General features: G+C 42.8%; 7 protein-coding genes across 11 annotated transcripts in view; 2 read left to right on the forward strand and 5 right to left on the reverse strand.

Annotated features, from left to right (window-relative positions):
- Window positions 1-8,027, forward strand: part of tbx19 (T-box transcription factor 19) — a 10,684-nt gene extending 2,657 nt beyond the window's left edge. Inside the window, exons 2-8 of the mRNA XM_072682854.1 lie at window positions 1,629-1,893; window positions 4,110-4,244; window positions 5,019-5,080; window positions 6,771-6,832; window positions 6,954-7,136; window positions 7,356-7,491; window positions 7,790-8,027. Of these exons, the coding sequence (XP_072538955.1) occupies window positions 1,629-1,893; window positions 4,110-4,244; window positions 5,019-5,080; window positions 6,771-6,832; window positions 6,954-7,136; window positions 7,356-7,491; window positions 7,790-8,027 (1,081 nt within the window). The remainder of the gene's footprint in view (window positions 1-1,628; window positions 1,894-4,109; window positions 4,245-5,018; window positions 5,081-6,770; window positions 6,833-6,953; window positions 7,137-7,355; window positions 7,492-7,789) is intronic.
- Window positions 8,028-13,780: 5,753 nt separating this feature from the next.
- On the reverse strand, window positions 13,781-22,649 carry LOC140559853 (IQ calmodulin-binding motif-containing protein 1-like). The gene is made up of 13 exons (XM_072683538.1): window positions 22,306-22,649; window positions 20,590-20,755; window positions 20,396-20,516; window positions 20,189-20,282; window positions 19,311-19,410; window positions 18,971-19,143; window positions 17,765-17,871; window positions 17,358-17,485; window positions 17,125-17,267; window positions 16,780-16,928; window positions 16,204-16,335; window positions 15,278-15,434; window positions 13,781-14,383 (listed from the first exon to the last, which is right to left on the reverse strand). The coding sequence occupies exons 1-13, from the start codon at window positions 22,409-22,411 to the stop codon at window positions 14,160-14,162; spliced, it is 1,800 nt and encodes a 599-aa protein (XP_072539639.1). The 5' UTR covers window positions 22,412-22,649; the 3' UTR covers window positions 13,781-14,159.
- A 1,783-nt stretch (window positions 22,650-24,432) lies between these two features.
- On the reverse strand, window positions 24,433-31,703 carry ccdc14 (coiled-coil domain containing 14). Its single transcript, XM_072682855.1, has 13 exons — window positions 31,391-31,703; window positions 31,218-31,273; window positions 30,437-30,506; window positions 30,280-30,352; window positions 30,049-30,186; window positions 29,478-29,675; window positions 28,481-28,572; window positions 27,539-28,178; window positions 27,062-27,200; window positions 26,161-26,243; window positions 25,780-25,956; window positions 25,447-25,579; window positions 24,433-25,334 (listed from the first exon to the last, which is right to left on the reverse strand). The coding sequence occupies exons 1-13, from the start codon at window positions 31,418-31,420 to the stop codon at window positions 24,455-24,457; spliced, it is 2,709 nt and encodes a 902-aa protein (XP_072538956.1). The 5' UTR covers window positions 31,421-31,703; the 3' UTR covers window positions 24,433-24,454.
- A 4,400-nt stretch (window positions 31,704-36,103) lies between these two features.
- kalrnb (kalirin RhoGEF kinase b) lies at window positions 36,104-153,418 on the forward strand. Of its 3 annotated transcripts, XM_072683541.1 has the most exons (48): window positions 36,104-36,424; window positions 53,781-53,873; window positions 54,924-55,038; window positions 57,523-57,715; window positions 58,646-59,146; window positions 61,581-61,703; window positions 63,910-64,101; window positions 65,024-65,155; window positions 66,288-66,515; window positions 69,304-69,426; window positions 70,677-70,868; window positions 74,252-74,421; window positions 76,431-76,605; window positions 78,524-78,719; window positions 84,660-84,826; window positions 87,264-87,383; window positions 91,881-92,099; window positions 92,395-92,544; window positions 93,362-93,476; window positions 95,557-95,672; window positions 95,998-96,120; window positions 97,150-97,332; window positions 97,429-97,553; window positions 97,655-97,721; window positions 99,091-99,200; window positions 99,578-99,647; window positions 100,707-100,796; window positions 101,871-101,963; window positions 103,470-103,581; window positions 105,780-105,970; window positions 107,166-107,267; window positions 107,753-107,895; window positions 109,663-109,765; window positions 120,612-120,858; window positions 137,331-137,608; window positions 139,364-139,477; window positions 139,735-139,841; window positions 140,012-140,078; window positions 141,075-141,178; window positions 142,595-142,664; window positions 143,330-143,416; window positions 143,941-144,033; window positions 145,747-145,797; window positions 145,923-146,000; window positions 147,319-147,504; window positions 148,526-148,697; window positions 148,787-148,959; window positions 151,890-153,418. In XM_072683541.1, exons 1-48 carry the CDS (start codon window positions 36,358-36,360, stop codon window positions 152,106-152,108), a joined length of 6,945 nt encoding a protein of 2,314 aa, XP_072539642.1. In that variant the 5' UTR covers window positions 36,104-36,357; the 3' UTR covers window positions 152,109-153,418. The 3 variants fall into 3 exon arrangements, with proteins under 3 accessions (XP_072539642.1, XP_072539643.1, XP_072539644.1); XM_072683542.1 differs by lacking the exons at window positions 36,104-36,424; window positions 53,781-53,873; window positions 54,924-55,038; ... (28 more) ...; window positions 107,753-107,895; window positions 109,663-109,765 and adding an exon at window positions 115,277-115,293; XM_072683543.1 differs by lacking the exons at window positions 36,104-36,424; window positions 53,781-53,873; window positions 54,924-55,038; ... (29 more) ...; window positions 109,663-109,765; window positions 120,612-120,858 and adding an exon at window positions 126,685-126,782.
- A 7,987-nt stretch (window positions 153,419-161,405) lies between these two features.
- On the reverse strand, window positions 161,406-184,444 carry cyp27a2 (cytochrome P450 family 27 subfamily A member 2). 2 transcript variants are annotated; one of them, XM_072683539.1, is made up of 9 exons: window positions 184,163-184,444; window positions 175,244-175,434; window positions 174,240-174,439; window positions 171,571-171,768; window positions 170,020-170,183; window positions 168,759-168,925; window positions 165,308-165,389; window positions 164,432-164,638; window positions 161,406-164,337 (listed from the first exon to the last, which is right to left on the reverse strand). In XM_072683539.1, the coding sequence occupies exons 1-9, from the start codon at window positions 184,403-184,405 to the stop codon at window positions 164,221-164,223; spliced, it is 1,569 nt and encodes a 522-aa protein (XP_072539640.1). In that variant the 5' UTR covers window positions 184,406-184,444; the 3' UTR covers window positions 161,406-164,220. The 2 variants fall into 2 exon arrangements, with proteins under 2 accessions (XP_072539640.1, XP_072539641.1); XM_072683540.1 differs by having other exon boundaries at window positions 175,244-175,694; window positions 184,163-184,244.
- A 1,402-nt stretch (window positions 184,445-185,846) lies between these two features.
- map3k2 (mitogen-activated protein kinase kinase kinase 2) lies at window positions 185,847-205,480 on the reverse strand. Of its 2 annotated transcripts, none has more exons than XM_072683544.1 (17): window positions 204,983-205,480; window positions 203,325-203,398; window positions 203,101-203,219; window positions 201,284-201,324; window positions 200,846-200,945; window positions 200,471-200,584; window positions 200,120-200,201; window positions 199,051-199,181; window positions 198,485-198,564; window positions 198,161-198,228; window positions 197,963-198,055; window positions 197,356-197,577; window positions 196,664-196,812; window positions 196,347-196,478; window positions 195,601-195,730; window positions 195,172-195,349; window positions 185,847-193,947 (listed from the first exon to the last, which is right to left on the reverse strand). In XM_072683544.1, exons 2-17 carry the CDS (start codon window positions 203,326-203,328, stop codon window positions 193,728-193,730), a joined length of 1,863 nt encoding a protein of 620 aa, XP_072539645.1. In that variant the 5' UTR covers window positions 203,329-203,398; window positions 204,983-205,480; the 3' UTR covers window positions 185,847-193,727. The 2 variants fall into 2 exon arrangements, with proteins under 2 accessions (XP_072539645.1, XP_072539646.1); XM_072683545.1 differs by lacking the exon at window positions 204,983-205,480 and adding an exon at window positions 203,813-204,002.
- Window positions 205,481-206,766: 1,286 nt separating this feature from the next.
- cyp27c1 (cytochrome P450, family 27, subfamily C, polypeptide 1) lies at window positions 206,767-217,920 on the reverse strand. The gene is made up of 9 exons (XM_072682859.1): window positions 217,526-217,920; window positions 213,997-214,187; window positions 213,570-213,769; window positions 212,213-212,422; window positions 211,378-211,541; window positions 210,331-210,494; window positions 209,558-209,636; window positions 209,170-209,373; window positions 206,767-207,871 (listed from the first exon to the last, which is right to left on the reverse strand). The coding sequence occupies exons 1-9, from the start codon at window positions 217,826-217,828 to the stop codon at window positions 207,755-207,757; spliced, it is 1,632 nt and encodes a 543-aa protein (XP_072538960.1). The 5' UTR covers window positions 217,829-217,920; the 3' UTR covers window positions 206,767-207,754.
- Between the last annotated feature and the right edge of the window lie 3,966 nt (window positions 217,921-221,886).

Consider the following 221,886-nt stretch of genomic DNA (forward strand, 5'->3'; position numbering starts at 1 on the left):
TTGATAGAACCATCCAGCATGTTCTACATTATAACCATTCAGCATGATATTTGTTATACCCCTCAAGTCATTTGCTATAAATATGCAGAATCTTCTACTTTATAACCATCCAGTATGTTATTATAACTATACAACATGTTTTACATCATAACCATCCAACATGTTATTTGTTCTAACTATCCAGCGTCTTCTGTTATAATCATCCAGAATGGTCATAACCTTCCATTATGTTCTACATCATAACCATTCAAGTTGTTATAACCACCCAGCATGGTATCTGTTATAATTATCCAGCATCCTCTACATTATGACCATCCAGCATGTTCTATGTATAACCATCCAGAATGAGGTTATACATATCCAGCATGTTATTGGTTATAACTATCCATCAAGTTATTTGTCATAAACATTCAGTATATACAATGTTACAACCATCCAGAGTGTTGTTATAACCATCTTCTACATATATAAGCATCTTCTACATTATAACCATCCAGAGTGTTAATTGTTATAACTATCCAGCATCTTCTACATTATAACCATCCAGATTGGTAATTGTTATAACTATCCAGCATCTTCTATGTTATAACCATCCAGATTGTTAATTGTTATAACTATCCAGCATCTTCTATGTTATAACCATTCAGATTGTTAATTGTTATAACTATCCAGCATCTTCTACATTATAACCATCCAGATTGTTAATTGTTATAACTATCCAGCATCTTCTACATTATAACCATCCAGATTGTTAATTGTTATAACTATCCAGCATCTTCTACATTATAACCATCCAGATTGTTAATTGTTATAACTATCCAGCATCTTCTACATTATAACCATCCAGATTGGTAATTGTTATAACTATCCAGCATCTTCTACATTATAACCATCCAGATTGGTAATTGTTATAACTATCCAGCATCTTCTACATTATAACCATCCAGATTGTTAATTGTTATAACTATCCAGCATCTTCTACATTATAACCATCCAGATTGTTAATTGTTATAACTATCCAGCATCTTCTATGTTATAACCATCCAGATTGTTAATTGTTATAACTATCCAGCATCTTCTACATTATAACCATCCAGATTGTTAATTGTTATAACTATCCAGCATCTTCTACATTATAACCATCCAGATTGTTAATTGTTATAACTATCCAGCATCTTCTACGTTATAACCATCCAGATTGTTAATTGTTATAACTATCCAGCATCTTCTATGTTATAACCATCCAGATTGTTAATTGTTATAACTATCCAGCATCTTCTATGTTATAACCATCCAGCATGTTGTTACAACCGTCCAGAGTGTTGTTATAACCATTCAGCATCTTCTACATTATACCCCTCCAGCATTTTATGCTAAAATCATCCATCATGTAATCTGTTATAACTATCCAGCATCTTCTATGTTATAACCATATAATGTTGTTGTAACTGTTCAGCGTGTTACTTGTTATAACCATCCTGCAACTTCTACACTATGACCATTCATCGTGTTAAAGTGCTACATGTTAGAAAACAACCCTGGATCGTTCTGATGCTGGACTGCACCCTCTCCCAGTAGAGAGAATTCTACTCAACACTAAATCTAACACTGGTTTCCTCTTTCTTTAGACGAATGTTTCCGGTTCTGAAGGTCAGCGTGTCCGGCCTGGATCCCAATGCCATGTACTCTTTTCTGCTGGACTTCAGCCCTGCTGACGGTCACCGCTGGAAATACGTGAACGGGGAGTGGGTGCCTGCGGGTAAACCTGAGCCGCACACGCACAGCTGCGTCTACATCCACCCTGATTCCCCCAACTTCGGAGCCCACTGGATGAAGGCCCCCGTGTCCTTCAGCAAGGTCAAACTGACCAACAAGCTCAACGGAGGAGGACAGGTGCTTTGAACACAGTGTTAATGGCTCTTTTCCATAACTCGGTGTGTGCAGTTCCTTGTGTATTCCTGGGTCTGCTAAAGAGACGCAAGACTGGAAAACCTTTAACATGTTTAAAGAACCTTCACTTGATGTAATGGTTCTTCACACTCACACATTCACCTCTCTTATACCAAAACGTTCTTTATGGAACCAAAAGTGGTTCTCCTAAGAGTGTAGCATGTCAATTATTCGAACTGTTTTTTTCTTGATGATAAAAAATCACTTGTAGATGAATCTTTAAAGAACCTTTCAGGTTCTAAAACAGCACCAAAAGGGGTTCTACTATTATCATAGAACCGTTTTTGCAGCTGATCATATGGCAGCTTTTGTAGGTATCTAAATTCTCTCCTATATTTACTGCTGCAGCTGCGAGACTAATGTTGTCACCCAAATCATTTGGGTAAATACATCCATTGCTAAAGTTGCACCTATTGGTGACACAGATGTGCAAATGCACACACACACACACACACACACACACACAGCTTGTCTAGTCCCTGTAGAAAAGTACTGCCAATAGAATAATAGGACTTTCTGGAGCAGATAAACATGAACCTATTGGCACCTTGCTGCCTAATGCCAGGCGTGGGCTAGAGTGGTATAACACAGAGTAAGGTGGGGTGGTGATCATCCAACATCCTGAACTCAATGCAATCAAATCCTCACAGCAATGCCCCTCCAAAATCTAGTAGAAAGCCTTCTTCCCTGGACAGTAGAGAGGACAGTTACTCTAACAAGAGCAGGATAAACTCTTTTTTAACACCATTGATTTCAGAAAAAACAGCAAATAAGCAGGTGTCCCAATACTTTTGTCTTTTCGTATGTCCCTCTCTCGCATCTCTCCTTGTAGTTTAAGGAGTTCATCTACTGTAATTGCAGTGTGACATGTTTGTTTTTAGCTAACCTTTACATTTAGCATGCTAATTCCTCTCTTAGATGCTCTCACAAGCCCACCATACCACTGTGCAGACCTCCATCCAGCATGAAAGACTTACTGCCATTGTGTTCATGCAAGTACCTGTGTGTTTCAGTACAGGTGTAGTACTTTTTGTCTGCCTCGCTGGGTGAGTAATCTTAGCCAGGCCACTCATGCGTTCCATGCGGAGCTTTTAGGAGCCTTGGGCTGCCTCTAATCATGTCGTCTGCCGCTGCCTGGGAAATATCAAGTGTGCATTTATACAATTAGTGCTCTCCTCGGCGTCCACTTCACCTATGGAGCCCCTTTGTTCGGCGGGGCCCGCATGTAAACAGGAATAAACAGCTCTTAATTGCCACTTTCCCCGTTTAATGCACTTCCTGACGTTCAGACAGGAGCGCTCCATACTCCAGGGGCCCAGTCATTGGGGGGCTTTCATTGGAGGCCGCTCCGAGAGGTGCTCCAGCACGGGTCCATTCGAGTATGACTCTACCACAAAATTATCGCCGGTATTTACATGAACCCCCCCCCCCCCCTCTTCATCCAATATCACCCCCCCACACACATACACACACCTCCTCTCCACTCCCTTTTCTCTGGCATTTTTAAATGCAGTGTTGGCAAGCAGCGGAGGACGGCGAGAGACAGAGAGAGAGAGAGAGAGAGGGGGAGAGAGAGAGAGAGAGAGAGACCGAGGCTCCAAATGAAATAATTGCCGTGGTTAGTTGTACATTATGGTAATTACCTGTGTTTTTTTCTATGCAAAAATTAATTTAGCCATCAGTCCTTAGATGTTTCAGAGGCCAAAAAAAAAGCGAAATATAAAAAAAAAACAGCATCAGTGGAGGAGGGAAAAAAAAGCACACAAAGCCCTTTCCCCTGCCCTGCAGCCACGCTGATGAGTACCTGGCCCTCATCAGTCATCGTGATGGTGAAAGGTGAAGTAAAGCTGTCAATTAGAATGAAAAACAGTTTGTTCTCTCCCTCTCTCGCGCTCGCTCGCCCTCTCGCTCACGCTCTCTAGATATATGAACTATAAGCACAGGCTCCAGCTTGTGGTAGTGTTCAGGTTTACCTCTAGGTACCACAAAGTCGGTATTTAGTGAATTTGCATATGGTAATTACATGCTGGATAGAATGAATGTTCACTGTAGGACATGTCCGAATATTGTCATTGAATTGTCCAATTATCCAATTATTCTTATTCTCTCTCTCTCTCTCTCTCTCTCTCTCTCTCTTTCTGTCTGTCTGTCTGGTGCAGATCATGCTCAACTCTCTTCATAAGTACAAGCCACAGATCCACATTGTGCGTGTGGGGGGCAGCCACAGGATGGTCACCAACATCTCCTTCACTGACACCCAGTTCATTGCTGTGACGGCTTACCAGAATGAGGAGGTGTCCCCTGTCTTCTACCTACCTACCTACCTGTCTATCTATCTCTTTCTCTCTCAAGTGTGAGAGTGTGTATATATATATATATATACACACACACACACACATTATAGCAGGTGTTCTTCACATTATGTGTGATAAATGGACCAACAGTTATAATAAAAAAAAACATAACTTAGAATATAATAACATAACTTAGAATATAATATAATATAATATAATAAAATACCATATTTTAACATTGACTTTCATTGAAAGATTCCTCTTTCAATAAATTTTACAGGAGACTTTCAATGACAGTCAAGGTAATATTTTATTGTATTTCTGCATTTCTGTTGGTCACGTAATTTTGACAGGTACCAGATTCAGTTTATGTTCAGAGAAAGTTTTGTTTTTTTTGTGGGACAATAAAAAAAAACCCATAACAAACAAAAACAACATAAAAATATACACACAATACAATATATATATATATATATATATATATATATATATATATATATATATATATATATATATATATATATATATATATATATATAGCTTCTTTATGTCAGCATGTATTAAAAAACTGTATGTTTTAATAAATACAGATAACATTATGTATATGTATTATTTGATAATGTGTTCCTTTTCAGTGTACTACAGTATTCAACACTATACAAGAATAATAATGCAGAATCCAACTGAGGGGAACGCTAATTAAATTCAGTATTTATGATATTAGAGACTGATTATGAATTTCTGCGTTTGACTCACACATTATCTCATTCACAGATCACTGCTTTGAAGATTAAATACAACCCCTTTGCGAAGGCCTTCCTGGATGCTAAAGAAAGGTACATTTACTCACCAGTCTTACAAAATGTGATTCCCATTTGAAGCCCATTACCCCGCTGTGTTTCCCCTTTGTTCAAAGCTTGGCCTTATTTGAATTCACATCAGCAGCTATGTTGTTGCTCCTATCATATCATAGCAGGCATTAGCACTAGTCAAGCTAGCATGACTGTGCGAAATCAGCCGTGATTAGCGAGCAATTATTAAACGTTTACGCTGGGAATTGAGTGAGTGTATGAGTAAGGAGCTTGTTGGAGAGGCAGTGTGAAGTGAGGGTGAGAGATTTGGAGCATGTACGGTGAAGAATGTGTGAGGTGTAACACATGGCTAATCATCATCAGAAGGCTAGTCTCTGTTTAGCCATGCGCTAACTCTCTGACCCTCATTTATCAGTGAGTAAAGAGCATGAATACAGTGATGTCCCGGCTGTACTCATCGCTCTTCATCCCACCATGCCGCTGTCCGCAATTCAGTCACTGGAACTTGCTCTACATGAAATGACACAAAATGGACAAAAGTATGGGGACACCTGCTCATTCATTGCTTCTTCCAAAATCAAGGGCATTGAACATTTTTGAACAGTTTATCCTACTTTTCCTGAAGCAACTGCCTCTACTGTCCAGGGAAGGGTTTCTACTACCAGATTTTTGGAGCATTGTTCTGAGGATTTGATCTTGATTGCATTCAGCGACAAGAGTGTTGGCAATAGGTCTGGTTGGATGATCACCAACACCAGACCACACCCACCACACCACCTCCCCACCTCATCCCAAATGTATTGGATAGAGCAATGTATTTCCAGAGAACACAGTTCCACTGCTTCACACCACAACATAATGCTGTCCCAATACCTTTGTCCAATATTTAGTGACTATCCAGTGTTTGCTATCAACAATAGCCTAGCATCTCTGGTTAAACACTAATGGAGCAATAATGGAGAGGTCCAATACAGTAGCAGACATGCTCCTGGGCTGAGTGATAAATCAGGGCTTCCTTTATCGATTTCTTCCATTTCGAGTGTGTTTTGTAGCTTGATCAGTGTAAACTGTAGAACACTAATGCTAGGCTGGTGGGGTTTTTTTTGCAGCTCAAACACACCTAATTGACCTTCTGAATAGCTTGATAATTAGTCAAATCGGGTGTTTTGGAGCAGTTTTTCTCAACTCCAGTCCTGGGAACCAACTGCAGTATACACATTAATGTACTCTCTGCCCATACACACTTGATCCAGCTCATGAAGGGTTTGATAATCTGCTGATGAGTTGGATCAAGTGCGCTGGAGCAAGGATTACTTGAAACTGGGCAGCGGGGAGTTAAGAACCACTGTTTTAGAGCATGGAAAACAGTGATATGTATGGTGTGTGGATACTCCACAACTGGGGAATGTTGTTGGACGTCCTTACATTGTCTCATAACACCACCAAAAGGGAGGGTAAGGGCTAGCAAGCACATTGTACAACAATTAAGCCATTGTGGTGCTTCAGTGTTGAGAAACCCATTGCCATGTAACTAATGGGGAGGGTGGGACACTTCTAATAAGAGCATGACCAGGTACCTTTTTGGGCATCTCAAGCCACAAGCACCACACGGGTGGTCATCTAGACTAAAATATACAGGTAGGGGAGCTTCTCTACCTTGGAAAAGCGTTTTGGCAGTTTAATGTTTCATGATGATTATTTGCCTTATCTATAGGAGCCATCCCAAGAACCTTCTAGAACATCCTCCAGACAACCAACATGTTGGCATACCACACTGTGAGTGTTTCTGGCTTAATGTCAATGCAGCTTTTAACTGAATGCTGTTGTTATTAGAATATGACTCTTTCTACAAGCTGTTCTAACCTTTGTGGGTTACTTCGTATGTTTTGGCTTCCAGGCGGATGGTTTATCTCCAATCCAGACTCCCTTTGTTCCTCTGGCAGCAGCAACTTCCCATATCCCGGGGGTTTGCCACTTGCTCCCCACCATGGATATAAACACTACTCCAGTCTGCATGGACACCGAGCCACTCCCTACCCACCTCCTTACCTGCACCACCACCACCGCAGCCACAATTCAGGTACACCATGTAGACCAGGGGTGCTTGAACCCTAGAGGCTGTTGTTGAAGGCCTTCATTAGCTGGATCAGGTGTGCTAGGCTAGAAGGCTAGATGATGTTCAGCTAAATTAAGAAACCAGGCAAGAGTCATTTAGTTGAAGCTTATTGATGCATGTAAAATGTCTCTGTGTTGACTCACTTCATCCCTATTTTCAGTTCATTTCTGTCTCTCTCTGCAGTCTCTCTATCTGAGGGGTTGAGTCCAGGTGCTCTGCAGGTGTTCTCTGGTCATGAGAGCTGGACAGGTGTTTCTCCTCCTGGCCCTGCTGCAATGCTGTCGGTGCCATCTGGTCCAAGCTCACCTGGAGTCAGCAGGTCAGGAACAGCACAAGAATCAAACAAATGACCTTTATTCCCCACCACACTGAGTTACAATAATAACTGCATGTTTAGCACCAGGGTGTATCACGACCTTGCTGCGTCTTGGAAAGCCCTGCCTTGTTTGGTCCTTCACACCTTATTATTTAGGGGTTTTGGAGTTTGTACTCCCAAATGAATAGTTTAATCACCATCTTCGAATTTAGGATGATGAATTTATGATCTTTTGCACCTCTTGTATCAACATATGTAAATAACTAACCTCAGGATCTTGTCTTTTTTTATACTTCCCCAGCCAATACCCATGCCTGTGGACGGTGAGCAGCTGCAGTGTATCCTCCAGTCCTCCAGGGGGCCCTGTGATTACCTCCCAGTGTCAGGAGGAGCAGCCAGATGCTGGTTCGGCTTCTGCATCACCATGCTCAATCCTGCAAGGCCACGGTCCAACAAGCGCAGATGGCGTGGTGGAGCAAGGCAGTCACAACAGGGTGGGTGGGGTTAGCTGGTCGGCAGTCTCCGCCCATTCGTTTTGAATGTGCTTAACAAGAAAAAAAAACCCCAAGGAATCAGAAAGTCCTGCCACACATTAAAAGTACAGTATATTTTCATTTGCAAGATGTATATTACCAGTATACTGAAAGCCATGTGGCTGTGTGTTATGCCCTATTGAGATACTGAGGTGTTCTGTGGAGATTTTCCAGTTACCAGTATACAATTGGGTAAACTGCCCTACGCACATGGTGATGAGCTCAAAAATGAAGGTGATTCAAATGGTTCGGGGGGTAATGCAGTAAAAGATCCATCATGGAAAGTTCTTTAAGCCTTTAACAGTTCTTCACGCTTAAACATCTCTGTTATAAACATGGTTCCTTTTTTTATTTTTTTTATTTTACCCAATTATTCTCCCAAATTTGATCAATTGCCAAAATGGCCAATTACCCAACTCACTCGTTAGTACTGTTCTCCCTCATTACATGTAATGCTCCCAACATTGGGAGGTGAGGACTGATACACGCCTCCTCTGACACATGGCCATCCAGTCATTGCCTCTTACCTTACTGCAGCTGATGCAGTGTGACCGGGCAACCCAATGTGCTCAGTGGAAAGCGCAGGGTACCCAGCTCGGATGCATCGGCTAGTAGATGCAGCGCCCAGCATCACACTAAAGTAATGTGGGGAGAGAGAGAGAGAGAGAGAGAGAGAGAGAGAGACATCTAAACCCTGTAGAGAGTACTGCCAATTGTGCTCTCTCTGGCTCCGGCTGCTGATGGCAGGCAGCATGACAAACATGGTTCTTCAGGTGCACCACGGCCCAGGTCTGGATAGGTCAGCGCTTGAGTCCAGACCTAGGCCGTGGTGCACCTGAAGAACCATGTTTGTGGTACCTATAACCAGTAAACTTTTAGGAACTGTTTAGATTTAGATTAGATTTATGAGTTTGTATTTCAATCAGCGCAACTTTTCTAGCCTTTCCGGTACAGGTTTAGGAAATTCCCAGGCCCAGGACACTCGCATTCAGCAGTCATATGCATTGTACATATCACATGTGAGACTTTTTAGCCCATGGCAGCCCAAAAAAGAGACAAGTGGAGCGCTGAAACTGAGCTTTTAATCAGTTTTGGACAATGGATTAAAATTCAACTTAAATCTGACATTCAATTGTTGAATATATGAAACGCTGATATAATGGGGCAGTGGTGGCTCAGCGGTTAGAGCGCTGAGCTATTGATAACAGGGTTGTGGGTTCGATTCCTGGGCTCTGCAAGCTGCCACTGTTGGGTCCTTTACCCTCTCTGCTCCCCGGGCGCTGGAGTTGGCTGCCCACTGCTCTGGGTGTGTGTGTGTGTGTTCACTACCACAGATGGGTTAAATGCGTGGATACATTTCATAGTATAGTACAGTGTCAAATACGTGCACCTTTACCTTTTTATAACTACTGGACTACTTCAGTATACAGGATATAGCACAGAGTCACAACGCAGGTTAGACATGATGTTCCGGACCTTGGTGTAAGGAACCTTACTGAATTTAATGAAATACTCCTGCTTTGTTGCATTGCTCAAAGAACCATTTGAAGCACCTTTATTGTTTAAGAGTGTAGTTTAAAATAAATCACATAATGACAGTTAAACTGAATATTTGGACAGGTTTGCTACTTGTGGGCAGCTGGGTGAGTTAAATATGTACCTTTTTTGGTGTGAAGACCATTCCCATTCAGTAGTCATGCCCATCTCTTCAGTTTACACCAATATTTATTGTCCCAAGCTATACAGACGTCAACCTCCCCATGTAAAACGAATCTCATCCCAATAGTAAATTGGAAATACTGGTTGATTAATATCCCCACAGGAGTTATAGGACAGTTCTCGCTAATTATCTTAGCTTCCCTGCACCCTAATACCTACTAAGGCAGCTGACGATGTATGCCGTCGACGTTTAAGCCAAATCGAAACCCTGCGTTAGCGAGTGAATACACAGCCAACAGCCATCCCTTACGTCCTTTACAGTACATGGTAAAATTACCTAGCTGATAATCCTGGACCGAAAGGATATTTTAACAACACCTTGTCCCGCCTGTGTCCACCATCTTGAATTATTCAAGGACATACACCAACCAAGCCATAACGTTAAAACCACTGATGTAAGGTGAAAAACATTGATTATCAGGTTCCAATGGCACCTGTCAAGAAGTGGGATCTAGATGTTAGGCAGCAAGTGAACAGTCAGAACTTGAAGCTGATATGTTGGAAGCAGAAAAAAGGGGCAAGCATACAAATCTGAGACACTTTAACCAAGACAACTGGGTCAGAACATCTCCAAAACATCAGGCAGGTCTTGGGGGTGTTCCTGGCTTGCAGAAGGCAGTACCAAAAGTGGTCCATGACAGTGCAATCAAAAAACCAGCAACAGGGTCCAATCCCACAGAAGAGCTACTAGCTGAGTTAATGCTAGATATGTCTTGTGGAGTCCATGTCTCGACAGGTCAGAGCTGTTTTGGTGGCATGAGGGGAACCTACACAATGTTATGGCTGATCTGAGTATGTTCTTTCAATTTAATTATACCAAGAAAATACACATTATCATAGTAGGCAAATTTGTGGTATCTAAGAGCTTGCACACTTGATGCATACTTGCTGATGTGAAATACTGCCTATTTGACCAGTTCAGTAGGTATTGGGACACAGCCTTGGTCTCAGTGCTGAAAGTCTTTATATGTCTCTGTGTGGACAGGTAATGGTTTCTTTAGCATGAGTTGACAACTGAATGGTTTCCAATTGGTTGTCTTGTAAATACTAAATTATGAGATGGTTTGCATGTGGCTGTCTTAACCATCACTTCTTCTCTATTCTCTCCGGTCACACCCTGGACCTTCTAATATTTTGTCATGTTTTACTTCATGTATCTTTAAGTGGGGAAGTTTGGTTCCTGTAAAAGGAAAATGTGATTTCAGTGCATCGTGTGTCTGTGCATTATCGTTGTAAAATACTGTTGCATAGCAGCATAGCATACAATTACACTGTATGACGTTACAAAGCAATGCACCTGCGCTAGGCTACTGTGAACATTTCCTTTACCTGCATAGTGATCGATGATGATGGAACTTGTCTATAAGTATTAAACTATTAAACAAAAAAAAAAAAAGCACGTTGACGTTTGTCAATTACTACTGAATGAGAGATATAGCTTGAATGAGCAGCATGTACCCTTATGGAAATCTGCTATGTATTACACAGCCGTATAAGCACAAACTAAAGGATTGGGCCTGTATTTCAAAGTATATCTACATATACAAATGGACAAAAGTATTGGGACACCTGCTCATTCATTGTTTTTCCCAAAATCAAGGGTATTAAAACAAACAAAAAAAAGATTTGATTGCCTTCCTCATCCCCAACTCACAGTTCTTCCACAGCTCAGGGGTTACACCCCTCTAGCCCACACCTGGCATTAGGCATGGTGCAGGTTCATGTTTATCTGCTCCAGAGAGCCCTGTTCTGTTGGCTCTACAGTACTGCTCTAAAGGGTCTAGACAGGCTGTGTGTGTGCATTTACCCATCAGTGCCAGCAATGGGTGCATCTTATAGCAGCTGAATGCATTCATTAGGAGTATATATATATATATATATATATATATATATATATATATATGTCCCTAATTCAAGCAAAACGAGCAATTGCAAATATGTTGGTAAAGGTCACATATATTACAAAATGGGACAAACATATGTGGTCATATATTTGAAATCTGTATATTGTCATATATCAGATTTCCACATGGGCATGCTCAAAAATGTTCCTATTAGCATGAAAATATTAGCACGAGTATCTTTATTCAGCTCATTCCTGCATTTTGTGGTGCTGCTTTATGTCTGCAAGGGGGGTGCAAGGTCAAAAGATCACAGGTGGTCTTCAAAACCACAGAGTACGCAATGCCATTATCGGGGACTGGAGAAAGTGACAATAAGGGAAGCTTCCATACAGGATAAATTAAAGTGAAACTTAGTCAGCAATTAGGGCCCAGTGTAATTGGTAGTTGGAGTAGTTATCCAATTAAGCCCCATTCTGACGTTCTCCAGCATGGCAGATCCTTGGCAGGCATAGTAATCACACATTTACCTAGTACTTTAACCCCTCACACATACACTCACTCTCACTCTCACTCTCTCACACACACATACACACACAAAACTCTGTCGCATTTCCCCAAAAAGCAGGTCTTATTTATCCGCTGCTGTAAAACACTGCATAAAGAGATAATTATACCTCCATCATATTTTTCCTCTCTTGAAAATGTTATTTTAATCGCGCGAGTGGAGTGGACCACTCTGTTGTTTTCACATGTGTGTAATGAAATAATGACGGGCGCCCTGTGAATGGGGCCTTGGCACGAGTCGGCGGCACTGCGGGCATGAGGCACACACACATACGCACGCACTCCAAAGCTTTAGAGAGCTCTGGAGCCAAGGTCCAGGATTCAATTATACACCAGAGATGGAGTGAGAGACTAGGGTGTGTGTGTGTGTGGAAGGGGTGCGTGTTTCAAACTACACTTTTTCATCACATCTTTCATTTTTACCTGAAAATTAATGTGATCTCCTCTTGTCTCCTCTCTCAGTCACTGAAATTTGCTTCTGCACCAACAAAATGACTGAAAAACGCCAAAGTAGATGCCAGTTATTAAACAAACTAATACCCAGCAGTGGCAGCAAAAACTCTCTCTCATATACCGTATCTCCATTTTTGCTGCTTTTGGCATACCCTAAATCTGTCACTTGTTTTTTTATATTGTAACATATATATATGATCAAAATTGTATAATGAAAAATGACTCTGAATAAAATATTACATTGACTTCCATTGAAAGTTAAGAAAGGTCGTCCTTGTATGATGTATAATGTCAGTATGATGTAATGCTGCATTCATTATTTCTAACTTTTCACTACAATCATAACTCACAGCACAGAATGAAAACTGCTAGATTCACATTATGACAAAACAAGAGAGACAGCAAAAATGGAGATGCAAGGTTTTTGCTCGACAGTGTGATGGTATACTGTGTCATTAATTATGAAATGACCCATGACCAAAATGATAATTACATTTCAAAATTCGAATAATTTTTTTTTATTTGTTTTGCAGGTTTTTTTTTTTTTTACTACCACCCTATCAGAGTGCTAGTGTTCCCCCGGCTAGTGCTGGGAGCATTGCTAGTGATAGGGGGAGTTCATGTGAACAGAAGATATTTGGCCTTCCAAATTGGGCAGAAAATGAGGTAAAATTAGGCATAAAAATAAAATAATTTACCACTTTTTCAAGTAAGTTTTACACCATAAGTAGTTGAGATTGAGTCTAAAGGGGTCCGAAACCAACTCAAGTCCGAGTCCAAATAAAAGAGACAGAGCCATGATTGAGTCCCCAAAGATAGTGAGTCCTCTTTGAGACAAATAGACCCCATACACACCTGATTACACCTGATCGTCGCTTTTACACTTGGTAATCTAATGTGCTTCTGGTTAGTCGGACTAAAATCTGATTGCTGTGCGGGGTGGAATATGCAAATTCGCTTGTCACGTGGCAATTATTACTGGTGTTTTGGTTGTACTGGGAAGTGTTTACTCGGCTATAACGTGTCTCAAATGCATCTCAGACCACCTCCTGATTTGGTTTGAGTGATGCAATTTGTATCTAGTTTAAATCCATCTTGGGTGTGTTTACATTTGCACATTTTTATGGTGACTTTACTGTAATTTTGCTGTTACTGTTTAAATGAAACAGGCATAACGAATTACACAGTATTGCATATATAATTCAAACAAACATTTGCTTGCAAACCTGACAAAACTGTAAAGAAGGTCTTACAAATAAAATACATCCTCCTAAAATCCTCTCTTTTAGTTACAAACAAATTTAATCATTTGGTTTTTGCTTGAGTAGAATTTAACAGCACTAGCTAATAGGCAAAGCACCAAAAGCTACTTGATTACTTAAATCTTTCTCAGTGTGAGTGAGTGAATGAACGAGTGGGTGGTTAAATTACCAGCCAGGTCTGTCAGGTGCTTGGAAAGCTAAAAGCTGTAGTCTTCTGGACAAAGTTCAAACTGTACTGAAGTATTCAATGCGGCATAAAGCAAGTGGTCCATGAAGGCATCGAACAAGGTTTGCAGCTATAAGTTCCCACCCAGATACAAAGACTCAAACTCGGTGTCATGGTCCATATGAGAAAGGGTCTCTGGATTCGAGAACTCATCTCCCAGTGTTCTCCACCAGGGCAGTCGCATGCTCTGTAGCAGTGCATTATGAGACTGCCGGGCACACATGGCCACTGGTGCGGAGCGGCTCAGGAAAAGGGCGGACTCTTCCTCGCCGGCATCTTTCAGAGACGGAGCGTCTGAGGGGCAGAGGGAGAGAATGTAAGTCTACGGTCATTTAATTTTATGATACAAATGTTAAATAGCTGTTTACACCTTGCATTAACATGCACTTTCCATGATTGGATCACGTTCAGATTTCACGCTCTGTTATTGGATTATGATTGGATCACTCAAACCACAGTCATTTGTGGTCAGAGGCATATCTCGGAATGCAGATGTAAACAGAATGCGATTACTGGTTTCTCCCTCTCGCTCTCTCGCTCTGTCTGTGTGTGAAGGACACTGGTTACACCTGATCACTTCATATGACTAGTATCTGGATTGTGTCCTGAAAAGATTTTAGCCATTTGCATTTACACTGGGTAGTCAAATGCACACAGAACACAGGAAAGCTGACTCTGACTCCGAGCCAAAAGTATTCTCTCCCATTCCATGTCAGGTCATGGCTTGGCTTTATCTGGATATAATCCTGATACTCAAGATGCATGGTGACTAAGTGTAAACAGTGTCTCATGCATATTTACTGGTAGATGATCGACCACAGCTGGCAGCACTTTTACGGCCTAATTTCTTTTTTACTTGGTCATGGTCATTACAGGAATGTGAGAACGAGGGAGCGTAAATCAGATCTCATCTGTTTACACTGGGAGCGCATTTTAGTGGAAAGTTAAACTAAATCCAGCCAAAGTAGATTCAGATATAAAACGCATGTTAATGCCAGGTGTCTTGTCTGTCTTGTATCAGAAACCTAGGCCTCACAGTTACACACCATGCAAACCACATGTCTGCATTATCCCATACTTTCCTCAAAGGAATCTCAAACAGACATTGCTGATTAGCAATTTTGGGACACTGTACAAGCAGCAAGTCAATTTGAGGTTATTTAACAGTTCTAAAGGGTTTGTTCTTACTCAGCAGGAGTTCCATATCTGTGTTAATCTGGGCCAGTAGAGCCTGCCTGTGCTGCTCCTGTGCCCGAACAGAAGCTCTGGTCATCAGGTGATGCTGCAACATGCACTGGGCTTTCTCGTGGAGCTCTCGTGTACCCTCTACTGACGCCACAGAGGACTGCAAAACACAAGGGACATGCAGAGTGTTGCCCATTATTTACTGCAGTAGTCCTGAGTTTTAGGATTGGAGTCACCGTGCCTGGCACATGTTTATTTTCAGTTTACTACATATAGATTTGATTACAGCATGGAATGGGATGCTGTTGAGCAGCCTAGGTTTACCCTCCCAGTGCCAAGCATCTGCTAGAGGAGTATACCCCCCCACCCAGAATTGGGCTGTGTGTTGATTAGTGATCCTGAAGCAATAATCCAACCTCAATACATGATCTCACCAATGATTTTGAGGTTCCATGCAAACAAATCCTCACAGCTATGTTTCAACATCTAGTGTGAAGCCTTTCCAGTAAAGTAGACACAGTCGGTGCAGCAAAGGGAGCACAAACTCACTAATAATCTTATTAATACTAATTAAATGATAAACACTTTACTATTTGTAGAAATAGTTGTAGAAACCTTTGTGAACCACAAGTCCCACAGGGTTCTATTTTAGGGCTTATGAAACTGATATTAAATACCTGTATGTAAGGATGAGAGTGAAGAACAGAAGTGTGGGGAAGTCTAAAATGGCTTCATATTCTTTATCCCAGTAAACAGTGGATAAGCAGGTCTCCACAAACTTGGGACATATAGTGTTATTCAAGTTTATTGAGGACATTTGATGTTTGCCTGTACTGGCACATCTTTTTAGGTGTGAGCATCACTGGCTCATTGTACCCAGGCACCTAAAGTCAGAGATGTGTAGTACATCTATCTATGTGCCAACTCACAGGGTGAAGGGAGATGTGCTCTTCTATCTGCCTCCTGAGTTCTGTTCTCCTGCTGTCAGTCAGGCCTCTAGGGCCTTTCCATGGTGTCAGAATGGTCCTCCGAGATCTCTGTCGCTTTAGGAACCTCAGAATCTAAACAAACACACAGACATAAACGAATAAACTAATCGAATAGAGAAGATTTCTGAACAAAGGCTGCTTTTGGCCTTTAGACTTACTCGATCAGAGTGGGGATTTTCTGCTAACCCTTAAAAGTGTTATTGCTATTTGTGTTGTGCTATTTAAAGGTAATTACATAGTTGCATAATACGTATCCCGGTCCTCACAGTCCTTATAGAACCAAATTAACCTGCAAAAACAGACAATTGTGACTTTTTCTGATGTCACAAAAACATTTTGGTATGCACAAAGACAACTACACACACCCGTCTATTCAGCCTAGAGCAGATAACACCCGCCCGTTATGTGCATATCAAAATGATGAGTGCATACTTTGCAAGTATCCCCAATGCAGAAATACAGAACATACAGAAATGATTAATAAATGATCAGGAAGCTCTACTTTATCCCACTCACGGCTCTCTGCAGGGTGACTGCAGCTTTGTGCTGTCTGAGCTGGTATTTACTCTTCTGAAAGCACCGTCTCTCTCTGTGTCCTCTCCACACTCTCTGGATCAGCAGAGCTGCTCTGTTCTCCAACTCGCCTAGGTACCGCGCCACCTGGTCTGCAACACGCATACACACACACACAGGCGCAGACTTATCATTCTTCACACCTACACACCTACCTGCCTTACCTACCTGCAGGCAGCAGTGTCTTTTGTAAATGCAAGATTTGAGATTTGTGTCTGCGAGTGCGCATCATCTGAAGATTTTCTATGCTTTGATGTGTAAGGAAATGCATTTATTAGTGTGTCTAACCCGCAGGCAGGATCTCCATCAGATGGAGCTGTCGTTGGCGGAACTGGCGCATGGCCCGCTGTCTGCGCAGAAGCACATGATGGCGTAACTCCTCTTCTGTGCGACGTTTCTCTGTCTCCTCCTGCTGGCGTCTTCTCCTCTCTCTACACACATGTACAGGCAATGTCACAGAGTAAGTTAATGCAGCCTGAACATGAAGACTGAAGAGCATAATTTCAGATGGGATAAGACACCTGAAGCTCCGCTGTAGTGCACTGACAGCTTTGGGGAGTTTCTTTATCCTGCTTCTAGTCTGATGGGCTCTCCAGGCTGCCTGGATCACACACGCAGCTCGGTTTTGCTCCTCAGTTGAGCGCTTAGCCTGATCAAACCATACCACACACACACACACACACACACACACACACACACACACACACACACACACACACACACACACACACACACACACACACACACAAAGAGCATTGCATTAGTGCAATTTATGGAGCTGCTGTAGATCTGACTTTCTGTGCTGGCACAAAAATGACTGTAAAGTTTTGCCTGCATCAGTGGCACTAAACACTTCCAGGTTTCCAGGAAGGGACTGAACATGTCTCATGAACATGAGGGTGTTTTGGGTTTTATTTTGGACACAAACCTTAAAGCCTCTTTCTGGAACTTCTGCTTGTAGTCGATCAATAAGCTGCTCCAACACTACATCAAAGCCCTTACCCTGCCAGTCTTTCCTCACCAAGTCATCTAAACCTACATGGCACAACACAGAGGCACTGCATTACAAACATGCATTTCACCTATTGAGTGAAAGCTCACGGTTCCTTATTTAATCCTAAGACATATTAGTCAGTAAGTGCTATAAATGAATCAGTACTATGAAAAATACCAAAGCATGACTGACATTTCATTTAGCCAGATCCAAAATGTCTCTTTTTATGTCATACAAGAGAAATATAGCCAGGAATGAGAAGCTATTTTGGTCAGTGACTTTAATTCTGTTGGGCACAAAAACATTGTGAGAATTAATGTTAATTTCTTCTTTTAAAGTTAAATTGTGTTACACTATCATTCATTATTTATTAGTATCTTATTTTGGTATATGATAATAATAATAATAATAATAATAATAGTAACAAAAACAATGACAACAACAACAACAACAACAACAATAATACTTTATATAGTTATAATTGTTATCGTTATTACTGTTATTATTTTAGATAAATATGAACTATATGATCATTATAAAATTAATAATTACATTTATTTAATATTTTTATATATAATACTAATTAATGGTTTATAACTATAATATTATATTTATATAGTATCTGGTTTTACAGATTCAGTGGTGCTTAGCTATACCATTTAGCTTTTAGTAAATAATAAAAAATAACATTAGAATTAAATTGAATATAACTGAAAAAATAGTAACAGTTAAATATAGTTCATGTTTAGGTTTGCATAGGTTTCCGTTATAATTAATAGGGAATGTATTCATTTTTCGTTTCATTTTTCTGATACAAAAAAAAACCCAAACTTGTCCCTGAATAGGCTGTTAAGATTTGAACAGCAAATGTTCAAAACAGCCTGTAAAATTTTATTTAAAATAAAAACCCAAAAACTATTTGAGCACATTAAACACACCGCCTGATTTTACTGGTGATTGGAACTCATATCTACCTATATATATATATATATATATATATATATATATATATATATGTCAGTCAGATCCTGATATGTGGCAGTGAGAGTAAGGGGCCTGAAGTGAGGTTAAGGGGTTAATAGTCATTATTATTTACAATGTGGACTTATGTAATGTGATATGACGTACATGGCTCATTACCTTTGTAGTGTTTGTGGAGGAGCTGTAGAGACTGGCTGTGCTGCTCTATAATCAGCAGCAAAATTTTGGTGGCCGCGCTGCCGATCACAGGGTTGGAGCTGCTGGACATTTTATACACAACGTCATCCACGACACTGCTCAGTGCTTTTGTTCCCATCTCAGATAGAACTGCACTGCAGAATGGGAATGGAGACAAAGACAGGCAGACGGGTTTCACTCAGCTGAAGACGCTGGAAAGAGCAGTTATGTAACAATATTACACATTTTTATCCAGCATGTCTGTGCCGAGCATTCCTCAAAGAAACGGACAGCAGATATTACAGGCTGTGCCAGGCTGTACCTGTTGATCCTGAACAGATTGTGCCACATCATTAATGTAACAGAAGAGACTTCATCGTCTTCGCTCATCTGCACGCTCTCATAATGTTTGGAGTGGAGGACTGAGGAGAGAGGAGAGGACAGGCAAGCAGATTCATAACTGATATAATACATCACATGTTGCAGCATGTTGCTATACCGGATATACCTGTATATCCGTATATAAAAAGAAACAGCCCATATTAGCAATATCCTTTAACTGTAAGGCTAAACAATACACAACGTAACCCCTCCTAATTATTGATTGCTAATATGATTTATAATAATATTAGACAGGTGTTTCAGCAAATAATCACTTCTAACAAGGATATATACAGGGATCAAGAAGAGAAGCCATGCAATGTCCTTAGACAAACACTGGAATTCGAATGGGTCCTACTTAGGGCTGCAACAAAATACTATTTTAATTGTCAAATAATCCATCGATGATTACAACGAATAATTGATTATTCTGATTATTAATCGCTCAATTATAAAAAAAAAATATATATGCAGCTTTTAAATTAAGCTTAATGTTGTTTTATGCATTTGCTAACTACTAAATGAGACAATAAAGATTAATAACCTCTTTAAAAATTAACATTTAACATAAATATTAAAAATCATTTTTTAATTTCTTGCTAATATAAAAGATGAAATCTTCAAATCTACCATTTTTACCATTTAACTGCCTGTATAAAATACATGAATCCAATAGAGTTGTTTACAGCATAGCCATTCAGTAAATCTGAGATTTGAGATGTTAGCAGTTTGTCAGGAGTGAAAACAAATGGCAGGAGCATCTGGCCTGGGGTCTCTTTATTACCCCATATTACTCAACACCTGAAAACAAGGCCATACCACAGGGAATTAAATGGCTGTAAGCCCTCAGAATCCAGCTGAGAGAATCAAAGACTTTCCTAAAAAGACGGAGCATCTCACTTTGGCCTTTATCCTGTTGGAGAAGGAACATTGCCAGGGTCAAAGCAAGGCATGCATTTTCTTTAATACATTTATAAGATTGTGTGTACAATGATCTGAAACACTACAAAAGAAAACAAAACTCACCACTACGGCCCTTTTCATCAGACGATGAGCAAAGAACAGCAGGTTTTCTGTCACTGACGGAAGAAACCGGTGAAGGAAGACGTCTCTGTCCCTCACAGAACCGATCCCTACACAGCACGTGCTGAAGAAAAGCAGACCTGAGTACAACAAAGACCTCCACTGCTTGTGAACGTATCATCAGAAGAACCTCCTACCTGATAAGGTCGGCCATCTGTGTAACAGAGGCGTAACTCCCTTCAATTTTCGCAGGATTGAACTTCAGTGCAGCAGAGCAGTAGGCCAGTACGCCATGCTGATAAAGGCCTTGTTTACATCTCTGTAGATCCTGCTGCTCTCCCACAGACTTTCTTCCGAGAAGCTCTGTTTCAGCAGTGATTGGGTTAATGTCAGAGGTACTAGCTTCTTCTACTGAGCTACATTTATTAAAAACTTTAAACCCTGTATGTAGGCCCACACTTCAGTACTGCCATTATTTACATCAGTTTTAGAGGGCCTACAATAGAACCCTGCGGGACTCCATAAGATACGGTAAACTAAACAGCTACCAGAAATCTAATAGTTTACACTTTACACTTACAGGATTAATAACTGATTAATTAACCTATGTTTAACAGATGAATATCTTTATTTAAACTCACATTATATAATTTTTTTTTACTAGGTTTTCATTTTTCCTTCTGTCCAGCTCCTGTAGATGTCTTCTGTCTCAGCTTTTTATTTTAGACCAAACATACACTAAAAATGCTGAATGAATTAAGTTTTTTTTTTTTCATTCTTTCTACAGTTGGGTTTTGGTAGCTACCTTTACTTTTACTTCAGTTATTATTCACTTTTCGGTAGGTATGGTACTTTATTTAGGGATAGTTTTAATAAAAACAAGGCATCTGCTGCTCCAACTTGGCAGCTTTAGCAGAGTTAAGGTGCAGAGGGGCAGTGGTGGCTCAGCGGTCCCTTTACCCTCTCTGCTCCCCGGGCGCTGGAGTTGGCTGCCCACCGCTCTGGGTGTGTGTGTGTACTCACTGCCCCTAGTTCACTAGTGTATGTGTGTGTGTTGACTACCACAGATGGGTTAAATGCGGAGGACACATTTCACTGTACATAGTACCGTGACAAATACGTGCCCCTTTATTTACCTTAAGTCAATGTAAAAAAAAAAAAAATACATTGTATTGTACTGTATACAACTGTATAGAGTATTTTAGTCCATTCATCGTGGAATTTAATGGAGAACTAGCTACATTATAAAGAACTGCTTCAAATTATGGCAAAATAAGAGTCAAAAACAGACTTGTTTGAGTGTCAGCAAAGATAATGATAAAACAATGCTAAAAAAAATTATGCAGCTTTTAAATTAAGCTTAATGTTGTTTTATGCATTTGCTAACTACTAAATCAGACAATAAAGATGAATAACTTCTTTAGAAATTAACATTTAACATAAATATTAAAAATCATTTTTTACTTTCTTGCTAATATAAAAGATGAAATCTTCAAATCTACCATTTTTACCATTTAACTGCCTGTATAAAATACATGAATCCAATAGAGTTGTTTACAGCATAGCCATTCAGTACATCTGAGATTTGAGATGTTAGCAGTTTGTCCATCTGGCCTGGGGTCTCTCTATTACCCCATATTACTCAACACCCGAAAACAAGGCCATAGGGAATTACATGGCTGTAAGCCCTCAGAATTCAGCTGAGAGAATCAAACTAGCTACATTATATAATATATATATTATAACTGCTTCAAATTATGGCAAAATAAGAGTCAAAAACACTTGTTTGAGTGTCAGCAAAGAGGTGCTGGACTGCTCTGCTGGCTGCAGGGGTTCTTGCCCGTCCTGGAGGTCAGTTTAACAGCCAGCTAGTTAGCACTAATAGTCCAGAATAGTCCAGAAGAGTCTCTTACCTTTAGTCTTTGACAGGACCTGAATAAAACTGTGCTCAGGTTCTTCAGTAATGAGAGTTTTGAGAGCTGGGCTTATGTCTTCTCCAGCTTCTGCCGGAGACCCCATTGTTTACAGCGCGCGTTTGCTAAAGATGTAGCTAGCTAATAGCTATTTAGCTAAATTTAGCAACTAAGCGTCAAACCCCTCTCCTATAAACCACATAAAAATGTCCAGCTTTACGGTTTAAACACATACTTCATCATGTCGTTAACAGTAGCTAGTGCCAGCTAGTGCCAGCTAGCTCCTACAGCCAGCCCCCCCAGCCAGCCCCCCGTTCAGCGGTCAGCAGCTGCCCGAGCAAACGCGGCGCATTTAGTTGCTAGGGCAACGCTGACGTCATCAGCCCGCGACCTGACGTTGCTGTTTTGTTTAGTTTACGGCTAGAAAAATTATCTTATATATAATTAAATATATGACATATAAATTCATCATATTTACAGACATTAATAATAATTCACATAATTTAATAATACATTCCCCCAATTTAATACATTGTTGTTTTATATTTTAATATTTAATATTTAATAATTTAATTCTCAATCTCATCAATGTAATAATCTGTCTCCTCGATTTAGTAGGTCGTCCCCTCAATGAATCAGTGTGTCCAATTAATCGTTTATTAATTAATTTTTCATCATGCTGATAAAGGCCTTGTGTACATCTCTGTAGATCCTGCTGCTCTCCCACAGGCTTTCCTCTGAGAAGCTCTGTTTCAGCAGTGATTGAGTTAATGTCAGAGGTACTAGCTTCTTCTACTGAGCTACATTTATTAAAAACTTAAAAAAAAACCCTGTATGTAGGCCCACACTTCAGTACTGCCATTATTTACATCAGTTTTAGAGGGCCTACAATTGAACCCTGTGGGACTCCATCAGATAATCCATAAGTAAACTCCTAAGTTTACTCGATTATTAACTGATTAATTAACAATTTTAACAGACTAATATCTTTATTTAAGCTCATAAAATCTTTTTTTTTTTTACTGGGTTTTTATTTTATCCTGTAGATGCTACCTTGCTGATGCTCACTGAAGCTCTTCAGATGTTTAGCTTTTTATTTTAGACCAAACAGATACCAAAAAAAAAAAAAACCCTGGAGGAAATCATTTTTTAATGTTAAATAAATCAAGTTAAACTGTTAAGTAAATCACTTGCTCAATTTAACAATTAATTTCCTCCATTTCTATTAAATTAATAGAATAAATCATTCCCTCAATTTAACAATCCATTCTCAGTTTGGTTGTTACTTCCTCAATTTACAAGGGATGTTTTAGTTAAACTGAGCAAATTATTTATTAAATTACGAGGGACATTTTAAGTCTCCAAAATAATATTTTTCTACCACGATACCTTAAGGGATCCATATTACCTTGTGGTAACAAACAGATTTTCTGGTTTTATTTATATTAAATAAACACTTTCAATTGAACAAGTCAGAATTTTTGTTTTGATTAACAAAAGCAATTTTTTTATTAATTAATTCAAGCCTTATAACCCTTAAATCTTCAGCCCTGTTCAGCCCTGCATCTTCTGCAGTCTAATGTTAAATTAATGTCCATAAACGCTGTTTAATGAAACAACTTCATTTAATCTCCCTTTCTATGAATGAAACTTTGTGACAACTTGTTTCTAGAAACTGTAATAACGCCTTGCACTCAGATCAAACTCTTTACCTCCTGTTATTGTCATATTTAATACCCTGAATGTACCATGTCTGATGCCAAGCATTGGCTAAAGGGTTAGAAAGACCCTTCTATACCCATGCTGTTGAGCAGTGGAACAATATGTAATAAAAAAAAAATAATAGTACCCTTTATTTTAGAAGAAACATTAGATATTCAGGTGTCTTATGAATTATGTCTGTTCACGACTGGCAAAGAGAGCATTCAGACTTAACAATGTTGCTGGATTTACTGTTAGATTTTTTCCTCTGCCTGAGGTTTAAAAGCTTGAAAGACAAGAATGCATTGCATGATGTACATTCCTAGTGTCTCTCCTTTACAAAGGTGGTCACACGATCAGAAGGAAATTGTATATTTAATAAATAATTTAATAGAATAATTAAAACAGTTACAAAACAGACACCAGGCCAGCTATAAAAGACACAGGATCATTTCTTAAGGTCAGCTTTTAGGGTCCTCTGTAGACTGGCAATGCTGGCGTCCAGGGCTGCTAAGCCATTCCGGAAGTCTTGCTCATCACGTGTATTAAACGTTGACCAAGAGTTCACGCTCCAGTCTGAGGCTAAGGATTTTATATCACATGAGGAAAGAGTGTTCTCAAACACTGATGGCCTTCCCGAGTACGCAGATTCTTCACCCATCTGTAGACAGCGTCGGGCATTTTGCAACTGCTGAGAAAGGTTGACTGTGCCTTCATTGGAGCGCTTCAACTGTGAGCCCACACCATCAGCATGCGAGACGAAGCGTTTACCCCGGTTATCGTCCAGAGCTTTGAGGTCTTCAGCAGGAAGTCCAAGTTTTTCAAAAGCAAGGCCCAAGTACTTGAGTCCTGGGTGGCTATTTGCTCCATCAACCCGATTCCCCTCATTAGTCTGCTCTTGACAGCTTTGCTGAGTGACTTTAGCTGATGACCAAACTCTCACGGTCTCCCTGAGAGGGACGAAAGATCGATCACTGTGTCCTCCTTCCTGAATCTTACTGGCAGCGGAACTGTCCTGTGGTACGGTCAGATGTTTGGTCTCCTGTAATCTACAGCTCTCTTCTCCACCTCTTCCCTGGCTAGTGGAGGGAGGAGCGAGGTTATGGGGGTGAAGATCGGACTGGTGAGGGGGGGACTTGTGTCCCGTGCCCTCCAGAGTCTGGAGGTAGGTCTTAACGGAGTCTGAAACCCAGTCAGCCACAGCAGCCCCTTTTTGTTGATTCTCATACAAGTCCAGAACGCTCTTAGTGAGCTGTGAGGGAGATTTGGGCACATCTGCTTGGGCAAGATGACAGGCAGTGTCTCTAATGGGGCTCTTCTGGAGATTTCTGAGCAAGTAAAAGAAGAAAAGGACAGAAAATAATCAGGAATACAGTGGAATATCTATCCACTCCTCTATGAAAACTTTCTGAAGCTGAACTGCACTGAGTGTGACCATACCTAATGATCTCCTGTAGTTTTGTAATCTCTGCCTCCTTCTGCTGGGCGCTCCATGTCAGTGCAATCTTTTCCCTCTCAGACGCCTCCAGCTTAGCCTGGCAGTTTCTCATTTCAGCCAGTGCCTCACTCACATCTATATTACAATGATAAAAAAAAATTGGTCCATTCATCAAAAAAATTCTGATACAATGTAAAGAACAAAGTCCAAATTCACCTTAGGTCAAAAAGTGAAAAACATCAAAAAAGGAGATACAAGGTTTTGGCAGGACATCGACATTTCACTCAATGTCATTTCACAGGTATAATTAACACACTTTTAAAGAAAACTCCTACCCAAGCGTATGCGGCTGGTCTCCACCTCGCACTGCTCCTTGCTCTGCTGTAGGTCATTCTCTTTACCCTCCAAAGCCTGCCGTAGCCTCTGGTTCTCCTGCTGTAGATTTCCCAGCTCTCTTTGGCTGTCATTGAGCTGAGTCTGAAGTGTGAGGTTTAGAGACTGCAGGGTGGCCACTGAAATTCACACACACACACACACACACACACACACACACACACACACACACACACACACACACACACACAGTTCTAAGTTTTTATTAAGTCCTACAGCGTTTGGTCACCTCCTTAACAGAGATTTTGAAGACTGGACCAAATCCACTGCACCATCTCCTTGTGCAAGACACCTGCTAGGCAAGCTTTACACTACCTACTTACATTCTAGCGTGCAATCCACTGGTCTGCCCTGCCTCTCAGCTCTCTCCCGCTCCAGTAACTGCTGATTCAGTATCCTCAAACGCCTGTAGAACAAAACAACACAATGGCACGGCATGCTTCAAAGCGGATTTCTTGCTATATGGTCAAAGATTGGGGTATTACTATACGGCACAGAAGACTTAAATCTGCGAAAGGCATATTCTGATAGCTATTACTAGTTGCCAGAGTCTCAGTGGGTATCAAGTCAGTGGTGGCAAATCTTTCCTCTGCTTCCGCAAGAGGTTTATTAGTTTTACAAATTTCTACGACGCTTTGGCTGAGTTCAAGTCAGAAACGGTAAAATCTGACAGACAGACGACATATTTTATATTGGAACATGCATTACAATACAACATGGCGGTTCTGCAGTCATACAGGATGCAATGCACGATCCAGACCCAGACTCAAACTCAAACCCCTTCCACGTTTGTTGGTAAATAGCTCAAATAAATGATGTATAAATGTGTACACATTTCCTACACATTTGCACACATCTGACAAAGCGCTGGCACGAATGGCAAAAATCAACATCTCTGCTAAAACACATGCAAGTAAACACAATGTGCAATATTGAGGGAAATGATCAAGGTCATGTCCATATATTGTACAATAAGCCGATAATCTAATTGTAGTGACAGGCCTAAGCATAAGTCAAGTCAAGTCAGATTTATTTGTATAGTGCTTTTTATAACTGTTGTCATCACAAAGCAGCTTTACATAATTAGTACTTAATAAAGGACAGGGGCAGAGAAGAAAGAAGAAATAACATGAAGGATCAAAGACCCCCCGTGAGCAAGCCAACCAGCATAACCAAACAGCAGCAGCAGCAGTACATACATTTATCCACTGTAGTGATACTGACCTGCGGAGCTGCACATTCTCGCTCCTGAGCGGCTGCAGGGCCAGTGCAAGCTCAGCCTGCACGTTGGTGCTGCCCACCATAGCAGGGAGCAGAGAGATGGTCTGCTCCACCTCGGAGATGAGACGCACTGCCTCGCTGTCTGCAGGGGGCAACAGAAAACAAACACAGACAGCATATCAGCATCTTCCCCCTTCCAAAAAAAAGAAAATGCTGCCAGGTTGGGGTGAATTTACTTCGGGGCCGTGATGGCTCAGTAGTTAGAGCACAGGGTTTTTGATTACAGGGTTCAATGTTGGGTCCTACGAACAACAGATTTTTTTGGGGGGGGGGTGTAAAATAGCTTCAGAAAAAGCCTTTAGAACATCTGGACCAGGAGTCACCTGAATGCAGCTTGAGAAAACTTGACTGGCAACCTCAAGCCTGAATACAAACCAGATCAGCCTGTACTAATCGTAGTAGTACGAGAATACAGCTTACCTTGATTAGCTACCAGGGTCTTCAGCTCACCCAACAGATACTTGACAGTCATAACCTTCCGGGCTGTCTTTTCTGGACTAGACAGCTTGCCTTTTTGATTGAGTGTTACTGGGGGTTTGTTTATGCTGGTCTGACAGCTTGTATCCCTGACCGGCGTAGTGTCTACAAAAGCCAGCTCATCCTCCTCACTGCTGCACCCCCCACACTCATCTGAGCTCTCCTTAGGTGAAACCTGCTGCTCCTGAGGACTGGCACACACCGGGTTAGGCTGTGTAGAAGCCTGTGGATGGCTGGTCATTGGTACATGATTGAGGGGCATGTGTGTTGCCACTGTATGTGACGGGCATGTCGGAGATCTGGTACGCGACTCCATGGGGGTGCTCTGTCCATCTGACCCCCCTGCATGAGGTGCACTTAAGAAGAGGGGACTGGGCACTCCAAGCTCCCCATTGGCCTCTGGAGTCGTTGTGGCCCGTTGCACAGATACCGGGTAGCCACCAGGATGCTGCTGAACAGCTGGTGCCACGGAGAGTGAAGCTGTGTAATGGGTTGGTGGTCCATGCTGACTTGATTGCCCTCCAGTACCGATGTCCCACTGCTGTGTAAAGTAGTGCAGCTGGCCATCAGACCCTCTAGGCGACTGCACATGTTTGGAGATGCAGAGAGACAGTGAAAGAGTCAAACAGACTGAAATGAAATTGGGAGCATGCTGTGATCAAGCCATTCATGTTTACCCACAAAGCCAATCTCATGTCCTTGAGTGACTGCTGAAAGACTGCACAAGCTGTAGCTTTAGAGCGCACCTAGATGTGCTCTGCAATTCCTCAAAGCTTGTGTAGCGACAAAAGAATGTTTGCGGGTGGAGCGTGAATGGCTCAATTAGCCTCTTAATACTGAACCAAGTAATTTTCATTGTAAGGCTGTAGAGGCATTTACTCATACCACTCGACTGTGAGCTGACGCGGGTCTCGGAGGGCTCAGGGCTGGGGTAGAGGTGGTCAGACGGCAGTTAAACACAGTGGAGGTCGGTTGTTCTGCAAAAACAGAAAGGATTCACTCGTCTACTGAGACCTGTTGTGCTTCTATTGAGCTTTACATTTATGACATTTAGGGCTGCCACGAACTATGATTTTTCTATTGATTAATCTATCGATTAATTTGACGATTAGTTGATTAATCAGAACAATTAATTTTCCTAAAGAAAAAAGTTAAATCGTCAAATCAACGTGTATGCAATCTACTGTATTTATAACATTCCCTGCTTAAAATAAATGGGCGAATAGTGTAACTAGGTCAAGCCCAGTCCAGTCAAGCCCAAAGAGCTCGAACACTGGCTCTGTTAATCAGCCTTAACCTTTTCTCTTAGTATTTCCAGTGCAAACGTTACTAAGGTAGCCATCAGACGAATATACGACTGTAGTAATGAGAGAGTTTAGTGGCTACAAGAACAAAGGATTTACAGAGTTTCCCTTCCAATGATCATTAGAGGTTGAAGGGAGGACGCTGTGTGGCCATCTTCAATCGGCACAGCAGCTTAAAGGGCAAGGCATTCTGGGATATTTGGCTGCACCAAGTCCACACAAGTCACATCCTAATGCCTCCTTGATAACGCAGGCAGACAAAAACACATCTGGGTATTCAGACTGTACTGGGCTAGATGGGAACTTTTGGACGGAGCAGTACTTGGGCTGCAACTGATGACGCAGATTGAGAAGCACCCTGTGGCTTTGAATGGACTGGAGCCCGAAACGACTGACCTTATGGAGCAGTGACATAGTGGTAATGAGGAAAAGTGTCCCTTATTTGAACTGAAGTGACTTCGGAGCATTTCTATAATAGAAATAATATAAATATATCTTCTATTTAAAATAAAGGGAGATTCATGGTTTTTGCGCAACAGCAATAACATGCATGGTGTTTTTGTTATTGTTTTGTTTACCTGTTGATGAAGGCATGCTGATGCCTCCAGTCACTGGGCATGCCAAAGGAAGAGAACGTGGCTGAATATGCTCAGTCTGTGTCACTGGGGTCAATGCATTAGTCATGACCTCTGACTGAGGCACTACAGCAACAGAAGCAGTCGGTCCTCTTAAGCCAGGGTAAGACTGGGAGGACAAGATAGTCTTCTGCACTGGAGCTATAGAGAGCATGACAGATTTTCAGCTTCACACATTCGAAGCACATCAGCATTATTCCAACACATGAGCCTGTAGCTAGAGCTGGGCAATATGACAATATTTTATTGTGATCAATTTTGCCGTCATGATTGACAATATGCTTTTCTAAGCATATTGAGAATGTTGTCAGTGCTTAAAGAACACTGATTAACTGCAGATTTCATTACAAACAGTGTAATTAGATGGGGTTAATTGAATAGAATAGTATAGTATGGTACTGGATAGTAGTTCTTAAGAATCTGATGCTACTAAATATTGTGCATCATGAAAACATCTTTAAATATCATGATACAGTATTTTTATCATATCGCCCAGCCCCGCTCGATGAATCACCTGGTTTCTTGGTTATGTGAGAAACAGAGCTTGACTTCTTTCCAAGTTTCTTCCTTTCTGCCTCCGCCTTTCCTGGCACCACTTTAGATTTTAATTTGGAAGAAACAGTCTTTTGGACGTGAGACTTTGCCTTTGACTCTGTTGAGCAACAATGAAGCCATTGATGACACACAAAACACAAGAACACCAGCTCTCAACAACACATCACAATGTGTTAAATACATAGCCTACCTGTTTTCTCAGCCTGAAGTATACCATTCAGTAAAGCTGCACAGCGATCCAGGCCTTTGTGTACTGTTGTCACCTAGACAGCACATTTAATAATGAAGGTCAATGCAGAGAAGGTGGATATCCACTCAGCTATACAGATATGTTCATGTAGGCCTACCTGATCTTCTGAATCAGTGGAGTAAAGGGAATATGCTGGTTCAAGAGGTGCAACATGTCTTCCAACAAGCCTGCAGTACAGTTGAAGGCAATTAGGGAAACCACACTGGTCTACAGAATAGGTTCCTAATTCTGGTCCTGCTGTCCCACTCAGAGAAGGCCTGTTTATTAACTGACCTATTGAATGATAAAGTAGAGAAACCACTAAAATGTGTATGGGTATCACCAGGACCACGGGCATGAGTTGTATGGACCAAACTGGCACATGATGCTAGATCAAGGAGTCCCTGGGCAAGACTCCTAATGCTACATTTTCCACATGAATCAGATGTAAGCCATTCTGTATAAGAGCATTCCCCAAATACTGCTATAAATGTAAAAGTAAATACTGTTGTAAAAAAGGAATATAAAATACCGTGTAATGCATTCAATTATATTCTAAAATGATCATTTTTAATATTTTTATTACTTATTTTATTTTATAATGTTTGCTTGTTACGATCATGTTAGCTTGGAGAAAATATACTACATTTGTTTATACTAGAATTTATATAATATTAAATTAAATTATTATATAATATAAATTAGAATGTTAAATGCTCTAAAACAAAAAAATGAGAAGATTACCACACATGTTACCCACGTTTTGGGTCTCATTATTCACATACGGATAAAACGTATGTAAGGAATCGGAACAACACTAAACCGAACGGAATCGAATCGAACCGAATCGAATCATGCATGTTCTGAATCGATTCACCCCTTTGAAAGCAGACACTCACGTCTTCTTGTTCACTTGGCCCCGCCCACAGCCTGTCAATCTGCCGGACGAGACCACCTGTGACAGAGCATGGGGGAAAAAACAGATTACTTAAACGATTATGAACTTAATAAGAATAAACAAAAGCCAACAACAACATGAATAAGCTCATTTAAATACAGCTATAATATTTACCTTGGGCCGGAGTTTCCCCTGCCTCGCCATTTGTAAGACAGCACCGATAAGCTGAAGTCAGAGATCAGCAACAAGTGCAGGCTAACGCAGCTAAAAGTCCAGATATCGACTCACATCTACAGCTTTTAAACGTAACGTAACATCTCAGATTTGAAGAAACGACCTCCAGCTAACGTTATAAACAAGCATATATTAAATAAATGGGAATCAGGCGCTACCCCGCAAGTTTGTTGTTCAAACGGAAGACGAGGACGTCCTTAGCCAATAGGAATACAGCAAACCTTCGTTTTTAACTATGATTGGTGCCTTCATGTGACGTATATCAGACGCTAGCGTGTATTGGATAGAAAGGTTGTCAATCTCTGAAAAGGCGACCAATAGGCCTTAACACGGGTATGGGCGTGTCCCCTTTGTCAGGTAAAGACGCTGAGAGAGTGTAACTATGGTGATTGTTTGTTTACTGCGTTACTTTCGCGGGTTGTTGAACTGTTATTCCCGCGCTTGTTTGATTTGATTGATTATTAAATATTAATAAATAGTTTGTTTTTGATAGTATGTGTGAAAGCCCATTTCCACCACACAGAGGACAAAAAGAGGTTAAGGCTTCTCTGCCTCTGACAGCTGCATGCTAACTAGCTAACAGTGGTTCACGACACCTACGGAAGCCTTTCAGGCCGGCTGCCAACGTCCTTTAAATAAATGTTACCTCAATTTTTTTATTATATATTAAATACAAAAAAATTTAAATATATAAATATATATTTATATTTGATAAAAAATGATTTTCTTGGAATACAATATTTTACAATATTTTAGTGTAGCAGTTGACAGTGACCTGTTACTGCAGGGCCTTGAGCTGTTAGGAGAATTATAGCATTTAAAAAAAAAATTCTGGATAATAAATCATAATTTTGAGATGATAAGTCATGATTTCCAAACAGTAAATTAATGCAGGCCTATCCAACTGTTAAGCATATGGGTGGACTGATCATGCTTTGGGCTTGTGCTGCAGCCAGTGGCATGGAGAACCTTTCACTGGTAGCTGAACCAATAGCTTCACCTAAATATCAACAAATTCTATAAACCATCTGTAAATATACATATATAAAGTTGAGGATAGAAGAGCATGGCTTATTGGGCAGGATAATGGTCCCAAACATACCCCCAAATCCACAATGGGCTACCTCTGGAGCCTCAAGCTTCAAGGTTTTCATCCGGCTCCCAAAAGCAATATTGTTTAATAAAAAGGCATCTACATTCCCATAAGCTGTAGACTGTAAATCATGATACAGTACCTTATCACCTTAACTATCTAAACAGGTGAGGCCCATGCACGCTGCTGTGCAGCTTTATAATGTGATAAATAGCAACAGCGTGAACAATAAGCTCTGAAACACTCCTGTTGCTGTGACTCTGACTCTTGGCTGATGGAGTGCTGGTGAGAAAGGCTGATGTGGTTTTAGTGAAGGCCTTTCCTCTCGTTATGCCATTACAGACTTCAATCCAGGCACTTTACAGCTGCTTGTTGAAATCGGACACCTGCACCACTCCGTCGGTTCACCTTCCTGAGGAACGAAAATCATGGTGAAGAAAGGCTTCACAGGCTTCAGCAGAGAAGAACTGACCTGAGAGCACTTCCACCACAGCATCCAGTGAACACAGTGTGACTCATTTGTGATTCAGCTATGAACAAGTCATCTTTGTTCCTCTGCCATTTTATTTTTTTTTGTTCCCTGGATCTTTTGTTCCTTTATGGAAATAATTCAAAGAATATTTGGGGGAAAAAAGCATTTGTACTTTGTGCAATCGTACAATATTACCGAAACGGTTGCACGTCGCTTTTGTAGAAGGCTAAAGGCCATGACACAGTGGGACAAATGCAAATGTCCTCAGTAGCATGGCAAGGCCTTAACAAGGAATTCCACCAGGAATTCTTCACTGCAAGCCACTGCTTTCAGGGCCTGAGCGCTGTGAAGAGGCCGGTTCACAGCGGGGAAGCTGGTGATGTGAGTAGGTAGTACTAAGCGGATGCCAGACTGAAAGCTACCAGCAAACTTACCTGCCGACGGGACACTGAGAGGACACAGAGAGGACAGATCAGAGGAGTATAATGTTTATGGATATGCCTATTATAATTCTATACAGGGGTGCCATATTAGGGGGTGGGGGTGGGGGGGCTTGGGGGTCTGGTAGGACAATTCTAAAGGCCTGTGACTGACAGGAGCCTTAAAAATGTATTAATTTAGTATTTTGGCACTTGTTGTGGTGAGTTGTGGAGCCCAGTATCATAATAATATTTTGACATGGGGTTTAAAATCCCTGGCAGCGCCCCTAATTCTGCTGGATAGAACTGCTATACCAGTCCCTAGTACGGTGACAGCTGTAGCAAATTGACACTTTGTCTGTATCACAATTACTGTGGAAAATATAGCAGGTAAACCCACTTACTAATCCACCTAATCCTCTTAATGATCTCCTCCTACAGGGTTTGTGTGGTAGTGCATTAAAAAAAACAACAACAACAAAAAAAACAGTAAATCTGCATATGCAGATATGCTGTAATTCGTGCTTGGTATAGCCTACCTGACGCAGGTGTTGGTATCAAACATCAGGTATGGATCACTGGTGTTCTGGAGGGACTACTGGATCTGCTGTGGGGGGGAATCACGGCTGTGACGCTGCTGGCATCTCTGAGGCTCCAGTGCCCAGCCACGCGGGGGCGACATTTCACCATCAGCGAGCTCGTGCCCGTTATTTAATAAAAGGCTTGTGTTTTGTGGGCTAGTGCAATTTCAGCATCCTATAACTCATCTAAAAATAGCGAGAGGTGAACTGGCTTTCTCACCTGAGCAAAACAAAACGGCTGCTCTTCATTTTAATGCTGTGCGTCTGCCTGTCTGTCCGTGTGGGACTGTATGAGGTCAGCCTTGTTTTCTGTGAGAGTGACCCCGGGCTCGGTATGAATCACAGGAAGGCTAGATTTCCTGACGAGCTCCGATTGCAGCGTTTACCTTCTAGAAACGACACAATTGTGCTCCAGTTCACACATTTCCAAGCAGCCTTTCTGTCATTCAACGCTTACATGATGGGCGTGGTCAGATGCAGGGGGAGGGGGCGTTGATTGACAGGGACACGCCCGTAAACAAAGGCCTTTCACCCACACCGCAGTGAATAGTTCATTTAGATACATTAAAACGTGTGCATACTAATAGTAATATCAGATATCTCCTTTTTTTGGATGTTTATTGCCTTTATAAATAGTAATAATAATAATAAAAATAAATAAAATAAATAAAAGTAGAATTTTTAAATTTTTAAAACAGTCCGAATGCCCAAATGTCGTGATCTCGTGAATCTGTGTTATCGAGAATGCTGAACATAAATTGTGTGGACTTATATATCCCAGAATGCATTAGGCACCACACTGTTCCAATTGCAAAATGATTGAGAATGCCACCTTTTTTTGCTGTTATTGTGATGCACAATTTGCATATATCTACCTATTCTAAGGCCTTGTCCATCATAGGTCCCTCCCATTGTACATGAGAATGCAAAAAAGACTCTAAAACACTCTTATAAGCATGCCCTCATAGAGTTTTATGTCAAATTCATCAAAAAAGCAGCACAACGGGCAAAATAGACCTAAATACAGCGCAAGAGCACTTTTCTCACTGTGCTCAAACAGGAGGTCCATAACTTTATCTCACACAGACTCAAAACCTGATTTGTATCAGGACTAAATCTCTCACAGTTACTGAATCACCCACACACTTCTGATCAGGCCGAGAAATCTGCCTTTTAATCCAAACTGTAGGAGTTTGGTTTGGTCACAGCGTAATGAAAAATAACCCAGTCGTTAGTTGTTGGCAACAACCGCGCACAAGTTCACACTGTGACATTTTGCCCGCCCGCACAAAAACACTGAAAACTGAGTTCTCAAAACCTCCATCCTGGAGAGCTTTTTCACAAACTTCTGTTTTTCAGTCACCTAAAACACAGTGTTCCCCAAAACGCAGAGAAAAACCAAGCGTGTCAAAACATATCCGGATATGTGTGGATGGATATTTGGTGGAAATTAGAAGGAGCAGCCGGGACTGCTTTTTTTGAATGCAGTAGCCAGTCAGAACAGAGCTTATTTACATATATCAGTCTATGAACAGCCTGTTTATTGTGGCTGAAAGTTGAATGGTGGATGAATATTAATGTTTTGAATTCATAAACCCACACAATTATCATATCAAAAAATCTAATACAAGACATATTCAGTGTAGTGGGCTCTTAAATACGTGTAAAAAAAAAAAAACACGTTGCAAAAGTTATAAGGAGCAGCCGGGACTGTTTTTTTTTTTTTTTTTAAACCACAGCCAATCAGAACAGAGATGATTTGCATTTGTATTTTTTGCACCTAAATATGTAAAACTGTGTATTTATTAATATATTAATATTAATAAGCACACAAAAAATCCATTGTGCAATATTAGCTCTTTAAATAAAGGTTGTGGAGGTTTTTTTTTTGCTGGTTGTACAGAAGAGAAAACACACGAAGGCTCGCGGGGTGAGCGAGCATCATTTGCCCCTCCGTGTTACCGGGGAGGGGGTGGATTCTGGCAGAGACGACGAACAATAGCGCCCGGTGCGGCGCGGTGGTTGTGGCAGTGTAGTAAAGAGGAGGGTGGGTGGGCAGGGAGGAGAGAAGCGGGTGGTGGAGGTGGAGGAGGAGGTGGTGGTGGTTGGTAGTGGTGGTGGTGTACGGAGAAGCCGCCTCCGGACCAACGGACATCAACGGCCACGAGCTCGCTCGAGCTCACGAGCTCGACTAAATGGAGGCGGCCACGCGCTCGAAGGGGTTGCACACATAAGCTGGGCAGGGGGGGTGGAAGATCCAGGCTTAGGGGAAGCCCACGGGGGGTGCCATCAACAGCTGGACCGTATTGTTGAAAGGGGGGGCAGAAGAGAAGAGAAGAACGATGAATTCTGCCGAGGCGGCTGAGGAGGGACCGAACGACCCGGACACGGACCCGTTTTTCAGGACAGGTAACGCTAGGCTGCATGTGCACAGTCGCGTGCGTTTGTGCAGCTTTCATTGTTGTGGATGAAGCTCGTGAACGCTACACCCGCTGCTTTTGTTGCAGCGGTCTATGAAGGAGCCAGATGCCGCTGAACTGTTAGCATGTTCCCCCCCCGACGCGTACAGTCGCGTGCTAATGGCGAGTGGCCGCAGGAGAAAGACGTGCGATTATGTGTGCATTGTCTCGCGTGCACCGGTTTGCTTCCCTGATAAATGGCACACCCATGCTGTGAATGTGCAGGCTACCAAGCCCCACTCCTTGACCACACTGCCATGCCTAGAAGTGATTGTTACAGCCATGTTCCCTCCTCCCCCGTGCAGATGCTGTGCACGGATGCTGCTCGTTGTGGGAGCGTGCAACTGGAACGCTCTGGAATGCCGAACGTGCTTCTTGAACGTGCATTCTCGTTTGAGTTCATTCTAGAGCGTGCGGTGCTACTCACGAGCGTGCGTTCTAATTCTAGAGCGTGCATTCTAGTTCTAATTCTAGAGCGTGAAACACGAACGCTTCGTCTGATGTTGAGCGCGCGCTTTGATCGTGGAGCGTGCATTCTAATTCTAGAACGTGCAATAAATGACGCTTATTCCAATTCTAACGCGTGCATTCTAAAGCCCAGGGCGATCGTGCACGTGAAGGACGACTCCTCCGTGATATGTAGGGCGCGAGCTCACTACTGTTGTCAGTACCTGCTGCCTCCAATAATGCCGGGACGGCCGTGAACGACAGCAGCTCGCGCCTGCGCTCGCGCTGCGGGAGTGGCTGCCTGCCTGCCTGGCTGCCTGGCTGCCTGGCTTTTGTCGAGCGTGACATTGGTGCGCGTCGCTCGCGCTTAAAGCCTGTTGATTCGCAGGGCTGCAATGTCGAAGAGGAGCCAGTTCTCACACTTTGCGCGCTCGAGCGGTATGGCGACAGGTAGTAGTCTGCTCCGTCACGGTAATAGACGGCTACTGTTATGCAGAACGAGCCAAGCCTTGTGCTCGAGGCCCTGTTGACGCGTGCAGCCCTGGTTGCGTGCCAGTGTTTGGGTCAACGCATGCACGCATGCATACCCTGTGACCTATAACCCTTTGCCAGTGCCCACCCACTAAATGGGTGACCCGCGTGCATAACCATCACTCTTGATGGAAAAATCACCCTAAGCTCCTTTATGCCACATGCACCCCCACCCGATCCCACCCCATCTGTCTCTGCTAATGTATATATCTGCCTGTGGGATTGACTGGGTGATAGCTTGGCTGGCTGGCAGCTTCCTATGTAGCTGTGTGTGTGTGTGTGTGTGTGTGTGTGTGTAGGCTTGAATGTAGTAGACGGGTGTGTGGTGTTCATAAGTGCACACAGATGTTATTTGGCTCACAACATGAAAATCACCGACCTAATCCTGAGTAGGCCCCCCTCATGCCACCGAAATAGCTCTGTCCCATCCAGGCTTTGACTCCACAAGACCTCTGAAGGTGTCCTGTGTTATCTGGCACCAAGACATCAGCAGCAGAAGTGGGGCCTCCATGAATCACATCAGTGAGCCATGGCTGCCCATGACCCTGTCGTGGATCACCAGGTGTCCTTTCTTGGAGCACTTTTAGTAAGTACTGACCACTGCATACCAAGAAACACCCCACAAGACCTGTCTAATGTTTTGGAGATGCTGTGACCCAGTCGTCTAGCTCTCACAGAATTTGCCTAATATGCAGATCCCACCCACTGACAGGTGCCGCTGTAACCAGATATTCATTGCTATTCCCTTCAGCTGCCAGTGGTTTTAATGTTATGGCTCCAATTCAGACCAGCTTTGTAAGTACCAGCCCTGTTGCTGCCACAGTCACACAGTGAAGTCCTTCGGTTTATGTTTATCGGTCACAGAGGGTCTGACACTGCCCTAAACCAGGGGTTCTTCAACGGTTTGGCAGCCAGAGACCCCTTCTAGTGTGAAGCAGATATCGTGAACCCCTTAATATTTATTTGAATGAATACAGTCACGCTGTTCAACAATTAGACACGTCGTGTACCTTCGTATTTCCTTGATATTTCCTTGATAGGAGCACAAGCTGTTCTTGGCTTGTACCACTCTGCTGACCTACTGCCTACCAATACTGCCTAGCCTCATTAGTCCCTTATACCAAAGACTGTACTTCTCATTTTCGTGTTGTTCAGCTTCATGGCTTTGTTTGAGAGAACCTTGAGACAAATTGCATTTTGGTCTACTGTCACTGTTCTCACCAAAACCAGACCTGATTAGGTTTGTTGCTTGTGAAGTTTAGTTGACTTGCAGAGCAATGAGCATAGCAACACTTTCAACAGAAGTCAGTGCAAAAAAATTCTATTTTATGTAATTTTGGAGCGATTCTGTTGGTCCATTTATCAGGAATTTTTCATACAATATAAAGAACAACTGCCAAGTTATGTCACAAAAAAGTAAAGAACAGCATAAATGGAGATGCAAGGTTTTTGCATGATATCGATGATAGTCATGTTGTGGCTAATAATGTGATTTTATTTGGTTCATAGCTCATGTTAAAATTTATAGTACTGACCCGCGGACCCCCTAGCTGTATCTCCATTTTTGTCCGTTTTTATTTTCTCCATGGTTTGAACCCTGTAGCTGCTTCAGTTTACTGTGTAATTAACTCTGGATGAATGGACCAATAGAAATGCTCTAAATGACTTGACTTGAATAAACTCTTATTTAACATTAACTTCCATATTTCAAAGTTAAGCACGTTTTTGCCCTCTCCTGTAAAGTCACCAATTTGGAGATACATGTTTTTCATTAGTCAGCGACGATATGCAGTTTGAGCGGTTATTAAGTTCTAGTTTTATTAACAATGTTGCCACTGTAGCTCCAGTATAAAACAAAAAACACCGGCACCAGACATGCTTTAGTGGATCCACTGCATTTGGCATGAATGGAGCCGTTTACTTAAAGGGGCCGTATACGATTTCATTCCCATAAATATTTTGTAAAATTCAGCAAATGATTTTTCGCAGTCTGTTTGCGTACTCAGCCCTTGCTCTGTAAGTGGAAAACAAACCAAGTGGCTCGGGCCGAGAAACACAATGCTATTTCAGCCAATCAGCAGCGGAGGCGTTCATGCTCATGCACAGAATTGTGGAAGGGCAGGGATAGGGGACATTGCGTATTTGGGACATGCTCTATGTAGAGCTGCACGTATTGAGATGGTCGAGAAACAGCCAGAAAAGGAAAGATCTGATGACCAAACGCTGAACAGGCGATGAGATCAGGCGAAGACATTGATGTAAACATCGGTGAGGCGGTTGGACGATCGAGAGACCTCCGTGCGTTGAAAGGCATAGAGGGGCAAGAGTGCGGAGCTGTCCCGTTCGATAGGTGGGTAGCATTAGCTTTGCTAATTCATGGAAACAGCTCAGTATTGTTTTGTCCTGTATGCAAATGTTTAGCTGCAGCTATTGTAGCAACAGTCTGCTAACCCACAACCGAGCTAACGCTAACCTAGCTAAGGTTAACTGCTTGTTACTATGTTCAACATTTGCGAAGGGTTTTGGGGCCACGAAGATCTGGATGGAGCTGGATGAAGGGTGGGGTGTGTTTGTTCTCCAGAATCGCATATCGTGCCTTTAATTTAATAATAAAATGCACCAAACTGCTGTTTTTTTATTTAATTTTAACTGTAGTGGAAAGGAATGTACATATGTATGATATGGAAAAATGTTACGATATTACATTTTTTAAGATATACAATATTTATCACATTATTTCGTCATGTAGACAAAATGCCCCAACAGCGTAAAGTTAAAAACTGCTATCCAAATACTCTGCCATACTAAGTACTGTGATGTTTACTCAAAATACGCTGCAATCCACTGAATTAAATAAGACTGAGTATACTCTTTGTAATGAAACGTGCAGATAATCAGTGCTCTTAAGCACTGACGATATCCACGATACATCATAAAAGCATGTTGTGTACCTCGATAACAAAATGTATCACAATACGATATAGTATTGTCATATTGCCCAGCTCTATAGAGGCCAATCATCTATATTTTCTGTGTGTGTCAGTGATGTGTTCAGGATTTTAGGCATTAGCACCACCATCTAATTGCGTGAGCTGGCTTTATGTTTGGCCTGTGCTTATTTGTACTGCAGCTAAATACAGCATAAGGGTTTCCACGGACTGAATCAGAATCTTCATGCTTCTTCAGACGATAATTTGTTGCACGACAGATTTCATTTCCATCTGTTTTAAACTGCAAGTGTAAAGTATAGAAAAAAATCTGCATTGCATGGGGCTCCATTATTGCTCCATCTCTACCTGCATACTCTGCTTCCAGATCAAGCAGTCTTCCGTTTAATTTTAACCTATATGGACAGAAGTATTGGGACACCTGCTCATTCATCGTTTTTTCCAAAATCAAGGTTATTAAAAAAGAGCTTATCCTTCTTTTGTTGGAGGAACTGTCTCTACAGTCCAGGGAAGAAGACTTTGGAGCACTGCTGTGAGGATTTGATTGCATTTAGCAACCATATCGTTAGTGAGGTCAAGATGTTGGACGATCACCTCCCCACCTCATCTCCAACTCCACAGCTCACATCCCAAAAGTAATGGAGGGAGCACCATCCATCATTCCAGAGAACACAGTTCCTCTACTGCTCCACAGCTCAACGCTGGGGGGCTTTATACCCCTCTAGCCCACTCCTGGTATTAGGCAGCATGGTGCCAATATGTTCATGTTTATCTGCTCCAGAAACTCCTATTATTCTATTGGCAGTACGTTTGTACAGGGAGTGGACAAGCTGTGTATGTGTGTGTGCATATGCACATCTGTGGTGTCAACAGTGGGTGTAACCTTAAGTGGCGGAATGCATTCATCAGAAGGACTGTCCACAAACATATGGACACGTAGACTCACGCATGTGGCATGGGTCTTTCTCTAAACTTAAAACTCTAAACTTGCAGAGTTGGGGTGGATAGGTAGCCACACCCCTGGTATGTTTATGTGTGTGTGTGTGTGTGTGTGCGTGTGTGTGTGCGCTTGAGTGTGTGTGTGTATACCGTGTACAGCATGAGAACACGCATCCAGTTAGTTGAGTTTAGCGTGTCTTCTCAGATGCTGGATATTCTCATTCCCGATGGTGTAGTAGAGAGCCTCCCACACTCTCCGGTACCCCCCTCTCCGCCTCCCCCACCCTGCCATCACCCACCTGCGAGGCCTAACATATTAAAAATCAAATGGAACCTATAACACTCAGTGTGTATTCATCGGATTAGCCTGTTCACAGCATGAGGCATAGGCACGCTCGCAGCAAGCGCCGCAGGGCTGGACATGCATTACTTGCTGGGCGTGCGATCTTAGTTACTGTATGCTAAATGTCAAGCCCGACTCGGAGGCAGAGGAATAGCAGCATCGTCAGAAAGACACCTCTGACTCGTTATTTATGTCTTTATTGCTGCACCACCATTGGTGGTGGTGGTGGTGGTGTTGTTGGTAGCATGGCCAAAGACTGAAGTGGACCATGTCAAATCCCTGGTGGTTAAAGGTCATGTCAATACAGGATCAGGCTGAATAACTAAACAGCTCCCAGACTCTTTTAACTGCCCCCCCGTCTGCCCCCTCCTGTAGAAAAGCAGCTTTGTGGGTGCTGAATGTGCGTTGGCGGATCAGGCCAGCAGAATCCAGAGGCTGTCTGAGAGAGAGAGATCACTGTCAGTGTGTGGGGATGGATGGACCCTCAATCACTTCCATTCCTACCCACTGACAGGGCTCAGAGAGAGCAGGACTGTGTGGACGCGTGTGTGTGTGTGTGTGTGTGTGTGGGGGGGGGGGGTGTTGGGGGTGTTTATACTTGTATTATCTGTCATTGATTAAAATGGACTACTTTTAAAATGAGAAAAGAGCCACTAAAGTCCATTACCTGCAGATCCAACATCCAACAGACCTTCTAATGTTAGCAGAGAAGAGCGTGAGGGGGATCAGCAACAGTTAGACAAAGGGTTCCACACAAAGGTTTTCTCTAAGAACCACTATCGAGTCCCCAAAGAACCATGTCTGGTCAATTTTACTCCTGATTCACCAGGGTAGCAGTATAATATATAATATCGCATACCGTGGTGTTTAAGACGTGGTGTAATTATGACTATGTCGCCAAATGAACATGATATTGCAAATTTACGACGCGTCTGATGTGTCCAGTTTCTGTTCTGTGGCTTATCTAGTACATCTAGTACAGTGGATGCTGTTGACGCTCGCTGCTCACTGAACAGGCGAGTTGGCTGGCTGCTCACGTGTTGGTTTTCAAACTCACTAGTGTCGGGAGCATTGAATGTGATGTACGGGGTGGGTAATTGGGGATCCAAATTGGGGGAAAAATGGGTAAAAAAATAATAAATAGGATGAGATGGAAATGGAAGCCACATAAATGTGGAACCAGCTTCACTATTTGCACAGTTGGTATTATTTTGAGCTGGTATGACAGCATGAACAATGCGGATAGCACCCAATCCTATTTTTATGAAGATTTAATGAATGAGGCCCATTGTGTGCACTGAAGAACCCTTGAAGAACCTCCTTTTTAGGAACTCTAAGGTGCCAAAAGTGTTTTTTTCTGTGGTATCTCACAAATGGCTATGAAGAGTGTGCTGCACACCCTCAGTGTTAGTATTTTTTAATGATGTAAGATGATTTTAACAGTTTTTTTTAAGTTAAAAGACTAAAACATAGGTACACTATTAACGTAATGGTTTCTACACTGTCCTTGGATGGGCACACAGCTCTTTTGACGGTTCTTTGATGTTCTTTTATAGGGCCAGATAGATTTAGGTCACCAAAAGAGGTTCATAATGGCAGTGTTGGTCTGAAAGATCTGCCACCCTGAAGAGTTCGGATCCAGGGTCCTGGGCTCTAATATTCAAAGGCCCCTGAAGGCCTTCCCGGTTTTAATCTTTTAAAGGGTTACCTGGATCAGGTGTGTTAGATCAGGGTTGGCAGATCTCCGACACCAGGATCGGGACCAGGACCACTCTTGTTCAGTTGGCTCCAGCATTCGTGTTTGTAGGGAGTTGGGTTTGTGCTCCAGGCATAATTACATTTGACTATTTGGTGAGTCCATAAATAAAAGGCACAAACTACTTGGGTGTATCGAATTGTTGCGTCTCACAAAGTGTGTCAGGAAGGCTTGGAATGCACACTGTGACCTCAGTAGTGTTTTCCTGCTGTTAGTTTAATATTCATGTCACTAAAATGCAAATTCTGATTGATTTCTTAGTGGCTTTCCCAAGGTGCTGCTCCCGGGACTGCGTGGATCACCTCATTACTTCTCTCTTGCGTTCAAGTTCATATTTATCTGTCTCTTTAGACTCAATTTGCTGCATTTGAGATTATGCACCTGGGAAACTGAGTTGATTTTAGGTCAAATGAATTGGAATTTGGCCCCGTAGTAGCTGAGAGAGGGTTGCCAGATGTTTGGTCTGGAAACCCAAAAGGTCCCCAGTGTAACACAACTGGAATCACTTCTAAGCTGCTTAGCTGTATATGGGCTTTTCCTGCGGCCCGCCTGTTGGGGTGGGGGGGTGGAAGGGGGTAATGTGTCACAGACAGTCATCTGTTTGCGAGACACAACTGTGCAACCCGGAGCGTCTGGCGCTCGCCGGCCACTGACTGCTCTCTAAAAGTGCTTCTGCTCGTTGAGTCAGCCAGCTGATATCCTGCACAGGCCGTTCTTCATCTCATGAGCGTCGGGGAAAGCCTCGAGGCATGGAGCTGCTTATGTGTAAAAGTCTGAAGAATGTCATTATCTCTCACTTGTGTGTTTTGCCTGTTATGATAAGCTTGTTGAGGTTGACTCACTGTTTTTCCTGAGGGCTTCTGTTGCTGGATAGCCTCAATTTCTAAGAGATAGTGTAATTCGGAGTCAGCGCACCAGGAAGCGTCCAACAGCCGTCATCTTCAAGCCCAGCGTTTCTGTAGAATGGGTTACAAGTGCGGAGCAAGTAGGCAGTCCTGCAGCTTATCGGAGACGGGAGAAACCTTCATAACTTTCAATGGAAGTCAATGTGAAAGCATTGTTGCAGTGCATTTTGGAGCATATTTCAATATTATTTATTATATAATTATTATTACAATTATTATTTTTTTTTTATTATGGCATTTCATGGCCATCTATTATGAAAGGTTGACACTATGTCAAAGACAAGTGGTGATTTTAAATTATATAAAAAATGTTTTATTACGACTGTCTGATTATAAGGCTGTAGGAATCCAGTCAGTCTAGTCGGCCAGCGGGCCGAAAGCCCCACCAGTTTCTACAGAAGTCCCTGTGGTTACACGGTTTCTTTTATTAGTTATAGGGGGTGTATTTGATTATTAATATAGTTCTTCCGAGTAAAGACTGCCCGCTGAGGTCCCCTCTACCTGCCTCAGACCAGCTGCCACCTACCAGTACAACCAGCAGGCCCCGCCCCCACCACCACCCATGCCAGACCATCGGCGCAACCTCCTACCACTGCTACCTGCCTAATGACCATGTTCAAACCTGAATGGACTCTTAACTATCTGCCACTATTAATATCACCACTATTAACCTTCATTACTCTGACCATCACTGCCATGACTATATTAAGTTCTGCTACACCATGATTATTATATTATGATTATGATCAGAGCAGTTCAACAGTATAGATGGTTTGGTAAATTTTCTCAATAATTTATAAATAGTTCTGATCAGAGGAGGATGGGTCGGGTCCTCCTTGTGAGTCTTGGTTCCTCCCAAGGTTTCTTCCTCCAGCTCTGAGGGAGTCGCCGTTGGCTGCTCACTGGAGGTCTTGGATCCTTCAGGTTTTCTTACGTTATTTCTTTTTTTCTGTCTTTTACTAATTACTAATTACGTAAAGCTGCTTTGTGACGACAACAGTTGTAAAAAGCTCTACAAATAAATTTGACTTGACTTGACTTCTCTGCACTTCACCTGACTTCTATTGTTGATATGATAGATGAGCTGTGGCGTACTGGGAACTGGGAGTGTTCTCTGGAATGATGGTACTCCATTCAAGACGTTTGGGAGGTGAGCAATGCTCCTCCAAAATCTAGCAGAAAGCGCAGTAGAGTAGAGAGAAGAGTTACTCCAGCAAAAGCAGGATAAGCTCTTTTAAAATACCCTCGATTTCAGAAGAAACAATGAATGAGCTGATGTCCCAGTACTTGTCAAGTACAGATGATATCCACAAAACACTCAGAAAGGTTTATTGTGTATCATAATAACAGAAGTTTTCATATTTTGCCCGGTAGTTTCTTAATTTTAGGGATTAGCTGGCTTCATGTGACTCAGCAGAAGGACATAGTCTTCACTTAGTACTTTGTGTGGTTGGGGAGAATTCTAGAGGTGTGGGAACTTTAGGGATAAATAAATCAGGGTTAAAAACGTGCCACAGTGTTTCACAGCTTTCTCTAGATCCTGTACTGGATCCAGACACACTTGCAGAAACAGAGAAAGGAGGCAGACAGTAAAATCCTCAGAATCAGGTTCTGTCTGACAGGATGTTGCAGATTTTGCTTTGAAGTACAGAACGCAGACTGAAGTCACCCCGCCGTCTCTTCTGAGTAGATGACTGTAACTTCCCGAAGGACCCGTACAGTAGTTGCCTAGCGTTGTTGCCTCCTTTGATTGAATACATACTCTGAAAGTGTGTCATCCTCAGCATCCAGACTGCGGAGCGAAAAACCACGCGCGCTCGCCGAGGCTGTGCTTCACCCTAGGCATAGCGTCCATATGGTCTTGCAGGAGGACTACGAGAATAACCTCCAGCATGCATTACTGCACAGCGGAGGAGATGATTGCACTTGAAACGCTGTCTCAAGGGAGGCAGGACTCTACTTCAGCCCTGCAGGGGATCTCTCTCAAATGGACCGCACGAGGGTCAGAGGGGTTGCTGTAGCAACTGTTGCCAAGATTCTCCGACAGGACCGGAGTTCTTTGCAGGCAGTGCAGGTACATTCAGTAATTACGGCGCCCGAGAGACCGCCAAATCAATTTCAAAAGTGTTTTTGAATTTCTGTCCGTGATGGATAAGCCGTTGGCATTTCAAATCGATGTCACTTCGCCACCAGCCTGTTGTGGAGCAATGCATTAATCTGAGATGTTTCTGGAGATGGATGATGAACTAAAGATCAACCAGCCTGTTTATATGCCCTGCCTTTTTTGCAGAATGGCTGCTATTGATTCAGGTACCATTGCTTTCTTTTGGAAAAAAAAAAAAACACACATAAAGAAAGGAAATACATGAGGCAGGAATAAGTCTGGCCTTGAAGTACCAGAAATTGTTGTTCTTAGAGGCACTCTACCCACCCATATCGCACACTAAAATCAACTGCCTATTAAAAGACGTTATCAGCAAGCGGCAGGCGCGCTGTTCACGGTGCATATCACGCTGCGAATCGTGAATTTCTTTCAGTGAAGCAGCATGAGTAAGCGTGGAGTGGGCTGTTTCTCAGAGGGATGTTTTATTAAATCTGTTACTCCTTCATATTCGATATTAAGATTAGTCTGCATTTCTTTTTTTTCTAAATTTTATCTGATTTGTCCCTTTTTTCTCCCCAATTTGGCCTGCCAATTACCCAACCCATAAGTAGTCTCACACGCGATGGCCTTGCCACCAATGAAGGCGGACTAGCACACGCCCCCTCCAATGCGTGCACAGTCAAGCCACTCATTTTTCCGAACCAATGTGCCAGCAGGGAGCGCCGCCTACCCACCCTGGAGAGAGCAAGGCCAATTGTGCTCTCTCCGGGCCTCGGCTGCTGATCAGCTAAGGCTGGGCGATATGATAACATTCTGAATCACGATACACAATATTTATCACGATACATGTAATCAGCGACAGCGACAGATTCTTATAAACTACTATTCAGATTCCCTCCCGTACTGAATCCAGTGATTTATACTCAACATCTGCTGAACTTCATCTAATTAAACCAACCTAGTTCTACTGTTAGTAATGAAACCTGCAGCTGATCAGTGTTTATTAAGCACTAACAGTCTCCTCCATATGCTTAGAAAAGCATATTGTTATCACCATAACAGAGTGTATCACGATACGATAAAATATCGTCATATTGCCCAGCTCTACTAGCAGCATGACCGGGATTGGAACCAGCGATCCTCAGATCATAGTGACAGCGTAGTCTGCATTTCTGTCTCACTCCATCATGCAATGTGTTTGTTTACTATGTTTTTATTTTCTTTACATATTTACAGAACGGTACGCTCACATCTCAAATATCTTTTCCTTGGTTTTAAACTGGAGCTACAAGGTTAATGTAGCTAACCAGTAAAGAGAAATGTCATAGTATACTTTTAACTTGTAAACCACAGAAGGCGGTATGGGCTACACTCAACGCTCACATCTGCGCAAGCTGCTGTCCACACCAATTACGGTAAGAGGCACTTTCAGTAGCGAGGGAGGGACAGTCAGTGTGTATTGGGTAGTTGAAGAACAGCAACATTAGCATTTAAGATCACTTCAGAGGCTCTCTCAGCTAGTTTCAACACGGGTAACTGCAAACCTGGAAGACCAGCTTGGTCTGACACCTGGTGTAGGTTTTCAGACTGGTTTTGTGAAACTAGCCTCCTCCATGTTGGCCGGAACTACCAGACGCACCCGTTTGAACCGTGAACTTTAATGACCCCACACATCTGCTGTGGCGGACTCTGTTCTGATAATATATGCCATCTATCTTCAGATTTACACTAAAGCTACGAGGCTAATGTAGCTAACTAAGCTAATGTTACTAAGTGGTGTTGTAAACCACTGAAGATGAACACTTCCACTTTCTGTCCACCGAGCTGAGCACACCGACTGGCCTTCGGTCAACCCCCTGATCTCACAGTTGCTTCTACGTCCAGAACTCTAAAACTAGGCCCATGCCAGCCATTGTTCTCAGTCTCCAAGGAGAGCAGAGTGTACTGAGCCGGCTGGACACAGTCCTGCTCTAGCTACCCTTGGCCGGCGTCCACCTCGCCCAGCCATTTGGCAGTGCTGGGACAGGATTGGTTTCATTTGGTAATTACGGAGAGCGGCCCATTTCCTGGTGCTCCTGTGAACCTTGTGATTTTTTTGTTTCTCTTTTTTTTTGGAAGGGCGCACCCTGATCCTGTACCATGGGAAGTGTTGGATATCTCACATCCTGTCCCTCTCCCTCTCCGAGAGGTTTGATTTTGGAGATGTTTCCTGCTGTGGGTCAGAAAGCGTTTCTTGCTAAACGCTGCATCAGCTTTCAGTCCAGTGCATCCCACTGTAAGGTAGTGGTGAGCTCGCGTCATTCATTAAAGACTGGAACGCGTGATGAAGTATTCATAAAACATGCAGAAGTGGTGTATGGGATCTGGATGAATTATTGATTCAGTACTTTGTATGCAGTGGATAGTGTTGACATGCATTGCCCACGGCCTTCGTCCTTTCAGCTGGTACGGTCCACCTTGCAGATTGCCTCTCTTGTCCCCATAATGTAATGATTATGTAGTTACTAGACCCTTGCATGTTGTTCATGGGGTCTGTAGAACATATTGGTCCAAAGTCACACATCATTCTAGAAGTCCTGGTCTCCTTCTTTGGAAATCAAACTTGTTGGGCCTCTTTCCGATGGTGGATCCTCCTGTAGGCCCCGTGATGACATTGCAGGATTGTTGGAGACTTCTTTACACATCTTATGGTCTCTTGTGGAGCCGGCCAGGTTGGTACTGGCAGTTTGTTTGAAATGTTCTTGACTGTAAATTATTTTCCGGACAACAGAGCACTAATCGTGCTGGTGGGCTGAAATTCCCTTGTTTAGTGTGGGCTATTGTAAAAATTCATTTCCCACCAGCAGTAAAGTGAACCACTGTTTACGTGGAAGGGTGTCAAGATTCATGATTTTTAAAGTATCACGGGTTGGGGTAGAAGGTGTGATAGCACCTGTAGTGCTTAGATGCTTTCTGGACACACAACCTTGACTGTTTCCATTAAGGTCGTATTGGAGCAAATCAGATTTCTTTGTTTAATAAATTATTTTTAAATTTTACCCCATTTTTCTACTCAATTTAGAAGGCTAATTATCCAGTCCCTGTTCATGTAAACTTCCCCCATCACTAGCAATGCTCTTCAAACTGCCTCTGATGCAGTATCACTAGGTAGCTGGTTCGCTTGGAGGAAAGCCTGGCTCCCCAGCTCCGATACAACAGCCAACAGATGCCTGTGCTGACCAACATCACACTAGGAGTGATGTGTGTGTGTGTGTGTTGGGGGGGGGTGACTTGTTCCATCAACCCACCTCTGAGAGAGCAAGGCTGGACTCCGGCTGCTGATGGCATTCAAACTACAGCCATCTTCGGATCATAGTGGCAGCTCCTTAGTCCACTGGACCACTCGAAGCCCGATGGTCTTTGATGGTCTAGTATTGTGGGAACTGAAGTGATTTAGGAGTAATGCTGTGATAGCTGTAGTCTTGTTTACCCCCTCTCCACACCCCTCCTGCTCCACTCCCTCCTTCACTGTAGGGGGTTTATACAGCACCAGGTGGAACAAACTGGAACTTGTACCAAAGCCATACTGAAAGGTCCAAACCGTGGTGCAAATACACCCCTATATGCCCCTAATGACCACATATGAAAGTGGACCAATCTGATATGAATATTTTGTACCGCTTCAAATACTATAAATGCACTCATCGTCCAGGCCTCTCTCTGTAAATATGACAAATTGAGATGTAAGGATTTAATAAATGTGATTTCTACTCTGTTTAGTTCTCTGGGCTATTTCTGTAGTATTCAGCCCCGTGGCGTGTTAGTGGAAGCAGGATGCTCATCGGCTGAGCTCGGTAATTGAATAATTTTCCACACCTCATTCTTGCTGAGAGACCTATTAGCAGCAGTGATATTCCTGCAGCCTCCGTGGTAAAGGAAGTGTGAATTCCCTGCTGTAACCCGGTCTAACACTGCTTTACTGTGTCGTGTGCTCCAGCTGACCCTGATGTTGCTGGTTTAAGAATCCAGCACAGCTGATTAAGCTCTATTGTGCTTCCTGGACAAGCATAAAAAGACTTGCTGCTCTGCTTCTTTATATCAGGAGTCAGACAGACCGTTTGACCCCATGTTGTTCTTATGACGCTTTAAAGGAAACCTTTTTTGCCTTGTCAGTTCTCATGCCCTTGGCCTTGATCCATAGGGTCCCATCATCCTTGTTTCTGCACATCTTTGATCGGACTGTAGTGACATTTACCCACCTTTGATTACCTTTCGAGATTTGCCGACATGCCTGTGTATCAGAGGAAGGGATTTGCAGTGAGGAGAAGTACCACTTGGTGAGGTCAGCCAGTTCGTTTGAACACAAGAGGGCGCTCCTAAGTAAGTCTAAAATGCATGGATCTGTCGTGAATTGACGGGAGACCAACTGTTGCACCAGCATTGCAACCTACTTAGTATGGAGCTGCCCATGCTAACCCCTGTCCACCGCCGAAAGCATGTACAATGGGAGTGTACGAACTTTGGAACCAGACAGATTGGCAGGTACAGGCACAAGTGCAATGTATATTATTGCTGTGTGCTTGATCAACAAGCTCCTCGCAGCTTACAGGACTTCTTACAGGAAGGTTCTGCTGTGACGTCTTGGTGCCAGATACCACAAGGCACCTTCAGAGGTCTTGTAGTGTGAGTTGCTCAGTTGCATGCAGAGGACCATCTGCATATTAGGCTGGTAGTCTTAAAGTTTTGGCTCATCCGTGTACATACACGAGGCAAAGAGAACAGACGGGGGTTTGGAGCATGGCTCCACGTAGGAATATTGTACGTGACATCATGGTAAATGGAGAAGCTTGTGTTTAAATTCTGTTTAAGTGTGCAGCATGTGTGTGTTTATATATGTGTGTGTGTGTGTGTGTGACCTGCTTGTAAAGTGTGTGGAATGCTCTCTAGCCTCTAGCGGGATCAGAGGGAAAGTCTCGGTTTCTCACAGTAAATTTAACCTGCCATGTTCGTGAGCAGCCGCCCTCATTCAGGTTTAATAGTTTATGTAATCCGCACTGTAGAAACGGAGGGAGGGCCGGAGCAGAGGACGAGAGACAGGCAGAGAGAAGGCGAGAGAGAGAGAGAGAGAGAGAGGGGAGACAGTGGGAAGATGGGAAGCAAAGACAACACCAAGAAGAGAGTCAGTGATGTGTACTGTAGGCAGAACAAGACAGACATGTTAATGTGTGTGTATGTGTGTGTGTGTGTGTGTGTGTGTGTGTGTACACATGTAGCTGGCAGTCTGTTTATGTACATGTCCATTCTGGGTGTATTTATGTGTGCGTCTGCTGTCTGGATGCGTTGAAGCGTGTACATGTGTGTATATGTGTCACTCTTGGTGGGTGTGCATGTGTGTGTGTGATTGAGCTTTCCCAGCTTGTTGACCCCAGTGGCCAGCTGTCAGTAGCTGGGATTATAGTGGCTGCAGATTACATCACTAACGAATGACAGCAGAAGGCATGGGGTCAGTGACAGGGCTGCCCCACGTCCCCTCTGAAGGATGCACTTTTTTGGGCCAATTCGAAAGATTCTAAGCTGATGAAACCTTTTGACTTTCTCCACTTCCTCCCTGTACCGAAACGATAAATTTAGCAGACTCTGGAGCGGCGGTGCACTGTTCAGCTCTGCAGAGACACATGTCGGCCTGTCACGATAAGTACGTTATCGACTTATCGCACAATTTATGGACACAAGCTTGAGAATTGTTGCTGACCTCGATATTTCCTGTTGTCTTTACTTTTGTTTTTTTAGCAGAGATGCTGATTTTAGCCAGTCATGCTGTTCTGTTGTCTGCTTTCTGTCGAAGGCTGAGGACGAGTCTTCGAGCAGACAGCGACATCTATCATGTAGGAAAAAAATGCAGTGTGTTCCAAGACCAATCCATCAATAATGGTGGCTCCAATAATGGTGTAACGGATCGCCTCCCCCCCACGGTTCAGCATGCATGTGAACTGTGGATTTACCGCCAAAGTTTAACCATAATAGTGTGGATTACTGGAGTGTTACTGTTGCTGTAATCTTCCATACTGTTTATTCAAGCCATACACGGACATTTGTAGCTCGTATGCCAGCACAGGACAAATAGAAACCGCCGTCACCTCTTGCGAAAGCTAAAAAGAGAGCTAAAGAGAAAGAGTTTAGAGACATGCTAAGTTCAAGTAAAAGGGAGAGCAAGCAAACTTGAACGAACCAGTCTACTACATGTCCCTGAAAACAGTGGAAAACACTCCTAAGTCCATTCACTCAACTTCATGCTCTCAGACTTGAGGCTTTATCCTCTAAACGGGTGTGATTTGGGCCTCAGTTAGCTGGATGTTCATGGCTACACATCGTTGTCCTCGCTGCATTACCAGGATTGCCTGGAAAGGTGAAAGGTTAATGTGGCATCCAGCCTCATCCTTAATTGGTATCAGCTCAGTATCGTCCCCCAAAACATTAATCGGTCCATCTGGTAAAAATGGAATGAACGTGTTTGGTACATAAATAAAAATGTCATAAATAAATTGTACAGAGCAAAAATATAAAATAGTGAATCTGAATTTCTAAGCTGACTCAGACTCAGAACATGCCCATGTGGGGCCTGAATAATTAACACAACTGGAAACCAGAATCTTTTATCCATGGGTTCCATGTTGGCCCCACATATGAATGCTCAACATGGTGATATTAGGGTCCCACCAGGGTCAGTGATGGGACCAGGAGGAGTCTAAACATCCCCCACCTGGGCTGTACTCTGTACATAGAGGCCTAGATGGGACCCATGTGAGATTAGGGTGGGTTCTAACGATGTTGCCCATTTAGCAAGCCATTTAGTGGGTCCCAGTAGCAACACATGTAACATGTATACTCACTCAGAGCACATGCCCACCTGGAACCCACCTAGTCCACGTTTCACCCATGTGAGCTCCATATTAGCATGTTGGCTGAGAAGTGGACAAGACAGTCCCCCTGACATTTCAGTGTATTCAGACCTCATGTATCTCTATTGTCTTCAGCTTGAATGTGAATGGGTTATCAAACAGCATTGTCTGAGTGTCCCTCTAACCCATTTTCCTTTCTCTTTCCCCACCTACTTTACATCCACTGTCTCTCTCATGCACATGAACACCTCTCTCTCTCTCTCTCTCTCTCTCTCTCTCCACATATTTCTCTCCTTCACACTAACACTTTTCCTCACTTTCCTTTCTCCCACACACAAACATACCACTCTCTGTCTCTCTCTCTCTCTCTCTATCTCTCCCCAACACATATTCTCTCTCCCACGTTCTCTTTTTTCTCACTTTCATCTTTTACTCTTTCTCTCTCACTCTCTCAGTGCCCTCTCTCTCGTCGGGGTCTCTGAGGAATGATGGGATAAAGGCGGCTGATGTTCTAACAGTTCTGAGAGAAAAGGTCGCCTTCGTCTCAGGTGGGTACCAGAGGGACCACAACTTTCTGTAGTGCTGATTACAAACGCCTTTTAACACAGAGTGACCCAGAGAAGCAATAACTAAGCTGAAATGAGAGAATACTGGTCTTTCTGCATCTGTGGTATGTGGCATGTTTGTACTTAATAGGTATTGTGGTCAAGATAGGACTTTTGCATGTCTGGATTAAAACTGTATTGCAAAGGCCAGCATTACACTTAACGAATGATTGACAGTGATGAGCCCAAACATTTTGACCAGTTCGTTTCAAATATGTTTGTATAGCGCTTTTTTTTTAACAACAGATGCGGGTCCGAGCTGCTTTTTAGCAAGCCAATGACGAAAGTGGCAAGGAAAAACCCCCTCAGAGCGAAAGGTTGAAACCTTCAGAGGAACCGAGACTCAAGAGGGGAACTCATCCTCTTCTAGTAGACCATTGATAGCACAACAAATAAAGATACCTACAAAACTACTGGTTAGATAGAAGTAATGAAGAGCTGCGGTTAACGTCTATTCGGGCTAAACAGTCCCATGCACAGCCATGCAGTATCATTCTGCTGTGAAAGAATCAAAGCCAGGATCCAGAGCAGGAGGCATCAAGGGGGCAGGAGACAAGATGGATATACAGGATGTAGAAAAACTGAGAGGAAGAAGAAACAAAATAGTTGGGAGGCAAACAGTGGCAAACTCACAAAGCAGGAGAAACCAGTCCAGTAGCCAGGCAGGCAGCAGCACCCAACCCAAGCTACTATGTTGGATGTGGAAAAAGTGGTCAGGCGTTAAGACCTGAGCCTTCTGGAGTTCAGAGTGTTCTAGATCTTCAGAGTGTTCTAGAGCTGTTCTGATGACACCTGGCTTACCAACAGCACTTTAGGTAGATGGTCACAGTGTTTTGGCTCATCAGTGCATGTGCATCCCGGTTTGATGTTCTTTAGATATAGCTTCAGATATTGAAGGACCTCCCCACTTAAAATAACTCCCCCCAAGCATCAGCTGCATGCCTGAGTTCTCAATCTCAGTGGTTGATGCCAAACTCTCTGTTTCTTCTTCAGGAGGGAGAGACAAGAGAGGCGGACCCATCCTCACCTTCCCTGCCCGCAGCAACCATGACCGAATAAAGCAAGAGGACCTGCGCAGACTGGTCACCTACCTCTCCACCGTGCCCAGGTTGCCAAAATCACATACAGGTTTATACCCACTTATGGGAATGGTCAAAATGGAATGCACAGTTATTACCCCTTATCCTAGACATAGCCAATCCGGCAAGATATATTTGGTAGTGGTAGCTTAAACACTATCAGGCCAAGAAAAACAACTACAAGCAACCTTAAAGGGAATTTAGCTCTTATTAAATAAAATCATTCTATTTAGTATGTAGACATGGCTTTACAATGGACCCATTAATTTACTGGTCCTTACAACCCAAATATCAAAACTAATATGCAAAAAAGAGCTTGTTTTGAATTCCACATATTATTAGCATCTTTCAGTTTGTCCTCTTTCTCCAAATTCAATGCAAAAGGCCACTTTTAATGACGACTGCAGTCTCAGAATTACTCACCGCTTCGTTACAGTCGTCTCTAGTACTTGGTAGAGAACCCTCTTGCTCCTATGACCTGCTGCATAGTGATGCATAGCCAGACACCAGATTCTGGCAGCGTTCCTGAGGAATCGTAGCCTATTCCTCATGGGCAGTGGCCTCCAGGTCACTGATAGTCTTGGATTTGCTGCTGCAACCACCTTCTTGAAATCCCACCAAAGATTTTCTATTAGTAGTTCAAGTCAGGCGACTGTAGCAACCACTACAGAATCTTCCAGGACGTCTTCGGAAGGCAGGCCTTGGTGGACGTATGGTAAGAAATGTTTGGGATCATTGTCCTGTTGAAAGGTCCAGCGACGCCCAAGCTTCAGCTTTCTCACAGAAGGCATGACGGTTTCTCTTAAGATTTCCTGATACTTGACTGAATCCATCTCGCCCTCCACATGCTGCAGATTTCCAGTGCCCGAGGAAGCAAAGTGGCCCCAGAGCTTCACAGAGAGACCACCATGCTTCACTGTAGGCATGGTGTTGTTTTCAGTATATGCTTCATTTTTCCTCCTCCAGGCATACCGTTGATCCATAGTAGATCCATAGTTCCAGTTTGTTTCACAGAACAGAATCCAACAACTTATGTCTGGGTGGTACTCCACTACGGACCCCACTTTACTAAAGATGCTTGCTGTGAAGGGGTTGAATAATTCTGAGAATGCAGTGGTCAAGTGGCATTTAGAGAAAGCACTTGTCATATTAGTTGTATTGATTGATTTATTGTTGAGGAAATAACATACAGTGTGGGACAAAACCCCTTAACAACTTATCATCCGTAAACCAAACATCTGCCCTACATGGGTTCAAGTGTTCCCTGCCTCATCACACCTAATCCAACTGTCATTAATTAACTGATATACAGAATCCGGTGTGTTAGACAGGGATTGCTCAGGATTGAGAGCTATTGATTATGGCCATTCGTGCAATCTGGCCACCACAATTTGCCACAAATCTTGTAGACTGGCTCCTTAATATAGTGTGAAGCAGCAGGTGCTCGGGTGGGATGGTGTGAAGCAGTGTAAAAAATTAAAAAAAAGAATATTCTGTGGAAGATGTGGAGATGCTTTCCACATCCAAGCAGTCCAGCAGCTTTTTGGTGGTCATTAGAGCCGTTCCTGTCCCCCGCTCTGCTTTTGCAATAACATTGAGTAACAATGGCTATATTCATCACACACTAAATGTCTAAATGTTTGTGGACACCCCTTCTAATGAATGCATTCAGCTACTTGCACCTATTACTGAGACAGATATGCAAATGCACACACACACACAGCTTGTCTAGTCCCTGTCATTGGAATAGGACCTCTCTGGAGCGGATAAACATGAACCTATTGGTACCATGCTGTCTAATGCCAGGCATGGCCTAGAGGGGTATATCCCCCCCACCCCCCCCACCCTCAGCATTAAGCTGTGGAGCGGTGGAGGAACTGTGTTCTCTGGAATGATGGATGGTGCTCCATCCAATCCTTTTGGGATGAGTTGGGATTTGGGAATGAGGTATAGTGGTGACCATCCAACATCTTGACCTGACTAACGCTCTTGTCGCTGAATGCAATCATATTCTCACAGCAGTGCTCCTCCAAAATGTAGTAGAAAGCCTTCTTCCCTGGACAGCAGAGACAGTTACTCTAAAAAAAGCAGGGTAAACTCTTTTTAAATGCCCTCGATTTCAGAAAAAAAACAATGAATGAGCTGTGTCCCAATACTTTTGTCCATATAGTGTGTATAAAACCTCAGAAATCACTAAATATTGTGAAAGAGGAACTGTATTGATTGTATTGTGGTTGTACTGTTTTTGCTGTGTCACACAGCCCTCACAGCAGTGTGAGAAAATGTAGAGGCTTTGATTAGATGGCCTCTTTGGTCCGTGGGTCATCCTGGGTTCTCCTGGTCCAACAGGTGGTTTCTGCTTTAATGGTAAACATATGAGCAAGGTTCATGTAGGTCTGCTGCTCTTTGAGGTTGCACAGATGGTCAAGGGCTGATACATTAAAATTTGGGTTCTGCCTCCTGTGCACTCTCTCTCTCTCTCTATCTGCCTCTCTCTGTCTCCCTCTCTGCAGTGAGGATGTCAGTAAACGTGGCTTCACTGTCATCATTGATATGCGTGGCTCTAAATGGGACCTGATCAAGCCGCTGCTGAAGACCCTGCAGGAGGCGTTTCCAGCTGAGATCTGCGTAGCCCTCATCATCAAACCAGACAACTTCTGGCAAAAGCAGAAGACCAACTTCGGCAGTGCCAAATTCACGTTCGAGGTACGCTCTATTTGCAAAAGGGGTTTTTAGACTGTATCAGCCATTACATTAAAACCACCTGCATAACACGCCCAGCCAGCGTGCTCATGTGGAGCTCACCGGGGTGGAACATGGGCTAGGTGGGTTCCAGGTAGACCATGGGCTCTGAGCAGGTTTGTACATGTGTTGTCACTGGGACTAAGTTGGGCTTTCCAAATGGGCCCTCTTGTTACAGCTCACCCTAATCCCACATAGGTCTCATCTAGGCCCCAGATGGGGCCCATGTTTGATTCCTCCTGGTCCCATCACTGACCCTGGAGGGACACCAGTGGGCATATTATCTGGGTACATGTGTAGCTTGCAAAAACAGCTTCAGAAGACCTCTGAAGGTGTCCTGTGGTATCTGCCTCTGAGATGTTAGGCTGGCTTTCACTTCCCATCAGTATCAGTGAGCCCATGACCCTGTCACTGGTTCACTGGTTGTCCTTCCTTGGAGCACTTTTGATAGGTACTGACCAATGCATACTGGGGACACCCCAGACCTGCCTGATGTTTTTGGAGATGTTCCGCCCCTGTCGTCTAGTTTTGACAGTGTGGTTTTTGTCAGAGTAGCTCAAATTCTAATGCTTGCCCATTTTTCCAGCCTCCAACACATCAACTTCAAGAACTGACTGTTCACTTGCTGCCTAATATGCATATCCCACCCCTTGACTGGTGCCATTGTAACCAGATAGATCAGTATAATGCAATTATAGCTATTCTTCAGGTTCTAATGTTATGGCTGATCATTGTACTGTATATACTACATAAAACTGAAATGGGTTCTTTGACTCATAACAATAAAGCTTAATATAGAATCAATCAAAATGCTGGAAATGTGTTAAATGTGGACCCGTTAATTAAAGTTGAATGAAAGTTAATTAAAGTTCTAATTGCTCCTGTTCACCTCAGACCAGCATGGTTTCAGTGGAGGGCCTGACCAAGCTGGTGGACCCATCTCAGCTGACTGCCGACCTGGATGGCACCCTGGAGTACGATCACGTGGAGTGGACGGAGCTGCGCGTGTCCCTGGAGGAGTTCACTGGTGGCGCGCTGCACCTCCTTTCCCGCCTGGAGGAACTGCAGGAGACGCTGACCCGCCAGGAGATGGCCATCGACTCGGAGGAGGCACGCAGGCTGCTAGAGGAGCACGCCCGGCTCAGGAAGACCATCACCAAGGCTCCAGTGGACGAGCTGGACCACGAGGGCCAGAGGTTGCTGCAGAAGATCCGGGACGGGGGTGACGGACGGCTGTCTGGGGGACCTGACTTCCAGAGCCTGGTGCCCAGAGTGGCAGCCCTGCTTGACAAGCTGCAGGCCACACGACAGCACCTGCTGCAAGCCTGGCACAACCGAAAGCAACAGCTGGACCAGTGCTTTCAGCTACGCCTCTACGAGCAAGACGCAGAGAAGGTGAGGAGAGGTGGCTCCACCTCAGTCAGTCAGTGGATCGGACTGAAGAAAATTTTAGTCCCTTATTTGTGCCTTTATTCTTGCACTGGAGCCACACTGACCCCAAAAAGGTATTTGGACATTTGTACCATACTTAAAAAAGTATTAAGATCATCGTGTTAGGAAACAAAATGTCAAACCAAGCATTTATACTAAACAGACCATTCCAGGGCTGTAATTTTCTTTTTGGCAAAGTATTCTTTCAAAAGGCTTCTGGTTTGTCTCAGATCTTTATCATTTGAGCTGTTTCTTTGCAGACTTCTGCAGGTTTGCATCCAAAATGCCTTCATGCTCTTCTGAGTTCATGATCCTAGCAGTGAACACAAGCTCTCTGACACCACTGTTCCACTTCTGTGCTGTACAGCAGTGCCTTTCAAAATGTGGGTCTTTGTCCTCTGCTGTAGGGACGAGACTCACTGTGAGTCACTTACTGAACAGTTGGACCCTTAATTTAGTGTGATTGGACCTTTGTGCTTTACAGAAGTCTTTGTGGGGTCTGAATGGACCTCTGTGATTTACTGAATCGCTAATGCAGTCTGGTTGTATTTCTGTGCTTTACAGAACCCTTAGTGCAGTCTGGTTGGACCTCGTTGCACGTTACTGAAGACCTTGTGCAGTCTGGTTGGACCTCTAAGCTTTACAGAACCCTTAGTGCAGTCTGCTTGGATTTCTGTGCTTTACAGAACCCTTAGTGCAGTCTGGTTGTATTTCTGTGCTTTACAGAACCCTTAGTGCAGTCTGGTTGTATTTCTGTGCTTTACAGAACCCTTAGTGCAGTCTGGTTGGATTTCTGTGCTTTACAGAACCCTTAGTGCAGTCTGGTTGGACCGCTGTGCTTTACAGAACCCTTAGTGCAGTCTGATTGGACCTCTGTGCTTTACAGAACCCTTAATTCAATCTGGTTGGACCTCTGTGCTTTACAGAACCCTTAGTGCAGTCTGGTTGGACCTCTAAGCTTTACAGAACCCTTAGTATAGTCTGGTTGGACCTCTAAGCTTTACAGAACCCTTAATTCAATCTGGTTGGACCTCTGTGCTTTACAGAACCCTTAGTACAGTCTGGTTGGACATATTTGCTTTACAGAACCCTTAATGCAGCTTGGTTGTACCCTTGTCCTCTACTGAACCCTTACTGCAGTTTGGTTGAGCTTGGTGTGCTTTACAGAAGTCTTAGTTCTGTTTTTGGACCTCTGTGCTTTACTGAATCCTTAGTGGAGTCTGATTGGACCTGTGTGCTTTACTGAATTCTTAATGGAGTCTGGTTGGACCTGTGTGCTTTACTGAATTCTTAATGGAGTCTAGTTGGAATTCTTTCCAGCAGTTTGATGGGGGTCCTAAACATGTTCCATCGTTTTGACCATTTCATGAAGTGACCTAAAGAAAGTCTATCGCCAGTGTTAGCAAACTTTACCAACCATTGGAGCCTCCAGTGCTCCAGTGCAAGACCAAAGAACCAAGCTTCAGACACCACACACGTCTTGGCTGTTGGAGTGAGGTTGAAGCTGTCTGCATTTTATTGGGAAAATATTGCTTTCAGGTAATGTACGCTGCTGTAATGGGAACGGCACGGGCCAGTAATTGGGTGCTTGTGAAATCAGAAGTTAAATAGGAAGTCATAATTGCGTAGGTAACAGTGCTGTTTAGTTAAGGGGTTGGGCGAGTTGGGAATGATGACACAGTGAGGTAATGAAGCGAGGAACGCTGGGGTAGGTACGTCTGCGATTCAGTAATGATGATGTTCCCACTTTGCTCTCCTACCAGGGTGGCTGTGTGAGGGAGCCGGCGCGCCGTTTAAGCCCAAACCGAGTCAGAGTCTCACACTCCACAGCCCTGCTGGCATGGCCCATCTGTGCTTCCATGTCGCCAGAACGCCACTGACAAGCAGCCTGAGAGGGAGAGAGAGAGAGCGAGAGAGAGAGAGAGAGAGAGAGAGAGAGACATCAAAGGAAAGAAAGAGGGAGAGAGAGGAGAGTGTGAAGGGGTCTAACAAAGAAAGGAGAGGGGTAGAAGGACAAGAAATGGACAGAGAAGGTGATGGAGAGGGGGATGGGATGGGATGGGATGATGTACTGTATATGAGGCTGGAGAAAGAGAAAGTGAGAGAGAGAGAGGGAGAGAGAGGGAGAGAGTTGTAAGGTTTATATTCAGACTACATAGAACTAAATTATTTCTTGCCTTGCATCCTCTGTTGAACAAATACGTCCGCTCTCTAGTAAATATTTATGCGGGATCTCGTGTTCTGATTGGTTCCCCTGGTAATCTATGTGCTGTGAGGGTCGTTAATCACTATATGTTCATGACTGCTCATAACAGGAAGCACTTTAGACTCAGCTAACTGTGTGTGCTGTCTCTTTCCCCACCTCTCTCTCCCTCTCTCTCTCTCTCTCTCTCTGTAGATGTTTGAGTGGATAGGACACAATAAAGAACTGTTCCTGCAGACTCACACAGAGATCGGAGTGAGCTACCAACACGCCACTGACCTGCAGACGCAGCATGACCACTTCGCCATGAACTCCATGGTAGGCTCTCTTCGAGTGCATATACTGTATTGATGCTTGCAGATTATAAAAAAAATGGCCTGTTTGTCTATGATCCGTGAGCACCAGGAACTCACGGGGTCTCGTTTGCTTCACCCCTCACACTTGAGCATCTGCAAACTGCTACTGCCATACGACACTGCACGTTATTAGCCCAGTTATCTAGATAGTTGAATCTTCGTTTGGTGGGTTGTAACTGTAGTGTATTCATACAGTGAGTTAGCTAGATCATTGGATGAGTTAGAGTTAGCTAGAACGTTTGATAAATTGCAGTAGGCTAGATCGTTAGGTGAGATTAGATCGTATGATGAATTAGATTAATTAAGCCTAGCGCAAACGAAATTCATGGAAAAGGGAACTTCCGGAGTGAGCTTTTACGCTGCAAATTCGCAAAAACCAATTGAAAAACAGAGGGCGGGGCTACACTCACTTCAGTATATAAACAAGATGGAGAAGCTGCTAATTGTTGCTCCAAATGCCGTTATTCAGTCAGCAACTATGACTTCAATTCCTCCAATCAGAATCGTCCACAAGCGGCTGATTTTGCACCGCCCCCACACAGAAAACAGGCAGGCGGATATCCAGATCAGTTTGATCAGTTAGAGTTAGCCAAATCATTTGATTAGTCAGTTAGATGATCCGATGAGTTAGCTAGATCAGTTTGTGAGTTTGAGTTAGCTAGATCATTTGATGAGTTAGCTACATCAGTGTGAGTTAGAGTTAGCGAGATCATTTAATGAGTTAGCTACATCAGTTTGAGTTAGTTAGCTAGATCATTTGTTGAGTTAGCTACATCAGTTTGAATTAGAGTTAGCTAGATCATTTGTTGAGTTAGCTACATCAGTTTGAGTTAGAGTTAGCTAGATCATTTAATGAGTTAGCTACATCAGTGTGAGTTAGAGTTAGCTAGATCATTTGATGAGTTAGCTACATCCGTTTAAACTAGAGTTAGCTAGATCATTTGATGAGTTAGCTACATCACTGTGAGTTAGAGTTAGCTAGATCATTTGATGAGTTAGCTACATCCGTTTAAACTAGAGTTAGCTAGATCATTTGATGAGTTAGCTACATCACTGTGAGTTAGAGTTAGCTAGATCATTTGATGAGTTAGCTACATCAGTGTGAGTTAGAGTTAGCTAGATCATTTGTTGAGTTAGCTACATCAGTTTGAATTAGAGTTAGCTAGATCATTTGATGAGTTAGCTACATCAGTGTGAGTTAGAGTTAGCGAGATCATTTAATGAGTTAGCTACATCAGTGTGAGTTAGAGTTAGCTAGATCATTTGTTGAGTTAGCTACATCAGTTTGAATTAGAGTTAGCTAGATCATTTGATGAGTTAGCTACATCAGTGTGAGTTAGAGTTAGCTAGATCATTTGTTGAGTTAGCTACATCAGTTTGAATTAGAGTTAGCTAGATCATTTGATGAGTTAGCTACATCACTGTGAGTTAGAGTTAGCTAGATCATTTGATGAGTTAGCTACATCAGTGTGAGTTAGAGTTAGCTAGATCATTTGATGAGTTAGCTACATCGTTTAAACTAGAGTTAGCTAGATCATTTGATGAGTTAGCTACATCACTGTGAGTTAGAGTTAGCTAGATCATTTGATGAGTTAGCTACATCAGTGTGAGTTAGAGTTAGCTAGATCATTTGATGAGTTAGCTACATCGTTTAAACTAGAGTTAGCTAGATCATTTGATGAGTTAGCTACATCACTGTGAGTTAGAGTTAGCTAGATCATTTGATGAGTTAGCTACATCCGTTTGAGCTAGAGTTAGCTAGATCATTTGTTGAGTTAGCTACTATCTTTGAATTACAGTTAGCTAGATAATATGATGAGTTAGAGTTAGCCAAATCATTTGATTAGTCAGTTAGATGATCCGATGAGTTGGATCAGTTTGTGAGTTAGCTAGATCATTTGAGCAGTTTGAGTTAGCGAGATCATTTGATGAGTTAGTAGAGCTAGTAATCATCTATGTACCCAAACAAATATAAGCTAAAAATGATCTTTGCTGGAGTGAGATCTCCAGAAGGGTAATAAGTCATAGAGGACTTTAAGATGACTGTAAGATCATTGTAATAATAACAGTATTATGAGTATGACTTTAACGTTATAGACTTTAAGCACAGCGTGAAAGTAGTAAGTAGTTCATGATGACCCGTGTTTGTGCGTGTGTCCCTCCCTCAGAACGCCTATGTGAACATCACACGGATCGTGTCGGTGGCCACACGGCTGTGCGAGGCGGGACACTACGCTGCAGATCAGATACAGCAGGTGTCGGCACAGCTGGATCAGGACTGGAAGAGCTTCGCCTCAGCCCTGGAGGAGCGCAGCGCTATCCTAGCCATGTCCTCCGTCTTCCACCAGAAAGCTGAGCAGGTGAGAGAAGGCTTTTATTATTATTTACAGATTTTTATTTGATGAGTTTATTAGTGAAAGGGATGAGATAAGTTACTATTTTTAACCTTCTTCTTTTTAAAGGAGTAGTTTAGAGGAAAAAAATGAAATAGCCCTGGACCCCAGATGTAGTGGATTAGCTGAGACATGTTTAATGTCCAGAGATTGCTTTTTCAATTTTGCAGCTTGGAACTAACCAGCGCTGTGTGGCTGCATGCCTAAATAATCACACACTTGACTCAGTCCACTCAGCACCATTAACTAATATTAAATAGACTGGACCATGGAATTCCATTTTCATCGGCTTTAGCCAGAAATCATTTATCTTGCTCATGTTATGAATTGGTAGGGATGTCTAATTCAGTGTGTCTGAAAACACACTCCTGCTTCATGTGGCCATATTAGAGTAACCACAGCAATTTGGTCTTCTTTTTCAGTCCGCTGATCTAATAACCCCCGCCATGGCTAAATGTGCTAACTTGGCTTATTTGGCTCATATGATTTATGTTCCCAATTTGTATGAGCTCCTGAACTGCTGTCTGGTTGTGTTCTCCTTTAGTTCTCTTTAATGAGAACATAGCTGTCAAATGCTGCCCCCTTACACACATTATACACCACCTTTTTTCTCGTACCTTTCATAATCATAAATATTTTAGGTTAAACTCACTTCCTCACTAGGTCAAATTCACTTCCTGAGCTGCATCTTCCCATAGACCCCATAATCTATGTATCTTATGAAGAATTTGGTCCAGTTCCATTTCTATTATTTCTGAAACTGACCGGTGCAAAACTAGAATATTAGAATATTAGCTGATTAGCATTCACCATCTGAAGTGTTTGAGGCAAAAAGTGGACCAACACTCCATTCATAACCCATCCATATATTTTTGTCCCGGTTGAACAGTTCCTGACGGGTGTGGAGGGCTGGACGAAGTCGTGCAGTGAGGGTGGTCTGCCCACGGCCATGCAGGAGCTGGAGCTGGCCATCCACAGCCATCAGAATCTCTATGAGCAGGTGACCACAGCTTACACTGAGGTAAGAGCTCACGGCAGTGAACCGTGTTAACCAGGGGTGGGCAGCGGGGGCCAGAGTCCAGCAGAGTTTGCTTTAGCGGATCTACTAAACCTGTTGAGTTGAATCAGGTGTGCTTAAGCAGGAGAAGTACAAAACTCCAGACTTCCAGGACTGGAATTGCTGACACCTGGTTGTTACAGTGGTTGCGTGTTGTCATAACATCCCTGTCCAGACTCTGCCCTATCCTGGTCCCACTTATACGCCGCCCTGGCACCATTCTGTCATTGTTTCCACCTGTGCTTTGTTAACTCTCTGCATCTAGTGCTGTGCCTTTTTATGTAGTTCTCCTGTTTTTGGTGTTATCTAGTACAGGGGTGAACAACGGGGGCCTAGCTCTGCTCTAATAGACCTTCTAAACCTTAAAATTGACAAGTGAGTGAAGTCAGATGTGCCTGAGCAGGACAAACACAGAACCATGCAGGAACCTGGACCCCCAGGACTGAAATTGTCCACCATTGTTTTGCTACACTTTTCAATATCTGCCTGTTTTTAGGGATGTGTACAGGTACTTGGGCACTTTGTTAACCGTTCAGGATGCTAAAATCATGGCTCGGGTGGTTGTTATAGAGAAAATATACAGGCCAATAATTTTATGTTGAAATAAGGCTGTAAATTTTGATGGTTTTGCTCATATTTGTATATACTTATCTATATTAGAGTACATAGAGTCCTATTCCAAAACATAGCGTTAGCGTTAGTCTTGGCCTTGGGAAGTTTTACCACAAGTTTACCACATGAATAGTCTTCCAACAACCAATAAATAGCCATGATATCTTAATAAATAGCCCTTTCTCTCTTGTAAACCACGGGGTGGGCAGTTCCAGTCCTGCTTAAGCATACCTGATTCAACTCACCTGATAAGTTCCAGGTTTAGTAGTCTGTTAGAGCAGGGAAATCAGCAAACTGTGCTGCACTCCGGCCCCCATGGTCTGTAGAGATGGAAAATTCAGGTCCTGAATTTAAAAAATCGGCCCCAGCCTGCCTGCTAAAGCGGACTCTCCTCTGAACTTCACCTTATGAACACAAACCTGGTATCGATTGACCAAAAAGTACAACTCAGGAACTGTGTGCGTTTGTGTGCGTCGTACTGCAGGTCAGTCAGAAGGGGAAGACGTTGCTGGACGTGCTGCAGAGGCCGCAGCCAGCCGACTCTGGGTCAGTGACGGCCGGGGCGGACTACAGCCAGGCGGTGCGCGGGGTGCTGGACGTGGTACACGAGGTGGTGCATCAGTACCGCAGGCTGGAGGGCCTTCTGCAGCACCGCAAGCTCCGCCTCCACCAAAGACTGCAGCTGTGTGTGTTCCAGCAGGATGTGCAGCAGGTGTGCATACACACACACACACACTTACGCATACGGACAGAAGCATACTTATGTGTACAGTACATGCTTATATGTATGTACACCTACACACACATACAGTACTGTGCAGCTTGGGACAGTTTCTCTCACAGCTGACTTTTACTAACATCAAGCTGGAGAAGTGCTGAACCCATAATTGGGAGATCCTAGGTTCGATCCCTGGTGATGCCACGGCCATCCATGGCCTCATTCTCTTAAGGGTGGGTACGATAACCCTCCCTCACCTGTCATTACCTAGCGAGATGCTAGCCAATGAAATTACAGTTAAATTTCTCCTCCAGGCGTGTTCAGTAGTCCAATGTTGTTACTTTAACAGCAGTTTAAAAAGATAAATTGGCCTCTTGTGTCTCTTGAGGAAGCATATGATAGCCTTAACCCTTCCAGCGCTGGTAGCATTTTGTGATAGGAAGAAACTGCTGGGGTAAAAAATGCTAATATGTGGATTTAAAAGCATATTTACCACCCTGTTACTTTGCACCAGAATTAAACATGCTTCTTTTTTATGGTTTTTATAGTGAATCTATGGTGAATTGGCTGAAATACGTCAATGCAATGGCTCACTGGAGCCACGTGGCATTGCATAATATAGCACATCATAGCATAGCGTCACACAGCATAGCAAATTTCACACTCAGTTATTTCAGGGATGTCGTCTTTGGAGGTGGTAACACCACTCCTTGGCTTGGAGCTACGTTATCTGCACCAATAGTAACGTTGAACCTGAGTTAAACCTGAGGGGGAGCTGTGGAGGCAGAATGCTGATGTTATTTTGGCATTTTGAAAAGAAGTAAAAATACTTTGTCATTCATTAGTAGTGAAATTCAACCAAATTCATGCAAATTGTACTTTGGGCAGACCTTTATCTTTCTGAAGGATTTATGTTTATTAAGGTATTTAAGCTAACATTATGATAATTCTGCAAGCAGAAATGTTTGTGGATAAATGATTAATTAATTTATTTATTTTTAAATTATTTATTTTTTTTAATTTGACCTAATTTTCGACCCAATTTAGAGGACCAGTTACCCAATTCCCTATCATGTGACCTCCCCCTAGCAATCATCACTAGCAATGCCCCCAGAACTAGCGGGGGGAAAACTGTGCCGCTGCCACAGCATCACTCAGAGGCAAACGTGGCTCCCCAGCTCCCAAACAGCAGTCAGCAGATGCCTGTGCTGACGAACATCACACTGGAAGTGACGTGGGGAGGAAGTGCCATCAGACCACCCCAGGGAGAGCGAGGCCATTTGTGCTCTCTCTGACTCCGGCTGCCGATGGCAGAACAGCATCATGATCCTGGATTTCAGAATAATTCACTTACATTTTGCACATTACTGTACATACACACATGCACATCTGCGGTGTTGAAGTCTTAAAGTGTCCGGCTGGATGTAAATCAACTCTGTAGGTCCCACATTGTGGCCTTTGTGCCATGTATACACACAAATAACACACACCGGAAACAGTACAGTTGCAGTGCAGTCTATTACATCAGCCACCAGAGTGGACTGCTCAGCTGCTGTGCAGCAAATTTGCTTCTTCATGCATGTATGTGTAAATGGGCGCAGGTGCATGCATGCATGCATGTGCAACTTTGAGAGTATGTAGGAGAGTAGGAGAAAGGGTGTGTGAGTCACAGTGTGGAGTGAAATTGCTTGCCATCCTCTCCGGGGCTTTGTGTATTATGCTTGGGCTCCACTGAATACACTCTAGACAATACGCTGAGCTTCCTGTGAGCTGAGGCCTATTATTACACACTCAACGCTTCTCTTTCAGACACTCTGCATGGGTCTCAGCGAGGCGGACGGCAGCCTGAGCGTTCTACAGCTGCCGTGCGGGGCCCAAGTCAACGCTAACAATGCTAATGTTTACTGTACAGTACAACATAAGGGAAAGGAGCAGAGAGACAGTTTAGATGTTGTATGCAGTTGGAATTAAGAGTAGAGGGGTCCTAATGTCGCCATGACTGTAGCGGCCTGTTTAGCAGTAAGTGCAGCGCGCACCATCAGGCCCGTGCATTCAACATTTTTAAGAATGTCGAAATCGTATCAAGAGCCCTTCCAGCTTCAAGTACCATCCTTTAAGATCCACGGAAGACAAGCATCCAGGCTTTTTTCTGTCCTGGCACCAAAGTGGTGGAACGAACTGCCCCTGGGTGTCCGAACGGCAGAGTCGCTCGCTGTCTCCAAATGCAGACTGAAGACCCACCTCTTCCAAGAGTACTTGGGCAAAGAACCATATACCAACTATGAAGCATGGTGGTGGTGGTGTGATGGGATTGGAACCAAGACGCCTTGCTTCTGTTAGGGGGAACTCGCGATGGCTAGCTTCCACTGAGGGAACTCTGGACATTATGCTTCCACTGAGGGAACTTTGGACACCAACTTCCACTGAGGGAACTCTGGAGGCCTAGCTACCACTGAGGGAACTCTTCTCTGGTTGGGTTAACATTACCTTTTAGCCATGTATCCGGTCCCCTGGCTGCCAACGCAGTTCCTTTGGCTTCTGTGAGTCAAGACTGTTATGTAATATTTTTGTTTTTTGGCCAGTTTTTTACATCTCTGTTTTGGTAATGGCAGAAATGGTAGTGAAATGGAGTTTGATGCTTCTGAATCCGTACAGGTTTGAAAATGGACAAGGCAGACAAATCAGATTGGAGTGTTACAGATTTCTTTAGATCTCAAGTGTAATTCTGCAGTCTAGTCAAGTGAATTCTGAACCAGTTGCGTATGTATGTGTGTGTTTACAGGTGCTGGACTGGATCCAGAACCATGGAGAAGCTTTTCTCAGTAAACACACCGGGGTGGGCAAGTCTGTACATCGGGCACGAGCGCTACAGAAACGCCACGATGACTTCCAGGAGGTGGCTCAGGTAACCTTACACTTATTTTCAAAGTAAGAACCATATACCAACTATGAAGCATGGTGGTGGTGATGCGATGGGATTGGAACCAAGACGCCTTGCTTCTGTTAGGGGGAACTTGCGATGGCTGGCTTCCACTGAGGGAACTCTGGACGCCAACTTCCACTGAGGGAACTCTGGACATTATGCTTCCACTGAGGGAACTCTGGAGGCCTAGCTTCCACTGAGGGAACTCTGGAGGCCTAGCATCCTCTTAGGGAACTCTGGAGGACTAGCTTCCACTTAGGGAACTCTGGAGGCCTAGCTTCCACTGAGGGAACTCTGGAGGCCTAGCATCCACTGAGGGAACTCTGGAGGCCTAGCTTCCACTGAGGGAACTCTGGAGGCCTAGCTTCCACTTAGGGAACTCTGGACATTATGCTGCCACTGAGGGAACTCTGGACATTATGCTGCCACTGAGGGAACTCTGGACACTATGCTTCCACTGAGGGAACTCTGGAGGCCTAGCTTCCACTGAGGGAACTCTGGACATTATGCTGCCACTGAGGAAACTCTGGACATTATGCTTCCACTGAGGGAACTCTGGAGGCCTAGCTTCCACTTAGGGAACTCTGGAGGCCTAGCTTCCACTTAGGGAACTCTGGAGGCCTAGCTTCCTCTGAGGGAACTATGGAGGCCTAGCTTCCATTGAGGGGACACTGGACCTTATGCTTCCACTGAGGGAACTCTGGCCGCTATGCTGCCACTGAGGGAACTCTGAACATTTTACTTCCATTGAGGGGACTGTGGACACCTTGCTTCTATTTAGGGAACTCTGGACCCCTTGCGTCCACTTAGGAAACTCTGGATTTCTTGCTGCCACTGAAGGAACTCTGAAGCTTCCGTTTAGGGAAATTCTGCTCTTCATCAGAGAAATCTTGAACATATAACAAGACATTGATCCAAAACACACAAGCAGGTCCACCTCACCCCACCCCTGCCCTAAACCCTCTGGAAATCATGTAGCCGGATCCAAAGCTTCAACGTATGCCGCTAAATCAGCTGAATCAGTTCTGCAAGGATGAGCGGTCCGAAATTCCCGAAACTCCCCAGAAGGGTATAACCAGCTGTTTTCTCACAGGGGGATAAATCTATTCAAATATATACATATTTATGAATTCTGCCTCATTTTAATGCATTATTATGTTTTGTCTACAATTTATCATCATTCAGTCTCTCTCTCTCTCTCTCTCTCTCCCTTCCTTTCTCTCTCATTCCAGAACACATACACTAATGCTGATAAGCTGTTGGAGGCAGCGGAGCAGTTGGCTCAGACTGGAGAGTGTGACCCTGAAGAAATCTACGCTGCCGCTCATCATCTGGAGGTCAGGGTTCAGGAATTTGTTCGTCGAGTGGAGCAGAGGAAACTGCTGCTGGATCTCTCCGTCTCCTTCCACACACACACCAAAGAGGTAAACCCCACACACGCACATGCACAGTGGAAAGCGGGTGAGCTGAGGCTTGATTGGAATAATTGGTGGGTGCTTCATTAAACTAGAGATATGATCAGAGCAGCGCACAGTTCGCTGATTGAAATAGGAGTGCACTAGCTGGAAAAGTTCCTCCTTTCAATAATGAGCACAAATTAGTAATGGCCTTTAAATTTTTGCAGAGATTTTGATGCCTAGTTGCTGTGTGACATGTTGGTGCAGTGCATGCAGGGTGTTGTAGTGAGAGAACCCACATACGTATATATGGACAAAAGTATTGGGACAGCGTTTCGTTCACCGCTTCTCCTGAAATTGAGGTTATTAAAAAAGAGTTGATTCTGCTTTTGTTGGAAGAAGGATTTCTACTAGATGTTGAAGGAGCGTTGCTGTGAGGGTTTGATTGCATTCAGGGACAAAAGAGCGCTAGTGAGGTTAGGATGTGGGATGATCACCACCCCACCCCACCTCATCATCATCCCTAACTCCACAACTCATCCCAAAAGTACTGAATGGAGCACCAAGCATCATTCCAGAGAATACAGTTCCTCCACTGCTCCACAGCTCAATGCTGGGGGGCTTTATACCCCTTGAACCCACACCTGGCATTAGTCAGCATGATACCAATAGGCTTATGTCTACAGTATGTCTCCAGTAGCTTTTCTTTTTTCCAGTCTGACTCTCCTTCCCGACCAATCAGCTCCCAGCTTCTTTAGAACACTGCAGTCTAATCACTTCCTGTGTGTGTGTGTAGTGGTACACACTCTAAACTCTGATATCAGTGGTTGTTGGTCTACTTGTGTGTAATAGCTGGTTTATAGGTGGTGAATGTGCTGTATGTGGGATTGGGGTTTCTATAGCGTGTATGTGTGTGTGTTAGCATTAGCGTTAGCCTCCTCTCAGTTCTGAATGGGCTCTTCAGAGCTGGTTTAAAAACAGAGAAAGGCGAGTGAGCGGTTCTCCGGTTCTCCCGCTGGTAAAACAGAGCGTTTCAGTGATGGTTTTATAAAGGGTCAGATATTATGGTCTGTTTCAGGTTCCACTGTAAAGTAGATCCACACTGCAGAACCTCAACTCCTTTATTTACCTTCTGAGAACGTCCACACTGCTGCAGACTGGGCAATAATGTCTGTTAATGATGACTTGAGGCCCGCAGATGGCGCTCTCTGAACACCGTGGTTAAAGCAAACGGAACTGGATTGGGATTAAAATAGCTGATACCCGAGCCATTAAAATATGCTTAGATCGGCCTGATCCTGATCCGCTGAATCAGATCAGGGCATCCCTGCTACAATCAGAGCACTGAGTACAACACTGCTATCTAAACTTTAAACACAACACTAATTGAACCACTGTCTGCCACCAACATTTGCATGAAAACTATACATTAAAAATCTATACTGGGTTTTTGAGGGTCGATACAGCAGTGCAAAACATAATATCGCGATACTTCGATATATCGATATTTTCTTACAGCCCTATGAGCAATACTAAGGTTAGGAAATTCAGACTATAGTGTAAACAGTTGTATATCATACTTGGATTGGATCTCGTAACCATAATGTGTGTGTGTGTGTGTGTTGTCTCCTACAGCCGCCTGCATTTGATCTGTTTTACATATTTGGTGATTGCAGACGTTCTGATCCTGCAAACAATAATCACATCTCCGCTGAGCACTAAGTGGAGTTGCTGCCCCTCTAATCCCGCGCACACACACAAACACACATTCCGAGACATGTTACCAGGGCAACAGCAGAAACTGCTGATCCTTCTTGTCTGTGATTTCGTCTGCAAGGATCAGTAGCTGTTGCCGTGCTCTGCGTGTGTATGCGTGTGGGTCTGTGTGTTTGTACTTTTCGACGCCAAGGATTAGTAATTGTATCCGTACAGACGCAGCAGGTGTGGGTCTGGTTACATGCACTGGATCATCAGTCCTAAACATTTGGACACACCTGATTGAATGGACACAATGCCAAAACCAAGTGAGACCAGTGAGACAGCTCACACTCCTGGACCTCTGAAGCTGTCCTGTGGTACCTGGCAGCTAGAGACTGCAGCAGCAGGGCTGGGGAACACAAGTAAAATTGCTAAGTCAGGACAGCAGTTGAAAAGCAGTGTCTGCAACACTTTACTTAAAGGAGTAGTTCGGTGAAAAGTCAGTGGACTCGATTTGCTAGGTACTGCAGACGCAGTCAGTCAGCCAATACGGGTTGGATGTCTGAGGTTTGCTTCTTAGCAGTTCAGAACAGGAGCTGCTAGGCTAACGTTGCTAACAAAGACTGAGCTCAGACTGTCACCAATTTCATCTCAGTAAATACACTCTCAACCTGCTCCAGATGCACCTAGATCGTTATTTTTGTTATAACAAATAATAACAATTAATATGGCTATAACAATAAGCAGTAAATGACCTGCTGACTGCAGGGGGAGATATTTTGCCAGTTTTAATTTTAGCTTAAATGTTAATAGAATTGATTAAGGTCTATAAGATAATCCTTTATTAGTCCCGCAGTGGGGCATTACTAAATAATGTGTTATGTTTATGTCATTTTTTGATAGTTTTAAAGCAAATATGCAAAAAAAAGGAGATTGGTGACAGTCCAGGTCCAGTATTTGTTAGCAATGTTAGCCTAGCATCTCTCTTTCTACAACAAAGGAAACTAAGCTAAGTCTTCGACTGAAATGCTGCCTACTCAGACAGGATTCTGAGGCAGGAAGGTGCCCAGTCATGTCTGAATCGAAGATTAGTAATCTAGCCTGCTAATTTATTGGGCAAATATGCTAATGGATAAAGACAACACAGCTAAATGCTCATGTCTAGCAGGGAGCTGTCGATACCATGGCAACGTTACAACGCGTTGTTGCCTTCGTAATTGGGTTACAGAGGCCTTCATTATTGCACAGCCTTCTGAGACAGCGTGAACAGCAAGGTATCAAGGCCTGTATCACTTCCTTGGTCGCGAAACTTGACACTAATTCATAGGATCTTTGGCAACAGTGAATAGAAAGAAGTTGCTTGGCGAAAAAAATGACTGGACAGGATTTATCACATATCCAAGATCTAACAAACAGTGGAACTAGACTGTCACCAATCTCATTATTGTAAATACACTCCAAAAAGTGTCTCCCAAACTGCTCGAAATGCATCGCAATCTTGATTGGTGACACTTCCATTTAAGATTTTGTTAGCAACGTTAGCTTAGCATCTCCCTTTCTAAACTAAAGAAGCACATGACAGATATTAAATGTCTATAATAAATGATATTTGGTTCCTTAATCAGCAACTTCATTGTCTTTGACTTGATTGATTGACTTTTACATCTTCCATGCATGTCTATCATTCTCCTCTTTCCCCTCTCCGCCGACAGCTATGGTCATGGATGGAGGAGCTACAGAAAGGTTTGGTGGAGCCTGTGTGTTCTGAGACAGTGGACACGGTACAGGAGCTAATCAGGCAGTTCCAGCAGCAGCAGAGCAGCACACTGGATGCCACTCTCAATGTCATTAAAGAAGGAGAGGAGCTCATCCAGCACTTACGGTAAGATTAGCATCTCAACAGCTTCAGCTTCAGTTTATTAACACCTCAACACTCAGCGCGGTTACGGAATCACGAGTCGTCATCAAGGGTTGAACCCATAAATTCTTGATTTATTTTCTGCCTGTCAAGCAGCAAAGTATCTTAACAGCTCTTTAATGATATTCACTAGGCCTGCTAGCACACTGCATGCCTTTTTTCGCATATTTGCCTCAAACTTTATTGACTTGTTAAGTGATCGCTAATAGCCAATAAAAACAGTCTACCAGCTGTTAAGCATGGCGGTGGTAGCATTGTGCACCGGTACACTGCATCCAAGTAAATGATCAAAATAATGACGAGGGAGGACTACCTTCCCTCAGCATAGCCTCAAAACCTTGAGCTAGATGGTTGAAACTTGAACACAATTGGGCATTGCAACAGGACGATGACCCCCCAACACACATCAAAGATGGTTGTGGAATGGATAAAGCAGTGTCAAATACAGCGTTTCCTCTAGGATTTTGTTTAGCAATAGTAGCAGGCCCACGTGCCAATGCCAACATATTGCGATAAATATTGAGTATCATGAAGTTGTTTTTAAATATTGTGATCTTAGGCGTTTGTTTTTACATTTTTACATTTAATGATGTAACGTTAGCAGTTTTATGATTCACTAATCGTAATACAGAATGTGCTAACATTAATGTTAGGTTAGCTGGTCCACTATATCACAATATGTTATCAATAATAATAATAAGAAGAAGAAGATTTAAAGTAATTACAATTAATTGGCCATGGACATTAATAGCATAGCATAGCGTATCAGCACTGGTATTTATAATGCCAACAGGGGGATCTAAAAAAAACCATAAACGCCAGGTTCAAGTTCATTCTTACACTCTACTCGCATAAAATAAATGAAGTAAAGCATCCGTTCAGCATCCCTTATCATGCTTGGCATCAGTTTACTCAGTTTACTACATCTGTTTTCGAGCTGAAAGATATAAGCTAACCGAAGTAACCTGGCCTCAGCATTTCTTTGTTTACCAAGAGAATTTCTCTGTGTAACCTTTCGAGTCATGTGTGATTCACTGTGGCTTTCCGTGATCTCCAGATGGCTTTAAGTTAATGTAGTACTGTCAAAATACTATGGGGCGTGTTTTGGCACGCTGAGGAATTGAGGGCCACCAGGACTGGAAGTGGTTTCGGTATCTAACTTAGTTTAATCGACCCTTCTCTTCTCTCCCTGTCTTGTCTCATCTCCCTTATGACGCCTGGGTCGGGCATCCTCGCATGTCTCTACTTCCTTTATCCATCATTTCAAATTAAACCGCCAAATTGAATCGAACTCTGCTGCCAGTTCTGCCGAGGAGAGTGGTCAAATATCCGACCAGAATTCTGCCAGAAGCTTGACTATGGCTACAAAAGGCATCTGACCGAGGTGCTGATTGCTGAGGGACATTTATAGGGCCTAATGTTTTGGGCCTCATTCTGACCTTGTGTTGATTTCAGAAAAAAAAAACATAAAGGACCAGATTCTTAAAACTCATTACTAAGCAGCAAATGTGTCCTTAAGGTAAGAGACAATCAAAATTGACATGTTAATGAGCTAATGCACATTAATCACCAACACTCAGCTGGAACTGGAGGTGCTACATCAAAGAGAGCCAAATAATCAGAGAATCAGAGCTACCTTATAAATAAGTAGCCTCCATAATTACATAACATGGTTTGAGGCAAGAGTGATGATTTATGTATGCAGTTTGTACAGTGCTAATTGGTGAGATGTAGACCCCCATTACCTGTTAGCTCCATTAGCCTCGTAGCTCCTGTGTAAACATGCTGATCCACCACATTTGCAAACTGTGGTGCAAACAGGACTCCAAAGCGCACCGTAGTTCTTAATTATTCCGGGCCTGTAGAATCACGCAGGCTGTTAATTGGTGCGTGTTTGGGTCTGTGAGCTTTGCGTGTCTGTGGGTGTGTGTATGTGTATGTGACTCTGCATATGTGTGTGTGTGTGTGTACAGGGACTCAGCGTTGGCGAGTAACAGGCTGCCCCATGCCAGCTCAGTAGCTCATATAGAGAGTGTGTTGCAGCAGCTGGACGAGGCACAGGCACATATGGAGGAACTGTTCCACGAGCGCCGGATCAAGCTGGACATCTTCCTCCAACTGCGTATCTTCGAGCAGTATGCCCTGGAGGTGTGTGCATCTCTGTGTGAGCGCGAGCGTGTGAGTGTGCGTGGACGTGCTGGGCTGGGCTGGTGGTGAATGATGGGATGAGGTGGCCTGAGCCCAAACTGCTTATCTAGCATCCCTGTATTTGAACAGATGTGTTTGCTGGTCCAGGCCATGTTTGTTTATTTTTGCTCCGTTATACGTTTGTGCGTGTGCCCTGTGCGATGGGTGATGGTCAATAGTTGTGTAGTTTGCTGCTCAGAATGTGACCATTTCAAGTGTGAACAGATATTTTAACACAGATAGAGACACAGAGGATTTGGAGACACAGATATGATGATATTTGATCGTTATTGTGATAAACATGGCAAACGATAAGCTCTTCTGAGCATCATCAGCTCTTAAAAGTGCCATCAAATGAATTTAATCCATTCTAAATTGTCCTGTGATGTCTGCATAGAAGCCATGTGATTTGTCTCGGGTGGAAAATGCTCAGATGCTGTATAGCAAGCCTATTTACCACCCTGTTATTGTACCTCAGAATGAAACACACTATTTTTTCTTGGGTGGTACGCTGGGTAATTTGATAAGCTCTGCTCAGATTGGCTGGTTTACAAACAAAAAGCCACATAGCATAGCATAGCATAGCATAGCATTGCTTCTTTTTTTTTAGGACTATAACTGTAAAACATTGTTATTGCGGATATCAGCCACAAAGTGAAGGACCCTTTTAATCGGGAGTGATTTCAAGGACGCAAGGACGATGTGTCCTTCCCAGACCCTGGCTACCCACAGTTCTCTGCGCATATACTAAATAACAAACAGCTCCATGAAATCGAAGTGCAAACCGAAGCCTCCCGTCAAGTTTCATGCAGCATTTACACGCTGCCCGGTTGCATTGGCTGCGACCTAGGCTATGGAACACGGCTACTCTGTCCAGCAGTGTGCAGTTAGCTATCTGAAGACATGGTAAGGCCGGGCGGACTTGTGGCACTGCTAGTAGATTTTGTCTCTGTGTGCAGATCTCGTAATTACATTTTACATTTAAGGCATTTAGCAGACACTCTTATCCAGAGCGACTTGCTTTGCTATTTACCCAAGAAAAACCTCAGCTAGTTTGAATAGACTAAAAATTCAAAGATACCTCTAAGTTTAGACTCTACTAAACACAAGTCAATATGGAGACCATAATACGCTACTACAGTCTGGGTTTGAAGACAGCGAGCGCTGGACTCAGGGGAAGTTCATTCCACCACTTTGGTGCAGGACAGAAAAAAGCCTGGACGCTGGTCTGGTCGGGATGGTGGGTCGAGCCGAGCCGTACTTGAAGCTCCAAGGGCTCTTGGTGCGGATCGGCTTTTGACCATTGCCATCAAGTACATGTGACACAATGTTTTTGCCACGTCACCCATCCCTAATTTCGTACAATTTTATGCCATCCAGACACTTATTGTTGTTTTAGGTAAGGATACACAATTATATTGGATATTTACATTAAAAAATTATTGGCATCAGGGATATAAAGGATGTATTTTCTGATGAATTCAAATTATATCTGATCATTTTCATTTTTTCAATCATGTGTAGAAGTGTGTGAAATCAGCAGTGTGAAGATTTCCATTTTTCTGGAAGTGCCCTCTGTTGGTAACTCTGTGTTTAACTGAAATGGTGGCTGTTGGTCATAATGCTTTGATGTAAATTCTAAGATGCTGAAAAAAAAAAAAACAGAATTAAAAAATCATAAATCTTAAAAAAAGAGAGAAAACAAGGCAGATTTGGAAGGGTTCTACGTCTCTGTATATGTACTTTTATTTGTGTGTGTGTGTGTGTGTGAATCTGCATGGATGCACAGGTGTGTCCATATTTGTATGCATGTGCACAGGTGCGGTGAACATATGAATTACTGTAATTAATCTTCCCCGTCCTGCCTGCTGTCCCTCAGGTAACGGGCGAGCTGGACGCTTGGAAGCAGGACTTGCTGAGGCAGGTGTCTGACTACAACACTGAGGATCTCTCGCTAGCCGAGCAGAGGCTCCACCGCCACACCGAACGCAAGCTGGCCATGAACAACATGACCTACGAGGTCATTCAGCAGGGTCAGGACCTGCACCAGTACATCATGGAGGTCCAGGCTTCAGGTGAGAAGGCTGGGACATGTTAGTTTTGTGGGAGATGCTGGGTAGTTTATAGTAGCACTCTATTTAAGAGTGTTAACTGAACAGTAAGATTACCCAGTCTAATTACACTGTTAGTAATGAAACCTGCAGCTAATCAGTGTTTATTAAGCACTAACAGTATCCTCCATATGCTTAAAAAGCATATTGTTAACACAAAACCAAACATTGATCAAGATACGATAAAATATCGCCCATTGCTCTACATACACGTTACCCCCGGGCCATAGTGGCAGCGCAATAGGCTGCTGAGCCACTTGGAGCCTGAGTAGACTGATAAATCTCTGTGAGGGTTAGTTATTTATCTCAGTGTTACTGAGCTCTGCTAGAGCCTGAGTAGACTAATAAATTGTCTGGCATTCTCTTCTCTTTACGGCACCATTCTGATTAAAGTCCTGAGAGAGTTGTCCTGAAAATCCCAGGAGATCAGCGGTTCTGGAAATGCTCAAACCAGTCTGGCTCCGACCATTCATGAATTCTTCTCCACTGTGATGGTTGATGTGAACATTACTCGAAGCTGCTGGACTGTGTTTTATGGATTGCACTGCTGCCACACCATTGGCTGATTAGAAAATTGAGTAGGGAGCATGAATGAGTGCTCAGTGGGCGTAGTCAGCAATGACAGCCCTACCACAGAGAAGACCCGAGACCATTTCTTCAGAATGTTTGAAAAGACATCGTAGCCACAGTGGAAGACCTTGGGTGGTTTAGCTAATGTACAGTGCGATACAGTGTGAGCCCACACTGAACTGCTGTGGTGTCTGAAGCATCTCTTGGTCCCTTGGGATCGTCTGGACACGGTGATGGGAAAATTCTTGTGTGAGTGACTAGACAAGCCCTCGAAAGCCCTAATGAGAGCGCTGCTGCGAGTGGACAGTCGGTTTTAGATACTGCAGTGTCGGTGGATTTGAACAGAGGAGAAATGCACACTCGTCATTTGTCATTAGTAAACTTAGCGCTAGGCCAGGCTGCTGTTTTTGAGCATTCCTTAATATCCTTAATAAAAAAAATGTTCCGGGTCTGTGCCGTGATGTGATTCACTAGATTCTGTCATTTATCATCTAGTTCCTAATTTGCAGTGAGCTGTAGTGCTGGATAACATTGCTGAGACGTTGTCCTTTCTGATAGTAGTCAAAGCACAGTCATTAGACTGATAGCGAGATGATGGGTCACACAAAGGCTGATTCATAGAAGAGCGAGTGCTTTAACCTTTTCAAGTGGAGAGTACCTGTTTTTATTGTTATAGTATTAATGTGAGCGCTCATGGTTATTAATTACACACCAACATGATGAATTACGTTTACGAGTCTTACAATTCTTCAGTTTGGGGCCATTTTTAAAAAGAAATTCATTATCTTGACTTTTGAAAAATTATTAATTACTATATAAAACTTGAATCAAAGACTTACTGATGGCCTAGACTAGGGATGGGAATCTCTAGGCCCCTCACGATTAGCAGCTGCACTGCAGTGATAAAATGATCATCGGCGCATCTAATATTTGTAATGATCCAGAATGATTTGACTTCCAATATATTTTATTAATAAAACAAATGGAAGCAATGTGACAAGTCAGCTGGAAGGTTTTGCAATGGGGCTGTGCTGGAAAAGCAGAGCAATACGTCCTCCCCTCCCTAGTAGCCTTGACACAGTGGGCAGCGTGAGCGCTCGCTGAGAAGCCAGTGGAGCGGTAACAGTAACTACGCCTAAATCAGTCGTAGTGATCCGTCGTTCCTCTGTGGCTCCCAGTCACTGCTCTTGTTTTGGAGCTCATGAGACGCTAGCCGCCACTCATCGCAGATTAAATGCACGGTTATGGCGGTGGATATCCGTGTAGCCCACATTACAGCTATGCTACCCACTTCCTTCAGTGAGGATCGCTGTGTCAGTAAAAAAGCTTTGAGGCGGGACACTGCTGTATCTCAGCTCCAAAGTGCACAACCTAGCACGAAATCCCGGGTTCTCAACGTCTGGATATGGAGGCGAAACCATGGCAACAAAAGTCACGATAGAGTCTGTGGTTCGGTTGGTGGAAGGATGGAAGCTTTGACATTGTTTGCTTGATAGTCTTTTGGTTGGGTAGTAGTTGCTGCCATCCAGAGCCACAGTGTCTCCATATGCTAGCCTTTAATACTACAGTGGGTCGGACTTATCTCCAACTTGTGCTGCAGATCCACCCATCTGAGTTGGGCCTACATTATCAATAACCTCTTGAGACCCTTCGTCCTCATAAGGGGACATTACATCTCTGCTTCTCGCACCATGATACTTCATTTTTTCAAACGTTGACCCTTTGGCCTTATGTGAGGACATCGTTTTTTGCAAAAACGACTTCCTGTACAAAGACTGATCTTATATAGATTCAAATGTTGTTGTTTATTTGCCATTCATTGCCAGGTCCTTCTAGAGGGTTCACTTACTTTTTCTTACTTTACCATCTACTGATGTACTGCTGTCATATTGACTAACAAAAAGAGTGACAGTTAGTTAAAGGTAGTGATGCATTTAACTTCAGTCAGACTGATGGTGAAACTGAAATCGTGTCAACAACCAGTTTTGTGTTGGAATGGCCTTTTATTACTTTTATTACTTTATTCCTTTTTTATTACTGTAGAAAAATGACCCTAGATGATTTATTAGTAGGTCATTTATTTACTATGTGTCTGAAATTCATATAAATAATTGCGAACAATTTATTTTTGGTTTTCTGTAGAATATTGGTAAATGACACTAATTAAATCTGCTCCATGATCAGGTGGAATACACAATAGACAGACTCACTTTTCCAGATATTAGTTATAAGTTACTTGTCTCTCACGACTCTCTCAATTTTCCCCAAATGGTTATGACTCACTCGAGTGTTACCTTCAAAGAAGTTCTTATAGAAATCGTAGACCGGAGTGGTAATTACATAACAGACTTTTTTGTTTTTGTTCTTTTATTTTTATTCTTTTATTATTTTCTGGCAGAAATTGGAATTTGAATGTGTGTGAGATATGGGTTTACAGGGGTCAGGTTGGTGACCACTGCACAAAGAATTGCGTTATTTGGTCGCTGGTTGCATTTCCCACTGTACAGTATGGTGGCGAGGTGACTATGTTAGGTGGCAAATCAATAAAACGTTAACATTTGTTGGTTAAGTTAAACTAGTCAACAAACTACGAAGAAAGAAGTATTTACTGAGATCTTAAGTCCAGTGTGTATTAGCAATGTTAGCCTAGCTAACCCAATGAAGCAAACTTTGGATATAAAACAATTGTTAAAGGAAAGCAAAAGAAATTCTGAGGGATTTGGACAACACAGGCAAGATTTGGGAACCTTTTGGGAACCTCCTAAGGAGATGGAAAAGGAGTGGACAGTGGGGGGGTCTAGAGAAGGGGGTGGAGAACGTCATACTGACCAAGAGTGACACGTACCGAACTTGAGAGGAACAGGGACTGAGGAACCCGGGAGAGCAATGGAGGGATTTTTTTTTGTTGCTCTCTCTCTATCTCTCTTTCTCTTTCTCTCTTACTGTGAGCAGTTGCAGGGTTGCTATGGAAACCTACCCCTCCTCTCCTTAACATTCCCTATACCATGGTTGCCATGACGACAGGCCCCTCGCTAGTCACCACCGGGTTGCCGTGGACACGCTTCATCGTTCACAGTTGGGTTGCCGGGAGGATGCGCAGGCTACTGCGGAGGCCACCCCTGTCACGCGCGTAGAAGGTTCCCATGGGAACCGCCTCCCGTTGGCTAGTGTGCGGTTGCCATGGAGACTACATCCCGCTGCCCGTAGGCAGGTAGCTGTGGGGGGATGAGTGGGGTGAGATGAGGGTTAGTGAAGGCGGGCTAAAATGTCCTTTGCCGCTTCAGCAGACACGCACATACACACACACGCACACACACACATGCACATGATGTTGCACATATACAGACTACACACAGATCCATACCCCCCACACACACACACTGTGATGGCAGTGACCCACATTTTATACATTAATACACCTCACATATGGAGTGCATGTGTGTGTTATATGGTAGATGCCTGTAGGAGTATGTGTGTGTACTGCTCCCCTGGGAGCTCGGTCACTGTGTGTGTGTGTGTGTTTGGGTACTGCTCTGCTGGGTAGCTGGGTCACTGTATGCTGACTAAACCTCCTCCCTGCACGAGAGCTCACCTGGTTGCTGTGTTCTCTCTTTCCTGCCCCTCGCATGTCTTACAGAGATGAGACGGGGCAGACTGGCTTGCAGAGACACTCAGCTACACACAGTGTTCATGAATTTTCAGTACTCAGTGCACGGCACCCCCTGCTGGACGTCTCTTCACACCCCAACCCTGCACTGCAGTTTTTAATGTGCTCCCCATCCAACACATTGGATTTGCTGGTTAACAACCATGGGAGTCGGAGCAAGGATCCTCTATACTCGACAGTGAGACAAGGGAGACCACACGATATTGGATGTACAGCAGTGGCACCCCTGCAAAGTCCCAGAACAGCAGTTCTGCAATTACAATAACTTTGGTGTTTGCAAAAATAGGAGGACATAATTGGATCACGTGATGCTAATCATATATATACAAATTCCTGATAGAGGTGCTGGGGTGCCAATATTTTTGCTCATGACTCTAGTAGCACTGATCTGAGGTATAATATGAATATAAGTACACTTGTTGTCTTTATTTGTCTATATTTGTAGCTCTATTCAGAACTGACCTTTAATGTTAGGGTTAAAGGTGCTGTATGCGATTCTGGAGAACGGCTGTTGATATCTGAACTTGCTACATAGTACGTAGTCTCCCCTGCCCATCCCCTTTCCCATCCTGTGTGTGAGCCGAAACCACTGTTGCTGATTGGCTAGAATTGCATCGTGGTTTTCGGTCCAAGCCACTTTGTTTGTTCCCCATTTACAGAGCCAGGGCTGAGTACGATCACTGGATATTTTTCAGCAAAATAGTCCCTAAAAATGCTCCCCAGGACTAATGCGCTGTCACTATGATCAGAGGATCGCTGGTTTGAATCCCGGTCATGCTGCTAGTCTTTGGCAACCGCAGCCCCAAGACTGCGTAATTGGCCTTCCTCTTGTCTCTTCAGAGTGGGTAGATGGCGCTCTCTCCCTACATAGCTTTGCTGCGGTGCTGGCCGTGACTGGCATCTGCAAGCGGGTGCACCGAAGCCGGGTATGGTTGCCCAGTGATCGACGGCGGTGATGTTGCAAACACGTTGAATGGGGCCTATGTTGGTCCGCCTTAGTCCACCTGAGACACCAAAGCAACCACCTGGGATACCATAGCGAGCACCTAGCAACCTCCTAACAACACCATAGCAACCACCAAGGATACCCTAGCAACCACCTAGAAACAGCTTAGCAACCACCAATCACTAACAGCATAACATCCCTCTAGCAAAACCACTTAGCAACACAATAGCATCCATCTAGCAAGCACTTAGCAACACTATAGCAAGCACCTGAGGTACCATAGTAACCATATGGCAATGTTATAGCAATCACAAAGCAACCACCTGAGATACCATAGCAAACATGTGGCAACAGCACAGCAACCATCTATCAACAGTGTTGCAATCATCTAGCAACCACTCAGCAAAACTCTAGCATCCAACTGGTATGCCGTAGCAACAATTCAGCTACCACATAGCAACCACTTAGCAACTCAGTAGCAACCACTAGACAACAGCACTGCAATCACCTATCAACACTGTAGCAATCATCTAGCAAACACTTAGCAACACTCTAGCAACCAACTGGTATACCATAGCAACCATGTAACTACAACATAGCAACCCTATAGCAACAGAGAAGTCCCCTGTGTTGCAACCAAACCTGTGTTCTTCTAACCAACATATCACTTTTACCTTCCCTTGCAAATAAATGTGTGTGTGTGTGTTTGTGTGTGTTGCAGGCATGGAGTTGAGCGGAGAGAAGGATGTGGACCTGGCCGCTCAGGTCCAGGAGCTGCTGGAGTTTCTCCATGAGAAACAGCACGAGCTGGAGCTGAGTGCCGAACACACACACAAGCGCCTCGAGCAGTGTTTACAACTACGCCACCTACAGGCGGAGGTCAAACAGGTCTGCATCTGAATGTGTGTGTGTGTGTGTGTGTGTGTGTCTGTGTGTGTCATCATTCTTAGACCACACTGCACAATCCACCTACTTTCACACCTGGCCTTTTTTGCTGATAGCTTAGTTTCCACTCTCCTGTTTCTGCAGCAAAGCTGTTGTTCTTTCTGGCCTCTTTTCCACTGCAGGGCCAAATGGGTGCTAAGGCCGTGTCGTAACAGACCCATTAGATCAATAACGGTTTCATTTTCCATTTGCTGTGTTTCTAAATTGCAGAAAAGGAACCAATTGGTACATACCTGCATCATTAAGCCCCCCCACTGAACGGTTCTGTGGCCCCAGGTACGGTTAGCTATCCGTGCTGAGGAAACCGGCCCAGGTTTGGAAGCGCTCTGTGCCGAACCATGTCCAGATAGATCGATACTTTATTGATCCGAAAGGAAATTTAGCAACCAGTAGCAATTACACAATACAGCACAGTCATACCATACAATCATTACAAAAATAATAAATAGAATGAATGTATATAATGAATGTATTTTGTCACGGTTTGTTACGAGACCATGTACATCTACAAACCATGAACTGGCAAGAACACAAAAGACCAGACAAGGGACGACTGAAACAAAGGGGTACTTATACAGACACTAACAAGAGACTCACAAGGAACACCTGGGACTAACAAGGGGGCGTGGCTAAAGAGGAGACACAGGTGGAAGCACTAACTAACAGGGGCAGGCATGACACATATACATATGTATAAAATTATGCATGTGAACCAATGCATGTCCATATGGAAAATCTGCCGTGCCCAACTCACGCTCACATCGAAAGATTAAAGACCCTCAGTCTGAAACCTGTGGCCGTCTGAGCCTCGTACCGATGCCATTAACGCTGAGTGTCAATGCCAGCTGATGATTTTGTTCGTTGGCAGTTCTCTTTCCCCTCCCTCTCTCTCTCTCTCTCTCCCTCTCTTTCTTTCTTTCTTTCTTTCTCTCTCACTCACACACACACACACTGCGTGGGCCACAGTTCGCTGTCCTGCATAGCAGAGAAGCTAATCAGCTCGCGAAGCACTGTTCTGTCTGTCTCCTCGAGCCTTATCCGGGAGGACTAAGTAGAGGAGACCCAGCTTATTCTGCCCTATTAAAATGCTAGAGAGTGTTTATGGACTCTGACAAGCTCTGATGCAGTGTTCCTTCATCCTTCATGATCAGGTTCCTGGGCACAGATTAGGTTTAGGATCTTCTGACAGGAATCTGAGAATTCTGTAGCATCGCTGTGGGAATTAAAGCTTGTATCTCCAAACATGGGGAGCGGGAACTTTACAGGAGCAGGAAAAACATTCCATCCAGGTCAATGTATAAAGGTTGTATTCCAATTCATTTTGGGGCATTTCTATTGGTCCATCTAATGATGGAATTCTATGGTATAAAGAGCAGCTGACATTTCTATAATATGCCAAAAGGTGTGCCATAACATTAAAAACACCTCCTTGTATCTGCACTCATTGTCCAATATTGAATTGGGTTGAGCCACACAACACCATACCAGCAACACTATACCAGCCAATCAGTAACGTGGGGTGCTCTTGCTCGTGCACAGGAAGAGGAAAGGGGGGGGGGGGGGGGTAATGGGAGACTTGAACTACATGCATTGTCAAGAAGAGATCAGCTCCACCTCCCTTATATAGGAGCATTGTGCAGTTCTACAAACTGCAAACTGTAGTCCATCTGTTTCTATGCATGCTATGTTAGCCTCTTTTCAGCCTGTTCTTCAATGGTCAGGACACCACAGAACTGACCCCCACAGAGCAGAGTATTATTTGGGTGGTGGGTCATTCTTAGCACTGCAGTGACAACACTCGACTGACATGGTGGTGGTGTGGTGTGGTGATGTGCGTCACAGCAGTGCCTTCCAGCCAACAGCGTCCTGTGGGCAGCGTCCTGCGGGGAGCGTCCTGCGACCAGTGATGAAGGACTAGAGGATGACCAACAACAACAAACTGTGCAGCAACAGATCAGAGAGCTTCTGTCTCTGACTTTACATCAACAAGGTGAATCAGCTAGGTAGGAGTGTCTAATAGAGTGGACAGTGAGTGGACACAGTCTTTCTACACTCCAGCAGCACTGCTGTCTCTGATCCACTCAAACAAGCACAACACAAGGTAACACACTCGACTCCACCATCATGTCAGTCAGTGTTACTGCAGTGCTGAGAATACTGACCCACCACCCAAATCACACCTGCTCTGTGGTGGTCAGTCCTGTGGCTGATATGATGGACAGTGAGCCTGGAAACAAGGAGGTGGTTAATGTTATGGCTGATTGGTGTAGTACACAGATAAGCGAAGACGTGATGTGAGTAGGTGCAAACCTGACTGATGCTGTGTGTGAGTGTGTGTGTGTGTCATTGTCTGGTTGTAACGAGTGTATCCTGTGTCTAGGTGCTAGGCTGGATCCGCAATGGTGAGTCTATGCTGACGGCCAATACGGTGAACGCTGGATCTCTGTCTGAAGCGGAGCAGCTGCAGAGAGAGCATGAACAGTTTCAGCTCGCCATCGAGGTAACAGCACAGACAACACACACAAATGTAAACACTATACCAGCCAATCAGAAACAGGTTCTTGCTCGTGCACAGGAAGGGGGAAGAGGAGGGTCAGGGGAGGCTGTGGATCTAGCTACTAGCATTTTCAGGGAGGGATGGCCAAGACATAGTTAAAATGAAAAGATCTGATGAGCAAAAGCTGAACATAAAGCTCTTAAGTTCTCAGAAAAGACGAGGGTGTTGGACAAAGTTGTTAGTCGTCACGGGACCACCATGGTAGGGATGTTGAAGGAGGCTGTTAGACAGTGTACTATCACTACAGTAGGGATGTTGGAAGAGGTTGTTAGCCTGTGTGCTACCACTACAGTACAGATGTTGAAAGAATCCATTAGCCGGTGTACTACCACTATAGTAGGGATGTTGGAGGAGGTCGTTAGCCGGCATGCTACCACTATGGTGGGGATGTTGGAAGAGGCCGTTAGCTGGTGTACTACCACTACAGTAGGGATGTTGAAAGAACCCATTAGCTGGTGTACTACCACTGAAGTAGGGATTTTGGTAGAGGTCGTTAGCCGGTGTGCTATCACTACAGTAGGGATGTTGAAGGAGGCCGTTAGCCGGTGTGCTACTACTACAGTAGGGATAATGGAAGAGGCTGTTAGCCAGTGTGCTACCACTACAGTAGGGATAATGGAAGAGGCCCTTAGTCGGTGTGCTACCACTACAGTAGGGATAATGGAAGAGGCCCTTAGTCGGTGTGCTACTACTACAGTAGGGATAATGGAAGAGGCCCTTAGTCGGTGTGCTACTACTACAGTAGGGATAATGGAAGAGGCTGTTAGCCGGTGTACTACCACTACAGTTGGGATAATGGAAGAGGCTGTTAGCCGGTGTGCTACCACTACAGTAGGGATGTTGGAAGAGGTCGTTAGCCAGTGTGCTACCACTACAGTAGGGATGTTGGAAGAGGTCGTTAGTCGGTGTGCTACCACTACAGTAGGGATGTTGGAAGAGGTCGTTAGCCGGTGTGCTACCACTACAGTAGGGATGTTGGAAGAGGTCGTTAGCCGGTGTGCTACCACTACAGTAGGGATGTTGGAAGAGGCTGTTAGCCGGTGTGCTACCACTACAGTAGGGATGTTGAAGGAGGCCGTTAGCTGGTGTGCTACCACTACAGTAAAGATGTTGGAGGAGGTTGTTAGCCGGCATGCTACCACTATGGTGGGGATGTTGGAGGAGGTTGTTAGCCGGCATGCTACCACTATGGTGGGGATGTTGGAATAGGTCGTTAGCCGGTGTGCTACCACTACAGTAGGGATGTTGGAAGAGGTCGTTAGCCGGTGTGCTACCACTACAGTAGGGATGTTGGAAGAGGTCGTTAGCCGGTGTGCTACCACTACAGTAGGGATGTTGGAAGAGGCTGTTAGCCGGTGTGCTACCACTACAGTAGGGATGTTGAAGGAGGCCGTTAGCTGGTGTGCTACCACTACAGTAAAGATGTTGGAGGAGGTTGTTAGCCGGCATGCTACCACTATGGTGGGGATGTTGGAAGAGGCTGTTAGCCGGTGTACAACCACTACAGTAGGGATGTTGGAAGAGGTCGTTAGCCGGTGTGCTACCACTACAGTAGGGATGTTGGAAGAGGCTGTTAGCCGGCATGCTACCATTACGGGAGGGATGTTGAAGGGGGCTGTTAGCCCGTGTGCTACTACTACAGTAGGGATGTTGGAAATGGCCGGTACCTGCTGTGTTTAGGATGCTGTGTTTAGACATGGTGTTTCAGTAGGTGCTTGTGTTTGCTGTCCTTTTGGTCTGCAAGCCCTGTGTTGTTACCTTGGCAGTGTGAGTGCATGGAGCTCTAAAGGGTGGGGCATATTCGTTTTGCTGTTCAAATATCAACAGTCATTGTCCAGAATCGTATACAGCACCTTTAATTTTATATTTGTTTAGCTTGAGGCTACACATTCTTACCCTAGGAGCAATATTACTTTACATGAACCATCCTCACTGAACTGGAGAAGAAAAGAATTCTCAGAATCCTCGCACAGTGGGCAGTCATTTACATTGTCTGATATGCTGTAAATTCCCTGTGGATTGTCTGGAACTCCGTATGTGCCTGTAAAGTTTTAAAGTACTAAAGGAACAGTGCAGCTTTAACATCTCACTGCTCTATCACTCAGCAAATATACGAGGAGCTCAGACGGCGACTGGGTTTAATTCGCTAAATTGCCACATATAATTCAGAACTGAGGACAGCTTGTGTAAATCAGACGTGAGGAAGCTTAAGAGCAGCTCTGAGCATTCGCCAAAGCTTTCTCTTGGCTTTACAGCCCCAAGCCAATCAGGGCTGAAATGCTGCGGGGCTGCGGGTTCATCTCTTAATCCCAATGAATTCAGTTTTCTGTTTGTTTGCAAACTGGCGCTTAGTCAGAGAGGGCCTATTCATTTGCCCTCCAAACACAGGAGACTGATGGATTGAAGCATATAAGGCCAAAAAAGCAATAACGCGGGCACGGCCGAGAGCGAAACGCTGCGGAAACTATTAGGGTTAAAGTTGTTGTCACACTTCCCAGAGTGGCAAGTAATCCACAGAACGAGGCACTCGATTGTGCGGTTAAACACGGAAGCGGCGCGCCGGATTCGTAAAGCACGCTCTCTTTAAAAAGTGAAGGAGCGCTTTAGCAGTAATTGAATTGGCCTTGAAGAGGACATTTCACAGATTGTGCCTTTAATTGCCTCTCCCAAGGACAGTACGCTGCACAGCAGCCAGTTTCATTGCAATCTAAACAACTAGCAAGATCGAAATATATTAGTCGCAGTAATTCACTTGAGAGGACGGCATGTGTTTTCAGTGATTTACATATTTTAGTAAAAATCAGACAGACAATAAACGTCAGACAGAGAAAGCATGGGTTTTTCACACTGTATGGAATAATGAGAGCAAAAGCAAACATAAGCAAACATAGTGTGAATATATATATATATATATATATATATATATATATATTTATTATTATAATATTTTTTTTTTCTAGTAGTAAATAAAGTAAAGTAAAGTAAATAAAGTAAAGATAGTTCAAAAAGGATTGTTTATTATATATAAATATACTTTACTTTATCAGTAAAGATAGTTTACTTGATTTATCCTGGATGTAAAGATTTACTTAGTTTATTTAAGCAGAACATGTTGTTTATTTATTTATCCTAGAAGTAAAGGTATTTTACTTTAGCGGCAATGATAGTTTGTTATATGTAAAGATCTGATTAATGTAAATGTAAAGATTTGCTTAGTTTACTTAAGCAGGAAATGTAGTTTATTTATTTATCCTAGAAGTACAGATATTTTACTTTAGCAGTAAAGATAGTTTACTCGGGTCACTTTATCGGTACAGGTAGCTAATGTTAATTGTAAATAGGTTACCTAGGTGACTTTACTTGGTTTATCCTGGACGTAAAGATTGTTTACATTGTTTACTTTAGCAGCAAGGATAATTTGTTATGTGTAAAGACAGTTTATTTTACTTGATTAATGTAAATGTAAAGATTTGCGTAGTTTACTTAAGCAGAAAATGTAGTTTATTATATGTAAAGAAAGTTTTTTTGGAACAATAATTGTGACACTGTGCTTTGTTACAAGGGAATTTTGTGATTACATTTCTTATTCTATAAAATATATTTTTTCTCAATAACAAGAAAATTACAAAATACAGATAGTTTACTTAATTTATTCCAATACTTAGTTTACTTAAGCAATAGATGTAGTTAATTTATTTACCCTAGAGGTACAGATATTTTACTTAAAGATAAAGTAAAGATAGTTTACTTAATTTTTTCTAGATGTAAAGACAGTTTACTTAGGCCACTTTATCGGTACAGGTAGCTTACATTAATTGGGTTATTCTAGATTTAAGGATAATTTACTTATCAGTCCTAGAGGCAAATAGTTTTCTTTAGCTGTGAGTTTACTACTGTACGCTAGGTAGTGAAAATAGTTAGTCCAGTCTGAATTTACATTTTTACTTGACTTTATGAAATTATGCTAGCAATAAAGAAACTGAAACAAGCAGAATGTTTGTATACAAAGGTAAGTACTGATTAACAGGATGCTCAAAGAACACAAAATAGACACAAGTAGACACAAAATGTCTTTAAAAATAAGCTATAAATACTGAAGAAGTAGAAAGTTTTAAGAGGTTTGAGACCTTGAAGCAATACTAAACCAGCTGCCGATGGCAATGAAACATTTATACTGATGACTCTGGCCTACAAAGCCAAGAACGGACCGGCAACCCTCCTCTTCCAAGAGTACTTGGGTGAAGAGTAGTGTGTGAGAGTGTTGTGGTCTCCATACTGACGTCTGTATTTAGTAGAATCTGAGCTTAGAGGATCCTAGTCTGTACGAACTAGCTAAAAGTGAAGCACTTTTGTAAGTCGCTCTGGATAAGAGTGTCTTCAGTGTAAATGTTTATGCTGAATTCAGGGATTCTGAGCATTTTCTGATGATCTCTGCCCCAGTCTCTGCTTCATGCGGACTCCCTGCAGCGGACCCATCAGAGCGCCCTGCAGCTTCAGCAGAGGGCAGAAATGATGCTGCAGGCTGGACACTACGACCCGGACGCCGTGCGGGCCTGCGCCGAGACGGTGGCCCTCCACTGGCAGACCCTCATGCTGAAGATGGAGGACAGGCTCAAGCTGGTCAATGCCTCAGTGGCCTTCTATAAGACCTCGGAACAGGTGGGTCCTGCAGCACGGCTCTGACACCATGTTGTCGCCCCCCGGTGGAATGAGAGAGCATTGCAGAGACGACAGCTGTTTTTTTTAGTGAATGCTTGGTGGCTTGGAAGCTTACACTCCACACCAATTAGCACTGCGTGAGCTACAGGTCTAGATCTTAACACACTTGTCTAAAACGGTGTTGAGTTGTTGGACCATCTTATGTGATGTCTGAACACTGCACAAAGTACTGACCTGCTTTCTGTGCTTTTGTTATGTGTGTGTGTGTGTGTATGTGTGTGTGTGTCGTATGCAGGTGTGTAATGTGCTCGAGAGTCTGGAGCAGGAGTATAGGAGGGAGGAGGACTGGTGTGGAGCGCACGATAAGCTGGGCTCTGCGGCTGACACGGACCACGTGGCTCCTTTGATCAACAAACACCTGGAGCAGAAAGAGGCCTTCCTCAAGGTTAAACACACACACACACACACACACACACACCCACACTCATTTACTCGCACACTCATACTCACACAGCATAGCGAATGCTGTCAAATGGAGGCATTTGAGGTACACTTTATGGACAAAAGTATTCGGACACCTACACCTACTATGCTCTGAGCCCAGCACTCGGCCCTGATCCCGCTCTGTAACTTTACATGGTCTGCCACTTTGTGGCTGAGCTGCTCTCTGTTGTTAGATCTCGGAGGGAAATTTCACCAGCTGACTTGTTGTTGCAGCGCTGGCTCCTGTTCCAGAACCACGCTGGAAGTGTGTAAGAAAGGCAGACTGCATGGTTAGGGGCTTGATTTCGTACATCTGTGACAATGGGACTGAATGAGACACTTGGATTCAATGATTAAGAGCTGTGTCCCAATACTTTTGTCCATATAGCATACCACTGTCAATGCAATGCTTCAGATGCATTTTCCTAGCTGGACCCATCAAACTGTTTATAGTAGTTATAGTGCTGCTATGATAGAACCTGCAATTGCAGCACTTTCGGTCCAATACAGTAAGCAATACCTTCAGCAGACCTGTGGATAAAGCAGCCAGTAGCAAACTAACAAAAGCAACAGCTAAGAGGAGCTCCAGCTCTTCTGGAAAGTCTCTGATATGAAGCATATGCATGGTCTTTATCCGCACTCACATCCATGCCTTCACGAGCTCCTTCACTGAGCTCTGTCTCAGTGAGAGTGTTAATAGCTATATGCCAAGGGGTGTTTAGCACCTAAAAGTAGCCACAGAGCAGTTCTCTGACGAGCGTGTGCCGTTCTCTGTGCAGGCCTGCACTCTTGCCAGACGGAACGCCGAGGTCTTTCTGAAGTACATCCACCGCAATAACGTCAGCATGCCGGGGGTCACCAGCCACAACCGGGCTCCTGAAACACAGGTCAAAGGTAAGTCTGCATACGTACCAGAAAGCTCTGAATAGATCACAAGCCGTGACCACAGCCATCCACGACCACAGCCATCCACGACCACAGCCATCCACGACCACAGCCATCCACGACCGCAGCCATCCACGACCACAGCCATCCACGACCACAGCCATCCGTGACCACAGCCATCCGTGACCACATCCATCCACGACCACATCCATCCGTGACCACATCCATCCGTGACCACAGCCATCCGTGACCACAGCCATCCGTGACCACAGCCATCCGTGACCACAGCCATCCGTGACCACAGCCATTCACGACCACAGCCATCCACGACCACAGCCATTCACGACCACAGCCATTCACGACCACAGCCATCCACGACCACAGCCATCCACGACCACAGCCATCCGTAACCACTGCCATCCATGACCACAGCCATTCACGACCACAGCCATCCGTGACCACAGTCATCCGTGACCACAGTCATCCGTGACCACAGCCATCCATGACCACAGCCATGCACGACCACAGCCATGCACGACCACAGCCATTCACGACCGCAGCCATCCACGACCGCAGCCATCCACGACCGCAGTCATCCACGACCACAGCCATCTGTGACCACAGCCATCTGTGACCGTGATTCAAGAGGGCAGACTTGGCCCTCCCTCTCCCCCATTAGTTTGACGCTAGGCAGTGTGCGTATCTGTCAGCATAGTATCGTCCCTTTTGTATGCATTTAGTTTACATTTTATCATTTTTTTTACATAATTGTGTTATTATTTACATACACTATATGGACAAAAGTATTGGGACAGCTGCTCGTTCATTGTTTGGTAAGAAATCAAGGCTATTAAAAATAGTTTACCCTGCTTTTGTTGGAAGAACCGTCCCTACTGTCCAGGGAACACAGCTTTCTACTACATTTTGGAGCACTGCTATGAGGATTTGATTGCATTCAGCAACAAGACCGTTAAGTGAGGTCAAGATGTTGGATGATCATCACCCCACCACATCATCCCCAACTTCCACTGTTCCACAGCTCAATGCTGGGGGACGTTATACCCCACTAGTCCACGCCTGGCATTTGGCAGCATGGTGCCAATAGGTTCATGTTTAGCTTGTCCAGAGAGTCCTATTCTATTGGCAATACTTTTGGTAGGGACTAGACTAGACTAGCTTTGTGTGTGCAGTTGCACATCTGTGTCAGCAGTGGGTACAGCCTAAAGGAGCTGAATACGTTCATTCAAAGAAGTGTCCACAAATATTTGGACATATAGTGTATTTAGGGAATTGGCAGGTTTTTACTCTTCAGACAGTTCACTGTTTTTGTTTAGGCCAGTCTGTGTTTTATAATGTAAATAACGTAAGCCACGCAAGGCCCTGCCATTCTGTATTTGAGCACTGCTGCTACGTATATCAAAATGTTGACTCATTGTGCCAGATAGCCATTTACCTCTCACTTTTATTGTTTTTTTTTTTTTTGTTGGGTTTTTATGGGGTTACATGGAAAATGAAAAGAAACATTTTTTGTTGACATTTCATGATTAATTCATTTATTTATTTGTTTATTTATTTTAGCAATCCTGAACATTTATGTTAGCAGCTTAAGAATGTTATGTTTTATTTGACTGACGATTTGTATTTTTTAAATATTTTATTTGTACCCAAAGCTCCATTGTTTCATGTGCTTACTTAACCAAACATTTTTAGAATTTTTAAACCCAACCCAAAAAAGGGCTAACAAAAGTTAAAGTTGACCAATTTGACTAGAAAAACAGCTATAAAATGTAATTATTGATTTTTGATGTTAAATATTTTTTCCCCCCTCAAATTCATAATTCGGTCATAATCCACAGTCTACATTTCAACCATTTTCACTTGTTTTTGATAACTGAGAACAAGAAATGAAATGACGAATGATGATTATTAATTGTAGAAATGATACAGTTTTGTTAGTGACATATTTGATCAGATTTGAAGTACTGAACTATTTAACTATGATTATTCTGTTCATATATATATATATATATATATATATATATATATATTATGTGTGTGTGTGTGTGTGTGTGTGTGTGTTTTGTGATAGCCATCTTGAGCGAGCTACTCCAGAGAGAGAATCGTGTCCTGCATTTTTGGACCATGAAGAAAAGGCGCTTGGACCAGTGCCAGCAGTATGTGCTGTTTGAACGGCATGCCAAGCAGGTCAGGGAGGACTTTCTGCTGACCTAAAGAGACTACCTGCATGTAGTGGCTGATTTATTGTGGCAGTAATGGTTTTGATGTGAGCTAAAGACTCTGACAGAGCCGAACTCAGGAAGGTGGTAACTTGTTTTTTTATGTACGTTTATTAAGTCAGGAAAGGAGGGAGAATGTACTTCATAATCAATGAAGATGTCAATTATAATCAGAGTGAACAAGCGAATGAATATAAAGTCAATAACAGTTATTCTCTTTCTTTCTCTCTCTCTCTCTCTCTCTCTCTCTCTTTCTCTCTCTAACTCTCTCAATTTTTCACTCTCTTTGTCAGGCCCTGGACTGGTTGCAGGACACGGGTGAGCAGTATTTGTCCACGCACTCATCTCCAGGTGAAACCACGGAGAAAACTCAGGAACTACTCAAAGACTACGAGGAATTCCGTGTCTCTGCAAAGGTACAATGGTCATGGCTTCCCTCTGTGGTCACCTCCACAACATTCGCTCCTCTCTTTCAGTAGCAGTCATAGGTCATAGGAGAGGGTCAATGGCTACAAAATGATACTGTTAGGAACTGTGGGTGAAAACCACTTCTCTATATGGAACAGATGATCAGCGAACGAATAGCCCCACCAGTGCAGAAGATCTATCATTACAATAGCAGAGCTGAGAACAATTCAACAATGCTCTTTGAAATAAAACACGCCATAAATCTGATGAAGACTTTTTATTAGGACTTCCCTAATAGAACACATTTAAGAAAATTTATAGGAAGGTATTGAATGAAAGTGAATGAGGTGATTGAGGCCCATTGTTGGATGATAGGGATGTGGGAGTGTGAAGAACCTTCACTTGATGTAGTGGTTTCTTCACACTTACACATGTCTATTACGAACATGGCTCTTTATGGAACCAAAAGTGGGTCTTCTATGGCGGAGGTCTTTAAATCTGGACTGTGAACTTTGTAATCCTTAGTAGGATTACCAGTCAACTGCATTAACTGTTTATTTGGAACACTTCTACTGCCGGGAATGATGGCAGTGGTTTTATAAAACGGCGTTCATTTCCCAGCTTAGTCTCAGAGTTCGTAATACGGGCATGATGCCATCAACAGAACAGCATAGCATTCTGTAGTTGGCATCATGACTTCAGAAATCTGTGACGCACCAAAGCTGATAAAATTTTAATACCTTCTTCTTGTGAAGAATCTTGCTGCCAAACGTGAGTGAAACCAGGTCCATGAGGTCCGTGGGAAAATGTAAAAAATAGTATCATGGTGCCCCATGAATGAGATGGGGGTGATGATCATCCAACATCTTGACCTCGCTCCACACAGCACTTCTCCAAAAGCCTTCTTCCCTGGACAGTAGAGACAGTTACTCCAACAAAAGCAGGATAAACTCTCGATTTCATAGGAAACAATGAATGAGCAGGTGTCCAAATACTTTTTTGCGTGTATCTAACGTCACATCTGATTTCTACCTCAGCAAACCCAGGAGAAGGTGAAGCTGTTGATTCAGCTTGCTGGTAGCTTAGTGGAGAAGGGTCATGTTCATGTGACAGAGCTGAAGAAGTGGGTGTCGACAGTGGACCGGCGCTACCGGGATTTCTCCCTGCGCATGGGCCAGTACCGCTCCAGTCTGGACCGAGCACTGGGGCTGTGCTCCGAGGTGGGCAACTCGTCTTTACTCACTTGACTTGTAAATATCTGGAAATCCAGTTGATGTCTTGAAAACCTCACAGCAGAACTCTGTCGTCCCTAACAGGACAATAAAGACTTGGAGTTGGACATCATCCCTGCCAGCCTTACCCATACTGACCCAGAGGTCAACCTCAACGACCCCAACCACGAGGTCAACGAGGAGAAGAAGAAATCAGCCAGGAAGAAAGAGTGAGCGCTGCAGTGAGGTCTAAGGAAAAGAATGAACGTCTGCTTTCTGCTTCCAGAGAGTTGACTTGTGTCTCTTTCTCTCTCTTTTTATTTTTTTGCAGGTACATCATGGCCGAGCTCCTGCAGACTGAGAGGGCGTACGTGAGGGACCTGCAGGAGTGTTTGGAGGTGTCTTTCAGTCTTGATTACATTGAGAAATAATTCAGGACAAAATCCTGCACCTACAGATAGGGTCCAGCCCATTCCCTTCACCCATATTCTAATCACCCACTACATTGCAAGCTTTTCAAAGGGGATCATCATCAGGTGACTTAAGCCTCACACCACCTCCGGAAGGCTCAACTGTGAGGTCTGCCATCCCAGACCAACTCCACTCCAAGCTCACTTCACAGAGCGGTCCCTTAACCAGCTTCTTAACTGTGGAACCACACCAGCCTCCCTGGTGACTGAGGCCGTACCTAGCCCCACTGGCACTGTTGATGCATGCTTAGTGCCACCAGTTCCATGTGGACTCCCATCACTAAGCCCATCACTGGTCCCACTGCCAGAAATTATGCAGTTGCCTGTGGAGTTTGCATAAAATAGCCTACATTACCCACCATGCTACATTCACGTTCACACATTCAGTGACCCACTGTCGTCCACCATCCAACCTCAGCCCTTCTTATCCACAACCACTGACTTTCCAACTTAAATTTTCCAGCTACTTCGCTCAGCTAGTGGTCTCCGAATCCAAATTCAACCAGCAAAGACTAGCAGACTTTGCTGCAACACCCCTAACACCTATCTCCACTGGTCTAATATATGCCTGCCATCCACACTCTCTCACCTCAGCCATGTACTCTCATATTATTAAAGCAATAGCTGTTGAATAGTTCTTAACATTTTACTCAACATTTGATTTACATTCTTAATAAAATGTATGTAATCAGATAATGGTGCAAATTAAGCCTCGGGACACTTTCTGCAAAACGCAGAAGCTTGCAAGAGTTCTGTAAACTCTTAATAATAACAATAGTCACCGCCACAAGTTTACAAGCTCACACACACTCTCCAGTTTCGATTTAACTGATGAAAACAAGCACTGCAGGATTGCAGCTGGATTCAAGCTGGATGAAATCGAGTGTTTAATTAGCAAAATAGAACAACTCAGAATTCTTGTCATCATTACAATATTAGCTAAAATACCTCTAAATATTTGTCTGTATAGTCTATAATATTTAAATCTAATTATGAGAGTAAATAAGAGCACCGTTAATAATAACATAATAATAATAATAATTAGTAATGATCGTAATAACAAGTACATCATATTGCTGTTCCTATTTTGACGGCAGGCAGGCTGTGTTAGCAGTGTTAAGCTATGGGATCGTAGTGGTTAAGCACTGACAACAATGCTGCATATTTAAATGGGAAAGGATGCAGGAATGGGCTTCTGGGAGCAGTTAAATGTCTCTATCAAACAGATTTTATACAAACACCCTTCATTCAGAGTCGTGAAACTTACCCCTGGTGTTTTCTCTCTCTTCCTCTGCAGACATTCCTTTGGGAGATGACGAGCGGGATGGATGAGATTCCACAGGGGATCGCCAACAAGGAGCATGTCATCTTTGGGAATATTCAGGAGATCTACGATTTCCATAACAAGTACAATTCTCACTTTCTAATCCTTCATTTAACCCGTGCAGTGCAGTGCTGTGATAGATATAATAGCAAAATTAAAAGCTTCACCATTCACCTAGAAGCAACACTAAACTCCAGAGAGTTCGCTTCCCCATCACGGTTGTTAAAGGCTTGGGACATACTAGCAAACCCTCTATTCGTGTTTTACTGACTAAATAAATAGTGACTGCCCAGATATACAGAGATTTTTAGTTTAGGTACAGGTTCCTAAAACTTTTACTGTAATTTGAAACGTTAATAATCAGTAATTACAGCTGCTAACACATTCATTCTTTAGACATTATGCTGCTACGTTACTGTGCTGTAAACAGGCTGACTTATTGCTGTGTTTGCTTTTCTAGTATTTTCCTAAAAGAGCTGGAGAATTACGAGCAGCTGCCTGAGGATGTGGGCCACTGTTTTGTCACATGGGTAAGAGGCCGTCATCTGAATATTGTGATCATTACTGCTTGCAATTTCCCATTCCTTCTACTTACGATAAGCTATTCTTCTGCTTCTGATATCTTCCCCCTCTCCATCATTACAACCCTGCCTCACAATACGCCATAACTACTACACCGCTAATAATAATAATAATAAGAAGAAAAAGAATACTTACAAGTTTACTAGCTCACATACTCTCTCCGGTTTCAATTTAACAAGCACTGCAGTATTGCAGCTGGATTCGAGCTGGATTAAATACATTTGTGTTTAATTAGCAAAATAGAACAACTCAGAATTCTTGTCATCATTATAATATTAGCTGAAATACCTATAAATATTTGTCTGTCTAGTCTACAATATTTAAATCTAATTATGTGAGTAAATAAGAGCACCGTTAGTAATAACATAATAATGAATACTTAATAATAATTAGTAATGATCGTAATAACAAGTGATTCAAACTTTGTACAGGAACATACTGCTGTTTCTATTTTGACTGCAGGCAGGCTGTGTTAGCAGTGTTAAGCTATGGGATCGTAGTGGTTAAGCACTGACAACATGGCTGCATATTTAAATGGGAAAGGATGCAGGAATTGGATACGGCATAACACAATACGCCATAACTACTACACCGCATTAAGGCTCCCTGTCCCCAGTGCTGTTTAACATTGATTCCAGTAGAGCGAGGATGCTCGCAGTGATGCTGTTTTTGGAACGCTTAGTTCGTTATCATGTACGGATTTTCTGCTGTTGGCACTGAATCATCCAGGCACATTGACAAGCACTTAAGAAGTCTGGCAGTGGAGAAACTCTGGGTCTGCATGAGTGCATATATGCAGCTCCGCAACGCATCATACCGCAACTCTACTGTAGCTTTACAGCCTGCCAAGACACAGCAAGTGGTTTACTGGAGAAAGCAGTGGTGAACCACAACAGATTAGACCAAGGCCTGCAGCTCAAGACCGTAAATGTAAAAAAACTGAAAAAATGTATATAAATAAATGAAATATTGGATTTGTAAGGTGCTCTTGCCTCTACGTTTCACAGGCTGATAAGTTCCACATGTACGTTACCTACTGCAAAAACAAGCCGGACTCCAGCCAGCTCATCCAGGGCCAAGCTGGGCGCTTCTTTGATGTGAGTCCCTCCCATGCCTTTTTCTCATGTTTTTGAAAAGACCCACTGCTGCTGTGAGAGGCCGGTGCACAGATAGATGGCAGCAGAGAGCTTCCTGTGACCTATTCTCTGTGCATTCCTAAGTTCTGAATGGCCTATATGTGGCCATGAGAGTCACTGTTGTAGTTACATACTGACTTACATGTCAGTACTGAGTTGCTGTCATGCAAAACTCTTGTATCTCAATTTTGCTTTGTTTCACTTTTTGGTATAATGTGAATCTGGAAGTTGAAATTTCAGGATGGTTGGACCAATAGAAATGCTCCAAAATAACTTGATTTTCTTCGGTTAAGATACAAGGGTGTTTTTATATATTTTATATATATATATATATATATATATATATATATATATATATATATATATATATATATATATATATATATCTCAGGAAACAGTTGTCCATGTGTATGTATATATATATATATATATATATATACATACACATGGACAACTGTTTCCTGAGACAACTGTTTCCTTCGCTTCCTCTGGTCCATGTTGAGTGTAGTCCACACCATGTCACCAAACAGCACAGTGACTACCTGTAGCCCTATATATAAACCCACTGACTGATTACAAGAATGTAGACACCTGTGATGCTAGTTGGTGGACACACCTTGATTTAACATGTCCATTTGGTCACATTATTTTCAGGGGTTCCCATCATTTTTGTTCAGGCCTGTTTAATACGTTTACTTTTTAAAATAATTCTGTTAAAGCATGGTTCAAAATCACAACTCTAAATCATACATATATATTTCCTAGTCAATTAAATATAATATAATATTGCTGGAGTTCTAAAGAAAAAGATGTCTCTGCAGCTTCACTGTTTTATTTTTTCTTATTCTTATTTATTTCTATCTGTTGGTTTTTGCCTGAAAGTGATTTACAGCTTTGTCAACCCGAGACTATTTATCTTAGTGTTGAGTGAAACTGATACTTGGTATCTTCTTATTTGAATTGGTCATGAAACCGTGGTCTGTTGCTGAAATGCTAATGACCTCTTGCGGTGTCTGGAATGTGTGTGTTCTGTAGGAGATCCAGAGAAGACACGGGCTGGCCAACTCCATCTCCTCCTACCTCATCAAACCTGTGCAGAGGATTACCAAGTACCAACTGCTGCTAAAGGTGCTAAGGGCAACTGGGGGGGAGGCATGAATAATACATACTATTAAAGCAATAGCTTGGTGGGCTTTTCTCTCTTAGGGAAGTGTAGTCGATCAGTCTACTCTACACACGTACCGTGCAAAACTAGCCTTAAGGCACTTCTTTAGGTGGAGTTTTACATTCCAAATATGTTTAGTTCTTTAGTTTTGCACTGGAGCTGTGAGACTAGTGTACAGTCGGGTAAATGTAGTAGGACATACCGTTAAAAACCCTTGATTTTTTAAGAATATTTAAACACATGGGTATTTAATCTTTTTTTGAGCAATATTGAGAGATGGAGGTGATGGAATATTTGTTTGTCGAATTGTCCCCTTTTCCTCCCAGTTTGTTACTGCCAATTAACCCACCCGTTCAGAGCTCCTCCTGGCACTAGCAATGCTTCAGACTCTACGAGGATAAGGACTTAATATCCGTCTCCTCCGATACATGCAAAGTCAGCCGCCGCCTTGTCTGGTCGCCAATATGCTTGGAGGAAAGCATCGGGTCCCCAGCGCCACCTTACCAGTTAACAGACGCCTGTGCCATCCAACATCGCTGTTTATCACTCAGTGTTGGATGGCACAGGCGTCTGTTAACTGGTAAGGTTTGAAGCATGGCCAATTGTGCTCTCTTTGACTCCGGCTGCTGATGGCAAAGAGGCTAAAGAAATGAACAGATTAATAGAAATGCAATTTTCGTTTGAGGAAAAAGTGCAAGTTAGGACACCTCACAATGATTACTATGGCTAACATTAGAATCAGGTGCAGCACATTAGCTGCAGATGTTTGGAACCTTGTTTGTGTAATAATTTATACGGGAAGCAACTGCCAATATGGCCAGGTCAGGCTGTCCTAGCCCACAGTTGATGCCAAGGAGCTTCCTGTAGGTCCGGTGATGACATTTTTTTAGGATTGTTGGAGACTTCTTTCCTTGTCTTGTGGTCTACTCTTGGGCTGAAGGATGCTAGGATAGTGGGACCTGACCATATTGGCAGTTGTTTTAAATGTCCTCCACTTTCCAAATTATTTTGTGGATGGCAGAAGATCTGATTTATAAGTGTTCTGAGATCTTTTTTAATCCTTTCCCAGATTCACTTTGTCACATTGCAGCTAGTAAAAGTAGAAGTTGCAGAACTAAAAGCTTCACAATTAAAATAAAATTATGTAAATGAAAGATTCACAAATGCAGACACATAGCTTGAATGAGCTCCATAGACAAGCACTGGCAGCAGAATGGGGCACTCTGGAACAATCCAAAACCTTTGGGATGAGTTGGAGTGATCCAGAACTGATCATCATGAACATCAGTACCTGACCTCACTAATGCTCTTATGGCTGAATGCAGTCAAATCACTACAGCAATGCTCCAACATCCAGTGTAAAGGCTGTTAGTGCAGCAGTGAGGGACAAACCCCATTTTAATGCACTTGATATTGTAAACAATGCTTTTGTGTGTGTGTGTTGGTGTGTGTGTGTGTGTGTGTAACAGGAGTTGTTGACGTGTTGTGAGGAGGGGAAAGGGGAGATAAAGGAAGGTCTGGAGGTGATGCTGAGTGTGCCTAAGCGAGCCAACGATGCCATGCATGTGAGCATGTTGGAAGGTAAGCACTAATGTAGCGTATTTCACACTTACTGTAGATGTGTGATGTATTTTATGATTTTTTATGTATTATATGTATGTATTTAATAATCTTAAAGGAATAGTTTGGTGAAAAATCGAATTAATGTGATTAATGTATGTCACTTCGCCTACATACAGTCAGTCAGCTAAGACATGGTTGATTTCTGACATGTGCTTCTTTCATTTAGAACGAGAGATGCTAGGCTACCTTTGCTAACAAACAATGGACTTGGACTGTCACCAATCTCATCTCTGTAAATGCATGGCCAGAAACATCAATTGCAAATCCAAAAAAAACGTTCTTCCTTCATTTTGCTCAGACAAATCAAACAGCTTTAAAACACGTAATGGCCGAATTGCAGGACATCCAGATGGAGTAACTGGAACCAGTTGATTGTAATGTGATTCTACGCATTACAGTCCAGTCCTGTCCAATTTTAGCTTAAATACTCAAATAAGGTCTGTCCACAGTATTGTTTATGTTTACGTAGTTTCTTAATAGCTTTATTAAAGCAAATAAACATTAATAAAAATATTTTGGCATGTATTTATCAAGATGAGAATGGCAACAGTCCAGTGTTTGTTAGCAACATTAGCCTAGCATTATTCTTTCGTAAACTAAAGCAGGTCAGATATTAGATATATCTAGGCATATCTTGGGCCAGTTGTTGGGCTCAGCACCGGGCTATTTAGCACACCACGCTATTGATGACAGGGTTGTGGGTTCAATACCAGGACTCTGTAAGCTGCCACTGTTGGGCACTTGAGCAAGGCCCTTCACCCTCTCTGCTCCCCGGGCGCTACAGCAATGAGTGCCCATTGCTCTGGGCATGTGGGTTCACTGTCACGGATGGGTTAAAGTCGGAGGCCAACTTTCATCTATGTCCAACACAAATGATTATGGTGATTATGGTGTCTTGTCTTGTTTGGTGATAGACGACATCTTGGGTCAGTGGTAAATCATTTGGTTATAATTGGTTCATTTATTTCCGTTAAATATTTTGTAATATAAAGGCTTATGGTGTGTAAATGTGTAGCACAAATATTAATAGTGAAGTTTATATATATATATATATATATATATATATATATATATATATATATATATATATATATATATATAGCTCCGGAAACAAATTAAGAGACGCTACATGGTCAGTTTCTCTGGTTTTATTATTTATAGGCAGTGTGTTTAAGGGAAATTAACATTTGAACCATGAACCATGGACAACATTTCCTCTAAATTCCAACTCAAATAATGCAAATAAATGATTATAATAATTATAATGCAAAGAAGGTATTATTCAAGTTTAAACAACACAGTGCTAATATTTGAACTTTGAGAGCATTCAAAAATCACTGTGGTCAAATAACCTTGACTGCCAATCACAGCTTTTCTGTCCTGGCAGGCTCTCCACTAGTCTTTCACCTTGCTGTTGGGTGACTTTATGCCATTCATAGTCTGTAAATCAGCTTTTTTTGATGAAATGCCTGGAATAAAACAGCTGCCATAAACGTAGTTAAAATTAAGTGGTCTATGGATATATATATATATATATATATATATATATATATATATATATATATATATATATATATAAAGAACCATGTTTGCAATAGAGTGTCAAGAATCTTTGAATTTGTAAAGAAATTAGACATTGCGTGATGGTTCTTTAGACCTTTGAAAGGTTCGTCACACTCTCCTCTATTACCAAAATACTTGGTGGAACCAAAACTGGTTCTTCTATGGCATCGCTTAAAGAACCCCATAAAGCGCCTTTATTTTTAGAAGTTTAGTAAATTGAGAACCTCTCAATGAGTAGATATGTCCAGACTTTTGACTGCTTCATATTAATTTTAATATGAATTAATATCATATTAATTGACTGTTGCATATTAATCACTGTCTTGATAACAGCAGAAGAAAAGCATGACGTAATAACAGTGAGTTGCTTCCTCACACCAGCTGTTCACTTACTCCTGACTGTGTGTAAAAAGCCCGTAAAGGGCTGCAGCTTTATTAGCCAGCCTCATTTCAGACATGTGGAACTGAACATTCCCAGCTGGGAAAACACCCTCACTCTTATTAAGACCACTGAACAGAAAGATAAAAAAACTCCGATTCAGTTACAGCGGTTTGGTTGCGGTTCAGACGTTCAGATTGTTGTTGTGTTGTAGGTTTTGACGAGAACCTGGCTGTTCAGGGGGAGCTGATCCTACAGGACACGTTCCAGGTGTGGGACCCCAAATCCCTGATCCGGAAAGGCAGAGACCGCCACCTTTTCCTCTTTGAGATTTCCCTCGTCTTCAGCAAAGAGATGAAGGACTCGTCTGGACGCACAAAATACGTCTATAAGAGCAGGCTGCTGGTATGGCGTGACACAGGGGTGGTTCACTCCCTCTAATCTTGTTCAACCCCTTAAATACCAGCTATCGCCAGAGCTTCTGACACAAATAATTCAAATACCTTAGCAACTACCTGAAATACTACACCAACCACCTTGGAAACCACCTTTCTTATGTCACAATGATACAAATACACTAGTAACACCCAACCAACATCGGGTACCACAGCAGCCACCAGATATAACAAAGCAAACACTTGAAATACCATAGCAACCACCTGAAACATCTTAGCATTCACTTAAAAATCCTATACCAACCACCTTGGCAACCACCTTTCTTATGTCACAATGATACAAATACACATGTAACACCCAACCAACCTATGTGGTTGCTATGTGTATATTTGTATCATTGTGACATAAGAAAGGTGGCATCACAGCCACCACCTGAGACAACAGAGCAAACACTTGAAATACCATAGCAACCACCTGAAACACCTTAGCATTCACTTGAAATACTATAACAACCACCTTTCTTATGTCACAATGATAGAAATACAATAGTAACACCCAACCAACATAGGGTACCCCAGCAGCCACCAGAGACAACAAAGAAAACGCTTGAAATAGCATAGCAACCACCTAGGAACACTTTAGCAAAACCATAGCACCTACTTAGCAACACATTTGCAACCACCTGGGACACCTAAGCAACTATCATCAGTACCATAACAACTGCATAGCAATACCCTAGCAACCATCCAGAAACAGTTTACAATACAATAGCTACAACTTAGCAAAAGGTCTTGCTCTGTCAGGGGTGGGTTGATGGCACTTCCTCCCCACGTCACTCTTAGTGTGATGTTGCTCAGCACAGGCGTCTGCTAGCTGTTGCTCCAAGGGTGCTGGCTGGCTAGCAGTGCTGCAGTGCTCAGCGGCAGTTGGAAAAGAGGCGGTGGCTGGCGAGGGAGACATGTGCTAGTCGTTACCTTCCTAGTGTTGGGGACATTTCTAGTGATGGGGGAGTTGCCCAGAGTGGCCCAGTGACAGTACAGTGTAGCAGTGACATTCAAGCAGGATGTGGTCTGCTGGAAAAGCATTCGCAGGCTTTTTTAAAGGGCAGTAGCATTTATTTGGAATTCCCTGTGTGCTCTCAGTGTTGTTGACCACAGCCTTCAGAATTGAGTGCCTTCTCTGTTATTCCGGCTGTATTTTACAGACTTCAGAGCTGGGAGTGACGGAACACATAGAGGGAGACCCCTGCAAGTTTGCCCTGTGGGCAGGACGCACTCCGACATCAGACAGCAAAACCATCCTTAAAGTAAGACTGGCGCTTGGTCCCGTTTATGTACATAGGCCATATACAGTACTGGTCAAAACTAGGGGACATGTCTTTTTTAACATTTCTAATAGAATGTAAGTTGTCTTCTTTGTCAATTTGTGCCTATAGCTTAACATATTTGATCATATTTGGTTATGAAACATGACCTGGCTTATTTTGGGAAACAATTTGGATATGTACCTATCTGTAAAAAAAAAAAAAAAAAGTAGGTCTCAAAAAATCCCCTAAATGCTGCTATTGCACGTTTTCTTAATACACACAGTCAAGAATGCCTAGAAAGGGCCAGGAGGGGGAGTTTGCAGCACTGCTAATAGAGTCTATTTTTGTCTCCCTTTTTGAGTATTTTGAGTAATTTTTTTTTTTTTTTGGAAAAAGAATACCCAAACTTTTGACTTTGTCTTCTTCAATGTTGTCTGTAGTGTTGGGCGCTCTTCTCACGCACTCTCTGTTGCACACTTCCGCAGGCGTCCAGTATGGAGGTGAAGCAGGAGTGGATCCGAAACATCCGGGAGGTGATCCAGGAGAGGACTGTGCACCTGAAGGGGGCACTGAAGGAGCCCATTCACGTTCCCAAAACCCCAGCCAGGCAGCGCAGTATCAGCAAGAGGTAAACCATAGTGCTCCTCCAGCCACATCTTCATACCACTGCATCCCTTTTTTACTTATTCTGCTTTTTCCATAATCAGACATTGATTATTGGTCGTAAATGTATTCAGTGATTCTAATATGCCAACTTTACATATTACATATTACAGACTTGTCCATCTTCACTGATAAACCACATGAATCGTGTGGATTTTATGGCAGATTTCATTGCACATGGGAATCATTGGGGACCAAGCACTATACACAATAGTGGATCCAGTAGAGCAAAAATGATTGCTTTATTTATAATAGATGTCTCAAATGGAGAATGTTGGACATGACTTGAATTTACATAGTTGGTAAATTCAATGAACTAAATAATCCCACTGCAATTACACCTGTATTTTAGTTTCAGAAATGTAATATAAACCTACTAAAGGGGTTTGGTCTTTAAACCTTTTCTACCACTTGTCATGGCGGGTTAGGCCAGACACAGAGGAATGAACACTCGCAGAGATGGATCCAATGCAAGTACTTTAATAACACAAAGGAAAATAATACAACATGCAAACCAAAGCAAACAATGCAGCAACTAATGGGCATAAACAGGAAAACAACGTAAACTGGACAAACAAGATGGTGAACACAAAAGCACACCTGAGACCGGGGGGGCTCTGGGAGCTTAGCTGGGTGAGCCGGGCTGGGAAATGGGGGGAATCTAAACAAACAGGCAGTGCCTGCGGAGACTAAGGGGGAAACTAAGGATGCGCGCGAGAAGAGAGCTGGAGAACCAGCCGCTGAACCATAAATGGCTAGGCCGACCAAACCTGACTACGCAGCATGGAAGAGGGTCGCCTAGCTGGAGCGAGAGCCGTGGGTACAACCAAGAAGTGAGCGAAAGCGCCACGCTATATCAGAAGATAGCCGGATGGCCCGCTCGAGGACGTGAACAAAGAACCGAAGCTGGCCTAAACACACCGTGATCTGTGTCCTGAACCTCTCAGGCTACCTCGAGGTCCTCAAATAACCATTCTCGGGGAGGAGCTCAGAGTCCAAGCTTCTTAAGTACCCCTAGTCTCAGGTGAAACACATTAACTAAACAGGACATGATAAACGTGTGAAAACAAACAAACTGTTCCAAACACATGAGCATGAACCAAAACACTGAACCGATACAATGAATCAAAACATGAACGGAAACACAACAAAAATCCTTATGTGAGCCTGTGGGCGGCGGCTCGGAATCGCCCCCGGGGAGGACGTGATACCGAGGGGCTGACATCACTCAGGAGTTTTTTATTATTTTATGAGTTCTTGTTGTATCCGAAATGCTTCAATATATTTTAAGCATTAAATGAATGAAATGTGATTTCATTATTAGTCATAACTGTATTTTTGATTTGATGAAACATCAAAACATATATTTATAACTTTAACTCTAATGCACTAATATAAAGTACATAATAATTAACTTAACAGATTTCTAGTAGTTACAGTTTTATGTTTAATGGGCTTGGCACAACCTTCATTCACATGTTATATTTATATTTATGCTGCAGGCAAATATATAATAATTAGAACAATTAACCCAATTAGGTTCCAAATGTAAAATATGGAATAAAACATCATAAAAATAGATTGTTGAACCTAAAAATACAAAACAGTTACAAAACGTAACGATATGACAAATGATTCTAGCAGTTGTGTAATTGACCTTCTTACTTTCTCACAGCTACATTATAGTGTAAATGATGTCACCAATAAGTCTGTGTGACGTGTCATTGTTCAGGGAAACCACAGAAGACGCCGACAGTCAGGGTGATGCCAGCAGCCAGCCAGACACGATCTCCATCGCGTCGCGAACATCTCAGAACACAGTGGACAGCGACAAGGTAGGACCACAACTTTTACACACTACACATCCAATCAGCCATCATGACTGTTGCTGTCATTAGCTGAAATGGTTTCCTGTTGTAACAGAGTGTACAGTACCACCCAGAAGATTGGACACACCTAGCACATATGACATATCAAACACATATCAACTGTGCAGTGACCCAGACGTCTTCTGTGAACCGTCTGGGATTGAAGGCTTGAAGAAGTATCGGTTCCTCAATATTCCACAAAACCTACAGCATAAACTACAATACATTTTATAAACAAAGGACATCACATAGAGCAAGTATTGTTCGTTATTACAGAAAATTTACTAAATTAAATTGATTATTTGTTATTATTAGTTTTTAATGTCAGGAATTGCAGGTGTTGTCCTGCTTTCCAGTGAACTGTGGATCAGTTTGCTCCTGGTAGGAACTAGTTGTTACGATGCTCCACACCAAACAGGATTGAAGTTTCACCCAGTTTTCCTCCCTAGTTTCACACAACCAGTTACCCAACCCACTCGGTAGTACTCTTCTCCCCTATTACATGTAATGCTCCCAACACTGGGATGGTGAGAACTGCCACATGACTCCTCCGACACTTGCCCAACCATTGACCGCCTCTTTTCTTAAAAAAAAAAAAAACGCCACCGGGCCACCAGGTCACCAACACACCAACAGTGACCCAGCTCCGATGCATCGGCTCACACACGCCTGTGTCGGCCAGCATCTCACTGAAATAATGAGGGGAAAGAGAGCGAGCCATCTGTCCACCCTGAGAGATCACGGCCAGTTGTGCTCTCTCAGGCTCTGGCTGCTGATGGCAGCGATTTGAACTGGGATGTTGGATTTTTCAAGTAGGGAATTGAAACTGTAACGCCTCCACGAGTCAAAAGTCCTGCTTAGAAGAGTTGGGAGAGCCTCACCAACCCTGAGTTCAAAATCCAAGATGGCCGAACTGCACATTAGCAGTAGTAAAAGCAGCAGTGTTATACAGCTTATCGGCACTAAAACCTGTTTGTGTCTCATTAAATCAGTCTCAGTACTTTTTCTGTGGACGTGTTTCTGTAGAGCTTGGCTGCTCAAAATACAGCATGATGTGTGAGTTATCAGCTGGTGTCGCTAACAGTGCTAACCTAGGAGATCAAAAGTGGGACATATTTAGGTTCGATTTGCTGTAACGCAGCGTTAAACGATCAAACCAGGTGTGGTGAACTCCGAAAGCCTTGGATTTCATAAAAATAGTGTCCAATCTTCGGAACGTTTAACTGGAACAAGGTCAACTCAGGTCTGACTCGGTTCATTCCCAGCTCCGACATCCGACTTCTGGGGTAAATGGAGCGCAGCAGTAGTCCACTGGACCACTCGGAGCCCCTACTGGAGTCATTTTGAGCTGTGCTAAAGAGCATACTGACAATCTTGCCTGATGATGTGATTGATTGATGTGAAATGATTATTGGTTATGATCTGCAGCATATTAGTGAGAACGTCCTGACTGGGTGATTCTTCAGAAAGCCTGATGCAAATACGAAAAAAAGGCCCGTCTGAGTATTCCTGTCATGAGGGCTGTGAGTGGGAGAGGAGAGGAAGTGTCTGGGTGTGTGTGTGTGTGTGTGTGAGTGTGTGTATGTATGTATCCAGGGATGCTGTCCCTCTGTGGAAAGTCTGATCTGCTGTTCAGTGTGTGTGTGTGTATGTGTGTGAGTGTGTGGGGGTGTATGTGAGACCAGTTCAGTAGTGCACATGCTGTTAGGGTGTGGCCACAGTGTATTCCAAACCTTAAATATGAAAGATAGAGGTTCTCACGTCCCGAGCTCCTCACAGCGCTCACGCTTGAGCTCCGTCCACCGAGACGCTGCATTTAAAACCCCGAGCCCTTTCTTCTCTCTTATTGGCCACACAGCTTTTAAAATAAGCAAATTTAATACGCCTCGAGTGCACGTTCCAGCCGCAGCGCGTTCCTTTCATGTTTTGTTTCGGGCAGTGTGTGTTTAGTGGTCGGTATAACGGTCAGGGTTATTGTGAGGGTTCATGTCTGTCCCCGGCTCTGTGTAAGACGCACCACCGTTTTCTGTGGCCTGAATGAATCACAGCTTCTCTGCTTCCCCTTTCTTCTCGCCTCTTCATCGTCCTCTGGTCCCCTGTCCATCGCCCCGTCCAGGCTCTGACTTGAGGTCAGTTTCGAGGCCGTGGACCGACACTGACCGTTGTGAAACGGCTGGCCAGCAGTACGTTTCTTCCTGTGAGCTTCCACTGTTTGATCTAAAACAGGTCAAGGCTTGATTGGCTTGTGTATCGACACTAGCTGTCCAAATGTTTGTGGACACCCCTTCTAATGAATGCATTCAGCAGCTTTAAGTTGCACACATTTCTGACACAGATGTGCAAATGCACACACACACACACAGCTTGTGACTCTCTGGAGCAGATACACACATGTAATGCCAGGTGTGGGCTAGAGGGATATAAAGCTCCCAATCATTGAGCTGTGGAGCAGTGGAACTGTGGTGGGGTGGTGATCATCCAATAACCCGACCTCACTGACACTTTTGTCACTTTTGTGAATGCAATCAAATCCTCACAGCAAACACCCGGAGCAGAGAGAGGTAAGGGCCCTGCTCAGGGCCACAACATTGGCATCTTGGCAAACTCAAACCCACCACCCTGTCATCAATAACCCAGTGCTCTCACCACTGAGACGCCACTGCCCCAATCCTCTAGAATCTGTAGAACACAGAAAGCCTTCTTTCCTGGACAGTAGAGACAGTGACTCCAACAAAAGCAGCATCAGCTCTTTTACACATATGATTTCAGAAGAAACAATGAAAGAGCAGGTGTCCCAATACTTTTGTCAATATGGTGTATATGAGTCTATTAATCCACCAGGACACACACAGTTACATAGCACGCAATATGACCCTGCAAACCAATGCCTTGCTCTCTTTCCCTCCCTGTCTCTCTCTCTCTCTCTCTCTCTCTCTCTCTGTCACTTTCTTGCTCTCTCACGCTCTTTCCCTCCATTTTTCTCTCTCTCTTTTCCATTTTTCATCTCTCTCTCACTCGCACACTCTCTCTCTCCCTCTCTGTCTCTCTCTCTCTCACACATTCTTTCTCTCCATTTTCTCTCTCTCTCGCTCTCACTCTTTCTCTCTTTCCCTCCCTGTCTCTCTCGCTCTCTTTCCCTCCCTTTCTCTCTCAACCTCTCTCCCTCCCCTCTTCTCTCTCACTCTCTTTTCCTCCCTGTCTCTCTCTCTCTCTCATTCTCTCTCTCTCTTTCCCTCCCTGTGTCTCTCTCTTTTTCTTTCTCTCTCTCGCTCTCTCTTTCTTTTTCCCTTCTTTTTCACTCTCTTGCTTTCTCACGCTCTTTCCCTTCATTTGTTCTTTCTCTCTTTTCCTCACCTTCTTTCTCTCTCACTCACATACTCTCTCTCTTTACCTCCATGTCTCTCTCTCTTTTCCTGTCTCACTCTCTGTCTTTCCCTCCCTGTCTCTCTCTCTTTTTCTCTCTCTCGCTCTCTCTCTCTTTTCTCTGTGTCTCTCCGTCACTAATAACCAGTCACTTTATCAGTTTACCACACAGTCTAGTCATCAGTCTAACACACACACACACACACACACAGCTAATCACACACACACACACCTCTATGTATATAAGTGGAGATATTTGGATGTATTTACTGTATTTGTCTATTTATAACAGTGTGTACTACATTCCTCCTCCCTCTGTCTGTTATTCAGCCTGTCACACACTCCCTCACTGTCTCTCTCTGCACTTATTGTAACAGTGAGCGTCTGCTTCAACACAGATGTCACTGTGGTTTTTGGTTTTGGAGTGTGTGTGTATGTTGTGTGTGTGGGTGGCTGTGTGAGCTCTATAGCACTATGAATAAAAACACCAGCTATGACTTATTGTTTCTGGGCAGTTGGCAGTTCTGTGGATGTTTGTGTCTCTGTGAATGTGCAGTGCATGCTGTGTGGGACTGGGAAGGAAGTGTGTGTGTGTGTGTGTGTGTGTGTGTGTGTGTGTGTGTGTGTGTGTGTGTATGTAAGAGTGTGCAGCATACTGCTACTTTATGTGTGTGTTATTTCCACTCTGTGCCAATCCACTCTGTGGTTGCAGCAGTGGTCAAATGGTCACCTAAGCGAAGGACTGAATCAGCTCAACCTCATTATGTTTTCGGTCAAGAGTTCATCTCTATTAATGCTCCTTGTGCAGTAATCACCACCCAGACCAGCCATAACATTAAGACCACCGACAGGTGAATAACATTCAGTTAGCTGCTTACAGTGACTCCTGTTAAGGGGTGGGACCAAGAACAGTCAGTTCTTGAAAGTCATGTATTGATGGGTAAGGCCCAAATTGTGATGGCCGGATGACTGGGTCAGATCATCTACGAACCATCACGCAGGTTTCCGGTATGCAGTGGTCAGTTCCTACTAAAAGTGCTTCATGGAAGGACCACCAATGAACGGTGACAGGGTCAAGGGCACCTAAAGCTCATTGACTAGATTGGCGGAGGCCCCGCCCACCTCACACCTTACAGGACACAACTTAAAGGATCTGGTCAGAGCTGGTCAGAGCTGTTTCGTGGTATAAGGGGGATCTACACAGTATAACGGGGGTGGTTTACTGACTAATATGTAGATACCATACTTGGACTGGTGCCACAGTAACCAGATAATCAGTGTTATTCCAGTGGTTTTAATGTTATGGCTGATCGGTCTATGCACGTAGAGTACTCCTCATACGACATTGCTGCAGCCTTGTAAACTAACCCACCACTAATCCTCTTCTGCTGATTTAGGTCTTTTTAAGATGACCTAGACCAGGGGTGTCCAGTCCAGGTCCTGAAGATCTGCCACCCTGTAGAATTTAGCTCCAAGATCCAGGCAACGAAGACCTACAGGAAACATCTGAACATCTGAATGTTAGAGCCAGGTGTGTTGGATCTGACCTCTCCAGGGTGGTGGACCTTCAGGACCAGGTCCTGGTCTTTATCTTGTGCGTAATAAAATGCATCTTCCATTGGCTGAACTGGCTGAATAGGCTCACTTTTGATTGCCCAACCAGATGCACACACCCACATATGTTGCTTGACCTCATGTGATTGAGTAACATCCCCAATCTGTAGTCACAGGACTCAACCCAGTCTCTCTCTCTCTCTCCCTCTCTCTCTCTCTCTCTCTCTCTCTCTCTCTCTCTTTCTCTCTCTCTCTCACACACACACACTCTCGCTCGCTCTCTAAATTGGGCAGGGCTGGAGACAGCCTCTAGACCTCAGTGCAGTCTGTGTTTAGTTGTGGAAATTGAATCCAGCATGCCAGCGGCCTGGTAGCATGTAGCCACCCACTAACTTCTTTCCCCCCAGCTTTGAGATAGGGGTGTGGCCAGACTCTTCACCCAACAGGGTAGGGGAGCCAATCATAGGAAAGGGGGGTGTTTTGTTTTTGCCAGTCTGAGGCTGGTTGGTTGGATGGGAGATATTGGCAGGATCATGCACAAGTGGATGAACTTCAGGCAGCCTAAGGGAGCCAGACCTGTAAGTAAAAGCGTCTCTTTTTGCTGTAGGCTTCACACAGCTGCTGTGTATTGGGCTGTTCTAAGCTAACTGTAGAGTATTCTCGAGTACAGGCCTGTCAGCTTTGCACCGGATGTTGAGGTACAGATGCCATTACAACGCTTCGCCTTTTACGTGTAAGTGGTGGTTAAAGTAATGACCGGTTCCCTCACTGGACGGTCAGGTCACGTCAGAATGCCGTTCCGTTGTGGGAAGCGAGGGCAGCATTCATTTGTCAGATGTTGTGTTTTTTATTCTCTAAATTGTACCTTTCACAGCCTAGAAATGAGCTTAGGCCTAAACCAATTGTGAAAATAAAAGACTACACTCTTAGCAAAAAGGGTTCTATATAGTACTGCCGAAGGGTTCTTTTGTAAAGTGTAGAACCATGATAACTCAACAGTCCATTCGATTGCTCAAATGGTTTTTCCCTCTGAAATGAACTTTTTCAATTGGTCAAAGAAGCCTTATTTGAAGTACTATCTAGAACCCTTTTTACTAAGAATATACAGAAAAGGGTTCTTTGGCACATGACAGTGAGTCAATATGAACAACAGTTCTATTCTGCTTAGATCTGTTCTGCCTAGCGTTCAGTGTCTCATCAGACTGAGGTTCTTCAATAGTTCTTTAGTAATGGTTACAGTAAAGAACCTAAGTAGATCTATCCCTGACGGAATGCTTTTTGCGGATGGTAGAACTCTGTTGTACATGGTTCTTAAAAATGAACATTTTAAAAATTGGTCAAACACTCAAGGAAATCTTTTTTGAAGTACTATCTAGAACCCATTTTACTTAGAATGTACTGCAAGGGGGTTCATAGTAATGAGGTTCTTTGAGAGTTCTTTAATAAGGGCAACAGTAATGTTCTAGTGAGATCTGTTGTGCATAGGGTTCCGTGTCGCTTCACAGTGGGGTTCTTCGAGTGTTCTTTAGTAAAGGCAATACTGTCAACCCAAAGAGCCCCTTTGAATGCTTCAGTGGTTCTTCGCCTGGTTGAATCCTTTTTGTTTCCATATGAAACAAGGTTCTTTGGAGAACCTTTGGTTCTGTGTACCACCAAAAATGTTCCTCTGTTGTGCTGAATCAGATGAGTCTTTTATAGGATCTTATATAGAACTCTTTCCACCAAGCATGGACTAAACATGGGTTCCTGGTGTCATACACTCTTAGAAGTAAAGGTGTTTCGGTTCTATAAAGAACCCTGTTTGTAATGCAGATTGTGTGTGTGAAGAATATTTGAAAGGTCTAAAGAATCTTCATTCGATGAACCCTCCCACATCTCTGTTACAAACAAGGTTCTTTAGGGAATCAAAAGATGGAACAGTGAGGTTCCTCAAGGGTTCCTTAGTAAAGGCAGCAGTTCTGTATCAAATTTTTTCAACCCAAAGAACCCTTTAAATGCATTTTAAGTGCTTCTTTTCCTGACATTCGATGGAAAACCTGTTGTAGGTGGTCCCTAAAGAACTAGACAGCACCAAGAAGGATTGCACTATGGTTAAAGTAAGAGAACCTATATGTAATATATCTAGTGTACTGTATAGAACCCTTTTTGCTGAGACTGTTCTCTTGTATATGGTTCTTACTTTTGAAGAACCATACACAACAGACGTTTTCCATCATGAGGAAGAACAGTTCAGCCAGGCAAAGACCCATGTAGATGTTCCAGTGGTTGTCATGGTTCCATTTAGAACCATTGTGTTCACTAAAGAACCCTTGAAGAACCCTATTTGACTTATTGTGTAGAAGAGTGAAAGAGTAGCAAACTTTCTGTGTGTTTTTAGGGAGGAGTCCTTATTTCCATTTCTCCTCGCTGCTCTGTGGGAGTGTGTGTGGGTGTGTGCGCACGTGTGCGTGAGTGTGTGTGTGTGTGTGGGTGTGTGTGTGTGTGTGTGTTTCACTAAAGAGTGTTCTGTAATGAGGCATTATGACCTTACACCACGCCATACTTCCTTCTCACTCAATTATTCACACATACGTGCGCACACACACACACACACACACACACACACACACACACACAGTTATACCCTGCACTTCTTTAATCACATTGGACTCTCCTATTTCACGCTGTGACAGACCCTGCCTCAGTGTGTGTGTGTGTGTGTGTGTGTGTATGTGTGTGTGTGTGTGTAATGGCCATTCATACCAAGCTTCTCATAGATAATTATGAAGCTCAGATCCATTCCTGCCTTATTTAATGTCTCTGTAGATACTTGCATGGCTTCATGTCTAAGAGTGTGTGTGTGTGTGTGTGTGTATGTGTGTGCATTTTGAATCACACACAGCATGAGCTCACTCTTGGAGTGTGCTTTCTCTCTGTAGCTCTGGAGGGAGTGGCCGGCCGAGCTGTGTTCAGTGTGTTTGGCCAGTCAGATTTATTTGTAGAGGCCGAACCTTTCCAATAGATAAAGTCACTTTAGACAAACACAACCTCACACAACACACTGCAGAGCAACACTGATGGGACTGGGGTGGGCGTGGCCGAGTCAGTGATAGAGATAGTTAACGAATAGTTATTAATGTTATAATGCACTGTTTACTTTATTAATCCCGGTTATGAAATCATACAAGTCAAACAGTCAAACAGCTGAGCCCACAAAAGTTTGTGGACACCCCTTGTAACCTATTTGCACCCATTGCTGACACAGCTTGTCTAGTCCCTGTAGTGAAGAACCGCCAATAGAATAGGACTCTCTGGAGCGGATGAGCATGAACCTCTTGGCACCATGCTGCCTAATGCCAGGTGTGGGCTATAGCGGGGTATAAAGCCCCCCAGCATTAAGCTGTAGAGCAGTGGAGGAACTGTGTTCTCTGGAATGATGGTTGGTGCTCCATCCAATACTGCTGGGATGGGATGAGTTGGGAAGCTGGGGATGAGGTGAGGTGGGGTGGTGATCATCCAACATCCTGACCTCACTGACCAACACCTTAAATCCTCACAGCAATTCTCCAGAAGAAAGCCTTCTTCCCTGGACAGTAGAGACGGTTACTCCAACGGGACAATGAATGAGCAGGTGTCCCAATACTTTTGCCTAGACGGGGTAATATTTAATGTAATAACTTCTCCTTGTTCCCAACCCTGGTCCTGGAGGCCCCCCCTGCCCTGCCTTGTTAACAAGCCCATCCTGAGTTTAGCGTGGTGTGTTAGAGCAGGAAACCACTGAAGTGGGCAGGACTAGGGGTCCTTCAGGACTGTGGATGAGAACCACTGCTGTAAATATCGAACCAAAAAATCTGAAAGACACAACCAGACGCTTACTCTATAGTTCATGTTTATGACGTGTGTCGCACTGTTGACCTCGTAGATGAAGCATTATGAGCTCCAGATCACGGTCTGAACGCTGAGAAGCAGCTTTGGGTTTTTCTTCCTCTCTGTGCTCTTGCAAATTCTCTCCATGTGGAAAACTGTGTGCTCCATATGGCGGGAATTCCTGGCCAGCTGTGGTGGATCAGGAGTGGGAAGCACGGCTCGCTCCCCTGAGGAGGGCGTTCCTCATCTCGTCCTCATCCCTCGTTCCTCTCCCTCCGCTGCCACTCTCACTTGTTCCCCTGGGATTTTGTCACGATAAATCTTAAAGTGTCCTTCCCTCACTCCAGAGCAACGTTTAACGTTAATTAGTAGCTGGAGACGTGCAAATGCGCATGCCTGCACACACACACACACACACACACACACACACACACACACATACATACATACACGTTTCAGCACCAGAATAAGAAGACACACCCACACACTGTATGTGAGGCTTGCATACCTAAGTAAGGCTCTTTAGATACTATTAAATGGCTGTAAAACAAAATACGTCATAAATGGACAAAAGTATTGGGACACCTGCTCATTCACTGTTTCTTCTGAAATCAAGTGTATTCAGTCAAATTCTGGATGCAAACACGGCAGCATCTATTCTAAAAAAAGGTGATGGTGAAAGGAAGATGGCTTTTACAGGAGGAGAATGATAAACACACACACCTCAAATTCCACAGTAGACAAATAAGGTTTTGCCTTGGTCCTTGGAGGCCCCTTAGCTTGTCTAGTCCCTGCAGAGCAGTATTGCCAATAGAATAGGACTCTCTGGAGCAGATAAACATGAACCTATTGGCTAAAAGGGGTAGAAAGCCCCCCAAGCATTGAGCTGTGGAGCAGTGGAAGAACTCTGGAATGGTGCTCCATCCAATACGTTTGGGGTGAGGTGGGGTGGTGACCATCCAACATTCTGACCTCACTAATGCTCCTGTTGCTGAATGCTATCAAATCCTCACAGCAGTGCTCTAAACTTCAGTAGAAAGCATTCTTCCCTGGACAGTAGAGACAGTTAATCCAACAAAAGCAGGATCAACTCTTTTTGGAAGAAACAATGAATGAGCAGGTGTCCCAATACTTTTGTCCATTACTTTATACAGTTTTTATAACGAGCCATGTCAGCATGTTTGGTTGAGCTCATGTTTCTCGAGATATTTGGTTAGAAGTTTGAGGCAGGGGTTAGAGGTCACCTTTGGGGATGGGCAGGGGAAAAGGGTCAATGCAGGATTGGCTGTAGAGCGAAGAATAAGCACAGCTGTATAAACCGGCCTCTTCCTCTTTACTCATTCACTCTCTCAAAGGCCAACACAGAAAGAGGGCTCTGTGTGTGTGTGTGTGTGAGTAAGTTGTTATATACTGTTATAATGAACTCTATATAGGCCTAAACCCGGACGGACCTCCATATTTTCAGGCAGTAATTAATAACCACATACACCGGATATCTGGCAACCTTACAAAAGAAGGCAAGCACCACCTACCTGACATTAAGCAGTTTCCCCAGTTTCCCTGTGCCATCACGACAGACCTGACCATTTGAGGCCTGGACTCCACAAGACCTCTGAAGGCGTCCTGTGGTGTGTGGCGTACAGTCCTGTACGTTGGATTGCATCACTGTAATTGTCCCTGTGGCCGATTCACAGGTGGCTCTGTTTTTTTTCCACTGCGTTTGGTAGGTATTGATCCCTGCATCCCAGGAACACTCCATTAGACCTGCCTGATTTTCTGGCGTTGTTCTGACCCAGCTGTCCAGCCTTCTCAATTTGGCTCTTGTCGAAGTGGCTCAGATTCTTACACGTGTCCATTTCCCTGCTTTTAACACCTTCATCACCTTCAAGATCTGACTGTTCACTTCCTGTCTGATATGTCCACCCCTGGACAGATGCCACTGTAGATGCAGGTGTTTTTCATTTCACTTGGTTTTAATGTTATGGCTGATCTCTCTCTCTCTCTCTTTCTCTATGTCTATCTCTCCCTCCTTCTCCCCATGGCGCTGCAGCTGTCTGGTGGCTGTGAGCACACGCTGGTCCTGCAGGACTTTGCAGCCGGCTGCCCGGCTGAGTTGAGCGTCCAGTCGGGTCAGACGGTGGAAGTGCTGGAGCGCTCTGGCGAGCGGCCTGGCTGGTGTCTGGTGCGGACCACCGAGCGCTCTCCGCCTCAGGAGGGGCTGGTGCCCTGCAGCACCCTGTCCGTCTCCCACTCCCGCAGCAGCGTCGACATGGACTGCTTCTACCCCACTGGCAAAGGTAGGGCTCCGGTCAGTTAAACACAGCACAAGGCAGACGCTCTGGCAGTCCACAGGTACAGGACTTTTACATAAGGGACACGCACAAGCAGAGGGGGCGTGATCCAAATGTACATGAACAAAAAAATGACATTCAACCTATAGCAGTTAGCAGTTTAGCTCCGCCCATCTTACACTAAAGGTATAGAGGAGTAGCCAACAGTCATCATTTACACATATCAGTCTTAAAAGCAGCATGAGAAGGATAAGTGATGTTATGAGATAATAACATTTTTGGAGGAGGGGCATGCCTGAAGCCCCGCCTCCTAATCTTACATTCCATAAATACCATCTCTACCTTGGCAATCCTCCACCACCTTTAACACTACCATCTCTCATTCCTGGCTCCACTTACTGAAGAGGGGGAACTGGCTTCCTACCACCAGCAGAAGCCACCTGATCTTGCCCCTCTCTGCAGTCTCCTCCCAGATCATCATATGCTGATGGCATGGGCCCTTGAACAAGGCCCTTAAGCCTCTCTGCCACAGGGGCTCACTGTCCACTGTGCGGTTTCTATGTGCTCACTAGTGTTGTGCACGTGTGTGTTCACTGCACGGATGGGTTGCAGAGGCAGAGGACAAATTCCATCTGTGTCCAGCGGTTAGCAGTAAATGTCTCCCAGCAATGTTCTGAGTTTTGAGCGTGAAAAGGGTTTTAAAAATCCCTATCTGTTTGACCGGACAGCGTTTAAGCCTGGCCCACGCATAGCCGTTAGAGCTGTAACGGTACTGACGGTAGCAGTTTCTGGGTCGTGGTGAGTACAGTGCTGTCTGGTTAAAGAATAATTAGGGTGAGATTATTAATTAACAGATGTAAGGAGTCATGGGAGATGGTAATGGCAGTAATGGCGATGTGTGTTTCCTGCAATGCCTTTGATCCTTATGAAGAGGCTCTTGTGTTGTTTGCGGCCTGATCTGTGTCGCTGCTATATTAGCACCAAGCCACGTGAGCTGGTCCTCTGTGAGGGGAAAAGCAAAGTCCTCGTGTCTCTGAGGAGCATGTAGCAGGAATTCACAGCAGAGTTCCAGCTACAGTGGTTACAGTGAGGATTACAGTAATAGTAATAGTAACAGTATCAGCGTATGAAAGGATAGTTACATGAGCAGAGGGAAAGATTCCAGAAAATGAGCGATGTGTTTATTTATATGGAAGTTAAGCTGTTTCCCAACATTAAAAAAACTCCCAACATACCTTTCAGCCCTGCAAAGTCCTAGTTAGTATGAGTAGGGCACACATTTGCATAAAAATAAATAAACAGCTTTTCAACAGGAGCGCTCCTGTTTTGTGGGTGTTATGTTATGGATATAATTTTCATTATCTATCAAATATGGCACAGAACATATTAGTGAGAAACAATATTAGAATTAGTCTATATATGAATATATTGATAAATCGTCTATATCTAAATTAAAGTTCTACCTCACTGTCTGAATTGTCATTTTGGTGCCTAAAGGTCAAGACGCTCTGAGCATTATGCATCCATGTGGATCCAAATGCTAATCAGCTTGCCAGTATTTACTGAGGCCATGAGCTACAGATCAGACCAAATCAAGGAAAGCAGGCAGGAAGGGAAGTGTGATGCAAGTATGTCACTACGTATCGCTGTGTTCTAAAGCCGAGGTAGGCTGCATTTCTTCGGCCGCTATGTCAAAAAAGGCTGTTCCCCTCGTATACAGCCCAGAAGCACAGCCTACACAATGTTTGGCTGATGGATCCTTCTCGACCCTTGGCTACCCACAGTTCTCTGCACACATGCAATGCGAAGAGAAAGAAGACATCACCACGAAAACTGCAAAAAATTAAGGCTCCAGAGCAGAAAGCGTCTTAAAATGCAAATTTTTGTATCATTTAAATGAATTTATTGATGTATGAATAAATCCCACTGTGTGTCCAGTGCAAAGGCCTAAAGTATGCCCAGTCTTTCAGCAAGCAGTGAAGCACCACCTAGGTCAATTCCTCTCCTAGTGCCCAATGGGCAATACTCAAGAAGTCCAGGGATTTGAACCAGCAACCTCCTGCCTAGCTCCTGGCCACCTGAAGCTGGAGAGTACTGTTATAAAAAAAAAACTCAGACCGGGGGTAGGGGGCGCTATTAGTGCGACTAGTTGTGTGAGTAATAAGATGTTACATAGCCTTTTATATGAAAACATTATTAAAGATTTTTCATAATTTCTTCAAATGGACTCCGTGTGATCCGATGTGATCCAATGTGATCCGAGGATTGCTGTATTTGAATCCCGAGAGTCCGGGACTGGGATATTTGTCTTCCAAATTGGGTAGGAAATAATATAAAATGAGAAATAAAAATAAAATATTACATTTTGTTCAAAACTGTTTTTTCTCTTAAGACTCATAAACAGGCCTTGATGCAGCGTCACACTTGGCATTTACTTAAGCAGCTTCTCACAGGGCCACCTGTAGAGCTACTAAGTGACAAAATTAAAAATAATATTTTGGAAATTAAAACATTTGTCACGGTGATGAATGTGTTGTATGTCTCTGTGTGTGTTGACATGGGGTCAGCCATGTTTAGGGAGTGTGTATGTGTGTGTCAGTGTTTGGAAGTCTAGGCCATGCTTCTGCCTAGGTCAGTATTGTCGTCGTTGGGCTTCCCCTTGTCTCCCAGGTCCTCTCTTCCTTTGTTTGTGAGGCGCAGGGTTTAAACATCCCTTCAGGGGGCCTCATCTGTTTACACCTGCTATCTGTGTGGACCTCCAGTCTGATTGAAACCCACGCTAAGAATAGGCCAAGGAAATGGGTGGTGGTGGTGGTGGTGGTGGTGGGGGGGAGGGCACAGAGCTGGTGGGTTTAGGAGGAAAACATCAGGCCCAGGACAGAGCTTGAATTCAGGTCAGAGATTTTCAGATGTTCATCTGATCCCAGACTCTGGGCTCCCTTTAAAGAACTTTGTCGTGTATTTTGTTTGTGGGGTACGGTGCCAAGGGTCTGAGTGCCTCTGGGGTGCATGTCCATGCCGAGTCAAGTCTCAAGTCTCAGGGATGCGAACTGAGTCTCAAGTATTTGAGGCAAGAGTCTGAGTCAAGTCTCTAGGGTGCATGTTCGAGTCCCGTCTCTGGGGTACAACTGCAAGTCAAGTCTCAAGTCCCTGGGATGCAAAGCTAAACTCAGCTACTTTCTGCAAGAGTCTGATTCGAGTCTCAAGTCTTTAAGGTGCATGTCCATGTCGCGCCTCTGGGGTGCAACTGCGAGCCATGTTCCAAGTTTCTGGGATGTGAGTCAAGTCTCTGGGGCAAGAGTCCAATTTGAGTCTCTGGTCTCTAGTGTGAATGTCCATGTCGCGCCTCTGGGGTGCAACTGCGAGTCAAATTCCAAGTCCCTGGGATGCGAGCTGAGTGCAAGTCCAGTCTCTAGGGTGCATGTTTGTGTCGAGTCTCTCGGGGGCAACTGCAAGTCCAGTCTCAAATCTATGGAATGCGACCTGAGTCTCAATTAGTTGAGGCAAGAGTCTGAGTCGAGTCTCTAGTCTCTGGGGTGCATGTCCGTGTCAAGTCTCTGGGGTGCAACTGCGCGTCAAATTCCAAGTCTCTGGGATGCGAGCTGAGTCTCAGGTCTTGGGGAAAAAGAGAGTCCAAGGCGAGTCTTTAGTTTCGAAGGTGCATGTCCATGTCGAGTCACTGAGCTATAAGTGCGAGTCAAGTCTCAAGTCCATGCATTGTAAACTGAGTCTCAAGTCTTGAGGCAGCTTTAGTCTCCAGGGAGCAAGTGTGAGTCGCGTTTCTGGGTTTCTGGGATGCGAGTCAGAGTTGAGTCTCTGGGATCCGAGTGTGGGTCGAGTGTGGAATATCTGGGATGTAAGTTTGAGATGAGTGTCCAGTCTCTGGGGTGATAGTCCAGGTCAAGTGACAAGTCTTTGGGGTGTGAGGTAGAGTCTTGAGCCTCTCTACACTTGTACGCCGTACCCCCCTAGCTGTTTACGCTGAATTAACCATAGGAAGACTGACTTGCACAAAACCTGTGTAGTGACATTTCACAGTAAGGTCTAACACTGTAGTCCTTTGAGTGCAGTTTATGTATTATGGGATGTAGCTACCCACTCTCCATTGTGCACCAGGCGCTATCAGTTTCTCTATAGCATTGTTTGGCGAGGCGAAGGCTGTGAAACCTAACCTAAGCATTAGACAGCTAAACGATGTGGAGCATTTTCTCGTAAATAAACTTTTGGTTAAATCCCACCCTGCTTTATCTGGGATTACCGGTAACTGGAAGTTAGGCCTGACCTGTCAGGTCAGTTCATGACGGAGGTTGTGTTGCTTCAGTTGGTACCAGCTTGGTGTTAGGGTTTCAAGAATCAGACGCAGATGCTGAGACAGTCCGTTGTTTCAACGCAATGAATTAGGGCCACCAGATCCACAAAGCTGTGTTTGACTGCTTGACAGTTCGGGAAGGTGGTTTTGGGGGGGTGCTGTCTTTCTAAATAACACACTCACACACTCACACACAGTCTAAATCTGTCTTCTCTTTGGAGAAGTAGGTAAGGAAAGTAGCTGGAGGTAGTCTCTCACACATACACACACATTGTGATATACACCCTGCCCTTCTAAAGTGGGCCACTGCGGTATGCAGTCCTGAACTGTTTATAGCAGGATGGACACACACACACACACACACACACACTTCTTCTTCCTTGTTTTGCTTGCAAATGAAGTCTTTATGTAACTGTTAGCAGACTGTTAGTTCACAGAGCGAGGTGTAACATTACCCCAGCTGATCAGTTACTCATTCACATCACACCTGTAACCCTCCATCACTTCTCCAGCTCTCTACCATCCACCCACCACTACTCTCCCCCTCTCTCTCTACAAGATATATACTCCTTCTCCCGCTCTCACTACTCGATGCTCTCGCTCTATGTGAAAATGTTTGTGGACACCCCTTCTAATGAACGCATGTATAGTAGAGGAGGGGTGTTCAGTACAGTATGGATATACAGTACTGTAGGGGGTACAGTACTGTAAGGATGTATAGTAGAGGAGGGGTGTTCAGTACTGTAGGGATGTTCAGTACAGTAGGCATATACAGTATTGTAGGGGTGTTCAGTACAGTAGGGGTGTTCTGTACAGTAGGCATATAAAGTATTGTAGGGGTGTTCAGTACAGTAGGGGTGTTCAGTACAGTAGGCATATACAGTATTGTAGAGGTGTTCAGTACAGTAGGGGTGTTCAGTACAGTAGGGGTGTTCAGTACTGTAGGGGTGTTCAGTACAGTAGGGGTGTTCAGTACAGTAGGCATATACAGTATTGTAGAGGTGTTCAGTACAGTAGGGGTGTTCAGTACAGTAGGCATATACAGTATTGTAGAGGTGTTCAGTACAGTAGGGGTGTTCAGTACAGTAGGGGTGTTCAGTACAGTAGGGGTGTTCAGTACTGTAGGGGTGTTCAGTACTGTAGGGGTGTTCAGTAATGTATGGGTGTTCAGTACAGTAGGCATATAAAGTATTGTAGGGGTGTTCAGTACTGTGTCTGTTTAGAACTATACATCTGAGCAGTGAAAGCACAGTGTCTCTCTCTCTTTCTCTCTCTCCTGTCTCCCTCTCTCTCCGCCCCTGGTCCCTCCTCTGTGTGTGTGTGTGTGTGTGTGTGTGTGAGTGTGTGTGTGTGTGCGTGTCTGGCAGGGCAGGCTGAACTTTCAGGCTCAGCTTCAGTGCTGAACTGCTCTAAGCTACAACTACTCTCTCTCGCGTGCCCACATTCTCTTTCCCTCCCTCTCTCTCCTTTCTGTCTCCCTCCCTCCGTCCCCTTTTCTCTCTCGGTGTGGCCATGTGTTTGGGACAGTAGAGGGTCAGCATGCGGAGTGTGAGGTCATGTTGTTCTCGTGGAGAGTGTTTCAGTTGGATTATTAGAAAGGTCTGCTGCTGCGAGGGGACAGGTGCGTACCTTACTCTATATATGTGTGTGTGTGTGTTTACTGTACAGTGTACTGTGTGACATTGAGCTGTGTGTGTGCATATGTTTGCATATTTCTTTCCAGTATATCGCATGTGTGTGTGTGTGTGTGTGTGGTGTTAAGCGGTTGATAAGGTCACTGCTGATGTTGGATTGCTGGTGGTTGTGTGGTTAGTTAATGATCATGTTAATTATATGACCGTAGTCGGTCTTAGAGCCGTCGGCTTGGGCTTCTAGCGGCACAGCGAGCCGGACCCTGACCCTGATCCTTCAGAATGATCCCAGTGGAAGGAAACATCAGGGCAAGACTGAAGTTTGCCAGAAAACACCTAGACTATGAACAGAACTTCTACAATAATCTGCTTTGGGCAGATGAATCTTGATTGTTGCACTGAGGATATTTTTTATTATTATTTTGATAATTACTTATATTAATGTATTTTATATTAATATTAATATTAAATAAAATGTAATAAAATTTACATTTTTTAAAAATGTAATCATTATTGAAATCATTTTATTTATTGTTTATTATTTAATTTAAACAAGAATCTTTATTAATAATTAAAAATAATTAAATTTTATTATTATTATGTTTTTGGTTTTTTTACATTTTACCAAATTTTCCTCCCCAATTTTGGACAGCCAATTGCCCAACCCACTCGTTAGTACTCTTCCCCTATCACATGTAATGCTTCCGACACTGGGACAGTGAGAAGTGGCACATGCCTCCTCCAACACAACCAGCCACCCCCTCTTTTCAAACTGTGAGAGGTGCAACGCCACCAGGCACTGGGCAGCCAGCGCACTCGGAGGAGAGCGACGGGTACCCAGCGCTGATGCATCGGCTAGAAGACGCCTGTGCCAGACAGTATCTCACTGAAGTGATGTAGTGAGAGAGAGAGAAAGAAAGAGAGCGAGAGAGAGAAAGAAAGAGAGCGAGAGAGAGAAAGAGCTGCCCACCCAGAGAGAGATTAAAGCTAATTGTGCTTTCTCGGGCTCCGCCTGCTGATGGCAGGTAGCATGACCCGGGATTCAAACCAGTGACCCTCAGGTCCCACAGTGGCAGCGTGGACTTTGGACCTTGTTTGGCCTCTTTCTGCTGGTAGATGCTGCATTCATGCTGAAGGCCTCAGAGAGCTCACTGGATCTGGCCATGGTGATCCTCACCACTCACTTCAACAGTCAAGAGCAGACCTGACTAAACGTCTCCTCCAGAATCCTCTCGAACCATGTTCTGATCTTCTGCAGCTGATGTGGAGCACCTGTCCTAAGTGTCCGTTTACTTTTTACTCACCTCAAATAATTACAAACGTCCAGATGTTTAAATCTATCAAAAATGACAAGGGTTTTCATGGGGCGTCCAAATTGTTTCCCATGACTGTAACTAGCAAACGCTCACACACACACACACACACACACACACTGCTGACTCTGCTCTACTTCTGCTGGTAACTAAAACACTGCTGACTCTTGAGTATCCCTGTGCCGTTTTGTTGTTTTGCTGTTTACGCGCGGGGGCTTCAACCTCAGGTAGAGTGTGTGTGTGTGTATTGAGGCGTTTCTCACTCTAGAAGCAGAATTTGAAACACGCTTTTCCACCGCTGCACCGTATAGTATATTGGAGGTCCTCCACACCGAAAGTTTGTGAACTCTTTAGAATTTCTGCATAAATTTGTCCTAAAACCCATTTCAGCTTGAAATGATCTGATAATAATAAGGTTCACATAATTTTGCCCCTCATAGATAATGTGAATCAACCATATTAATCATAGCTTATTGTTTATTGTCTGTTGTAAAAGGGAAATCTGTGTGTTCTATTCTGAGGCAAAATAACAGGGTGGTAAACCCCATTTGAGCATTTTTCACAAATTATACATCAGACAACAGCTTAACTACTGAATAAAGGCATTATTTGATTCACCACTGACCCTGCAGTTTACTCTAGACTATAGGCTTAATAATTGTCCAGGAAACTGGCCCTTCAGACAGTGATGGGGGTCTTTATTTTTTCAACATTTTTTAAAACTTGATCAGATTTTCAAACAAGTCCTAAAAGTAGAAAAGTAGAATATTAGAACTGGTCACTTTATTTATTGAGGTCAACGATCCAGTATTACAGATCTATGAGTAGCAAAAGTATGTAAACCTTATTATTATCAGATCATTTCAAGCTGAAATTAGAGTCAAGCGTATTTAATCAATCAATGGGATGACAATCATGTCTTAGTGTCCTGTTTTATTTAAAGAACAGAGATCTACCAAAGTCTGATCTTCACAATCTGCACCAATCCACAGTCAGACATTGTACAAATGAAGGAAATGCAAGACCATTATTACCCTCCCCAGAAGTATGCGACCAACAAAGGAGGCGAAAAAGGCATGTAATAATCCACGAAGAACAAAAGAACCCAGGGTGCCTTTTAATCAACTAAAGGCCTTTCTAACATTGGCTAATATTAATTTTCATGAGTCCACCATCAGGAGAACACAGAAAAACAACAATGGTGGGGGTTGCATGGCAGGGTTGCAAGGAGAAAGCCGCTGCTCTCTAAAAAGAACATTACTGCTGTCTGCAATTTGTTAAAGATCACATGGACAAGCCAGAAGACCTCTGGAACAGTGTTTTGTGGACGGATGAGCCCAAAAATAGATCTTATTGGTTCATTCCAGCATAAAAACCTTATCCCATCAGTGAAACATGGTGGTGGTAGTATCATGGTCTGGGACTGTTTTGCTGCATCTGGGCCAGGACGGCTTGAATAATTCTGCCCGTGAGCTGAATCTCAAGAGAACGTGGGTCATGCAACAAGACAATGATCCTAAGCACGCAAGTCGTTCTACCAATTAGTGTTTACAAAAGAAAAAAATGTTAATGTTTTGGAATGACCAAGTCAAAGTCCTGGCCTTAATCCAATTGCAGCACGCTCTTCATAGAAGGAAACCCACCAACATAACAGAGCTGGAGCTGTTTTGTATGGAGGAATGGGCTAAAATCCCTCAATATGCTGGACTAAACAACAGTTGCCAGATAATAGAAGTCTTTAACACACTCACACACCGCCACAGTCCTACAACTTGGCCTACAATTGAAGGCCGTCACCACAGCATCCTAGCCTCAGTGGATAAAAATATGGTCACTCAACCATTGTGGCAAATTTAAAGGAGACAATAAACACATTGAGAGAGATGTGCATAATTTGATATCTGTTATCATAACAGATCGTTTCCAGTGATATAAAGGAGTGTCGTGTTACCATCAGCGGTAACTCTCATGGCAGACACCATCTTTGACTTTACATATGCATGTGTTGTGACATGAGACACAATAGAGCCAGTCATGAGGGTTACTGGAAATGTAACATGACACTCTTGTATTACTGGACAGGATCTGTCATAATAACGGATGTCAGCTCATGACATCTATCACAATATGTTCACGGCAGGGTTATGTCAGTGTTAACAGTGTTAAAGGCCAGAGTTAGGAGTCAGTTTAAGGGGCCCTAGAATGGACAACTGTATTCATCTAGGCATAGTAAATCCATGAACCTTAAACAGTGTTCTTCGCTTCTTTGAAAAGTAAATCCCGCAGAACCAAAGCAGAGCTGTAAAACAGGCCAATTTCAAAACCCCAAAACTGTTACATAACAGTCTTGACTCTTCATATTTACACCTCCGAAATCTACACACACCCATCCCTCTACATAAACTGAAAACCCTAGTAAAAGCTGGTAAGACTTTAGGAGAGTATGGTAGTGTTGATGCCCAAGAGCAGTATCAACAACATCACCTCCAGACTCCAGAAAGTTACAGGAATACGGGTTGCTATGGAAATCAGGCCCCAGCAGCTTTTCCTGTACCAGGGGAGCTCAAACTCGGCATGCGACAAAGCAGAGGCATGGGGAGGGAAAAGGGCACCCGCGCTAGGCTAAAAGCTAACACTAACCTTTGCCACCCGTTCTCTTTTTTATTGTTTGCTCCCTCAAAAAACTAACTGGACTACCTCCACTGAATCAAACTGGAGCGAAACACTTGAATAAGACTCGAGAAAGCCGGAGACAGGGATGAGGGCAAGGCTACAAGCTAACCTGGCTACAATCTCTTCTGCTTGTTAATGTTAATCAACCAGTAATAGCAATAGAGCTTGTTTTTTCTATGAGTCTGTTGTAAAAGGAAAATCCACATGTTTTATTCTGAGGCAAAATAACAGGGTGGTAAACCATATTTAAGCATTTTTCACGCCAACAAATTATACAACAGCTTAACTACTGAATAAAGGCCTTTTTTTGATTCACCACTGAGCCTGCAGTTTAGTCTAGACTATACATATATAATGCAATTTTTACATTATAATTTGGTATAGAACTTTATTATAGTAACCTTTGACATAAACCAGCTGTGGCTGGGAGTCCCCAGATAGTATAATTGGTCTCTCTGTCTGGGTGGGTAGGATAGCTCCAGCGATGTTGCGTCAGCGGCAGTTCAAAAACATGCAGTGATGCTTCATGTGACTTGGGGGAAGCACATGCTAGGCTTCACCCTCCCAGTCCTGGTAGCGTTGGTTAATGGGGGGGGGGGGGGGGACTGGCAGTGGGAACTGGCAGTGAGAAAACTGGGTCAAATCCCCCGCCAAACATTTTTGACATGACAGTGATCAGCCGAGAGTGAGACACACTTGGTGACCCTGTGGTGAGACAGGGTTAGGTATTGGTTTTAATTAAGACTTGAAACATAAATGAAACATAAATCTAAACTATAATAAAAGTCTTGAAGATCAAAAGAAAATAGAATTCATTCAGTATTTGAAGTTGTTTGATGTATAAATAGTAAGGATGTGACTTACAGAGAGTTTGGTTGGGGTGGGATGCAGCTTTACAAGCCTATTTACCACCCTGTTATTTCACCTCAGAATGAAACTGACACTGCTTTTCTTGCCTGGTTTTCTGGTGGCAGTACAGTCCCTCAGCTTCTGTGCCACAACGCAGCCTCGTAGCTTCTTAGCCGTTGCATTTAGCCTTGAGGTGTTTTCCAGAAGGCTGGGTGTATCTACATTTTAGGGGTGTAAATATAACATCAAGACTGTGATGTAACAGTTTTGGGCTTTTGGAATCGGCCCGTTTTATAGCTCTGTTTTGATTATTCTGGATTTTCTTTTGAAGAAGGAACAGCAGAGTTTAAAGGTTCATGGTACAATATATGTCCAAATGTTTGTGGACACCTCTTTTAATGGATCTATCCAGTTACTTTAAGCTGCACCCATTGCTGACAGCTATGTTTTGATTTTGCTGGATTTCCTTTTGAAGAAGGATCGCCAGTGTTAGAGGCTCATGGTTTGTTAATTTCCTGTACTGAACTCTTGTCTCCAGTCGAGGGCACCTTTAAACTCGGCATGTATCTGAAATTGCATCTGAAATCTTCATGTTTTACCTTGTCCTTTCGTGTCCTTCGCTTTTTGTCCCCTCTCTAGAGCTCCTTGTACGGTGGAGGATGTGACTGAGTAATTTGGCTTTTGTACTATTCTTGTGTGTGTGTGTGTGTGTGTGTGTGTGTGTGTGTGTGTGTGTACACGCACCCGCATGTATAACTAACCTCCTCAAGCTTGTGCTGTTTTCTCCTAACCTAATTTCTCGATCAACAAGCCAGCACTCCTGGGCTGCATTAGCTTTGAAGCTGAGGAGAAGCGCTGCGCTGTATTTGAAGTGCTGGAGCGGTTTGTAAAGAGTAAAAGCTGCTCTTTGAAGACGCATCTCAGGGAAACTGACCCGCAGAGACCCCGAGCACTCATTCTTGACCAGCGGAAGGGCTCTCAGCTGCGTTTTCACACCCAGACACTGTCTGGCCCCTGCCTGTGCTGTAGAGACAATAGGAGACCCAGAACCTTCCTAAACAGTTAGAACTATAACACAATCATATCACATTATACAATAGTAATCTATTATTTTGGAGTGACTATATTTTGAGGTCCCAAAAACAGGACATGTCCTGGAGACAAATGGTCACCCTAAAACAGTAACAGAGTTTTTAATGTACAATATACAATAGTAATCCATTATTTTGGATTATTATTTTTTATCATTATTTTTCTCAGCTGCGTTTTCACACCCAGACACTGTCTGGCCCCTGCCTGTGCTGTAGAGACAATGGGAGACCCAGAACCTTTAAGACGTGATGATCTTATATGTCTGGTACCAAGATCCTCTAGCTCACGCCTGGCATTAGGCATGGTGCCAATAGGTTCATGTTCCAGAGAGTCCTATTCTATTGGCCTGTACTTCTCTACAGGGACTAGATAAGCTGTGTTTGTGTGCATTTGCATATGTGTCTACTTAAAGCTGCCGAATGCATTCATTCAAGGGGTGTCCACAAACATTTGGACATATAGCGTATGTGATCATTCTATGCAATCAGTCTATACTAAGATCCTGATCGTGAGCTAGCATCACATTCATCCCACCCCACTCTGTGAACCTCTGTTGTTTTCACCCAGCATACGGCGGTACGCTGTTGACTCAGCAAGTTGCAAGTGCCGAGCCGCGATGGCCCGTGTTGTCCAGCCAGGATAGAGACACAGTAACCAAAGCCTGGCACGAGACTGCAAAGCTCTTGGCTTTTTGCTGTGGTTGCAGTGCTTGAAGTGTCAGAAGCCGGACGAGCAGACGGAGTAATGAAAGCGTGTGCTGTAGACAATAAGGGCTTTTATTTCTGCACGCGCTCGGCAGGGATCTTGCCCGGGGCAACGGAAACAGGAAGAGTAAGCACCTCGTGTTGGCCTGCACCCCGGGAGGGTGATAGGAGGGCTGTTCATAGGGCATGAGTGGGGTACTTTGGAGGGGTGAAAGGGTCAAACAAGCGGCAGAGAAGAAAGTACCTTTCCCTGAAATGTAGAAGATTTGTAGAAGACATAGGGCCATCAATAGTACTGGGACACCTTGCCTTATTTAGGAACTCTCCAAATAACGCTTGATCTACACTGATACTGTTAGCATAAATTGGCTGTTAGCTACTCGTTTGGTGGTCTATTGCTTCAGTCTTTTCTAAGCTGTTAAAAGCAAATACTGAATCTTATTTGGCTGAAGGTGGTTTAAACACTTTAGATAGACAGACAGACAGACAGACAGGTAGGAAGGTACACTATATAGACAAAAGTATTGGGACTCCAGCTCAATCGTTTCTTCTGCAATCAATGATAGTGAAAATAGTTTTATTTTGTTGGAGTAACTGTCTCTACTGTCCAGGGAAGAAGGCTTTCTACCACATTTTGGAGCATGGCTGTGAGGATTTGATTGCATTCAGCGCCTACAGTGTTAGTGAGGTCAGGATGTTATATAATGATGTTAGATAATCACCACCCCACCTTACCCCAAACTCCCTAACTCATCCCAAAAGTATTGGATGGAGCACCATCCATCATAACAGAGAACACAGTTTTCTCCACAGCTCCATGCTGGGGGGCTTTATACCCCTCTAGACCACATATTGCATTAGGCATGGTGCCAATAATAGGTTCATGTTCTAGAGAGTCCTATTCTATTGGAAATACTTCTTTACAGGGACTAGACAAGCTGTGTGTATGTGTCATGGGTGCAACTTGCAGTAGCTGAATACATTCATTAGAATGGGTGTCCAAAAATATTTGGACATATAGTGTAGATACATAGCTAGACAGTTGTGTTGAGTCTTGCTTCTCCTTCTGGGAAGAAGTGTCTGGGTGATGAAGGCTGATGCTCTCTGATCTCCTGGATCAAGCACTGTTTGACCCACAGGTCACAAATGATGGTGAGCAGCGCTGGGAACCCTCTACACACTGGACATGCAGTACAACACCAGCTCAAGCCGTCTGCAGAAGTTCTTGTATGACGTGTTCATAATGCAGCATAAGTCAGAGTACAGGAGGCTAATGTAGCAGTGTGTCTTGAGGTGCAGGGAAAACCCAATTGGTGGTGGACAGCCAGCCTGAAAGGCATGTGAAACCATCCAGGGGAGTAACTGCAGGACAGACTGGACTAGACTGATAACAACAGTAACCCTGTAGGGGAAATGCCAGAGCAGGCTTTTCTTTCTATTAACGTTCTGGTCTTTCAACATAAGCAGTAGGTGGGTATTTCCATAAACAAACGATGGCTCATTTATTCATTATACTGCTTTAGTAGCCATTCAGAAGATACTTCTTCCCCTAATGTTCATTCATGCTGAAGTAGTCCCAAGTTTGACACATGCATATTGGATATCATCATCAGCCCATCATCATCAGTGCATATCTGACTATTGCGTCAGTCTCTTTTCTACAGTGCTGATTACAGAAGCTGCCACGGGCCTTCATAAACTGATTGGGAATGCCCAAGCCTTCACAGGCTACCCAGACTATCTCTGGACTAACTCACTGGTGGGAGTCACAAAGATGACGGTGGGAGAACCTTTTAAACGATCCACACCATAGTATGATATTCAGCACCTTTAGCCATACACTGATTCAATCAGTATGCTCTAGGAACCAATGTTGGAGATCTTTCTTGCCAAACTCATGATTCCAAGTGAACAAGCCAGCACCGAAGGATTAAGAGGAAAACAAATACACCACAGCTTAATGTTAGAAGTCCTATCAGGGGGAATGGAGTTGGGAAGAGCTGGGAATGATTAGTTGTTAGTAGTAATTTCAAGGGAATGAATGGAGCAGGCTGGTGGGGTTTTGTGGTTTGGCCAGAGGGTGAATGTCACGTGAAAGTGGCTCCATGATGGTGGAGTTGGTCTGGAGAGCAGGCATCAACCAGCACCCACACCAGCATCTACTCAAATACAGAAAAACATCTCAAATGTTCAAGTAGTGTAATTCTAAAGGAGCTGTGGAATTAGATTTACCAGAATCACATGTAGAAGGTTGGCGATACCTTGGATGATGTAGGGTTGTGGGTAGCTTAGATGTCCTACACTAGACAGACTAGGTATCCTTGTCTACACCAGTAAGGGCCTGGCAATACCATGCATTTTGTATCTGGATAGTATCTGGATATACTTTGAACTTTGAGAAAGTTAAACATAGACACCATCTGGGTTGTTCACGGCACATGGGGCCTATATGGGACCTATATAAGATTAGGGTGGGCTGTAATGATGGGGCCCATTTGGGAAGCCCAGTTGTGTTCCAGTAACAACAACAATGTACAGACCCACTCAGAGCCCATGCCCACTGGAACCCACCTAGCCCACATTCCACCAATGTGAGCCCCACATGAGGATGCTGGCTGGGAAATGGTTCTCACATTCTCACATATATACACTCACAGAGTGAGGGGGATCGAGCAAGATCGTGAAAGTAGCCAAGATCTGCTGTAAAAATGAGTCTATGAGAGCAAGACTCCTAGCTCTGTAACATGATTACATTCTAAGTTGATCTGGATTCAAGTATCTGATAAATGCTATTTACTCCTTTAACCCCGTACATTGGCCTAGACTTCAGTTCTTCTCCCTCATAACTGCAGTAGTCTCATAATAAACACCCCAAGACCCTAAAATAGAACCCTGTGGGACTCCACAAAAATGTTAAACTAAATAATTACTAGTAGTTTCTACATTAGTACCAAAACAATAAACCTAGGGTTCCAATATTTTATGTAAATGTAAATAATAACTAAAACAGTGTCATAACTATGTGTAGTGGGTGTTTTGTGCTGGTCTTGAAGAAGATGAAGCTTTTGGCGTTTCCAGGTCGGTTTCAGTTTATGGTAAATAGTGAAACGCCAGCTGAGTCATGTGGTGTGTTGTGGTATGCTGTAGGCAGGGAGTCTCTGTGCAGCGTTATAAGATCAGGTTGGTCTGGTTTGGCCATTGTGTCTGTGCATTTGCGTCGTTCTTATCATCCAATCACAAGAATGGACTGTGAACTAATGGTTAACACTTCCTCACCTGAGCTAATAGGCTCTTCTCGCTGCTTCCCTCAAGCATCGGACTTCGGGAAAGGGGTATAGTGTCTGTTTGGGTTTGGTACTGCTGGATTTCAGCACTAGGAGCTTCTAATAGACTCTATGGTTACTTATATCATGCCTTGTTTAGATTTGCTAATGTTGAAAGTCTCATTTTGATTCTTGCATTGCTGTTGGTGGGTTATTCTCTAGAAGGCTTTTCAAATGCTGGACTATTTTTGGTTCCACGCTTATGGCTCAAAACACCTGTCACTTTTTAGTCTGTAGCTGGTTTCTTAGTAATCCCATAGGTGCACTGCCTGTCAAGATTTAGGACACCTAGTTTTTTTAATAAATGAGCATGTTATCTTTGGTGTATTATTTTTTAGTATTTCAGAGACTAACCAGGTTTATATTGAGGAAACTATCACAGAAATATTTCTGACAGTAATAATTGCAGTGCCTACTTGGGAATAAACCACACATTTTGTCCCTGTTTCCACACTCAAATCAGGTGTTTTCAATAAGTACTTTTAACAATAATTTGTTAAACTGATCTTCAGCTTCTTCTGTAAGTCCTTTTCCACATTTGGTATCTGCAGCCTAATCTGTTTGTCTCGTGTGCTCTCCTGCAGAAAACTATCCAGTAGGCGGCTCAGAGGTGAAGTCGGAGTCAGTGGCGTCTTTGCAGCCTCAGGCGTCTGTGAGCTCTCTTCCCACCAGCTCTCCTGGACCCAAACGCTCGGGAACCACCGGGAACACATTAAAGAAGTGGCTGACCAGCCCTGTCCGCCGCCTCAGCCACGGCAAAGGAGACAACGCCAACGCCAAAAAACCCAACAACAAGCAGCGCAAACGGGACGGCCGCAAGAGCGTAGACCTGGGGCCTCAGCACGAGGACAGCACAGAGGAGGTGGGTAGAGATGAGTCAGTGTTGCAGTGATGCAGTTGACCCGCAATCATGTGAGATCAGCCGAACTGAAGTTGAGTTGAATATTTCTTGGTTTAACTTATAATTAACAACAATTTAACGTAAATATTAATATCTATATTTGCATTCAGAATGAATGTATCATCGCTGTCATGCAGAAATCTTGGATCTCCATTCTTGCTGTTTTTCACTTTTTGAAATGCGATGAATGGACCAATAGAAATTCTCCAAATTGACGTGAAATTAAATCTTTTTACATTGTCTTCCTTTAAAAGTTTTTTTCCTCCTCTTGTGAAGTTGCCATTTGCATATCATCCAGAGAAAGAAACAGTGGTCCTGAACCTCGAGGTTTGGGAGAATTGCTAGTGCTAGGGGGTGCTACGAAGGGGTGGGTTAATGGGCAGTACCAAATTTGGAGAAAAAGAGGTAACAGTAAGTAATTAAAGAAGGAATGATAATTAAAACAGTTGTTCCATGAAATTTCTATTCAATTTCTATTGATCCTTTCATTATAAAATGTTTGTTTTATTTGAACAATCATGTTCAAATAATGTGCTATAAATTCTTTTCCCGGGTCATGCCGCTTGCCATCAGCAGCTCAGGTTAGAGTGAGCACAGTTGGCCTTAGTCTCAGGGGTGGGTTGATGGCACTTCCTCCCCACATCACTTCTAGTGTAATGTTGGCCAGCACAGGCATCTGCTAGCTGTTGTATTGGAACTGGGGAGCTTTCAGAGTGTGCTGGCTTCCACAATTATTATAAAGTTTTCACTGTTACTAATGCGCAAAATAGCAGAGCTGAAGACAGACCAGGCATCATATAGATGTTTCAAATTCCGGACACAGCCTCAGCTTCTCCCATAAGTTACTTTTTGTGAATGCGGACCACGCTAGCTGAGGCAAGGAGGAGAACTCGAGAAATTTGGGCTGGAGTTCTGGGGGGCTTCGAGCTGATAGGACCCCAAGCCATACCCCCCTTGCCAGGTAGAGGTTGAGTATGATCAGGAGGAGCAGGGGGCAAATTTTTTGTCACGAGAACGAGAAGGGAGAGAGCGGTTTTATAGTGTGTAGAAATGGAGGGGAGGAGTTTGGGCGTGGTCCTTCTCCCAAACTTTCAGTTATTACATAACTCCATTTACTGCACTACACTGCCCCCATCGTTTACAGCGGTACTGGTCCGCTCAGTCTGTATCTGTAAGATTTCAGAGAACAGGCACCAATACGGCTGAAATGAACGCAGAGTACGGACAGACGGCTATGTCTGTTCAGTGACGTTGAGGAGCAAGCCAGAAGCCCCTCCCCGGTAATATCTCCTTATTGATGCATTTGAGGCATTCAGCTGTATTGCTATGCAGCAGGGTGGGTCTAAACATCCGTATTTGTCAGAAGGTCTGTGTATCAGATGAGGATCAGGAGCACATCCACATCCACTTCACTGTTGCTAAAGTTGCAAAATAGCCTGACCTGTTTATTCCGCATGAACCTACACAGTGCTGAGCGTCAGCTGCAGTGGAAAGCAGTAAACAGTGGGAGAGAGGTGGAAACCGCATTATGTAAATGTTGGACTGGTGCTTGGCGGCAGTGCATGTTTTATGAAGACCTGTTCCTGTATTAGACTTCATAAATGAGAGATGAACGATAGCTCTCGGGTGGCTGGCAGAGTTTATCGGCTTCACGGTCAGGGTTCAACTCACCCTCTCTCTCTCACCCTCTCTCTCCTGATCACGCTGGTCCTGCAGAGAGGACGAAGAGGAGCGAACAGCGGAGGAGAGGAGGAAGCCGAAGACGAGCCACACACACCTCTGCCGCCGCCAATGGAGATCATCAAAGATCCCTCGGCTCAGGAGGAGAAGGTATGCCTCTGCACAGAAGGCCTTACCTTCTGCCTGATAGGTACAATAGTGCACGGGAGGAGGGAGTGTGCTGTCCCATGAGATGTTGGTGCTGATTTGGCTGCGGTCAAAGGCTGTAGGCCTTGTGATAAGCACCTGTATCTCATGGTATTGCACCACCTCAAGTGTGTTTAATTTTTTATATTTATAACTAGCTATTTATGACTCCCTCTCTCTCTCTCTCTCTCTCTCTCTCTCTCTCTCTCTCTTTCTTCCAGACCCCTGAGCCTGGCTCTTTCCCAGCGTTTGGCAGTGTGACAGCATCTGATCAAACACCCCGAGACCCAGAAACAGAGAAGAAGAACAAAGCCTTGAGAGGCCGCATGTAAGAGACCGCCTGGCATGTTTGTATGGAAGGTGGGGGATCTTCCCCAGTATATGCAGAGTTACATTTTATTAGGGGGGAAATGGGGTTTGTGTTATGGGAGGCTGTCTCTAATTTGTGCGTGTGTGGGAGAGCTGTATTAGTCTAATTCTCATCTTTCCCTTCTGCAGGTTTGTGCTGAACGAGATGGTGCAGACGGAGAAGGACTATGTGAAAGATCTGGGTATAGTGGTGGAGGTGAGCAGTGATTGTAGTCATAAGGCTCATTTATACGTTGTAATCGTCGTCTCCGTGTCCTTTGGGTGTTAAGCAATACATCCACTAGAGGAAGCTGGTTTGTAGCAACGGTTCGTCCCCATGCCCCGGCGATGTAACCTCATATAGATGTTTCAGATTCTGCCACACGTTTCTTCTTCGTCATGCCCATCCTGAACTATTGGCTACACTGCCCCCACAGTTTCCAGTAACTGCTCCGTTGCACCAATACGAATGAAATTAACACGCGGGTCTGTGTTTAAATTTGAGCATTAATGAGCTTTTGGTTTTAGTTTTGTGACGTTTAGTCTTTGTTAGATGCATCATGTTGATTGATATTTGTCATTTTAACGTTGACTGAAATGGTAAATAGATTTAATGGTAAATAGTTCCATAGCAGGTTCTAAAACAGCTGGATAGCCCTTCCTCTCCCTCTCTTCATTCAAAGCAGTACCAGCCAACACAAACATCTGTAAGCTGATGCGACAAAACTCCTCCTAACAATCTAGCATCCTATAAATGTCCATTTCCCCTCCGTTTAACTCGTTCATACAATATATATATATATGTATTATATATATATATATATAAGTGACCATGCATTTTTTATCTAAGCTTTAGTATTTATGTCTGTTTTGGCAAATCTAAAAAAGCAGACATCAAACTATTCCATTAACCAGCTCATTGCACCTTATTTAAGGGTTAAAGTTAGGAGTTAGGGTTCGCATTAGAGTCATGGATACAGTTGTGGACACAGAGTCAGCGCAGCCTGTGATGTAACATCTTCCTACTGTCTTACCTTGCACAAATAAAAGAGCTGACCTTTTCAGATATTGTTATATATAGACAAACTGATTTGCATAACGGTTACATAACGTCTGTACAGACCTTTCGGAACTGTTGTCTTTATAAAAAATGCATCAGCCTTAAAAAAAACATCGACATACTCGTCTCATGCCTGTTGTTTCTTTCCCCCAGGGTTTTATGAGGAGAGTTGTGGAGAAGGGTGTCCCAGAAGACATGACGGGAAAGGACAAGATTGTTTTTGGGAACATTCATCAAATCTACGACTGGCACAAAGAGTGAGTCACGTTTTAGTGTGGTGTCATCTGAATGGCAGTGAAGTAGTCAGCTGACTAATCTCTTATCATTACCTGCTTCTGATTAGCTGATCTGACTGAGCGTGGGGTAGTGCAGTGTGTGTCAGCTACTTAGTTACTTAGACTTAGTCCCAAAAGCTTTTGCAGATGTGGCATTTGGTCAACACTCTTATCCAGAGTGACCTACAGTTTAACCATGTTACAGAAGGATGGGGATATTTGGATGAGGAGTTAAATAAATTAAATAAATAAATAATTCATATGTAGTCCATTTCAATTCATTCATAAAAACAATATATTATGTTGGTCCACCAGCGGCCCGAAAGTGTTATTTCAAACTTCTGTTACCAAAGAATCGCCTCACCAGTTTGTACAGAAGTCCCTGTAGCTACTGAATAATGAACACCTTGCTGCGTTAAGGGGTTAAACACAATACTCAAAGTTATTTCTAAATTATTAAAACAAACTCATGCAAATCTGGTAACGGAAGCTCTTTCTATATGCATTGTATCCCTTTCGCACAGCTCTATTTATAAGAATGCCTTATGCAAATCACTTGTGGCTTTGCTTCAGTGGAGCTGAAATGATCGTGTTCGTTAAATGCACCATTACTAAATACAGTTTTATTAAGATACAGTAGAAAGCAAATCTTTCCAATAACAAAGAATTGTGATGGTCAATTTTACAATATTTTTTATTAGAATGATAGAAAATTATGATTAGATTAGATGTTCTGTAAAATGTCAAACTGTCAACATTTAGCATGTAAGTTTGTGATTTATATTGCTAACTGCTTTAAAATATTACTGTTCATTTTTAGTAATTGTTTATTATTTAGTATCTACTAGGAATTATTTAGCACCTTTTCTAAAATATTTACTTGAATTATTTGGTATCTACTCCAAATAATATAGTATATACTCTAAATGATTCAGTATCTGCTATAAATTATTAACTATCTAAATATTATAGTGTCTTTTACACATTATTCAGTATCTACTATGAATTTTTACTATCTGCTACAAATTAGAAAGGATATATTATGAATTATGAATAAAGAGGATCCTCCACATATGTTTAAAATGGGATGGCCCCTTATGACGTATGCAGTCGAAGTAATAGGACCTTCGCTGTCCTGTGAATGAGACACAGCCAGTTTAGTCTGTCTGACATTTTGTGCATCTTTGACGTGTTGTTTTGCATCAGGTAAAGCTATATGCAAACGCCAGGAAGTTTCCTGGTTGATATCAGATTCAATGTGGTGTTCAGCTTCTTCCAGCCTCAACGGAAAGGTTAATACAGGTGTTCGGTGTTCCTGTGTGTGTGTGTGTGTGTGTATGAATGCAGGCACATCATTTCTATGGTGTAATTTAAATATTGTCTTTGGGTCCTTTAAAGGTTCTTCATGGCTGAACTGGAGAAATGCTTGCAAGACCACGACAAACTGGCCGAGCTTTTCATCAAACACGTGAGTGTGGTTTACGAAATGTGTGTGTGTTTGTGTGAAGACGAGACGATCGTCTTGCCAGTATTTTTTTTTTCTGCAGGAGAGGCGACTGCACATGTACGTTAAATAAATAAATAAATAATTCATATGTAGTCCATTTTAATTCATTCATAAAAAAATATAAATTATGTTTTTGTTCATAATTGGGATGCATTTGATCCGCTGTGCTCCAGCACTGTCTGCACGCATCAGATAAACACATATTACTTACTTACTATACACTCAGTCACTTCCTCACTTGCCTTTTTACAGATCGTGGATTAAAGGCGGGATATTAAAATATAGCTGAAAATGAGATGTTTGATCTGCAGTCTAAAAGTCTTATGATTATAACAAAATTGCCAATTTAATAATAAAAGTGTCAATATTTTTAATAACAATATTAGTGTAATACTGATCAATTTCATTTGATTTATTTGATTATTTAGGTTTAACCCCTTGAAAGGCCTATGGTCCATCAGCGGCCCGAAAGTGTTATTTCAAACTTCTGTTACCAAAGAATCGACTCACCAGTTTGTACAGAAGTCCCTGTAGCTACTGAATAATGAACACCTTGCTGCGTTAAGGGGTTAAACACAATACTCAAAGTTATTTCTAAATTATTAAAGTACTTTTTTTAACTGCAGGAGAGACGACTGCACATGTACGTGATCTACTGTCAGAACAAACCTCGCTCAGAGTTCATAGTGGCGGAGTACGATGCGTACTTTGAGGTGAGCACCACACCACAGTTCATCAGAGAGGCAGCGATTCTCCCTCTCTCAGTAGATGGTTTCATGACCGTTGTCATTCTACACAAGAACAGTTTTTACCCTCAGGCCATCACCTTCATCAACAGCTGATCACCATCATCAGCTACAGGCCATAGGTACTACTGATAAACTCTTCTCACTCTTATCCTACAGTTACTGCATTACTGCACCATTATTCATCTCACACAGGTGTACACTGCTGTGGTCACACAGTATTTAATCTGTACAGTGTTGCATTCTGCTATTCTGTGAATAACACTGTAAAGCACACTGTATAGAAATGTCCTCGTATAGTCTATGTATACTGTGTATACTATTGTTCTATTGTTCTCTGTATATTGTGTATTGTCTGTTATTATTATATGTAAAGTAGCAGTATATTGTTAATACTAGAGGGACACTAACAGCCAGAAACAAATTCCTTGTGTGTGTAAACATACATGGCCAATAAATCTGATTCTGATTCTGATAATGTGATTGAACAGGAAATAAAGCAGGAGGTCAATTCCCGAATGTCCATCAGTGATTACCTGATCAAACCCATTCAGCGCATCACCAAATATCAACTGCTACTCAAGGTAACAGCCACTAAATAACACTCTCTGCTGAAGTGATGCTTAGTAATACACTGCTTAAATGATACTTTGGCAGGTAAAAGCATCTTAAATCTTTTCTGGATACACTGATTTACCTTAGAGTCTAGATCGGGCCCAAAAAATCCAGCCAGACCCTATCCGACCAGGCTCCCCCATGAACTGTCACTATGAGCCCAAACCCGATTTAAAACCTGCATTTTTTTAGTAAGTAGAGAGTTAAAACTGAACTTTTTAACTACAATTCCAAGTTGTTTGAATGAGCGAAATCTGTTCAGAATGATGTTAATGAACAGAGCAACACAGAAGAAGCAGAGGCTTATTATTTAAGAAAACTGTTTTTTTAGAATGAAAATGATTAAAACGCCAACAATGCCTACAATGATCCACCGGCCTAAACAGTGATAAAATAGGCTACAAGAATGATGTCTGGATGACTTTGCTCTACTCTATTATGATTTAACTAAGAATATAAAATACTTTCTGAACAAGCGAATATTTTTACGATCAAAGTGCGATTTGTTACTTTGCTATATTGTGATTATCGCGCCATAGCTTTATATAAAATAAAAAACATAGGCCTACATCACAGACTGAGGAAAGTGGTGGGAAATGGTTGGGCATGGGCTCGGGCAGAGAATCTAAACTCCAATTTATGTTACTTATTCTTATTTTACATACTCATTGATATGTTGAGACAGTTAATTATATGGTAGCTACATAATGAACACATTTACATTTAATTCACTTTCTTTATCAGCAGGTTGGAGTCTGCAGACTTTTTTACATTTTAGATCATTTAAAAGATCATTTCAGATCATTTAGGATTCCTATTTAATACTTAATACTTCACAATTAGGATAAATTAACATTTTTAACACTTTATCAAAACATTATATAGAATTCCACGTAACTGTAATATAATATAACTGAATTGTCCAAACATCCCTCAAACATTTCAAATCAGAATTAAGGCATCTTGGTAAATCCTTCCTATTTTGCATTTTTTGTAGATCTGTTTTGTTTCTGATGTTATTTATCTATTTTATCTGTTTTATTTATATTTCTATATTTATCTTTTTATTTTGCAAACAAGAACATGCTATTTTTGGAATATGATTTGTATTTGTTCAGTAAAAGCAACCTATGTGGTGCATAATTAGAGCTCTATAATAATCAAAATATTAAAATAATATGACAGTGAAATTTCAATCGATGCTGGACTTCAGTGTCATTGTTTTATTTCTTTAGTACATGAAAGAATGAAAGAAATTAACTAAAAATAAAATAAAAAAATAAAATAAAATAATAAAATAAACACTGATATTAAAAAGACATTCAGTACAGAGGTGAGACTGAGGAAAAAGTGGTGATTTATCATTTTTCTATTATCACTTTTTAAAAATAGCACAACCTTTTCATTTTAGACAAATTTATTTACATTTATGCTAGATTCAATCTTGCCCTCAAAGATTATTTGAAATTGAACTTAAAAATATGCGTATTGTTTAGAAATTAATGAATAATGAATCATATCATTTTAGGGCAAATGTGTAAAAAATATTAATATTTCAGTAATAATTCTGCCTACATGTAAAAGGTTTTCACTTGCCAACGTATACTTTTTTGCAGTGTAGCATCATTTTGTATAATTTCCATTGCCCTTATAATAATACTTAAACAATTATTTTTTTTTAGGACTTTTTGAAATACAGTACTAAGGCAGGATTGGACTGTCAGGAGATAGAGGTAAGATATATATGATAGAGGGAATATGTGGACTGTTCAGTTCCAGCTGTCCTACACCACTTGTACGCTTGAGTGTTACATATGTTGTATCTCTGCCATTCTCCCACTCCTCCACCTCCCCACAGAAAGCTGTCGAACTGATGTTTCTGGTGCCCAAACGCTGCAACGATATGATGAACCTGGGCAGACTGCAGGGGTATGAGGTGAGTTTCCACCTTCTGCTGAGCTTTACTTACTGTGCTGTCTACACCACACCAGCCTGCACACATCCCACTGCCGGGAACAGTTCTGAGAAAACCAGGGCTGGCGGGACTATTGGACTACAGCACTTAAAGCAGCATTATGGAGCATTTTTCTAAATCTAGCTTCAAAATCATGTTGATGCTGCACTGACCTGTAAAGGGGAGAATAGCGCCGCTGTCGTTGCTACTCAGGGCTCAGTACTCCCGAAACTGCACAGTGTAACTCTGGTGAGAACCATATAACGCTGCGTAACCCGGGTCATATTCGTGTAAAGTCCTATAGTATTTCTCTACCGCCTCAGTCCACATGCCTCTACCGACAGTTCTGTATCTCTCAGCTTGTAAAATGCCTGTGTAGAGCGTATCCTTCCTGACCGTAGGGGGCGCCCACTTGCGAGAAATGCCAGTTCTCGCATAATGCTGCTTTAACTTGGTTTCAGGTGTCCTACTTTTGTCTGTCTTGTTTTGGTTTTGCTTTACGTTAATAATGATGTCATTATTTAAATATAATTACATTATTAATTTGAGTCTGCACTGACAACATCAGGTTTAGATACATCAAATCTTAATACAATATCTCCTCTTCTACACAACAGAGTAGAATACATATATATATATATAATTCATACTTATAAAGTGTATTTTAAGGGGCCCACAAGCCCCTCCTTACAATCTCATGTCTAGCCCCTCCACCACCCCATCTCCCCCCTTTAAACTCTGCTATCCCTCATTCCTGCCCCCACTACTTGTAGAGTTCTCTCCCCTCTCGGCAGTCACCTCCCAAAATCATCATATGTTGCTGACATGGTACGAGCGAGCGAGATGATGACAAAGTTTTTTGCAGCATATAATGTTTTTGAATGAACATACAATACAGGGTAGCCAATCAGAACAGAGATCATTTGCATATATCATTATTACAGGCCCTTTAACAAAAATAGGTCAGGAAATAGTCATGTAAAAATAAATAATGACCATGTCTGTAAGTTTTAATACTAAAGGCCTACAAAGTCGCCTTAATTGAAAAAATACAAATATTGTAAAAAATTATTATTAATAATAATAATAATAATAATAATAATAATAATAATGTAGGACATTTAAAGCCCTTTAGGACTGAGTTAAGTAGAGCACACTCTTTAGCTGTATGCTATGTATTGTTATGTATGCTTTATCGTATGACATATAGATAATAAGTAGCTAACTCAGTGCAGTGTCACTAGGTTAATCCCAATGTATGTGTGTGTGTGTGTGTGTGTGTGTGTGTGTGTGTGTGTAGGGTAAACTGACGGCTCAAGGGAAGCTGCTTCAGCAGGACACGTTCTTCGTGACAGAGCAGGACTCAGGCGTTCTCTCCCGCAGTAAAGAGCGGCGGGTTTTCCTCTTCGAGCAGATCGTCATATTCAGTGAGCTTCTTCGCAAAGGATCCTCAACGCCTGGATACCAGTTCAAGAAGAGCATCAAGGTACAGAGCAGAGATCAGAGCCGAGCAGCCGCCTCGAGGACTAATCAGTGATCATTCATTTTGGATTTCTGCTTGTGAAGCTGCACTAGACTAGACATTGTTTCAAGTCAAGTTAATCAAGTCAAGTTATTGAATCTAATCTAATTTACATCTAATCTAATTTCTAATCTAATCTAATTTACTAAATATTGCAACCCAAAAATATTCAATTGCAACAAGTCCCCCAGACACCCCCCAATCCCCTAACACTGCACCTGCATCTTTAGAGAACTAGGAAACTATTCAGTTCACTATTCATGCAGTTTCATTATCACATTTTACAATATAGCAGCTTCACATTTTACAATATACAATGAACAAACGTCCCCTTCCCATACCCGTTACACCAACTGGAAGTGACATTTTAAGAGATGACAGAGTATACAGTCACAAAAAGTATTTAAACCTACATTTTCTATATATACAGAGCAGAAAATACAAAAATACAACATATACAACCATTTGTAAATGAATTGGTATTTACTTTTGTTATCCCGAAGCTACCTTATATTTATAAACCTTAGTATGTAGCAGTCATTTGTAATTCTTATAATAATTAGTATGTGGGGAGGTCTGACAGAGATTCAAAATATTTAATAAAGGTTTTCCAATAAGTACATTTGTCTGTTGATCCATGCAGCATTTTTGAGTGCATTTTAAATAAACTAAAAACTCAGAACATTTCATTATATTTATATATACATACAATATTTAATTGTTGTTGGGGTTTTTTTTTTCAAATTTGTGAATAGTACTAGCATTTGTAATTTAGCCAAAAAAATATAAACTCAATTAAATATTATAATAATTAATAATTAATATTATAATAATTAATTAATCCTACTCAATTTCAACATTCCAAACTCAGCATAGTTTAATAGCTACCCTTGCATGATGCATACTGATGCCTGTATGCATTTTTGCCCCCCTAGTTTTAAAGGCCTGTCCCTGAAGTGGTGTGTTCTCGTCTTTACTTGTGCAGGTGAGCTATCTGAGCATGGAAGAGCATGTGGACAGTGACCCGTGTAAGTTCGTGCTGGCGTGCCGCGGTTCATCTGAGAGGCTAACGCTACAGGCTGCTAACATAGACATCAAGACGGAGTGGATGCGCAGTATACGGGAGCTGCTGGACCTGCAGAGCAACTTCCTCACAGGTACCTTTAATGAATGATGTACTTAAATAGATCCGTGAGACATTTGCAGAACCGACACAGAGGGTTTCTGTGCTCTGTGTCGTTCCTAGCTCTGCAGAACCCGCAGGAGTATCAGAAGAAAGAGTCTGGAGGCTCTCACTCTCTGAGCCGCCAGGCGTCCAGCAGCAGCCGCTCCTCATCCTCACACCCGTCCACCCCACTTAAACCTGCCTCTGCCTCCAATGGAAGCCCCGTCCACAAACCCAGCAAGCAAGAGGAGGAGGTCAGTACAACCACTAGAATATATACTGTGCAGAACTGTATGTCCAAATGTTTGTGGACGTCTCTTCTAATTAAAGCATTCAACTGCTTTACGCCGCACCTATTGCTGTCATAGATGTGCAAACGCGCACACACATAAGGTGGGGTGGTAATCATCCAACATCCTGACCTCCCTAATGCTCATGTCACTTCATACAATCAAATCTTCACAGCAGTGCTCCTGCAAAATCCAGTACAAAGCCTTCTTCCCTGGACAGTAGAGACAGTTACTCCAACAAAAGCAGGATAGATTCCTTAATAAAATCCTCGATTTCAGAAGATACAATGAATGAGGAGGCGTCCCAGTACTTTTGTCTTTTCACAGCTTGCTCATATATTTAAAAAAGCAGAGTAGTAGACCTGCCTGCAGTCCAGTGGGATGAAGGTGAAGTATCAATTAGTGCAGTTAGTGATTCTCTATTTAGATCATGCAAGTTTAGATCACATAGGTCCAGCAGTGTTTGTATACCTGTACAGGTGGTTGGATACAATTAGCTGTAGAATGAGATTAGTCTGTTTTACATACGATCAGTTAGTCTGTCTGTGGGTCCAAGTTCGGTTAACCCCTAAACACTCTAAGGCTTATCACACACTAAGGTGTATTACTCAGTAACTACAGGGACTTCTGTACTAGGTTTGTAATAACACTTTCGGCCCACCAGCGGTCCATAGGCTATTAAGGGATTTAAGTTAACTGCAAAATGATCTGAATGTAATTATGAACATAATTATGAGTTTAGATCACATAGGTCCAACAGTTTCTGTACCTGAAGAAGTGTCTGGATACAGTTTGTGGATACGGACTGAGAATAGCCTATTTCACACACAAAGGTCCAACTGGTTCACTACTTTTTTGTTACCAGATAAATTCAGTAACCTGCACAATGACAATGACACGAGTTTAGATCATGTAGGTCCAATAATGATGGACTAATATCAGCGATTGGATACAGTTTATCTTACTCTTACAAAAGACCAGTTTACCTTTTGTTGGTAACAGATCTGCTTCTTCATCCAAGTCTTAAAGACCTTAAACTTATAAATAATTTGCTTTTAAGCTCTAAAAGTCGTCAGGGGTTTTGTGATATTGTTGCAGAAGGTCTGATAAAGTCTAGTTTTAGTCTGTCTTCAGGTGAGTCTCTACAGGAGATCAGACACACACACACTTTGTCTTTCAGAAGAGGAATGAAGAGTTATTCTTAGTGGGGCAAGTGGCCTAGTTTACCTCACACCCTCTGTTCCCCTCATTTCTCTTGTGTTCTGTAGTCTCTTCCCCTCTCTCTCTCTCATTTCTTGCATCTTGGCCTTGGCATATCCTGGTTTCTGGGCCCCCAATAAATCAGCCTGTCACCGAGAGCCAGACTGTAGGAGCTAGTTTGCTACATTTTATTTTTAAATGTCTCAAAGCTCAGCTTTTTCACCCTGCTATTTATTCACCGAGTGAGAGACAGGTCAAGGTTGGTCCAGGCGGCGAGAGAGAAACTGGCCGTTGTCCTGGTTAGTCATGCGAAGTAGTTCGGCTGGTATATGTATGGATATATGGATATATATGTGTGTGTATGCGTGTGTGTGTGTTAAAGGTGATGCATATGCTGGTGGAAAGCCCGTCTGGACGTTAAGCTAATTATAACAGATGAAGTGTCTGGCTTTAGTTTGTGTTGGTTTGCTGCTGGAAAATTGGTTAAATACAGTCTTCTCACGTCCCCAAAGATTAGTCCGTCAGCTAAGATGTCTGGTGGCTAAAATTTGCTTCATTAGCACTGGAGTTAAGAGACTAACGTAGCTAACAAGTAATGGAAGTTAATATTCCGTCAGTTATCATAAACATCTGCTGTATTGGACCTCAAGAAAAAGGCAGTGCAGAGCAGCTCAGCTAGTTGGGATCATGGTTCTTTGAAGCGCATTGGCTTAATACTGCAACATGGCCTAACCCAACCTTCTCCTACACCTTAATCTACATCTAAACCTGATCTGAACCCAACCTTCTCCTACACCTTAATCTACATCTAAACCTGATCTGAACCCAACCTTCTCCTACACCTTAATCTACACCTAAACCTAATCTGAACCCAACCTTCTCCTACACCTTAATCTACATCTAAACCTAATCTGAACCCAACCTTCTCCTACACCTTAATCTACACCTAAACCTAATCTGAACCCAACCTTCTCCTACACCTTAATCTACATCTAAACCTAATCTGAACCCAACCTTCTCCTACACCTTAATCTACATCTAAACCTGATCTGAACCCAACCTTCACCTACACCTTAATCTACACCTAAACCTAATCTGAACCCAACCTTCTCCTACACCTTAATCTACATCTAAACCTAATCTGAACCCAACCTTCTCCTACACCTTAATCTACATCTAAACCTGATCTGAACCCAACCTTCACCTACACGCTAATCTACACCTAAACCTGATCTAAACCTAACCTTCACCTACACCTTAATCTACATCTAAACCTGATCTGAACCCAACCTTCTCCTACACCTTAATCTACACCTAAACCTAATCTGAACCCAACATTCTCCTACACCTTAATCTACACCTAAACCTAACTTTAACCTACACCTTAATCTACACCTCAACCTAATCTAAACCTACACCCTAATCTACACCTGAACCAAACCTTAACCTGCACCTTGGTGTACACCCAAACCTAATCTGAACGCAGCCTTAACCTACATCTTAATCTACACCTAAACTTAACCTTAACCTACGCCTTATTCTACACCTAAGCCTAATTTGAACCCTGCAGGATTTTCGCAGTCTGCCGTCAGTACCGACTGCAGACTGCGGATGTCACTGCCTTAAAGGAAACCTTCCATGAGTGTTCAAACACCTCCAGTAATGTTTGTGTGTGTGTTTGTTTTGGCATCCAGGAGCTGGACGAGGCGGAGTGTAACGGCTTGTCCTCGGTGCTGGTGACGCAGGACTACAACGCGGTGAAGGAGGATGAGATATGCGTGGTGGTGGGTGAGAAGGTGCAGATCTTGGCATCCAATCAACAGAACATGTGCCTGGTGTACCGGCCCGCTAACAGCCAATCGCCCGCTGCCGAAGGCTGGGTGCCGGGACACGTGCTGTCCTCAACCCGGTAAAGCCACGCCCCCCATTCCCTCTCACCCCCCCTGCACCCCACACACACATCCCTCAAACCCCCTCCATCACCGCCTCGGGAATGAAAAAAACCTCCAGTCACTTACTCAACCAATCAGCATTCACCTTTCAGTTTCACCACAGTGGACTCGACTGCCAAGAAGGCATTCAAGACATGCCAGTCCTCCACCTCCTCTTGAGTTCTCATTGGCTGAGCAAACAACAATGGACATCTGCCTGGTCCCGCCTCCCGACGCAATACAGCAATGAACTGGAGATGCGCGCCAAAGCGGCACCGTCTCAACTTCTGCTGTGGATATGGGTGAAAATAAAACACGGCAACGGAAATTACTGAAATATATGAATAATAATATTAATGAGAATAAGAATAATAATAAAGATTGTGTTGTATAGAGAGGAACTCAAGGTGAAATTGTTAGTGCATTAAGTGTGGATGCTTTTGAATGTTAGTGTTCTACTGTTTTTCATCGCCATCCTCCATCGCTCTGGAATGGACGTTTCTCTCCCGAGAGAAGTTCTCTCTCTCTCTCGCTGTTTCTCGACCGTCTATGCCAAGCCATTTGCACACTGTGTACTATTTTTTTTTTCTTGTGTTCAGATTAATTATTTTTTGAACTTTTTTTTTTATTATTATTATTATTGTCTTCTCGTTTGATTTACAGAGAGCATTTCTTTTTTCCCCATTGACCAAATTCAGTCTCCTGTGGAAAAGAAAAACACGTTCTGCACTTTCCAGAAACCAATGTATCGCAAAGACGCCAAGTTGTGCAATATCACAATAGTCACAAAGCCCATCGTTGTACCTTTAATGTAACTAAGAATTTTAAATGTATTATTCTGTATCATTTTAAATTTGTACATAATATTTTTGACATTGCCATGATAGAAACATACCAGAGAAAAAATCTTAGCTGTTGACCCTAATGGATCAGAGAAATGACGGTAGTCCACGCTGCCTCCTCAAACCGACAGTTACTGTTGTTTTTGTTTGTTTGTTTTTTATACATTCGACATCTTCAGATTTAGTAAGAAATTTAGTTGAGAGTCATCCAGATCATATCAGGCCAAACTGTTTACTGAGATTAGTTAATTCCAGTCGGTGTTGTCAATGGAAGATCTTTATAATTGTCAGTATCTGCTCTAGCAGTTTCAGGTGGACTCATGGTTGCAGCATCCTCCTGCAGAACTATATGTGTACATAAAAAGAAGAAGTAAAAGAAAATCCAGCAGGTATTTCACTTGTTAATCTCTGGAATGTGGTTCATAATAAAGCTGGCAATTTTTCATCTTGGATGTGCGACTTGTTTTCAGCCATAAACTCCAAAACAGCTCTGAACCGAGGTCAGTCAGGACTCTACAAGACCTCTGTGAAGATGGCCTGTGGTATCTGGCACCAAGAAGTCAGCAGCAGATCCTGTAAGTCCCGTAAGTTGTGAGGTGGGGCCTCCATGAATCACATCAGTGAGCCTTAGCTGCCCATGACCCTGTCACTGGTTTACTGGTTGTACTTCCTTGGAGCACGTTTAAGATAAGATAGTCCTTTATTAGTCCCGCAGTGGGGAAATTCACAGTGTAACAGCAGAAAGGGATAGCAGGACACTCAGTTACAAAAATTTAGATAAATAATTTACACTATATACACAATATAGATAATAACAATATTATTTACAGCAAAAGACTCTTAATTGCACATGGGGGGGGGATATTGCACATAGTATTCCCTGAACATGAGCATGTGTGTGTAGTTTAAGTGTGTGTGTATGTGGTCCGCTGGGAGCAGTGTTGGTTGTGCAGTCTGACGGCAGCAGGAAGGAAGGACCTGCGATACCGCTACTTCACACACTTGGGGTGAAGCAGCCTGTCGCTAAAGGAGCTGCCCAGTGCTGCCAGAGTCTCATGCATGGGGTGGGAGCTGTTCTCCAGCATGGATGCCAGCTTGGTTGTCATCCTCCTGTCTCCCACCACCTGCACTGGGTCTAAGAAGCACCCCAGGACAGAGCCGGCCCTCTTTATGAGTTTGTCCAGTCTCTTCTTATCTGCCGTCGAGATGCTACTGCCCCAGGAACAGTACTGACCACTGCATACTGGGAAGACCCCACAAAATCTGTCTGCTGTCTGATCAAGCTGCCAGACGTCTAGACATCACAGTTCGGTTCTTTGCAAAGTGTCTCCAATTCTTATATTTGGTCATTTTTTGCTTCTAATGCCTTTATTACCTTCAAGAACTGACTGTTCACTAATATGTAGATCCCATCCCTCAACAGACGCCACTGTCACAAATTCTGTATATCATCTGTACTGCGTCCACTAAGCGGCCACTATCGGGTCCTTGAGCAAGGCCCATATCCTGCTCTGCTCCAGGGAGCTGTAGCATGGCTGAAATAGCGCTATATGACCCTGGCTCTCTACAGCCCTATTCGGGCAAGGCTGCTTTTATAAGGGGAGGTGGAGTAATGTAATTTTACTGCAGGACGTCTGTAACATTTATGACGCATGGCATAAATGAGATGCTTGAGATGGGCGTGACTACTCGATGTACGTGCTGCCGACACCTCCAAAAACACTTTCAGTTTAATAACCAGCAGCTACATCGCTACAGGCCTACACACCTCCCTGACCCGTCGAGGCGTGGACTCCACAAGACCTGCTGTGGTGTCTGGCACCAAGCTGTCCCTGGCAGGTCTTGTAGTTCAGTTCCTCTAAGTTGCGAGGTGGGGCCTCAGTGGATTGGACCTGTTTGTCCAGCACATCTCACAGAAGCTCGATTGGATTGAGGTCTGGAGAATCTGGAGGACACCTCAACTTGTTGTTGTGTTCCTCAAACTATACTGGAACCATTTAGTGCTGTGTGGCAGGGCGCATTACCCTGCTGAAGGAGGCCACTGCCATCGGAGAATACCATTACCATGAAGGGGTGTACATGGCCAGCAACGATGTTTAGGTTGGTTTAGGCCGATACGTGTCAAAGTAACATCCACATAATGACAGGACCCAAGGTTTCCCAACGGAACCGTCCCCAAAGCATCACACTACTTTCTTGCCATGGTGCATCCTGGTGCCATCTCTTCCCCAAGCAAGCGACGCACATGCACCCGGCCTTTCACATCATTTATGAGACCAGGCCGGCTTTTTCCACAGCTCTGTGGTCGAGTTCTGATGTTCGCTTGCCCGTTGGAGGTGCTTTTGGCAGGGGACGCATGTCAGCATGGGCCTTTGGTAACCTTTGGTAAAACCCCCATGATCATGGAGAACTGCTGAAGAACAGGTGAAGACTTGTTCTTGACGGTCACACTGGTCTGGTGTGAACAGCAGTAAACAGTGTTTGGGGTGTTATTTAGGGCAGCTGAAGTGTGTGTTCAGTCTTGGCCTGCTGAGCTGCTCTTCTCTCCTGCTGGGTGAAACTCGGGCAAATGGAGCGGAACGTTGCTCAAATGTTCCACCTGCGCTGGCGAGTGTTTTCAGTGTTGTCCCTCGCCTGCTTTTAACACACAGCGCCATGAATTATTCAGCCCTGTCATCACGAAAGACATGAAACTGGAGGGAAAGTCCTATTTTTGTTTCCACTCTCCAGTTTAACAGGAACTGCAGGTGAAAGAAGTCCTCTCGGCCAACAGTGGAGCCCGTCTTTATAAACAAGTCTAATTCACTGAATCCACTCAATCATATGGATGCTTGTCCTGTGTAGATGTCCTGTGTCCAGCTGTGCAGTGCAGTTTGCAGTGTCAGTGCTGCCCCCTCGTGGCCTCTGACCAGGATGTTTTAGTTTTTTTGCGCTGGGGAGGAAATTGGTCAAAATTGCAACCACTGGTTTAAAGGTTTTAACAATGACTTACAAAATTATTTTATATACACTAACCATTCATTATTTTATACACCCTTACCCTTTATTATTTTATATACACTAACCATTCATTATTGTATACACCCTTACCCTTTATTATTTTATATACACTAACCATACATTATTTTATACACCCTTACCCTTTATTATTTTATATACACTAACCATTCATTATTTTATACACCCTTACCCTTTATTATTTTATATACACTAACCATTCATTATTTTATACACCCTTACCCTTTATTATTTTATATACACTAACCATTCATTATTTTATACACCCTTACCCTTTATTATTTTATATACACTAACCATTCATTATTTTATACACCCTTACCCTTTATTATTTTATATACACTAACCATACATTATTTTATACACCCTTACCCTTTATTATTTTATATACACTAACCATTCATTATTTTATACACCCTTACCCTTTATTATTTTATATACACTAACCATTCATTATTTTATACACCCTTACCCTTTATTATTTTATATACACTAACCATTCATTATTTTATACACCCTTACCCTTTATTATTTTATATACACTAACCATTCATTATTTTATACACCCTTACCCTTTATTATTTTATATACACTAACCATTCATTATTTTATACACCCTTACCCTTTATTATTTTATATACACTAACCATTCATTATTTTATACACCCTTACCCTTTATTATTTTATATACACTAACCATTCATTATTTTATACACCCTTACCCTTTATTATTTTATATACACTAACCATACATTATTTTATACACCCTTACCCTTTATTATTTTATATACACTAACCATACATTATTTTATACACCCTTACCCTTTATTATTTTATATACACTAACCATACATTATTTTATACACCCTTACCCTTTATTATTTTATATACACTAACCATACATTATTTTAAACACCCTTACCCTTTATTATTTTATATACACTAACCATTCATTATTTTATACACCCTTACCCTTTATTATTTTATATACACTAACCATACATTATTTTATACACCCTTACCCTTTATTATTTTATATACACTAACCATACATTATTTTAAACACCCTTACCCTTTATTATTTTATATACACTAACCATTCATTATTTTATACACCCTTACCCTTTATTATTTTATATACACTAACCATACATTATTTTAAACACCCTTACCCTTTATTATTTTATATACACTAACCATTCATTATTTTATACACCCTTACCCTTTATTATTTTATATACACTAACCATACATTATTTTAAACACCCTTACCCTTTATTTTATATACACTAACCATTCATTATTTTATACACCCTTACCCTTTATTATTTTATATACACTAACCATACATTATTTTATACACCCTTACCCTTTATTATTTTATATACACTAACCATTCATTATTTTATACACCCTTACCCTTTATTATTTTATATACACTAACCATTCATTATTTTATACACCCTTACCCTTTATTATTTTATATACACTAACCATACATTATTTTAAACACCCTTACCCTTTATTATTTTATATACACTAACCATTCATTATTGTATACACCCTTACCCTTTATTATTTTATATACACTAACCATTCATTATTTTAAACACCCTTACCCTTTATTATTTTATATACACTAACCATTCATTATTTTAAACACCCTTACCCTTTATTATTTTATATACACTAACCATTCATTATTTTATACACCCTTACCCTTTATTATTTTATATACACTAACCATACATTATTTTATACACCCTTACCCTTTATTATTTTATATACACTAACCATACATTATTTTATACACCCTTACCCTTTATTATTTTATATACACTAACCATTCATTATTTTAAACACCCTTACCCTTTATTATTTTATATACACTAACCATTCATTATTTTATACACCCTTACCCTTTATTATTTTATATACACTAACCATTCATTATTTTAAACACCCTTACCCTTTATTATTTTATATACACTAACCATACATTATTTTAAACACCCTTACCCTTTATTATTTTATATACACTAACCATTCATTATTTTATACACCCTTACCCTTTATTATTTTATATACACTAACCATTCATTATTTTATACACCCTTACCCTTTATTATTTTATATACACTAACCATTCATTATTTTATACACCCTTACCCTTTATTATTTTATATACACTAACCATTCATTATTGTATACACCCTTACCCTTTATTATTTTATATACACTAACCATTCATTATTTTATACACCCTTACCCTTTATTATTTTATATACACTAACCATTCATTATTTTATACACCCTTACCCTTTATTATTTTATATACACTAACCATTCATTATTGTATACACCCTTACCCTTTATTATTTTATATACACTAACCATTCATTACTGGAATCATCTTTGTTTTTGTTTTTTTGTTTTTTTTATTAATAATAGATTTTTTTTTATGATACATTATATTATAAACCTATAAACCTAAAAAACCCACTGCAAAAATAGTTTGTCCATTTAAATTACAAAAATATACTAAACGTGGAAATAAACAATTAAACTGGGATCTTTAAATTAAAATAAAGAAATATTACTTTTTTTATTACTGTTTATTTATATATATGTATTTCACGTATTTCAGAAATAACCGGAAATGATCAATTGTCTTTTTTTATTTCAATACATATTTAGTTTTAGTCTTTATTTATTCATTTAAATTAATTATTTATTTATTTTAGTCACATTTAGTCACTTCCGCAATCCGTATTGGTCTGTCACGTGTTTATTGACGTTTTCACGGTCGCAGCATCCAGCAGGTATTTCACCTGTTGATCTCTGGAAGGTGGTGGAACATTTAAAAGCCCCTTGTGCCGCTAAAACAGCTCTGACCCGTCGAGGCATGGCCTACACAAGACCTCTGAAGGTGTCCTGTGGTATCTGGCCCCAAGTTCAGACTCAACTAGAAGTTGTGAGGTGGGGCTCCTAAGTGACCCTGTTAGTGGTTTACTGGTTGTACTTCCTTGGAGCACGTTTGGAAGAGTACTGACCATTGCATACTGGGAAGACCCTACGAGATCTGCCTGATGTTTTGGAAATGTTCTGACAGTCCAGACATCTAGAACATCACAGTTTGGTTCTTGAAAAAGTGCTTGTCCATTTTATCAGCATCTAACACCTTTATCACCTTCAAGAACTGACTGTTCACTTGCTGCCTAATGTTTCAGCACTACTGGGCAGAATGTGCACTGCTGGGAAATGTAGTTCTAATGGCATTTAGTCACTTCTGCAACCCGTATTGATCCGTCATGTGTGTTTATTGACTTTGACGTCACTCGTGAGCAGTACAGTGAAAGCAAGTAACAGACTTTTTTAGTAATATTTGGTCAAATTAAAAAGCAGCACAAATAAAGAAGTGCAGAAGCAAAGTGAGGGAATCATTCAGCAAGGATGCCAGTCACTGTTATTTGGACTAGTTGTAATCGACAGTCTTCCCATCCAGCACAAGCAAATTGTGGGAAGGTAGCACTGCACTGTGAAAAGCTGAGCAGCCTCCTGCTCCTAGCTAAATGCTAAGGTCCCTTAAGTACATCAACAGAGTAGCAGTCGAGCAGTGCAGCTAGCCAGCTATGCAGTCAATTAACCATCAGGAGCTAGTGAAGGGTCACTTTAGGTCAGTCTGGGGTGAAGTGTGTTTCAAATCTCTGCCATTGAGCTATTAAACTAATCGAAAGAGAAAGCCAATCAGGACACGCTCTGAGTCACAATCTTGCTATGTCTCTCATTCACTGAGACTCTCTCTCTCTAGGCTATAAAGTCTGCATGCATTTCATGGGTGCAGGATTTTTTGACATATTGCCTGAAGAAGCGTGACAACACAGCCCTAAAAGCAAAGATAAGCTACCAGCATTCGCTGTCTTTAAATTTGCCTTTCAGTCAGCAGGACATTACAAATATATCACAGGGGTGGACAGCCATTGATGCAGTGCTCGGGGGGCAGAGAAGGTGAAGGGCCTTGCTCAAGAGCCCAACAGTGGCAGCTTGCCAGGTAGTTTTAAAGTAGAGTCCTACCAGGGTCAGAAGCACTGTTTAACCTATACTGATAAGTAAGAAAGAGAATGTTGTCATCATCATAAAACAAACCAACGTCCAAAACAGTCCTGAAGTAAAGCAGGAAATGGGCTGCAGGACATTTTTCACAGTCTTAACAAGTCCAGATTAATCTGTTTCTGCTGCCCTGCCTGTTTGCTAGTGTGAATAATCCAATCCAACACATGAGTGTAATGTTAAACGCTGGCTACTGTAGAGAACAGGAAACCACCACCACAACACGCACCACGATCATATCCTCCTGTAAAAGGAGTTGAATGAATAGCCTTAGCACTGAATACCTTTAAAACAAGGTTAACCTAAAATACACTTTGCTTTTACATCATCTGTCAATGAGTGCTCAAGTGAGCACACATGCCAGAGGGGTGGGCAGCCATTGATGCAGTGCCGGGGGAGCAGAGGAGGTGAAGGGCCTTGCTCAAGGGCCCAACAGTGGCAGCTTGTCAGATAGTTTTAGTTTTAGACTGTTTAACCTATACTGATAAGTAAGCAAGAGAATGTCTTCATCATCATAAAACAAACCAACGTCCAAAACAGTCCTGAAGTAAAGCAGGAAATGGGCTGCAGGACATTTTTCACAGTCTTAACAAGTCCAGATTAATCTGTTTCTGCTGCCCTGCCTGGGTGTCTGTTTGCTAGTGTGAATAATCCAATCCAACACATGAGTGTAATGTTAAACGCTGGCTACTGTAGAGAACAGGAAACCACCACCACAACACGCACCACGATCATATCCTCCTGTAAAAGGAGGTGAATGAATAGCCTTAGCACTGAATACCTTTAAAACAAGGTTAACCTAAAATACACTTTGCTTTTACATCATCTGTCAATGAGTGCTCAAAGAATGTCACTAGGCTATGTGACACTAGACCTACGGGATGACCTTGGTAGGATGATGAATCTGCGTAACCAGTTAACCAGTTAAGTCACATCGACACACACACAAGTGGGTGGGTGAAGGGCCTTGCTCAGGGGCCCAACAGTGGCAGCTTGCCGAGCCCAGGGATCGAATCCACTGGCCATCAATAGCCCGGTACTCGTGATAACAATATGCTATTCTAAGCATATGGAGGAGACTGTTAGTGCTTAATAAACACTCATCAGCTGCAGGTTGCAGGAGTCTCTGAACAGTAGTTTATAAGTTTATAAGAATCTGACTGATCTTTTTAGTCTGTAATTACATGTATTGTGATAATTATTGTGTATCGCAAAAGAAGTAAATATAAATAATTAATAAATATCGTGATATAGTATTTTTACCATATCGACCAGCCCTACTTCAGAGTAAACAAAGCAAAATATTGGCTTTTTAAAAAATATACCTTTTTATTGTTCTTAAATTGGCGTACATTCAGTGGCGGCGTCAGTACAGCTGAACCGATCCACAGTATATTAACAATCAAATTATTGCTTTTGCTCTCCCACTGTGAACTTGGTGTGAGTATCATGCATAAATATCATACTTAGTAATGTCATAAATTATCTCTGCACTGAAAGAGAAGGTTAAGGCACAACCAGTATTACATTTTAAGGCAAATTCCACTGTAACTGTGGGAAAACCCCCAATGGTCATGAATGGAAAAGGTCTTTCTTTGCAGCTTCTCAGATATAGTTAAAGGCAATGTTACAAAGATGAAATTACACACCACATTACATGAATTGCATCCCACATATCGCTGCTGTTCAATGAAAAGCCTGCATCTCCATTTGGTCCGTTTTTTAGTTTTCTCAATGGTTTGTAGCTGCCCTGTACCCTGTGTACATAATCCTGGATGAACAGACAATATAAATGCTCTAAATTATTTGGTATGAACATTTTTGCCATCTCCTGTCAAGCCCATGTCAGCATTCTGGAGATGCATGTTTTTCATGCACATACACACACACACACAACTGGTACTGTGCTGTAAATACACAGATATTTTCATTTTCCTGCAGATTACTGAATCATGCATGTGTAGTTTAGCAAGGTGTGGCTTAATGATTATTTGCAGACCTGCTTTCTTAGACAATGGCAGGTGTGAAGACCACAGTGTTAAGGTCTTTGGGAGATAAAGGTCATATTGGCACAAAAAGCTGAGCTTAAGCATTACATAAGCAGCCTAATAAAGAAAATAAAAGGCATCCCAAAGAACACACTGGTGGCTGTATGTCTTTGTGAGCTTGGTTGTGTGATTTCCTGCATGAGCAGTGCATAGGACCACACAATAAGACCCCCTCAAGGGTTCTATATAGAGCCATTCCAAGTCCAGCAACTATTTGGATGCTTAAATGTAGGGATGGCATAAGTGGGGCCTTGGAGAGGTCGAGGCAAATGAAGCAAATGAATGGGGGAAAGGATTTAATCTTGCGAAAGGTTCTGATCATTGCATCACAGTGACCCTCTGGTGACCGATCAGTGGTCAATCAGCTCTAATTTAGCATTATGGGTCAAAGGGTGGGGGCGCACTTAAAAAAACAGGTGAGGGGAAAACCAAACCCACCGTACTTGCAAGTTTAGTGACTTGCTGAATTTGGCTAAAAGGGAGAGCAAGCAAACCTGCATTAACCAGAACAGTGGAAAACACTCCTAAGACCATTCACTCGGCCCTGCACTCTCAAGTATGAGGCTCTATCCTCTAAACAGGTGTGATTTGAACCTCAGGCCTGTGCTGTGGTGTTTAGCATGCTAGATATCTTATCTAAGCCTATATATCCAGGTAGCTAGTCCAAACACGGCCATACCGGCCTCTAATTTCATCTTTATGTTTCTCCCAACACCAGTCGCTCAGCTTCGCTCTCACAGACACCAGTTTTCACCGCCAACACTTGTGTCCGTGCTTAGTTAGCTAGTCATCAGCAGCTGCACTGGGCTGTCTGATGCTCGGTGGAGCTGTAGCTGAGCTAGCTAAGCCAAGGCTAGCTTAGCGAGCGGGCTACAGAACCAAAACCACTGGAAAACCTTTAAATTCAGCTTTGGAAGCTGTCCTTCCAACAGCAGTCACTCATCTAATTGTTCATAAGTGGGCTTTGAGTCAGCCAACCTCTGGGACATTGCTGGAACACTTTTTGCATGGTATGCGTTTATGACTGGATCAGACCCCTGGAACAGGGTTATCATCAGGGCTGCAAAGCTTTAGGTTAAAGGTCAAATGCCAGGAGGCAATAACCGATTAGACGAGCTGACCATCAGGGTTAAGGGACAAAAGAATACACCCTTTTTGTACATTTGGGGGTGAGGGGGGTGGGGTGCAACGGGTTATAAAAACTGTGTGTCTAGACTGTCTTCGGACCAGAGCTGAGAACCCAACTGTGATCGCCTTTAAATAACCATCTCAACCCCTCCGCCGTCCCCTGATTCTCCCTTCGCCGCATAAAAAGGCATGAATCTGCTTCACCGGTTAACTAAGCTAATGCTTAACCACCTTCTCTCTCCTGATTCAGAGCAGTTTAACATTTGCGTTTGTTGTCAGACTGGCGGTTTAAGATTCATTGACTGATTGATTGTTTTAAAACACTAAGTGCACTCTGTTCACTTAGTCTGTGACACTGTGAGCAAACCGAACTTTGTATTTGATCGTTTTTCGGTTGAAATAACGCAGGATAAAAAGGTAAGAAAGCCACATAAACATAAAACCGTCTGCGCAACTTACTGCACAATAATACCGTATACCATATGGGACATTTCAAGACTGTATGACTGTATAAAAAACAGTTAGGTTTATGGTAATGTACACAGCAGTTCACTGTCTCGCTGTTGCTTTGTGTTACCACTAGGCGGGGGTGTTGGATTTGCAGGATGGTATTATGACACAGTAGGCCCTTGTTGGAAAAATTGGCACGTTTGGAAAATGATTGTTACCCACCCTTTTTTCACCGACCCACCCAAAAATGTATTACTGCCTCTGCTCCTGATTTAATGTGATTTAATATGTTTAGCCTCACCTGCTTAAATCACTTCATATGTGGTTGTGTATAAACACAGTGCATGTTCTGAACACTCATCAGAAAGTGCAACATCACAAAGTCCTGATCACTGGAACCTATACAACAGCTAATCAGTGGCAGTTCCCCTTTATATTTCTTTAAAATGTTATCTCAAAGGATTTCCTGGACCTGGATGTTCTCTCTCTGGCTCCCCCTCAAGCCCTGGGGATGAAGCGCAGGTTGATGGGTTTGGAGGGAATTAGAAGGGTCCTGGTTTTGGGCTGTATGGAGGGGGATCCATCCACGGGACGAACTTCATAGTGCTGCATCAGCTTAAGGAGGAAGAGGTAAGAAAATTGCAGTTGATAAGCAGAGTACAGAGAAGTAGTGAGCAGTAAGAGTATGCAGCAGCAACAGGTCACTTACCCTGGACAAAGCAAAGTACATCTCCAGTTCAGCCACCCTCTTACCCACACAGGCACGTACGCCCACCCCAAACGGGATGGAGCTGTAAGGGTGGTGCTGAGAGCGGGATGTCGTCCCCCTCAGCCAGCGCTCTGGGACGAAACTTTCAGGGTTGGGGAACTCGTTCTCATCATGACTCGTTGCATAGTGGCACAGGTGGAACTGCGTCTGGATGGAGGAGGAGCAATAGGTGAGTAGTGTTAGCATTAATGAAAACATCTAGACCAATCACAGTCAAGGGGAGGTCTCAGAACAAAGAAAAGCAGTGATCAGGATCAGACACATTCAGGTGAAGGTCTCTAAATAAACACAGTCAAGGGGAGGTCTCAGAACAAAGAAAAGCAGTGATCAGGATCAGACACATTCAGGTGAAGGTCTCTAAATAAACACAGTCAAGGGGAGGTCTCAGAACAAGCAAGGTGATGATCAGGACATAGCACCATCAGGGTAGGGTAGGAAAAGTCTCAGAACAGTTGCAGTCAAGGGGAGGTCTTAGAACCAAGAAAGCAGTGATTAGGACCAATCACAGTCAAGGGGAGGTCTCACAAGCAACAAATAAGTGATTAGAACCAATCACAGTAAAGGGGAGGTCTCAGAACCAACAAAGAAGTGATTGGGACCAATCACAGTCAAGGGGAGGTCTTAGAACCAACAAAGCAGTGATTAGGACCAATCACAGTCGAGGGGAGGTCTCACAACCAACAGAACAGGAATCTATGAACAGTTGCAATGTATGGGAGGTCTTTGAACATACTGTACTGTATATTATAGGTGAGCACTGGGATTAATGCTGTCATGATTTACAGATTCAATAAGTGCTTGTGTTACTGGATTTACCTCTTTCGGGAACCAGTAATTATCCACAACGACTTCATTCTCAGAGGTCAGTCGTCCATTACCAGGAACCACAGGGTACAATCTGCAACACACAAGGTTCTGTGATTTTTCTAAAGACAATACAAGCCCAATATCATTCTCCTGACACATACCTTGCATCACATTACATTTTTGTGAGGACAAGCTGGAACAGACAGCCCTCTATTTCACCATCAAGACACTCTGATAAACCAGCAGAACAATGAGCTTACTTCACATCACTGTTATGACCTGCTGCAAACGTGATGCATTAGCCGGGCACCAGCCTCTGGCAGCATTTCTAAGGACTCTTGCCCTATTCCTCATGAGCAGTGTCCTCCAGTTCACTGATATTCTTGGGTTTGCTGCTGCAGCTGCCTACTTCAAGAAACTTCCTACTGGGGTTCAAACAGGCTACTGTGACGTCCCCTCAGGAATCTTCCTGGACTTCTTCTAAAACCAGACTTTGGACTTTGAGATATGATTGTAAGGAAGGCCCAGTGACACCCAGCCTTCAGCTTTTGTGCAGAAGGCATCACATTTTTTCAAGACGTCCTTTAAGAAGAGGTCCTGGAAGATTTGTGGAAGAGTGGTCATCACAGTCACCTTGCGTAAAATCCATAGATCATCTTTGGTGGGATTTAAAGAAGGCGGTTGCAGCATGCAAACCCAAGAATATCCGTGAACTGGAGGCCACTGCCCATGAAGAATGAGGTGCGGTTCCCCAGGAACGCTGCCAGGAGCTGGTGTCTGGCTGTGCATCACGTTTGCATCAGGTCAGTTCAGCAAAAGGGTCTCTACTAACTACTAAAGACACTCGTCATTAAGGGGTTGAATAATTCAGAGACTGCAGTCATCATTAAAAGAGGCATTCTGTGTTAAATATGGAGAAAGCTCTTGTTCTGTTAGTTGCGTTGAGCTATTTAAATTGGTCTTGTTTGATTGGTTTATTCCAAACATCTGGAAGTTTGTGAATTTTGCTAATAAACCTAATTTACAGTGGGAGTTATAGCTGGGCAATATGGCGATATTTTATTGTATTGTAATAACAATAAGCTTTTCTAAGCACATGGAGGAGACTGTTAGTGCTTAATAAACACTGATCAGCTGCAGGTTTCATTACTAACAGTGTAATTAGACTGGGTTTAATACATGAGAGCAGCAGATGTTGAATACAAATCACTGTATTAAGTACGGGAGAGAATCTGAATAGTAGTTTATAAAATTCTGTCTGTGATTACATGTATCATAATAAATATTTTATATTGTATTGTGATATTGTATTTTTACCATATCGCTCAGCCCTAGCGGGGGGGGAATCATTTCGAGTGTGATATTGGCCACGCCTTTTTTTTCCTGGTCTGAGAGCAGTCTGAATCACACCTCAGCAATTCTTGTCTAAACACAACATCTGGAACAGAAGACAAAGTCCCCTTTACATGATCCAAATATCGCCTTACCTGATGACCTAAGACCTAATAACTTCACTGTACAGCACGTTAGTTAGGGCATGAGCAAGTCCCACCCCCCACACACATACACACTTGGCTTGTATGTAGCTACCTCAAAGATCTTACATGCATTAAAGCAGAACCTGCATTAAACACATTAAAACACATTAAACAACAGAATGACTGAAAAGTTTCAGTTCAGAACTACTGACTGCTTGCAGAATAACAACAGAGGACCATTAAAAGCTCAATGCAGTGTGCTGCCAATACTGAAGGCCAGCAAATGTAAGGCATTTGTCATCATTTATCATTAGGACACTCCTAATGATAAACAACGATGAACTTTAGTTTCAATGCTGCAATCATCCGGGAGTGATGCATCAGTGGCAAAACACTGATCACCTAAGGCCTTGTTTTTGTAAGGGGCATGGCTGGGATTAGAAGTAAAACAGAGCATGGAGTAAAAGTTCTTCTGAAGTGCCGTGTTTTTACTGGCACACATTAGCTACCCTCTGAGCTTACACGGTGCTAAAGAGATCGCCCTCGCTGCAACAATTACAGTCAAGTAAAAAACATAAGGGCACCCCTTAAAAACCTTTTTTATTCCTTTGTCTCTGAATTTGGTACGGACAAGTAACCCAGCTATTCTTAGACTCCCCCCAATGCAACACCACCGGGCAGCCAACATGCCCGGGTCCCAGCTCCAGCACACCAGCTAACAAGACACCCGTGCCACCCGACATCACCTAAGAGAGCACAGCCAGTTGTGCGCTCTCAGACTCTGGCTGCTGATGGCAAAGCAGCATTGCTTGGGATGGCCCCTGAGCCATAGTGGTAGTGCATTAGACCACTCAACCACTCTGAGCCCCTTTTGTGTTTACATCTGATCTGACATCTGATCTTCATTTGAGCTATATTGAGAGATAAGTAAGTAATATCACACATATAACTGAAGAAATGTCTACAAAAATCGTTTGTAAAATGTAATTAATATAAATGTGAGGAAAATGTTAGTCACACCCCCACCTTTATAACTTAAAATTAGAATCAGGTGCAGCACATCAGCTGCAGATGATTAGAACATCATTAGAGAGGTGATTGGAGAGGCCGATCGTACTTAAACCTCAGACATTTAGTTTAGTTTGCTCTGGATTGTTGAAGTGAGTAGTGAGGATCACCATGGCCAGATCCAAAGAGGTCTTCAGAAAGAAGGGTGTAGAAGCCTAAAATTAGAATCAGGTGCAGCACATCAGCTGCAGATGATTAGAACATCATTAGAGAGGTGATTGGAGAGGCCGATCGTATTTAAACCTCAGGCTGTTGAAGTGAGTAGTGAGGATCACCATGGCCAGATCCAAAGAGCTCTCTGAGGTCTTCAGAAAGAAGGGTGTAGAAGCCTAAAATTAGAATCAGGTGCAGCACATCAGCTGCAGATGATTAGAACATTGTTAAACTTGGGCTGAACTCGCTGAGGAGGCCTGACCTGGCCATGTTGACAGTTGTTTAACTTGTAAATGCTTTAGAAAACAGCTGTTCCACTGTCCGCTTATTGTTCTTTTAGATCTTTTAAAACCCTTTCTGAGACTCATGATCTACACCCTTTTTTCTGAAGGCCTCAGCGAGCTTTTTGGATCTGGCCATGGTGATCCTCACCACTCACCTCACCACTGGAAGATAAGTCTAAATAAGGATTTGCGAGTATGGGTGTGTAGAGCAAAGCTCCCCAATGGCTGAGGGGAGCAGAAAAGAGGAAAACAGGAGATGGGGTGGTGGTGGGTGTGTTGTTGTGCGACATGAAAATGAAAGGTGTGTATATAGGGCTGAGGAGTATCCTGAATATAAGGGATTTGTACCTAATGCTCATTTACACTGCAAGTTAAATAACTGAAAGGTGGTCTCTGACATTTGCACGGTGCTGTATATGAAATACTAGCTACAATTATCCAGAAAGTCCTTTTCAGACTTCAGTTGCTCTGTAGTACCTGAGTGTCTCCTTGATGACCGCTTTCAAGAAAGGCATTTTGCTTAGGTGCTCTGTGGTTGGCAGCTGCTTGTCTGGACACACGGACTCCACCTCCTGGTAGAGGCGATTCTGCAGTTCTGGATCTCGAGCAAGGTGATATAATGTCCAGGACATGGTGTTTGATGTCTGAGAGGAGAAAGGGAGTAGAGCAGAGAGATGTATTTGCAAGATTGAAAACTACTGGAAGCTGTGTGCAGAATGTGGAAGATGTTGAGTATGATATGATTGAGACTATGATTATACTTGAAATCCCTTGATATGCTTTTCAATCATTTCCAAAACCATAGCAATACCAATTTCCTTCTCTGTGTGGGACTCCCAGCCATCGACGGCTGTGGCATCACTGGGGATCGAACCTATGACCTTCAGATGATTGAGCCAATGGTTAGCTAAACGGTCTGTTTCAGTTTTACAGTGTGTTTCTTTTTTTGTGGCCTTGGAGGCTCTGGCATCACTGGGTATTGAACCAGCGACCTCCTGATGATTGCGCCAATGCTTAGTTGGCATCTACACTCAGGAGCCCCTAAACGGTCTGTATCAGTTGTACAGTGTGTTCCTTTTTAGCGCTCTCTGGGACTCCCAGCCACAGATGGCTGTGGCATTACTGGGTATCAATCCAGCGACCTCCTGATTATCGGGCCAATGCTGAGATGATGGCACTGCTCAGGAGCTTCTAAACGCTCTGCTTCTGACTCAATGCGTTCCTTTGATTCTTCCGACAGTATATTTTGGAGAGTGTAACTGGAAAATGACAACTGCAGACAGCAGGTTCAGACAAATAACAAGAATGTAGCTAAGCTAGATCTATGCCCTTGTGTGTCTTAATGCAAACACTGAACGTGTATACTTGCATGTTTTGCATCCACCACCATAAATCATCAGTAGAAGAATGTGAAAAAGCAATGGTAGACATGTCTTGGCAAAAGCCCACACATTACTATGTTAGGGGTGTGCAACATGACAATGACTACATGACATTGAAGGCCCTGAGGGCGAGTACATGAAAGAAGTGTGTTTGAACTGAACAGGTTTTGTGTACTTTACATACAGGGGAACAACAAAATACGAAGTATTGAATTATTCCTTTAACCCCTATTAAACCCCTACACTAGGCCTACACTTTATAGGCACTAAAATAGAACCTTGTGGCAGGCTTTAAGGGGTTCTTATTGTGTAATATCATATTCAGGCTATCAGAAGCGGTACTCTGTCTCTCTCACCGTGTCCACCCCTCCCAGCAGCAGCTCAGTGATGGTGATGTACACCTCCGCCAGCGAGAGCTTGTTGCTGGTCAGCAGGTAGGTGAGGTACATGCCCTGCACCTGCTCGCCCCTCTGCACCTGCTCGTCCATCTGCTTCACCTTCTGGTCAATCAAACGCTGCGCTACACACCAGCAGAAGAAAAGACATTAACCATGCTACAGCACTTTATTGAAGAACGTTTGAATTGTGACTCTATTAAGAATTCCACATTAGGAAATTCCAGCCAGGGACAGCGTGAACAGGTCTGTACTGTTCTAGCCGGAAATATCCCAGCAATAATGAACACTGACCAGGGTTTGGCAATACACTAAAAGCACTAGAAGCTAGATAAATCCAGGCACAAAAATAGAGCTTCACAGCATGTCCTGTTCCCCCGCTTGGAGTTGAGTTTGCACTCCCATTTAAACGTTTAATATCAGTGTTTGCAATGATATTACAGTTTTCTAATACTAATCAATGCTGTACATCTACACACGCTTCAAGAAAATATGTAAATGATTCTTTATATTTGCATTATAATAATATTACACTATATGTCCAAATGTTTGTGGACACCCCTTCCAATGAATGCATTCAGCTACTTACAAAGGCTGTACCTATTTCCAACACAGATGTAAACTTCCATACATATAAGCAGCTTCTCAAGTCCCTGTAGAAAAGTACTACCAAGAGCCTCCACAATAGGACCCTCTGCAGCAGATGAAACATAAACCTACAGGCCACTTGTCTAATGCCAAGTGTAGGCTAAAGGGGTAAGAAGCCCCCCCCCAGCATTGAGCTGTGGAGCAGTGGAGAGCTGTGTTCTCTGGAATTATGGTTAGTGCTCCATCTAATACTTTTGGGATAAGTTGGGGAATTAGGGATGAGGTGGGGTGGTGATCATCCAACATTCTGACCTCACTAAAGCTCTTGCGGCTGGATGCAATCAAATCCCCACAGCAATTATCTTTTTTTAATACCATTGACTTCAGATGAAACAATGAATGATCAGGTGTCCCAATACGTCTGTCCATATAGTGTACTACAATTAGCATTTTATCATTTAGTCCTTTAATGTCCATTCTTCAAATATTTTTCAATTTGAATAAAGAGAAACTAGAAAAATCATGTTGAGGACTAATCTATAAATGCATACCTACATTGTTTTAAAATTATTTAACATAAAACCATAGCCAACATTATTATGACAAAATATTCCAGGCTTCCAGAAAAAATACCATTTGATATAATTTACATATTCAAAAATGATATATTAATGCAGTAAATAATGCATTATTTATATTAATTTAGTCATAATTATAATGATAATAATAAACAATATTATTGTTAGTTATGAATATTATAATTTGTCATCAATTCATCAATATTATATGTTATTAATGTATATAAAACAACAAAAAATGATTCTTAAGTGATTCCATACTTTTGAACATCACAGCATTTGTACGTAAACATGTCACCAAATATTCATTGCTTTAGCGATCGAGCCATGCGGCTGTCCTGCCTACCGACATTGTAGAGGTCATCCCAGGCCTGGACGAACTGGGTCCAAAAGGGGAAGATTTTGCGAGTCCAGCGAGGAAGGAAGAGCACGCTCTCAGAGAGGGTCAGCATGTTGTTGACGGCATCAATGAAGCGGAGTGTGTCCGTGGGAATTTCCTCCTGCAGACAGCCCAAACGCATCTCAAACAGGATGGAGGAAATTCCTGAACAGAGAAAGGGCAGGACAGGTTACTTACAGGAGGAATGATCAGGTGGTCATTAGCAGAACATGAACAACACTGCAAGCACCATACCTAGGCCATGTCCTGCAGCTTTAAGAATGCAATACACTGATGAGCCAAAACATTAAGACCACTTGAAGCAGTATAACTGACTCAAGGTCAGGGATATATGTTAGGCGGTTGGTTCTCATAGTGTTGGGGCAAGCGTGAAATCATTATGGATCATTAACTGGGTCGGAGCATCTCAGAAATGGCAAGGCTTGTGGGGTCTCCTGGTCAGCAGCGTTGAGTATCAAACAACAGTAGCCCAGAGGGAGGCAAACCACAAACCAAAGTCAAGGTGCTAGGTGCCCAAGGCTCAAGACAGGGAAATGAAGGCTATCCTGTGGGATCCAAACCTACAGAAGGGCTACGAGAGAAATGAATAACAACGCACAGTGCATTGTACCCTGCTACACATGCCCATGCTAACTTCCGTCCACCACTGAAAGCACCTACAATGGACATGCGAGATTTGGAACTTGACCTACAAGCAATGCAGGAAGGTTTCCAGGTCTGAGGAGTCCTGTTTCCTGTTGTATCATGTGGATGGCCGCATACATGTGCTCTAAAGCTATGCAACTACAAGTCCAATCCGCAGCGGCTCCACCTCACCACTTACAGGATCTTTTGTAACGTCCTGGTGCCAGATACCACAGGACACCTTCAGAGGTGATCGTAATGTATGTACATGACCTCTGTTCTATTCGACTGTCTTGTACTGTGCCTCATTCCAAAAGCAAAAGAGATAGTCAAGATTCACAAGAAGATCATGACGATGTCTTCAAGCACTGCAATACTACATTTCCGCTACAACCACTTTGCTAAAAAGCAGCTAACCCAATGAAGATCAAGCTGTACATGAGTTACATAAGCCTACATAAACTCCCAGCCAAAAAGAGGAACATCTCATAAGCTGACAGCACAGCAATGAAATCTGAAGGAACCGGTTTATTCAAATACCACCACACATCTCAAAAATCCTTCCCAGGAGCAATGATCCATTATACAAAGCCCTGGAATCCTAAGAGGACAATCTTTCACAGGACAAATCAGACATGTCATCCTAAAGCACTGTGTGTTTCAGATGTTTCAGACTGGAATCTAAAGGGTTCTGCCAAGAAGGTTCCTGAAGCACCTTCAAGAAGCTAGAGAATGCAAAGGGTAGGCAAACAATATGTAAATAGGATTCCCTCACTGAGCAGAATTTGTCTATGCACATAAACACATGAGAAGAATATGAAGACAGAGGAAGCTCTCGTTAGTGCCCTCTGCTCTCTCAACCCACTCTCTCTCTCATGTAATGCTCCCGAAACTGAGAGGACGGACATTGACATATGCCTCCTCAGACACATGCCCAACCAGCAACCGCCTCTGTTCCAACTGCTGCCTTTGCAACTTCACAAGGCAACCAAGAAAAGCGGCGGGTGCTCCGCTCTGCTGCAACGGCTACCAGGCGACTGTGCCGGCCAGCGTCACACTGAAGTCATCAGGTAGAGCCATCTACCCACCCCGAGAGAGCAAGGCTCCGGCTGCTGGTGGCAGGCAGCAAGACCTGGGATTCAAACCAGCGGTCTTTATTGGTTCATGGTCACGACTCTTCTGTGAGCGCTTACCCACTAGTGGAACATACTTCATTTAGGGCATCTTTTCAATGCTTTTGTGGCTTCTTTCTTAATGCTTTTAAGGTGGCTGTTGGTCAAGAGCTACATTTGAACTTCATCAACTTTCAACCACAACCACACATTCACAATCCAAATGTTAAATGTTTGTGGACACCCCTTCTAATGAATGCATTCAGCTATTTTATGTTGCACCCATTGCTGACACAGACGTGCAAATGCACACACACAGATCACACAGCTTGTCTAGTCCCTGTAGAGACAGACTGGCAATAGAAACACAGAACTCATGAACCTATTGGCACCATGATGCCTAATGCCAGGCGTGGGGTTAAGGGTTATAAAGCCCCCCAGCATTGAGCTGTGGAGCTGAGTTCTCCATCCGACAAATTGAGGTGGTAAGCATCTAACACCCGGACCTTGCTAACGCTCTTGTCACTGAATGCAATCAAATCCTCACAGCAATGCTCCAGAATCTAGTAGAAAACCTGGATAATAGATAGTAAAGACTGTTACTCCAACAAAAGCAGGATAAGCACTCTTTGTTTTTTAATACCCTTGGTTTTGGGAGAAACAAGAATGAGCAGGTGTCCCAATACTTTTCTCTGTCCCAGTCCCTGGGATTGGTCAGACTGGGCATTGCAAGAACTCAGCAAAAGTGTGTATATAAGGATGTAAAGCTTCTTTGCCAAATTAAAGGTTCTTTTACAAAAATGCTTCTTCTGTGGCATCGTTCATTTAACCCTTTCTAGCACCTTGATTTTTCAACTATATTAAGTGTGTTCCTCTGACCTTCAAAGCCGAACTTGTAGAGCTCAGAGGCCAGGTCATTCACTGTGTTCTTGTCCTGGCTGCGCAGGCGCAGTTGCTCCAGTCGCTGCAGCAGGTCCGTCACCACATCATGAATGATCGGTGCATAAGCAGCCGCTTCCTGCAGCTTCAGCATCTTGGGGTTCAGAGCACTGCGCATTCGGTACCAGTCAGGACCCGTGCTGAAACACACAGACAGCTGTGCTCAGATACCCAACAACTAAAATTCAAGCAGTGGAGAACTGTATTCTCTGGAATGATGGTCGGTGCTTCATCCGATACTTTTGGGATGAGTACTTTTAGGGGGGAGTTGGGGATGATCAACATTCAACATCCTGACCTCAATAACGCTCTCGTCTCTGAATGTGAACAAATCCTTCCTCCAAAATCTAGTAGAAAGCTTTCTTCTCTGGACAAGTAGAGACAGTTACTCCAACAAAAGCAGGAAATCTTATTTTTAATACCCTTAAATTCGGAAGAAATTAAGAATTAGCAGGCGTCCCAATACTTTTGTCCATATGGCATTTCTTACTTTCCGAAAAAATCTTTCTGCCAACTTGTATGTGAAACAAATCAAATAATTACATTGTGATTTCTTGAGGGTTCAATAATTCCGGCTCAGCAAGCTGCTGTGATTTAGTGCTATTACTGGAATATACACTAATATGACTCAAGTTACCCAGAGCTGTCGTCAGAGATCTCAAGCAGCTCCACCAACATCACATGGTGCAATAGCAGCACTCCGGCCCAGAGCGAGCCACATGCTTGAACACCGGCTATAATGATGAACCAGCCATAAAAATCAACCACACATTGCTGCATTGTCTGCATTTCTGCCCGTTTTCATTTTCAGATGTACATTTTACTGCTGTGAAAAAAACGATTAACCACATGTCTATTTGAGGTTAGACATTTGGCTCTGATGTGCAACAAGCTGACGAACATGAAAAAGAGAAGTGAGAGAGGGGGAGAGAGAGGAGACTTACTCGACGTGGAGCCCGTAAGCATGACCCCTCATTTCTCTGTACTCCTTCCAGTGGGGCAGCGCCGTGCGCACTGGGTAACGGCCCTCCTGCCGGATCACCTGCAAGATAAGCTCCGGCGTCGCCACGTTGACCACGTCGAATGGGCCAAAGCGCGAGCGCCAGATTGGCCCGTACAGCCGCTTATGCTCCACCTGCATCCCAGGAGTGTAAATAACAAGAAGTGTCATTGACTCAACTCCAGCACGATTCTTTATTGATTCTTCCATCATGAATTGATTTATTTATTTTAGATTTGCCATGTAGAATCTTAAAATTATTAAGCTAAATATATGTTGTGTGGTGGGAATAATGCACTCCAGTCTTGGTCTCGATGCAATGAGATATACAAGCTTCTCTGTTCTCTGTGGCCCCTGCTTTGTGACACTGCCATTGAGTGAACTCACCGTTTTACCTATGTGAAATGAAACAATGCTCAGAGTTAGAAAACAACTCCATACATGGTTATCTAATGACCATGTTAAAACCTAACTGGACTCTTAACTATCTGCCACTGTTAATATCACCACTATTAACTATCTATACCATGATTAATGTTTTATGATTATGATCAGAGCAGTTCAACAGTATAGATGGTTTGGTAACTGTTATCAGTAATGTTTAAATTGTTCTGACCAGAGGAGGATGGGTCGGGTCCCCCCTGTGAGGCCCAAGGTTTGTTCCTCCAGCTCTGAGGGAGTTTTTCCTTGCCACTGTCGCCATTGGCTGCTCACTGAGGGTCTTTGATCCTTCATGTCTTCTTACATTATTTCTTTTTTTCTGTCTTTTACTAATTACTAATTATGTAAAGCTGTTTGTGACGACAACAGTTGACTTATCTTTACATCTCAGCTGTTTTCCAAATTTTCGATCTCACTGGCTAGGTGCGGCTGTGCATTCAGTCACTGCTTTATGATCATTACATACTACATCTATGTTTTAAAAATACAATTACAATATTAGAGCATATGAATATAAATTGCTCTCACATTATGACAAAATATGACACAATGGGCTGACCTCCAATTAGCTACTTGTTACAAAGCAGCAGTGGGCAACCATCAGGCCTTCATGGCCTTCGTGGGATGTCTAATAATTTCTGGGAACTAAACATTTAAATAAGCACATATTCATGATTTTTATGACTTTATAACACTCTTATGATATTAAATACACTTATTTCAGTGGGAAATAAGTATAGAAATGTTGAAAAATTGTCCAATCAGGATTTGCATTCCCTAGTATCTATGGCCAGTAGCACCCGCCCCTGTTTGGAGTCCCTGTAGCACTTATTTTGTGAATCTATGATACTCTTTAATGCTGAGGAAATTAGTTTTAACATTTACATTTTTCTTTTATTCATGTCTTTAGTTTTTTAAGTCTCTAAAACGCTTCAGCCCAAATGACAAACACTTCTCCTCATTGTCACTAGGGAACTGCTTCATGAGCTCAGTTTCTGGCTCGAGTCCGGTTCCAGTTGGCTCCTTTCAAAGCCACAGAGGGATTGGAGCCACTGGAGTACTTCATAGTTCTGACTTGGCGAGTACTGGAAGAGAACTCCCTGAGGAAGGGAGGACACTGTACGGCCATTTTGCAATTGGAACAGCAGCGGGGTACGTAATGCATTCTGGGAAATCTGGGCGTTCAGACTGTACTGGGCTAGATGTGAGCTTCTGAATGGAGCAGTTCTTTGGCTGCAACTGAGGACATTTCACAAGAACACAGGAACGACCCGGTCCGACCCGGCTGCGAAACAGGTTTTTAAAAGATAAGCCACTGAAAGTATGAGAGAGCCTGAAATTATACTCTGAGGAAAGTTTCAAAGGCCGAGCACAGCAGCTCTCACGCAACACACATCACCTGAAGAGAAATCACACAGAAATCACACACGATGGACCGTCAGACACGGCACGCGCACCATAGAGCCGGGCCGGCCACACTGCTTGATGTTCATACGTCGTGCGTCACCGACCCTGACTGCTGCATACTTTGGCCCCTGTTCAGACGTGAAGCTGGAAGCTGCTAGCTGCTCCAGTATAAACGAGGACTGAAGGCAACAGACTTCAGTGTTTCTATGTAAAGGAATTCTGGGTTTGCACAGATAACTGGATGCAAAAATTGCATTATATTTAAAATATTCGCATAAAATTGTGTAAATTGTCATTTTTGATCCCATAAAACTTTATTTCATCATGTTATTGAAAATGAGCAGATCCCAATGTAAACAGCCACTGATCACACACAGTCAAACACCATGGAGCCGGCTGGTGTTGCCAGTGTGTGTGTGTGTGTGTGTGTGTGTTTTTGTGCTTTGGGCTTGACTGGATATAAACCAGACCTAGTTACTCTATTCGGACCTAAGCACGTTTCTTTGTGTAGGGAACGGCGTATACAGTTGATCACATACACACTGATAAGGGCTGTTAATACCCCACTGCATCGTGGAGTAGTTTGCACTTAAAATGTGAACCTTTATGCACAGTTTTGTCAAAATACAATACTTTTATAACTTTAACTTTTTTATGGACTAATCTACAAAATTCTAATTAAATCAGTAGTTTAATTAGAATTAGTGAAATAGTTAGTGGCAGCCTTAATAAATGAATAAATAAAAATAAGTAAGGAAGATGGGGGAGGGAAGGGAGTGAACGCACACATAGTTAATATTCATACATCATTAACAATTCTAGGCTCAATGTAAAACTCTCCCATCTCCCAGATAAACAAACACTTCAGCTTGAGAACGTGGGGTGTGGAACCAAGTTTGAGGCTAAGAACATGGCATTAAGCCACAAATTGAGGTGAAATGTCAACTGTGTTACTGGTTTATATGGTTTAAACAGTGTAACCATCACAGAGCTGACTGGCGAGTCAAATACTTCCATACCTAACATGAACATGTCCCCACAGTTCTAAAATGGGCCATTAACAACAGCATTATTTGATCATTATTGTGTGTGTGTGTGTCGGGGTACATCCATGGGGGCCTGTGGTTATATGGATTGGATGTGGATGTTGATGTGTGAGCATACAGAGAGAGAGAGAGAGAGAGAGAGAGAGAGGTCTGGTGGTTTGGTCGTAATGTAATACTGGTAACAGTCAGGGAAGTTGAGGTTGTTGCTTAACCCGATGAGGTTAATGCAGTTCATCGGCATACCAAGTTAGGTCTTGACCAAGGTGTGCTACCTCCATTGGCTTGGTTTTTGATGGAGGTTGAAAGATGGTTCATTGATATAATCTGCGTGTATGTTTTTCCAGATGGGGGCGTTTATGGTCCTTTTATGGTCGTTTTTCCGGTTCATCAAAATTGCGTCCTTGGCGAAGACTCGCGCTGTACGAAGTATTCTGTTACTTTTCTTCATTACATTTACTGATGAAATGTCTCCTAACAGACAAGAGTGCGGGAGAGGATGGGGAGTGCAGTACTACACGGCATGCATGTGGTCATCAGGGGTGTAGTTGTGGAGTGGTGCAGTACGTAGTGTTGGGTGTTCTGGGTTTGCTCCTCCTGGTAGTGGTGGTCTTTAAAGGGCCCTTAAGCGATTGCTTAGTCTAGGATATTAAGTATAGTGGCTTTATTGTGTGTAATCAATTCTTTATTATTATTATATACATATTTATACAGTGCCCTCCATAATTATTGGCACCCCTGGTTAAGATGTGTTCTTTAGCTTCTAATAAATTTAGTTTTTTTCTAAATAATATAGGACCACGATGGAAAAAAGAGTAAAATCCAACCTTTAACTCAAGTGAATTTATTCAGAAGGAAAAAAATCCCACATTAAGAAATAATTGTTTAACATCAAATCATGTGTGCCACAATTATTGGCACCCCTGATGTTAATACTTTGTACAACCCCCTTTTGCCAACAATACAGCACCTAATCTTCTCTTATAATGTTTCACAAGATGGGAGAATACAGATAGAGGGATCTTTGACCATTCCTCTTTGCACAATCTCTCTAAGTCATCCAGCGACCTTGGTCCTCTCCTCTGCACTCTCCTCTTCAGCTCACCCCACAGGTTTTCAATGGGGTTGAGGTCTGGGGACTGAGATGGCCATGGGAGGAGCTTGATTCTGTGTGTGGTGAACCATTTCTGTGTAGATTTGGCCATATGTTTTGGGTCATTATCTTGCTGAAAGACCCAGTGACGACCCATCTTCAGCTTTTGGGCAGAAGCCACCAGATTTTGTTTTAAAATGTTCTGGTATTTCAAAGCATTCATGATGCCATGCACCCTAACAAGGTTCCCAGGGCCTTTGGAAGAGAAACAGGCCCACAGCATCACTGATCCTCCCCCATATTTCACAGTGGGCATGAGGTGCTTTTCTGTATACTCAGCTCTTGTGTTACGCCAGACCCACTTAGAGCATTTGCCAAAAAGCTCTATCTGACCAAAGTTTCATCTGACCAAAGCACACGGTCCCAGTTGAAGTTCCAGTACTGCTTAGCAAACTCCAGACGTTTGCGTTTATGATTGTGAGTGAGAAAAGGTTTTTTCCGTGCATGCCTCCCAAACAGCTTGTTGGCATGCAGATAGCACCTGATGGTTGTTTTGGAGACTTTGTGACCCCAAGAAGCTACCATTTGTTGCAATTCTGTAACAGTGAGCTTTGGAGACCTTTTTATTTCTCCTATCATCCTCCTCACTGTGCGTGGTGGCAAAATAAACTTGCGTCCTCGTCCAGGCTTGTTTACCACTGTTCCAGTTGTTTTAAACTTCTTAATAATTCCTCTGACAGTAGATATGGACAGGTGGAGGTGAGTGGCTATTTTCTTGTAGCCATTGCCTGACTTGTGGAGGTCAACACACATCTGCCTTACTTGAATGGTATGTTCCTTTGTCTTTCCCATGTTGAAGAGAAATGGCCTCTGTGTCACGTCATATTTATACCCCAGGGAAACAGGAAGTTGTGAATTAGTAATTAAATGTTCATACATACTCTGATCAACTTCGTAAACTACTGTAGAATTGACAGAAATACTTTAATTACATTTATTTTCTAAGAAATGTTAGGGGTGCCAATAATTGGGGAACAGGTGATTTTATGAAGAATAATTATTTCTTAGTCAGGGATTTTTTTTTTCCCCTTAAAATTCACTCGAGGTAAAGGTTGGATTTTACTCTTTTTTCCACCGTGGTCCTATATTATTTAGAAAAAAACTCAATTTGTTAGAAGCTAAAGAACACATCTTAACCAGGGGTGCCAATAATTATGGAGGGCACTGTATATCCCTAAGGACTAATTCTGTAAGGCGTGATTTGGAGTGGGCCTGGGCATGTTTAGAGTGCATGAATGGCATGAATCGGGGGTGTTTACATTTACATTTAAAGCATTTAGCAGACGCTCTTATCCAGAGCGACTTACAAAAGTGCTTTGCTATTTACCCAAGAAAAACCTCAGCTAGTTAGAATAGACTAATAATTCAAAGATACCTTTAAGCTTTAGACATTACTAAGCACAAGTCAATAAGGAGACCATAGTACTCTGCTATTCAACCAAATACTCTCTGAAGAGGAGGGTCATCAGTCTGCGTTTGAAGACAGCGAGCGTTGGTCTCCGTTCGGACACCCAGGGGAAGCTCGTTCCACCACTTTGGTGCAGGACAGAAAAAAGCCTGGACGCTTGTCTTCCGCGGATTTTAAGGGATGGCGGGTCGAGCCGAGCCGTACTTGAAGCTGGAAGGGCTCTTGGTGCGGATCGGCTTTTGACCATTGCCATCAAGTATGGAGGGGCTGGTCCGTTCTTGGCTGTGTAAACCAGAGTCAGGGTTTTGAATCTGATGTGGGCAGCAGCTACTGGAAGCCAGTGGAGAGAGAACGCAGGAGTGGAGTGACATGGCTGAACGTTGAAGATGACCCGTGCCGCTGCATTCTGGATAAGTTGCAGGGGAGACCAACCAGAAGAGAACTGCAGTAGTCAAGTCTTGAAGTGACAAGGGACTGAACGAGCTCCTGGGCGACTCTCTAGAGAGGAAGGGTCGAATTCTCCATGTTGAACTGTTGTATAGTGAGCAGTGCGAGTAAATTTCGGGGTACATAAAACTTACATAAAATCTGTCGTCAAGTGATTTTTGTCCAGTGTAGGATTCTCTGTGACTATCTTTCTATCATATGAGGTGCAGATTTGTGCTTTTATTCATGTTAAATAAGAATAAAAGAATCTGAATAAAATTGAATAAAAGTTCAATAAGAATCTGAGCAGAAATCAGCATTAGGAGCAACCTGAGAGATCTACTGTCTATTTCCCTCAATGGTGTGGATACTGTTGGGTCAGATTTGAATATTACTCTAATTTTGCACGAGAGTTAAGAAAGTTTGATTGAGACTGAGAAAGTTAATCCATGTGTTTGATCTTTTAGCTTGATTTTTGAGCACATTTTTAATCGCTGATGAATCTGCACATCACTCCCAATGCCGTAGGTCTCCGTTAGATTTGAGAATGGTACAACACTGGCATCAGTGGTTAGCGGGGCACCACTGTTATGCCTATGAGGAGCCCCATGGGCCACTGATGCCAGAAGGAAATGACGGCTATAGAAAGTGGTACAGAGCAATTGACGCGCCACTGTGGAGCAGCTAACCTTCCACCAGCCTAATACAGTCCATGCTTGTTGGTGTCACATTTGAGCAAAGGGTGGACATTGCCACTGTTAGCTGGTCAGAATACTGTGACGTGACTGAGTATATATCACTCTAAGGTTGATGTAAATGATTGGCCTTTATCCATTTAATAATGTATCGCTCAGTAGATCACATAGAGAATCAGGAGCTCGTCAAGATGCAGCCCTACTGCAGCACAGACGTTAAAGACGTGTGTTTTTCTTCAGCTGTCTCACCCACTTCCTGAAGCAGTGAGGCTTGGCATGCTGTCTTCTCACAAAGATCCTATCAGTCTGAAACTATGCAACTGTATCTACATTCTTTAGATAGACCAGGGTACGAGCGTGGCAAGATGGCACGATATCTTCTCTGATACGTTCAGCAGCCTTGAGTACTGGCCGGTACGGATCCAGCGTCTCTCGTTTTAAGACTAAAGTCTGCCAGAGAACATCTAGACAAAGAGCAGCACCTCTGAAGCCGTTTAACTTTTACAGATTAACTTTTAGTTTTGCTGTGGACAGAGCTACCTGCCACCGTGATGACACTTTAGGCCTGTTGGAGTCTTGTGGTCTAGGCTCTTGGGCTTGAGATCTTTTTAGACCCTCTTCCCAGAGTCACCTGCATCTACATCCCTCTTTCTGAAGGCCTCGGAGAGCTCTCTCTGGATCTTGCCATGGTGATGCCACTCAAACTAACGCCAAGCGACCCTTCCAATGTCGGAATAAAGTCCTGCTGGAGATGCAGCGCCCTCCAGTCCTCTAGATAGTTTGGGGTCAGGGGGTCAGGATAGCTAGGGTCTTAACTCTGTCTCTGTTTGTGGACATTGTGAATAACCAATAGGTGAGCTCTGTTCCCCTTCATGTAACCAGGGTCCAGCGTTTTCTTTCCCAAACAAACCACTGCACACCCAGGGTCAGCTGTGGCCAAAAGCTGCTTCTGTTTCTGCTTCATTGTTCAACAGCTTCTCTTCTTGAGAATTTCCACCAGAAGCATGATGGGGAAATAATCTCAAAAAGGAATCTAGCTGCAGTCTTGCATATAATGACTCTGCAAGATCCTCAGTCTTTGCAAACTCATCCTTGAGCAATAACTGGTTGTCTTTAGACTTTCAGGTTCTTCCAGTGTATGGTTTTCATTAATGTCTGAGGTTTAAATAAGACAGCCTCCTCCAAAATCCTCTCTGACGAAGCTCTGACCATCTGCAGCACCTGATTCTGATTTTAGGTTGTAATAAACATGTAATAACTTTACATTCCATCACATGTCCATATGTCCAGTTTGTTTAAAAATGTAGAGACAGCAGACTGCTTGGCTGCTTTTGGTCTGGAATATCATGCAAAGGTTCCCAACTGAGCAAAGAGTCCAAGTCAACACAAACGTATGTGCAATGTGAAAGACCAGACGTGAGGACTAGCGCCTGAGTGGAATCAGACTGGAACGCAATGATCAGTTTAGGGCTCTTCAGCTTGGTGTATTAATCTGTAAGTAAGTAAGTAGTAAGCAGGCTCCAAACTGTTTCCCACCCACAGCTGGACTATGTCCATACGGCACAGTTCAGCCCACATCATCGCAAGGTAATTGTTCAAGGTAATGCCACAGGGTTCAAGATAAGTAATCACACAGTGACAGAATCTGATCCAGGCTCTGCTGGATCTCTGGAAAACTGTCAGATCTGCTGAACGGAGAAGCTCACGCCCAGTCTGTCTGAGGGGGAGAGGTCCTCCAGGGTCGTAGTGTTAATGGTGTCATTTCCCCAGACCAAACGATGAGGCCTAAATTCATCAGAATATATTTACTGACGGTGGCGGTCGAATTAATTCCCAGAAAGAAAGAAAAAAAAGAAAGGGGGGGGGGGGTATTTTGGGTTGTTTTTTTGGCATCTGTTTTTTTTTTTTCCAAATATACAAAGACTAGAAATGGATTTGACAGGTAACTGTAAGTGTTTATTTATGTCTTGTGTATGTATGTATGTATGTATGTATATATGCATGTATGTAGAACCTAATGCAACTGCATCTGCATGGGGTCTTCGTTCTCCCAGTTAGGGGAACATCCCGCCAGAGGACTTTTATAAAGTCAGAAAAGTTTAAATCAGCTGCTGTTCCTGTGTTTTTTCCTAGACTAATAAACTAGACTGTTGCATAGATGTGCTTCACAGCAGATGGCTTAAGTTGTAGCTACTTGCAAAATAAAAAAGCAGAAGTTTCTTCTGCAGTGACTCTGAAGTCTCCCAGGACCTCCTCCTCCTCCTGAACACCAAAGCAGAAAGTTCCTCACCTGCATTGCATGGCTCTTATCGGCATAGCCCTTCACAAACAGCCAGTAGACTGTGGTGGCCAGGCTGGGCCCAGGCAGATCATCGATGGTCTTCAGCTTCCCCGGTGCAGCGGTGACGGACTGCAGGTTGAAGTCGCTGGTTTGCGCCTTGAGGCTCCGCACTCCTTCGAGCTGAAGCAGGGCTGCTCGCCGCCAGGGTGTCGCTGAGAGGGAGACCGGTCTGAAAACCCTGCTCGCCGTCATGATGGAGGCAGCCGTGGCCGTGCAGTGGCAGGAGCAGTGGAGGGGAGGGGGTCGAGCCTCAGAAACGCAACACCCTGGTCCCACTAACTGCTAAAGTCCCGCCTCCGGTACTCTGATTGGCCAAAGCGTCAGACTCGACCGCGCGGATTGGCTGGCCCGCCTGTCACATCACACTGTTGTTTCTGTGTGGGCAATAAAACTGACCCGCCGAAGACGGTACCTTTCCACTGACCTATATTTATATTCACATTCAATTACTGCTCACACTCACACAGGAATACCTACATGTTGATTAAATGTTATAATTAATTATGTTTTCAATGTAAATATTTATTTTAAAATTGTAAAAAAAAAAAAAAAAAAAAAAAATGTACGTAAAATCGTATTAAAAGCCTATGTAGATTATTTTCATAAATTTGGGAATATAAGGAGCTCTATAAAAAATAATAATAATAATAATAATAATAATCTGACTGCATAAAACTTACTTACTACTCTCTGACTACTTACTTGGGATGCCCACTCCCATTAACCACATTACTGTGTGTGCGCGCAATAGTTAAAAACCAGTTTTTAATAATAGTTTTTAACCCTAACATAAACAATGTTACTTTTCTAAATATATAAAAAAAAAAAAAAACACAGAAGTTTGTATGCTCAGCAAGAACTCCACTAAATCTGGGTATGGGCCTCCACTGGCTCTCACCGCAGCCTCACCTGCTTGTGGCATGGATTCCATAAGATATTGAGAGCATTCCTGTGGTCCACAATCGACTTCACATAACTCCTGCAGATTTTCCAGGAGCACTTTCAGGCTGCCAGTATCTGTGTGGTATTTTGGGTATCAAAGGCTGAAGGCTACTGAAGAAGAACCAGTGCAAAAACCCTTTGCTTTGTAACACGGTTGTAGACGATGGGTAAATTGCTCGCTCATTAAGGGACGCACAAAATCAGCAAAACTCAAATAGGTTGTGGCATTCCAGCAATGACTGATGATATTAACAGACCTAACGTGTGCCACCACACAATTACACCACCTCCACCAGCCTTGCCTGTTGATTGGACCTATGGATTCATGCTGCTGGTGCAAAATTCTGACCCTAGCCTCATAGTTTATAGACCAGGCTTGATCTTTGTTGTCCTCCAGTCTTAAGCAGTCCAGTTTGGTTGAGCCTGTGCCTCAGGTTTCTGTTCTTGTAGCCCATCCAGCTCAAGGTCTGAGGTTTGCTCTTCACAATTGACTGATTATCTGAGGTAGTGTATATCCACTTAAATGTTTAAATGTTTTTCTTTTAAACTGCAAGATCAAGCGTTTACACCCCATATGGGAAATGACACCTGTAAAACACATCTGATAGCCAAATAAAATAAATAAATAAATAAATAAATAAATAAAAAGGTATGTTATATAATTATTATTAACAAAAACAAGACCATGAACTGTGAAATAAATATCTATTTATTATTCTCATTATCATAATTATTAGCAACACTATACAAAGTGCCAGCCATCAACAGGCAGATTTCATGATGTCGTCCAGCAAACCCTCCAATCAGCTGTGCTCTCGTAGCAGGGCACATAACCTCATTGGGCCATTCAAACGCCAATCATGCATAAAATCTTGAGTTAAAAAAAAAAAAGGAGAAAAAAAATAAAAAATATATATTTAAAAAAAATATGCGTAGCACTGATATACAGATTTGATATAAACAGGCTTATTGGTCACAAACCAAATTGAATTATAAACATGGCTTTCTCGTACCATAGACAAAGCAGACAAACAAGAGATAGTTTTGTACCAGATAAGTGTACTCTGTCCAAAAGAGAGAAATTCTCGTTCATTTTTTTTGTTTATTTTTGTTGAATTTTTATGATTTTTTTTTTTTTTTTTGTCATTTATTATTTTTTCATTTTTCAATTGTACAGTCCTAAAGCACAGGGCCTCTGGGCACAGTGGCCTTTGCGCTGGCAGCACTCACTCAACACTCATTCAAAAAAAGGCCTCGCACACAAATACAATCCCTCACACACACACACACACACACACACACACACACACACACACACACACACACACATACACACACAGAGAACACAACCACAAAGACACTCACGCAAAGTGCATTCAGGAGTGGCAGCAGTGGTACAATAGACCTCATCGGAAAGCCCAGCCTGTTAGTAGAACTGTTGAGAAGCTTTAACGGCGTTTGCAGACCAGACCCCTGTTCAATACCTTTCTTAACATGCCCTCGCCAACCTCACACCCATGTTAGACAAGTGGCCGCTTGCAGCAGAAGTGTAAGAGGGGACAGTTCAATTGGAACACCCCTCACTTTGGCTAGGTCATCCGTAGTGAAGCTATCTCAGCCATGCAGATTTGGCCAAGCAAAACGTGTGAACATTGAACGGCTTCGTCTGACTGTAGGCTTTGCTTTAGAAGTGTGGTACACCATCTTTATTATTTCAGCTGTTGTTAGCAGCGTAGCCTTTAGCTCACTAACTAGCAAACAGAGTACAAGCCAAACCAGCAAACGGCTGGCATGAATGGCATGAATGTTTTTTTAACAGTAATCATTGCTGTCTTGTTCACAGCTATGGCTCATACACAGCTTTGTCCATCATTCGTTCGGGTTGTAGTCAAGCCTCCGAACAGGTTCAGCTGCTGAAAGTGGACACTTGTGTTCACTTGGTCTTCCCAAGGGTTCATCTAACAAACTTCACTCGAGTTCTATTACCGGACAGACCAAGAAATGGCAAGACAGTGTGGACAAGGGCTTGTCAATGCCAGTATTGAAGCAGCTGGCGCTTGTTAGAAAGCCTCGAAGATGGACTAATACACAGGCAACAGGGTGGTTGATTGAGCCCTACAGGTTTCTAACAAAATCTCGGTTACATTTCAGCAGGAGACACGAGAATGTAGGAATACAGGCAAACGCACACGTGGTGCCACCTAGTGGTGATATTCAGGCATTACATTCCTCTGCAGGGCTTCGCAATTCCTACCACACCTTGTCAAAAAACAAGCTTGTCTTTTTTTTCTTTTTTTCTTTTTTGTGTGAATACAGACAAATGCAAACATACACGTCTCACTCAATCACACACACACCCAAACATTCATTGGCAAAAGTATTAAAATCAGTGTACAAATTATGTTCTCAAAAATGTGCAAAAAGTTTAACATCGAAAGGACAGACAACTGTACGTACGTTATAAACGCCTATACTCACCATAGAGCAGGTCTGTACACAGAGTACGCGAACACACACCAAATAATGCTCATCATCTCTCCTTTCAGATCAAGTTCAGAGAAAAAACAGTGAGGAAAAAAGTTCTACTGAAGTTCTAATGGTTTGAGAACTGGCACTTATACTGTTGCCAACAATGGGAGTACTTTCTGATTCGGCTTGGCCACCTTTTGACACACACACACGCACAAAAAAAAAAAATTATAATAAAAAGTTTGGTTTTTTTTGTTTTGTTTTTTTAAATCGGCGTCATCTGATGAGACAGCACAGAAGGGCAACTGCAAACATAACCAGGCCCCTGTTGTGCCAGCGGACTGCAATACAGTATAGCATTCATTAGTGAAGAAAGTGGAAAGGTCCAAAAAAACAAACAAAAGTGCTCTGGGTTGGCAAACAGTCTGTGAGGGAACTGGGATACATTATTTTGTAGACCTTGGAACAGACCTTGTATTAACGAAGCTGGGAGCAATTAACTACACATTAATTAAACTGGCTTCCATTAACAGATCTCTGAAGTCATGCGTCCTTCTGTAGTCAGTGGCATTTCCATTTTTAGGAACCATGTCAAAGCAGCTTTTCTCTCTATAGCTATGTTTTAAATTTCTTCTCAATTTAAATGCAATTTACAACCATAAAAAAATATATAAAAAAATTATATATATTTTATAAATATAAATATTTATATATAAATATAAATATTTATATTTTACATAAATAAGAACCTTTGCTGCAAAAACGCTTTACATAATTTCAGGTAAAAGACTAATTCCTAAATTCTGTATGTGTGACGTCCATACAGTTAGTTTAGTACTCCCAACTACCGAAACTAGTGCTAATTGAACTGAACTACCACACTTGACATCGCCTGCTGGTGTGTGAATTTGGTATTTTAATAAGATTGCCGGTGTTTTACTGAAGTTGGAAATCTTATTTTAACTTCTTAACAACCTCTTAACAATTAACAATTAAGCTCACATTCTGAGTTTCTAATCAGGACATAACACAGACTACAAAAGGATGGCATGACTTCAGAGCCTATCACTGTAAAGGAATTGAACGATAGACTCGGTCAATAGGAGTAAACAGAACGGTTCTGCAGCACCTACATACAGTACAAAACCTGTAAACATTTGTTGGAGTGTACCTTTTCAATGGTCCGAGTCTGCAGAGAGGCTTTACAGTGCTGTGCATACTCACAGACCTGCAGCTTTCCTTGAGGTGCTTCTCATTACTAAGCTGCTGTGCCAAGTTTCTATGGCTAGAAAATGCATTTCTTCTAAAGAGCATTCAGTGTGTCCGGGCTGGCCCTGGTATACAGTACCACCATAATTATCAGAGCCTTTTAGGCTTTTTGTTTGTTTGCTTTTACAATAATTCATTAAAAAGACTGAATACAAAAAGTTCTACCCAACTAGTTGCACCCTTTTTCAGAGTCTCTAGGGCTGACCCGAATCATTTTAATATTAAAGTAATTGTTCCTTATATGGGTTTTCCCCATTTCCCCTATTTAGCATAAGCATAGTCTTTTAAGCCATACAAATTCATCATCAAATTAAAATTATTATTATTTTTTTTTTTGTTAACCAATTTTTTCTCCCCAATTTTATATAGCTAATGACCCAACCCGCTGATTAGTACTCTCCCCCTATTACAAGTAATGCCTCAGACACTGGAAGGGTGGACACCGACACATGCCTCCTCCGATGCACAACCAGCCATGGCCTCTTTTCAAACTGCTGCCAATGCACGCTCATACATTAGGTAGCAGATGCCACACAAAAGTGATGTGGTGTGAGAGAGAGCCATCTACACATCCAGAGAGAGCCAATTCAAGGCCAATTCCAACCAGCTGGGATTCCTCGGGTCATACCGGCAGCGCTTTAGTCAGCTGGAATTTATTGTATGAATTTGAAATGTTTAATGGGTCAGTGGTGGCTTAGCGGTTAGAGCACCGGGCTATTGATGACAGGGTTGTGTGTTTCGCAACCTGCTACTGTTGGGCCATTGAGCACCAGGGACTGTCACTGTATGTTTGATCACTAGTGTGTTCACTGCATGAATAAGTCAAACGTGGAAGCCAATTTGTCCAACTCTAATGGTGAATATGGTTGTCTTGTCTATTATAAAATGTAATACATTAAAAAAAATTTTTTAATTAAAATGGCGAGGTTGGTATACTGTCGAGGCATGGCAGACTTATTAATCTATGCTAGTTGTAATAATATTCTTTTGCATATATCAGACAGAAAACATTTAATATGTTTACAGCTGATTTCAGTTCATTTGCACCATCACTGGTATGCATTATTATAACGGATACTGCCACCCTACTGCATATATTTGAATGTAATATAGTAAAATGCTGTTCGGGCCAGCCCTCAAACACTCTAATCTCATACACCACCTGTCTGAGGTGAGCACAACCACAGCTCTGAAGTCAGCACTAGAGTAGCTTTTTTTTTTTTAACTCAGTAAAATATTACTGACAGTACAACCAACAAATTGACATGAGATATAATTTCCAATAAAGTAATTTCCTTTTAACCAGTCTGAAAAAACATGACCCAAAAATCAGCAGACGCTGGTGCAAAGTGCGGTTCCTCCTGCTTCCTACCGTTTTCACAACCATTCAGACTCAACACCGCACCGTCTCGAAGTGAAGTGATGCTAAATCTAAATGGCTAAATTCCTATATTCAAACACCTATTCTATAGACATCTGACCCCTTTACATGGCTGTGTTTTTGACTCTGTAAGGCGATGTGTATGAACGTGGGATAACTGAAAAAACAACTAAACCAGTAGCAATGTGAACATACAGAGCTGCATCCTTTTAAAAGGCACACAGAGTGCACTTTGTACCAACGGTCAAGACTTGCACACTTTGAGCATGCAAGCATGAAAGATTTCTACAGGGAGCTCAATTCGAGCTAACAGCATTCGAGCCTACAATCCACAACATTCACTTCTTATTCAAAGGAATATTCAACCGTTTTGGGGGGGGGGTTTTCAAGCTACTCTGTATCTGCCATATGCAGAGCATACGGCCAGTAACTACAGACAATACTTGCAGTACACTTTCCTGTACTTGGAAAACCCACTGACTTTAACACACCATTAAAATAAGCTAATGGGCAGTTGCTGAGGTATTCTTAAAATCTAGAAATGCAGGCCTTAGGATGGTCATGAGACAGACCTTTAGAAGTTCTGTCTAATTTCCAAACACTGAAGCAATACAGAAAAAATACATTGAAGAACTGTCTGATGCCAGATATCATAACTCAACATAAGTGCTATGCTAATCTGCCATACTTGTCCCAAGATGGCTATTTAGTACAACTTGTAAGTCTATTGTTTCAGCAATGTGACTAGTTTTCTGGAGACTATTCCTTCCTGATTGCCATGGTTACTAGAAGATGTTAGGAAAGAAAATAAAGTGTAATTTTGTACGTTTATGTATCCACATTAAATACATAATAAATACAAACACATACCTGTTCTACAAAAATGCATTTTCCATTAACATATACCAACCCTATTCAGCAGCTGCCCAACAGCTTCTATCGGAAAACCAACCAAATCAGCCATAATATTAGTACACCTCCCTAATATTGAGTGGGTGCCCCTCATATCGTCAACAACAGATCTGATCACTCAAGGCACGGACTCCACATGACCTTCGAATGTGTCCTGTGGTATCCGACACGTCCTTTACGCCCTGCAAGTTGTGAGGTGGGGCTCCATGAGCACCAATGGTGCCCATGATCCGGTCACCAGCTCACTGGCAGTCCTTTCTTGAACCACCTTTGGAAGGTCCTGACCAGTGCACATCAGAAAAAGCCCATAAGACCAGACCCAGTTGTCTAGCCATCACAATTTGGCCCTTGTCAAGGTCGGTGTGATTTTGCCATTTAACACAACACCTTCAAAAACGGACTGTTCACTTGCTGCCCAATATAACCACCTCTCGACAGGTGTCACTGTAGATAATCAATGTTTTTCAGCTCACCTGTCAGTAGTGCTAATATTATGGCTGATATATAGCTGATATAAAACAGCTGGAGTGCTCCTTTAAAAAGATGCACTTCCTGTTGTTAGAACGTAGAACGAATCCCTGTAGAAACTACAGTCCTCAGTGAACAGAGAGAAGCACTATGGCATTAAAAGATGCTAAGTAAAAATGAGGTTCTTAAGGAAACTTAAGGTCTGACTTTGCTTCCATGGTACCAAAGTAAAATAGCGCTCTGTGGGAAGCTGTACCGTAAGAGTAGAGAACATTTCTAAGCAGAACTTCAAGCCCCACCCCCAAATCACTGTAAATCAGCACTGTTGTGTTTTTGCAAACTAAAGCTAAGAGCGTAAGTGTACTGCAGTAGTGTGTGTGTGTGTGTGTGTGTGTGTGTGTGTGTGTGTGTGTGTGTGTGTGTGTGTGGGTGTCTGGCATCTACACATGCACATGTGCATGATTTTGCGTGTATATATGTGCGTGTGTGTGTCGAGCAGTGTTAAGAAGAGCACAAGACGGTGAGAAAAAGAAATACCTGTCTGAAGGCATTGTGGGATACTGAGGTCAACTTCAAACAGTTACATATTGTCAAGTACTGCTGAGCGTCAAATTGCTGAGCGGTGACGAAATATGAATCCGTACTGGGCATTCAAGGTCTGCTCTTGAACAGTAACGGATAAACACTGTAAAACAATCGATTTCTTCTTCATATGTTATGGTACTGCCAAAAAAAGAGAAAATAATACTACAGAGATTGTTCTTGTCCTCCAAAACATGGCCGTTACAAGCATACGCAGGTGTTGTAGCTGCTCTGGAACCTACACGGGCCATCCGAGTATTCAGTCAATCCTTCTATCCTGCAGTTGAAAAGTGTAAATGAGTCACTCCTTTGAGCTGCTGTCTAGGCACCAACCCCAGAGTGTGTATCCTGGGCTTTAAGCTTTGGTGAACGTCTTGATATTCAACCTGTTTCGGAGTGGACCTCGGTTCAGATTGAAGACTACGGCACTGTTTCACAGAAAGGCAAAAGGAACTGACCTGGGATCAGCTTGATACTGAGGGAGGGGCACTGGATAACGAGAGAAGGCAAAGGTTTGACGTACCGAAACGAGCGCCTAGCCGTGACATGGCGGCACGAACCGCATGAGTACCGTGGCGACAAAAGCAAGAACCGCAAAAAAGAATGACGAAGCTTCTACGAATCGAAAAAAGGCACACCGTAAAAACAACATTGCAGATTGTGGGCAAGAGATAGAGGGAAGAGACAAGAAGCACAACCCTGCTGGGGGTTCTACAGCACAACACGGTGGCACTCTCTGGTAGAGAAGAGTGGACAGAGAGAGAGAGAGAGAAAAAGAGAGAGAGAAAGAAAGGGAGGTACAGCAAACTAATGTTTGTACAGCATAGTGAGTGATATTTTCTACAGTGTAGTCCTTCAGGAAAGTGTGTGTGTGTGTGTGTGTGTGTGTGTGTTTTGTACACAAACTGTGCAAGAACATGAGAACTTAGGAGAGCCGAGTGGGATGTGTTGGTCTGGTGTCATCATCATCATCATCATCATCATCATCTTACTTCGTTTCCCTCCCCTTTTTTCTTTTTTCCTCTCTAGCAGCTTGACGGCATACCGGACGTGTTCTGGGGTTGCTGACAGTACATTCTAGGTCGAGTCTGGACCAGACAGCCTCTGGGATTCATCCAGCGAGTCAAGAACTCCACTAGACTCCCCAGAGCTAAGGCTCCCACTCCAAAATTGCAGGGTATAACAACTACACAAGACCAAAAAACAAAAAAACAGTACAGAGAGAACAGAAGTCTTCAGGGGTACTTTACTTACCCCCGAGTGAAATTAAGGTGCAAATGTTTTCGTATGGAATCAAGCTGCTCCCAACTGCCGTCCTCCACCACGAGGCATAAAATGTAATCCCCTGTCCTGCTGAGCCACGCCCACCGCCTGTCAGGTCTGGTCCAATGGGGCGCTCTCTACAGCAGGCTGGGAGGAGTCTAGGAAAGGGCAGAGCCTACAGACACTTAAGGTTCTTTCTGATTGGTCAGTGATTGAGGGGAGGATGGGTTAGTGAACGAAAATGTGCCGTAATAATTCCTCAGCAGCGGGCCGCTGTTTCGTCTCCACGAAAATGCGCTTGAGGAAGTCGCGGCAGTGGTCAGACACGTGGGCTGGGAGCGCAGGGTTGGTGGGCTGAGTGGCGATTTTGAAGATGGCCGCCATGGCCTCGAACTCTGCCCAGGGAGGTCGCTGAGTTAGCATTTCTACCACGGTGCAGCCGACACTCCTGTAACCAAGACAGCAGGATTAGCATTGACACATTTTCAACTTCCAAAATGACTGAAAAGAAAAAAAAAAGCTGTCCTGCGAAAAAAGTCTAAGGCACTAGTGAAAACCGAAATGAAAAAGCACCTTAGCTGGACAGCAAGTTTTTGTATTTACACAGTAAAACACTAATATTACAATAAACAAGACCATTCATCCAAAAAGTTGTGGTTTTCCATCACTTTGCTCATTAAAACATCTCCAAAGTTCTCCTCATGGAGTCAGGTATTATTTAGAGCTCTCCTCCAACACCTGGTTTGGTAAATCAGGGCTTAATGATGGTAAATCAGGTGAGCCGCTGCTGCTGCTGCTGCTGGAATTGAACACATCCACGCTGTGCTGGCTGGATTGGGGGCGTCCAGGAGAAACCTGGAGGAACCGAGCTCTGTTCTTCAGTCTAGCTCACAAGATCTCACCTACTTGAGAAGCTCTTGCTCCTATTAACAGCTAATTTATGTTTACTAGCATCTGCTGAAACGTGACAAATATGACACATACTCTAACATTCATTAGGGCTTCACTATAATAATATAATTAATTACATATTTACAGAAAACATGATACATTATTACATTAATATATGCACTATTAGCCTAATGGTTTCTATTGGGTAAATAGTTATACATAGAAACCTCTACAAAAGATTTTCCACTAATGCAACAAACCAATTAAGCATTTAAATTGCCCCTTAGGTTGTCATGTTTCTCAACGCTGGTCCTGGAGGCAGACCCTGCCCTGCACATTTTAGAGGACACCCTGCTTTAATACTGAAGGCTTGGTAATGAGCTAATCAGTTGAATTAGGTGTGTTGGTAGCAGAGAAAGCACTAAAATATGCTATATAGGGTGTCTCTAGGACCAGGATAAAAAATAAATAAATAAATAAAGTTAAAATAAAATTCATATAATCAACTAACACAAAACAAGTGTCAATAAATAATTAAAGCAAATAACTAATTAGTTATATTCTAATAAGATTATTTTAGTAACTTTGTTTTTAGATTTTTAAACACTGTTCTTTAATTTTAATATTAAATATATTATACTATTTATTTATATATATATATATCATTAATATTTAAATCAACACTATATAACTTACTATTCAATAACCAGTAACAATACTAATAACTGATGAGCTGTATATAATTGAATTACAGTACAGTTTTAGAGTTGTGTCTCTTTACCAGATATCAGCCTTCCTTCCATAGCCTTCTCCACTGATCACCTCCGGGCTCATCCAGTAAGGCGTTCCCGTCACTGACTTTATCCCCGTCCCCGACAGACAGATGGTTTGTAGCCTGCGACTGGCCCCAAAATCACCCAGCTTCACGTTCCCTGCAGAGTCCCTCAGGATGTTGGCACCTAAACGAAAAAAATGAAAATGAGTCAGCATAAGAGGGCGAGCAATACAGGCAAACTCCAAAAGAAAGAAAGGAAGAGGAAAGACCTGGATGATTAAGAAGAGAGACAGAAAAGGCCAGCAACAATTATTAGAGGCCCAACTTAACCAAAGTCTAACTTCGGAGGCTAAACAGTACAAATATCAATACAAGAGCCTTGGTCTACCCATCCCTGCCTTGTAATGCACAGACATGCCGGTCATACTTCCTTACCTTTAATGTCTCTGTGTACGATCATGTTACTGTGGAGGTAACATACTCCTTCCAAGATCTGGCGTGTGTATTTGCGTGTGACGTTTTCGGTCAGTGCACCGTACGACTTCAGCTGGTCTTTAATTGAGCCCTGAGGGTGGACACAAACACATCACATCTCTGCAGACTATTTCACCACTATTTTGTCTCAGTCAGACTAAAAACCTGTATCTCTAAAATAGCAACTTTACAGAAAAGGCATTTGTGCACCATGCCTATTTGTCTGTTGATCATGATTTTTGAACACAAAAAAACTTGTGTTCAGTTTTTAAAAATAAAGCAAGGAAATAAATTAAACAACATATGCAGACGTTTATAGACCTAAATTGATGATTCTGAAGGTTTGAATATCTGAATAGTATCTGAACCCCCTAGTAAATCTGAATATTCAACCAGAACCATTAAATCTCTAAAGTTCTAAGCAAGGTGTGAGAGCACACATCTTAAATCTTCATGGTCTTGATTTCTTATCTGTATGGTCCAAAGAAATAACCACAAAAAGACTACTGTACACTACAAAGGGTTGCCACACACTGGAAAAGATGCTCTGGGCCACTGGGTGGTGCACAATACAAAGCATGTAGCAAGCACTACAGGTTGGGGACTATTAATAAAGTCTGTATCTGTATATTTGACTTAACATATTTGAAACACCCATCCCAAATACAACATAACTCCTCAAATTAAATAGCAGACTCAATACTTACCCCAGGCATGTACTCCATGAAAATTGAAAGAGTTCTTTCGTGCGTGTCCCGTAGGCAACCGTAGTACTGGACTATGCGCTCATGGAAAAGATTCTTTAGGAGCTGGATCTCACACTCTAACGCGCTCACCTCCTAAGAACACGAATGCAGACAGACAGGGAATACAAAGGCTATTTTAGATACAACAACAGAAAAGCAAACAAATGCACACATCTGAATATCGATGCAGAGTACAAACACATACTGGGCTTCTGTCACATTATTCACAAAAAGATTTAAAAAAAGGCAAAGGACAGGGTTTTTTTTCTAGCACTCACCTTGCTGGTCTCTGGGCTGTCTGGATCGAACTGGACCTGTTTGACAGCGAGTTCCCTGCCGGTGTCAGCATCGTAACACAGAAAGACCCGGCCAAAGGCTCCCTGTCCCAGTAGCTTCCCCAGACGCCAATTAGTGGGGGCACGAGGAGCTACACAACACAGAGGCAGACTTATTAACATGTTTGTTTTTCATCATTCACTTTTGTACTTTAAAATGAAGCAGCTTAAACTGCCAAAACAAGTTAAAATAGAGTATATTACATTCAATTTAACAATGTTTTATAGGTGCTCTAGAAGGTAAAGCTGTACATGCCACCTGTAAAAGCTGACATAACGAGAGTTCAGTACACAGAACTGACATACTGTGAACCTCAAACATTATTTAGCCAACTGGAGCATGCGCCACTGCAGGTATTAGCACATGAAATCCAGGGGAACAAATAAAAAGGCTAAAAAGTTTAAAGCTAAAACTAGGCCAAACAAAAAGGGTGCTAGACAAGAGGTGCAAGGCAAAAAGCTAACCCAGAGAACCGGCTACAATCTCTTCAGCTAACTAACTGCACCCAGAGGTCAGCAAATTAACAGGGTTGTTTTTAAATAAATAAATAAATAAATAAATAAAATTGTTATAATAATTAAATTGTAAGGCTGCAATTTAAAACAGCCCCATAATTATTTGCTGCCAAGCTTACAGCGGCTGGGTGGGCTGATGTCCATGACTGACAGGGTAGGATTGGTGTTTGGGTTGGGCTCAATGTCGCTGCCACGACGACGGCGTCCTGGCTCCTCCAGCTCAGGGGTGAAGATGCTGCTTCCACTGCTGGTGCTCGGGCTCTGGTCGGTTGGGCTGAAACTCACCGGAGAGCGAAAACCGTGGCCCTGTGTCCTCCTCGCCCGCGGAAACGTCTTGCGCCCTGCAGAATCAGGAAAGACAAATTGCATATTTGCAATTAAGAAAGATACACTGTATCAAAATACAGTGGTGCAATGTTGGTACAGAATACAGTGTTGACTGTACTTCTGCCGCATATATTTGGGCGATTTGAAAATCGTTTGATACAGAAACACAGCTGATCAATCCTTTCGTGTCTAATAACAACTCATGTCTATAGCATTTTTAATATTTTGACTGCAGCTCAAAATATACATGAGAGTTTGTGAGAAAACCACATAAATGAGTTGTTGTAATAAGAAGCTAATCTTGCCGGTCAACCAACAAACAAACAAACAAACAGGTACTTGCTTGAAAGATTGACCAAGTTAGCAAAAGTAACTAAGTGTGTGCATGTAGCCCCTTACCATCGCTGTAGTCCTGCTGACAAAAGGAAATGTGGTATCTCCGTGGGTATGTGCCACCTTTCCCTGACTTCTCAAACACTGGGATATCACACTCTGGTAAAAAGAGATACAGATTTTAAACAGATGTTTTGGAAGCTATTTAATACAACAAATCACTGTGGCATTGCTGTATATATACAGTACCGTAATACAGCTTACCAGGAAACTCCTGATGATTGTCCGGGTAACTCTGAGCTCGGGGCATGCGGGATTTAGGATAGCTATCACTGTAAAAATAGAGAGATTTAAGATTATTCCTGGGCAGTAAGGGTAGGGTTTGAAGGGTTTGATTTTTTTCATTCTTTCATTAAAATATTTTACATCGACTTTCAATGATAGTTAAGACGGTTTCTCATGTCACCTTACTTATTTGGAGATACAATGTTTTTACGTGACCGTGACAATATTTTCAAGCTGCACACTATTACTGGGCACCAACTAAAAGGCTGCGTGTGTGTGTTTGTGCATGTACTTAAAAATTACCTGTCAAGTGGACTATCCAGAGAAGGACAACTGCCTGATGCTGAATTCTCAGGGCTGCTCATGGAAAGTGGGTCCAGCATCTACATGACAAAACACATCACAGTTATGGTGAGGCAGTGGTGGCTCAGCGGTTAGAGCTCCGGGCTATTGATGACAGGTGTTTTGGGTTGGGATACCCGGCCTCGGCAAGCTGCCACTGTTGGGCCCTTGAGCAAGGCCCTTCACCCTCTCTGACTTGTCTTGTATTGTTTAATTAATGATCTTCCTAGAGGTAACCCTTCAGATTCTTGTAGCTTATTATGCTGTGTAACGTGGCCCTGGGCAGGTTATGTTCTCATCCCGTATAGTCCTTTTTAGATCAATCTGTCCCCCCCTTTTTTATTTTTGGCATTGATCATGTGACAAAAATACTACTTTTTAGTGGAGAAAATGACTAAATCTGCCGGCAAAATCATGGACACCTTTTAAACTGGTAAGAAACATAAAGTACATAAAGTGCCTCACAACAGGCAGCATTCAAGTGAGCAGTGAAGTCAAACGTCAATAAAAACACAACACGGGAGTACCTGGTCCATGCTCTCAGGTATGAACTCTCCCTCGCTGTTGATGCTGGTGAAGGAACCGTTTCTGGCCACTTGCTGCAGGGCATCAGGGATGTAGCCTGGAGGAGGTGAGCTGCGATCTGTGGTTTGAGGGCCTGCAGATAAACAGAGAAGTCAGAGAGAAGTTTATATGCAGCTTAACTCAATCTCGTTTAATCTAATCTAGTGCAGTTAAAAGAATCCTGAAACCGCTCAGGAGCAACGTCTCAGTCTGAAAAATGGGTTTTGCGAGGCCCACACATTCACTTTAATTCACTTGTCGCTTAATTCAATATTCAATTGTTCAGCCTAAAAACAGGTTTCGAGACCCTCTATAGCCAGTATGTGCAGTATGTTTTCAGAGCTTGACTGCAGTCACTTAACTGAGGTTAACTTCAGTGCACCACTAGATTACACTGTAATTATCAGTCTAATAAAAACAAACTAAAGAAACTCAAAGAAACCAGGACCATGCCATCAAATATCATATCAATACACTGCATAGCACTACAGCGGTGCTTAATATTCAAATGGACAGAGAACTGGCTCAGTAATTAGTTTGTTATTTGAACAATAAACAGGCAATTTACCTAGTCTGAATATTTCCCACAAGAGGGAGCTAGCAGAAATAAGCATTAATATTACACTGGTATTTAGACTACCAGTGCATGGAAACTTCATGTAATAACTTCATGAAATTTATAGGCAAATGCAGAATTAAAGACATCTCCAAAAGAATTACACTGAAATGAGACATTCAGACACTCTGATCATGCATATTTCAAATTCTGCTTCTGGTGGGCTCCATTACTCATTAGTAGTGACCGTCTCATTCTGCTGCATGTGTCCATGGCAGTGCTTTACTTAGGAAATGTATTTCACATAGCTGACCAGTGGTTACCTATCCCAGGCACTTGGATCATCCTCTGTTTTGAGATATAACTCATGTGACTGATCTCATTAGTAACTATCAAAACACTAATCAAATGTTCAAAATCATGCAATGCTCAGTACTGAGACTGGGTGCCTTTTTTTTACTTGACTCAGAACTGACCTATAAGTCCCAGCATGTTGTTGCTGTCTGTGTTGTCCAGATTTTCACGAGTCGGCAGAAGATCCATGCTGGAGACAGAGTTCTGACAGAGACAGAGGGGAGAAAAAGTAAAGAGTGAAATATTTAATAGTAAAATGTCAAATCATGAATATTTGTAAACTATTTATGATATTTATGATAATATTTGTAAAATAGTTATGGTTATAAGTATTAAGTAAGTAAAATATTTGATCGTAAAGAACGTATTCTGCTCAGTATTGTGAGGCAGAGTGAGGCCCCTCAAACCTTCTCAAAATTAGAGAAAGAAAAAAAAATAAAATAAAATGAGAAGTAGTTAGAGTTCAGACTGACCTGGGAAGAGGCTGGCAGCACCAGCAGAATCTTGAGACTCTTCATGTGGACAGAACGATCCAGCAGCTCCACGGCCTTATCCAGATCATCCTGAGTGCTCAGAGGAATCACCAGCTAGAGAGGCAGAGCAGAAAGAAGGAGACAGAAAAAAGAAAGTGAAAATAAAAATGCTGAGTAAAATAAAAGCGCTAACATCTTACAATTTATTTCTGAATAAGGGGCAAAAGTAATATTCAGCATTTTCAAACTATTCAGCATTTTCTCCCGGAAACTGATTTTAGATGCTGTTGAGAAATGTACTTGATCTTCTTTTTTCCCCCATTCATTCAAAAGGACAACCGCTACGTTACTACACAGAGACCCTAATTTCAGTACCTCATTATTGGTGTAGTGCAGATCCATGGCCTGCCCAAAAGCCACTTTAGCTTTGGTGCTCAGATCATCCAGCCTGAGGGGCCGAGGAAACTGCAGAATCCTGAAACAGCAAGAACATCATAACCAGAGTGCATTTGTTTTGTTGTTTTTTTTTTTTTGTTTTTTTTTTACAGTGAGACAGCTCCAAACCATACTATATTCAAATAATCTCTCATCAACCAAAAAACCTGTATTTATATAGGTTTTATTACAATAGAACAAAGGATAAATAAATAAAATAGACCAACCAACCATTTTCCAGCATTTCATAAATGTCTCTCTTCAAACGCTTTATGCATTCAGGGCCTATCTAGCCTGCAGTCAGATTCCTTCCTATTATAAACTAATTTTGAGTAACAGACCCGGCATAAACATGCTTTATAAAGTTGAAGTCGTTACCTCTTCTCCCCTCTGTACTCGAACTTCACTCGAACATCGTTCTGCGGGAAAGAAAGCACCGTTAAGGAGCGTCCATAACTGAACTCAGCACTCCATCTAATAACGTCCGTCCCTGTGGACCCCAGAACAACAACCATATTTACTGCAAACCTCTTTCTACAGTTTACCCATTGCAAATGATGCGATACATACTGTACAATCGTATGCAAAGGTTTGGAAAGCCAGGCTCAAATGACATCTTCTGCACATTTCAGTGGTGCACAGTTATTGTTCATTTCCTTAAATTAACGTACAGGTAAAAAAAATAAAATAAATGTATATTTTTTATTATATATATTTATTTTTTCCTTAGGTGTCTTCATCAGTTCACAGGCAATAGCCTGTGTGTGGACGGTCTGTCACACTCATCACATGTTTAAGTGGTCTGAAATGAACCTGCCACTGAAATTAAACTGAAAACTTTTTAAGCTCAAAGTTTAAAGTGCTTTGCTGTAAAGTGAACGTAGCGTTGGTAATTCAGACTCGTAATTTATTTTAGTTTAGTAACAGGGGCTCTGATGGGGGTTCCATCCTGGAGTCCAAAAGAGCACAACTGGCCTTGCTCTCTTTGGGGTAGGTTGATGGCTGCAGTTTGAAAATAGGCAGTGGCTGGTTTCACATGTCTGAGGAGACGTGCTTTCACCAGACGACTCTCCATTAAATATGAAAACGTCCCCTAAAGCCACTGATAAGTCTCTTTTTTGAATGTGGAAAAATAAACTGTGCAAGAAAACATGCACATGCACATGAATTCAGAACAGAAAATCAACAAAAATGTCAACTTTGAACAGTGGCCTTTCAACCTATTGCATTCGACTGTATATATACACACATGGCTTCCCCTCATATTGCCCCTGCATGCATCAAAACAACCACAATAGTAAGGAAAGTATCCAGAACCTGGTTCCTAAAACTTCTATATGCCCATTTTCGTACTCTAATCCTCAGACAGTTCCACAAGACAGTTTTTGTAAGGTAAATGTGAAGCTTACTACACCTTTTAGAAACCGAGCCCCAGTTCAACAAATAGCAAAGCTTCCCAGGCAGTTTCTTCAGCAGGACCACCGGTACTGTACAGTTCATCATTGGTTAATCATTACCGTGATATTGGAACTTGCGATACTGATATCGTAAACAGTCTTGACTCATATTTATGGCCCTCGGATTTACACACACCCAGACCACTAGCAAAAGCCCTAGTCAAAGCTGGCAAAAGGGTAAAACAGGACTTTTGGGATACTGGAGAGCAGCTCATCGCCTCTAGACTCGCTATGAGAATACACGTTACTACGTGAACCAGGTCCCATGACCTGCTTTTAGCAAGTCTAAAAGCTAACCATCTACAATCTCTTGAGCTTGCTAACAGCACATCCAGTGAGTCCAGCTACACAACCTGGTAAGACTACTGTTAAAAAATAATTTGTGTTTTTGTTACGGTGTAAAAACCTAAAACCGTTCAAATTTGCAAGTTCTGTGGGCAGTCCTTATGCTGTAAACCAGCCCTCTGTTAAATAATAAATAAATAAATAAATAAATCTGTGTTTGATTCTGAGGCAATATAACAGGATTGTAAATAGACTGCTAAAACCGCATCTGAGCACTTTTCACCTTCGCCAAAGTCACATACTTACTATTCACACAATAAATAATTGTACGGTACTCTAGGAACAAATAAACAGCAGTATTTCGTCCAGTGGGCCATCATGCAGCCCTATACCTCCACTCCATGTACATGTTTACGTAAGCCAGTGTTGGAGAATCAGAAAGAGGCATCAGACCTGGTTCTTGGGAGACGAAGCCTTTGGTTTGCCCAGGTCAGACAGAGACATGGCTGGCCGGCTAGAGCGGTGCAGTTCAACCAAGTCCTGCATGATCGAGTTCAGAACCTCCTGCTCGTCTGTCAGAATAAACAGAAACAGGTTTACAACTTTCAGCATGACATGGTGCTAATCAGGATTTAGAGAACCTTTGTGCATCTATTATCAGAAGATTGGTAACATACCCATGATAACTGCTCACAGTCTGCCCCAGGAGTTTAGGAAAGAGGATATCGCCCATCAAATGGGTTCCTTTCTCCTGTACATGGAGAACACAACATAGTTTGAGGGGGCGTGAATCACACAGGCATGTACTTTGTATACACTAACAATTGCTACCATCTAACACCACACAAGCTGGCACTGAGGAGGAAAATAATTCAGATATGGCTCTCAGGGGGGGGGTTGGGGGGTTGTGACATCCACTATTCAAAATCAATGGATTTTTGTTTTTTTAAGGGGGGTTATCCTGCTTTTGTTGAAGGAACTGTCTCTGCCGTCCAGGAAAGAAGGCTTTCTACTAGACTTTGGAGGAGCACTGCTGTGAGGATTTGCTTGCATTGAGCGACAAGAGTGTTAGAAAGGTCCAGATGTTGGATGCTGATCAGCACCCCACCTCATCTCATCTCCAACGCCCCCAACTCATCCTAAAAGTACTGGATGGAGCACCAACCATCATTCCAGAGAACACACTGGCTCCTCTGCTCCACAGCTCAATGCTGGGGGGCTTTATACCCCTCTAGCCCACGCCTGGCATTAAGACACAGTGCCAGTAGGTAGTCATGTTCATCAGATCCAGAGTCCAGAGTCCTAGTCGTTTGGCAGTACTTCTCTACAGGGACTTGACATGCTCTCTCTCTCTCTGTGTGTGTGTGTGTATGTGTGTGTGTGCTTTTGCACAAGTATTTGGACATAAACAGGGTGACCTCTCAGCTCCTGGCAGGTCTGTCAGCTGTCAAAAGCTGCTCTACGGACGGTCGCTAGCTAGTTAGCGCTGGTGTACCGTTTCAACAGACAACACAGTGTGTGTGTGTGTGTGTGTGTGTGTGAGAGTGTGTGCTCACATAGCTAGCTAGCCAGCTACTTGACTTTATTAGATAACGAGGCCACAAGATCGAGGATAACAATGGAAATAGTGTTTACATGCGTCCAACATGGGGCTTATCGAGAAAGCATCTCCAGCAGCTGGAGGACGCTGGACCCTGCTAGCACGTCCGCTTTGCTTATAAGCTAGTGCTAACTAGCTAAACAGCACTGTAGCAGCATAGTTTCGCAATGTATCTCCATAATAACACACACTTCTGCCTTTGACATGACGAATAGAAATATAAGCACGATAAACTGGGTCGACATCTCAATAACACTCGCTTATTAGCTACCTAGCTAACTAAATTAGCTATAGATAGATAGTAGATAGCTAGCAGTCTGAAGGCGCGCTAGCCACACTAGCTAGCTAGCTGGCTAGCTGTTAGCCTAGCTAGCTAGTCAGCGCTAGCTTGCTTGCCAACTACCTTCAAACTCGCTGGATATTTAAACTATTTAAGTTATTTTAGTGATATGACAGCTATCTAGCTAAATGTCCAACCTTTTCAAATATATCTTCAATATGGAGCTAGACTCCTAATAGTTAGCTAGCTGCCAGCATACGAATGGCCGTACACTTCGATGCTAGCTAGCTAGCATAGCTATTTGAAATGCTATAGCTAGCTAACAGCTAGCTAGCGATGTCCGACGGAACGCTTCACGGCTGTTACAGAGATCGACTGACAGCTAAAAGACTCCAAAATTACACCGCAAAGCCGCCGATAATGGCACAAAATGTGCCGTTTCACGTCCATGTCACCTGGGTGGTCCGTGTATCTTCACTTCCTCATCCAAGGGCCTTGCGACGTGGGGGCTCTGCCCGACTTTGCGCTTCCAAAACGGGCTTCAGAAGTTGTAAAGTCCGCCTACAACTCCAACTTTAGTCCCGAGGCCCGAGCGCACTAGCTCAGCTCGGCTCAGCTCAGCTCAGCTCGGCTCGGCTCGGCTCGGCTAACAACCACCGCCGCCGCCGCTGCTGCCGCCGCCGCCGCTGCCGCTGCTGTCGATGCGCCACAGGCCGAGCGATAAACCAGCGCACTGGCTTCTCATTCAGGCCAAACACGTCGTGTCAGCGCGGCCGTGTCGCAAATGATCCCATGCAGATGAACGTTAGTCGGTGTGGTTTTGTTTACATGGCAAAAACAAGCGACCAGCACGGCTCGACTGAAGCCTGATCACGGAGCGCTGCTCACTATCCCCCCCCTGCGCCGACGCTGCTGGTGGAGCCGTCCGACCCGCGACACACGTCCAGAGTGTCAGAGAGCTTTGCGCTCTTCGTCGTACAGTACGGAGACCTCCGCGGGACACGGGGGTTAGAGGCTAGTTTACATTATACATATAACATATTAAAAAAATGAGGAGGTCAGTACTAAAACCTATTTTTTTTAGAGATTTAAAGATAGTGACTAGCGAAATAAATACATATATTAATTAATTAATAAATACATTAAATTTTAGGCTTGATTCCGATATAAAAAGTCAAAAATAAAATAAATATGCTTAAATTTCAATTATCATTCAATCATTTTGAAGTGGGTGACGTGCGAAAATAATACATGCCTACATAACACGTTAAAAATGTAAAATGTCTGGACCCTATAAGAGTACATGATGCGTTGATTAAAATACAAAATAAATGTACAGAATTAAAAAATAAATGCTTTAATTGAGCTGCTGGGACGTTTATGAAATGAAATCAAGTGAACTTGAACGTGATGTATTCCGGGTTGGTCAGACACTAGAGGGCGCTCCTGAGTGAGCTCAAAAAAATTAAAGAGTTTTTTTATAAGAGCAATTTATAAATTATTATTTTTATTTGTATTTATAACTTCAACTTTAGATTTTTTGATACAGAAGCATAAATAGTTGAATACTATCACCATATTTTTTAATGCTGTTAAACTCCAGGTAAAGTCATTATCATATGTATTTATTTGATGAGACCATGGGCTCTTCTCCAGTGATGGGTGTTTTTTGGCTTTTTACCTGATCGGCTCGTGATCTGCTAATAGTGTTCTGACTTACTATTCATATTATATTTCCTAAAGATTTCACTCCTCAAAAATTCTGTGTTTTGCAGGTAAAAATCAAGGTGCTTTGTGAACAGCGTTGTTAGCTAGAGCACTGAGGCAGACTTACTGTCACAGTTCTCACTAAAACCAATCCTGAAGTAGTGGTCATTGTACTTAGGATGATTTACAGAGTGATAAGCATAGTGAAATGTTATGGCATATCTCATATCATGTTTTTTTTTGTTTTTTTTGGCTTCCCCTTGAGACCCCTTGACTATACATCATGGACCCCTGGTGTACCTAAAGCACAAAGCTGTGATAACCATGGATCTAGAAGATCCACCACCACTTCTTCTGGCTTCTTATACCAGAACCACCTAGGAATCTATAAGAGTCTACAGTATGAGTGCCTTCAATGCAAGGTTTATTAAACACTAGATGCACAAAACACATAAAAAAAGAACTAAGCAAACCTGGTTGTGTGTTTCTCTGCAGAGACACAATGAATGAAAAAAAAGCTGTGGACACTTGACACGTTGAAAAATGGTATTTATTACATTCAGTTTGTATAACAAGAGAAAACAGCACTGCATGGGTGAATAAAGGCAGTGCAACACCATTGGCACAAATGTGTCAGCGCCATTAATACACTGGTTATAAACACATATGAAAATGATCATTGACTGCAATACAGTTCTGTACGTTTTCTAAGGCACTAAGGGCACCTTCAGTAGGTCATGAAAGCAAAGCATAACCGTTCAATTAATCTATAGACTTCCCCATGATAAAAAAAAAAACAACAACCAACATCTAATACAGTCTTCTTCATTTAGAAAGGTGGACTACGCACTGTAGTAGAAAATGTATAACAATAACATGATAATGATGAATGAGTCATACAGAGTTTTGCCCCCAAATCACTCACTCCTAAATGTTTAGCAATGTTTTCACATTTCTAATCCTGTAAAAAAATTCCCCCAAGACCCTCCTCTCCAACCTCCCTTCCCTAATCAACCTGCACAGCTCCTGAGATAAAAAGCACTGAATTCTGCTACCAATTTGGCACATTTCAAGTTAACTTGCTCTGATGCCATCATAAAAATACTCTATTTTTGAAATATTACAAGTTCTAATATAAAACATTTGTAAAGATTTAAAGGCTCTAGCTGATTGGATGCTGACTATCTTGTCCATCAGGCACCTTTACATCATTACTTAGCCATTACTGAGCTGAGAAAAAGGCACAAAGTCAATGAAAACTAGATCACACCTGCATTAGTGGTTTGATGAGTAATCATAATCAGATTATTAGTTGCCACATGTCAAACATCTGATCTCTCCACTTAATTACAGCTTTTGATTCCAGCTCTTTGTACCATTTGTAATCTGTAGCTTGTCTCGGATTCAAACGGTCTGGGTGCGAGAAACTCTTGTTGTCCAACTGGATAAGAGTGCTACCTACCGTTCTCAGACGACACCACATTTGAGTACATATATACATTCAAGAGGTGGGGGGGGGTCTACACACGGTCCACAAACTTGAGGTTGATGGGTGCGCCAGGACACAGCAGGCCATGGGTTTTGGCCCGGATGTCGCCTGTGAGCGGAGACACCTGGATGTGAAACTTCTGAAGGAGCTGTGAGAGAACAGAGAGTTAAGGGTTAGAGACCACAAATACCGCAGACAGACATTACATGTGTATGGAAAAGTGCAGTCTGCTAAAAGTAGACACTCAAACACAATGGAAGAGCTCACAACAACGAGAGTGTGTGCTGTGTGGCAGGTTAGATTTGTTTCATCGTTGTTGTAGATTTTTTTACTGAGATCCGCCGATATACAGATATCCTTAGATACCAATGGCCATAAAAAGTATTGTTTTGCTAGTTAGAAGTACTTAGGATAAAAAACAATGTGCACTGATATGTACATTTAAGGTATTTTCCAATGGACAAGATCATGCTGGCCTGTTCCAGCAGCAGTAAAGACTTGGAGAAATGTCCACTGAGGTACACTAGGTGGCGATATGTGCCTTTTACTTGATAGAAGAGGAGGGAGAAGACTTCAAGCCATTCCCTCACAACTCAAACAGCAGGACAGCCAAGAGGGTAACATATTTTCAGTGCTGACTATATGGAGAATTTGAAGGAGAACATTTTGGAAAAGGAGAAGATTATGGAAAAACGGCAACATTTGGTTTCTTCAGGGTTAATATTGCTACTCAGTGTGCTTGACGAAATCGCTGCAGTCCTATTAAAACCATGTACCTCCATTCTGTTCAATTTTATTTTTTGTGCATCATATCAACACACCATCTGACAAGTGGACCAACAGAAATATTAAAAATGACCTTAACTTAGCTATAGCAAGTGCTTCCTAGGCAGTTGCTATGGTATTCCAGGTGTTTGCTAAGTGGTTGCTAAATGGGTGCTATAGTGCTATGGCTATAGCTATGGTTGCACTAGATCAGGGGTGGGCAACGGGGGCCGGAGTCCTGCACAGTTTGCTGATTTCCCTGCTCTTGCAGAACTACTAAACCTGGCAATTAACAGGTGGGTTGAATCAGGTGTGCATGAGCAGGAAAAGCTAAAACTGTGCAGGAACTTAGCCCTCCAGGACCAGAATACAGATGTTTCCTATGATACCCCAGGTGTTTGATATTGCATGTTGCAAGGGGGTTGCTATGGAGCTGCTTACTGGTTTTAGAGTGTTGCTAGGTGGTTGTTGGGCAGGTGCTGTGGGACCACAGGCATTTGCTACAGAGTTGCTAGGAAGTTGCTTGATGGTTGCTATGGACAGATTTCTTCCTCGGTCATGTAAATGAACCTTCCAGCCCACCAGATAAAGGTGATGAACCTCAGAGTTTATCCTAATTTTATTCAGTTGCACAATTCCTTTCATCAAGTTCTGCTCCTGTGTTGAGACACACATCCTCACCTGGGTGAGAGCCAAGTGCATCTCAAGTTCTGCTATTCTCCTGCCAATGCAGCTCCGGATGCCGTAGCCGAACGGAATGGAACCGAAGTTGTCCACTCGATCTGAAGCATCTTTCCGGAGCCAGCGGTCTGGGCGGAATTCCTCCGCGCGGGGGAAGTTCTCCTCATCCATAGAGGTTGAGTAATGACAAAGAGCCAACTGTGTCTGAGAGCAGGAAAGAAGGAAAGACAGGATTAGTGTGATGTTACAGATGATCATTTGAGGAGTCATCTCTACTCTGCAGCTCTATTGCATTTGCACTCCATCATTCTTGCACAATGGACCCATTATCTGGCACATTAGGTCATGCTGAGGTATGTTATAGAACACATACAGTGTGTAGTCTTACCCCTTTAGGAATGAAGTAACCACCCACAACGAGGTCATCCTGGGTGACACGACCATTGCCAGGAAGAACAGGGAAAAGTCTACAGGTAACAGACACAAATAGAGAGAGGTGAGAAAAAAAGAAAGAAAAAAAAACATAAAAAATATTAATTTAAAATGAAATACTACCATGAATATTTAATAAACAAAATATTTAATTTTAATAACTGAATTAAAAAATATATATTTTTCTTTTTGTATGTTAGCATCAAATGCTATTTCTTGTGCGTTTTGTGTGAAAATATGAATAAAAGAAAAACAAATTAATGAAAAAATATATATATTTGATGAATTAAAACCTTAAAAAACATTATTTATAGTGCAATACAAAAAGTGATAAAAAAATAAAGATTATTCATATGAATTTACTGTGAGAATTTGTTTTTTTTCAGGGCTCCCCCTACAGTCAGGGAGTGTAATTCACTTTTACACCACTATTGTAAATACAAATCAGGCTATGAGCTCGCCCTAATGGACAGCTGTATATGTACATTTGTTGACAAGCCGAAGTGAACTGAAGCAGACGCACTGAGGCAGTAGAGTAATATTAAAGGATTTTACTCAAATATGATCTAGATAACCCAGCATTACACAGTTTAGGGAGAGGTCTTGTGCAGCTCTAAAATTGCTAAATAAATGGCATCAGTATTCACTGCAGCCTTAAAAAAATATTCCAAACTAAAAGGAGAACTCCTTTATCCCCTCAGTGAATGGTTACAGCTTAGAGGTGCGTACCTGAGGGTTTCCTTGACCAGTCCTCTAATGAGTGGCAGCTGAGAAACGTCATCAGCAGTTGGGACCCGCCCACCCAGCACATGGGTGATTTCTTCATAGATCTGCTGCTGCACTGTGGGATGCCTGGCCAGCAGGTATGTGCTCCATGATAACGTGAAGGAGGTCTGAAGGGAGGGGTGATAGTAGATGAGGTACAGATCTGCTGAGGTATAGCTTTGTTATCTATATTCTAGTTTTCTTACAAGCTTGCCAGCATTGGTTGACTGCAGCCCAACTTTACACTGGCTCTGACCAGTGTCTACAACCCCAATACTGAGTTTTGAGGCAGCGATTCGGACTGGAATTGCACATTGACTGACTCAAACCTGCCCTCGAATGACCAGGACAATCTTTTGTCTCTGAACTAAAGGCCACGCCATTTCCAGCCAATGTTGCGGCTGGCGTTGACCAACAGTCAAGTCAAGTTTATTGTTTATTGTGTATTTGCCTTTTTCTTAAATGTCCTTTCTTTACAGAATATACAAGAGTGACCACATTAGCTAAACACGCAGCCAGGGCCTTCCTTAACAGTAGACTGTAGCTGAGGTCTGACGTTTTAGCAGGTGTAACTGACCTGCTAATAGTAATAAAACACTGCTATAGACTCTTGGACTTGGACTTTGCAACTAGGCAGACTCAAGACTTGACAGCCTCGTGCATACGCAGAGAAGAAAAAAAATAAAAAGAGCACAGTGTTCAAGGTCAGGTGAACACAAAGATCTCCATGGAGACTTGAGTAATTTGGCCCCTTGCTGTGATTTGGCCGCTGAGGAAGAGTTCATGAGAAGTTCAAATGAGTTCCAATGCCCCATTTGCCAGCTACCCATTCGCTGTTGGGTAGCTGGCACTCTTGCCTTTTTTTCACGAGCCTATTACTATAGCTGTTCAGCCTGTACAGAGGTTACTAATTCAGAGTGTATACCTACTTTTAAAGAACCCTTGAATAGGCCGGACTGTGCCACTCTTATTAAATGAGCAACGCCAGCCACCCAAGCTGTGCATTCTTACCGTGTCCACACCAGCCAGGAGCATTTCAGTCATGTTGGCGTAGATCTCTTCTAGGTTCATCTCTTTAGTGACCAGCAAGTGAGTGAGCAGCCCACCCTTCACCTCCTCGCCCTGGTCCACCTTCCTTTTGATGTCGGTCAACCTTTTGTCAACGTGGATCTGGCCTGAGAAAGCACAACAAATCCACTTACTATTTAGCCGGTGTTGTACAACCCTCAGCACAGATGGGCCGATACACAATATGGACAAAAGTAAATGTATCTACAGTCCAGGGAAGGCTTTAAACTAGATTTTCAGAGCATTGCTGTAAGGATTTGATTGCATTGATTGAAGCAATAGTGTTAATGAGGTCAGTATGTTCAATGATGACCACCCACCTCATCCCCTTCTCAAATTCCTAACTTATCCCAGAAGTACTGGATGTAGCACAATCATTCCAGAGGACAAAGTTCCACTGCTCCACTGCTCAATGCTGGGGGGGCGTCTACCCCTCTAGCCCCCCCTATACCCCTCTATAGGTTCATGTTTATCTGCTCCAGAAAGTTCTATTATATTGGCAGTACTTCTATACAAGGACTAGACAAGCTGGGTGTGTGCATACTCCATGTACCCCTACTGAGGCAATAAGATTTACTGTAGAGGCGCGAGCCCCCCCCCCTCTATTTTTGCCTGATTCTTACATTTATAACCCCAAACTTACGGCCTACTGGCCTCACAGTTAACATGACTCAAACAAAATCCATGTAACCTGAATATTATATTGGTCAGTTCCTACTGTTATATTGGTCAGTCCACAACCCCATTATCCCAAAACCTCCCTGTCCGCCATGCTTACTGAATTTAAAGAGACCGTCCCAGGAGCTGCAGAATTCCTCCCAAGGTTTAGGCAAGACCGGGCGCAGCCACTTGGGGATGGCCCCAGCGTACATGGTGGTCTTGAAGGAGCTGAACATGAGATGAAGTGCTCTGATGTATTCCTGACTCATCTTGGGAATCTCATCTTCCAAGCAGCCCAGACGAGTCTCGTACAAGATGGACGCCACACCTGAGATGAAAATATGCAGTTAGTGAGAAATCATCTTCTGTGCAGGTACTGGAAAGGTACAAACAACCCTTAAGTAGGTACATTAAATATGGATCCCTGGACGATCACCAATGCAGATTTTAACCCACACGGGCATGTCATTTCCTTGTTCCTATATACCTGTAGCCTAAGACAGTATGCCGATAAACATGCTCATTGTTTTGCTGTAGTGGTTAATCCAAGTTTTCTGGTTAGAGATACATTTGAGTGGTTGTATTAGCTGCTTCAGAGGGTCTTATGTCTGAATGTCTGAAATGTAAATTGCAGGCTAAGCTTTTCACCAGCAGGAGGTTAATGAGAACATGCAAGCCTCAGCATGAGAGGCTCTAGGGCTTAACACTGGTTACAGTGACCCCTCTATTCCATGGCCATTAGTTTCTCAAGTCTTTGAAGCATGCAAACAAAGCAAAAGACAAACTACCCCAAAACCAAAAGGGCTGGATAAATGGATTTAAATGTTATGGGAATCCCTTCAGTGTCTTTGGGATGCAGTGCTGTTCTGCAGCCAAGGCTCAACATTGTTAGACTTACGCAATCAGCTCTAATCTCACGTGCTCACACCACACTGTCCATTTCTCTCCACTCCAAAACAACCTCTGGATGAGTTTGACTACTGATGAAGTTTCTTACAGATGCTGTACTGTGTGAATGCATTCAGGCAATTTCAGCTGAATCCATTGCTGACAGACGTGAAAATGCACACACACATCTTAAGAGTCTAGTCTCTCTAGAGACGTACTGCCAATAGAATTGGACTCTCTGGCGTGGATAAACACCCATTGGTGCCATGCCTAATGTCAGGCGTGGGCTAGAGGGGTATGAAGCCGTGGAACTGTGTTCTCTGAAATGATAATGCTCCATCCAATATTTTTGATGAGTCAGGGAGTCAAGAATAAGGAGGTAGAGTGGTGATCATCCAACATGCAATTCAATCGAATGCAATCGGAAACCTCCCCTTTGACAGTAGAGACAGTTACTCCAACAAAAGCAGGATAAACTCATCTTTACTTTAGGTGTCCCAATACTTTTGTCCATATAATGTATTTGAGGTCGTGTTTGGACTAAAATATCTGCATGAGTATCTGGAGGTTGTTCCAGTCCGACTCACCTTCCATAGCATATTTGAAGAACAGGTCATTGATGTTGAAGACAGTGAGCCCGTCCGGCTGCTGGCAGCGCAGTCTGCGCACTTTGTCCACAAGATCAGCCACAACTTCGTTGACGTCGTCGGAGAAGACTGCAACGTCGCGTGGACGCATGATCAGCTGACGCAGCACACTGCGCATGTTCAGCCACTCATCAGCCTCACTGGAAAGAAGAAAACAGAGGGAGTTAACACACAATCTTTCCATTCAGGTCATGACAAGACCCTTTTTTTAAAAGAATTCTTTTTTAATGGCCAAGCTGTAGCGATGGGCGATACGCCGCTATATTATCATCATCATCATCATCATTAGATCACATGGAGTGAAGCGTATGGTTTTTGGTGTTTGACCACCCACTAATAAATGCAAAGGTAACAAACTGGGCCTTACGCTGAGATGAGGCCAGTGGAGCGCCCCCTCAGGTCTCTGTACTCTTTCCAGGACTCCATGTTTCCTCTCTGAGGGGTCTCGCCCTCTGCCCTCAGCACCTGCGCCACCAGGTCACGGTCTGCAATCGACACGACCAGCTGCGGCCCGAAGCGCGACTTAAAGATCTTCCCATATTTCTGACTGTGCTCCAGCTAAAAGACAGAGAGAGTGAAAGATAAAGAGAGAGAGAGGTAAATGACCATGTAACTTTCACAACTGCCTCACTATTGCAATAAATACATGATCGTGCTGCGTTCCATTTAAACTGGGATGCCGGATTTTACGAGTTCCAAGTGGGACATTTCAACTGGAACGTCTCCGCAAGTCGGATTTCCTACTCAGAAAGTCAGGAGAGCCTCACCAACCCAAAGTTCAAAATCCAAGATGGCCGCACCATACATAAATAGTAATAAACGCAGGAGTGTTACACAGCGTATTAGCACTTCTATCCATTTGTGCCTCGTTAAATCAGTTGTACACACAGTACTGTCCGACTTGTGGACGTGTTCCCACGATTTTTGGATGCGTAAAATACCGTATCAACTCGTACAGCTAACAATGCGAACATGAGACATAGGAAGTGAGACATATTTTGGTTGGATTTGCTATATAAAACACTGGTAAAGGCTTGTCAAAGTCTTTAGCTTGACTGTTTTTTGGACATGTTTAAAATAGTGTCTAATTATTATTATAATTTTTTTACTGGAACGCGGTCAACTCGGTTGTGACTTCAATCCCAGCTCCAATATTCAATGTCTGAGGTAGACGCAGCATTAGTCTTCAACATGAACAACAAGAAAGCATAAAAATCTACTCTCTACCAATATTTCTATTTTAATTTCAGATTACTGGTAACAAATAATGTATATATAAAATCAAAATAACACTATTTAAGCTCAACAGGAAACATTATGATACTGATAAGTTAGCATTAGCGCCTCATGCAATGTTAGCAGCAACCTAGCTAACAGGTTTAGGATTTCCTACACTGGATTTACCACTAATTATGGCAAGTCCGTCTTAAACACGGACATTTGACGCTTGTGAACAACGTTAAAGTAACATTTGTATGTCGAGCTATCATTGTTGGAGGAACTGTTAGCCTGTTAGCAAGTTTGCATAAACAAAAGCTTGTGTGATTAAAATGTGAAAATGGCTTGAAATAATAAATTGTGTGGACAACACGTCTAAACATTTTTCTCAAATGAATTGTGCTTAAAATGATCAGAAAGATTTTTTTTAGATTTCTATACAGTTTTTATGGATGTAAATATAATATGTTAAGACTGTTTGGAGAAAGGGCTTTTTAAAGGTGCACGTATTTGTCACTGTACAGTGAAATGTGTCCTCCCATTTAACCCATCTGTGGTAGTGAACACACACACACTAGTGAACTAGGGGCAGTGAGTACACACACACACACCCAGAGCGGTGGGCAGCCAACTCCAGCGCCAGGGGAGCAGAGAGGGTAAAGGGCCTTGCTCAAGGGCCCAACAGTGGCAGCTTGCCGAGCCCGGGAATCAAACCCACAACCCTGTTATAGATATCCCGGTGCTCTAACCGCTGAGCCACCACTGCACTTAGCAAAGGGTGCACTCCGAAGACTTTCCACACCATGTTCTAGATACCATGCTAGCTCAAATGAGATGAAATCCCAGGCCCCCTCTTTCTCAAAACTCTTTGGACAGTAGAATTGGCACGTTCTTCAAAAGGCCAGTCCTTACATTTTAGCTACCCACCCCTCCCCTCCAAACCCACAGAGCAGCCTAAGGCCTTGGACCACTTTCCACATGTGCGCTCTCTCCGAGCTGGCATGAAAGAAGCTGAAAGTATGGCTGAGAGAACGCAGTTCACATCAGGCCACGCTTTGAGCAGCTTGCCCCGGCTAAACCCCTCCACTTCAAACTGCAGTGAAAACTTTATGCAAATCCAAAAGTATTACACCAGACAACGCGTGAACTAGCAGGAGATTTGCACTGCTGACCAGGCGTCATTCATAAAACGCCTCATTACAACAACTTTTGCACATATGTACAGTACGCTCAGTGAGCCGTGCTGAAGAGCCATTCTGGTGTAAAAATAGCGTTTAATATGTTATCAGTCATATTGTGCAATATCCTGTAGTACGCCACTGCTTCCCTCAACCTTATCGGTTTAAGAGAATTCACTATTTTGTATTATCATTCTAATTATTATTATTATTATTATTATTATTATTATTAATTAAACAGCTCGCCCCCAAAAGCCTATGGACGCCCATTCCCACCACTGAAAAATTCCAGCACCCATTATTAAATGAACTGCCATGCTGTTACTTTGAGATAGTAAGTCATTACTTTAAGATACCAGGCCAAGTCATTATGTCGAGATAGTAAGCCATTGTGTTGAGATACTAGGCTAAGTCATTATGTCAAGATAGTAAGCCATTATGTCCAGATACTAGGCTAAGTCATTATGTCTAGATAGTAAGCCTTTACTTTGAGATACCAGGCTAAGTCATTATGTCAAGATAGTAAGCCATTGTGTCGAGATACTAGGCTAAGTCATTATGTCAAGATAGTAAGCCATTATGTCCAGATACTAGGCTAAGTCATTATGTCTAGATAGTAAGCCTTTACTTTGAGATACCAGGCTAAGTCATTATGTCTAGATAGTAAGCCATTGTGTCGAGATACTAGGCTAAGTCATTATGTCGAGATACCGGGCTAAGTCATTATGTCGAGATAGTAAGCCATTATGTCGAGATACCAGGCTAAGTCATTATGTCGAGATACTAGGCTAAGTCATTATGTCGAGATACTAGGCTAAGTCATTATGTCGAGATACCGGGCTAAGTCATTATGTCGAGATACCGGGCTAAGTCATTATGTCGAGATACTAGGCTAAGTCGTTATGTCGAGATACTAGGCTAAGTCGTTATGTCGAGATACTAGGCTAAGTCATTATGTCGAGATAGTAAGTCATTACTTTGAGATACTATGCTAAAATCATTATTTTCAAAATCATTATTTTGATATACCAAGTCATCAGAGATCCTGTTTGCTATTTTGGGATACTTTATCATTATTCTGAGATAGTATGTCCTTAATCAGATCTAAAGTAATTATTCTGCTTCAAAATCTATTTGATGCCTTATTAACTTATTAACCATTGCCTCTGCCCACATGCTTCCATCACTGCAGCTTGTCAACAAATGCATGTGTACAGCTGTCCATGATGGGGCGCCTATAGCCTGATTTGCATTTACAGCTGTGGGGTAAAAGTGAAATACACTCTGCAACTGTAGGGGGAGCCCTGGAGCAAATATATACCCATTTTCTCGCAATAATGCTTTTATTAAATTATCTCGTGCTAAGTTTTTTTTTTATCCCCAGATAACAAAAACAAGTTAACTTGAGATCACACGGTAGGTTTTTAGGTTTAGACTCTTGGTTTTGCTTTCAGTTTAACAAATGCCCGCTAGCAGCACCACACGGAACCCTGCACCCACCTGGATCTCGTGGATGCGACTGAACCCGTCTCGGCAGAAGAACTCGATGAGGTTGCCCATGGCGCTGGGTCCGGGCATCTCCCGCAGGCTCTTGACCCGGCGACCCTCCACGAGCTCCTCGGAGAGACCGGGATGGTCTGCCGCTGCGGCGGTGGCAGTGGTGGTGGCGGTGGCGGTGGCTGCGGCATCCAGAGAGCGGCTACTGGACGAGCCGTGAAGCGCAGAGACCGGCAGGAGGAACCGAGTGGAGCTCCCAGCTCGGAGCAGCAGAGCAGCGTTCAGCACTGAGCCGAACAGAGCCATGTTGAAAACCCACAGAGAGAGAGAGAGAGACACAGAGAGAGAGGGAGAGAGAGAGAGAGAGAGAGAGAGAGAGAGAGAGAGAGAGAGAGGGAGAGAGAGAGGGGGAGAGAGAGAGAGAGAGAGAGAGAGAGAGAGAGAGAGAGAGAGAGAGAGCAGTAGAGGTCTGGGATCTGAGCTGAGCTGCGTCCCTTAAAAGAGCCTCGGAGGGGACACGGGAGGGGGCGTGGCTGGACACGTGAGTTTGGCAGGAGTGGGGAAGGTGGGAGGGTCCGTCCCAGGGGTGGGGTTGGGGGTGGGGGGGTCAGGACTGGCTACTTTGGCTACAGGAGAAAATGAACTTATGTCACCGCACGTCGGTTCGGGGTGTGAGAGCTGAGCCCCCACATACTACGTGCAGCAAAGCCCCCCGAACGGCCTGGCTTGAACCAGCCTAAAGGGGATTTCTACCGACCAGTCAAAGTTTCAGAAAGAAACAGCAATGGCTGAAATGTGAACATAGTGGGAGTAGTTTGGTGTGAAATGGTTCAACTGTTGAAAAACGTGCAGATTTTAGATTTCTCAACAATGGTGGTGACTGGAACCAGAAATCCTGACCCCTACAGCAGAGCTATAGACATTTACATACTGTCCAGACTGACCTGTGGACCTGCTGTAGACACCTTCTCATTCAATGTTTTGATTATTTTTTCATTTTTTTCCTACATTAAAAAATGAAAACTTTAAAAGTAAACTTTAAAACGTTCAACAAACCAAAAGAAGATTTTTGTGGGCTATTAGCTATTACCTGGGGTGCTGTTAACCTGCGGTGTCCCAGGCTGGTTTCTGGGGTTTCTCAGAAAACACATCGAATGCGGTGTGATCAGAGGTGTCAAGTAACAAAGTACAAATACTTCAATACCTTACCTAAGAAGAAATTTGGGTTATTTATACTTTACTGGAGTAATTATTTTTCTCCCGACTTTTTACTTCTACTACTCTTTACATCTTCACGCAATTATCTCTACTTTCTACTCCTTACATTTTAAAAATAGCCTCATTACTCCTCTTTAATTTTGGGTTGTTTTCATTCTGCTTTGTCATTATTTCAAAAATAAAAAATAAAAAAAACTTTCCAAAAAAAAAAAAAAGCTCCACCCAGAAAGTGTGAGTTTGATTGTGATTGGATGGGAAATATAAACATACACCATTCTGACTCCCTATTGGTTTGAAAGTGATCCATCACACCTGCACACGTCACGTCACTCTCCAGCAAGCGCACAGCAGACGTCTATAGTCTTGAATACAGACGTGAATACTTTTGACACCTTTGGGTGTGATGAATGGCCACCAAATACAACTTCAACACTTGGAATCAACTCTAACCTGTTATCTCGACACAAACAAAGTTAGAAATGGGCCACACCTGGCCATAAAACCGCTTATCAGTCAGTGGACCGTGCTGGTTTAAATACCGGGTCATGCTGCTTGCTATCAGCAGCCGGAGTCCAAGAGAGCACAAATGGCCTTGATCTCAGATCTCAGAAAACTGATGGAACTTCCTTTCTGAATCACTCCTAGTGTGATGTAGGCATCTGTTAGCTGTTGCATCGAAACTGGGGAGCCTCACTTTCCACCGAGCTCGCTGGCCACCTAGCGATGCTGCATCAGCGGCAGTTGGCAAAGAGGCGGTGGCTGGCTTCAGATGTTGGACGAGACGTGCTAGTATTGGAGGGGGAGTTCACATGAGGGGTTCATTGGGTAATTGGCCTTCCAGTAGAAAATGAGTTACAATTAGAAATTAATTTAAACAAATGAAAATAAATCAAGATAAACGAACAGCATGACATGATAGTGATACCATTCTCCTCCATAAAATGATATTGAGCATTCAGGGAGAATAGCATGTCAAATCATTACTACTGGTCATCAGCTTTTTGGACAGAAACTGCTTGGTTATGGTCTGGATGCTGTGGCCTCTCCTGCCACGCTCAAGGGCCAATAGTGGCTGACTGAGGAGGGCTGATCCCAGATTTGCACTCCATCCAAGTCACTGGATAAACAGGAATCTCAATTTCTCGTGGCTAGTAAAAACAAACTAGCTAGATTATCCACTGAACTAAAGGATAGGTTTACAATGAAAAAAAAACATCAGGACTTGAAGGACACCATAGAAACGTCCAGTTCTTGCTGTTCTTGAGACATGTATGGGGTGCTCAAAAGGCCGGACCACAATGAAATTGTAGGAAATCCTAAACATCCTAAATCTGCTTAGCATGTATAGCTGTTTTGGCACTGTGAAGTAACTTTCCAGACCACGTGAGAAGTTACTGAGAAGAACCTGTGTACTGGAGCCAAGCTTGCCTTAGGTGACACGTACAGTCGCTTGGACCCCTGGCATTACTGTTTATTTTCACCCAATTAAACAACACTTCACATCTCTAATCGCAGTCGTGGTCTGATTAGGATTTCCTACAGCTTTCCGTCTCTGCTCTCCTTCTCTTTTCTCGCTTTTTCGGGGAAAAGAGGCAGGTTGTAAGCAGAATGCTGACTCAGCATTTTCCCAGCATCGTGAACGTGCAGAAGGGTCTCGTGCTGATCCTTTGTTTACTGCGAAAGATTTGACATTTTTGTATAATGAAGTACCCCCCCACCACCACCCTCCTCCTCGGACACACTACATCAGCCGTAGCTGGCTCATGTTGACCACACGCATGCCTTCCAAGTGTCTCTATGTGAGGCCTTCTCAAAGTGTTCCTAGTCAAATTATACATTATATGTCCAAATATTTGTGGACACCCTTATCTAATGCATGCATTCAGCTGACACAGATGTGCAAATGTCTAGTCCCTGCAGAGAAGTACTGCCAATGGAATAAAACCTTCTGGAGCAGATAACCATGAACCGATTGCCACCATGCTGCCTAATGCCAGGCGTGGGCTTGAGGGGTAGAAAGCTATTCAGCATTGAGCTGTGAAGCAGTGGAAGAACTGTGTTCTCTGGAATGATGGTTGGCGCTCCATCCAATACTTTTGGAATGGGTTGGGGAGTTATGGATGAGGTGGTGCTCATCATGCAACATCCTGACCACAGAGTCCACGGGCAACACCGTACCATAGAGTTTATAGACCTGGATAAATGACTTACAGGTGGGACCAGAGAGAACTTGCTTTGCGGGTTGGATTTAGGTCTATTTGATGAGCCGGCTACAATGCTGTCCTTCACTAGATCCTCAACCTCACTGCATAGCTGTGCATATAACTGTGCCTCCACCATCTGTCAAACATGGTGGAGGCACTGTTATGTGTTTATTAATGGTGTGACTGTTTATTGAAGTACCAGGCTGAGTTTTAATTTATGCTCAGATTCACATCAATTGCTAAAAACTGATAGGATGCTGCTTCACCATTCAGCTGGAGAATCGGCCAGTCACCAGACCTCAACCCTATTGAGTAGATTTTCTCTTCCTGAAGACTAAACTGAAGTAGAAAGACCCACAAACAAACAGCAACTGAAGGTGGCTGCAGTAAAGGCCTGGCATCGGGTGATGGTAGTTCTTGGGATCCAGACTTCAGGGAGACTCTGCCTGTTAAAAATGTGCCTCTGAGTATTAAAAATACTCTTTATTTAAATAGAAATCCCCCCAGTTCAAAATTGAGGGGGTCTCTGAGGACTGATTTAGAAGTATTGATAGACAGTAATGCTTCTGCACTTTTGTCACATTGCTCTATATAATACCTCTATATTATATCTTGGATGAGTATGATTTGCTGTATATAGATCGTATATACCATCTGGTGCAGAGCCAGACCATGTCTTCTTTCACTCTGTGGGCATTTCAGTGTATTATATTTGCTTGGCAGTGTTAGTGGATCAGATTTGCACGGCTGGTTCTCCGTAAAATCCTGGAATTCTGCTAAACGATTTGCAAGTTTAAGGGATCCGTTCCAAACTAAAGGCCAGATGCTAACGTGGTAAATTTTGAAACGTGGCCTGCCCCCCTGGGTTTCTTAAGGGGGTTCATGCGGGCTCTAGGGGATTTTGTTTCAGGAAATGCTGTTTATCAAGAGAATATCAATTAG

Source organism: Salminus brasiliensis, chromosome 7, assembly GCF_030463535.1.
Source record: "Salminus brasiliensis chromosome 7, fSalBra1.hap2, whole genome shotgun sequence".
Taxonomy (NCBI): domain Eukaryota; kingdom Metazoa; phylum Chordata; class Actinopteri; order Characiformes; family Bryconidae; genus Salminus; species Salminus brasiliensis.

What these genes read in the sequence shown, in the direction of transcription:
- LOC140559853 (XM_072683538.1), bottom strand. Translation starts at nt 22,411, where the DNA reads ATGGGGTCTCCGGCAGAAGCTGGAGAAGACATAAGCCCAGCTCTCAAA. An exon ending in GGTCCTGTCAAAGACTAAAG is followed by an intron (nt 20,756 to 22,305) that starts GTAAGAGACTCT and finishes CTGCTGAAACAG; the next exon opens with AGCTTCTCGGAAGAAAGTCT. An exon ending in CAGTCACCCTGCAGAGAGCC is followed by an intron (nt 16,336 to 16,779) that starts GTGAGTGGGATA and finishes GTGTTTGTTTAG; the next exon opens with ATTCTGAGGTTCCTAAAGCG.
- ccdc14 (XM_072682855.1), bottom strand. Translation starts at nt 31,420, where the DNA reads ATGGCGAGGCAGGGGAAACTCCGGCCCAAG. An exon ending in AGTGGATTGCACGCTAGAAT is followed by an intron (nt 25,957 to 26,160) that starts GTAAGTAGGTAG and finishes TGTGAATTTCAG; the next exon opens with TGGCCACCCTGCAGTCTCTA. An exon ending in GACCAGCCGCATACGCTTGG is followed by an intron (nt 25,580 to 25,779) that starts GTAGGAGTTTTC and finishes ATTGTAATATAG; the next exon opens with ATGTGAGTGAGGCACTGGCT.
- kalrnb (XM_072683541.1), top strand. Translation starts at nt 36,358, where the DNA reads ATGAATTCTGCCGAGGCGGCTGAGGAGGGACCGAACGACCCGGACACG. An exon ending in AAAGCCTTGAGAGGCCGCAT is followed by an intron (nt 139,842 to 140,011) that starts GTAAGAGACCGC and finishes TCCCTTCTGCAG; the next exon opens with GTTTGTGCTGAACGAGATGG. An exon ending in GCAGAGCAACTTCCTCACAG is followed by an intron (nt 148,698 to 148,786) that starts GTACCTTTAATG and finishes TGTCGTTCCTAG; the next exon opens with CTCTGCAGAACCCGCAGGAG.
- cyp27a2 (XM_072683539.1), bottom strand. Translation starts at nt 184,405, where the DNA reads ATGACGGCGAGCAGGGTTTTCAGACCGGTCTCCCTCTCAGCGACACCC. An exon ending in GCTTACGGGCTCCACGTCGA is followed by an intron (nt 174,440 to 175,243) that starts GTAAGTCTCCTC and finishes TGTGTGTTTCAG; the next exon opens with CACGGGTCCTGACTGGTACC. An exon ending in TGCTGGGAGGGGTGGACACG is followed by an intron (nt 168,926 to 170,019) that starts GTGAGAGAGACA and finishes TTCTCCTCTCAG; the next exon opens with ACATCAAACACCATGTCCTG.
- map3k2 (XM_072683544.1), bottom strand. An exon ending in GAGTACAGAGGGGAGAAGAG is followed by an intron (nt 200,946 to 201,283) that starts GTAACGACTTCA and finishes TTGCTGTTTCAG; the next exon opens with GATTCTGCAGTTTCCTCGGC. An exon ending in TCATGGAGTACATGCCTGGG is followed by an intron (nt 195,731 to 196,346) that starts GTAAGTATTGAG and finishes GTCCACCCTCAG; the next exon opens with GGCTCAATTAAAGACCAGCT.
- cyp27c1 (XM_072682859.1), bottom strand. Translation starts at nt 217,828, where the DNA reads ATGGCTCTGTTCGGCTCAGTGCTGAACGCTGCTCTGCTGCTCCGAGCT. An exon ending in GGACGGTCTCTTTAAATTCA is followed by an intron (nt 211,542 to 212,212) that starts GTAAGCATGGCG and finishes GTGCTTTCTCAG; the next exon opens with GCCAGATCCACGTTGACAAA. An exon ending in GTTACTTCATTCCTAAAGGG is followed by an intron (nt 209,374 to 209,557) that starts GTAAGACTACAC and finishes TCCTGCTCTCAG; the next exon opens with ACACAGTTGGCTCTTTGTCA.